Source organism: Pelodiscus sinensis, chromosome 7, assembly GCF_049634645.1.
Source record: "Pelodiscus sinensis isolate JC-2024 chromosome 7, ASM4963464v1, whole genome shotgun sequence".
In the NCBI taxonomy this organism is placed as follows: Eukaryota; Metazoa; Chordata; order Testudines; family Trionychidae; genus Pelodiscus; species Pelodiscus sinensis.
This window is the reverse complement of record NC_134717.1, coordinates 29,759,153-30,047,510: the sequence shown is the minus strand read 5'-3', so window position 1 is coordinate 30,047,510 and position 288,358 is coordinate 29,759,153. Positions and strand designations below refer to the sequence as shown.

The window sequence follows — 288,358 nt, the reverse complement described above, 5'->3', positions numbered from 1 at the left end:
CACTGCATGAATGCTCTTGTTCAAGAAAGCTCTGATGGCCATTCACAGAATGGCCATCAGAGCATCTGTGCTTTTTCCGATAGGCTCTTTTTGAGCAAGAAACCCCTGTTGAGTATCCATACACACCTTTTTGTGCAAGAACTCTTGCACAAAAAGGAGTTATTCCTTGTAGAAAGAGGTATACCTACACTGCAAAAAGCCCTCTGTTCTGCCATTCTACTGTAAATTTTCTTGCGCAAAAACACACTTGAGGTGTGGATGCTGTGTGGGATTTTGCGCAAAGTGCAAAAACCCTGTAGTGTAGACGTAGCCAATATGTTTACTAAAGCTACATGGGACAGTATTTCTGTCATTACTGGCCCTAATACGTATGTGCTAAACTATTTAATGTAACTAGTGATTGAATTATTGTTAATGTAGAATCACCATGATAAGAACTGTGCCCTCGCATTGCAATACGCACAAATGTATTAACTAACCTCAGACTAGAAAAGTTCTGGGATGTAACATAGAGCCTGGTGTCTACTGCTTCTGACATAAAATAATAAATGGACATGTGGTATTGCACTGCCCCAAAGTCAGCATCAACAGGTACTCTCCCTCAGTTGCTATACATTTGCTTCAGGGTACAAGTCAATCTCTGTTGAGGAACAGGAGATTTGACACTTTCCTCTGAGGCATCTGGTACTGGCTACTGTTGAAGACAGGATACTGGACTAGATGAACATGGGGCCTGTTCCAGTCTGGTAATTCTTATATTCCTACTTGATTCTGCCACCCTAATGCCACCAGTAATTGCACTTATTTTGATGGAACTATTTACAGAACAAAGAAAGTATTATTCAGCATAAATATGGTCTCTGAATTGAAATCTTTGTTGTTGTTATTATTTTACTCTATTATTTTATTTTACCTAACATTTGTTCAACCCAAAGTTATTGATAAGGCCTTGCTTGAAGAACTTGTGATCTAACAGTAGGCAAGTATTGATAAATGCTAGGGAAGGTAAGGCATAAGACAGCACAGCAGATGTATGTTGGGAGTAGAAAATGTAAGATAATAGAGAAGAGAAATAGTGGAAGGAATGAGTTTAACAGCAGCAAAAAGAGGGATACATAATGAGGACAGGCAGAAGAAGTGGTGAGGACAGAGGCTAGAAAGGAAGAAGGTGAGGACAAAGGGACAGAGTATTAAGAGTTGAGATTTGTGCATTGTGAAAGAAGCTAGAGTTCAAGACAATCGATGGATGGATGGTACAAGAGACTATAGTAGGAGGCCCCCCCTTTTTCTGCCCTTGCTGCCAGTGGCTGCATATTAGGGACATTCTGGGGCTAGGAAGCTTTATAAACTACCCTAAAGATTCCTCCTGCATTGCTCTCTTCACAGAGCATGGGAACGGCATGGAAATGGGAAGCTGGAGCGTGGCACCATTGAAACTTGTTTCTGGTGTGTGGAAAGCATCAAAGGGCTTGCAAACCCAGCACTCACTCAAGGCTCCGGCTGCTGCTGGAAGTGGCTGAAATTGGATTTCTGAAGACAAATGATGCACCAGTCACATCAAATGCACAGCTCTTTCAAGAACCCTCACCTCCAAATGTCGTGCTGCCTTTCATGAAAGAATAAAACGACATGTTAAAAATGGCAGGTTCCACTTCAAGGCTATTTAGCTCACTAATGAGATTGGATCTCAGTAGAAATTAATACCTCCAGAATCTTAAGGAAATAAATATGAAGACATATGTAGCCATAGTAGAAATTTGTCTTTCATTTCTTGATGAATACCTCCAACCTGTCTTTTAAGTAATAGATTAATCATTTTCTTCTTCTGAGTGTCTAACTAACAGACAATCTTTTTCTTTAAAGTGGAAAAGTTCCAGACCTGATCAAGTGTTTTTAAAAGCTGCAGGGTGTTTGAGACATTTCTGTGGCTTGTAGAATGCTTTTATACTGAATAACAGATCCCTTCCTTTGCACTATGAAAGGGGTTTGCTAATAACATATAGTGCAGTTTGAAATCTGATTGTCTGTGAATTAAGTCAAATCACGTCCATTGTGAATTCAAGGTGATTCTTTTTTTAATGCAAATTTGAAAGAAGATTTAATTTTGGATATTGACTATGAATATCCTCATTCATGGGCTGACAGCCACACCAGCCCCCTGGGCAATGTGGAAGGAGGCCAACTCTGCACTCATGGGAAAAAGCGAGGCCTCAAGCAGAAGGGACTGGGATATGGGCAGCCAGCCCTCAGCACTGCCTGGAGCACACCATGCCACATATACCCCCACCAGCAATTAGAGCAGCGTTTCTCAAAGTGGTCCACAGATCCATCTGAGAAACCAGCTAACTGGCCACTGCAGTTCGTTTATTTACTAGCACTGAGCCTCACAGCTCCCACTGATTTCAGTTCACTGTTTGCAGCCAAGGACAGCCATGGCAAGCAGCAGCCCAGCCCACACGGCTTCCCACAGCTCCCCTTAGCTGCAAATGGCAAACCAAAGAGGAGCTGTGGGAAGCCGTGTGTGCTGGGCCACTGCTTACCATGGCTCCCCTTGGCTGCAAATGGTGAACGAGTCAATGGGAGCTGCAAGGGTCCATGGCTGCGGAGCCAGTAAATAAACAGACCACAACTGCCAGTTAGCAGAGTGGATCTGTGGACACATTGAGAAACACTGCCTTACAGCCATATGGTGCTTTGGTGGTGTTTAAAGGGCCCAGGGCTCCATGAACTGCCATTACTGTGGCCGCAGCGGCCAGGAACTTCGAGCACTTCAGAACTGATGGGCTCCAGGGAAGTTGCCTCCAATGCCCCTCCCATTGGTGACCTGTTTTCAGTGTTCTGTTTGTGTTACAGCCCAAATTCTAGTAAAAATGGTGACAAAAAGGACTTTTATTTTATCGTATAATGCTAATTAACTGAGACATAAACCGGCCTGTTTTGAAGCTTTCAAGTGTAGATGAAATAATTGCAATCCCCCCAAACAAACACATAATTCTATATATGTTTACACATAAAAGGGAAATAAAAGACTTTTTGTCTGCCAGGTAGAATCATAATTTTTAACCTTAATAGCACAGACTAAAGTACAGGCAGTCCCCGGGTTACATGGATCCGACTTACATCGGATCCCTACTTACAAACGGGGTGAGGCAACCCCGCACTAGCTGCTTCCCCCCAGCAGACCAGGGAGACGCGGAGCGGCTTTTCTCAGCAGACATCCTCAGCTTGAGAATAAAGGACTGAGGGAAGTGAGGTGTGGGAGAATAAAATGAGCTCTGGAGAAATGTTTGGCTAGAGTTTCCCCTACAATATGTACCAGTTCCGACTTACATACAAATTCAACTTAAGAACAAACCTACAGTCCCTATCTTGTATGTAACCCGGGGACTGCCTGTATGTAATTACAGCACTGTAAAACAAGAGAAACTCAACGGAAATAATAATAAGAAATGAACTCCATGAAGTTCTTCTGCACTGACATCAGTGTAACTAATGGTCCTTTTGGGTGGACTCACACAAATTTGCACTGAAATCTGGGGGTCTCCCTGGATTAACCCCACTGCAGGACTGGGTCCTAAAGTTAGAATGTGGCCCAGTTGCATTTGTGAGGATCATGCAAAATATTACTACAGTACAATAAACTTTAGAGCTGGCAAAAAATTCTTGTTGAGCAAGAATTTTTTTAAAATAAAAACCCTCTCAACTCAGTAAATATTCTTAATTGGCTGAATATACATAGTTCCCTGGTTGACAATATCAAAGTAAATCCCTGTTTTCATTTCTGAAACAACATAACCAACCACCTTGCATCTAAGTAATTGTTATTAACTCTGTTCTTAGAGACCTGAGAGCCCTGACTCTTCCTGTCTGTTACTGGGGGGAGCGGGGAGGGAGAGTGAAGGGGGGTCTGGAGGTAGTCTCTCTTTTGCTGCTACTTCTTCCACACTGAATAATTAATTTCAAAATGAAAAATCCAGAACACAGGGGAGGAAAGAAAGTTGTTACCATGGTACCCAAATGCCAGTTTCACTCTAGCACTACTTACACTTGCCTGCAGTACTAAGAATAACAATGATATGGAAGATTATTGTTGAATGAAGATGGCGTGGGGAGGGGGGGGGGTTCTTCAGTCAATTTACACCAGTTCTGGATCTTTTGTTGCACTTTAGGTATATAATCATAGAGTCATAGAACTGGATGGGCCCTGCAGAGGTCATTTAGTCCAGTCCCCTGCACTCATGGCAGAACTAAGTAATTCCCTAGACCAGTGTTTTCTAAACGGTGTTCCACAGATCCCGGGGTTCCACAAAGTGAAAATAAGGGTTCCGTGAGAAAATTTCAGTACAATAACATTTTATGATTTTTAAAAAATAATCATATGTGATTTTTGTTTTTAAATATGTGCAATTAAACTAAATGTTGAACTCATGACCTTGTTTAGCATTTGTTTATTATTATCCTTACTTATTTGTGGTCTACTTTTTCAGCTCCATGTATTAAACTGATATTGGGGGGTTCTGCAAAATTCTTTCACGCTTAAAAGGGTTCTGTGGCCAAATAAAATTGTTTAACACTGCCCTAGACCATCACTGACAGGATTTTGTCTAACCTGCCCTTAGAAAGCTCCAATGATGGACATTTCACAACTTTCTGGGCAATATATTCCTGTGCTTAGCCACTCTGACAGGAAGTTTTTCCTAATTTCCAACCTAAGTTGTCTTTGCTGGAATTGAAGTTTACCGCTTCTTGTTTGGTTTCTTGATCAATTAGTTCTGCTTAGTACAAGAAGTTAATTTATACACAGCAGTTTGACCATTGCTTATTCTAATTCTACTAGCCAATTAGCCCATCATAAGATGGGATTTTCAGGTCTTCTCTCCTGAGCTCTCTCTCTCTCTCTCTTTCTACTGCCTCCCCCCTCTCTCTCAGCTCTCCTCCACCTCCTGCCTCTCTCTCTGTCTCTTTCTTTCTCTCCTCCCCCTCCTGCCTTTCTCTCCCTTCCGTCTCTCCCTACCCCTCTTTCCCTTCCCCTTCCCCTCTGCCATGGCGCTTAGCTGAGTGTTGCCTGCTCAGCTCGGCTGCCGTGAGGGAGGGGGGCAGGGCAGTGACGTACACAGCTGGGGCTGGGGCTGGGGCTGGGGCCGGGGCCGGGGCCGGGGCCAGGGCCGGGGACATGTACTTCACTGCCTTCCCTTTCCCTCCCACCCCGGGGGAGCCCAAACAGCCCCTTGTGCTGCTGGCTCCCCCGGCAGCTTGGCTGAGGGGCATAGCACTCAGCTGAGTGCCACAGCACTCAGCTGAGTGCCACACCAGGAGGAGAATGGTGGCGGTGATGTACACGGTCCCGCCCCCTGGCTGTGTACGTCACGGCCCCGTGCCCTTCCGCTCCCTCCGTGGCGGCTCGGCTGAGTGTTGCGTGCTCAGCTGGGCCGCCACAGGGGAGGATGGGCAGGGCAGTGACGTACACGGCCAGGGGGCGGGGCTGTCTACATCACCGCTCCTCCCTCCCCTCTCCCACAGCGGCTCGGCTGAGGGTCGCACCACTCAGCGCCATGGCCGGAGGAGGAAGTGGGGGAAGTGACGTACATGGCCCCGCCCCCTGGCCGTGTACATCACCGCCCCGCCCCCCTTCCTGTTCCTCCAGGCCCACCTGAACAGCGCTCAGCTGGACCCCGGCAGAGGAGCAAGCGGCAGCAAGTGACCCTTTGGGGTCCGGCTGCGGCCAGTAGCTGCACCCCCCCGGCCAGGTCTGCTTCCCGCCTCCTCCGCCCGTCCAGCCCCATGGCCCCTGATCCCCCCCAGCTCTGCTTCCCACCCCCTCTTCCTGCCAGCCAGCCCTATGGCCCCCCGGATGCTCCCCCGCCAGCGCTGCTTCCCTCCCCCTTCCTCTGGGACCCTCCATCCTCTCCTACAGCCCCTGATCCCCCCCCAGTTCTGCTTCCCACCACCCTTCTGGCCAGCCCCGCCCCCTTCCCCTCCCTGCGTGGAGCCCCACCCCGCTTCCTCTCCCTCCCCCTCTGTGGTGCACTGCGCCACTCCCAGCTGAGTGGCGCTCCTGCCGGACCCCGGCAGGGGAGCAAATGGCAGCAAGCGGGCCCAGCTGACTGCCGCTCCCACCGGGACCGCCAAAGGGTCACTTGCTGCCACTTGCTCCCTCTCCGGGGCCCGGCGGGAGTGCCGCCCAGCTGAGAGCAGCGCGGCATGCCATAGCGCACCACCCAGGGAGAGGAAGGGGGCAGGGCTGACCGGAAGGGGGGTGGAAAGCAGAGCTGGGGAGAGATTGGGGGCTGTGGGGGTGGAGGGGAGGATGTAGGGGCCAGAGGAAGGGGGGAGAGAAGCAGCACTGGCGGGGCGGTTTCCGGGGGGGCCGTACAGCCTGAACCACCACGGAGCGAGGGGAAGGGGGGCGGGGTGCTGACATACATGGCCAGGGGGCGTGGCTGTGTATGTCAGCGTTACAGACGCACGGCTGCTATATATATGATTATTGTTACCTTGTGCTCCTTCTGTTTCTTGCATCGATACCTTGCCTATTGTCTTATGCTTAGATGCTTTGCTATTCAGTGTAGGAACCAGCTTTTTGTTCAGGTAGTGCCTGGAATAGTGGGCCCTGATTCTTGACATCAGCACTATGGAAATACAAATAATAATATTTGTAGAGTATAATTTATCTTTCTTAAATTCCTCATTGGTTGTTATTTAGATGCTTGCTTTCCCGCTTTATCTTTCCCCCTTATTGGTTCTTCTGATGCTACAATATTCCCAGATCAAAAATGTCATTAAAGTTCAGAGTATGTATCAATAACATAATGATTAAAACATTATAAAGATCTTTATTTATTGCAAAATTAAGTTTACCAAAGCCATGCAATTCACAGCTAAAGTTACACTTAAAAGAAATCAAAGCATGTTAAACTAAGAAATGGAAAGCTAAGGAACTCATACTTAAATCAGAAGGGTACTGATGCTGTTCAATAATTATACAATTGTGATTAAAGTATTTTAGTATTTGATGTCCTAAATTAGATTAAACTGATTTTTAAAGACGCAGGATTTTTTTCATATTTCCCCCCTATCAGGAAGAGTTGAAATTATTTGTTTGTGATTTTTTACCTTTACTGTGTCCTGGAATACTGACGAGAGTGCATGCATTTGGGTAATTGAGCAATTAAGATCTGGTGTTCATGGGAAGATTTTATTTCTGAAGTGCCACAATGTGAAAATACTTGACATACACTGATTTTGCATGTCAGTTCTTTTACATTATTCATTTAAAACTTACTTGGGTGAAGGAAACCCATATTTTATGGCCCATCCAGACCTCTATTATCTCCAACATATGGGAACTGCAAGTTCTCCTGATCAATTTTAAAATGTACAGGTTCTTTTAATAAAAGCTGTTCAGCAAAAATGCAGCTACGACCCTGCCCCTTCTACTATGTGTTGAAAGTAAATATTTACCCTTTTAGCCCTGTGTTCCTTTTTGTATATTAAATTTGATCACCTATTAGCTAGTCCCCCAAAATCTGTATGATATTAGCACCGTGTGTGTCTTTCTAAGGCCAGAGTGCTGGTTTTCAACCCGTGAATGAGTTGTATTCAGGAATTTAATGTGACCAAATATTGAAACAGTTCTTTATTGTGACTGGTACTTCCAAATCTATGAGGAAAACACCTCTCAAAATACAGAAATATTGTATAAACAAGCCTTGATGTTTGATAAGGTGTGCCTAACATTTTGTTATGTTCTTTATGATAAGAGGTACCTGTTATGATAAGAGGTACTTGTTGCAGGAATTTTCTGTCATGGATAAAATAAGGAGCCATAGTAAGATGTTTATGTTAACTAAGAACTCCTGGCTGTCAAAGTTAAAAGTAATTACTGGATTAGAATTCCCATTAGCTTATCATTTAGCCGCTAAAGATATAAAGGAAATTCCATAAGTAATCAGGTAAAATGAAAATATCAAAGTAGAACACATGGTAAAATTAATCTTGGGAAAATATTTTCCTTCCAAAAGAAGTTTATTTGTCTCACATCTATAAAAGGACAAAGATTTTGGGAGTTAAACTGAGAATGAACTCTGCTAGTGTTCCTCCAGGTACAGAAGAAGGAACCAAACTACTTTCTTTTCACTGTCTACAGGAGGTAGTAAAGTATGTCTTCTTTCTGTGTTCTGTACAATGCTGTACTAATTTCTGATTATTATTCTTTGAGTACTACCTTTTGATTAAATAATTCCAAGATTGTCAAATAATAGGCTCAAATGAATTATTAAATTTAAACACGAAACAGCCTAAATGTAAAATCTCCTCCTGTCTCTCTGCAACACACACACACACAATTTGCACATTATACCAAGAAGTATTTTGAAGAGCAGGATTAGAATTCAAAAGGAACTGAATAAATTGGAGAATTGGTTTCTAATTAAAATATAAACAGCATAGTTAAAGGGGGAGAAATCAAATACACATATATGATAATGGCTAATAAGTGGCTGGGCAGCAGTATTGCAGAAAAGAACATTCAAGTTATAGTAGATCACAAATTGAATGAGCCACCAACATGCTGCAGTCACACACACAAAAGCTAAATATTCTGTCATGTGTTAACATCACTATGGGTCTTACTCACCAAAGCTCATGACACTATAGATTTTTGTATGTCTACACTACTGCATTATTTTGAAATAGCTATTTCAAAATAGCTTATTTTGAAATAACGTGTCTAGACACAAAATGCATTTCGAAATAACATTTTGCTATTTCAAAATAGCACATCCACACTGATTGGATGTTGAATCACATTTAAGACAAGCTCGAACTGGTTCTGGCAGGGCATCAGGTCAGGAGTTACCTTGTGTGTCTGCTACCTGAGGCTATCTGAGGCCTGTACTTAAAGGGACCCCCCTGGACAGCCAGTTCTCAGGCTTTCCTGCTTGCTTGCCTATCTCGCTGAGGGACAGCAAAGCATTTTTTTCTCTGCATGCTCTGGTTGCTCTCACTCAGGACACCACAGCACTCTGCAACATGGAGCCAGAGCCGCACCTGGGCACTGTAGTGCTTCTCCTGGACCTGTTGCTGTGAGTCTGGCAGCATGTTCTGCAGGCAGTAACAGTCTGCCTGATGTGCCCCACTAGGGGCTTGTGCCTCATTCCTCCCTCACATCCTTCCACTTACCCATCCCTAACTCCCCTTCCTGCTATACAATAAAAGACATGTGCTCATTACAACAAAGCCTCTTTATTGAACAAAACTGGGGTGAGGGGGAATGAAACTGAGGTGAGACTGGGGAAAGAGGGTGGGAGAGGGGAGGAGGAAGGAGGGGAGAGAGGAAGGGGTAAACTGGGAGGAGGGAGCTGGCAGAGGGAGGAAGGGGGAGGAGAAGCTCAAGGCTCAGGGTTGGGGGTCTCACCAGCCCAACTGTCTCCCAGAACCGCGGGTGAGGGGGCCTTGGCATCCCTGGGGGTGTGAGGAGGATGTGGAGGAAGAAGAGGGAGGGGGAGAAGGAGTGGGAGGAGGCGCAGTAGCTGGGGAGGCAGCAGGGGCTGGAGCAGCAGGAGGCAGCAAGCTCTACACCAGGGTCTGCAGGTGCTCACAGATGGCACAGCCCTGGGCAAGCTGCTCCCACCAGAGCTGCAGGTCTTCCTGCACCCAGTGGTTGAGGGTGCAGTGCAGGGCTCGCAGTGCCCGCAGGTGCTCCTGCTGGTACCCCTCCACTGCACGGGTGGGCCTGCAGAGTCCTCGGGTGCAGGAGGATGTCCCAGGAGGTGTGGTGCACCTTGCACTTACAGCTGCTGCGGCTGTGGAGAAACAAGAGAAGTGGTCAGTTATCCCTGGGGACACAGTGGGTGAAGCCCAGCCCCACTCTGCATGGCGAGGACAACAGTTCTCTGCACCATCAGAGCCGATGTGCTTCACAGAGGCCATGTTTGGGGTGTCCTGTTATCCCTGAGAGTGGGAGCTGCCATGGGACCTGTGCTGTATATAGTGTGTCGGGGGAGGGGGATGAGGGGAGGAGAGATGTCCCCTGCCTCTGTGTAGAGGGCACTTGTGGAGGGAGGGCGCCCTGCTGTGTCCCACCCCAGGGTCAGGAGCATGTCATGTCTCTTCACACGTGTGTGGCTAACAGGTCAAGGCCCCTGTGTGGCAGCCAGCTGGGGCCACGTGCCCAGGGTTATCACAGCACATGCTCACATGTGCACAGTTAGCTGCGTGATCCGTGGTCAGCAAGGCCCACAGGCACGGTCCCTGGTCTCTCTCCCTATTCCCTTCCCCCTCCCCATAAGGGGACAGTGATGGCACTCACATGTTGTTGCCTCCCCAGATGACACCAGTGACAGGTCCGCTGGGATGGCTCAGAGGAGTCCTGACTACACGACACGCTCCCTCCGGTCTCCTGCGGCTCCTGGCCCTCCTCCTCCTCCGTGCCCTGGTCAGGGCCCTCTGCCCCAGAGTAGATAACCATCTGGGAGGCACAGACCATCCCGCACTCCAGGATGTGGTCCTGGGCGTCAAAATAGGGGCAGCTCTCTGGGTCTTCCCCTGTTTGGGAGCTGCCCCCGTGGCCCTGGCATAGGCCTGCTGCTGCTCCTTAATTTTCATCCAAACCTGCTCCTGGGTTCAGATGTGGCCTTTGGTGGCCAGGCTGGCAGCCATCCTGCCATAGACAGTCGCGTACCTCCATCTAGTGTGGAGATCATGGATGTTGGAAGCATCCCCCCCAAACCTCAATCAGGTCCATGAGCTCTGCACTGGACCAGGATGGTGTCTGCCTTCTCCGGCCCCTGGCAGAATCCTGAGAGCTGGGGGACTGGGCCCTGGGAGAGGTGGAGGGCTGGCTGGCACTGGCTGCCTGGCTCATGCTGGGGCCACTGGGTCAGGGGCAGTGAATACTGGCTCTGGGTTGGCAGGCCTGGAGCTGGGACAGACACTGTGGCCAGACTCTACCCCTTTAAGGGCTCCGGGAATGTGGGGAGGAGAAGAGTTTTTCTGGTTGGGGCCAAAGTGGCCAGCAGGGCACCCTGAGAAGGGCTGGAGGCCCCCTATTTTGAAATAGCCCCTATTCCACGTCTACACAGTACTTATTTCGAAATAGCAATTTTTGACATAGGCACTATTCCTCATGGAATGAGGTTTACCAATTTGGAAATAAGCCCTCCACTATGTCAAATTAATTTTGAAATAGCAGTTGGCTTGAATAGATGCTAGTACAGTTAATTTGAAATAACTTTTCTGTGTACACATACCCTACCAGTGTACTCTCTTACAGAAAATTCCTACGTAAAGCAGCAATATGCTAGGATTTAGGGTAAAAGACTACCCTTTGGGTATTCCACTACCTTATTATGTAGTATCTTAAAAATTATCATTAGCATAATGACTGGTACCAAACCAGAGAATTTGCTGAACCACAGGAGGTCAATATTGCCTATCAGCATAATCAACACTTCCACTGCTTACTGGGCTCTTAGAAGACATTCAGGGGTAAATTAGAGCTAAATAACTTAGCGCAGGAACTGGTAGTTGCAACCAAACTTTATGGGATCACTAGAAACTTAGCCACACACATGCATCTTAAGTGGACTTCTGGGCTAACTAAAATCATGCTAGACCACGGCTGTTGCTGGATCAGAGGCTACATCTACACTGCAAAAACTTGCGAAGCATCTACACTACAAGCGCGTTCTTGTGCAAGAAAAAGTACCGTAAATCTCAAGAACACAGGGCTTTTTGCACAAGAGTTATTCCTCTTTCTTCGAGGAATAAGCCTTTTTGCACAAGAGCTCTTATGCAACAAGGCATGTGTGGACAGGCAAAAGGCGAAAATGGCCATTGGAGCTTTCTTGCACAAGAGAGTGTCCACACTGCCATAGACGCTCTTGCACAAAAGCACATCTCTTGTGCAAAACACATGGCAATGTGGACGCACTCTTGCACAAGAACTTTTTGTGCAAGAACACTTGGGCAAAAAGTTCTTGCACAAGAAGCCTCCAGTGTAGATGTAGCCAGAGGGTGCTGGACTAGAGAAGTTCAACCTTCCCCTTTAAAACTAGAATGTGCTTTTTGTGCTGCTCTCTATACGACTCTAAAGCCACAGCATGTTTCTCATTAATATCTATGGGTATGTCTACACTACCCCGCTAGTTCGAACTAGCGGGGGTAATGTAGTCATCCGCAGTTGCAAATGAAGCCCGGGATTTGAATTTCCTGGGCTTCATTTGCATGAAGCCGGCCGGCGCCATTTTTAAATGCCGGTTAGTTCGAACCCCGTGCGGCACGGAGTAGCTAGTTCGGATTAGGCTTCTAATCCGAACTAGCTGTACTCCTCGTGGAAGCTGTACTCCTCCTTAGGAAGCCTAATCTGAACTAGCTACTCCATGCCGCGTGTAGCCGCGCGGCATGGGGTTCGAACTAGCCAGCATTTAAAAATGGCGCCAGCTGGCTTCATGCAAATGAAGCCCGGGAAATTCAAATCCCGGGCTTCATTTGCAACTCTGGATGACTACATTACCCCCGCTAGTTCGAACTAGCGGAGTAGTGTAGACATACCCTTAGAGAGATTTCTCTCTTCTTAGCATATGCACAACATGCCTCAGGGGATACATGACCAGGATTCATCATTGAATTTGGTCTGCTGGTTGGATCATTGGCTTCCCTGGCCCAGGCCAGGTACTAATGTGGAGTGTGATGTGAATGGTGATCATGACACCTGGAGGTTTGTAGAAAGAGAAGGGTAAAATCCTGGCTTTGTTGAAGTCATTGGGGATATGTCTAGAAAGTGGTACTATTTTGGGATACTGGAAGTATCCCGAAATAGTTATTCCACGTCTTTAACCGTGCCTGTTATTTCAAAATATTTTTCTAAATAGTGGGCACGTTATTCCAGTGTCCCTGTAACCCTTGTTCTACAAGGGTTACGGGACTTGTTGGAATAGTGCTTTACTTCAAAATTTAAATTTCAAAATAAGCTATTTCGAGTTAAGGGTGCAGTGTAGATGCACTCTGGGAGTTTTGCCATTCATTTCAATGAGGCTGGGATTTCAATCCCATGAAAGTGCAGGAAACATCCCACAATGAATGTTGTTCAGAGGGAAAGCATGCTAACCTTTAGCATGACTGCTACTCCTATCTTTTGTTTCTCTTATTTTTTACTGTCTGAATCTCTTCTGTCTTTCCTCCTTCCTTCGGGTTGCAGATCCTTCCTTGAATTTAGCAACACTTACTTATAATAGCACTATCTTGAGACATCTTTTAATATCAATTCATGTATGGGTTAATTACTTATGCTGAGGCTTTTGTCCTTCAGCTTCAGTTAGTGTAGCTAAGCTATTGTCTTACAGGTTTCAGATCTGTAGGCGTTTGTGTTACTGCTTGAATTCAGAGCTATTCCTTTTCTATCACTGGCTACACATAAGAGTTAGCAAGATAATGTTGTTCTTGAAAGACAGCAGAATATGGCACATGAACCATATAAATATATTAAATGGGCCTGTGTGTCTTGCACACTAGCACCAAGATTGCAAATTGGTTTTACACTATGCCGCAAATGAAATTGGTTTCAGATTAGCCACAAATGATTTTTATAGATCACAAAATTTTATACCAGCTCTGGCATAAAAATAGTTCTACAGCTTAGAACCACATTTTGGTTGGAGGGCACTACTGCAATGCTTTCTGCAGTTTGGGCAGTTAAACATCTTGAGATTTTATGAATGGATAACCACAGTTATTGCTTTTGATCTTGGAGCATCCTTTCTCTGAACGGGGAAAGCAGTCTTAAAAAATCAAAAGTTTATGCTTTTCTAATGTTTGTCCAACCATGGAAAAATTGAAATACAAAGCTAAACTTGCAATTACAAATATATAGGCCACAAAATAGAAAAAGCCAGGTGTACAGATGGTGTACATATATGAAATTGTAAAACATAAAATTAATACCAATAAAAGCTGTTGCACCTCACCATCAAATATCATACACATGCACATACCAGTATATTTCTAAAACATTTCTTCAGTATTTTTTCTTGTGAGTTTTACAGTTTTAGTAATTGCACTTGTAACCCCCTTTAATGGTTCACAAAAGGATCCCAACCAGAACTTCTGTTGGGTGGGACCTGCAGCTTTCTTATAATTTTAAAGTTGAACATTGTGATATCCCCAGCAAGCCATACTACCTTAAATCACTGCCTCTGCTTTCCTTTCAGTCTGAAGGCTATCCCCAAGGTATTGTTACCATGCAGCTCCTTCTAAGCTAGCACATTTATTCTTAAGAATACAGAGAAAATAACAAAAGAACCTACATGCACACTAAAAAGCGTGCCAGAAGTCACCCCCAACTCCAACCTGGGACACTGGTAGGTTTCAGTACTTCAAAACCCACACTTGGGTCTTCCCCATGCTTATGAGTTCATATCAGTCTTAGATTCAGAACCCCAGGTGGGTAGATCAGCAGTTTCTTTATAGAACTTCAGCCTTTGATCTTGGCCTTCTGTAATCAGCAGAAAATCACCCTTTCCTCGGGGATAGCTTCAAAAGGATGGGTTTTTTTTTGCATAATCCAAGTTGGGTAATAGGAAATGTGAATCTTCAAGAAATCTATTTAACTCTTCTTGTCCCAAAAGTCCGTACTTGTGTGGCACACTTTCTTTTGAACTCTCAGGTATTACATCTGTTTCCTAAGGCGGTTACATTCAATCTTGGTCCACAATAATACTTAAAACAAAGATATTGCAGGATATTGTCACAAAGGATACCCTGTTACAAAGAGGGTTAAAATATTACTGGGCCTATTTTTTGTATCATTCCACATTATATTTTGATTTTCCGCTTACATTTTTATTATATTTGTGTAACTCCATTTGGATTCATACTCATGGCATCCTAGATATGCACCACTGGACAGAGTGCATTGACAGAGCCATGTAGTCTAGACACACCCTATGAGATTAAACAAAATACAGGACTATGTAGCACTTTAAAGACTAGCAAGATGGTTTATTAGATGATGAGCTTTCGTGGGCCAGACTCACTTCCTCAGATCAAATAGTGGAAGAAAATAGTCACAACCATATATACCAAAGGATACAATTAAAAAAAATGAACACATATGAAAAGGACAAATCACATTTCAGAACAGAAGGGGGATGCGGGGGGGGGGGGGGGGAGGGGACGGTGAAAGGAAGGTAAAAGCCTGTGAGTTAATGATATTAGAGGTGGGAAAGGGTAGACCCCAACTACCTTACCCATTACAAAGATAGCTTCCCAATTATCACCTCTAATACCATTAACTCACAGACATCTACCCTTCCCCACTATCGAACCATTTGCAGTTCCACTATCGAACCATTTATTCTCCATTTTTATGTTGTGATTGACTTTCCCCTCCCTTTCCTAAGTGTAGTATTTGCACTTGTCTTTACTGAATTTCTTCATGTTGATTATATATCAATTCTGCGGTGTATCCAATTCATTTTAAATGTTAATACTGCCATTCAAAAAGTGTAACTTGGTCTCATTGTCAAATTTTACAACCATACTCTACTCGGTTGTCTAACACATTAATGAAAATATTTTATAATGCAGGACCCAGTTATACTGGATCATCTGTGTTAGACAGCTACTCGTTAATAACTATTCTGGGTATGGTGTTTCAACCAGCTGTGCATCCATCTTACAATAAATAACAAGGTGCTAACAGGTTGATTGTTTAATAATGTATTTCAGTATCTCTGCAAGGATTTAAATTAAATTACCCATTGCATGGGTCCTCTTTGGTCTACTACGTTTGCATTTCTCCAGACCTCAGGATCTCATCAGGTCTTATCAACTTGAATGCATCTAAGTTATCTAAATATTAATGTAACTCTCCTTTCCTTATTTGGACTTATGTTCCTTCCCCTTTGTTGTTAATATTAACTGTGCTGAATAGCCTACGACCATTAATTTTTTGGAAGACTGAAGTAATTTGCTTTTTATGTACCTTGCTAGGTGTAATTAATTTTATGCCTTAGTATTTCTGATTTTTGTTCCTACATGCTTGTGCTATTCTTTTGTATTCATCTTTTATATTTTTCCATATTAACTGTTTTTGTAGTTTTCATTTTTTATTTGCCAGTTTCTTAAAGAGCTCCTGATAGAGTCATATTGACCTCTTGTTATTCTTCATTTACATCATAATCATTAGCAGTAGTGGGTGTGATACTGTTCTCTTGAGAAACTGCTTGCTCTCCTGAACTCCTTTATCTCTGAGGCAGAGTTGTATGAGAAGAAAATCTATCAATTTTATGAGTCTGTCATTCTGTTTTTCTGAGATCCTCTGGTTATTTCCTTCACTTTTTTAACTTTCTTTGTTATTATTTTATGTAAAATATAAGTATATAATGAAACAAAACATATATAAATAGATAAAGTGTAAACAGAATATAAATAATAAAGTTCAATGGTCATTATTTGCAAAACCTGGGTGCCAGGGAACCCAAATATCTAAACGTCATGCAGGATATTAATTATTAAAGTGACTATAAGACAAACAAGTGAGAATATAATCTACAAGTATCAGAGACTAATATATACTAAATTAAAAAAGATATATTTCATTTGTGACCAAACATCCTAGTATTGTTTTCCACGAGTTCTATTAGTCACTTTTTCTATTAATAAAGAAGTAGGGAGTTCAGCAAATGTGTGTTTTAGGAAAGTTGTCCATTTGTTAATTCCTTCAGTTTCTGACACAAAATTTTGTCCCTTATCCAGGAAATTCTTTGAATGTATGTTGTGTTTTGCTCTATTATTTTTTTCAACAGATGTTTGGTAGTAAAGTTTCCAATATCGTCAGGTTTGGGCCTTGGAAATTTATTCTAGAAATGCCTCATCCACTTCCTCTTCCTGACTTGGTACTCAATAATAGACTCCAGCTATGTCCATCATGTCACCTTCTTTCATTTTACTTAGAGACTTTCAACTGGTCTGTGTGGCTACATCTACACGACGGGTTTTGCCGGAAGAGGCAATACGAATGAAGCGCAGATTAACATTTTCTCACTCTTCATTTGCATACTCTCTTCCAATCTGTTTTTGCACTAGGGGTTTTTGTGCAAAAACAAGGGGTGTGGACATTTTTGCGCGAGATCGGTATACCTCCTTTTTTGAGGCATAAGAATCTTGAGCAAAAAGGGGGGTTTGCACAAAAAGGAAATGTCCACACTGCTTGTTTTTGCGCAAAAAACCCTAGTGCAAAAACAGCTTAGACGAGAGTATGCAAATGAAGCATGAGAAAATGCTAATCTGTGCTTCGTTTGCATTGCCTCTTCTGGCAAAACTTGTAGTGTTGATGTAGCCTATCTAACCTTCTTCTGGACCTCAGAATAAGTGTGTATACATTTGGGCTGTGTCTACACTGGCATGAATTTCCGGAACTGCTTAAAACGGAATACTATTCCGTTTTCAATTTTTCCGGAAAAGGAGCATCTACATTGGCAGGCTGCTTTTCCAGAAAAGCCCTTTTTCCGGAAAAGCATCTGTGACCAATGTAGACGCGCTTTTCCGGAAAAGAGCCCCAATGGCCATTTTCGCGATCGGGGCTTTTTTCCGGAAAAGACTACTGGGCTGTCTACACTGGCCCTTTTCCGGAACAGTGTTCCGGAATAAGGACTTATGCCGGAGCGGGAGGAGAATAATTTTTCCGGAATAGCAGCTGATTTTGTACAGTAGAGCGTCATTGCTTTTCCGGAAATTCAAGGGCCAGTGTAGACAGCTCGCAGCTTATTCCGGAAAAGTGGCTGATTTTCCGGAATAAGTGGCCCAGTGTAGACACAGCCTCAATGTATATTGTAACACCACCTTCCTTTTTCCCCTTCTTTCTGAATAAGCCATGTCCTTTCATATCAATATTCCAGTCATGAGGTTTTTCCCATTAGGTCTTTGTGATGCCATTAAGACATAATTTAGCTTATGTACTAGCACTTCTAGTTCTTCCTATTTATAGACAAATGAAAGAAGGATCAGAATTCACAAGTTACTCCCAGCTCAAGTCTAAAATGGAATGATGGTACATGTGAGTAAATACTCACTTAGGGTGCATTTACACTGCATAGCTTATTTCAAGTCAATTTTGAAATAGCTTATTTTGTAAACTTTGAAATGACCCACTATTTCAAAATGTCCCTTACTCCTCATGGCATGAGAATTACAGGGATGTCAGAATATAAAATGTAGAGTGGACTCCCTCACTAATTTCACTCTTATTGCTTAAATGTCCCTATTCTAATTTTCCATTTCACCCCCAAAATCTAGCCTTCTGTTCAAATCCCCTTTTTATGCTTACATGTGTGCTTTTGAGACATTCCCCCTTTGAACTTAGTTTAAAGCTTATTTACTTAAGTTATCGAGTCTGTACATGAAAAATGCTCTTTTCTCTTCTTACTCTGTCATGGGAGGGTCACAGAGCTCAGATGCTAGCCCGAGTCCAGAAATCTACACACCAATAAACCTGTCCAACCTGAACCTTCTGAGCCTAAGTCAGCTGGCATGAGCCAGCTATGGGTTTTTTCTTTGCTGTGTAGACATATCCATGGAGTCAGTCTTGATTCAGATTTGTATAACAAAATAATCAAGCACCACATATGTATCCTGAAGGACTGTTGCATTATGGTCATCACCAGTTTTTATAATTTTTTAATCATAAAGAAAACTATTTTGCTCCTCTCTTTTTTCAAGCAAATATATTCGAATGCACCTTAATAGCTTTTTTCATGAGTTACTCCCAGCTCAAGTCTAAAATGGAATGATCCATAGAATCACAGAATACTAGGACTGGAAGGGACCTCGAGAGGTCATCGAGTCCAGTCCCCTGCCCTCATGGCAAGACCAAATACTGTCTATACCATCCCTGCTAGACATTTATCTAACCTACTCTTAAATATCTCCAGAGATATTTATTCCAGAGTTTGACCACCCTGACAGTTAGGAACTTTTTCCTAATGTCTAACCTAAATCTCCCTTGCTGCAATTTAAGCCCATAGCTTCTTGTTCTGTTCTCAGAGGCCAAGATGAACAAGTTTTCTCCCTCCTCCTTATGACACCCTTTTAGATACCTGAAAACTGCTATCATGTCGCTCCTCAATCTTCTCTTTTCCAAACTAACAAACCCAATTCTTTCAGCCTTCCTTCATAGGTTATGTTCTCTAGACATTTAATTATTTTTGTTGCTCTTTTCTGGACATGTGTGAGTAAATACTCATTTAGGGTGCATTTACACTGCATAGCTTATTTCAAGTCAATTTTGAAATAGCTTATTATGTAAATTTTGAAATAACTCACTTCCAAAATGTCCCTTACTCCTCATGGTATGGGTATTACAGGGATGTCAGACTAGTGAGCCTGTTATATTTCAAACTAACGAGCTTGGTGTTAAGATGCGGGGTAGATATTTCGGGATACCAATGCTGCAGTGTAGACAGAGCTGAATGGTCCACCATAGACATGGTTTTCTCTGTTAGGCAACTACAAGAAAAGTGCAGGGAACAGAACAAACCTTTGTATATTGCTTTCATCGATCTGACCAAGGCATTTGGCCTTGTCAGTAGAAAAGGTCTGTTCGCGATTCTGGCTAAGATCAGCTGTCCTCCAACTCTGCTCAGCATTATTAGGGCCTTCCATGATGGCATGAGGGGGACCATCGTATACGATGGATCCACATCCGACCCCTTTGAGATTCTCAGCAGAGTGAAGCAGGGATGAGTGCTGGCTCCAACACTATTCGGCATCTTCTTTGAAGTTTTGCTCAAATATGCCTTTGGAACTGCTACAGAGGGCATTTTTCTCTGCACGAGAACGGACGGCAACCTCTTCAAACTGTCGAGGCTTATAGCAAAGACCAGGGTGCTTACGAAGCGTCTAAGGGAGTTCCTTTTTGCTGACGATGCAGCTATTGCTGCTAATACTCAGCAGGAACTGCAGTCACTCATAACTCGCTTTGTGGACACATGTATGGAATTCGGCCTCACAATCAGCTTAAAGAAGACCCAGGTGATGTCCCAAAGCATGGTTAACGAGCCATTTATCAGTGTGTTAGATTACGAACTGGAAGTCATCCATGAGTTCGTATACCTAGGCTCTACGATCTTGGACAACTTGTCATTTGATAGAGAGATTAACAAGTGCATTGGAAAAGCCACCACAACGTTCTCCAGGCTGACGAAGAGAGTATGGGCCAGTAATAAGCTCACTGTACACACCAAGGTTCAGGTCTACACAGCCTGTGTTTTGAGCATACTGTTGTACGCCAGTGAAACATGGACTTAGTGCTCAAAACAAGAGCAGCGGCTCAACACATTCCATATGCGCTGCCTTAGGCGTATACTCGGTATCTCATGGCAGGACAAGATCACCAATAGCACAGTGCTTAAGAGGGCGGGCACCGTCTCCATGTTCACCTTTCTTAAGCAGAGGCGTATGCGCTGGCTTGGCCATGTCTCACGCATGTTGGATGGCCGAATACCGAAGGACTTTCTCTTTGGCGAACTGGCATCTGTAAAGAGGCTGAAAGGGTGACCTAAATTGCGCTATAAGGACACGTGCAAGCATGACCTCAGCGCTCTCTCTATCAGTGCGAACACCTGGCATTCGCTAGCCTTAGACAAGTATGCCTGGAAACAGGGAGTGAAGGAAGCTCTTGCTATATATGAAGCTACCTTGGTGAAGGAAGCAGAAGACAAGAGAACCCTCAGGAAGATCCATGCCCGTGATACCAGGGCGACATCTGCCTACTGCTGCTCACAGTGTGGAAAGGACTGCTATTCCCGGATTGGATTGCATAGCCACAGAAGACGCTGCTCGAATCAGTCCAACAGGGGCGCAAACCCATGATCCTTCGGGATCAAAGGATGCCTACGAGTGAGTGAGACATAGCCTAACTTACCGATAGCATTATTCATTATATTTTATAGTTTTCTATAAAGGCCTTACACTGTTTTTTTCCAGATGTTACACTATGGTTTGCATCATATAAAATCACTAAATAAAACAACCATTCTGAACAAATCTGACAAAGGAAGTGGTTTCCCTAGCAACAAGCATCACAGAATAGATCCTGTGCTCCTACTTAGGTTTCAAGTTTGAGACACAAATTCATGCAGCTAAAGCTGAATATAAGTCCCAAAAACACATGCACCTTCAACTAGAAGCTGAGTGAACCTGGTGTTAAATGGAACACCAATTTAACTAATTGCTTCCTAATCTCTTTAATGCTTCAAGAATTACTATCTGGGATGTGCTATTTTTTTTGTTGTTAGTGCAAGTCTACACTGACACCAGTCATATAGTCTGTTGTTTGGAAACCATACAGAACTCAAGAGACAACTCTGAGATCTTCTTGGCCACTATGGGTTAAGCAAGCTGTGAAAATGTCTGTCTTCAAAACCAAGACAAAGAGGCTACGTCTACACTGGCCCCTTTTCCAGAAGGGGCATGTTAATTTCAGCTATCGCAATAGGGAAATCCGCGGGGGATTTAAATATCCCCCGCGGCATTTAAATAAAAATGTCCGCCGCTTTTTTCCGGCTTTTAGAAAAGCCGGAAAAGAGCGTCTACACTGGCCCCGATCCTCCGGAAAAAGCGCCCTTTTCCGGAGGATCTTATTCCTTTGTAGGAATACTTTGAAGTAGGAATAAGATCCTCCGGAAAAGGGCGCTTTTTCCGGAGGATCGGGGCCAGTGTAGACGCTCTTTTCCGGCTTTTCTAAAAGCCGGAAAAAAGCGGCGGACATTTTTATTTAAATGCCGCGGGGGATATTTAAATCCCCCGCGGATTTCCCTATTGCGATAGCTGAAATTAACATGCCCCTTGCGGAAAAGGGGCCAGTGTAGACGTAGCCAGAGAGAAACATCATTCTATATAACAAATTTTTGAGGAAAATATTGCCAACTAAAGAAAAACACTGTCCCTGTCACTACAGTATGTTTTCCCATTCCTTAGCTTCATTTGCCTTTTCAGTTAGTTTCTTCATCTCCCTTGTAGTATCTCCTTTATTTTTAACACATACGCTGATAGTTTTTCTTCCTCATGTTTCAGCAGATTGTACTTGTCTTTGTTTTTTGGCTTTGTTTGGGTGACAGCATGTTATCTACAGTTCCCCACCTTCTAATTTCCTCCCTTTCAGACTGTCATTTTTGCTTTTGGTGCAATGCAAGGGTGAAATAGTTACTTATATCAGAAAACTGTTCTCTTCATAATTTAAAAATATAGATTGTTTTTTAAAGCTCATAAAAGGACCTGGCTAGAAGAAGTGCTAGACATGGGCAGTGTGGGAAAATGTTATTTGACCTACCAGACATATTCCTTTCGATTTATTTCAACAGTCTCTCAGCCCCCCGTGCAGAAAACTGTTTGCTTAGTAGAGTTACAAACATTAATATTTGGATTCAATTGTGGTTTAATAACTGATAGCTTTCTTTTGATAAGGCAACAAGTCTTGTGTATAAGGGAGAAAAGGTAGATGTGGTATACCTAGACTTTAGTAAGTCACTTATTATAGTCTCATATGACCTTCTTATCAATAAACTAGGCAAATATAACTTAGATGGGGCTGCTCTAAGGTGGGTGCATAACTGGCTGGATAACCACTCTGAGAGAGTAGTTATTAATGGTTCAGAGTCATGTTGGAAGGGAGTAATAAGTGGGGTTCCAGAGAGGTCTGTTTTGGGACCAGTTCTGTTCAATATCTTCATCAACAATGTAGATGGTGGCATAGAGAGTACTATTATTAAGTTTTATTATTAAGATATCAAGCTGAGAGGGGTTTTGCAACTACTTTGGAGGACAGGGTCATAATTCAAATTGACTTGGACAAACTGGAGAAATGGTCTGAGGTAAATAGGATGAAGTTTAATAAGGAGAAATGCAAAGCACTCCACTTAGGAAGGAACAATCCATTTCAAGCATAAAGAATGGAAAGTGACTGTCCAGAAAGGAGTATTGCAGAAAGGGGTCTAGGGATCATAGCGGACCACAAGCTAAATATGAGTCTACAGTGTCACACTGTTGTAAAAAAGGCAAATGTGATTCTGGGATGCATTAATAGGAGTATTGTGAGCAAGACATGAGAAGTCATTCTTCTGCTCTATTTTGCATTGATTAGGCCTCAATTGGAGTACAGGCAGTCCCCGAGTTATGCGGATCCGACTTATGTCGGATCCGCAGTTACGAACGAGGATTTTCTCACCCCGGAGGACTGGAATGGCGGGACGCCTGGTCCCGCTGCCCGTCTCCTCCGGGGCGAGAAAAGCTGCTCCCTGTCTCCCTGGTCTGCTGGGGGAGCCAGCAGACCAGGGAGACGGGGAGCAAAGCGGCGGAGGACCCGGGGCCGGACCCGCGGCGCTTCCAGCTGATCTAGAAGCGCCACGGGTCTGGCCCCGGGTCCTCCGCTGCTTTGTTCAGCGTCTCCCTGGTCTGCAGACCAGGGAGACGCTGAGCAAAGCCGCGGAGCACCTGGGCCGGACCCGCGGCGCTTCCAGCTGATCTGGAAGCGCCGCGGGTCTGGTCTGGGTCCTCCACGGCTTTGCTCAGCGCCTCCCTGGTCTGCTGGGGGGGACGCAGCTAGTGCCCCCCCCCAGCAGACCAGGGAGACGTGAAGCAAAGCCCGGGGCCTGTGGTAGAACAGGTGGGGCGCTGCCGGTTGGCCCCGCAGCACCACTCCTTGGCGCTACTGGACCAACCCAGCAGCACCCGAGCTGCTCTGCCCCAGGCGTCCCCAAGTCAGCCGCTGCTGAAACTGACCAGCGGCTGACTACAGGAAGCCCGAGGCAGAGTTGCTCTGCCCCGGGCTTCCTGGAATCAGCTGCTGATCAGTTTCAGCAGCAGCTGACTTGGGGACGCCTGGGGTTCTTAAGTTGAATTTGTATGCAAGTCGGAACTGGTGTCCAGATTCAGCCGCTGTTGAAACTGATCAGTTTCAGCAGCGGCTGAATCTGGATGCCAGTTCCGACTTACATACAGATTCAACTTAAGAACAAACCTACAGTCCCTATCTTGTACGTAACCCAGGGACTGCCTGTATTGTGTCCAGTTATGAACACCTCATTTCAAGAAAAATGTGGAGAAATTGGAGAAGTTCCAGAGAAGAGCAACAAAAATGATGAAGGGTCTAGAAAACATGAGCTATAACGCTAGACTGGGGGAACTGGGCTTGTTTAATTTGGAAAAGAGAAGACTGAGACGGGACATGATAGCAGTTTTCAGTTATCTAAAAGGGTGTCACAGGGAGTAGGGGGGAAATTGTTCTCCTTGGCCTCTGAGGATACGACAAGAAGCAATGGGCTTAAACTGCAGCAAGGGAGGTTTAGGTTGGACATTAGGGAAAACTCCTGTCAGGGTGATTAAAGACTGGAATAAATTGCTTAGGGAGGCTGTGGAATCTCCACCACTGGATATATTTAAGAACAGGTTAAACAGACATCTATCTGTCAGCCAACGATCAGGGCAGTGTGTGCGTGTGTGTTACACCCAAGTCTTCAACTGCTGAGACGCAAGGTCTCATCACAGTGGGCAGCCTAGGAGGCTGGAGGGTGCCCCAAAAAGAGTTTAATGTCTGTGATTTTACTGCTAGGACCGGGGTCCCATAGCAGAGGGCAGCCAACAGGCTGACAGATGCCCCGAGTTTATAGGAAGAGCTTATTACATCTCAGATTTCAGCTGCTAGGATACAGGATCCCTTCACAGCGGGCAGTCTAGGGAAGACTGAGAGATGCCCCAACGGATCTGTCACCTGGGAGTGACATGATCCAAACGCCCAAGCTCTTCCTATACCTGTCCCTTATGACCGGCTGAAGTTCTTTTAAATTGTGCTTGGTTCTGTTACAGCAACTGAAGGAGTCAGGTTAAAATTTAACCAGTTACAGGTTTATTAAAAAGGCTTATAAATCATATGGTTACAATGGCTATTGCTCTATTTCTTAACTGCTAGCAAATACAGATCTTAAAATGGTTACAAAGAAAATAAAAAAATAGAAAATAGAAATAATGGTATCAAGTGACAGCTTAATCTTTAAAGAGCTCTAAGTCTATGTGTACACTTAAGACAAAGGACCACATCCAGGTACAATTTTTACCCCTTTCAGTGCCTCTCGACTCCAGCGGGTCAAGCCAGGGCCGGTCCCTCAATTCCTAGGAAAGACGAATACGAGGTGGGCATCCTCGTGGAACCTCAGGAGGTCAAACACCTAACTTGACCAGCAGATAGATGGTAGATTGACACTCAGAGTAAATGTTCTGCTGGACCCATCTTTATACCCATAGGGGCCCGTATCCTCTTTCTTATTTAAGATGCCAAATTGTACTGGTCCGTTTCTGTGGTGCCAGTTCTTACAAGCAAGTTTCAACTTAATTTACACTTGTAAGAAGATAACTAAATTGGAAGTACTGAACATTTTTTTACTGGGCGAGAGATTCCTCCCCCTGCGGACAGCTGTGTGTTCGTATCAATATGGGTTTCAGTCAAGGGCACTCCTTGGCAGCCTCTTGGTCAGCAATTGGCGTATCTCTGTTTACAGCCATTCATGGTCACTGAGCCTGCCATATCCAGGCCTTCTGTTCAAGGCTTACTGCTCTGTGTGCCCTGCATGCTCCAGGCAAGCAAAGATGGATGTTACAGGGGGGTTCCTGTCTGGCTACACTATCCTAGATGATACATGGTCCTGCCATGAGGGCAAGAGACTGGACTTGATATCTCGAGGTCCCTTCTAGTTCTAGTATTCTATGATTCTTTGATTTAACGTTGTGGCACTTGACAGGGACCAGTGTAGAGCTGGAGTCCTTAGATAGCACAATGCTGCCTGGAGCCCCAGGGAAGGGTTCCTAGAAGCCCCTCATAAACACATGGGGCCAACTTTACCCTGGAGGAGAAAACAGGATCTCTGGCCCTACCCACTCATTTTTCTCACAATTAGCGTGATACCTATTATATCACACCCTCCCCATGCTAACATGCCTAAGTTTAATTGCTTAATAGGCCCTCATCTTAATACCCATTTCCAGTGTGAGATCCAGTTTACACAGCAGCTTGAAGTTGCAAGAGAGGGTTACGATGCTCCTTTATTTTCTTGCTACTCTTACCATGGACTTTCAGCATGAGGGGGAGAGCAGGCTCATAGACTCATTATATTCTCCCCCTTGCCCTCCCCCTCTCATACATATGATGGGGAGGGCAGTGAGGTGAAATGTTGGTATCACGCACAATCATACTCTGGCTAGAACGGCCATGGCAATGTACCAGTGGCAAGTATACTGGGCCTGTTGTAGGCCAGGCAATGCATATTCTCCCTAAAATCAGGGCTGAACAGATAGAAGGTTATGATATTCTAGACACAAATTGCTACCTTGTCTGCTCCAAAGACAAAGCAACAACATGCTGCCCTTTCCTTGATATTTGTGGCAAAGTCACAGCACAGTCTTTAATACAATCAGTCATTTCTTAAACCAATATATATAATTTGATTTACATACATTATCTGACAGATTATCCATTACCTTTGTAGGAAATATTTCAAACCAATTTCCTCCTTTGTTGCTAATTAACCCCTCGACAGACTGAACTCTATTTGTCTGTGAACATAGTTCATCATTATCAAACCTCCTCATAACACTGACTGCTTTTATTCCATTTTCTTGCGCCCACAAAGATTTTCAAAAATTGATTTATTGTAACAAAAACAACCTGTGAACCTGGAATTATTGTCATTTTCCAGTATGGTAAATTCCTCTAACATAACACTCTCCCTAGTATAAAATAATGAATTATCCTAAGTAAAGTTTTATCTATATGTTTCATACATTTATAGAGTGACTACCCTTCATTTATATACTATTCTTTGTTGCAACACTCCCCCTTTACCATTTGCTTAATGATTCCCACATTAAACAGTAACTGTGTTTTAGTATATTGGATTTTTGTTCTCTCATGCTAACAATGCAAACTAATGGACTGACCAACATCCTAGAAGATTGGAATGTCTGAACTTTAAATCCCCAGTTGGGCCAAAATATCACTTACCTGGGGCAAATTCTTTTATTTCTCTTAGTTTTCCCATCTAAAAAGTTAGGAAAGATAATTACTCAAATTGTAAACTGTTATATGGAGCAATTAGCTAACGCTTGTAAAGTGATTTGAAACCTAAGCATCAAATATTATTATTTGAATGTATGTTCTATATTTTGATAACTGGACCCAAATTGCTTAATTTTATCATTTTATCTGCTGGCCTTGACCTAACACTATTTCCATATTTGAGAAGTTGCTGTGCAACAAGTTTTTCCTCCCTTGTAGCCAGTAATCTGTGATATGGAGCTATGCCTTCTAATTAACTTTCCACATCTTTTTCTCAGATGAGTATTTTTTACATTTACTTGATAATTGGGCCTTGAAGGCCTGATCTCTAACTACTATTGTCACAGGACTGAGTTTGAAATGTACTTCATAATATCTACAAATTCTACTTCACTTACAGAAGCAACCATTACTTTTTTATTTTTTCCACAGACAAAAGAAGGATTCTCCTTCTGCCCTGACACCACAGCATGTGTAAAGCAATTTACTGCACTCAACCACAATCTCAAATGGCTCAGAACAGGAATGTATACATCAGCCTGAAATATAACACAGGTATGGATAGCAGATTGTGAATGGTACCAACAGCTTGGTATTCTTACCTTTTGGCTTCCTGAATACCGATAATTTGTGTCTTAAGATAAGAATGCTGTCATCATTCTCAAAAGGAGCAGGATTTAAGGAGCAGGGCACAACTTCATTCAATTACAGTAGGCTGAGGTACTAGATACTGTCATAGTGTAACCCACGCATCTAGCGGATGTGGTTCACTGTCCCTTGAAGTGGTGGCACTTAAGCCAATTACAGAGAGAATATGTGAGAACTACGTCCTCAGCTGAGAAGCACCTGGCTTTATAGCTCAAGCAGTAGAGGCTTGTGCATTAGGTTCCGGAGGTCCCAGATCCAGTTGTGCCTGCTGGCATTATAACCACTCCAGTCAAGTGTCCCCTTTTAGTCACTCACTAGACCCAGTTTCTGTTTCCCCAGATCTTTTTTACAGTTTCTCTAAGGCTGAGTAAGCTGCACCATTGTTTGCTCCCTAAGCCTCCCTGGCCTATCTCTCAGGCACACACTTTAAGTTTATTACCTCTTCATGGAAATAGTGCCACTCAGCCTCCTTGTCTAGGCCCCCAAATCCACTGCTGACACCAAAGATCTCAGCAGCTTGTCCAGAATTCTCCCAAAGGCTAGAGTTTAACTCTCTTGGGGCGGGGGCAGGAGCAGTGATGAGTGTAGCATATTACGCACACAGATATTTTGCCTAGAATGCCACTATGTGGTTGCTCTTTAATTAATCACATGAAAAATATGGATATAGCTACATAAATAAGCCCATGGGTATTTTCCTTCACTCTAGCTCACCATACCCTTTGGAGTCTTTGGGGAAACATTTGGCTACAGGTCGGCAGCATGTCCCCAGTTCATATGACTCCTGCAGCAGCTTTCCTCCCCTTATGCTGGTGAAAAATGTCCATAGAAAGAGCATATAGATCACTTCCTGTCCTATAGAACCTGCCAGTTTTTCTGTCAAGTGACTCCTGAGTTGTCCCCTTTCCTTCTCCTCCTCCTCCCCCCAGCGATCCCATAGTCACACCAAATGAATTTGTTGTTAGGTGACCTCTCCCCAGATAAAATGGTTCCCCTGGTTTAGAACCAAAGTTTTGCTAGAGCGATTACAGTTCAGTCGTCAGACACATTGATCAACAATCCTCTTTTGTTGTCCTTTTCCCTTTTTTTTGCCTGTCTACCTCCATGTCTGACTGTAATTCCAAAGGCAAAGTTCTGTGCATTGAAAAAGGTCTTTGCAGCTTGGTAAAGATATATTAAGAGTGTTCATAATCACACAAAGAGTTAACAAATTGCACAGATGGCTTTCTCAAATCGTCACAGCACCCACTTCCTGTATTGCATCCAGTGTGAGGTTGAAGTCCTCCCTTCTGTAACCTTTGAGTTTTGTGTTCTTGATTAGTAATTTAAAAACAAGGAATAAAAGCAATCTGAATCTTTTACGGTTCAAACCTCTTGGGTCATTAATATAGACACTTTAATTTAGTAGAGGATAGAATAACATAATGAGTGATATAATTAAAGACTTTATATAAACTAGCTAGTAGAGCAAACAGGCATTACAATGTGCCCATATACAGCAGCACTGCTTATATTCTAAGACAAATTGATGCATCCAGAATGGTGAGTCCCTGGATGGGACGAACGAGTTGTCACATCTCTGAAGTGGCTCACAACCATGAGTGCCAATCTCAGGACAGACTGTCAAGAAAAAGAGCAGAGACCCCCAAACTGATTGTTTGTGCTTTAGATTTCACCATTCCAGTAATAAGTGTGAACTCCTAAAGCACTGTAACTGTCATACCATAGAGCCACAGACAGTCCCTTTGGGCATTCCAATCTCTCTTGACATTCAAGATGGACATAGTGATACATGGCTTACCATACTTTGTGATCTTTGACATACAGCAACCATCTAAGTATTTAACTAAGAACAGAAATGAGAGTTATTACAAGGTTAAAGCGACGAGGAGTCCTGTGGCACCTTATAGACTAACTGAAGTGTAGGAGCATAAGCTTTCGTGGGCAAAGACCCACTTCGTCAGATGCATGTCAGATACAAGGTTAAAGTAGGCAAATGTATATACAAATGAGTTACAGTCTATGGTTTCAAAAGCTGACAGAGTTTTCAGCTCTGAATATCTTTTAGGCCTAAACCAGATTGACCTTGGGAGATCATAGAAGCATAGACTCATAGGGCTGAAAGAAACCTCAGGTGGTCATCAAGTCCAGCCACCCTGCCCAAAACAGGACCAATCCCAACTAAATCATCCCAGCCAGGGCTTTGTCAAGCCGAGACTTAAAAACCTCTGAGGATGGAGATTCCACCACCTCCCTAGCTAACCCATTCCAGTAATTCACCACTCTCCTAGTGAAGTAGGTTTTCCTAATATCCAACCTAGACCTCCCCCACTGTAACTTGAGACCATTGCTCCTTGTTCTGCCATCCGTCACTACTGAGAACAGCCTTTCTCCATCCTCTTTGGAACCTCCCTTCAGGAAGTTGAAGGCTGCAATCAAATCCCCCCTCACTCTTTGCTTCTGCAGACTAAATAAGCCTAATCCCTTAACCTCTCCTCATAGGTCATGTGCTCCAGCCCCTTAATCCTTTTGGTTTCCTTCCACTGGACCCTCTCCAATATGTCCACATCTTTTCTGTAGTAGGGGGCCCAAAACTGGATGCAATACTCCAGGTGTGGCCTCACCAGTGCCAAATATAGGAGAGTAATCACTTCTCTAGATCTTCTGGCAATGCTCCTCCTAATGCAACCTAATATTCCATTTGCCTTCTTGGCTACAAGGGCACACTGTTGACTCATATCCAGCTTCTCATCCACTGCCAAACTGCTATTTAGCCAGACAGTTCTCAGCCTGTAACAATGCTTTGGATTCTTCCGTCCCAAGTGCAGGACTCTGCACTTGACCTTGTTGAACCTCATCAGATTTCTTTTGGATCTCTGTTCCAGTTTTGTAGCTCCAGTCCAGTGAGCAGTGGCACTGACATGTGGGGGTTCTAAGGGTTGACAGAGAGGGCAGAGAGGAGCAAGTGAGGGACAGGGCTTTAGGGGGAAGAGGTAGCATGAGGGCAGGGTGTCAGTCAAGATATGGTACCTAGTCAGCCATTTTACATGGGTGTAATCCTCTCCCTGCTGTGCCTTGATTGTGGATGGTTGTGTTTATCTAAAGTTGGCAAGCTACCCTTTTTATAATCAATTATAATGATACCCCTTAGTTCATTAACATTAAGTCTATCTTTTATCATATCTATATTCTGCTACCATAATTAAATATTCCCTACTTTCTCATATTAAGCGTGGTTTAATTAACATCTGGGTAAACACCATACCAATAGCTGTCAATATAGATAGTGTTTTCCAAAGCATTCACATTTTATCTAAAACACTTATAAAACCCAATTAGAACCAAACCATGTTTACAATATGACTTGGAGTTATGGCCTCGCTGGGCTCTGAATCGTCTTACTTTATTTTAGTCACATTTTACCAGGCTTCACTTGACTTTTGCCAACCTGTTTTCAGAGAATAGATTTTGGCTTTCTTATATCTGAACACATTTCTAAATAAGATAAGCAAGCATCATCTTTATAGGCTACTCCCCATATAACCATAACTTACAGGAGACCTAGATCTAATCTTTCTTCAGAATCTCCTCTCTCTCCTATTCATGAAGGTTCCCAGGTGGAATTCATTTGTGAAGACTGCTGGTCTCCCCTTCTTCCTTTGATAAAATAAAATAATAAAAAGTCCACTAGGGACACGCTTTACATCTCGAAGCTGCCCCCCTTTTTTTGACTTTATGTGCCCTAGACACCAGCTTCAGGTTGCAATGAAGTTCAAATTTCTATATTATCTGCTAATAAAACTTCCCCTGCCTCTGTGACATAACTGATCTTCGACAATACAGCAATGAAGGCACACACAAAAAAAGCCCATTGCTGACCATTTGACTTGAGGGAGAAAAATTCCTCCTGAGCCCCAAATGAGAGGATCAGCCAAGAAAACAGCATTTCGAAAGCTCAAACAAACAGGAAAGCAGGGTTGGGTAGGGCAACATCAACAATAAAATGGTTTCTGCAAGGCTGAGCGGGTTCTATATTTGAGGAAATAGGTGGAATAATAGATCATTAGTTCTTTTATCCCTCCCTCTTCCTTGATTCCTAACCAATGGGAAACCACAAAATAAAACAAAAAGCCCTTCCTCCATGCATAATCCTCACAGATGTATGTTCCTTTCCTCTTCTTTATTTGGGAGTTTAAACATTCCTTTTGTCCATTCAAACATTCTCACTTCCTCCACACACACTGCTTGCTGGTGCCTGGGTGAGCCATTCTTTCTTCTCCTATGATGTTCAGACACTTTGAACCTTGATTTTTCTGCTATAGAGGAGTCCTAAACCCTGGAACAATTTACTCACATACTTAATTTTGCACACATGAGTAGTCCCACTGAGCATATACAATAACCTTTGTAGGCTCAGAAGCTTAGAGTTTACCTTTTAAAGGTGATCAAATTATTTTCAGGTATAATACCATGATATTGAGTTTATGTGGCATCTGTGGGAATCCAGCAGAGCAGCTTTATTGGCACCCTGGTGCAGGAGGTACTACTCTATAGGCAGACACTGCAGGATAAACTCTTCTTGAAATTACTTCTGGTTTCTAAACATTGCCAATATTTTTGTGAAGATATTTCTAGGGTATTAACTTCTCTTGCTCACTAAAGATGTAGCTTTCCAAACCTTCCCCAACACCTGTATAGTACAGACTGAACAATTACTCTGTTTCTTTTGAAAGCCCAACTGAGACAGGTGGCAATTTATACCATTCGAAATGTTAGCAGATTCAAATGTTTAAATTATAGCTTGATGCAAAGGGCAATTTTGCTGAGAAATCAGGGCTAGGTTCAGATTTTCCACATTAGGAAAGAGGTGAGAATTCTAACATTTCCAAAAAATGATTTTTTTATGCTGGGCACTATGTCTGCACTCAGGTTAGATGACAATAAAAATATCATACACCAAATCTTGAAGTTGTTAGTCAAGCATAGTGGTTATAATTGGCTTTGGGGAAGGAAGTATTTCCATTTGAAATACAGGAACAGCACATATAACTTATGTATGTACATACACATGCAACTCCCTTGGATATCACTCGGAGCTGTGTATGTATGTAGAGGCAGAATTTTTAGGTCGTGAGTTTTTCAAAGGTAGATTAAGAATATGAGTGGTCTGACCTTTATTTTCCCATGAGAAAGAAAAGCATAAAAAGGATACTCCTATAAGATATTCCTCCAAGCACCATCTCCTACCCCTGAAAAGGAAATTCTTTCTTTTATATATGTGCATAAACAGGACTCCAACCCTTTCCCTCCCTGTGCTCTTTCAGCTCACAGTCACATCTAGTTATGTATAAGGCATTGATCCCAGAAGTAGCCGAATGAATCCCAAGCATAAGTGTTGGTTTTCCTTCCAGACAAGGGGTGCTCAACCCCTCCGCTCTGCCCCAGACCCTGTCCTTACTCCTTTCCACCCCCACCTCTTCCCTGTGATCCTCCCCTGATCTTCCTCCACCCCACCTTCATTCCATCCCTTCCCCAAAACCCCTACCTCTTCCACCCCCACCTCCATTCCATCCCTTCCCATAAGCCCCTACCTCTTCCCACCCCACCTCCATTCCATCCCTTCCCCTAAGCCCCCACCTCTTACCACCCTGCCTCCATTCCACCCCTTCCGCATAACTCCTAATCTGCCTTTTCCCATCCCTGCCCTGCTTTCTCCCCCAAGTGCCCAGTCCCCACTCCTCCCCTGCTCTCCTGGAGGTTCCTGAATACCACAAATCAGCTTTTTGTTGCACTCCAGAAGCACTGAGGGTATGTCTACACTACCCTCCTAGTTCGAACTAGGAGGGTAATGTATGCATACCGCACTTGCTAATGAAGCCCGGGATTTGAATTTCCCGGGCTTCATTAGCATAAGCGGGGAGCCGCCATTTTTAAATCCCCGCTGCTTCGAACCCCGTGTAGCACGGCTACACGGGGCTCGAACTAGGTAGTTCGGACTAGGGTGCCTATTCCGAACTACCGGTACTCCTCGTTTCACCGCGCTACACGGGGTTCGAAGCAGCGGGGATTTAAAAATGGCGGCTCCCCGCTTATGCTAATGAAGCCCGGGAAATTCAAATCCCGGGCTTCATTAGCAAGTGCGGTATGCATACATTACCCCGCTAGTTCGAACTAGCGGGGTAGTGTAGACATACCCTGAGAGGGCAGGAAGGAGAAGGTCAGCAGGGCCACGGGCACATGAAAGGCATAGTGAGAGGGGACAGAGGATGGAGTTTGGTGCTGGTGAGTGCTCTGCATTGACTAATTTTTCCCTGTAGGTACTCTATCCCTGGAGCAGACAAAGTCAGTGCCTATGATCCCAAGTATTTAAGCAGTCTTCTTATTTTTTCCTTCCTTTTTTCCCTTCTCTCCTTTCCCACCCACCTGCACTATGCACTCCCCCTTCCCAGCTTGAGGCAGAACTAGATGCATTAGTTTAAAAACATATAAATCTGAACCATCCTCTTCAGTGCAAAATCTGTGGCCAGTTAACTGTGTACCATTCCAAATCTTCCATTTTGTTCTGAAACACAAAAATCTAACTTTTGGGTCAGCCTTGCTTACCACATTCCATACCTCCTTCTCAAATAGCTTGTTCAGGCACAGTCGGGGTATGTTTACACAGCAAAGTTACTTCAGAATAAATGACATTATTCTGAAATAACAAAGAGCGTGTCTACACTACAAGTCTTTATTTTGAAATATTTTTGAGCTGCAGGACTTCTTACGCCGACTTGTGGTAACCCTCATTTTACGAGGAGTAAGGGAAGTTGAAGGAAGAGCTGACTTCCTTTGACTTCCTGCTGTGTAGACAGCACCAAAACCCAAAATAAGCTATTTCAAATTAAGCTACACAATTGATGTAGCTGAAGTTGCATAGCTTATTCTAACTTAGCCCTGCTGTGTAGATGGAACCTCCCAGAATGAGGGAGAACAAATCTCGAGGCAAGGTAGCCATTATGTTTTCTTCCAAGGAAAAGTAGGCAGGAAAAGTTCACTCACATCAGAATCTCTCTAGTGCTTCTACCTGATTTTTGAGTACAGAGACAATACTAATTTGATCATTTTGCTAATCTATAAACCATCAGATGTTTTAAAATACTTCATTCAATAGTCAATTCTCACCCTTGAAAAAAACCCTTGAAGTTAATGGGTGCTTCTATACAGCAGCATTATTTCAGAATGGACGTTTTTCCGAAATAACTTTGTGAGCATCTACACAGCAAGCCCATTATTTTTGTAATAATTTCAGAACAACAGGAAGTTTATTCCAGCTTCTGTAAACCTCATTTTATGAGAGATAACACCTCCTCTGAAATAGCTATTTCGGAGTAGTGCATGTATAGACAGGGTGACTGAAGTTATTTCGAAATAAGGGGCCTCCAGGAAATCCCACAGCAGGCCGCTCTGTCCACGCTCATCAGAACTCTATAGCTTCCCTTTCCCTGCAGCCCTTAAAGCTGCAGGCAGAAGGGAAAGGGCTTGTGGCAGAAAGCAGGCCCTGGCAATCCTGAGCCACCCAGCAGCTGCCACTGACTGGCATAGGGCAAAATGAGCGACTATTTTTCCCACTAACCCTCCACTGCTCCCAGGGAGCAGAGAGCCAGCTTCCAGAACCCTGCCAGGTGATGCAAGAGGCACGCACCTTCCTGGTCTGGTGGGGAGATCCTAGCCCTCACTGAGGTCTGGGGAGAATAGTAAAACCTCCAGGATCTTCACACCAGATGCATGAATGTGGACATCTACGGTCGCATGGCTGAAAGCCTAGTCACAAAGGGCCACATCCACACCCAGGACTGGGGTGGGGGTAGAAGGTCAAGGAGATCCACCAGGCCTATGGCAAGGCCAGGGAGTGCAGCTTCCACTCTGGGCTGAACCCCACACCTGCCTCTACTACTCTGACCTGAACTGCATCATGGGGGGGAGGGTGAGTCAATCCCTTCCTTCCGCCTCTGTAGTGCACTCAGGGCTGGAAATGCCCATTGTCGCCCTTCTGGGGGATAGAGCTGCAGTGGAGGAGGAGAAGGAGGAGGAGCCAGACGAGGCCAGCAACATCACCATGCTGATCCTGGAGCTGGTACCCCATGCCCTGGATGGCTTTCAGACATTGTCCGAGACCAGGAAAAGTAGATCAGGTGAGTGTCATTACTTTCCCTACACACACAGGGTGGAGGTGGTGGACAGCGAGGGGCGGGGACATGCTACTCCAGGGCACACAGGCCTAGGAGGCTGCACCAGAGGACCCTTGTGGTGGGAGTATGGCAGGCCTCCCCAGGCCCTGTGAGCAATAGCAAAGGCCTCCACCATGCACGCACGCAGGCACGCACACAGAGGCATGTCGGCAGGCTCAGGGCAGCACCCATTCGCGCAGACAGCATGGCAAGGCACAGGAGCATCTGCCGCTCATACACGCTTCCCCCCAAAACCCTGCCCTCTCTCCTCCAGCAGTGAGGGATACAAGTCCTACCCCTGTGAGACGTTGGTACTGTCTGACCTGGCATGGGCACAGCACGGAGGAAAGCCCAGCCACCCCATGGCCCCCCTCCCCCATGCCTGTTCTCCCTGGGGCATGGGAGTAGTGAGGCTTCCCCCTTGGACATTTGTGACCCTGCAGATAAGGGCCCACTGTCCAAGCCTCAGGTGGCCTTGCCCCAAGCACATTGGTGCCATTTGAACTGAGAACTGACCCTGAGTGACCTGCCAGCACAGGAGAACCCAGGAAGAATTCCAGTGGGAGCACATCTCCACACTGCAAACCCTGAAGGACACCGTGGGCCAGAGACTGGAGGAGGACATCCAGCTGTGGTGAGAGACCTGGCAGGAGATGCTGGCTCAGGGCCACGCCATCTGTGTAGTTGTACAAGCACTCATCACCAGCATGGTGCCTGCCCCAGCTCCTGCCTCTCCCCTAGCCCCCTCCTCCCCATGGTCCCGAGGTCCCTGCACTTTAGGTGGTAGAACCACCAGAGCCAGGCACCACTCCCACTCCCAGCCCCAAACCTGAGCCTCTCCTCACCCCCCTCCAAGATTCTCATTCCCCCGCCTCCTCTTCCACAGATTCTTTCCCCAGTCCCTCCCCAGTTATTTCTACCCCTATTAAAAAAAAAGAGTTTATTTTTTCCAAAACTAAAAGTGTGTTTTATTGTCCCTGCAAGGGAGGAGGGAGGGACAGAAGAGAAGGTTGTGGGAGGAAAGTCCAAGAGGGGCAATGGACAGGCCCCTTGTGTGGGGAGGCCCAGGAGAAAGCATCACTGGGGTCCTTGTGAAAAACTCTTCCTCGGGGCCTCCCAGATATGCACAGCCCCTGATTGACCTGCTAGATGGCAGCTATGCGTGGCTGCTCGAAGGCTCTGCCAAGCTGGCTGGCCTCTGACCCCCACCCTGGCAGGAATCTCTCTCCTTTCCTTTCACATATATTGTGAAGGACACAGTATGCGGCCACCACTTGGGGGATGTTCTGCTCCCCAGTGTCCACCCAGGTGAGGAGGCACCCAGACCTCGCCTTCAGAGTCTCGAAAGTGCCTTCCACCACCATGTGGGCCCTGCTGAGCCTGGCATTGAAGCATTCCTTGGTGGGGTCAAGGTGTCCGGTGTAGGGCTTCATTAACCAGAGCAACTGGGGCTTCATTAACCGCATTCCCCATGATGCAAGGTGGCATGTCCCCATCCCAGACTCTCATGGTGTGGGCGGGGAAAAAGGTGCCAGCATGCAGCTTCTGGAAGATGCAGGAGTTGCAGAAGATGCAAACCATCATGCACCTTCCCTGACAACCCCAAATAGATGTGGGTGAAGTGCCTGCAGTGGTCCATGATGGCCTACAGAACAATTGAGAAGGACCGCTTCTGGTTGGTGTATACAGATGTCCGGTGGTCGGCAGCCTCGATGGGGATATAGTTGACATCAATACCTCTCACACACACCCCCCGCAGCTGGGGAAGCCCATGTCGGCAAAGCAGGTTGATGACTGTGTAGCAGGATGTTGTTTGTCTCCTTCTCCAGGTGGTGAGGGCCATCAACAAACAGAGAATCACAGGGTTGCCTGAACCCCTGGGAGGTCCCTGAGCCCATCACTCCCCCTTCCCCGCTCCCCACCAGGAGCAGCTTCCTACTTACCCTATCTTCTTGTGAGGGCAGCACTGAAAAACCTCCTGAGTAGGGGGCTTCCACCACCACCACCAACAACCCCCCTTTCCCTAAGGTACCCTTTCCAGCACTTCACCCCCCTCTTGGGACAATAGTCTGAGGTGCCATACCTGCATCACCAGGGCCCCAATGGTGACGTGCTCCTGGAGGGGGGTGGCGGGGTCTCATCTGGGTGTCACGTCACCTGAGAGCAGGGGCAAGCCATTCACACAGCTCCAGAAAGGTGTCCTTCCGCATGTGGAAGTTGGAACTGCTGTCCAAATGCCAGAAGTGGCAGGTGTTCTCTGCAAGGAGCTGGGGGTTGCACGCCTGTAGAGCCTGGAGGACAGCCTGCAGAAACTGCTGCAGGAGCTGCAGCATGACGGATAAGAACCATCGACTGCTGGGAGGCATGTCCAGCTCCATGTCTAGAGAGCTGAGGTGTCAGCAAAGGCAACCACAGCAGGCAAAGGAATGGGTTTGCTGTCCCTCTAGGAGGTAGGCAAAAGAGAGGAGCCTGGGGGGGGGGGGGAGGGTTGTTAAGAACGAGCCTCAGATAGCCTCAGGCAGCAGCTCCAGGAAGTAAATGCTGTCCTGGTGCCCTGCTTGAAGAGGTTCTGGGTGGGTTTAAATATGATTCAGTGTCCAATTGCTGTGGACGCTGTATTTCAAAAGAGCTAAGTGCTATTTCTGTAGGCATTTGCTGTGTAAACACACTATTTTCTTCTGAAATAGCTTATTCCAAAATAGCTGCGCAGTGTAGACGAACCCAATGAGAGCAGGATTAAGTCCTTTTTGCACAATGTAATGCCTGCTTAGTGTTGCACTCTATCTCCTTCAAGTGGCCACTAGAACAACGTGCAATTGAAGTGCCTGGGCATTAGAGATGAGTCTTTTACCTCTTGCAATTGAGGTTTGTTCATTAGCTATAGGGATCCTGGGGTTGGAGTCCCATATATAACAACTGGAGTCTGTTGACATTACAGCAGCACTTGTAACTGGGCGTTAAAATGACCTGCAGCAGAGAAAACTTAGAAAATTCTTGAAAATTCACACCACTATAATGAAAACCAGACAACTTCCCTGTATATGTGCGCACCCCGAAGGCAGATGTGGATTTTTCAATTCACAGGTTTGTTAATGATCCTGGCATGTTTCTGTCCCCTACTCCTAAATATTTATCCCAAGTGATTCATCAGGACCCAGCTCAGAAACATAAATTCATTTATTTATTTCTGTTCTATTTATTTCCTAAATCTCTAAGAGCAAGGCTATAATTGGTGTTAGCAATAATGAAACAGGCTACTACTCCCATCTGCAATTCTGTTACTGTGAGTCTTCACATGCTAAGGCTTGTTGTGATCTCATTGGTTACTCTCAGTTTATGATACTTGGGAAACAATGCACTGGATTTTCAGTGATGATAATGTACACCATATTGAAAACAGTGTAGGAGACAGACAGGGTCACATCCCATTTGTTCTTATCTGTCACCATAGAAACAGATAAGGTTCCATAAATGGTGCAATTTTATAAAAATAGTTCACAAAATGATTCAGATATTGGACAATTTTTATTTTGGAGTCCTTTCCACATACATCTTGTAACAGGACTGAAGATAGCTTAATCTAGGCTGTAGCACAAGGAATTCCACATATGCTACATCCATGCAAGCAACTGTAATGGATACCAGGCAAATATATATGTCTAGTCAGTAAAGTCACCCTCCTGACTTTCATTTAAAATTGGTAGATGTTGGATGTGCAGTTCCCAGTGGACTATTTAAGTCACTGCTGGAAATACAACCGGAGAGAAGTAAAGCATCTAGTAGGCAATTTTTAACATTTTCCCACCATGAATATTTAGAAAAGGGGGTGCTCCCACGTATCCCATAGCTAAAGATTGTAGTACAGCTGGACCCTGACTTGATAACATTGCAGCCCAGGAAATGTATTTCTGATGTAACACACACACAGAGGAAACAATAAGCTCAGAAATCAAGTTCAAATTTAAGATCTTAGAAAAGGGCCATATTAAACTAAACAGGAATAGATACTTTAAACCAGGCCAGGGAGGACTCATAGACTCATAGACTTTAAGGTCAGAAGGGACCATTATGATCATCTAGTCTGACCCCCTGCACAGTGCAGGCCACAGAATCTCGCCCACCCCTCTTAGAATAATCCTCTCACCTATGTCTCAGATATTGAAGCCTTCAAATACTTTGAAGGCCCCAACATGCAGAGAGTCCTTCAGCTGTGATCTGTGTCCAATGCTACAGAGGAAGGCGAAAAACCTCCAGGGCCTCTGCCAATCTACCCTAGAGGAAAATTCCTTCCTGACCCCAAATATGGCGATCAGCTAAACCCTGAGCATGTGGGTAAGACTCACCAGCCAGACACCCAGAAAGTTCCCTATAATAAGGAGGGGGAGGAGAGGGAGAGGAGCTTTCTCTATCAGCTTGGAAGTGTGCTGTGGCCTACAACAAATACTATTTAAAATAGTGTTTCATTACTACATGCCACATGTGGTTAAGGACCCATCCAAATAAAGGAAGGGAAGAAGCAGGGAATGTTTGTGCTGCATGTGCACAAATAAAACCATTTTGGAAAATTATTGCCACACATTACTAATTATGACAGATGCCTTTAGGCACTGAAGATTGGATATATAACCTGCTGCTCTACTAGGGTGACAAACGCAAGTACATTCTTGATGATAATGACCTGTTGATGACTACAGCCACATTATGACAGCCAGCTGCTAAACATCGACTTGTGATTTTTCTAAGCAGCTCATAATGTGATGAACTGAGGACTGTTGGTGTTGCAAGCTACTGCTCGGAGAGGATGTGGAGTTTATTTTGCAGGTGGGGGAGAGAGATCTGGTCCCGCTGGCAGGCTAGGTAGCTACAGGGGAGCTTGCACTTGGAGCTTGTCTGCATGAAACCAGCATAAAGCAGGGCAGAACGAGCTGTGCCAGTTTGCCTTAAGGAACAGCTCTCATTCTCTCTTTTTTTAGCTGTTGCGCATTTATTTCTGAAAATCCAGAATGTTAAGTAGTACAGTGAAACCTTCTAGCAACAGCATTTTGTGTTTTATCTAATTTGTCTGTTTGCATGCCAAGAGTATCGACTGTTGTGGCAATGCAGAACACTTACTGGCTGCCAATGATAAGTACATGGACAATTGAAAATCCTTTCTAATTTTATGTCTTAAAAGGGATTCTAGCAGGAATGATACCCAAATCCTTGAAAGGTTGCTCAGTTGGCTGAAATTGTCAGTATTAATGTCAAGCAATATTTTATGTTGTGGGATTGATATTGCTATACAATCTCTCTTTTTCCTGTGGCAGTTTATCCCAAACTTTTTACAAAGTTCAGCCACTAACGTCAACTCATCCAAGGTCCAAATTCATGGTATAGGAAGGGAGGGAGGAAAAATCTTAGGCCAGCATCCTTTTTCTCTGTCTCCTCACTCTGTCAATGGGATACCAACTACCCACAGCTTCCCTTCTACCCTGAAACCACAACCCTAATTCTTGCCTGATACAGACAGGAGGCCTGGGATTGGAAAGCAGGGGCGGGGGATTGAATGTTGAGAGCAAGCCCAATACCTACTTACCATGTATTTGTGGCTCCTGTCCTATGGAACTGGGCCAGCTCCTCACTCTATGTTGAGATCTGGGGTACAGTCTCACAGCACCACTCAGATTTGGCCTGGCCCCATCATGGCATAAGTGTGGCAGTGCTAAATTTAGTAGCACTGAGACCCTGTACACGAGGTTGCAGTGCCAATCAGATTTGGTGTGACCATACGCCTGTCATGATGGCAGGGCAGCCAAACCATACCTGAGTGGCACTGCAATCCTATATACCAGGTCACGATACCCAAATCAGGGAGTCTGGCCTAGTCATATGGGACAAGAGCTGCCACTGGGGAGTGAGTGCAAGGCAGGCTCATCCTCCAGCCCCTTTCTTACTATTGGCCTCCTCACCACAGCAGACTGTGACCCATCTAGAACCTTTCCACAGCCCATTGGTGGTTTGTATCCCAAAGGGTGGGTCTCACTGCTCTGCGGTGTCCACCACTATGATATTTAGACTCTGAACATGTACATTAGGTCTGCAGTGCCAGACCACTTCAGAGTGTGTTCTGTTTGTCTATTCAGGTCCAAGGTGCAGCAACAGAACCAAGAGAAGAGCCATCCAAATTTGTATACATGTTCCAAATAATATTCCTGGACTTCAGGATTTGCTATCACATGATAAATGAACTCAGTGTCAGCTATGGATTCCCGTGACAACCAGAAAAACTTAACGATGGAGAAATGTACTAAGCAGAATAAAGTTTAACTACCTGAAAATAATGCTGGTAAACAGTGAACAGAGCAGTTTCGTTACCTATTTTTTTGCATCTCTGCTAAAGATTTAGTCCAGGTTAATTTTCTTTTCTTTTTTGTTCAATTCCAATAGCTTTTGAAAGAGTATAAAATAGTTTCTTTACAACATAGTTAAATGATAGTTGTTTATTCTCCGTTCCATAGATGCAGATCATTCCCAGTGCCATCTGAATGCAACATGTGTACACTGAAGAAATAACAAATCTTCATGGCTACAGATTGACTAAACCCCTGATTTAAAACCTTCAGCAGCTTTCAGAAATAGAGTTGCTTGGAAGGCTGCAGGGAGTTTGTGGTAATTGCAGGGCTGAGTACAAGGTGCCAGCATGAACTGACCATAGAGAATTTGTCCCAAGACTTTCTACTGGGGTAAAAGACTCCCATTACCTCAAGGTTATTTCACTTCTCAGGCTATGTCTTCACAACCAGGTAATTTTGAAATACGTTATTTTAAAACAATCAATCCTGAAATAACTATTTCAAAATAAGCTTATTCCTCTTCACAAGCAGGAATTATTATTTAGAAATAACAAGCCCATTACTTAGAAATAACAGGCTTGGTAGTATGGACTCTCACCTTGTTGTTTCAAAATAACTCCCCACTGTAGACAGTGGGCACGTTTACACAGCAGGGCTAAAGCTGAAATAAGCTATGCAACTTGAGCTACATCAATTGCACAGCTTAGGTCGAAATAGCTTATTTCAGCTTTTGGTACTGTCTAAAAACAGGAAGTTTGAGTTACAGCACCCTTCCTCTGACTTCCTTTACTCCTTGTAAGATGAGGGTTACAGGAGTTGGAGTAAGAAGTCAACCTTATGTTGAAATAATTCCTTGCTGTGTAGTTGCGGACTATGTTATTTTGGAATAAGGTCAGTTATTCCGAAATAATGTTGCCATGTAGACATAGCCTAAATGTTCAAGGCAGAATAGTTGACTGCTTGAGGGAGTAAGTAAGGTAACCAAGGTAGTGAATGGAGAAGAAAACCAGAAATGATAGAAATCTAACAATCATGCACAAAGAAGGAACAATCTGTTTCACACATACAGAATGGGAAGTGACTGTCTAGGAAGGAGTACTGCAGAAAAGGATCTATGGGTCATAGTAGGCCACAAGCTAAATATGAGTCAATAGTGTAACACTGTTGCAAAGAAAACAAAAGTGATTCTGGGATGCATTAGCAGGAGTGTTCTGAACAAGAAGTCTACTCTGCACTGATTAGGCCTTATTTGGAGTACAGGCAGTCCCCGGGTTACGTGTATCCGACTTATGTCGGATCCCTACTTAAGAACGGGGTGAGGGAACCCCGAACTAGCTGTGCGCCCCCCCCCCCAGCAGACTGCCGAAATGCGCCGCAGCGGTCCGGCCGCCCGCGTCCTCCGTGGCGAGAAAAGCTGCTTCGCATCTCCCTGGTCTGCTGGGGGGGGAGCCCCCCCCCCCAGCAGACCAGGGAGACGTGGAGCAAAGCCACGGAGGACGCGGGCAGCAGGACCACCGAGATGCGCCGCGGTCCCACCGCCCCCATCCTCCGCCGTGAGAAAAGCCTGGTCTGCTGGGGGGGGGGGGAGGGGCGCAGCTAGTGCCCCCCCAGCAGACCAGGCTTTTCTCGCCGCTGGTCAGTTTCAGCAGCAGCTGAATCAGGACGCCTGGGTTAGAGCAGCTGGGGGGCTGCCGGGTTGGTCCCACAGCGCCAACGTGTGGCGCTGTGGGGACCTACCCGGCAATGCCCCAGCTGCTCTGTCCCAAGCATCCAGATTCAGCCGCTGTTGAAACTGATCAGCAGCTGATTCAAGGAAGCCCGGGGCACAGCAGCTCTGCCTCGGGCTTCCTGTAGTCAGCCGCTGGTCAGTTTCAGCAGCGGCTGACTTGAGGACACCTGGGGCAGAGCAGCCGGGGTGCTGCCGGGTTGGTCCAGTAGTGCCAAGGAGCGGCGCTGCGGGACCAACCCAGCAGCACCCCAGCTGCTCTGCCGCAGGCGTCCCCAAGAGCAGCTGGGGTGCTGCCGGGTTGGTCCCGCTGTGCCAAGGGTCGGCGCTATCAGACCAACCCAGCAGCACTCCAGCTCCTCTGCCCCAGGCATGTCCGATTCAGCCGCTGCTGGTCAGTTTCAACAGCAGCTGAATCTGGACGCCTGGGACAGAGCAGCTGGGATGCTGCCGGGTTGGTCCCCACAGCGCCGCACCTCGGCACTGCGGGGACCAACCTGGCAGCACCCCAACTGCTCTACCCCAGGTGTCCCCAAGTCAGCTGCTGCTGAGACTGATCAGTGGCTGATTCCAGGAAGCCCAGGGCAAAGCAGCTCTGCCTCGGGCTTCCTGTAGTCAGCCGCTGGTCAGTTTCAGCAGCAGCTGAATCGGGGACACCTGGGGTACAATATGTACCAGTTCCGACTTACATACAAATTCAACTTAAGAATAAACCTACAGTCCCTATGGGTATGTCTACACTACCCCGCTAGTTCGAACTAGCGGGGTAATGTAGGCATACCGCACTTGCAAGTGAAGCCCGGGATTTGAATTTCCCGGGCTTCATTTGCATAAGCGGGGAGCCGCCATTTTTAAAACCCCGCTGGTTCGAACCCCGTGCAGCGCGGCTACACGGGGCACGAACTAGGTAGTTCGAACTAGGCTTCCTAGTTCGAACTACCGTTACTCCTCATGAAATGAGGAGTAACGGCAGTTCGAACTAGGAAGCCTAGTTCGAACTACCTAGTTCGTGCCCCGTGTAGCCGCGCTGCACGGGGTTCGAACCAGCGGGGTTTTAAAAATGGCGGCTCCCCGCTTATGCAAATGAAGCCCGGGAAATTCAAATCCCGGGCTTCATTTGCAAGTGCGGTATGCCTACATTACCCTCCTAGTTCGAACTAGGAGGGTAGTGTAGACATACCCTATCTTGTACGTAACCCGGGGACTGCCTGTATTGTGTCCAGTTCTGGGCACCACATTTCAAGAAAGATGTGGAGAAATAGGAGAAAGTCCAGAGAAGAACAACAAAAATGACCTACTAGGGAAGATTGAAATAATTGGTTTGTTTAGTTTAGAAAAGAGAAAACTGAGAGAGGAGATGATAGTGGTTTTCAAATATCTAAAAGGGTGTTACAAGGGGGAGGGAGAAAAATTGTTCGCCTTGGCCTCTGATGATAGTTAAAGAAGCAATGGGTTTAAATTGCAGCAAGGAAGGTTTAGGTTGGACATTAGGAAAAAACCTTCCTAACAGTCAAGGTGGTTAAACACTGAAATAAATTGCCTAGGGAGGTTGTGGAATCTCCATCACTGGAGGATATTTAAGAGCAGATTGGATAGACATCTATCAGGGATGATATAGATGGCATTTGGTCCTGCTTTGAGGGCAGGTCTGGACTTGATGATCTCTTGAGGTCAACTTCCAGTTCTAGCATTCTATGATTCTATGATTGACTGTAATTGCCTTTTCTGCTTTGCTAGGTTGACTCTAATGGTCAAATTCTAGTCTTGTAACATTTCCATTGCAGTCAGTAGAATTACAACAGGCTTGAATTTGTCCCGAAATGTTTAATGGCTGTAGTACAATATAAAACATATTGGGATATTCAACCAATTAGATTACTTGTTGGATGAACATAAAACATCTATTATGAATTAGATGGTTCCTTGAAGAGTGGAGTAGATTCAGTAACAAATTACCTGTTTTTCTGCGCACTTGGTCTCCAGAACTGTAAGTGGGGAGGGGAGATTACAAGATTTTTTTTGTTAAATTGTAATTTGCATCTTGCATACATGTTATATATTGTATACTTTTAAGGTTACTTCGTTAAATAGGGCATTGCCACTGATCCCATGTTACACCTTTTATAAAGTTCTGCTTCTGGAGCATTGCATTCTATATTCTCCTTTAGAAAAGCAGATCTCTTAGAAGAGTTAACTGAGACTGCTTTTTTTGGTAAGCTTTCTACAGTACGTTCACTTTTTAAGGCCACTGAATATAGGGTAAATAGTGAGATAGGAATGTGGGAGGTGCTGATTTTCTGTTTCATTTACAAAGCATTAACTTTTACTAGACTTCTCCCTCTAGTGCACCCCCTCCTTCTGCTTCCCCCTGCTTCAGGTCACAACTCCCTCCCAGACCCTATATCCCCTTCTACACTCCTCCCCCAGGCCAGAATCCTCCCCTTCACCCAAAACACCTTTTCACATCCTTCACTCCAATCTCCTGCACCAGGTCACCACCCAAACCCTCTACAGTCTGCACCCCCTTTCCCTTGTCACAATTGCCTCCCAGACTTTGTACCTCCTCCTGGAGTCCCTCCCCAAGGCCAGAATCCTCTCCTGCACCCATACTCTCTCCCTAACTCTACACCCCAATCCTCTGATCCAGGTCACAACCCACATCCTTCTCCCAAATGCCCTCTCAGCCTTCATCCTGTCTTCTGCACCCCAGTCCCTTATCCCGTGTGCCCTTCTGCTCCCAACATCTACCCTAGACCCTGCATCTCCTCCACAGAAAACTGAGGCCCTTGACGACTTTCCAAAATCTTGGAGTGGTCCCCCCACCAAAAATTATTGTCCACCTCTTGTTTGAATGGTTACCTGGGGGACGGAGTTGGGGTGCAGGAGAGGCAAGGTGCCAGAGTCAGATACGCATCTCCCAGCCAGAGTCAGGTAAGCACCTCCCTGCAGCATCCCACAGGGCAGGCTGGGCTCCCTGTCTGCTGCAGCCCCAGATCACTTTAATACTGCAGGCTGTTCCCTCTGCATGGCGCTCAGCTCTGGGAAAGGAAAGAAGCCCCCAGGCCAATCTCTTAGCTCCTATTGGCTGGTTGTTTCCAGCCAATGGAGCTGAGAGATTGTCTGGGATCAATTCCTATTTGGTTGTTTCTAGCCTATAGGAGCTGAGGGTTGGGCTGGGAGATCACACAAAGCCTCCCCCTCCGCGCAGAGCGGAGACATGCACAGACTGCACTTTAAACCACGGCAGCTGAGTACCTGAGGGTCCCAGCAGGGTGGTCCATTGGCCAGATCTGGTGGCTTGGCAGACTGGATCTGGCCCCTGGGCCAGACTTGCTCAGGCCTGCTCTAGTGTATTACATGAGGCACTGTTTATTTAGGGAAAATCCAGGGCCCAACATCTCCAAACCTCCCCTCCCTTCACGCTCCTATAGCCAGCTTATCCATATACCTGTATAAGCCCTCAATTTAAATCTCCAAGTGCAAGGTGGAAATTCAGGCTATGCCTATACTTGCAGAGTTTTTGCACTGTCGGGTTCACTGGTGATAGGGAACCAGTAAAAGAAAAGTGCTGGTTTGTGTCCTCACTTACTTCCACAGGTGTCAGATCATGTTCACATTTACACACTTCCATCGCTGACGAGAGCAGTCCACTGAGGTCATCTCTCCCACAATTCAACTCTCTCCATTTTGTGGATAGATCTTGTGGGATGCAGGGGTGATCATGGGGCATCTCGGGTCCCACCACAGCCTCCTCTCCCCGAACACGATCAGCTCCAGTAGCTCAGCTGCTCCAAGGAGGGGATTGTTTGAAGAAGAGCTCCCAAGAAGGAGTGTTTCAAAGTTCCAGGGGCTTTGCAGGGACAGGGTGAATACCAGTTTATATGGCAGCAAAGCTGCTGGCTAAAGTGGTCACATAGCCAACTGGATATCCCAGAATTGCCAGGCTCCTAGGCCAGGTGAGGGGTAGTTTAAGGGGTGAGGTCTCAGGCAGAAGAGGCTGGACTGGGGAGCCAGCTTCAGTGCTGCTCAGACTGCACAGCACCGCCCCACCAGCCAGCCCTTAGTGCCACCTGGAGTGTCTCCCCCAGGGCTCCGGCAGTGATTTAAAGGGCCTGGAGCTTCAACAGCCATCACTGCTACAGTAGTAGAGACAGTGGCAGGGAGCCCCAGGCCTTATTTAATCACTGTGGCCTGGGGCAACTTCCCTCTCTGTCTGTCCCCCCCCCCTTCTCATTGGTGGGCCTGGGAATAGCCTATGGAGGCTAAAAGCTGTGTAAACAGGAAGAATGTCTTCATTTGCACATCACCACAGAAATATCTCTGATAAAAGCTGCATGGCTCTCAGGGAGTTTGTTTTCAGTTTGCGGTGAAACATCTGAGTTTCACTGCAAAAAGTCACTGGCTATTTTTGCTCGGTAAAGGACTTTATGCATTTTAAATGGCAAGTATAGACATGCTCTCAATGACTGGTGACCAAGCAGTCCCAAGAGGGAAAGCACAGAACAGCACTGCCTAGCTTGGCAAGTGTTTGAAAGTATGGGTCTTGCTGAGAGGAGTGAGCATAGGGCATGTCGATCCTCCCAGGACTTTCAAAGGGGCTGCTTCCTCATGAACAGAACAGTGTGACTGCAGGGCACACTATGGCTAAGTCTACACAGCAATGCTATTTTGGGATACTGTAGTATCCTGAAATAGCTATCCCGCCTCTTAACAGCAAGCCCGTTAATTTGGGCTCGCTCTTTCAATGTCTCTGTAAACCTCATTCCACGAGGAGCAAGGGATGTTTTGGAATAACAGGTTATTTCAAAATTTGGTGCTGTGTAGACAGCACCAAATTACTAAATAAGCTATTTAGCAATAAGATCAAAATAAGATATGCAATTGGCATAGCTCAAATTGAGCATCTTATTTCGAACTGCAGAGTAGATGTTGCCTGTGTCAGCCCTTAAGTACCATTGTGTTAGTGAGTAACCATCCTATTGTGTCTTATTGCTATGACAAAAGAACTGAAGCATCCAAATCATTCAACTTTTCATATAATCTATTATGAAGACCTGAATATAGTAAACCTTGAAACGGGTTTACACTCAAGAAAGCTTGATTCAAAGGGTGAGGGCCACTATAAGCCACTTTATGAATCCTGCTGAGAGGCAATGTATTCACACATAGTCAGTCCGTCAACATAAGGACATGTTAAGACTTCCAAAACCAAACAGCTTGGGAGATTTACCACCGCAGTTTGTAAATTTGTTGAAGGATTTATTAAAATGTTATTAGAATTATCCTTCTGGAGCCATAACATTTGTAAATGACATTCCAAAGTGTGGAAACTTCCCCCGATTTATAAGAATTGAATAGTTCATCTAGATCTGATATTATAAAATGAGGAATTCAGAACCCCTAGAAAATGCAGGGTACCCATAATAGTCTATAGAGACTGTCACATTTTCATTGTCTCTCAAATGCAGCTGAGATTAGTGATAAATTAAAGTCACTATTATTCAAGGCTGTACAAAACAGTTCTCTCCAGTCTGTTTCTAACAGATAGATATTGTATTACACAATGCCCCGCCCCTCCTTACTGACACAGGTAGAGTCCTTTCCACAGGAAAACCTGGCCTGATGGGGTGAGAACTGAAGACAACTTCATACTGCTAGTCTGAAATCCTCCAGCTTAAGGGTAAGGCAGTGTACAGTAGATGGCTGTACCCCTTTGCAAGGAGTAATGGATTTGGGACTTTGCAAAGGCTCAGCTTCCCTCTGGAAGAAATATTGGCACCAGGCACAGAATACTTTCCAGTGTCACTTAGTTATTTGCAAAATGTTTGCACAGGCCTCTTTCCTTTGAACAGAGGTGGCCGAAACCGCACACAGTGAATTCTATTTGCAGAAAGCCAATCTGAGAGATGAGTCAGTGAAGCCCTGTTGCCAAGAAACAGCATCTTTATTTGCAGCCCTGGTCTGCCTCTCTCACTTTGAGCATACTGTTCCTCTCCCCCTGGAAGCCTTTTAGCCTGGAGTCACTTGCCTTTTACTGCATGGAACTCATCAGTGTAGTTCAGGCTGGCCTGCCCATTATCCCTCTTTTGTCCAGCTGCTCTGCAGCACAAAGGAACCTCAGAAAGGCTTGATTATGGAGCGTCCAGCAGAGCCGACTTTTACTAATCCCCATCCAGTAGTTATCTATGCCTGCCCTCATAGTGGCCCTGTAGGCCAGACTGATGCATTAAATATGACTTAGTTTAGTAGTTTTAATGCTCAGGTAACTGTGAGCCATGAGAGACATAAATGATTCTCATAATAGGAAAATTTGTATACAGTCACTTGCAATCCTATGTATTGTAGGTAGAGGGAATATATACCCATTGAAGAGGAACCATTCAGTTCATGCTGCTCAGAGCAGCACTGTAGGTAGCAGGAAAATGCAGGCTATGTCTACACAAGCACACTTACTGCAGCACAGCTTGGCTGCCGCTGGCAGCAGAGCTAAGGCAGCCTTCCTGCCCGCCCTTGCTCTACACCATCCCCAGAAGCAGACACCAGGTCCCTGCAATCCCTAGGAGCACATGGGAGGGTCTCTGCACCGCCCCACCCAACAGCTCCCACTGGCCAAGAACTGCAGCCATTGGGTTGGGCAATGAGGGAGCAGGGGGGCTGATAACCACCACAGGCCCTGGGACAAGGTGTGGGGAAGACCTGGCTCCGCACCCCTGGAAAGCTAGGGACTACAGCCATTAAGAGCTGTGGGAATGGTGTCTGCAGGCAGTGGTGCCTAGGAGCCACAGGTGTGCTGGTTGCTTTTGGGAGCTGCTAGATGTAAGTGCAGACTCCTTCAGAGCATAGAGCCCACACCCAAACTCCCTTCCAGGCCCTATGCCCCTCCTGTACCCAAACTCCCTCTCAGAGCCTGAGCCTCCCCAACTCCTTCCTGATGAGGCAGAAGAGGGTAAAGGAAGCAGTTGCCTCAATGTCCGGTAATTTAAAGGGGACTAGGACTCCTGGCCACCACCTCTGCTACTGCAGCCGTGGTAGCCAGAACCCCTGCTCTCCTTTGAATTGCAAGGGGAGTGCCAGAACACCACAGCAGCACTTCGTGTGGCTCTGAGGATGGGGGGAGGGCATGCTGCAGTTCAGGAGACTTGAGGGCTGGCTGACCCCAGCCCCAACTGTTTTGCCTGAGCCTCTGCCCTTTCCAGGGGAGCAGAGCCATCCCCGCCCACACACTTGGCCCTAGGACCCGTGGTGGCTGTCAGCCCCACTGCTCCCTTCCGCATCCAAACTCCCTCCCAGAGCCTGGTGAAAGTGACTCTGGGTGTGGGAGAGCAAATGATGGCTGGAGGGAAATGGAGTGAGGGGGTGCTCAGAAAAGGGGGGGATGGGGTATGGCCTCTGGGAAGGTAATGGGCAAGGGTATTTGGGTTTGTGTGATTAGACAGTTGACAACCCCACCCGACAGACAGGTGGAAGCCCTGGCCTTGCCCGCAGCTTGTAGGACGCCAACATCACACCTGGCAAGTCGCTGAACACCTACCAGAGCAGGCACAGCACCACCCACATGGCAGGCAGACAACATCCATACTGAGGTTACCTCTCCAGGGAGGGAACTCCAGTCAGTAGGAAAAGGAAGTTGTTAGTAATGGCAGATTCGATCACTAGAAATGTAGATAGCTGGGTTTGCAATGACTGGGAGAACCGTATGGTGACTTGCCTGCCTGGTGCGAAGGTTGCAGATCTCGAGGCATCTAGATAGGCTTATGTGTAGTGCTGGGGAGGAACTGGTGGCCGTGGTACATGGTGTCTCTAGCCTCTGTTTGTCAGAAGGTGGAGATGGATGGCAGGAGAGATCACTTGATCATTACCTGTTCGATTCACTCCCTCTGGGACACCTGGCATTGGCCACTGTTGGCAGACAGGGTAGTGGGCTGGATGGACCTTTGGTCTGACCCAGCATGGCCATTCTTACGTTCTTATTTTCTTATGTGTGTGGCTTGTGTGTATAAATGGCATGAGCATGGGGGGGAGGGATCTATTTTGGGGACTAGAATTTCCATGAGTGTGCCTAAATGCTCCTATTCACATAATCACTCCACCTTGGTGAGTGGTGGTAGCTAAAACTCTCCTGCTGACTGTGGGTGTGTCTAGACTACATTCCTCTATCAACAGAGGGATGTAAATTAGACACTTCAAAATTGCAAATGATGCCAGGATTTGAATTTCCTGCACTTCATTTGCAAAATCGCGTCATGGCGCTCTTTCAAAAAAGCACTATTTTGAAAGTGAAACTGCAGTCCAGACGCGGTTCTTTAGAAAATAGAAGCCTTTTTTGAAAGATTCTGTTACAGGCTTCTATCCATAGCATTGTTCGCACTGGTGTGACAATTCTCCCAATACTTTCTGAAACTGCCTTGTGAGTATAAATATACATAATTCAAAGATGCTTTGAACAAAATGCCTCATGTAAACTATCAACTTTAATGTTACAGCCTTCTAGATCTATGTATCTTATGGGGGCGCATGTAACATTCTTGTATGAAATGTATATGGGATGCGGTCACGTGATCCTTTGGGGCTCTTCTCTGGGGTGCTGATTATGCCACTGCAACTCAACTTCTTGTTCTCTAGGTCTCCCCACCACTCTGAACTGCCGGACTAGATACTCTGGTCTCCCTCAGACAAGTCACCTAGTTGGGGTAACTGTACCCCTTGAAAAGCAGTGCAGATACTGAACCACATCAGTTCTGAGAGGATGCAGTTCTAGGGCACAACATCCAGGAAACCAACTCTCAAAAGGGATCCATATTTCTAAAACCCTAAATAGATCCATCTTTCTCTGTGTAAGTTTTACACAAAGAAAGCTCATGAGGATATTTGCCGTGCTTATCAATGAAAGAGAGACTATGCTCACTGATTGCTCCCCCTCCCCCCCAGTTAATAATTATTTTCACCGGGCTTTAGACTATAAAGGTGACTTTACTAAGTACAAACAGTAGGATTTACCAGTAAGTAGTTGTAAGTGAAATTGGACAGACTAAAGTAAATTACAGAATTAAAATGAAAAAATACGTAGCTAAAAAAACTCATTACAGCACTTCCTTACCCTAAAGCGCTTGTTCTTATTTCAGGCTAGTCTTCAAGTCAAAGATTATTATTTACTCCGACTTGGGTCTCCAGTGATTTCTTTTGTATCCTAGGGCATGTCTACATTAGGAAATTATTTCAAAATAATTTTTTCAAAATAATAACTCCTGAAATAACTTTTTCAAAATAGTGTGTCCACACTACAGGGAATCTGCAAAATTACTCCGAGGCAGGCTTCTTTTATATGGACATGCTACCTCAACTTAGAACAGCAGGATGCACTGGGGAGTAATTACTTTCAATGACTCTGGGGAGTAGTTATTTTGAAATAGTGGTAGTATGGATGCGCCACTGCTGCTATTTCAAAATAACCATTATTACTTGTGGAAAGCAGGACTTATTATTTCGAAATAACAGGCTTGGTAGCGTGGATGCTCTACTTGTTATTTAAAAATAAGTGGTGTTATTTTGAAATAACACCCTACTATAGACCAGGGCCTAGAGTGCCAGATCCTTCCCCAGGCCAGCCAAAGACAAAGGGATGGATAGCTTCCCATTGTTTATATTGATTCTCCTTGGGTGGGAATTTTTTGTTCTCTATCCCCACCTTCCATGGAAAATTTCCTGATCAAATTTGTGTCTACCAGGTGGTATACTCACATATCTTCCTAAGACCAACCATTGTTTAGACTTAATTTGAGAACAGCCTTATTTGTCCTTTAAGTTGATTACCCTGTCATTAAGGTTTCTGGGAGCATCACTGAGGACTTACACTTGCACACTACAATGTTATCAGAGCTAGGAGGGTTGGTTGTGCACAGGGAGAACCTCTGTAAGTTACAGCCTAATTACACTCCCATAGTAGACTATGGGAAAACTCTCTTCCATGTGAATAGGTGCATGATCTGTCCCTTAATGCTGACAGTAACAATTAGCTAGCCCTGTGGCCAGCCATAGTGACTGGGGATGAGCGGGAACCCTCAACATTGCAACATGGAGTCTCATCCACACAGAACACTGGGGAGCGCTATCCATAGACATGGGAAGAATGGTCTAGAAGAATGATTGAGCTGGTACTTTTAGCCTCCCCTCCCCAATTTCATAAGCATATATCCTGCTGCTAGAATCCAAACATCTCTCTCCATATGCTCTTTCCAGCTCTTTTATAGGCTAGAGAGAGAATCTTGACTTACAATTGCTTTTAAAAGTGCATACAATACATCTGTTTTTTATTATTAAGTACATGTTTTTCCTTCGGAAGCTGTCATCTAGCTATAGGAGTAAATGTCACAATCAAGGAAAACAATTCTGAAAGCAACTGGTTTTCCTTTTTCTCTCCACAAGCATAACATTCATTTGAGATACTGAATTGTCTGCTCTAAATTCTAGGTCAAGAACACTCAGAAGTATAGGGATGGCAAAATCATGCTCTTCTTTATGTTTTTTCATAAAGAAAGGTTACCATAGTTTTCACTATGCATCCAAGCACAACACAAATTAAACTGATGTGATGAGAGCACTCTAGGTTCATTAAAAACAACCCAAATCTTAAACCAAGTGAATCCTACTTGGCCTTTCTTTGCTTCCCTTCCACATCATTTGAGAAGGCAGGAGTTCACGCTCAGAATGAATGCTGAACTCAGCTATAAAACACCATAGACTTTGTCTTATCTAGGCAAAGACTAATGCACAATTCAAACACAGAATCATACAAGTTTCCCTCCCCTCCTTGAGCAATAGTACAAGTCCCTACACCTAACTATACTGAAGACTCCTCACTAACCCACTTAAGATTACACACAGGTCTCAATACAGTCTCTCAATCCCAAACAGGTTTATTTTTTGCCCCTTGCAGTGGGTGGGTGTGATGAGAACTTGTTGGGGTGAATCTCAGTCTCTAGTGCATTGTCTGGTGTCCTTCTCCAGCTGGTTAGGACACCTCTGCTATGTCTAGCCTGCTTCTTCAGGCCAGACCTCCTCCATAGACCATACATCCATGGTTAGACTGTCCTTAGATCTCCTCTCTACTGCAGGAGCATCACAACCTGTGTATCAAGCCTCACTTGTGTGTCCTTTTTCCAACCCTACCCCTCTGCCAACCAGGTGGCCAGCAGCAAGTCTCTTGTCCCCATTTGAGTAAGGCTGAACACCTGTTCCAGAAAGGAGCAGGCTCACAGCAGGGCAGGACTGCCTTATTGTTATTTTTTACTTTATGTCTTTGGCAATTGTTTATCCAAATTTAATGTTGATATATGTAAAGTAATGTACATTGGAAAAAAAATCACAGCTATACATACAATATGATGGGGACAATTTAGCTATAACTAATTAAGAGAGAGATCTTGGAGTCATTGTGGAGAAGTCTCTAAAAACATCCACTGAATGTGCAGCGGCAGTCAAAAAAACAAACAGAATGTTAGGAATCATAAAAAAGGATAGAGAGAATAAGACAGAGAATATTTTATTTTCTCTATATAAATCCATGGTCTGCCCACATCTTGAATACTGCGTACAGATGTGGTCACCTCATCTCAAAAAAGATATATTGGCATTGGAAAAGATTCAGAAAAGGGCAACAAAAATGATTAGGGGTTTGGAACGGATCCTATATGAAGCGAGATTAAAAAGACTGGGACTCATAGACTCATAGACTTTAAGGTCAGAAGGGACCATTATGATCATCTAGTCTGACCCCCTGCACAGTGCAGGCCACAGAATCTCACCCACCCCCTCCTAGAATAATCCTCTCACCTATATCTCAGATACTGAAGCCTTCAAATACTTTGAAGACCCCAAGATGCAGAGAATCCTCCAGCTGTGATCTGTACCCCATGCTACAGAGGAAGGCGAAAAACCTCCAGGGACTTTTCAGTTTAGGAAAGAGGAGACTAAGGGGGATATGACAGAGGTCTATAAAACCAGGACTAATGTGTAAAAAGTGAATAAGGAAAAATTATGTACTTGTTCCCATACTATAAGAACTAGAGGTCACCAAATAGCAGGTTTAAAATAAACAAAAGGAAGTTTTTCTTCAGGCAGAGCGTAGTCAACCTGTGGAATTCCTTACCAGAAGATGTTGTGAAGATTAGGACTTTAACTGGGTTCAAAAAAGAGCTAGATAAATTCATGGTAGTTAGGTTCATCAATAGCCATTAGCCAGGATAGGTAGAAATGGTGTCCCTAGCCTCTGTTTGTCAGAGGCTAGAAATGGATGACAAGAGAGGGATCATCTGATGATTACCTGTTTTGTTCACTCCCTTTGGGGCATCTGGAATTGGCCACTGTCAGAAGACAGGATACTGGGCTAGATGGACCTTTGGTCTAACCCTGTCTGACTAAAAAGAAATTGCTACATTCTGAGAATCTTTGCAAAGGTAAGTGATTTAACTGTTGGCTGTTAAGTGAAAGGGATTGGTGTACTTCATAGAGAAACTATGAAATCAGGGAAAAGAGTAAATGTTTTTCTCCAAATGACGATCATCTCTCCAGTTTCTCTTTTCTGCAACAGAGTTATGTATTGTCTGGGGGTTGGTCCCATTAAAGTCAATGGCAAATAACATAGAAAATAAAGCAGCAGCACAGAAACTACCATATAAGCCACTGTAAAGTCTGGTTATGCAGAAGTCCAGCCTTTTGAAACTATGCTTTGAGGAGCGGGCAACTGTCTACTGTTATAGGAGGCCGAGATAAAGGCCCAAGCCATACAAAGGAAAGACTGAACTACTCGTGGCTGTTGTGGTTCTGAATCTGAGACAATTAGGAACTGTCAGTGGGCTCTGACACCTATCAGTGCAAGAGATTGGAATTGGCATGACTTCTAGTAACCTTTTTGAATATGTGCGTAGATTCTTTTATTGTTTGTAATAATGCCTTTACCATCAGAATAAGTATGCTTGCTTAGAGCTTGTGGTAACTTTTGAGCATGGGGCATTATGTTGTTCATAACCTTTGAAGAAAAAGCCGAGCACAGATCCTGGGCTGTTTAAGCAGTCTGGCTTGCCAGAAAAATCACAATGCAGACTGTGCATCTTGAAAAACATTGAACAGGAGAGAAAGAGAGAGATATGCAGGTTCTCAATCTAAGAGAAAGAGACACCCAAAGATTTAGGAGCCCAGAGAGAGTGTCTATGGTGGACAGTAGGGTGAGGGGGGAAGGATGTGTAATACACGTACGGTTGCCTTGAACTAAGATTGCACTGTGTGCTAATTCTTGGAAACTACTGACTCTTAAAGGGAGAATGTTCTAAATGAGTAATTCTACTGAACTCAGTGGGTTTTGGATCAGAGCCTAATCACACAGAAATATTAAAGGGAAAAAAATGGCCTCTGTCCTATAAGAATGAGGGTCTGCAAATACATAAAATCATGCTTACCTTTAAATAGCTTCAGTATTCTTACTTATGTCACTGGAATTATTGTAAATTTCACCATAGTTTACAAAAGGCATAAGGGTCATTTTCAGGTCAGTTTATGGTAGATACATTTCTTGTGAACTCTTTTCATTGTCTCTTCCAAAATGTACCCCAAATACATTTATCAAATACAGATGAAGAGAAGATACTTTTGACAATTCATCAAAGAAAAACCATTCTTTTCAAGTTTCATGTGTGTTTAGCAAACATATTTCCAATTAGCCTGTTGCTATTACTAAAAAGTGAGAGTATAAGAATTATTTGACAGCTGTTTTCAGAATGAATGAGCAGCTTCATTTCTAAATATTTCAGCTAAGTGGTTAGTATGCACAAGAAGTAGAGACATTGTATTTGATCTTTTCAATATTTAATTTCCACTAACATTCATGATAGATATAATCCTAAGAAGCATCAGGTGAGATATTTCTGAATATAAAAGTAACTCTGGGTTTGTAAGTAAAATATCCATCACATTTATCTTTTATTGTAACAAAGTCATCATGACTTTCCCATTCAAATATTCATAGTGAGATGTCTATTGAGGAAAGTGACTGCATAATATTAATATTGGTTATATAAATCATTTAAATCTTTTCAAACTTTGCAAAGGGCAGGAAAGTAGTATTTGTCAAAAAGTTGTCAATTTTTTTTTGCATGACTCAAGGCAAGTTGAGATTATATCCATGTCTCTGCATGCATTTGGGTTGTTTTTTTTTTAATTGAGCCATTGCTTTCTAGCATTGGAGAATGAAAATTCTATTGTTGGCTCGTCAGTGTGCGTGTGCATGTAAGAGTGAGAAAATCCTTTAATTTCCCTGTGCCTCAGTTTACTCATCCATCTCTTGGAGACACAAAGGAAGAGAACTTCTGTCTAAAAAACCCGAGACACTCTCTCAGCAGATCTCTCTGTTATATTGAGGGTGCTTTGGTTCAAGCACTTCCAGTGACTCCAGTGATGGCAGTATGGGCCAAGAAGGAAGGCATGATCCCAAATCAAGATTCTTTTTTTAAGATTAAAACATGCTTTGAACTCCCCTCAGAAATATGCAGCCATTGGAACTCTCAAAGTATGGATCCCTACATGCTTCTTTCTGCCCTACCTTAAGCTTCCAAGTGGTGGTAAATCATCTTGTGCAGAGAACTCTACAGCAATCTTATCTAGCATTGGCAAAGACATGGACAACAGTAGCAAGAGCCACACAAAAAGTAACATTGAAATGAGATGCAGGTAGAAAAATTGCTTATCTGAATGCATCTGCTATTTGAATTTCCAACAGCAGCTGTGAGTCTTACAGAATTCCAAGATCATGAAATTGAGCCACAAATGGAAGTGTCACCCCTTCAGGCTGGAAGGCAGATAGCATTCTTGCCAGTTCCCCCTTAACTGGTAGCACTGAGAAATGGAGACATGACATTTCTAAAGGCAGTAGCACCTACCCACTGCCTAACAGCTGACTAAGTATGCAAGATTTGGCCCACTGTGATTTGCTTGTTCTGGGCAGATTTCTCAGCAGTATTTGTCCCAATTTAATCTTGCATTCAGTCAGTACTAAAGACTTTAGGACTTGGCCTGTGTATGAAGGAACACTAGTATATTTAAAGATGGGCTTACAAATCAAATAGTGTTTTTGTATATTATGAACATTCTTTACAGTCTGAAATTTTTAACTTTCTGCTTCTAAATATTTGGTTATTTGAGGTATTAATTCTAAATAAACAATTGAAAGTTTAAAAGGAAATTAGAAAGCTCATTAAATGCAAACTTGATATGCTGATGTAGAATTAGCTTTTTTTCCCCTCTTGCATAGCATAGCTAGCATGAGGAAAAGTTACATCTGCGAATACATGTAAATTACAATACAAAAATCAAGGAAGAATCTGTAGGTTTGACAGGGTGAGGAAGGAGATACCAAAATTAATTGTCAGAGAATATTTCAAGCATGGAAAAACTGAAAGGCCTGTGGAGTGTGTTTTGATTGTGTAACGAAGACAGAAATTGCTAATGACATCTGTTGGTAGAATTGAAAAACTTCTATCAGCTCTTGTTAAAGCTGACATATTTCTACTTTTTTCAGATGTGTGTATTACAGATCATTCTTTCTATTTACAAATGCCAAAGAAAAATATAACATTACTAATATGTGTATTAATAATTTCAAGTTAAGATATTTGTACATTTTGTTGGACTTTGTGTAAATGTGCTGTTTCAGCTATCTAGTATAATATAAACTACACAGTGACAGAGAAGATTTAACTGTAAAAGAAGTTACAGCCTTAACTGGAGTTTTTTATTTCTCTTGATGGACATTAAAATTGTAAATTTGGGGCCAGCTAGATTATTTTGTGCACTTAGCATTGTCTAGCACTAAAAACCTTTGCTTGAGAATAGTTCTTAAAACCATAGAAAATAGTTCATTATGATGTTAAGTATTTACCTGTTTTATAACAATTGTCTTATTTCAGAGAAATGGGATTTTAGAGATATGGAGTCAGTTAGGTGCAGAGACCATTTTAAAGGAAGAAGAGATTTCTTACACTGATGCTGGAAACAAAAAAAAGATGGGACAAAAACTTCTGATACTTGAGACGTTCAAAGGGCTACAGATTGTATGAGAGAGAAGGGGGTAATCCATCAAGGGTTTTAAAGAAACAGAGGGGAAATGGAGAATGAATAATCTTGAGGATGGGTGGAATTATAACTTGCACTGAAGGCAAGGTCAACATATTTACACCTATGGAGATAGAGGGTTTGTCTACACTTCAATTGTGTTCTTTCAACAGAAAGCTGAAGGAATGAAGGAGTTTTTCCAGCAATGGAATGAGCCTTTTTCTGAAAGTGCTCTTTTGGAAAAAGGCATGTGTGGATAGGGAAGAGGGAGTTCTTTCAAAAGAAAAGGCTTCCAGATAAAAATACAGGTGCCCTGGTGGCCACTCGGTTCATAGTAATCACAACTTAAATGAGAGATAGCGTCCAATCTGTGTGGACACTATCTTTCAAAAAAGCAGATCGCTTTTTCGATGCACTTTCTAAAGAAGTTTTTCCGGAAGATCTTTTTCCGGAAGACGTTTTTCCTGCAGTTTAGACATAGCCTTAGAGATAAAAAAAAAAAACAATATTTCTCCCTGAAACTGTGTGTGACAACAAGTAATATTAATGAAATTACACTGTGTGTAGGGCAGGGCAGAATATAGCACAAAGGTGTCTGTTAATTATAATTACCAAAATGAAAGAAGATAATATAAATAATGTTTCAAGCAGAGTTGAAGATAGGCTATGTTTCAAGATGGCTAGGCAGAAATCTTTAGATTAAAGATGAATAGTGGATATTGGTATAATATATGAGATTTGAATTAAGGAGTGTGATAAAGTTTACAGAGTTTTAAATGGAGTATTTTGCTGTCTGAGACTGGTTAACTCTCTCGTCCCACATCTGATTTTCAGAAACAGTTAAGTACCTGATCCACATGAGCAGAGGTACATCTTCTAACATCAAGACAGTGAAGAAATGAAGCTAAATTATGCCAGCCTTTCATCACACATTCAATTAGTCCCATTTAGAATTGTTTTCTATTCCTTCAAAATATTATGCCATCTTAAATCAGGCAAACAAAAAATCCAATTCTCAAAAATATTCACAAGGCAATTTTTTTCCAGTTTGAGTCAATCTCAAACTTTCACATCATTCTCAATGTTTAGTTTTTACTTTAAAAGCTTAAAAAGGAGAAGGGTTGAAGTCTAGTTAGCTTACATTTTGTTGAAGTCTAGTTAACCACTTTAAAATTGTTTTAGCGTTATTTTTCAATTTGGATTGAATCTGAATCTGTTTGACAGATAGTTTCAGTTTTAAGACATTAGCATTTTTTCAGTGAAAAACTATTTGCTGAAAAATTCCTAATCCCCTCCAGTATCAGTGACTTCAACTGATTTTTCACTCACTCCACTGAGATTTCTTGCTTGAGTAAGGAGATCAGAAATTATCCCACTAATGCTAAAATGTGAACTGCATATATGATTGTGCTCAAGTTCAGATTTATGGAGGAGCTTTGCAGTTCTGAATTATTAGTCTCTGAATGTAGGCTGTTAATATCCCTGTGAAAGTCTGATTGTATAGGAGGAGGAAGTTACTAATTAATAATTTTGTATCAGTCTGAGTTTCTGACACTGGGTGGAATAGAACAAATGTTATTTTTTTCTTGACTGGATATCATACTCATATGGAATATTTGTTCAAGGAATAATTAAAGGATAGATTTTTGCAAGAGTCTGCATTAAAAAGTAGGTGAATTCAACATTATTTTAAGCCACATTTTAGAAAATGTGTTCACAGTTTGGTAGCATAAATGTGTATCAACAAGTTTTTACAGCTGAATACTAGAAAAGAATTTGCAGCACACAGTTAACTAAAGAGTTGTAACTAACCAGAGCAATAATTTGCACTTAGAAAACTCTTGGTACCTAGTTTCTCTCATTTTTGACTGTACAGAATTTAAGATTCACTGTTTTCAATCTTTTTGAATTGCATTGAAGGAGACTGAGTATAACACTATATATATATATATATATATATATATAGAGAGAGAGAGAGAGAGAGAGAGAGAGAGAGAGAGAGAGAGAGAGAGATGTATATTTATAACAGGGCTTGCCAAGCGCACACTGGGCACACGCAGACAGCACTGCGCATGCGCTAACCACGCTGCGCAGCCACACCGGGCTAAAATCTACTCGACATGGGCGAGTAGATTGCCTGATTTGTCGAGCCCTATACATATCTATCTATCTATCTATACACACACACACACACACACGGGGGGGGGGGGAGGGGAGGGAATCCTGGCCCCACAGAAGTTACGGAAAGATTCCCCCAGTCTTTACCCCAGATCTGTTAGTATTTCCTCTGTAAAATACATTGTTTATATTCACTCTGCTGCTTTACTTACTGAGGAGTATGTGTTTTAAGACTTGTCAGCTAGTCAAAAGAACTCCTGGTTTGCTTCCTACTGAGTCAGTTTGACTTTGATTTCAGTAGGAGATAGGCCGAATTTAGCCAGTAAATGCATACCAGTCATTTCAAAATGTAAGTAGAATTGTGTTCTCTTGAAATGGAAAACGTATGGTTAGCAATAACCACCTCACTTAGGAGACATTAGCAAACAAAGAGTTCATTCAACCGAGATTGGAGTTTCACTGACAAAAACAAAGAAGGGAGTGTTGCATGGAGAGCTAACTATACTTCTACTTATGGTTCAGATAAGCAGAAGTAAGCCCTCTGGCTAGAAAAACCTACATAGATTAACTCCAGTATTAAAGGGAGATGGTAACTTCATGTATGTCTAATAATCATGTTCAGTGTTCTCTTCCCTCCCGCGTGTCCATTTTTCCAAGATGGCCTGTTTCACCAATTTATCTTCTTACCAATGTATTCACCATTTTGTTTTTTGTAGATGGAAAGTCTCAAGAATTGGGAGAGCTATGCACATAGATGTGAAGCTGAGAATGAGTATGGGGGGAAAATGAGGGGCTTGAATTGTGCAGAAGGAAGGATGAGAAAAGATAAACTTAACGCTTACTTTAGAAACAAAATATTAAAGCCCTGCAACTAATAGGATATAGCCATATCCACACTCTGAGCATTCATTTTCCCTACCCTGTGTTTCCTGTAGGTTATTCACTCTTTAGAAAAAGGATTGTGCTTTGTGTGGAAATTTCCTACTGCATAGCATGCTCTACTGTAATCTAAATAATAATCATAAGGGAAAATTCTAGCTCCATTGAAAATGATGGCAGAATTTCTATTGATTTATTAGCACCAGGAACTTAACCATCACCTACTACATTGATTTCATAACTCCACCTCTGCACGGTGACACAGTGTCTATGTAGATATTGTTATATACTTCACCTGTTGGCTGTCAGCCCAACCTGGAGCACCCAGCTGGAACTTTCCTCTGCCCTCTGGTGCTGGCAGCTAGAGCCATCTCTACTCCAGGGACAGGGGCTCCAGCCCCAGGGTGCTTAGACTGCAACTGTCAGTGTCTTACAATGCCCCACTTCAGTCAACAGAAGCAGTCCTGGTGAGGATGTGAACCACTGACAGAGAGCATAGCATGCACACAAGCTGTAGTTGACTGTCTACACTACAAAGTTAAGGCCTTTGTTTCAAAGCTAAACCAGTTTTAGGGCTGCCTAGTTTAAGCATGGAGTTCTGGAGAGGTATTTTCCAGCCCATCTCAGTCTACAATGATCGAATCTCATCCCTTGAGACTTTGGAGAAAAAGTGATAGTTAACATACAGGGGCAGGGCCTCACTAGTGTAACTTGGCATAGCTCCCAGCAGGTTCAATAGAGCAATGCAGACTTATACCAGTTACGGTTCTTACACACATTTTCCAAGAGGGGAAGGGACTATGAAACCACAACAAAACAGCATTGATAGCAAGGTATATGGAAAAAGATTTATGTATATAATATAAACTATATACTGTAGCTTTGATTTCTCACTATTTAATGCCAATTACAGAAACCATTATTGCTAAACAGCTAAAACTATTTTTCAAAGCTGTGCCTTACAAAAAGATACAAATTCTTTACAGTTTGATTACTGTGCTGTTTTCTTATCCATAAGATAAAACTTACCTAGTATTACTGAAAAATATATATTGTTTTCAATGTTCCAACTTTAAATTGGGAAACCCACTGTGTCTTTTGTACTTCTACACAATGTCATACTGATGAAAAATAACATTTCTTGATAATTCTACCTAAAATTGAGCTCTCATGCTAAAGAATAGCACACTGCTAAACCTTCCTTGTTGTTACTGACACATGGAAAATTGTCTAGCTTCTCTATGTAAGTGTGTGGGTTTTTAACATATATGCACATGGACATAAAAACACAAAATCTTGAAATCTGAAAATCCCCTTCTGAACTGGCAGAGGATTTCTTCTCTTGTGGGATTAGTGTTATTTAATAATTAAAAAAATTTAAAGATGCCTTGTTCCTGTAGATCTAAACTAAACTCAGAAGTACAAGTATTATTTATATATTTTTTTTAGTTGGCATGTTAAAGTCCACCATCACTCTGGTATCTAAGTGCTGCACACACAAATGAATTTATCCTCATACCACCAGAGTGAAGTGGGTATTATTCCCATTTCACAGGTCAGAAAAGGTAACAACAGAGGGATTAATGACTTGCCCAGGGCTATTCATGAAGCCTATGGGAAGATGAGGAACAGAAAGGTAAAATCATTGTTTTACAACACTGTACTTGAACCACAAGATCAGTAATACTCAGACTATGGCTTGAGAGTTGCAAATGATTTTCAAATATCTCCCCTGCAGAACATTAAATTGCACAGGGTTTTAATAGTATTATTAACCAATCTAAGTTATTAATTTATTGATCAGGATGCTTTAACTTAATTGGTTAATAACACAGTAATCAATTTGCACTAAATTATTGTCTTGCTTGGTATGAGAATAATATATAATTAATAATTTCCCACTATTCTGTTTAAATAAGAGTCGTGCTTTAGTAAATGAAATAATGAATTATCATTACAGTAATATCAACATTTTGGGTAATGTTGATGGCTAATTTGTACCCTGAACCACTGAAGTTTGTGCATCACAACATAAAATTATTCTTCCTCACTCCAAGGCTACATCTACACAGCAGGCTTTTTGCACAAAGAACAGCTGTTCTTGAGCAAAAACTTGCAGAGCGTCTATACTGCACGCACGTTCTTGCGCAAGTAAATTTATAGTAAAGCATTGGAAAACGGGGCTTCTTGCACAAGACTTATTGCTCTCCCCACAATGAATAAGCCGTCTTGCGCAAGAGCTCTTCCACAAGAAGGCAGTGTAGACAGGCAACAGGGGTTTCTTGCGCAAGAAAGCTCTATGGCTATACTGGCTATCAGAACTTTCTTGCGCAAGAGAGCATCCACACTGCCATGGACACTCTTGCGCAAAAGCACATCTCTTCTACAAAAACACATGACAGTGTGGATGCTCTCTTGTGCAAGAACTTTTGCGCAAAACCTCATCCCTGTCCCAAGCCCCTTCTCACACCAAACTTCCTCCCTGAGCCCAAACCCCACGCCCCTTCCCACACACCTCTAATTCTCTTCCTGCACCTAAAATCCTTCATTTCTGGCCCTAGACTGTAGCCTGTTCTCCCTCACAACTGCCATCCCCCTACCTCAGTCCAGAGCCCCTGCCCATATGCCCAACTCTTGGTTCACCAGAATATTTGCTGAGCCAGCCCTCCCACTATGCCACATAACAAAGCTTTTGCTATAGTTAGCACTTCGGCCATTCCAAATGTACAGACATTTTGCTCTCACTTCCCACATCTCAGCATGCTTTCACAGTAAGTGGGAGCCCATTGTGAGAGTTTATATCAATCATCAATTCTAACTTTGCATTTACAGTGACTTGGGCCTCCCAGGGATGAGTGTATAAAAACTCCACATAGGCCAGCTTTAGCTTAAATGCTGGCTACAGCTCTACTGAACAGATTAGCAAGGGTGTGTTGACACAACACAGTTATTTCAAAATAACACTGCAAGCGTCTACACAGCAATACCATTACTTCAAAATAATGGACAGTTTATTTAGAAATCTGTAAACCTCATTCCATGAGGAACAACACTTATTCCAAAATAGCTATTTCAGAATAGCAGAAGTGTGGATGCTACACTGCTGTTATTTCAAAATAACTCTTCCCCAAGGCCATTCAAAGTAATTACTCCCCAGTTCCTCCTGGAGCTCTAAACGAAGTAGCATGTTCACGTCAGGGAAGCCTGTCTCAGACTAATTTTGAGGCTTCCCTGTAGTGTAGACGTGCTATTTTGAAATAAGGTGTTTTGGAAAAAACATTCCAAAATAGCTTATTTTGAAATAAGCATGCTGTACAGACATACCCCAAGAGAGAAGTAGGTTTTCTCTTTCTTGGTAGATGTCAGATCATCACTAATGGGACTTCTGGACACTTCAATGATACTATCTTTCCTGTATATAAATATTCATTAGTTGTAGCCCATATAATGCTCTATATACATTCAAATCGGAATGACTGACTGCTTTGTAGTGGGATTTGCTTCTTTAATGAAGAATTTACAAAAACCTGTAGAGAATTTTTTCTGCCATGACAACACAAAAGCATTTATTAAAAAGACTTTTTTCCTATGGAATCTTCAGTATTCAAAACAGTTTAATGAAATTAATCCCTGGTATGATGCCAACGAATTTTGTATATCAAAAATAAAATTTCAGTGAACTGTGGGAGCAGTGACTCAATTCTGCCAAGTTATAGGTCACTTAAATAAATTCATCTAACTTGACTCCAAGTGCCTATCTGATTGATAGATGTATCTATTTATCAACTAGACCTGATTTCTCCCTCCAGAATTGGCAACAACCATGGTCAAATTCTTTGTGCTCTCTGCTGCTTATCCAGCATTTTCATTGTAAATCCAACTGTGTCCATTAGGCTTGTAAGAAATAATAAGCTTAACAAATGCAGATGAATGTCATTCTTCTTACCCGTCAAAATTCAAATGCTGCAGTTACAGGATTCATGGGTGCTGGTGAAGTAGAACTTAATCTGTAGAACAAAATCACTGCTTCGGAATCTTATTCCCAGTCTGAGTATTTTTTTAAGCCTCAGGGCAGAATGATGTGCATCACATGGAGGGAAAAGAGCACTTCAAAATCAGTTGCTATTAGCAAGAGCAAAGCAACAAAGAGAAAGAGAGAGAAAAAGAGAGAGCCAGGCAGCTAAAGCAGTATTATTTTGTATTTACTATTAGAAGATTTACCCAGCATTGCTTGGGTCCTTAGCTCAATTAATTTTTGTTTTTTGGAAAATAAAATGAAAATGTACATGCTCTGGGGTGAGTCTGGAGGTAAGGCAATCAGTGTGCAGGCTGTTCCAGGGAGAGCGGACTATCCCAGCCCTCTCTTACCACATAAGCTTGCGACCAGGTTAGAAGCACCCCCCTCCATGGCCACTGCAGCTCCAGTGGACACAGGTGGGGGAAATGGTGCATGTCCCCCGGCTAGGGCAGGTCCAGGTTCATCTGCTGCCTGTGTTTCCCAGCCAGAATAAGGAATGCAGCAAACTCTGTACTTTCCCTTCACTCCCTGATGAAGGGGAACAGCCAGCAATGTTCCCATATGAATTGGGAGGGAGGGAACTTCAGCTCCCCCTGCCCTCCCTCCAGGACACCTGAGAGTTGGAGGTTTGAGGCTAGGTTAGTTTCACATGGGGGGCACACTCCTACTGAGCCTCTTTCACATGCCTGGGGATTCTGTCTCTTCTCTTTGTAGACTGCAATCCCAGTCCAGGCCCATTCCATTTTCCTGGCACAACCAACCCTTATCTTGCTTTAAGTTATGATAAGAGGAAGCTATATACTAAATTGGAAGATCCTAGCTCTTCCCGTTCAAGAGGAGTTTTGAACAAACAGAAAAACACACAGATAGACATACTCTCTAATATATATAGAAGATAAGGAAAAAAGTGCTAGAATGGAGTGTTGACTTAACATGATCCCAAATAACGTAACTGCCATACAGCCTAAACTCGTAAATACCCTTTTAAAATATTTCTTCTAATTTTGACTTGTTCTGGCTTCTAAGTATTCAAACTATCTTTAAATGCTTACTTCTGACTTTCTGCTCCATTAACTTCAATCTGAAGCATTATAAGCAGCTTACATTTTTATATTGTGTCATTTTTTTCATGTTGGCATTCTAAAAGTTTTGTAATGACCCACACAAGTATTTAATATATCAGTGTGGTATAATGTAACAGGTTTTAGTGGCATCAGTTTGGGGTGATTACTGAGGTCAGGAATGAGTTATGCAGATAATACCAAATGAGAGTTGATAAAAGCTTAAAACCACAGCAAACTCTCATGGACCCTATCCATGTCATATTCCATTATGCTTCCAAGTGTTTTTAAATGGGATTGGTCAAAAAACATTTGACTTGTTATTTGTTGAAATTTAAAATGCTTATAAAATGTTGTAATAAAACTTTGGGGATTAGCTCTATATTTTCTTGGATCCTTCCAGCTTTATGGTGAATTTTTTTTGTTACTATGATCTGAGTGAGGCTCAGATACAAAGTAAAAGCGAAAAAACCCTATAACTAGTCTTTCTACACATAAAATATTTCAAGGCTAGAAGTGATACTTTCCATTGGCAAGAGGGGAATTCGCTATTTCTTGGAGCTATGTAACACTCATTTGTAGCCCAGTAGAGACAGGACAGTTGGACTATAAGGCAATGATATTTTTGTAACAAAGGAAGCTTCTGTTGGGCCAGGACTGAAAATTGCACAATTGTCCAGCTTGTTTATGCAGCAAACATAACTGGGAGGTGGGGAAAGTCTATGTTTTGAGGTAGAAGGAGAAAATATTTTCCTAGCAGGTTGGTTTATTTCACACTTTTTAAAAAATGCTGGTAATGGTTTGGGAATGGTAGACTATGTCTTTCAGAGTTGAATTAATGGATAATTAAGTCGCATTGCACATACATACATGATGGAAAAGAATCATATGGCTATCTTGTGTAAAATGTATTTATGGTTTAGCTACATATGGACAGAATATCCATTGGCTTCTTTGTTCTATCTGATTCCAGGGAAGGTTTCAAGACCCTGAACAATAAATATTATTCCCGAGAATCTGATGGGGACGTATATGGAAGTCTATTATCCACTTACTAATGAGGCCTGCTACATAGCAAGATCACAGCTTCAGGCACCAATCCTATAAGGGCTGCCACAAAGACATAAGGACCGGCTCAACCAATCCATTTTCACTGATGACTAAATTGTCTACAAATTATCATGAACTTGGAAAGCTTAGACCATTTATCTGCAATGTGAGCTTTGTTCAAGGAACAGATTTTCCAAGCTTACATCACAGCTAATCCTAGATACAAGATGTGACTTTCCACATACATTTTCAACTCTTTGAAGCTGAGAATACTGTTCTTTTTAGTTCACCAATAGCATACAACATTAAGATTCAAATTCTTGAATGCAAATTCTGAAAGCCTTCTGCTATTTTTTTTAACACTTGCTAAAGAAAACATGACTTTTTTAAAATTGTAAATTGCAATAGGATTACACGATACCAGCAGGTCAAGACAGCAGGTAATTGTTTCTAGTTAATTTGCTAGAAACATCATACATATAGTCTCCCTGACTGTCCTCTACCCTGTGCCAATTGGAGCCAGCTGCAAAATTAATCTTAAATGCTACCAAATTAGAATTTGCTACTCATTTATTCCAGTTTGAGATCTCCTTGCCCAGGTGTACATGAGTTCATAAAATGAACAGCAATGGAGAATCAGATCTGATGCTTTCTGTAGGTGCGTTGGAAATTGATTCCACATGTCCCTGATGTCGTACTGTTGAGATTAATATTTGTGCGGGAGGAAGTCTCCTATTTTTAGAATTGTGTTTTTTGAGACACTTCCTTGTGCTTCTTTTGGCGTATGTACTTACAGGCTTTTGTCTTATGTAGTTTTGCTTCATATTTTAACCCCCAAATTTGTCTGCAAGTGTCGTAAACATCATATTTAAATGTCTTCAGGCTGGTGTTGCTCAGAGACTCCTGTCATGAGTTCGGAAGATTGCTGAATCTGTCCTACAGTTCAGGTAACAAAGAACTGACCTTTTAGACTGTGCTATTTGTGCAAGGTAGCTCACCTGCTCTGACAAGGAAATTAAACTGTAATGACAGTTGTAAATGTGTGTATTTTTCTCTATCCTAGCACTTCATATTCATTCCCAACCGAGATGACTCAATTTACCAGTACTGAACTGAGTGAGGCAACAGTGGTTTATGAAACACCTTCTTATCCCATGCAGGGACTCCCCATTTCATAGGAGATTGAAACACTATTTAGTGTACATCTTGAAAAGCAGAAAATTCTTACTTTAAGAGCTAAAGAGAGCCTTACATGTTAATTTACAGTAAAATAAAGTTAGTTTTTAAATGAAAGCCAAGTTTTGTACATTATACAAGTTGATTCAAAGTTTGTAGATGTGGTTCCTTCCCTGAGTGGAATATAAAGATATACTAATTGACAGGTGACATTCAATGAGGCTCAGAAACAACAGCTATCGGTTCCAGTTGGTCAAGTTTAATGCTAGGATGCTAGTTTTAGAGCCTTTAGGGAGAACTTGGGTCAGGTTTACAAGTTCTTCTCTGTAATCACAAAGTAGGTTAGAAACTTTTTTTTTTTTAAATATGGAAGCTGGGACACTCTTACAATCACCTCTCTTCAGGAGCTACTGCTTTAAGTAAAACACTGTATATCATGAGACCTAATAAAATCACAAGATTTGGCCACAGTGCGCTCCACTCCTACCACTAAAACCCTGTTTATGCTTTGATTAGGTCTCACCTTTACTGTGCAGTCTCCTCCTTTTCATGTCTCAGACTAGAGGGTGGATATGTGAGAAACTAATAAAAATGCTGCAGGTTCTCTAGAATATTCAAAATGCAGCTGGTACATACCTATGCCCCCTTCATAGCACTTTGATCCTCCTCAACTTCCTTTACTAGCTATCACCTCTTGCAACAGATGACATTTCAACAGACACAAGGTTCTTGACCTTATCCTCCAAGGCTCTACTAAACTCCACTCCTGTCTACATCTTGGTAAACCTATCCCAATCCCCTGATGGCCTTTCTGTTAGTCAATTTCCATTGCTTATTGCTCCCTTTGCCTCCTCCTAGTAAAGTGCTGTTGTGCTAGATAATACAAATGGAAAATCCTCTGACGTCCTATGCACTAAGCAATGTAACTCATTCTCCTCAGCCAACCTCACTTTTAGAATTAATTACCAAGGCTTTGGCATCCCTTGCTTACCAACTGTATCACCTTGGGATTTTTAACACTCGTTGAGCCCAGTGATACCAATCTGAAAATGCAGTGATAGCAAACAGTTTGTTCAAAACAAATTATGATTTATCAATAGGAACATAACAGAGAGAAAAAGCTTTTAAAACAAGACAATATTAATGTGTGTCTAAGGATTATCTAAATATAACATTTACCTAATGCAGTTAGGGAGCATTGATATACCCACCCTGTTTTTGCGATCAAGCTGCAAATCTTGTCTCCTCATAAGAAACACTTTTTAACTACTTTCAAGCTCCACACTTTTCATTAGACCAATAGCACCTGATTCTGCATTGGTGGAGGTAAATTTCAAAGTAATTATAACATCCATGTGTCTGTACTAACTATTAGGACAGTCTATAGGCATTGATATTTGGTTCCTGCCAAGTTAACTAAGCCTGATTTCCCTCTCATTTACTCTGTTTTCACTCAGAAATATAACCACCCAGAAACCCACAGAGATAATTTTATGAAGAAAAAGCTCCCATGTTTGTCACAGCTAGGCACAACTGATTATTTTGCTAAGTCTAATATATATGCCTGAAAGTCCAGTGCCCTGTGATCTCTATGCAGAACTTATGATCATTAGATGCATATAAACTAAGCAAAATTATGTAACTAATTATTGTCCACTACTTTGCGGGGGGGAGAGGGGGTGATAAATTTAACTTTGGATTTACTGCTGTATGTTTAAAACTTGTATATAATATGTAGTGATTTAAAACTGAGCTGTTCAGTCCATCAACAAGAATGCTGTTCTGGGGTTCTGATAATAAAAATAAAAGGCATTAGATTTATTTATATGGAGTCATCCAAAACCATACCATGATACAGTAGGCCGCACCTTTCACCTCTTGATGGGAAAGGATGCGCAGATGTTTATCTTTAGAATAATAATTCAAGTGCATTTTCATAGCAATCACTGAGTACTTGGAAGTACGGTAAACAGATTAACAAAACCAATATTGCACTCATGTTAAATAGCACTTATAATCATACAAAAATTAGGCTGTCATAAAAGGATTACAGTTTTCTCTTTCCTTCTTTTGAAGTGGAAATGTGAGATGCATAAACATGTTACCTTGAATCTATGAAAATGGAAATTCTGTTTATCATAAGCAAATACTGAATTGTCTCCCTCATTCAGTGCTCAGCATATGCTGGGTCTGAGTAGCACACACATTCTAGAATGACAACTGTAATGTAAAAGAATATCGCTCTACCAGTCTTTCCCTGAATAACTGGTCTGTGAACACAGGCACTGTGAGCAAATAATAGGCACTGTCAATGCTCCATTGACATGCCACTGGCCCCAAGATATATTCTGCTTTATAAAGTTGATGATCTACTCAGGAAGAGTCATTATATATATGCTGTTCACATGGGTCAAGATTTCACCCTAAATGAATGGAAATTTTGTCATTAGCTGTAATGGGTCCATGATTTCACCACTAGTACCTAAAGACTGGAGTCCTTAAATTTGGTTTTACCCATAACTAGTGTACTGTTGTGTATTGTACCAGTGTACTGTTGTGGCTCAATGATTTCCTAGGAATTCACAGAGTAAAATTTTTTTTTAACAAAAGATACAAAAAAAGTATAGACTCCGATACATGTGCTGTTTACAAACCTCATCTGTGTAACTACATCTGCTTACCTCTGTTACAATCAACTTTGATCTGTTTGTCATCTTCTTTTGTTGTCTCTTGCGCTATTGTGAGAACTTCAGAGCTGGAATGCATTTCTTCTAACACGTTGGTAAAGAGTCCAGCACATTAGAACCTCAGTTCTGATTGGGGCAGATAGACTCTAAGGGTATGTCTAAACTACATCCCTCTTTCAAAAGAGGGATGTAAATTAGACAGATCGAAATTGCAAATGAAGCCGGGATTTGAATTTCCCGCATTTCATTTGCATAATGGCAGCTGTGCAGTCTTTCGAAAAAGGGTTTTTCTAAAGTAAAACCGCTGTCTAGATAACAGGAGTAGAAATAGCAGTGGAAAGAAAAATATTTCCACCTTTTGAAGACAAAATTTAAATGCAAGTGTCTCTAAAATAGCACATTGTGTAATAATATAGGTTTCTCCAGGAGTCAGTTCAATTCCAAACCACCACAAGCCTGCTTGCAGCACATCAGATTCAGCTGTCAGAGATGGTTGAGGCAATAAGTGTTACTGGTATGCTAACACAAGCTATGGATTATAGGATTCCGCTGGTTCCCTAAAGGCTAAAGGATTCTATTTTCAGTCCAAAATGGACTGACAATAGGGAAAATAGAAAGGGAGATCGTATATAAAACTGATTTTATATACTTAGAACTATACAAAATCAAGGCATTGTATTGTACTAATTGTGGACGAATAACAGGGTGTGAATACCCCCTGCCGGTTAGGCAGGGGGGCTCCACAAACCCCTTTGTCCATCGGCCTGGCCCCAGGGCAGGATTCCCGGTCCCGGGGCCAGTAGATTGGGTGCGATCACCCCCTCTCTGCCGAGCCGGAGGGATTCAGCGAACCCGCTGTCCATCCTGCTTCCCCGGCCAGAGGGTCCAGGACCCAGAGTGAGTCTTAGACCCCTCCTCGGGGCTAGACCTTGCCTGTCTGGCTTGCCGGCAACAATGTGCCTCACCATATAGCAGGGCATGTGGCTGTGTGTAGGGAGGGGGAAGGGGACCCAGGCCCTCCCTCTCTCCCGGGTTCCAGTCTGGGGCCCTAAGTGCGGGGGCTCGCCATCGCCCCTGCACGACAGATGAGGGGGTTATTCCCTAAACGCGTCTGTCCACGGGGTCCACCCCGGGCTGCTTCCTCTCCTCTAGGGGCCCCCTGGGCCCGCCCTCTAGTGCCCCTGCGCCTACCGTGGTTCTGACGGTTGGTGTCTGGGGGACCTCTTGGCTGTCCGTCACTCCCGTTGCGTTCCGCAGGGACTCTCCTGGGCTGCTTAGAGTCCAGGACGCACCGTTTGCCTTCGGTGAGGGGCCCCTCTGTGGCGGGGGCTCGTCGTCTGTCGGTCGTGCGGGTCGTTCCTGGTGGCCTGTTGGCCCCGGTCCACCATCCAGCGGCTGTGGCGGCTGCCTCGCTCCACGCTGGCGGCGAACCATTTTAAAATGGCCTGCCGGATGTGACGTCGTCCGGAGGGCCCGCCCTTCCGGTGACGTGGGGTGCTCCCCTGCCGTGACCGGGCAGCCACTCTCCGTCCCTCCCACTAGATTCTGGCCTTGCTACACTGCCGTGTTGGCGCCTTGCCGCTGGGGCACATCCCCCACGGCTCCGCTCGCTCCCCACCTCCCCCCGTCGTCCGGAGTGCGGGCCGAGGATGGCCCGTCACACTAATGTATAAATGGAGAAAGGGAAACATTTTATATGAATGAAAAAGATTAATTATCTTCAGCTACCTGGATTTCTCAGGTCATTGAGCACTTGGCACAAGCATTACGGATTGCAATGAAAGTGTGAAGGTAAGTCAATAGACTTACACCACATGATTAATAAGGTGATGGCTGTAATAACACCAAACTGTTATATAGTCTCAATTTTCCTTAAAGTACAACTTTTCACTATCATCTTTCAGAATAGAGATTCAGATTCTTGAGCTCCATACTAGGGATGTTAAATTTTGATTAATCAGCTAATCAAATAGTCGATGGAATTTCCATCTCCATCGACTACTCGATTAGTCCATAAGGGGGGCACTCGTTATCTCACTGTGCATCTGTTTTTGAAATGTACAAGAGCTGCTCGCAGCAGGGAAGAGGCACAATGGGGAACCCATGCAAGGGGGGGACCAAAGCAGTCCCTGCTTGCACAGGGACCCAACTGCTGCACCTCTCCCATTGAAATGTACAAGAGCTGCCCGCAGCTCTTGTACATTTCAAATGGAAGGGCACAGGAGTTGGGACCGGTGCAAGCAGGGACTCCTTCGGTTCCCACTCATGCTGTTTCCCCGCTGTGCCTTTGCCTCCCCTGGCCCCCCTGCAGAGATGGTGCTGGGGGGAACCAGCTTTTAAACAGGCTCCCTTAGCACTAGCTCTGCCCTCCCCCACCTTGCTGCTTCTCTCTCTACTCAATGCTTATCACGTAGTCAACTAGTCGCTTACATCCCTTCTCCATACTTGCCTGTAATATTTTTCTGTTAGAAATTCTGTCTTAACATTTAACATTCCTGTTTATACCTGGCAAATCCACAGAGATTTACAAAAAACTCAATTAACCAATAATTAGTCAGTATTTCCCAGTAATATATCTTTGGGTAAATTTCTTCTCCAAGTTACACCTGGGTAACCCCACTGAAGTTAATGTTGGCAGTCAGTGTTTTCAACAAACCTGTTCTTTATTGCTGCATTACTTGCAGTACTTTTGGGTTTATAGGTCAGAACTAATCCCATTTCTTTATCAAGATAAATTTTTTAGCCTCAGAGATGGATTATTATTTCAAAAACAATGTGTGCACCACAGTAACATCAATGTGGTATTATTTTAATTATATTATGAATGCAGATACATTTTGGGGGCACACCCTGTAGTATGGGATCTGCTTTACAATCAACTTATTCAAACCTCTATATAATTAACTGAACTGTTTTTAAAAAAATATTTTGCATTAAAAAATTCTCTAAGGACTGTCTTAATCAAACACAGATAAGTTACATTTACATTGTATTTGTAACTGGAAAGTGAAAATCACATTGCAAGCACCTATGTGCATCATTCAGCACATTAATACCTTTAAAAACGTCACCAAAGTCACTTTTTGACAGTGGGACCTAGGTTCCTAAGCCACTTAGGAGTTTTTAAAAATGTTACCTTGATTCAAATTACTTTTGCTATAAATTCTTTAAGTAGCATTTTATCTTTAATTGAGGGTTCATTTAACGGAGGCTTTCTATTTTCCAGAGCACTGTGCTTAAGTTTTCTAAATTCCTTTAAGAGTCTGATATTATTCCTTCTCATTTCAAAATTTAATTTAGTCTCATTTAAGACTGTTTTACTGAGAAATACATGACAACGCCCTGGAGGATGTGCAAAGAATATGCTTATTATATTTGCAGATAACGTTAAATTGAGTGTTGAATATACCAGAGAGGCTAAATAATATATTAGGATAAGTAAGAGATGGGATATAGCACAATATAAATCTGGTAATCAGACTTCAGAAATGTGTGCAAGATTACTGGATGGATAAAATAGGGTTTCTTTCTAATGGATCCTACAGCTTGTTCAAAAATAAGTTGTAAACACATTTGTAAAAAGACAAAATTCACTTATTATGCATCTTTTTTCAATCTCTCTGTGTTGTTAAGAAGTGATCAGCCCCCTTTATGAAATAATACTATGGGAAGCACTAGATCATCTTGTGTTCATTTTACTAATCCTAATCTTCAAGATTCCAAAATTTATTTTAAATTGAAACAATAAGGAGATGGAAAAGTGACAGGAAAAACAGAATCCTTGTGAAGACAATTCGATCTTTCTATCTCTACTAAGTATATTCCAGGTGAAATCCTTGCACTATTCAAGACAAAAAAATCCTTTAACTACAATGAAATTCGAAATTGAAACCCACAGATTATACACTCAGAAGTTAGTTTCTTTCCAATGGGTTCCTGCTCCTGGATGTTCAATGAAAAATTACCATGTGAAATTCCCTTTTTAGTGTATATAAATGTCATGTAATATTTCTCATCCACTCTCTTCTCTTCTGTTACAAAATTATGTTTATCCATAATTTCCAGGCCCTTACTCTCCCAATACAGTTATACAAACATTACCTTAACTCTATAACAATAAAGCCTCACTCAGACCAAAGCCTAAATGTCCCAGAAATAATTCTCTCTGATAATTAATCCTACCTGATCCATAATTGTGGCTTTCCAGTTTCTCTCTTAATCATGCTTTTTTCTTGCATTGAGGAGATGAAAACACAAATGAAGTTTAACATCAATCTTTGTTTATTTCAAAGCATTCTGACTATTAATCCTGGATGCAAATTGGATCTTTTCCATAACAATGTGAGGATGAAACAGCCTCTGCCTTAAATACAGAAGTTTAGGTGTTCTCATAATGTAGCTCAGCACAATTGTCTTTATCTATCCATGGTCCACACATATTCCCGTCACCTGTAATGGGAGAAAATCCACTGAGGAATTCTTCACAAAATATCTAGGCAGCCCAGATATGACACATCACAGGAAAACATTGCCTAATTCTGTTTATTTACATGTCCCAAATAGAGCAAGTTGTGGGGTCCTAAAATGATATTAGTCCCATTGTTTAATGGGGAACTGATACAGAGAAATTTAGGCCAACATTTTCAAAAGTGGCTACAAATTTCTGGAGTCTTTTGCCTGAATTGTTAGGGTGGGAGAGTAGGCCAATGAAGTAGAACTCCCCACTTCCTTGGGCAGATTAGATGATAGTTAATGTAAATAAATATGGTATCGTTGCTATAAATGAGGATACCTTTCTTACTATGTGGGAAGGTATTATAGGACTCCAATCTGAAGTTAAGTCTTACAATTAAAAGAGAGCACGCCACTAGTAGGTATTTTTGGACAGCTCCATCTTGTCTGAATGATATTCTGTGATGGATCATCCACACTAACAAGTTCACCAAACTTCTATTTTATTAGGTTCTTGCTCTGTAAAATGAAAGTTTGTGAACCACCAGTGTAATCCATCTGGGACTATCATCAGCAAGATGTTTCTGAACATTAAGGTATGATCACTCAGAAAACTGAACTACTGAGTTACTGAAAAATACTGTTTTTAAAGACCCTCCACACTATGATCATCTTCAGACAAGGAACATCAGAGGCTGCAGCAGTAAGATATTTTGGCTTGGGTAATATGTCAAGGGAACAGCTTGGAAGGTTTGCAACCAAGGTCAGAGTCACAGTTTCCTTCATATCAAAATTTTCTCTTTCCTGAACCAGCAAATTTAGATGACTTGAAAAAATCCTACTACCACAGTATATACTAATATAGTTTTTTTTAAAAAAAAACAATAGAGATCAGATGTGGTTTTGTTCATTAGAATATTTGTATTATTAAAATTAAGCATGAATCTTACAAACCAGTAGGTATATAAATCCATCTCAGAAAAGAAAATGAACTATGGAAATGTCTGACATTCAAAGACTGCTTGAAATGGACCAATATTAAAAGTATCTATTTTAACTGAAACCACATCCTGCATTTTCCTAAGCAAATAATTGTATTAAAAGGATTGTACTTTAAAAAAAATCAGTACAAATATATATATCAGGAGTCCACTTTGCTTTCAAAATTTTCAGAGTATTTGGCTATTGTTATGTAGATTTGAAGAAAGGAGCCATTCTCTCAGATAAACCTTAAAAATTACATCACATGTGAGGGCCAGGAAAAGTTTTTAATAATGCTCCAAGAATGACACAATCTTTGCCAAAGGCAAGAAGAAATGAGTTGACAGCCTGGTTGCTGGCTATATCTTTGATCTTCACTCCTATGAGGTGTCACAGAGGGGCATGTGTAGATACAGAAGGTCAAATTACCTGGTGGTGACAATATAAAATTTACAAGCAGTAACTATGACCGAGAATACTGTTTTCTGAGAATTAATGACTGCCTGGAATTAATACGGTCATGGGCCACAAGTTCTTCTCAGATGGTCAACAGGATCATGATCCAGTATCTACTACATTTAATTAAAAATTTTCATAGATCTTCCAACAGGGGCCAGGTGTTCCAGGGGGAATGAAATAGAACAGGTGATCAATTTATTCCCTGTTGCTCATTCTCAGTTTCTGGCAAATAGGCTAGGGACACTATCCCTGCCTATCCAGCCCAGGTCCAGATTATCTCTTCTGGAGACAGAGGGTTATTAGATGTTGTGGGGCCAAAAATAAGGGTTCAGAGTGCAGGAGCAGTCTTTTGGCTGAAGCAGGGGTTGAGCACAGCAGGGGAGTGAAGGCTCAAACTGGTAGTGTGGGCTCTGGGATGGGGCTGGTGTGGGAGGGAACGGGAGGTGGAGATGCAAGGTCTAGGAGGGGGTTACGGTGAGGGATGGAGCTCAGGGCTGGGGCAGGGGCTTGGGATGTACAGGGGCCAGCTCCCCTTTGTTAAACAGACTACAAGGAAGAGAGGGAGCAGGTGCCTCTGTGATTACAGCTAATGGGTCTGTGGGGGGCCGAGCCTGCAGACAAGAGCAGAGCGCGGATGGAGCTTCGAGCACTTGCAGCTCTAGTCCAATGGGGACAAAGGAAAAATAGGAGCACACAGAGCCACATCCCTCCCTCACCTCTCACCTCCTCTGCCAAGCAGGGCTGGAACTCAGGGGCTTTAGTGGTTACAGCCAGGGCCTGGGATAAGGTCCCCTTCCCTCCCAAAAAATAGAGCTCCTTTTTTTGGCATCCCAGAGACCTTTTGTGCCCCTCCTTAGTCCAAGCCATCGGCTGCAGATCCTAAAGCCCCTTTCTTAATCCAACCCTAATCCTGGCTAATAGCCATTGAAGGACTACTATCCTCCATGAATTTATCTAGCTTTTTTTTTTAAACGTGTTATAATCTTGGCCTTCACAACATCTTCTGGCAAAGAGTTCTACAAGCACACTGTGTGTTATGCAAAAAAACTTGCTTTGATTTAAATCTGCTGCCTATTAATTTCAATTTGTAACCCATAGTTCTTGTGCTATGAGGAGTAAATAGCTCTTTTCTACACTTGTCATGATTTTGTAGACTTCAATCACATCCCTCCTTAGTCATCTCTTTTCCCAGCTGAAGAGTCCCAGTATCATTAATCTCTGCTCATTACGGAAGCTGTTACATACCCTCTAATCATTTTGTTGCCCTTTTCTGAACCTTTTCCAATTCTAATATATCTTTTTTGTGATGAGGCAACCCTGCATGTAGTATTCAAGATGTGGGAGTACCATGGATTTATATAGCGGCAATAAGATATTCTGTAGCTATCCCTTTCTTAATTATTTCCAGCGTTACATTCATTTTTCTCACTGCCACTACACATTGACTGGATGGCTTCTGAGAACTATCCACAATGACTCCAAGATCTCTTTCTTGAGTGCTAACAGCTGCCTCACTCCACCATTTTCCAATGCACACTACTTTGCATTTATAAACATTGGATTTCATCTGCCATTTTGTTGCTCAGTCACGCAGATTTAAGAAATCATTTGTAGCTCTTCACAATCTGCCTGGGTCTTAAACATCTTGACTAGTTTTGAATCATCTGCACAGTTTGCCTCCTCACTATGTATCTCTTTTTCCACGTCATCTCTCTATACGTTTTAGAGTTTGAGAGTCTGAGTCTGTCTGTCAGTCCATTTGTTCAAGAACTCCTCCTAAATGGTAACAGCTAGGACCACCACATTTAGTAGGCAGCTTCCTCTTCTCCTAACTTAAAGCAAGGTCAGGGTTGGTTGCATAAGGAAAATGGGATGTGCCTGGAATTAGATTGTTTTCCATAACACGAAGGGGCAATGAGCACAGGGGACAGTTATATTGGAGAATGACTACAGAGGGGGCAGCTTCACCAAGAAGAGCGTAGCCAGTCGGGTCTGGGGCTCTCCATATTGCGGGAAGTCTCAGTTGTAGCATAAGATGGCAGGGGGAGGCTCCTGCCCTAATTTCTGCATGCCCATCCCATTCCCAGAGTCCCCCAAACCCTGCCCTGATTTTTGCATCCTCACACTTCAGCCTCCTGCCCTGAACGACCCAAGCAATGGCAGGGAAATCTTCTAGTTTATGAATATGTTAAATAGGACTGGTCCCAGAACAGACCCCAGAGAGGAACCAGTATTTATCTCTCTCCATTCTGAAAATTGACTATTTATATCTAGCCTTTGTTTCCTATCTTTTAACCAGTCACCAATGCATGAGATGACCTTCCTTCTTATTCCATGACACTTACTTTGCATAAGAGCCTTTGGTCACAGACCTAGTCAAAGACTTTCTGAAAATGTAAGTGCACTATAGCCACTGGATCCCCCTTAGCCACATGCTTGTGGACCTCCTCAAAGAATTCTAGTATATTGGAAAGGCATGATCTCTCTTTAAAACAACATGTTGACTTTCCCCCAACAAATTACATTAATTTATGTATCTGACTATATTCTACTTTACTATAGTTTCAACCAGTTTGTCTGATACTGATATCAGGCTTACCTAATTGCCAGGATCATCTCTGAAACCCTTTAAAAAGATTGAACAAAAAACAGGACTATGTAGCACTTTAAAGACTAACAAGATGGTTTATTAGGTGATGAGCTTTCCTGGGCCAGACCCTCTGAGGAAGTGGGTCTGGCCCATGAAAGCTCATCACCTAATAAACCATCTTGCTAGTCTTTAAAGGGCTACATAGTCCTGTTTTCTGTTCTAGCTACACCAGACTAACACGGCTACATTTCTATCTCTTTAAAAAGATTGGCATCATATTAACTATCTTCCAGTCATTTGGTGCAGAAGCTGATTTAAATGGTAGATTACAGACTACAGTAATTCTGCAATTTCATATTTGAGTTCCTTCAGAACTTTAGGGTGTGAAAGCAATCTGGTGCCTTCTTATAATTTCTGAATTCGTTACAAATCCCCTCCAATGACACGTCAATCTTGGACAGTTGCTCAGGTTTGGGATCTCCCTTGTATCCTCAGTTCTTAAGACTTATTCAAAGAATCCATTTAGTTTCTCTGCAGTTGCCTTATCTTTCTTGAGTGCTCCTTTAGCATCTTGATAGTCTAGTCGCCCCACTGGTTGTTTAAGTAGGCTTCCTGCTTCTGTTGTATTTATTATTAATTATTAATTATTATTATTATTCGCTATTACTTTGGATCTTTGACTAGCTATTCTTCAAATTCTTTTCTGGCCTTCCTAATTATATTTTCATACCTTCTTTGCAAGAGATTATGCTCCTTTCTATTTTTCTCACTAGAATTTAATTTCCACTTTTGAAACTATGCTTTTTTTGCCTTTTGCTGCTGCTTTAATTTGTTGTTTAGCCATAGTGACACTTTTTTTGGGGCTGGGGGAGGAGGAAGAGGAGTATACATTTAAATTGAAATTTTATTATGGCGTCTTTAAAAAGGTTTCATGTAGCTTACAGAGAGTTCAATTTTGGCACTGTACTTTTTAATTTCTGTTTAATGTCATTTGTGTCATTCCCCTTTCTGAAACTAAAACCTACAGTGTTTGGCTGCTGTGGTGTTTTTCCTGTCATAGGGATATTAATTGCATTTACATTATGGTTACGATTACTAAGCATTCCAGCTATAGTCAGCTCCTCAACCAGATCCTGTGCTCCATTTAGGACTAAATTAGGTCCTAATTCCACTAATTTCACTGGCAGATGGATCAGATCCAAAGTCCCTCCCCCAGTAATGTCCTTTACTGTGCTCAGTGTTGCTTAAAAACTGAATTTCTGAAATCCTGCACTTGTTTGTTAATTCGAAATAGACCAATAATGTTTGTATATTATATGGCAAATTCTGTCTACCACCTCATCATTTAAATAACAAAAAAAATCAAAACTCTGAGTATACATTTGTTTAAAAATATATACACGGTACATATGATAAATGACAAGTACACTAAGACATTTAAACCCAACAATTTTTGAAAGTTTAATATAGCTTTAGATAAAACTGAGCTTGCAGTATTAATGAATACAAGAGTTTGTAATTTTGTATAATCCAAATTAACTTGTACATTTATACAATTATAGATTGCATGCCAGAAAATGCAATTAGTTGAGTCTAATTTGAATATATACAATTTACAATATAATTCAAGCATCAATTCAGCGTTAGAGAACACAGACCTGCTGTGCAGTCAAACAGAAATACTTAAGCACTAGGGCTGGGCAAAAACAAAAGTGATGAAATTAGAGAAGTGGCTCTGGTAACAAAAATGAAATATCAACTCAGAAAAACTTGTTTCTCAAGATTACAAATCAATTTGATTGATGTTTGTGTTTGCTCTTATCAATATTTTAGTCTTAACATGTATTATATTTCAGTACATGCCACAGGACTCAGCATCCCTGCTCCCAGCAGGAAGTGAGAATTTTTTATGTAAAAAATTAGGTATTTTCAATCAATCATAACTATTTATCAAAATATTTTGCAGCACCAAGCATAACATAAAAAGGACAGTACTTTCCAATTTCAAAACATGATTTCTTCAAATTGCTAAGACCTGGTCTGTACTACAAAGTTAGGTCAACTTAAGTTCACTTGTGTTGGCCTGGTTATGTGTAAACCACAGTCAGTATCCAAACAACATTAATGCCCAGCAGAGCAGTGCAATACCATTACACAGAGCCATGGCTCACTTACATAGGTCAACACAGCGCAAGTGTAAATGAATGATCTGTTAATGCGAGCACTCTTCTAGCAACTGACCACAATATTCATGTCCCTGCAACAGTGGCTGCTCCAGTCACAATACTGAACTCCACTGTCAACAGTCACAGAGACTGGAATTCCTTAACCATCCTGCCCCTGCGTTAGCACCTCTCATGTGATTCTGAAATGACTCTTCCAGGTTGCCTGCCTTGGCAAGCATGACAACCAGCTCACCTTTGTTGTGTGCATTTGACCATGCTACCTCTACACACAGAGAGCTACTAGATTTACTCTGCCCTGGAACAAACAATTAGTCTTGATCTTCTCGGCCTGTGTGGAGAAGAGACTGTAAAAAAGAACAGTTATGGAACAGCTGTGAAAATACAAATCTCTATGTGCAAACTGCACAGCAAACACTGAAACTGCAGCACAACGGAGGTGACCAGCTGTGCTATGTCAAAATGAAGTATTTTTGTCAGGGATAGCAGAAGATGAGGGAGGTAACAAGACATCAGCAGTTGCACTGCAGACCTGTCATTTTCAGAATGAGCTGCAGGACATACAGTCAGCTAAGTAAGACACTAAGCTTTTGCAACTTCTGATATGCAGTGTCTTGGATAAATTTGCCATTAAAAAGTCTATAGTTGCTGATGACTTGAAAAACTGAAAATATTAAACATGTGACCCTACCAGCCCCCTGCATTCTATTGTGGATAAGGATGTAAATCAGTAGTAGAGTCGACTACTTGTATTCCTCCCCCGTCCCGCTGCCTCTATCAGAGGCAGCAAGGGGGTGGGAAAAGCAGGAGCTGGTGCCCCAGCACTGCCTCCGCAGTGCGGGGGGAATGGAAGGATAGGGGAGGCAGAGGCGCAGCAGGGAACCCAGCATGAGCAGGGACTGACGTAGTTTCCGCTCGCACCTGGCCCTGACTGCTGTGCTTCTGCCTTTGAAATGTAGCAAGAGCTGTGGGAGACTCGTACTACATTGTAAAGGCCAAGGCACAGCAGGGATAGCGAACATCCTCTGTCCTCTCCCCCCCTTATCGACTAGTTGATGGAAATTCTATCAACTCAATTAGCTGATGAATTTAAATTTAACATCCCTAATTGTGTACACTCTGGCAGAAGCCTGAATTGCACACCTGTATTGTGAATAGTAAGGAGAAGGGGACAAAACATGCCTGGAACCAGAAGCAGTTTGACTTTGCTCGAGACTCAAACCATTTCACCATGTGAGTGCAGATGAGGTGTCCGATGAGAAGGAAGCTGGATGTACTGGCATTATTCTTTATAATCATTTTCACTACACTGATCTCATCTCCCTCCCCAGTCTTGCTATTCTTACCCATTTCAATAATGGTGCCCATCTCTTCAGCAAATTTAGAGAAAACTTAGTATAATGTTAGAAAAAAAATGCTAGACAATAAATCCAGCAAAAGTAATATGGCCGTTTGATTATACGATTCACATCAGATCATTTCCCTGTGCTTCGGCAGAGGTAGAACAAACAGAGGTAGAATCGATGTCCACTTCTATCTTTGGTTTGTTGGGCTGAATTGAGGGGCTGTACAGAGAACTTTGTTAATATGAACAGGGTTGTCCTTATTCTCTTGAACAAGCTCAAGTAAATTTCCATGGGCCCAGGCAGCCTTCGGATGTCACTTGCAGCTGAGTTGTCTGTGCCTCAGGAGTGAGATATCAGCCAAAGTTATCAGTGCCTGTGAAAATCCTGCCGATTTCACTGCACTGCCTATACTCACAACCAGAAACACCCAGCTTCTAAACCTTCTATGCAAAAGAACGATCCTACACCTTTACTCACCATGGCTTGAGCTGTAGAGAGATGCTGAAGTAACAACTAGCATTTCTTATTACAGGGAACAATGTATGAGATATTTTTTACTTATCATTCCCTTTCCATTGTGGTTAGGAATTTAACACAATATTAGTTTTAATAAGCAAAGCTGGGCCTGGTGGTCTTAAGAGGTGCTTTCTCCAGATCTGCTGAATGTTTGAGTCTGAACGAGAAGAGAAAGAAGAAAAGGAGGATATATTCTGTGAGATCTTCCAATCCTATACAAACTTAGACTGTAACCACAGGGCTTGCAGAGGCCACATGACCATGACAATGGAAAAAGACCAAGAATGGAGAAACTGGTTGCTGCAGAAGAAGGAAACGAAGCAAAAGGTATACTAGGAAATGCATTTGGACATCAAGAATTTGTTCTGGTAGCAAACTCAGATGTTTCAGAGCATTAATGACCTATATGCTCAAAGACCGCAGACTCAGTGGTATTTCTAGTGCTTGTAAAACACCATTGTCTAATTCCAACCCACTCCCATGTAAAAACTGATGGTCTGGTGGACATCTTCAACATTACCACTCCATACTGAGTAAAGCAAGGAGAATCACAGCTACACATATACTGGCCTGTGAAAACCACAGGATCAGCCACTCTTGTGTCACAGTAATAAGTGTTACACACATGAACATAAATGTTTAATATTTACTTCTGTTTACCTTATTAAAGAGTTACTAAAAAGTTTTTGTTTTGTTTGCACTTTAGTTTTTTTGGACATTATTTGCACATTATAGAATTAAATTTGTAGAAACTCAGACTCTCTTTATTAGCTTGTACCAAATATTAATTGCATTACAGAATTCATAATGAAAGGCACTAACTCAGCCCTATTTCAATGCTGTTCAAATGAGCAGAAATTTATTTTAGTACATTATTCATAGGGGGGAGCAATAACCCATCCATATTAAAGTTCAATTCACATGAGATTTCATATAAGTATTTCATAAAAGGATCAGAAAACACTACCAACACTTACTGTTAAAATGGTCTTTTAAGGCCTTCCTCAGCCATACTGCTCCATGATTGGCTTTTCTAATAGCCTTTGTAGCTATCTGAATGGTCAAATTCAGCAGACAGCTGGTCAGCCTCACCCCTGCACCATGGTGGTAACTTTCCCCACATTGTCTTAAATATTATACAGAACACAACATTTAGTTATAACAATACTGATAAAACTTGAAAAACAACAAATAGTCTAGCAGCATATAGATGGTATCATGAGCTTTCATGGGCACAACCCACTTCAACAACAATATTGATGTTTGCCTTGTGAGGTCCAACTCTAGTGAGTAAACAGCATCAGCAGCCTTTCAGTATATCAAAAGCACATTCAACTCTCATCCTGCAATAACTGGGCCAGTGGGTGATACTTTTTTTGGTGCTGTTGAGGTGACTAAGTGAGTGATACTCAATATTGGCATTTCAGCATCAATAATTGTAATGTGTCAAAACAGGGGCATGCTCAAAAAGAGGACCCCCAATAACTGTCAGGGACATAGAATGCCAGCCCTGAAGACACAATAGTGGGGAGAGCAAGCTCCTACTACCCCATGGCTGCAGGGAAGAGAGTGAGCTCCTACCAGATTAAGGGCAGAGGGAGGGAAGAATGAGCTCCTGCAAGAGCAGGGGTGGGCAAAGGAGCCTCTGCGGGCTGGTCCAGTCCACCAAGCTGGTGGATCAAGCACACAGCCACCCTGCCACGCCTCCCACCCACAGGCCTATTGAAATCTGGGGACAGGGGGAGTGCACAAAGTCTCCTCCCCCTGGCAGCTGGCAATTCTCTCTAGGCATCAAGGGTGGGAAGGAGAAAAGACCTAATGTACTCTCCTACTCCCAGGCAAATCCCACCAGCCAGTGCTTGTTTCTCAGGCCCAGAAGCAGAGATTCACCATTTGAAGCTGCTCTGGTCCCTCTCTCCTCCTCCCCGTTATGTCTATCTGCATTCAGTTACTGTGCTTGACCATCTCTGCAACTTCCTCTCTGCAACTGTAATAGTACTCACTCAAGTTCTGCATGTACAGGGGAATCATATGTCTTGTATTAGCAACACATACAAAATTATGATGAGCTGTGCAGGGTCCATGCTTCTGCAAGAGACAGAAAAGCAGTTTGCAGGACTGTGGGAGTTTTAAAAAAATTGTGTAAAATGTATGGGCTTTGGGCAAGAACTATAGGATGATGAAAGTGGGGAAATAACCCCTAGTTTTCAGAAAACCCTGGGCAAATCACTAGTATTTCATAAAGCCCTGTAAAAATCTCACAAGGAACTGCCACAGACGGTTGCATGAGGCATACTGGGATATCTACCTGTGATGCACCACATTTTACATTCGACTACTTGTAGTGGGTATGCACAGCACCAACACAAGCACCTAAGTATGAATGTGCCCAACCCAAATGTATTGAAAAGTCTCCAGCTGAACATCAACCACACTTTGTCACACAGACATGGCCACAGTAACTTGTGTTTCACTTGCACTTTATCAACAGTTCTAATTCTCAGAAACATTTGAATTCCTAGCATAATTTAATTACTTTTGGACATATTCTTGCACACATTTATTTCCAAATTTCCCAAGGGCAAACACTAAACATTTAAGCGTAACATTGTTTTAAAGTCCAATTTCCATGCCGCAGAAACTTATATAATGGAAAAAGAGTTGCCAAAAATTGACCTGACTGGATTTTTTCAGACTTCCATAGCAGAGATGTCAAATGTATTTTGTAATAAAACCTGTCAAAGTGTCAACAACAAGGGGACAACTCACTTTCAGAATTAATCTTTAACATATCAGAATTTTGCTTACCAGGCATTTATGGCATGATACTACACACGCACACTGAATAATGTGCAAAGGGCTGACAATTTAGCCAAAGATTTAACAAGCATGTAAGACAGATCACAGATTATAAACTCTGAAAAATTCTGAAAGTAAATGTGAAATCTATAAGTACAAAATTGACAGATGGTGACCTATGCTGAGTATCATTATATTTGAATTAATGCTTTCAGCAATGTAGAACCAATTACAAAACAAAATTTAAAAAAGAATTTTTCCAGATATTTGTAGATCTGCTATTATTACTTCTTTATACAGTATTATAAATGTGCACTTTATCATTTAAAATGGTCCAAAGCCCTTTGAATCAGAACTGCCAACACATGATTGAAATCAGTTAATGTACATCCTGATTAATGTGTGTTCTCAAAGTAAAAAAGATTCTTGTTCACTGTGGTCCCAAAACTATTTTAGTTAATTACATAAAAATTACATCACATACTTTGAGACCAGAATTACTATTTTTGCTGCTGTTGTCCTATTTAATTACCCTGCTTCCAGAAGTACACTAGCTACATATTTATGGTCAAATTAATCATTCTGACCCTTTTGAAAGCAGACTACAGATGAGCCAACATAAAATTATGACTGTCTGAAGGTATCCTGAAAGCCAGCCTTATTCCTGAAACTCCAAACCAGATGCAGGAACTATGCCAAAGTACCACTTCTAGTAATAATGTCATAGCATACATTAATGAGCATTTTCAGATACTGTGATGTATGCTACATAGAAGTTCAACTTTTAGAGGAAAAATGGAGACAGGTCCCAGTAGAGGCAGCTGATAGGTGCCAAAATGCTACTGACCCATGGTTGGCTGGAGGTACTATATTATTCTTAGGGCCCTACCAAATTCTCAGCAGTGAAAAATCTGCTGTCCTCCCATGAAATCTGGTCTTTTGTGTGCTTTTACTCTATACTACATAAATTTCACAGGGGAAACCAGAGTTTCTCAGACTGAGGGTCCTTACCCAAAATAGAGTTGAAGGGGGGGAGGGGTGCAAGATTACTTTAGGGAGGGTTGTGGTTTTGTCATCCTTCTGTGCTGCCTTCTGAATTGGGTAGCCAGAGAGTGACAGCTTTGGCGAGAACCCAGCTCTAAAGGCTGCACTGCACCAGCAGCAGCATAGAAGTAATGATGGTAATACTCTTCCATGACATTTTTTGCACTGCTGCTAATAGCAGCTCTGCCATCACTCTCCAGCAGCCCAGAAGTAATGGCTGCAGTACTGGAACCCCTTCCTCTGCACACAATAACCTTCCCCACATTTTTGGGGGGTTAGTAACCCTACAATTACATCACTGTGAAATTTCACATTTAAATGGCTAAAACCATGACATTTAAACATTTTTAAATCCTATGTCTGTAAAATTGACCAAAATGGACCATGAATTTCGTAGGGCCTTAACTTTGCCACACGAGGCTAGCTCATCCCTGGCAAAGAAAAAATTAGAACAAAGTGAAATGAAAAATAAAACATTTAAAAATACAGTTTCAAAGAGGTGACCTTTTGAACTTTAGAACACATCTAAGTATATTTTAATCAATTTAAAATATTATCACAATATAGACAGCAAAAAGGAAAAATTGTTTGCCTAGATGGATTTTGTGGGCAATAAGAGAACATTAAATTTTTTGGCGTTTCAGTAAATGCTTTAACTTTAGCAATTTTTTTCAAAATTCAGAAAAATAATTCTGATCATGAAATTCCAAATTGTTAGGAAAATGAAAACAAAATATCCTACAAACTCTAACTCAAGTGCGTAGTCCCTAATCAGGTAAGTAATCACACTGAAGCACAATCAACAGCTTGCATGACTGGATCCTAAAAGTAGAAGTTGAAATTCCAGTCCCATTGAAGCGAAATCAGTATTTTGTCTTTAATGTAATTGGGGCAAGATTTCACCCAGAAAATCTAGATATTTGTTTTCATATCTTCTTCATAGACCGATACTAATGACATCAGAAAAATCACACAAATATGCTCATTTTGAACATTTTTCTTATGTTAATAATCATGAAACAAAATGATCTCACTTTATTGATTTTATATTTTGTGCTTAAAAACATAAACTCTGTTTGAAATATTTTGCCCAGCCCTAAACAGCACAATTTCTGCCAACACCTCTTATGAAGTATACTTCAAATTATCCCAGCATTGTAATGGCAGGAAAAAAAACACGAATAAAATATTAAAGCAAATTATAAAGTGACAAATAATTTAAGGCTAAGAAATTTAGTGTTTGGAATTGACTAATGCGGCTAGCCTTATTTTAAGAAAGAAAACATGCATCATAACTACTTTGAACAAAACATCACAATCTACAATCAGAAAAAAAAATACATTTTAAATTAAATTATAACTTGCCCTGAAAGTTACCTACTCATGTTTTACCTATTACTTACTCTTAAGAAACAGGAGAGAATAACACCCCCCTTTACATATTTTCAGAATATACAATATAAATATAGTAAGAATCATGCCAGAAAACTATATGCAAAAATTGCACACTATTATTGCATGCTTGTTGTGATACTACATGCCAATTAATATTAGCTCTCATATGATTCCAGTCGGGACTTCAGGTCTTATCATATTATACTTCCAGTATATCACTATCTGGGAAGAACACAGCTGTCCCAGTTTGCATGTAGTGCTTAGCAAACTCATTTTTTATCAATTGTACAGACGGTCCCCGACTTACAAACGAGTTACGTTCCAAGCACTTGGTCATAACTTGATGTGTTTGTAAGTCGGATTACATTCACTGATGTACGGCCGTACTGTTCGTAAGTGCAGATTTCGTTCATAACTCAGGTTCCGGCTGTATAGGAGGTTGGTCATAAATACGAACGGTCATAAATCGACGCGTTTGTAACTGGGGGACCGGCTGTACTCTTTTCAGAGGGTTTGCTTCCTGCTCAAATTGAATTGACTAGTAATGCAAACTTTAAATAATATCTAAATGTCTCTTTGTTATGTAAATCGATCAGAATTCATTTTCCTCAATTTGGGTGGAAGTTTCCCCTCCATTCTAGCTCCTCCTCCTGACAATTTTTGAAGCTTTGGTGGCAAATCAGCCACAGACTGACTCATAGGATCTGACATCAGCTTTGTAGTTTTAGATACCAGTTTCTCTTCTGAGTTGCCAGGAACAGAGCTTATTCGCTGAAGTTTCATAGGTAAGTCCCCAATGCTGTATGCCTTTTCAGAGGTTGTAGAACTCATCCTTAGTAGTTTTTTGGGAAAGTCTTCTCTTCCAGTCATTTTCTGCAATTTTGAGGGTATCTTTGTACTAATGTCATCTAGACCATCTAGACATTCTACAGAATTATTCCTTTCTTTACTGTTACTTACAGCTGGTCCTATTAAAGGGGAAGATATAAGAAGCATTTCTTCCTGTTCTTTCACACTGTATGGTGGTGTAGGGACTTCAAATGTTGCATGGAACTGGGAATAGTCTACTTTAAAAAATCCTTCCTCTAAGGAAATCACAGGGAAAAAACGGTGACCCCAGAGAACTTCATCTTCAGTATATGAAGTTCGGGCTTGACATGTCATCCCTGCAACAAAAAAGCAAACAATAGCCTTGATACATTATTAAGAAATAAAATTGCATAAATAAAATCTAACTTGATTTTGGATGTATAAAATCTTGATTTGTAATATTTCATATGAACACATTTTATGCTTTTTTGTGCATTTAACACACCAATGATAATTGAACTTTGAACTCAATGAAGATTTGTTCCTGTAGAAGGCAGGTGGTGTGTCACAAAGATTGCACATATGCCCTTTATTGAAACTTACCTGCATATTTTCCATTTTTTTATTTCCTTGAATCAAAGTTATTGTTGTCTCCAATATAGATATAGTCAAAAAGGCACGAGGGAGGGGACTAAATATTGGAACCACTTCAGTTTTGTTTTTCATTGAATTTTTTTGTCATTGAATACATTAAAACTATAGCTGATCCTTGAACAGAAAACAGATTTCACAAGCATTTTTTTAAATCTATTTTTGTCAACATTTTACAGCTTGCTCTTCTCCAATGTGAGCCATGTAAAAAAAGATTGCAGACCTGAACTTAACTTGGTACTAAACACATAGATTTACCACTCTAACTGGGACAGTAGACGAGACAGAGTTTTGAAACCTAAGACCTGGTTTCTGAGAGTTCAAAGAATAGCTGTTTATTTTTTCTCCATACCAATGTGATAATTGAGATACACAATTTTTATTGTATGATTGCATGCTCGTTATGAAGACTCCTATCCCTTGAAATGGTGTTGGCAGGGCAACCCAGCATAGTGAGCATGGGAATGAACATCCCATTGAGATGCATGGGATAGTTCACACCTGTCAGAGATTATTGATTCACATTCTTACATTTTCTTTGCAACCATGAAGGGTATAAAAAATTAAAACAGAAATTCTGGTATCATCACATGACCCCCCCAATATTGGGCCCTAGGCATGGGCTTATAGCAGGGGCAGGCAAGATACAACCTGAGGTCTGGATCCGGCCCACCAAGTCCTTTGATCTGGTCTCCAGCCCTCCCCTGCGGCATGGAGCAGTGGCCGCTCAAAGTGGGTGGCTGCTCCCTGTTGCTCTCTGCGCTGCAGGAAAGGGGGAAGAGGAAAGAGGTGTTGCACACTGCCTCTGCCCTTAGCAAATTCTCTCAGCTTCAACTGACTGAAAACTAGGGGTGCAAAATCCTGTTTAATCAGTTAACTGGTTAACTCTTAAATGGGAGTGGGCGGGAGGAGGAGGGAGCTCCAGCCCACGCTGGGCTGGAAAGGCCCCCTACTGTAATCAGGGTCTGGTCAGGCATGGCACAGCGGGCTGCTCCAGTCTGTAAACAGGGACTGCTCTGGCCAGGCTGGAGCACCCCCGCACTCTCCAGCCCAGCTACTCCGGCCAGGGCTACTTCAGCCCAGCTTCTGGTTAACTGTAACCAGTAAGCATCACCCAATAAGAGTGATGCTTATCAGTTAACCATTCACATCCCTACTGGAAACCAGCCAATGGGAGCTCTGAGACTTTGCAGGTGGCAAAGAGTAGGTGCAAAGTTTTGTTTTGATATCTGGAACTGCAGTGTGAGCTGCCGCAGTAGTGGACACTAAACAAAAAATAAACTGTACTAAACTTGGTCATTGTCCCACAAACACCAACTACCAGAGGGGTAGGTAGCACTGACTATTAATGGATTTCAAAAGTCCAGAAACATGCTGAGAAAAAAATTGTTCATACTGCCAGTCATTCCTATTTTATTGTTTTATATTGACCTCAAAAGTGAACCTCAGTTAAAATTATTGTTTATGTGGTGTCTATTCTGTTCCCAAATTTGTAGATAACAGTAATATAGTTTAACGACTAATTATTTAGATTCTAAATCAGAAAGTAACTAATATTGCCACTGTATTGGTCAGCTGTGTCTTTAGGGCTTAAATGAATAATACCAAATCTTGAGGACTTAAATGTTCTTGTTTATTCCCATCTGGACATTCTGTTTATATTTTCAGGGAGTAGACCATCTGCAATGCAGAACTAGAAACAGATTAGTTATCTTGCCATCCAAGGAACACAACACTGATTTGGAGCTAAGAACTCCTAGGTTCTACCCCAAATTTTGCACAGATATAGGAAGTGACAGGTCATTTAACCAACCCCTGTTTTCAGTACCCAAAGGTAAAATGAAAATAACATATTGCCCAAAAATGCTTGCATTAGCTATCAGCTGTGAAGGTTAATTAAACATTTCCAAACACTTTGAAGATAGCATTTATATAGCATATTATAAGTACCATTATTGCTGTTTCTCTGCAGCATTTTACAGGCCCTAACAAGCCTCGGCCTCATTCCCTTCTGTGTCACCTGTGAGAGGATATCAGCATGATCATATGTCCATAAAGGTAATTTTTTTACTATGTAAAGTCTACCACCTACAAACACAAATGATAAAAAACATATTTTTCATAAAAATATTTACAACTATAATGTTTTTATAAGATGTTGTGATGTACTGTAGTATCCAGCAGGATATATAAATGTCGTTAGATGTTGAAATTAATTTAAAAAGTTCAACAACTTCCCCAAACTGGCAAATGTAGTCTTTTCCCACAGAATTTATATTACAACACACACACAAACACACTAGCGGGAACTTAAAAGAAATGTCCGCATCCTTTGAAATGCATGTTTTTGGAAAATTTGCTTTAATAATCACTGATGCACCTGCCCTACTCATTCAACTACAAAATCCAAACAACCCTTATTAATAGATTATTGTGTGTCAACTCCCACATTTTATTTTGAGATGGCTTTCAACTCTCCACTATGCATTCTATTTAATTTCCTTCTGGGAAGCCACAGAGAAAAGTTAAAGGGATTAAGATTAGATTAGATGACCTCTTGAGGTCTCATCTGGCCCTACGATTCTAAGTGTGAAATTAGAGAGCAGCATGGACTGTGTAGGGCAACAACAGAGGGGGAAGTCACTCCAACTGGTTCTCCAGTCCCTTTTAAGGTTACCACAGTCCATTCTGTATCTCAACTGGTGCCCTATAACTGGAGCATGAGGATGCCCAGCACCATAGTATATTGGCATGAGTTTGTTCCAGTGCAATTGCTTTGGTACAGAAGTAGAGAATTATTAGCAGCTATATGTTTTATAACAAAGGCCACATATGGGCCAAAAGCAGGCATTGAAAACCAGTTAGAGGAAGTATAAAAAGCAAAGCACAAGTCATGGCAAAGACTAAAAGACGCAACATTGACTCGAGGCTGCTTTTATATATTCATTGAAGAAAACTAGTCATAATTCAGCCAGCACATACATATTAAATATTTATGTGTAAACATGAACATGGTATCTCAAAAGAGCACCTTGCAAACACAGTACTTGTGTCTGGTTATATTTTGTACAAAGGATACCCAGAAAGGTATCAAAAGTCATGATCTGCTGAAACTCATTGTTCCGTGAAATTATACAGATTATCATTATATGTGGAGTAATGAGTTTTCTCTATATAGTTATTACTGAAATATGTTGCCAGTCTAGAAGATGCCCACAGGTAGCTCTCCATGGGCAACAAAGAAAGTGACCCATGCCCAGGTAGTTGTTAAACAACCATCACCAGCCACTGACCAGGGGAACTGTAAACAAGAGATTTAAATTCAATGAGAGACAGTTATGCAAGCACCACACAGCAGGAATGTCTCAATTCTGTGACTCAGCAAAGCCCATCAGGACATGACTGGGCCAGTATTTTTCCAGGCTCGTGAATTGAGAGTACAAATAAGGGATCTTGGCATCATGAGATCATCTCCCCACTCTACTCCCCAACTCTGAGGGCAACAACACTGGGAGGACAAAGATTTTGAACTGAGGAGATTAGTCCCAGGCTGAGATGGGAATTCAGTCTGTGTACCAAGAACTCTAACGTGACTGTAACATCCAGTGGGTGAGAAAAGCTTACTGAGTCTGATAAAGTTCAGGATTTAGACTGTGTATTTACTTTTTATTTCTTAGGTAACAATCTCAAAGCCACGTAATCTTTCTGTAGTCAGTACATTTATTTTAAGGTTTTATCTTTTTGTAAGCGGGGGAATGGTCCCGCTATTGTGGGGAACTTTCCTGGCTTCTATACACCCCGGTGAAATGGACCAGCGAAAGGATCTGAGTCCCCGCTCCCACTTCCTTTACCCCATGGCTCCCCTGATCCTGAGGGCTCCCCTTCTACTCCCCTGAGTAGCAGAGTCCTCGAAACCCCAACAAGGCTGGGCCCAGGTTTCCTGGGGCTTAATCCCCGACCTTGTAGTCACTAGGGGCAGGAGTTAGGGTGTCCCCATTCCGAGGTGCTCTCTTTACACTGCATGCTTTCTTGGCCCAGTGATCATTTCATCAGGTTCAAAGCAAATACAATTTATTAAACATCAACTGATTAAAGAGAAAAGAATAAGAAAAAAATGAGAATGGTTAAATGAGAACACAGCCCTGCTCTGTAGCACAGCGACATCAAAACAGCAGTCTGCAGAGTGTAAGGACAGTTCACAGTCTCTTCCTTAGAGGCCCTGGATGTGGGCTGCAGGCTGGACACACTTGCTCTGGCAGTGACCACACAGCCTCAAGCTCTAAGTGGCCAGACCCCTCTCCCAGTCCAGAGCCTCTCCCCACACTTTGCAGTTCCCAGCTGCTCACCACATCCAGCTGAAGGCTGTGCTGCTTAGCCAGTCTCTAGCTCCTTGCGTTACTTCTCTGTTCCTTTTGGCTCTCTGAGCACTGCCAGTCTGCTGCTCAACACAGGGTCTGCACTCTTTGAGCTGTGTGTGTCTGGCTCTGCTGCTACAAAAACTGCCCCTCAGCACAGCCTGCACTCCTCTTAGCAGTTTCTCTGCTCTCTCCTTGCTCAGAGAGACCCAGAACAATCCCAGCTCACACGGAGGATGGGTCCTGGCCTCTTGCTTTTCTCACTGGCCTGTCCAACTTGTCAATCAGGCTGAGCTGGAGTGTTGGCTGCTTTCCATTGTCTCTGGGGTCTGTCAGTCTCATGGACCCTTCCCCTTTTGATCCTGGGAGCTGGCAAACCAAAAAACTCCCACAGTTTCAGTAAGGGGCTAACAGTCCCCTTACATTTTCCTTTCTTATCTTGTCTAAAATGCTTGAGAAATTTGCTGAGATTACAAAAGGTGGCGCATGTCCACTATGAAATAGCAATCTAATTGATGAGCTTGCACTGGTCAAGAGAAATTTTTGAATAGTGTAAGAGGTGCAAGGCAGAGAACTGGGGGCATGAATTTACTGGCATCTCCCTTTGTACAGTTCATGAATGGCTGAGAGTGCATACATGCAATTTAGGTGGCTGTGTCTCTGTATGCTGGGGGCTACACAATTACAGCATCTGGAAGAATATGCTGCTTGTCATTGACAAAACACTGACAAACAGCCCGGCCAGAGTTAAGGGGCCACAGTGGACCTTCAGTTCCAGGTTGCATGCAAACGGGCTGGGCACTGTAAAAAAGGTAAAAAATTTCTTGGACCCAGAAAGGTGGGAAAAAATCTGTTTAATAACTACATTTGTTGTCACATTCACTGGTATGCACTCTATAGTACTAGATGGCAATTCACTTCTACGTACTTTGATTTTGCTGATCTCAGAACATTTGTATTGGCTCAGTTGTAAGTTGTAGCCAAGTGTTTAAAAATGAAGTTTTTCCTTTTCTTTTTTGGTTATGTCACCCTGATTCACATACCTGAAAATTTGAAATGCAATCAGTTTTGCACTTGAAGATACTTTTTAATCAGGAGATTTAGGAGAAATAAGAAGAACTGAGCGTAAGGAACAGCTACTGCCAATAGCTACATTTTCATGCCAGTCATTGTAACTGATTCCCACGCTGGTTTGATTTGACTCTAAAAAAAAATTGCAGTCATCTGTGATATTTTAAAATCTACCCATGTTTCACAACTCCAGTCTAGCCAGTGCTACACTCCCTGCTGTGCTGGCCCCTGCCAGCCGAGCCTATGCTCCCGGGTGAGGTTGTGCCAGCCCTGCTGCCATCAGGGCTGTGCTCCCCACTGTCAGCCCAGCCCCTGAACTGGGCCAGCTGGAGTTCTCTGCTGGACAATGGATGTTGCCAGACCAGAGAGTCCTGGATTTTAGAGGTTCAACCTGTAATATAATATACAATATATTTATGAATCATAGGTCCATCAGTGGCTATTAGCCAGGAATCATGCCATTAACCTCTATTTATCAGAATCTGAGAATGGATGATATGGGAGGAATCATTTGGTGATTGCCTGCTCTGCTCAGTTCCTCTGGCGCACCTGGCATTGGCCACTGTTGGAAGACAGGATACTGGGCTAGATGGACCTTTGATCTGACACATTATGGCCATTCTTATGTTCTTAACAATGCAACATACTGGTCATTCCTCCAGTTTTGTTTTAGTTCTTTTCATAGTAATTTCAGGAAAAAAAAGAAAGAATATGGAAAAGTACTGCTGCACAAAAAATATTCAATCACAAGCAACTTCCACTCAGGTAAAACATTAATTTATGTATATGAGATATAATTAGAAAGAAATTCACTAATGTATAAATAGAGTGATGACCTATTTTCTTTTTGTCCCAGGGCATTTCAATTTTGTTATGAAATTATTGAGGGAAAGAATCACATAACACAACAGGTTATCAATAAATAAATTTTAGAAGACTGTTGAGTACTTAGCCCATCTGTCTCCTTTATTCTGCAGTTGTTCATTATCTATAGAGCCCCAGCCAAAGAACAATTGTAACAACAGGGCCTTCAGATTCTTTTTATCTCACGTTAGCTATGGAAGTCATTAGTAGATGAGTGTTTGTAAGGAATATATGGAAAACAAATACAGCAGCACTGGAAAATTAGATCTATGATTACTGTAAACAGTTTGTTGACCTTTGCTTAGTATAGTTAAATTACATACAATGCAAACAGCTCTTTACAAAAAGAGATAACTGACAACACATCTAAGCAATGGGCTTTGACGGTGAGGTTAAAATTCTAATTCACTATCAAAGAGGCACCTTAGTGATATGCAAAGAAGGAACAGTTCAAGGGTTACCGCGTGGTGTACACTGATGACTAGAAAATAGCACAGATATTACAGCTTTAATTATTTTCATGAGATGACTTTCATACAGTAATTGAGAGTCACCAGTTTCTAAGTTACAAACACATAAGATTTTAAACTTCATTACAGAAGGTGAGATCAAAAATGACAGTTCAAGTCTAACTGAGGCTTGGGCTATGCTAGCCGTTATATCAGTATTACTAAATCCATACACCTGAATGACATAGTTATACCCCCAATCCCAATGAAGACAGCATTATGTTGATGGGAGTGGTTCTTCTATTGAAATAGCTAATGCGAGCAAGATGGCATACCTATACCAGAAACAGAAGCCCTCCTGTCGGTGTAGATTATTAGCATCTTCACTAAAGCAGTACAGCTGCACCTCTGCAACCTTCCAAATGTAAACAAGTCCTAAGTGACATACTAGAGCAGTGGTCCCCAATCTTTTGGGGCTGCCGGGCACCCAGGGGTGGGGCTACTCACGCGCCTGGGGGCGGGGCTGCGCACGCGCCTGGGGCCTGGGCCATCCATACGCTGCGTGCCCAGTGCCGGTGCCACCCATGAACTGCACTCCTGGGGCCAGCGCCGCTCCTGTGCCGCATGCCCAGGAGCTGGAATCATCCACGTGCTGCGCGCCTGGGGCCGGTGCCACTCCTGCGCGGTGTGCGTAGGGGCGGGGACGCCCATACGCCGCGTGCCCAGTGCTGACACAGCTCATGAACAGCGTGCCTGGGGGCAGGGCTGACCCCAATCACTTGGCGGGCGCACAGAAATGGCCCGGCGGGTGCCATGGCGCCCGCGGGCACCTCGCTGGGGACCACTGTACTAGAGTAATGGAAATTGGCAGCATATCTGTCTCTGGAAACTACTAAAGAAACAAATGCTGCCACTGGCCACAGCGGGGCCTCTCTGATGTAGAGCATAGTTTCTAAACAAGAAGGGAAGGTTTAGAAACATCAGGAGGGATGTTTTGTTGGGTGGTCAGTAGAATCTCAGCGTTATGAACACTAGAGTTACAAATTGACCAGTCAACCACACATCACATTTGGAAATGGAAGTACACAATCAGGCAGAAGCAGAGTCAAAAAACCAACCAACAAGCAAATAGAACACAGTACTATTTCATTCAAACTTCTACAAAAAATAAAAGGAGGAAAAGAAGCATTTTTCTTTTGCACAGTAAAGTTTAAAGGTGAATTAAGTCAATGTTAAGCTGTCAACTATTAAAAGACTGATCAATGTTTTGTTCAGAGTTATGAACATTTCAGAGTTACTTACCAACAACCTACATTCCCAAGGTTTTGTAAATGAGGTTCTACTGTACTAGTATGCAGTCCTTCCTGGGAGCTGAGAGCTTTGAATAGTGCATTTTGGGTTTCAGCTAGTGTATTTATAGTAGATTGGTGTGGAGCTAGTCTACAGAAACTAAGCCTCTCCGCCCTGGACAGAGAAAGATGGAAGGAGATAGTGAAGTAGGCATCGGACACCAACGGGCATTGAGCCCATGGTTGTTGATGATGACAGTGTATTTACTACCTGTTGCTCCATGAGAGGTCAGAACTACTCAGGGCTAGATGGAGGCGGGCTGGGGTAAGAGGAGTATTATTGCTCAGTCCTACTGAGGTAGTACAGAGCAGGGGATCTTTTAGTAATTTTTCAATTACACAAATATTTTCCTCAAGCAAGCTATGCCAACAGTGGCCTCTTGAAAGCATGATCAAGTGAAAACAATGAGTTTTAACTGGAGTTGGTTTTTTTGCTTACCTATAGTTACAGCACTCATTATTGAGCAAATGCCATAAGGCTTTGCAGTGTCTTTAGCATCCTCCATTTAAAACATCCCAGATTACTTTAAAAAAATGCAACTCACTTAACCCAAGAGTCTGGTTCTTCTCTAAAAATGACTTTTGAAAACATGATACCACAGGCCAGGTTTGGTTGCTAAGACTTGCTAGTAACAAGTGAGTTTAGCTTACAAGTACAAAGTTTTTTTTTCTAGCTATCATCCCTACAAACTCACACTGAGCACTATGAATTAAGCTGAATCTTTTCCATCTAATATATCACCACCAGTTATAATGATTCTGCAGGCTCTCAGTTATACCTGTATAAGTTCACTGCCATCAACAGCATTACACAAGGATAAATGAACAGAACCTAGGATCAGACTGTGAGGAAGAATGGTACAAAGAGCCATACTCTCATTTGTCAAGTCCACAAAAAGACCATCCACAATTGCAGTTCTGACTTGATCACTCTTTACATACTCCCAGAGTGCACCATGCCAAAGTGGGTGAGGGGAAAAGGTAGGACAACCCACCTGCCAGGGATTGCTAGGAATATACTAATCCTTTTTTACCCTGGTTTGAGTGTACATAGTAGGGATGTTAGATATTTGTAATTGAAAAGCCATGTAACTGCATGACATTTTAGCCATTACACAACTATTCAATAATCCCAGGGGCAGGGCAAGCAGCCAGTGTGCTCCTGGCCCCACTTCTGCAGAGCTCTCTGCCACCCTGCGTTGCTTCCTATCAGAGGCAGCAGCGTGAGGTAACAGGTGAGAGCTGGTCTGAGAGAGGAGCCAGTTTAAAAAACAGCTCCCCATGCAGACCAGCTGCCTGCTGCTCCTAGCTGCTGCCTCGGATATGAAGGCAGCAGCAAGGGATGGCACCAGCCCCTGTCCATGGGGAGCTCGGACCTCCCTACAGACAGGAGCTGCTGCTGCATACAGAGGCTGCTCTGTGAGATCCTGGAATAGCCTCTGTCCACTGGGAGCTTGACCCCTCCCCACAATGGACAAGAGCTTCTGCTGCAGACCAGGCTTTGCCCATTGGGAGCCCGGGCCACCATGGGCAGAGGCTGCTTTGTGGCAGCCTTCCATGCCCTGCCCCCATGCTGCTATAACGTCAGCAACGTGGGGGGAAAAGTGGCACTGTGGAGCTGGTGCTGGGGGAATCAACTTTTAAACTGGCTCCTGCCTGTTCCCTCCCCCCCGAAAGCTGGCTTCCCATGTGTATTGGCTCCAGCCTGTCCTCTCCACACTCACACTGCTGCCTCTCTATCAGAAAGCATAAGCTCTCTGATAAGCATAAGCTTATTGGATAGCCGAGTAGTAACTGGACTAGTTGCTTCATCCACCCTTTGCTGCCTCTATGAAAGAGAGGCAGCAAGTGGGGGAGGGAGCCAGTGCTGGGGGGAGCTGGTTTAAAAGCTGGTTCCCTCAAGCACCATATCCGCGGTGGGCAGGGGAGTCCCTGCTGCTGTGCCTCTCCCTTTGAAATGTACAAGAGCTACCGCAGCTCTTGTACATTTCAAAGGGAGAGGTGCAGCAGGTCCCGACTGTTGTGCTTCTCCCTATGAAATGTGCAAGGGCTGCCTCACGGTTGGAGGGAGAGAAGCAGGAGTGGGGGCCTAGGCAGTCCAGCTACGCCTCTTCCTTTGAAATGTACAAGAGCTGTGGGCAGCTGTTGTACATTTCAAAGGGAGAGGCACAGAGGGATAGTGAGCGCCTCCTTTATCAACTAATAGATGGAAATTCCATCGACTACTTGATTAATTAATTAATTGAAATTTAACATCCCTAGTTGTGAATAGGGATGTTAAGTATAGGTCAATTAACTAATTGACTAGTCGATGGATTTTCCATCAACTAGTCAATTAATCGATAAGCAAAGGAGCCGCAGCAGGCTTAGCTCCCAGTCACAGATGCTAACCCTGCTGCGTCTCTGCCTTTAAAATGTATTTAAAAGGCTGGTGCGCAATGGAGGGACACAGCGTAAGCTGGGCCAGCTGATTCCTGGCTTGTGCCAGTCCCCTCCTGCTGCACACCAGCCTTTTAATATATTAAGAGCCCGTGGGCTCTTAATACATTTAAAAAGCAAAGTTGTAGTGCTTGACCCTGACTACTTTCCTGCCCTCCGCCCCAGTGGAGATGGGAGCTGGGGGGAACTGGCTTTTGAGCTCCTGCTCCCCCCCCCCCCACTTGCTGTCTCTAATAGAGGCAGCAAGGGTGGGGAAGCAAATAGTTGAGGGACTAGTCGACTATCTGATAAGTTTTTTCTTATTGGACAATTGACAAGTTGCTTACATCCCTAGTTCTGAATTTGTTGTTTATTGGCTAGTTTAATTTTGTTTTTAATAAAAACTCAAAATAAAAGTACCTGTATGACAGGAATTCACTTTATTATGAGGGAGTACAACAGTTCACAAGTAGCAAGCTGAGCTGAGATAAATAAAGCACTATGAAACTACATGCAGTATTCACTAAGTTGTACTGGCAGAAAGACTATGATAAAAAAAACCCCGTAAGACTGTCATCTGATGGGTATCTTGGCAAGCATTCATTTAATTTAATCGCTTAATGTAATCTATTTTGCTACACTTGAAAAAATGACATTTGTGTCATTGCTTTAGGCTACAATTAACAAATGTTTGTTGCCTATGACTAAGGAAAAAGTTTTCCTAAATTGATTGGACTATAGCTACTGATGGATGCTGAAGAATTATGGGCTAAGAATTCATTAATAAATTCCCCCTTAAGTATCTGCAGCTGCAGTCACTTAGTACTCTAACTGAGTAACTAAAAAGAACATTTTCAAGTGACCTAAAAATAACCAAATGCATTGTTTTTCAGAATTTCCTTGAGCTACATTTTTCCACGACAGTAAAATACCATTAAAACTGTGGTAAGATGGCAGAAAGGTTCTTCTCAATGGTTTCTTTTGTGTTTAGTTACTTACATGGTATGGCAAAATCTTGTACCAGTAAATAAAGTGGCCAAATGTAACTCAGATAAATACAGTATCAGTATACAGTATAGTTCCAAAGCTTCAAAGGAGCAGCTGAGTTGGTCTGTAAGTTATCCCAATTCCTTTAATCAGAAAACCTCATCTGAATCCAGTATATCCCCCAGTAATCCTGCATTAGTTAATCAGTATTGTTCACCAGAATGCCTGGGTATCTAAAACTTGTTAATGTTAATGTCACCTTTGGATAAATGAGTGATTATTGTAGTATTTTGATGTATGTCCTGCAAAACAGTGTTTAAGGAAAGCAATTATCACATGTAATAGAGAATCAAAAGCCACTGGAATTCAAATCTGAAAAGAGGGTCAATTAATACAATTTTGTAAACTAGTATAGTCCCCTTACTAAAGTGGCCTCTGACTTTTTTTGGGAGGATCCTTTGTGCTGCAATCTAGCTCTAGAGACTACAACTCTCATGAGCCCTTGAGGAAAAAGGAGGAAGCGGGGGGCTCCTCCAGGCATTTTGGGAGAGTGGAGCCAGGGTGCTGTGGAGGAGCCTTTGTCCAGTCCAGGAACTGTGCATTGCAGCTAGAGCCAGGGACTGAGAGCATGCAGGGCTTGGATCTAGCAGGCTGCTTCAGAGGCTGCTGATTGTCCCTAGAGGGGAGAGCCTCTGGCTGTGCCAGTGGCTAAGAAGGGATACAGAAACCTGCACACAGGAGGAAACTGAGTAACTGGGTTCTTTAGGAAAGTGCTGCCTGGAACAGACCTCAGAGATATAGACTAACTCTGGGTCCAAAGAGAGCCAGAGTGACCAGCCCAGTGAACCAGAGCTGCTGGCATTTGGTGGAGCCTGCTCCAGTGGCAGAGAGATTTTGCAGCTGGCTGCTCAGCTTGGACTAACACACACAGGACCTGCACAGTGCTATCTCCACATCCAGCTACAGACCTTCAAGCGCGCCTACGCAAGCAGCTGGGACTCTGAATCCAGAGGAGTGCACACTTTGGGGGTGGTACAAATGGTGGTGAGCAAATGCCAGATAGATAAGTTTCCTTTCTTTCTGTGATGTTGTTAATTGATTGTATTCACTATCAACCTGTTAAACCCTGTTTCTTTAAATTGTTAAGTAAAGGTGTGTTAATTCTAATTTAATCAATTAGATGTATATTATTTATAATTGTTGTTTTGAAGTTAGGTCCAGATTGTTGCTGGAATAACTTTATTCTTGGAGGCTTCCAAGGCACACCATTAAGTGTGTAAAGGGCCAGCCAGGTGGAGGCACCACCACTGTATATTCTTTAGGAGCAAGGGACTGCAGCAAGGGGGTGGAGATCCTGAGTACCCCAACTAAACATCACCACTGGGGTACTCAGGATCTCCTTTTATGTCAAAACCATCAGGCGCCCAGGCACACATGTGAGTATGACCTGCTCCTAAGTAACCCTGGGAGGAAAAAGGGAGTTACACTAGCATCTAGCCTCTAATAAAAACAGAACAGTCTGAAGTGGTCTTAGCTTAATCATGTTTGAAGTCATTTTTTTATAATTATAAACTAGTCAACTCTTCTGCATAAGGGAATAGCAGAAATGCAATTTTCCCAGTGCAACAAAATTAGTTCAATTAACTTTATCTATTAAATTATAAGAATACTAAAGTACCCATCAAGTCCAGTATCACAAATTCATTGTTGATTAGCTCCCTGCCCTCCTCTCCGCTAGATAAACCTGTGGATGCTTACTGAAGGCTCCAACTGTCAGCATGTTACAACTATTTAAGATGAACCCAGACAATATACAGCTGCTCAGAAGCTATGGTGATGAGCACCAAATGCATATCCATAATTTTCTCTTTCATCTTTCCATATTCCATTGTCACATATATCTAGGATTATAATCACTTATACATACACCTAGGCATTGTTCGGTTCCCACTGAAATCAACAAGAGAAGAATCAGCCTCTAAGGGTGTGGAGACACACAGAAATATTACCTCATTTGGGAGGGTTATCTGTTCTGTGAAGTATGTGTACAAATGATCTTTAATTTTATGCAAGTAATGCACACCTGAGAATTTATAAGGAGAATCTGCCATAAAAAATTCTGTTAATTGTGAATATGTTTCTTGCATTATGCCCTTAAGATATTCTTCTTGCCATTAGTAGTCCATCTTGCATAAATTACTCTAGAATGTATAGCTTAAATGTATAACACATAACAAGCAGATAACTGAAAATTTGCATATGCATATGTGATCTTTATTGTCCCCCCCAATATAGTTATGAAAATGAATGGCTCCATAAAGTAATCTGCATGCTGGACAAACTATTCGGTGCGAAACAACCACCTCACATAATTTACAGTCTTTTAAAACCTTCCATCACAACCAACACTAGGATTGTGAGGACTGTCAGGTCTCATTTCTTCACTGGCCCAGTTCATTCTGTCATCTGCAAACATTATACTTTTATTCAGAGTAATGTTTTGTTTTGAAAGCTAGATAGATTTTGTTTGCATTGTTTTAATAATAATAATAATAATAATAATAATAATAAAAACACACACACACACACACACACACACAAACAAAAAACCACCCCACCCCACCCAAAATCATGACAAAATGAAGACTGAAAAAAATTAATTTCAGGACTAATGAAAAATATTTTGGGAATGTTTCTGTTTGCACAGCTCTAGGACCAGGAGACCATTCTGCTGGGCACTGTACAAACACAGAACAAAGATCTCCCTACCCCAAAGACAGTCTCAGCAAGACAGGATCGATGGAGACACAAGACAGAGACATGATCATAAGGAAACAATGAGACATCAGTGATCAGCATAAAGGGCAATGGTCTCCGTTCAACAACAGCCTAACCACTGTATATATTTTTGGAGACATCGTAGCAATAGAGAACTCTGATGAGGGGCTGAAGATGAATAATGAGGTAGCTTTGAGGATGTTTGTGGGGACTTTTCCCAAGTATGAGGGACAGCACGGGAGAGAGCAGGAAGGTGTTTGTTTGCAAATTGAACAGGTAGATGACTGAGGCTGCTGATCAGTGTCCAGTCAACATCTCTATCATAAGATATGTAAATGTAGGCCAGAGGCAGTGAAACTACTAAGGAGAGTGATGTCTGCTCTATTGCCTCAGCTACAAGCTGGTTGGGTTTTAGCACAGGCAGTAGAGGCTCGTGACTTTAGTCCCTAAAGTCATAGGGTCAATCCTGCCTGACAACTCATTACATAGTGTTATGGGCCTTGGAAGTAGTAATAGGAGTCCAAGTAGCATGAAAGCAAGTGCTAGTATTGAAGAGTTTCACTTTGTCAGAGCAGTCAGTTACTTGTGTATGTTTGTGAGTAAGAAAAATTGCAAATAAAATCCCTGATTCTGCAACATTTGAATAATATTTAGATTACAGGCAGTCCCCGGGTTACGTACAAGATAGGGACTGTAGGTTTGTTCTTAAGTTGAATCTGTATGTAAGTCGGAACTGGCATCCAGATTCAGCCGCTGCTGAAACTGATCAGTTTCAACAGCGGCTGAATCTGGACGCCAGTTCTGACTTACATACAGATTCAGCTTAAGAACCCCAGGCATCCCCAAGTCAGCTGCTGCTGAAACTGATCAGCGGCTGATTCCAGGAAGCCCGGGGCAGGGGCTTCCTGTAGTCAGCCACTGGTCAGTTTCAGCAGCGGCTGACTTGGGGACGCCTGGGGCAGAGCAGCTGGGGTGCTGCTGGGTTGGTCCAGTAGCGCCACCGCTCCTCGGCGCTACTGGACCAACCCAGCAGCACCCAAGCTGCTCTGCCCCAGGCGTCCTGATTCAGCCGCTGCTGAATCTGACCAGCAGTGGCTGAATCAGGACGCCTGGGGCAGAACAGCTGGGGTGCTGCCCGGTTGGTCCAGTAGCGCCCAGAGCGGCACTACGGGACCAACTGGCAGCGCCCCAGCTGCTGTACCACAGGTGTCCGGAGCAAAGCCATGGAGCACGGGGGCAGCGGGACAGCCCAGACGCGCCGTGGCTGTCCTGCTGCCCTCGGGCTCCGTGGCTTTGCTCTGCTTTGTTCCCCGTCCCCCTGGTCTGCAGACCAGGGGGACGGGGAGCAAAGCCGCAGAACACGCGGGCAGCGGACAGCCCAGACGCGTCTGGGCTGTCCGCTGCCCGCATGCTCCACAGCTTTGCTCTGCTTTGCCCCCCGTCCCCCTGGTCTGCAGACCAGGGGGATGGGGGGGGCAAAGCAGAGCCAAGCCGCGGAGGACGTGGCCAGCTGACAGCTGTCAGCTGACCGTGCGCTCCGCGGCTTGGCTCTGCTTTGCCCCCCCCCCCCGTCCCCCTGGTCTGCAGACCAGGGGGAGGGGGGGGGCAAAGCAGAGCACAGCAGAGCCAAGCCGCGGAGCGCGCGATCAGCTGACAGCCCAGACGCGTCTGGGCTGTCAGCTGGCCGGGCGCTCCGCGGCTTGGCTCTGCCTTGCCTCCCCCCCGTCCCCCCGGTCTGCAGACCAGGGGGACGGGGGGGGGGGGCAAAGCAGAGCCAAACCTCGGAGCGTGTGGGCAGTGGACAGCCCTGTCCGCTGCCCACGTGTTCCGCCGCTTTGCTTCCTCTCCCTGGTCTGCTGGAGACCAGGGAGAGGAACGCCCCGTTCGTAACTGCGGATCCGACATAAGTCGGATCCGCGTAACTCGGGGACTGCCTGTACAAAAGCACTGTTCTGTATTTTTTACAGTACTGCGGGTGCTGAGGTATTGTGTATTCATTAGACAATCCCAGTATTGCCAAACTTCAGAGATCAAATATCATAAGATCTTTTTGGGCTTTGGTCTCTTGTAAATTTGAATTCCGCTGTCCATCCTCTGTACGTAACAATTCATGTTGCCCGCTCTCCCAAATGTACTGAGTAAGCTAATTGTGGGCCAGGCTAAAAGAGCTCTCACTCCCAACATCTGCCTATTCCCTGCCTAAGCAATTAATTTAGTCCCATCAGTTTGGCCACCACCTCCAGTCCTTCCCATCAGTTTAGTTTCCCCTCTTAGCCTCAACTCTGCTCCTTCCAGGGGTTCCTCACCTCTCTCTCAAACACTTGGGAAAAGCTGCAGCAGGTTCCTCTTACTCCTGTCCAGATTGGCAGGGAGCAGCTCTAGGGTTAGTTTACTACCTTCTCTTGCAGGGAGAGAGGGGGAAGGAGCAGTGGTGCTGTCCTGTCTCCACTGCTCACAGAAAGGGACCTATGGGACTTTTTAGCTCCCTGCTGCCCCTCCTCCCTAATGAGAATGACTTTGGATTGCTCTGGGGAGAGGGAAAAGTAGAGAGAGTTCTGTTTGATTGATTATTCTGCTCCATAAGGCATGCGAGAGAGGTGGGGAGCTAATAAGAGGGCTCAAATTTGCTAAAAGAGAAGGAGTTTTCTGAGTCATCATTCCAGCCCCAGCCAAAAATCACATCACTGGAGAAGAAATCACAAGAGCTGGCAACACTACTTTGTTTTCAAATTGTCATTACATTTAAATATATTTTAATTACTATTTTCCATCACTGCCAAAGCTTTCTTCTAGCCTCCTACACTGACAGAAATTCAAATATTATTTTTATACCTCTACAGACTCAGACATTAAACAACGTTAGCAACTCAGCAGTTATTTAGAATATGGATGTTAAAATACGTTTATTTTTGTAAATATGTAACTGCTGAAATTTCTCAGTGGTTACACGTTGGCAGAGGGGAGCTGGTGCTCACGGTGAGCTTGCTTAAAAGCCAGCTACCTGTGAGCACCAGCTCCTGCATGCCACCAATTTCTGCATTGCTTCTGTGGGAGGCAGCATGGGAAAGCAGGCAGTTCTGTCAGAGCCAGCATGTGTAGGCAGCCGGCTTAAAAGCCAGCTCCCCATGCACACTGCTCCCCCATGCTGCCACTGCCTCTGTATCAGACGCAGCCGGGAGGTGGGGTGGAATGTAACTGTGCGGGTTAACCAATGAGCCTAAGCTTATTGGGTAACTGTGTACATGAGTAAAAGTTAACACCTCTAATTTAGAATAGATATTTTCCCTTCTGAAGTCAGAGAGCAAGCACACTATTTTGCTGTTGTGTTATTTATATACATTTAAGCAGTAAATAAACTATCAGGCAATTTTCTACACTACTTCAGAATTTCTCTTTGCTATGCACAGGAAACAACAAAATATCATGTAGACTAGAGAATATTCTGTGTTTTCATATTTTTATTTACATAAACTGTTTGCTATGCTGAAACAAAGACTATACAAACCTTGTTAAAGCCAATGGGTGTGCAATGGCACACTCAAAACTCAATTGGAAGAGCAATGAAACTGGTTCAATTAAAAAGTTTCAGATAGTGGAAGTTATTACCTGAGGGACTACATTGTATGGCTTGAGTGGGACTAGCCCAGGCTGATTAGATTAATTAGGGCTAGGATAGTAGTTGTAGGCAAAATGTCAAGAGATGTTAATTGTCAGCATGACCCTTCGAGGAAGCAGAGACACAGAACTTTTTGGGCACAGAGATTGCTGGAGTGGCAGATATAGGGATGTGTGAGCAAAAAAATGCCTGCTGTTTATATGTTTCTACTTGGTTCAAGGAAATAAGACTCAATGTGCATTTTTTTTGTAAACAACTAAGATTACATCAACAATTAACCTGATTCTGCTCCTCCCCCCAATATCACATCCTGACAGGAATAAGTCTCCAAGTTGCCCGTACCTATTAACCACTTATGCAATATTGCATATTTGACCTATCTGAATATATATATATATATATAAAGTTAAATAAAATTCGTATGAATTCTAACCAATGTCCATATCCAAAACTATCCCAAACCGATACTGTCTAAAAGTTTTCCACAGTCTCACCCCTTTTTTGGATTTCATATTACAAGTACAGATACCAATATTAAGTGCTATCAAATCTGACCCTGGGTTCAACCTCTAGCTAGGACTGGCCTTTGAGCTGAATCCAAAATCCTAGACAAAGTGAGGTCCAAATGAAAACTGCCCTACCTATCTTTGGTTAAAAGAAAAAAACCACCTTTCTTAGAACAGAACATTACATTGAGGATATAAGAAGAATCCCTGAGTGACCAGTACTGTCTGGGCGTAGCAGATATTGGAATAAGCAGTCTGTTATTTTGAAATTATTTTGAAATAAGGGAATGGCTGTGTAGATACTTGAATTGTTATTCTGAAATAATGCTATTAATCTTCAAATAACAGTACAGTGTAGACGCACCCTAAGTAAACTGTGTTTATGAAACAATAGCACTGATCAAAGTGAAACCCTAGATCTTGGACACTCTAGATTACTGTTTATAAAGACCTACAGTACTGAGCTATAAGATTATAGATTACCGATGACACTGCTGTCTCAGCTCTGAATGTCCTTGCTTTTGTTATCAAATCAGACATACTCTTACCTTAATATATTTTCCTTTTCCAGTTCCTTTTGAGTTTACAGAAATGGTGTTTTTAAAAATGCCTTGTGAACAAGATGTGAGGCCAATAATGCCTTCAGTGTTAACATGTTAATGGATCTGTTAAGATCTAACCACAATACTGAACTGAAAAAGTGCTGCTGCAGCTTCACTCAATTTTACAAACCAAGTTTTAACTCCCCACAGAAATAAAGGTGTCATAATAGGTTATCTTGCCTTTGTATACTGTACTGTGCTGGATTTCCAATTCAGGATATTTGAGAACTGCTTCATCTATATTACTCTTGGATATCTCCAGTGGTGGAGTATCTTCAACTGAATTCAGTAGCCAGTTCTTTAATAAGAACAGCAACGTTCCTGAGCCCAGAAATCAATAGTGCTCATCACTTCTTGAGATCAGCACTTCTGCAATATCTACGTTTCCCTCCATGCTATTTCAAACTGTAATTATGCCTACTGGCACTACTTTGAACAGTTTCTTTCACCTTTGATGTTGACACTTTTCAGATATTTACAGACTGTTATGTCACATTTTAATCTGTTTATCTCCAAGCTATTCATATTTACTTCCCTTAATCTCTCCTAACACATCAACTCCTAGAAAACCTTTAGCATGTACTAAATAATATGAGAAGTTATGTACACTTAGAAGTAAACGCAAGCTACCAGAACTAGGTTCCCCGTCAGTCTTCTCCTCTGCAGACTAAACAAACCCATTTTTTTCAATTTCATTTCACTGGTCATATTTTATGGTTTGACGTCAAATATGTAAAAAGTTGTGAGGCTATGATCCACTATGACCCTGTGGCAGGCTCCCCAGCCCCGCCCTCTTCTCCCCAAGGTCAAAGCAGGCCCCGAGGCAAGTGTCAGTTCCTTGAGATCGTAGGGCTCCCCTCCTGGGCCCCCTCCCCCCCGAGGTCCCTTCCCCGGGGTCCTCTTTCGTCTGCTGTCCCACCAATGCTGCTTGCGGCTGTTCCAGCCCCCATTGCTGGGGTCACCTTGACTGTTGCTCTGCAGTAGGGCAGAAAAATAGGGCCAATCCCACCCTAGCACCACGGGATAGGCCAGTCGGGGGACTACCACTACGCTGCACTGTTCTTCATGCGACCCAATAGCTAGCTTCACCTTGGCCGTGGGGAACATCCTCACATCCCCATGAATACACTGAATTCTCACGGGGAGCCCCCATTGCTCTGGGTCGCCGACCCGCCCTTCCTCTATCAGGATCTGCCCACAGCCCGCATCCACCAAGGCTGTGGCCTCCTCCCCTTGCATCTTAATCAGGATCACTATCGTTGTCCCATCCTCTTTCTGTGGTTGCGCCCCATCTGCTAGTACTTGCCCGTAGCTACAAGCCCTGGAGGTACCCTTATATTTACCCGGGTCTCCATGTCTGCTATCTGGGCGGCTGATCAGGCCGGTTTCCCTCAGGGCTCCGCCAGCAGCCCAGTAACCTTCCAATAGGGCTACGGCTTGCTCCAAGGTCTTGGGCCCATGCCTCTGGATCCACTCCCGGCCTTCCTTGGGCAAAACCCTCAAGAGCTGCCCCTTGGCCTCTTTACTGCCTTCCTGGGGGGCCATCTTCCTCTGGGCCCCCTCCATGGATCGGGACCTCCAGGGGTCTCCCTTCTGCCCCGGGCCACCCATCTGCTTGGGTCACTGCGCCCACTCACCCACCGTAGGGGCGGCTGGCCCCTCACTCCTGGGGCGGGGGAAGAAACCAGATTAGACAGCGAGGGTCCCCCAGCCACCATGCTGCCACTTTAATAACACCAGCAAAAATTAATCACAATTTTCTCACTCACTATAAGCATCCCAAAAAAACCCCAAACCTCTTCTCCCCCTGTTTGTTAGAGGGGGATCAGAGCGCCCACATTCTCCACCAGTTGTGGCAGGCTCCCCAGCCCCACCCTCCTCTCCCCAAGGTTAACGCAGGCCCCGAGGCCTAGTCCAGCACAAACGCAGGCCCTCAGGCCTAGCCCATGGTCAAAGCAGGCCCTGAGGCCTAGTCCAGCACAAACGCAGGCCCTGAGGCCCAGTCCACGCTCGGAGGGGATGGGTTAGGGGGGTCTGGGCCCTCCCTCTCCACCGGACCCCAACTCAGGGCTCTATTAGTGGTGGGTGTTTCCCACCACCGGCTCGGCGGGGAGTCCTCCCCAAAACATGCCGAGCACACCAGGGTGTTCCCTGCCCCTTGCCCTGGGTTGCTTCCTACCCCAGCCCTGTAGCCGACGGAGACCCCACCTGCAGAAGCTGGGCTGGCGGCGGCTGCGATGTTGGCAGGTCCGATGTCTGGGGTAGCAGCGAAGGGGTTATCCACTGCGGCGGGGCTGGTGACCTCCTGGAGTCGGCGTTGCAGGTGCTCTCGACCTGGGGACGGTAGCAGCAACGGCGGCGGTGGTTCTGGCGGCTCATGCTCCAGCAGCAAATCCGGCTGTGGCTCTGAAGGTTGGGCAAGAGCTCCTTTCTTCCCAGAGACCAGCCCCAACTGAGCAGCCTGGCAGCCTTTTATACTGGGGCTGCACTATGAACATGCCCAGCATGGCTGCGGGGGAGGGGCATACTCCACCCAATAGGCAGGCTCTCCGCCCCCCTGTTCAGTACAGGGCAGGCCAGCCCCGCCACAGACCCACAGATCCCTTTTCCACAATACTTCTTCCCAGACAACCATTTCCCATCGTTCCTTTTTAAGCGGAGTACATTGTATTTGTCCTTATTGAATTTTACCCTATTTAATTCCCACCATTTTTCCAGTTTATCCACATCATTTTTAATGTTAATCCTATCCTCCAGGCCACTTGCAAATTCTCCCAATGCGGTCAGTTGAGGCCTAATCAGCACACAGTAGAGTGGAAGAATTGCTTCTTGTGACTTCATTTTGCTTCTAATGTATTTGTGTCATGTTTTTGTGTAACCCATTTGTCTCTAGATATTTTAATTTCTTTTCTATTGCTTTGGCCTTCCTAATTCTGCCCCTCATACTTGTGTTATTTGTTCATATTAATCCTTTATAATTTGATCTGGTTTTCCCTTTTTGGAGGATTCTTATTTGAGCTTCAGATCACTGAAGATCTCTTGATTAAAAAGTATGGTCTCTTGACGTGCTTCCTATCTTTCCTAAACAGTGAGAGAGTTTTGCTCTTCTGCCCTTCCTGTCTTTGAAAAACTCTTGAATTGTTTTTCACCCTTAGATTTGCTTTCCATGGGAAGTTACCTACCAACTGTCTGATTTTGCTGAAGTCTGCGTTTTTGAAATCCATTATCTTTATTTTGCTGTTTTCCCTCCTACCACTGCTTATAATCATGAACTTGATCATTTCACGATCATTTTCATCCAATCTGCTTTCCACTTCCAAATTCTCAACGAGTTCCTCTTTATTTGTCACAATAAAATCTAAAATAGCCTTTCCCTAGTGGTCCCATCTTCTGACATAAAAAAAATGGTCTCCAATACATTCCAATAACTTGTTAAACTATCTGTGCCCTACTGAGTGGCTACGTCTACACTGGCCCCTTTTCCGGAAGGGGCATGTAAATTTCACCAGTCGTCGTAGGGAAATCCGCGGGGGATTTAAATATCCCCCGCGGCATTTAAATAAAAATGTCCGCCGCTTTTTTCCGGCTTTTAAAAAAGCCGGAAAAGAGCGTCTACACTGGCCCCGATCCTCCGGAAAAAGTGCCCTTTTCCGGAGGGTCTTATTCCTACTTCAAAGACTTTGAAGTAGGAATAAGACCCTCCGGAAAAGGGCACTTTTTCCGGAGGATCGGGGCCAGTGTAGACGCTCTTTTCCGGCTTTTTTAAAAGCCGGAAAAAAGCGGCGGACATTTTTATTTAAATGCCGCGGGGGATATTTAAATCCCCCGCGGATTTCCCTACGACGACTGGTGAAATTTACATGCCCCTTCCGGAAAAGGGGCCAGTGTAGACGTAGCCTGTTAGTTTTCAAACAGATGTTTGGGTAGTTGAAGTTCCGTATCATGACCATCTGAGCCTTGGATGATTTTGTTGTTTGTAAAAAGTCTCATCCACTTCTTCCTGATCAGAAGGTCTGGAGCAAATCCCTACCATGACATCACCCTTGTTTTTTATCCCCTTTTTTCCCTTTACCAGAGACTTTCAACAAATCTCTTATTTCCATCTCAACTTCAATCTAAGTGTATACGTTTTTGATATATAAGGCAACACCTCCTCCCTTTTTCTCTGTCAGTGCTTCTTGAAAAAGCTGTAGTCTTCTAAGGTATATTCCAGTCATGTATATTATCTCACCAATTCTTTAGGATACCAACTGTACAGTGCTTAATTTGTTCAGGAAAAGCCAGTGCTGAGCCCTGGTATTTCTAGGCTTTGCAGTTCATAGCCCTGCCATCTCAGTTATGAAAGTAAAAAAAATAAAAAATAAATGCTTGAGCCTGGCATCTCTTTCATTACAAATTAAGCACTGCCACTGTGTCATAGTTGATTATTAACTAGCACTTCTACTTCTTCCTAATTGTTCCCCATACTTCTCACAGTCATCTAAGATATGGATTGATTTTCCTCCCAAGTTGTCTCTTGTTTCTCCATTGTCCCTATAACAGGCCAAGCTCCCGTCAGATTCTGACCCTTTATCTCCTACTCCCATCAAACCTAGTTGAAAGTCATCACTTGAGTAGCCATTCTGTCTTCAAATATGCGCTTCTCCTTCCATGACAGGTGGAGCCCATGTCTGCTGTTCTTCCCAGGACAACAACCTGTGGTCGAGGAATCTCTCCTAGGACACGTCTACCCAGCAGTGTTATTTTGAAATAATAAAGTGAGAGTCTACACAGCATGCCTATTTTTTTTCTAAATTATTTCAAAATAATGGGTTTCTTATTCTGAAATCTGCAACCCTCATTTCACGAGGAATAACACCTATTTCAAAATAGTTACTTTGAAACAGGGAGTTTGTGGACAACGCTGCTGTGGTTATTTCAAATAAGTGGCATCCAGGGCTTCCCACAGGTGCCCTGGTAGCCACTCTGTCCACACTCATCAGAACTCTATAGTTGCCCTTCCCCTGCAGCCCTAAAAGCTGCAGCAACAGGAGAAAGGATTCATGGCACAAAGCAAGTCCTGTTAGTCTTGTGCCATACACCAGCAGCCTGCTCTGCCTTCCCTGCTGATGTGCTATGGTGTATGATGTGCTATGGCAGAGCCCCACACTTCAACCGAGCCCCCCAATGGAAGCAAGGTAGCTGGCAGCCACCATGGAAGCCCCTGGCTAGGGTCAAAAGAGGATGGCTAGGGTTGAAAGCGGAGATCCTGGACCTGATCGAGATCAGAGGGTGGGAGGGATCAGTCTGACCTCCAGGATCTCCGCAGCAGATGGTGAAATGACGATGTCTACAGCCAGATGGCTGACAGCCTGGTCTGAGGGGGCACAGCCGGACTCTGGACCAGGTGAGAATAAAGATTAAGGAGCTGAGGCAGGCCTACATCAAGACCAGGGAAAGAAGTTCCCAATCCTGACCAGCAACCCAGACCTGCCACTTCCACGAGGATGACGAGAAAGCCAGCACCAACAGCATGCCCCCAGCCAAGAGATCAGCCTGACCCTGGACCCGGAACCCCCCTCCCTGGATGTCACCCCAGGGTTGGACGAAGCCAGGGAATGCCTATCAGGTGAATTGTATTACTTTCCCTAGACACACACCGCTGTGCGCTCCTTACTCGGCTTTCTCGGCCTGGGGATTGCACATGAAGCACCAGTCCAGAGCACACAGCCACAATGAGGCTGCCACACAGGAACCCTGTATTCCTGCTCATAGGGTTTCTGGGAAGCCTCCTAAGCCCGTGATGGGACACTTTCCCATCACAAACCACTGCTAAGGAAGCTGGGGACAAGGACATACATGCAGCAGTGCTGCATATAGCTCATAGGCATGCCCACACTCTTGGAGCAGCATCTGCTCCCAGGCAAGTGCGATGACCAAGAAAACACTGAGCCCCTGCCAGGGGAACCCTCAGCTGCCAAGGGCCCCCACACATGAGGCAGTGGGACCACCCGAGGTAGCTGCCAGTACCAGCCCCATCCCTGAGTCCCTCCTCCACCTGTCTCCCCTTCTACCTCTCTCACCTCGCAGCTTCTTTCCCAGTCCCTCCCCAGTTATATTTACCCCATTTATAAAAGTTTAGTGTTCAAAAACAAGAAGTCCTGTTTATTGTGTCTGCAGGGAACAAGGAGTGGAGGGTGAAAGGCACAGAGGGGCACTACAGAGGCCGCTAGTGGGGAGGTCCAGGGGAAGAGTGGCTCAGGTATCATAAGATGAAACTCTCCCTCAGGACCACCCAGATGAGTACAGCGCCTAATGGGCCTGCCTGATGGCAGTGTGTGGCTTCTCAAAGACCCTGGTCATCTGCTTGACCCTTGCCCCCCACCCTGGAAGGAAAGTCTGCCCCCCTATTTTCACAAATATTGTGCAGGCAGGACACAGCAAGCCACCACCACATGGGATACGTTCCGATTGCCAAGGTCCAGGAGAGTGAGGAGACAGAAGAACTTCCCTTTAAGACAGCTGAAGACACCCTCTACAACCATGTGGGCCCTGCTGAGCCTGCCGTTGAAACATTCCTTGCTTTGGTCAAGATGTCCTCTGTATAGGGCTTCATCAGCCAGGAGAGCAGAGAGTAGGCTGCATCCCCCATGATACACATTGGAATGTTGACTTCCACAACCCTGATGGTATGGTCGGGGGAAAAAGTGCCGGTGTAAATCTTCTGGAAGAGGCTGGAGTTGCAGAGTATGAGGGCATCATGCACCTTCTTCCGCCACCAATGCTGATGTCCATGAAGCATCCTCGGTGGTCCATGATGGCCTCCATGACCATAGAAAAGTACCCCTTCTGGCTGATGTAATCTGATGCCCAATGGTTGAGGGCCCCAGATGGGAAAGTGGGTGCTGTCAATGCCCCTCCCCCCACAGTTGGGGATGCCCAAGGTGGCCAAGCCAGCAATGATGGGGTCCACGTTGCCCAGGGTGATGACTGTGCAGCAGGATGGTGTTGATAGCCCTTGCCACCTGTACGAAGAGACAGAGAATCACAAGATTGCCAGAACCCTTGGGTGGTACCTGTGCCCAACCCCCATACTTTTCCCTAGTTCACCACCCTCCTAAGACAATACTAAGAGAGTCATACCTGCGTAAGTACAGCCCCGATGGCTGCTCTCCCCACACCGAACTGGTTCCTGACTGAGAAGTAGGTGTCCAGAGGGACGAGCTTCCAAAGTGCGATGGCAACCTGCTTTTGGAGGGGGATGGCGGGTCTGATGTTGGTGTCCCATTGCCTGAGGACAGGGGGCAAATCACTAGCAAAGCTCCAGGAAGGTGTCCTTCCTTAGGCGGAAATTCTGGAGCCACTGCTGAACACTGCTCCATGACGATGCAGTACCACCTGTGGGAACTGATGGCCTGTCGCCTGAAGCAGTGGTGTATGATGCGCAGGGGAGGCCAGAAGGGGATGTGCTGAATGAGCAGCACATGGAGAGAGGAGAGGAGGTGCCCTGCAGGGAGCAGCGCAGTCAGTTCCTGCAGAGCCACAAGGGTAGCCTGTAGTAACTGCAGTAGCTGGTATGGCAGCAGTTTCAAGAGCTGGCGCTTTCTAGCAGGTCCGGCTCCATGGCTGGAGTGTTGTGGTGTCTGCAAGGGCAACCAGAGCACACCATGAGAAAAGCCTGCTGTCCCTCAGGGTGTAAGGCAAAAGTGAAGAACCTGAGACACGACTGTACAGGGGGGTCCCTTGAAGCACGAGCCTTAGATAGCCTCAGTAAGCAGCTCCAGGAAGTCAGTGCTGTCCTGATGCCCTTCTCAGAATGCTTCCGGAGAGTTCTAAATGCAATTGAGACTCCAATCAGTGTGAATGCTCTATTTCAAAATAACTCAGCGCTATTTCAATAGGCATTTGTAATGCAGATGCGCTATTTTGAAACTATTTCAGAGGTTTTATTTGGGAATTGCTTATTTTGAAATAAATGTGTAGTATAGACGTGCCCTTAGTGACACCAACCTCATAGCCAGGCATTTATCTCCAGGATTCCTCTGTCTCTGTGTGGGTCTTTACCAGAAGGATTAAAGAGACCACCACTTGCACTCCTAACTCTGATTTGCTCATGTTCATAGCTCTTTAGTGTCCACATGGATGAGTGGTATTGGGTTGTAGTCAAAGGCCAGATAATCCCTGACAATCCTTCCATAACATCTTGAGGTCCTTGGCAGGCAGCCTCTGGCATGCCATGGCAGACTAAAAGATAGTTGCCTCAGTCGCCCTCAGAAAAGAGCCACCAATCGCTATCATACATTTTCTCCCTTGGGTGGTGGCTGCAATCCTCCCAGCTGTGGGAGTACATTGCTTCTCCTCCTCTTCCTTTGGGGCTAATTCCTTTTTGTCATCGTGGCACAATGACAATGACGTGGCACAATGACATGGTTCTTCATGGCTATGATGGGTAGGGGTTGGGAGTAGGAATGACACATAGCCTCCTGCAGAAGTAACCATCAGCCAGTGTCCTCTCTGTGACAGAGCTGTATCATCCTCCTGGGGGGTGTGACAGCATTCCCCTCTAGCCCCGTAGCTTTTGGACGTCTCCATATGAATACTCAATGCATTCCTGTGAATGGATGATTCTCAGCCTAGCTACTCTCTCCTGTAGCTCTCCCACTTGCATGTTGAGAGATTCTACCAGCAGGCATCTTTCATACTGGTTCTCCAACCTGGCTCTCAGAGTGAAACATGCAAGCCACAGTTTGCAAATCCACTCTAGGAACCAGGCAGAGGCATCCATGGTCAGGTTCTCTGTTTGGATACAGGTACAGGTGGAAGAGACACGAACAGCACTGACACAAGTGATGCAGTAGTTCCTAAACAGAGTGATGACATGTATACAACGTGTAGCTCCCCTTCCAATTTCTGTTATCCTTACAGAAGGGAGCCAGGATCTTTCTTTGAAAAGCCTGACTCAAATTGATCACTGGTGTAACTCCATTTCATTAAAAGTAAATTCATCACAAATTAATTTAGTCCTTTCTGTCCTATCACATTGATCTTTTGTCCCTTTGAACAGACTGGAAAGTAACACAGTGGTTAGTAACAGAGAGAACATGGAGGGAAAATATCACACTGAACAGAATTTCCATTTATAATTTTAATTTAAGAAAATAAAAAAAATTCTGGAACACCGATGTGGGGTTTAGCCTAGCTTTTTTGCTGCATAGATGATTATGTTATTAACCTTCACAGTAACATTTATGGGTTTTTTCAATTTAATTACTGAAAAATGTATCTATTTGCCAAATTATAAGTGATTAAGTACAAATTATTACATCTTAATTAGGTAGAAATTTTTGGCTTCAGAACAGAAGGTCTGTGTGTCTAGCCATGACTGCAAAACTGAGTGTAATTACTTCAACCTCAGCCAGGCAGTAGACTGTCTAAGCCATTATCTTCTTGTGTGGCTAGTTAAGAGTTAAGATTTCATGGAATTTTGGCACCACTGAGATGCAGTATCTTATTTTCCAGGGGCAACAATGAGCAGAAAACAAGTTGGATATGCAAATGTTCCACCACAGCATATTAGAATTATATTTCACATTAGATTTGACACCTAACTCAAATAATTAAAGAGAAATAGAAGAGGTTAACTTTGACCAGTCTTTAAAGTGTATCTATCCTTATTACCAGTATCTAGAATATGAGCTGAGTGCCTAATACAAAAACAAGAGTTTCAAAATAATTTAATCATTAGGTTTAAAATGACTAGTAAAAATGACTGCTATGAAAATAACCTAAGAGTCATTAAGTTTATATGACTTACCATAATCATAAATCATTATTTTTATGAGCAAATCTGAAAAGCTTTAAACTGTCTGTAAGTGTATCTAACTTCAGTGACTCTAATGGAGTGGTATCCATTTACCTGAGGACTGATTTTTGGCTTGGCAACTTATGCTAACTCTAGTTAGTGTAGTTACGTTAAATGGGAAATTAGATGGATTTCCTAAAATGCTTCATTTTAACTGATTATATTTGATCCCAGATTAAAACATCTAGGAATAAAATGACCATTCTAACCATGGAATCCTAAAGATGGTTGAAAAAAACTTTATGCTTTCCCCTGGAAAATATTTCTTAGAAAAAAGTTTCTGCAAAATGTTATTACAGTTCTGCTCTCATTCAGCAAATACCCATTTTCAGAGGCAGTAATTTTTTGCAGTGGCCAAAAAATAAAAAGCAACATCCCAAAAGCTTGAATGGAGTCTCGGGGAATTTTGTCATTTAGGGTATGTCTACACTACCCTCCTAGTTCGAACTAGTGGGGTAATGTATGCATACCGCACTTGCAAATGAAGCCCGGGATTTGAATTTCCCGGGCTTCATTTGCATAAGCGGGGCGCCGCCATTTTTAAAACCCCGCTCGTTCGAACCCCGTGCAGCGCGGCTACACGGGGCACAAACTAGGTAGTTCGAACTAGGCTTCCTAGTTCGAACTACCGTTACTCCTCATTCCACAAGGAGTAACGGTAGTTCGAACTAGGAAGCCTAGTCCGAACTACCTAGTTCGTGCCCCGTGTAGCTGCGCTGCACGGGGTTCGAACGAGCGGGGTTTTAAAAATGGCGGCGCCCCGCTTGTGCAAATGAAGCCCGGGAAATTCAAATCCCGGGCTTCATTTGCAAGTGCGGTATGCCTACATTACCCCGCTAGTTCAAACTAGCGGGGTAGTGTAGACATACCCTTACTTAGGAGGTGAGAAACTTTATACCAAATTTGTAGGCAAGTTAAGTCAAAAACACTTGTCTTACAATTAGCCTGAATTCTTAAGTATCCATATGGAGCAGAACCTATTCAATTACCTCTAAAACTCATAATGCATTATTATAAGGATGGCATATGTATATTCCATTATTACTGAATTTGGCCAATACTGTATCATTAATTAATCCCACTTTCTTTTTACTAATATGCACCACCTTGTAAAGTATCTCAAAAGACTTTACTAAGTTCATTTTACAGATATTACTTAGGCAGCAGTATACACCTAATGAGGTAGGCATGCAATTTCACAGAGGACTATACTTATACTAAGAGATATTAAGACTATTCCAACTCCAACACGTCGCAACACACTTTGCCCCATAGCACAGCACCCACCGCCTAACCACCCTTTCAACAATGACTGCTTTGTCCCATCCCCCACATCACTCCGGAGGGGGCCACCACCATTTCAATTTCTATTTTTGGTATTTCGTGTATTAACCACTGCCTCCATTTCTCAGCATACCGCCAGACTCAGCAATTGCTTTGCTTCAGACTAGTAATAGGACTGAAATAGGATTGTCTCTAGTTACAAATGCTTGCCAGGTCCCCCCTTTTGTACACTAAACCCAATAACTAGAATTCTCTCACCCCTCTCATACATTTTGAATTAATTAAAACAGACAGAGTTTAGGAACAGCAAAACAGTATAAGCCAGCAAAATGCGTGCAGTTGATTTTTTTTTAAAAATTCAAGGTGTGAATCCTGGCTGCTGGAATGTCCTCAAAAATGGTGGGCAAGAGGCTGTCAACAGGCCAGATCTTTCCCACCAAGGCACTCGATCCAGCCCTTGTCTGCCTCTCCGGAACCCTTATGCAGAGAGCAACTCACTCAAATGGTGGGCTGCTCTCCGCTCTGGACTGCTGGGGAGTGACTTTGCATTCTGCTCTCAGCCCCCAGCAAAATCTCTCAGCTTCCATTGGCCAGTTTACAGCCATTAGGAGCTGAGACTCAGCTGCCTCAGGTTTCTGCAGGTCTGTTGACTTGGAGCCACCTAGGTAAGTGCCTCCCAGCCAGAGCCTGCCTCTGGCACCCCACCTTCTCTTTGCCCCCCCAACTACATGCCCCAGGTCACCACCCAAACCTTCTGTATCCCTTCCCCCCTTCTCCCAGGTCACAACTCCCTCCCAGACCCTGCACCCCCTGCTAGAGCTTCTCCCCCAGGCTAGAATCCTCTCCTGCACCCTCACCCCCTCCTTGACCCTGCACCCCAACAGCCTGCCCCAGATCACAACCCCCTCCTTTACCCAAACTCAGGAACACCCAGGAACAGAGTGATGAACAAATTATTATAAATCCTCCTGAACTCCTCCCTTAGATGTGCAGAGGAGAGAGCTGCTTCACTCCATTTGCTAGAGCTATTTATTTCCCCCTGAGTATCCAGTTAGCTCCTCTGGATAGGGAGTAGGCATGGCATTGGAAAGAGGCCAGTATTCCCTCCGTTCGCACTCCCTTTCAGGGGAATATTCGGTGAGCACAGTTCATAATCTGGACTAGGCTAAGGATTAAAGTCCCGCATTGCTGAGTAAAAACTCTAGCAATCTAGCCCTTTATTTGTAAACCAAATACTACACTGAAATTAACAGACTGGATTCTGTGTTAACAAAGCATTTGACATTCAAACAATGCTGACCCAAAAATTAGAACTTTCTTTCCTTTACACTCAAATACCAGAATATCAGAGCACCATAAACAGCAACTAATATTCTCATGGGAAATCAGTGTACTTCATGGACTCAATGGTGAGCTATACCCTTTGCCTCCCTCAGCTATGACAGTATTCATTTATTGCATTTATTATGTTTTCTCTTATGTAAAGTTGTTGAGCACAGAAAACAGAGACGTTGTTAACAGTGGTAAATAAATGATGTAAATTGGAAGTCCTTGATTACAGGCAGTCCGCGGGTTACGTACAAGATAGGGACTGTAGGTTTGTTCTTAAGTTGAATCTGTATGTAAGTCGGAACTGGCGTCAGCCGCTGCTGAAACTGATCAGTTTCAACCGCAGCTGAATCTGGACGCCAGTTCTGACTTACATACAGATTCAACTTAAGAAACCCAGGCGTCCCCAAGTTAGTGGTGCTGAAACTGATCAGCGGCTGATTCCAGGAAGCCTGGGGCTGACTTGGGGATGCCTGGGGCAGAGCAGCTGGGGTGCTGCTGGGTTGCTCCAGTAGCGCGGCTCCTCGGCGCCACTGGAGCAACCCAGCAGCACCCCAGCTGCTCTGCCCCAGGCGTCCTGATTCAGCTGCTGCTGAAACTGACCAGCAGCGGCTGAATCAGGACGCCTGGGGCAGAGCAGCTGGGGTGCTGCCGGGTTGGTCCAGAGCAGCGCTGCGGAACCAACCCGGCAGCCCCCAGCTGCTCTACCCCAGGGGTAGGCAAGAAAAGCCTGGTCTGCTGGGGGGGGGGCACTAGCTGCACCCTCCTCCCCAGCAGACCAGGGAGACGGGGGTGGCGGGACCGCCCAAGTCCTCCACCGCTTTGCTCCGTCTCCCTGGTCTGCTGACCTGGGAGACGCGGAGCAAAGCCGCAGAGCACGCGGGCAGCAGGACAGTCCAGGCGCGCTGCGGCTGTCCCACTGCTGGCGTGCTCCGAGGCTTTGCCCCCCATCTCCTTGGTCTGCTGGTTGGGAGACAGGGAGCAAAGCCACGGAGCACGCCCACAGGGGGACAGCTCAAGCGTGCTCGGGCTGTCCCGCTGCGGGCGTGCTCCAAGGCTTTGCTCCCCGTCTCCCTGCAGATCAGGGAGACGGGGAGCAGCTTTTCTCGCCCCGGAGGACAGCGGCGGCGGACCGTGGCGCATCTGGGCGTCCCGCCACTCCCGTCCTCTGGGGCGAGAAAAGCCCCGTTCATAATTGCGGATCCGACATAAGTCGGATCCGCGTAACTCGGGGACTGCCTGTACTCAGGTGGCTATGAAAGAATTTTCCATAATTAAGAAAAAAATTTAGTAGGTCAAAGACTTTTCAAGGAGGTTCACACTATGAATGCCTGAACCCCTTTACTTTTTATTTTGGCCATGAAAACTCTTGAAAATAAATTGAGAATGGCAAACCATAGACGGGGTTATTATGAAGAACATGTAATTTATCTACCTAGCCAAGGAATTCTAAGGTATTAGTCAGTAAGTATCTAAACTGTAAAAGTTTTCCATTTATTTGTATGAAGTTTTTCTATTTCTAGCATTAATACTTTATCATATGTTATCAGAACATGCTGTGTAGTAGATTGAGAATAATCATAGTCAGAGCTGTAAAGTACTTTGGGTTAAATTGTGGCCTACTGTAGGTGTTCTACATTTTGTTAAATGTATCATCTTGCTGTGCTTTCATTTTTGTAACTTGATTCTTTTCTGTAGGAGTGAGATAGGTGGTCCACCCTCACTCTGCTGACTGCTTACCTTCTGCACCGATGGATAGTGTATGAATCCACTGAATACTACTGGAATAATTACTCATGGTTTTTACAACAGAGACTTTTATAAGTGGAAAAGATTTAAGAAGTTTACTGAAACATAAGAGACAAAAATGTTAAAGATAACAGAAGCTATTGGGTAACTGTTATGGGATAGTGTGTCTTCTGGAACATTCCTTGCACTAGGGGGAGAGTGAGAACAAACATCGGGTGTAGTATCTGTACACATGAAACTCACCAGATCCTATATATTCATCTGAAATCCTCTTGTCTAAGAAAATAACAGCATACATTTATGCACAAGATTTTCATTTCGTTATCCTTTTATACCAGATGTTTTTCACTATAGCTGGACAGAAAAATTCAATCCTTTTCTGTTTATTGTAAAATAAAACAGCAGGTAAACAATTCATGTTAAACAGTGAATTCTGCTTTCTTGGTGGCTACACCCCCTCTTTGAGCTTCATAAACCAGCAAGCATATTTTGGAGTTACTAGATTAACTAGTTTTCATTAAGACAGAGTATTTTCTCTGTTACATAACAGGAAGCATTTTATCTGCATTCACTACAATACTGCAGCTTTTTGCTGGTACTAAACATCATTTAAATGATATCATGTGATATACAAAGTTGTTCTAATCCCCATATGGCCCACAGCATTTAGATATGAAGATGAAAACACCGCAGTAGCTCCCTTTTCATTAGCTTTGTTTCCATATATTGCCATTTTTTGTTAAAATCATAGCATTTTGCTATGTATAAGAAAAGGTAACACTTATGTATTGTGATACTCGTTCTTAAACAGGAAAATAAAGCCTTTTTTATGCTCTCTTACTTCAAAGGGGTGTGCATTTTATAAAATTATTATTATTATTTTGGTTTTTTTTTAATGCAAGAAGGCTTTTATGTAAGCTTCTGGCATACTCAGTCCAGATACCACTTCTTAGGGAGAGATGCAAAATTAAAAAAAATACACTTGATTCTCTTTAATCCAGCAATCCTGAGGAATTGGGCATGATGGATTAAGGCATCTTTTGGCTCATGGAAGGTGTGGGAGTGGATTGGAAGTGGAGCGCATAACTTGCACACCACTCCCGGGGCACACATGGCTCTGCGCACACACATCCCCTGTTGCTATGGGAGCAGTGGGGAAAAGCCTCCATAAAAGCACATTGTTGCACTGCCATTCCCCCAGCTGGGGGAAAAAGGAGAGCGGCAGTGCACAGGGCTTCTTCCTATCCTCCCCTTAGGGTCCATACTACCAGTGTTCTCAGAGAAGTAGCACCCAGAGTATGAAGGTTCAGGTGTACTATGCTGAATAAGATATCTGGAGTAATTCACAAAAACAATAATTTTAAAAGTATAAGAACTTGAAAAGCTCCTTTCATGACCATCTAGTGTTTTACATGCAGTGAAAGGGGCGGTAGGGAGGCTCACATATATGGGTACGTCTACACTGCACAGTTATTTCGGAATAAGCTATTCCGGAATAGTTATTCCAAAATAGCACGTCTACACTGCGGGGAAGCCTCAACATTAGTCTGAGGCAGGCTTCCCTAATGTAGACGTGCTATCTCGATTTAGAGCCCCAGGAGGAATAATTTAGAATGGCCCTGGTGAGGGGCTACTTCGAAATAGCAGAAGTGGAGCAACTACACAAGCCTTATTTCGAAATAGCTATTTCGGAATAGGCGTTATTCTTCATAGAATGAGGTTTACAGAAGTCGAAATAAGCCATCCGTTATTTCAAAATTATTTTGAAATAACTGAATTGCTGTGTAGATGCTTGCATAGTTATTTTGGAATAACAGTCGTTATTCCGAAATAACTTTGCTGTGTAGACATACCATAGTGTGCAAGACTACGGACAGATTAAACATAAAATAACTCTCTCTACACAACAAAATGGCATGAATTAAAAACAAAATGCTCTACCATGCTATGTACAATTCAAACACATAGCCAGGTTCCCTGCCCTGACGACCTTACTGATTAATCTGAAGATAACAGAACATGCAAGTGAACAAACAGTAAGAGGAGAAGCAATGAGGAAATGCAGGATAATGGTAACAAGCAGATGCTATTTCACAACTTCATGGTTCTAAATCATTCAATCAATACCCTCCTCCCCCACTTTAATAAGTCAGTCAGTGATCCATGCTGTCACTCAACCGAGACATCTCTGGCTATCTGATTTCTTATAAGAGCAGAAGATGATTTTCAGAACAGCAGAGCTGAAGGACAGAGGTTGTGGCCTTATGACTCAGTGGGCCTATGCCCAGGAGGGAATCCTATGTGTAGAAGTTAGCAAAAATAAAAATACCAAGTTGTTTTATAAGAAGCTGATATACAGGTGAACAACTTTGGTATTTTTGGTGGACTGGTGGCATAAAGACAAGGCATTATGGGTACATCTAGACTACAGGCTTCTGTCGACAAAGAGTGTCCAGACTACATCCAGTTCTGTCGACAAAGCAAGCCATTTTGTCGACATGAGAGCATAGACGCAAAGGACAGTGTAGATGCAATAACACCTTCTGTCAACATAACTCTGTCGACAAAAGGCATTATTCCTCGTAGAATGAGGTTTACCGTCATTGACAAAACTGCCGAGTTCTGTCGATGTTATGTCGACAGAACTTGGTGGTAGTGTAGATACAGGTATAGTTTTGTTGACGAAAGTCCACTTTTGTCAACAAAACCCTGTAGTCTAGATGCACCCTATGAGACAAGACTAGATAAGAGAGAGGGAGAAGCAGGAGGTGAGAACTCAGGACATGAAGACTTATAAAAAGTCTGTAATTTAAAACAGACTCAACAATGCACCAGCTGTGTTGATACATTTAAGGTGATAGATATTCTTGACTGTTTTTGCATGGAATAGAGTACAGCAGTTTGGGAATCAGAATAACCAAAGTGGTACAGGAGTTAAGGTACAAGGGGCAGGTCTGGATAAGAATGTTAGCAATCTATGTTTTTTCACTGTGCTTACTTAATCAGCATATTTGAGAACTTTATGAAAAGATCATTATTACAGTTGTCTAGTGGAAAAAATTCCTTCCTATTTCAACCCTTTCCCTTTAATCCATCAGCTTCTCTCTCTCCTGACCACTATTCATCCACCTTGTATGCTCTTCATTGCTTCTTTTACTGTTCCATGTAATACTTGGGAGTCAACTGCAGCTCACCAGTGGCCCACAGAGCAAAACTTGAGAACCAGACTATTTAAAAATATGTAAAAAGGATTAAAGGATATTTTGGAGGGATATCAAACCTATGAGGCTGTCAATTAATTTTCAAAGGAAGAGGCAGAAAAAACTGTGTAGGGTAAATTGAGGCAGCCCATGGTATCTTGCTGAGAACTGACAAACTCAAACCTGAAAGCATTAGGCCAGCTTGGGAAGTAAAACAGTTCAACAGTTATTGTGACCCTAGTTCCCCTGGCAACCACATTCCAAAAGGGCCCCACTTTGATAAGGCCAATACCAAACAACCAAACAACCACGTGGGATTGTTTTTCATTGTCTGCTTTGTTTCTAGAAAATAAGCTTGGATCCCAAAGATCGCGCCAAGGCCATACCACCCCCAGAGAAGACGCATTATATTTTCAGCCAACAAAAAGACCATCAATATGCCTTTGTTTATGTTGGCTTATTTAGCTTGTTAGGAATAACTATCTGTATTAGTGATAATATGTTTAATTGGCAATGGGCGGAGATACTGTGTAACTGTTGTGGACCATTGGCTTATGTGCATATCTCACTTCCATTGCTAGACCTATCAAATCACTTCTCCTCCGTCCATCTGCTACCTATATAATCTAATGTATGTTTTGGTTAAATTAGTGCTCACTGGGTTAACCCCTGATGAGTACTCCATCAGCTGTGTGAACCAATAAATCCTCTGCTTGTTTTCACCTGCACCCAGTGTGTCCAAGAAATTATTCCCTACAAACTGCTTGAAGAACTTTAATAGACAAAGCACTGAATAATATTTCAAATTATCCTAGATAGTACACAGATACCCTAATGCATAGCTTATTTTACTCTTTATTTAGTTGGGCAAGTCCTCTTCACAAGACACTGTGGCTGCGTCTAGACTGGCAAGTATTTCCGCAAAAGCAGTAGCTTTTGCGCAAAATCTTGCCAGCTGTCTACACTGGCCGCTTGATTTTGCACAAAAGCACTGATGTTCTACTGTCCGAAATCAGTGCTTCTTGAGCAAATGCTTTGATGTTACCGTTCGAGCAAAAGCCCTTTTCTGGAAATGTTTTTGCACAGGAGGGCCAGTGTAGACAGCTAAAAACTGTTTTGCGCAAAAAAGCCCCGATGACAAAAATGGTGATCAGGGCTTTCTTGCGCAAAACCGCGTCTGGATTGGCACGGACGCTTTTCCGCAAAAAGTGCTTTTGCGGAAAAGCGTCCATGCCAATCTAGACGCTCTTTTCCGCAAATGCTTTTAATGGAAAAACTTTTCCGTTAAAAGCATTTGCAGAAAATCATGCCAGTCTAGACGTAGCCAAAAAGTAAATGTGCTGGGGGAACAGGCGGTGCACTGGAGGTCTGTAGGAGAAGGGATAAGAAATCTTCTTGGCACAAATCATCAAGGTTCCATCATGAGGCTACACATATGGAGCCACAAGAAGCAGGTCCATTGACCCTGACCATATTCTAAACTTCTCTCCATTAGGGTGCACAGAGCTGCTGCAAAGCTTTGTTCTGCTGCACAAACAGGGTCTATATATGGAATATTCAGCACACTGATTCTATTACAATTCTTATGGGACCCTTAGCTGGGCTCCAAGACTTGGGCCTCCTCATCTGGAATCCCTCAAAGTCCAGGATGATTGTCTTTCATGGATTGTCCATTTTAAATTATCTGTGGGTCTGCTGATGTCTGATAAGGATTGTCTAGAGCCACACGCTCTGCCATATTGCAGATGTGTGTTTCTGAGCAGAGTGGGTAAGCCTGGGGTATTAGTCCAAGCCATAGCATGCGCTGTCACTTCAATGTTTCCATTACATGTGGTTGCACTTGCTTCTCAAAATACTGAGTTCCCTCAATCAGATCCTTCACTGTTGTTGGCTTTGTGTTATACAATCCCATGAGCTGATGTCAATGTTGAATTTCCTCATATTGACGTTAAGAACATCCCTGTAGTATTTTTTCTGTCCTTCTGTAGCACATTTGCCTTGGCAGCATTGAGAATAGAAGGCTTGTTTTGGCAGTCTGGAATTAGGCATCTAGACAACATTTCCTGCCCAGTGAAGTTGATGATCCCTATGCTTGTAATACTGGCTTGCAAGAGAATATAACATAAGAACAGCCATACTGGGTCAGACCAAAGGTCCAGCTAGCCCAGTAGCCTGTCTGCTGACAGTGGCCAGCACCAGGTGCCCCAGAGAGGGTGGACCGAAGACAATGATCAAGCAATTTGTCTCCTGACATCCCTCTCCAGCCTCTGACAAACAGAGGCCAGGAACACCATTTCTATTCCCTGGCTAATAGCCTTTTATGGACCTAACCTCCATGAAATTATCTAGCTTCTCTTTAAACTCTGTTATAGTCCTAGCCTTCACAGCCTCCTCTGGCAAGGAGTTCCACAGGTTGACTACACGCTGTGTGAAGAAGAACTTTCTTTTATTAGTTTTAAACCTGCTACCCATTAACTTCATTTGGTGTCCTCTAGTTCTTCTATTATGGGAACTAATAAATAACTTTTCTTTATTCGCCCTCTCCACACCACTCATGATTTTATATACCTCTATCATATCCCCCCGTCTCCTCTTTTCTAAACTGAAAAGTCCCAGGCGTTTTAACCTCTCTTCATATGACACTGAGGACACTGATGTTAGTGCACCTATTATACCATTTGATTTGGACAATTTTACATTTACAGCGTTGATGATACTTCTTTAGGACCTTTCGATTCTGTCGTCGTAATCTTCAAAAACCCTCACAGACAGCCACATTTGAGCCACTACTGGATTTCTTCATTATTGTCTGTGAGAGGAAGCTTCTAAGATATTCTTTACTGGGTTATCATGGATCTGTATTGCTTGCTGGTGTTGGGAACCAGGAGCTGACAGAGGCCCTTTGTCTTCAGGATATTAAGTGTCAGTCCCAGTTTCTGATATGTTTCAGTAAAGACCCTGATGATTGCCCGATGTTCTATTGCTGAGTGAGTGCACACTACAAAGCCATCAGAGTATTTAAGCTTAACTGAGGTCGGCAATGTTATAAATCTGAATCAGAAATGGCCAGGACTGAACAACTTGCCACCCATTCAGTAGATCAGTGGCACTCCTACAAGGATCTTATCAGTGATCAAACAGAGCATTGCAGCCCTGCTTGATGCCTTTCTTACCCTTAAAGGAGCTGCTGTGCATCTGTTACAGAAATTCACCACTTGAATGGCATGAAAGAGATGGAGAATGACACATTTCAGTGGAAATCCATACTTTTGAAAGATTGTCCACAACACTTCGCTATGAATGGAGGCAGGGCTTCTGAGAGGTCAATGAATAACAAGTATAATGATCTATTTTGTTCTCTACATTTTTCTTGCATCTGACATACAGTAAAGGTCATTAGTGTCTCTATATGGTCTATATACCCACACAGATTCAGGAAGAATGTCTTTGGCAAGTGGAAAGCAATAGTTCAGGAGAGGTCTTGCAATGACCTCTCGTGCAGTTGCTCTATAACTGCCACAAGATTTGTTAGTAATCTGAATTATGCATTTTACTACAGAATTGTAAGATTCTATGAAATTCTGTAACTGCTTAGTAGCTCAGCTGAAAGATTTTAAATTTATTATTCATTGTAATTTAATAGGGAATAGCACCAAGCTTACACGCTTGTTCTTTCTCATTCAGCATCCATAAGATCTCAGTGTCAATGAGATTCTCATCACTAGAGTGAAATTCCCTAAAAAAAAAATTCCCAATTACTAAAATATTCATTAAATACAATTCATATTTGACTCATATAGTCATGGCTAATATAAGTTTACTGCATTGAAATGTAAATCTAATTTCAGTCTTACAATGGGATAAATTGATTTGTGATTAATTACAACATTGGGGTACTGAATGCCTTATGAATCTTTAGAATGAAACAAAGAGCTAAACATGAAAACACGGTAAAACTACAGCAGTTTTTAGATTATCAGAAAAATTGTTGATTTTTGACTGCAATGAGTGGATCATGTTTTAATTCTGCCTCTTGCCATGAATCAGTTTAGCATGTCTGGCTCTGATGTGGCACGACGCTTCAGGGTAAAATGGCTTACTGTTTGAGAGAGATGTTCCCTTTGGAATTTAAATGTTCAGCACGCTCTTCACAGACAGCCCTAGCCTAATCACTTTTTATTAATGAAATTTAAAAGATGCTTTAAGAATTTCATTTCCTGCAACCTTTTAAGAAAATGAAGTTTTTAAAAGGGGAGACATACAGTTCATCAGGAAATAAAATACATAATTCAGATGATAACATTTAAACGTCACAATCTGCAGCTATACTTTATTTCCCATCATGCTGCATAGCAAATTGAACCTTTCATTTTGCTGCTTAATTTAGATGTTTTGTTTATGATCTATTACTTTTAATACATTCCTGGCCTGTTAACATTGCAGTGTTCTCTCAGGAGTTTTCAGTTCTTAATGGTCTTCCCATCCTCCCATACCCAAAAACAAACAAACTAGTTGTTACAGCCAAAATATTTTTGATCAAATATACTATCTTCTTTTGGGGCCATTTTTAATCACTCATTATAGATATTTTGTAAGACCTTGAAAATAGCTGGTTTTGTGTTTTATTAGGGAAATGACTAGCTATTATTACAGGCGAATGATAATTTTAAATGCAATAATTATGGCTTATTAATAAGCATAATACATTTTAAAAGATGTATGAAATGCTTAATATGAGTCAGAAAGTTCCAGTGCAGATTTTAATACTGTCCCTTTGAAAGTAAAACCCAGGATTGGTTATTACTATCAGAGTTACCCTCTCTTACCACTTACCAATCAATTATAACAGAACACTATTTTCAGGACTGGCACCTTTCAGCAGCAGCTTCCTCACTTCTAATAACATAGACCCATACTCTCACAAGTGGTGTAAACTGACATAGCTTCATTGGCTTCAATGTAGCTACACCAATTTATGTGAGGTGAGGATTTGTCCCATCATTTCTCTTACACAGACTATATTAAGAAGCACATATTTTGTTTTGTGGGTCATTTACTGGTTTCTCTGGTTTACCCCTCACCTTCTGTATATACAGTTAAATGTAGGTAGAGGTTCAAGACTCCTTCAAGCCTATACATAAGAAGACTTATCTAAAGGCCCATTTGTCACATTAAAATTTTTGCACTGTTTCCCTCTCTAGCAGGGTTGAGAAGCCCCATCACCGTTGGGAGCGAGAGAGGGGCATGTGGTACACAACAGCCATGCAGTTCATGGGACTCAGCAGTCAGTGTCGTTACCAGGGAAGTTTTGCCTAGTGGCTAAAGTCAATAGCAAAGCCATCTTTATCAGGGCAGCGTGGCCTAGTGGTCAGAGTTTCTAGCAAGGTGTGCAGGGCTGTGGCTGCCAGGGTAGAAGGACCAGGCACACCCTCTCCATCAGGTCCTAACCCAGAGAGCTGTCAGTGGCAGGGCTGCCCACCATCAGTTTTGTGAGGCTCCAGGGGTATGTCTAGACTACATGGCTCTGTTGACAGAGCCATGTAAATTCGTTTATTCGGCATAGTCAAAGAAGCGGGGATTTAAATAAAGGCTTCCTTTGTCAACCATGCGGCATCTAGACTGCCACGCTGTGCTGGATTAGCTGATCGTCAGCACAGCGCGACAGCCATGTTTATTTTAGTGAAAAGGGGATTATTTAAATCCCCGCTTCTTTGACTATTCCGAATAAACTAATTTACATGGCTCTGTCGACAGAGCCATGTAGTCGAGACGTACCCCTACTGAAACATGCCAAGCTTGGCTCTTGTACTGCAATCATGGCACCCAAAACTCCCCTGGGTTACTTCCTACCCAACTCTCCAGGTTTCTCTGTCTCCAGGTTTCTCTGTCTCTATCACTCACAGGTGTCAGCATCTTGATGTGCAGGCAATCCTCCTTCCAGAGCTAGCACACTACCTCCTTCCCCACTGGCAGTCAGTCCAGGATGGGCTGCTCTGCAGACCTTTATACCTTGGCTTGCAGCTGGAGCATGCCCAGCAGAGCCGGGTGGATGGGGGCAAAGCTTCGTCAGCTAAGAGAGAAGGTTAACCCTTGCTGTGTTGATTCACCCTGTCAAACCCTCCTACCACTATGTTACTCAAATGAGTGGTACTACCAGAGTGAAAAGTAGTTAATGGATCATGGATCCTAGTTTTTTCCTGCTGTTATCAACAGGAAACTCTCAGGCAAAAAGAGACAGCAGACAACTAATGCAGAAGCCAGTGGCAGAGAAGGGAGAAATAAAGGAACATGGAGGAAAGAAATAACAGGAAGAAGATTTTTATATGTATGTTTGTGTACACACACACACACACACACAATCAGGAAAGCAGCACTATCAAATATATCCAGCAGGAGTAACAACTAATGCTGTCTCGCACAATTTTTATTTTAACTCATGAATTGTTGGGGAGACTCAAATAGCTGTTCTCTAATATAGACTGCAGTCAGCTATGGAGTGACATGAATAGCATGTAATTTTGTATCTCAAATCTCCCTCCTACTTCCTACAAAGCCAATTTTTATTTTTATTTATAATAAAACTAGAACTGCCCAAGTGCCATCATTTGTATCTTAAATCACAATTATCCAAATGATAATGATATTCAGAGGTATTAAGGATGAATCTTTATTTTTCATATATAATTCTGATAAACTCTCTAAAAATATATATTCTCATATTTTCACTATATTTTGAGATCATGCTATTTTAATTGCTAATGACATATTGCTGGCACTGTCCAAATAATAACAGTCTGACACATCCATGGCACCAGCATGATGTGATTTGAAAGATGCACACTTCGTAGTCCTTCCTTTGAGTGGCAAACACCTGCTACTTAAAAAGCTAACAAATCTGCACATTTTAATATGCAACATATTGATACTTAGAGAACTCAGACATTAAAAAAGATATTGAGTTTCCTGACAGATTACCAGAAACATTAATCCCTTTGTTATTTTCCAATAATTTAATGGACATTTCATTAGAAATTATTGTATATAGATTAATACGAGTTATAAATTAATTTCTGTCTACAATGCAGTGATATTACATAGCATAATATTTTCTATCAAGGAAAGTTCACTAAGGTACGCACCAAAGGAATGTGGTATTTCAAAAGGACAGAATCCTTCAAAAGGAGAATTTCATTTATCTAAAAAGATAAAATTTACTCTCTACAGTATGCTCCATTTTTTTAAAAAAATCAAAAAGACAACTGTATAAGTTATTGAAACAGTGAAAAATGCATTATTATAAACCACCAAGACATGGAGGACTTATAACCAGATGAATGGAATATCCAAATACTCAACAAAACTCTTATTTTTGTTTTGCCATATTTCTGTCCATAACTCTTTTCTAGTATTAACAGCAAAAGGGCCATAAGGTGGCATGAAGAAAGGCATTGTTTACCATAAACTAGAATGAATTTTCCCCCTCCTAATTCCTACACAGCCAATTTTTATTTTTATTTATAATAAAACTAGAACTGCCAAAGTGCCATGGGTATGTCTACACTACAGAGTTAATTTGAACTAACTTAGTTCAAATTAGTTAATTCAAACTAAGCTAATTCGAACTAACGCGTCTAGAACTAAAAACTAGTTCAAATTAGCGTTTTGCTAATTCGAACTAGCATGTCCACATTGAGTGGACCATGAACAGGGCTTAAGGATGGCCGGAAGCAGTGCCGGCAGGGGATCAGAGGAGGACTTAGAGCGTGGAGATGCTGTCTCAGGCTAGCCGAGGGCTGCGCTTAAAGGGACCCGACCCCCACCCCGGACAGACAGTTCTCAGGGGTGCCCCGCTTGCAAACCAGTCCTGGCTTGGAGTGCCCTGAGTGCCCACACTGGGCACATCACACCACTCGGCCATCAGCCCGGCTGCACTTGCCGCAGGCTGCCATCTGGGGAGAGGGGGCAATTGGGGGGCTGCAGGAGAGCTTCTACCCCCAGAAGCCCGCAGAGCCAGCCCAGTCCTCCCCATCGGGGGCTCGTACCCCATTCCTCCCTCACCTCCTTCCACTTACCCTTCCCTAGCCCCCCTTCCTGATGTACAAAATAAAGATAACGTTTCTTCCAACATTGACTCTGTCTTTATTGAACAAAACTGGGGGAGACTGGGAAAAGGAGGTGGGAGAGGGGAAGAGAAAGGCTGGGAGAGGGGAGGGCAACTAACATGATCAGGGGTTGGGAACAGGTCCCAGATGAAGAGAGGCTACAGAGACTGGGACAGTTCAGCTTAGTAAAGAGGAGATGGAGCGGGGACAGGATAGAGGTCTCTAAAAGCAGGGGTTGGGTAGAGAGGGTGCATTCAGAAAAGTTCTTCCTGAGTTCCCATAAAGAAGGATTAGAGGACACCAAAGGAAAGGAATGGGTATCAGGCTTCAAACTAGTAAGAGAAAGTTGTTGTTCACAAAGCAAATAGTTAACCTGTGGAACTCCTTGCTGCAGGAGGCTGTGAAGGCTAGAACTAGAACAGAGTTTAAAGGGAAGTGAGATCAAGTCATGGAGGTTGGGTCCATGGAGTAGTCTTAGCCAGGGGGTAGGAGTGGTGTCCCTGCCCAAAGTTTGTGGAAGGCTGGAGAGGGATGGCACGAGACAAATGGCTTGGTCACTGTCTTCGGTCCATCCCCTCCAGGGTCCCTAGGGTTGGCCGCTGTCGGCAGACAGGCTACTGGGCTAGATGGAACTTTGGTCTGACCCAGGACGGCCATTGTAAGCTCAGGGCTCAGGGTCGGGGGTCTCAGTGGACCCCCTTGATTTTCATGCCAACCTGCTCCTGGTTGGCCAGGCTGGCAGCTCTCCTGCCCTAGACGGCCACTTTCCTGTGCCTAGTGAGGAGATCGTGGACGAGGTCCACGATGTCTGCACTAGCCCAGGAAGGTGCCCGCCTCTTGCAGTCCCGGGCAAGCTCCCGGGAGCTGCCAGCCTGGTCCCGGGAAGAGGGGGAGGGCTGGGGGACATCGGGTGGGTGGCTCTGTGCCGTGTCAGGTGCAAGGTCTTCTGGCTGGGTGCTGGCAGGCTTGCACCTGGCACGGGCACCGTAGCCAGCCCGTGCCCCTATAAGGGGTCCGGGGCCGGGAGGGGGGCAATAGAGTTTCCCTGGTGTTGGCCAGAGTGGCCACCAGGGAAACCTGGGGAGGGCTAGCCTCCCACTAGTTCAAATTAAGGGGCTACACACCCCTTAATTCGAACTAGTAAGTTCGAACTAGGCTTAATCCTCGTAAAATGAGGTTTTCCTAGTTCGAACTAAGCGCTCCGCTAGTTTGATTTAAATTCGAACTAGCGGAGCGCTACTGTAGCGCCTATGAATGTTAGTTCGAACGAACGTCTATTAGTTCGAACTAACATTGTAGTGTAGACATACCCCATCATATTTATGTAGCACAGTTTTAATTAGAAGGCATCTTTTGAACAGAGTTAAATGCATGTAAAGTTTATCATCTTTAAGCTCTTGCATATTCAATCACATAAGAAATCCTGAGAAAAAGGGGGTACCAAAAATTATCTTTCAAATCTGGGAAGGCTGTGTTCACTTACGTCTCTTAGGGGAAAAAACATATTGTGAGAACTCAAAAACAAACAGCAAGGCATAAGATTATATTATGTGTTTCACTGTTTTTGTTGTAGTAAGGATTCATGCAATATTTATTTATTAATCTAAGGGATTGCATCAATAGTAATGCCAAAATAATTCAAAGAATAATTATTTAACACAATTAATGGACAATAAAGCTAGAAAAGATTAGAATATCTGACATATTCCCTTATCAATTGCAGTGATTCTATGGCTGCACAGTTAGGGTACATCTAGACTACATTGGTTTTTCGGAAAAAATTACACAAAATGCACTCTGCATTTTGCGTAGCTTTTTCCGATTCTTTTGTCAGAAGAGGCTTTTCCGATATTTGGCCCATCTAGACTGGGCCAAATGTCAGAAAAAACCCTCTTTTGAAAGCCCCCTTCTTTCTCGAGGAACGAAGAATACGGGGGCTTCTGAAAGAGTGTGTTTGCTCTTCCACAAAAAAAGCATAAGAGCAAACGCGTTCCCTGGACGTGGAACAGTTCTTCTGGGATACCGAACTGTGTAGCCTAGCTGTACCTTTATTTATAGTGCATACTGTGACTACTGTATAATCACTGAGGTTAGATGAATACAACTTTCTCCTTCCACTCAAAAAATCACAGACCTTTAACTGCTGAAAAAAAGAAAACTTTCCATCAACTGCAATGATCAGAGATCTTATAGCTATATGACCTGTTCCATACAAAAAACATTAAAACTGTCTGTCTGTCATACCTATATTGCCTCTCTTACCACAGTGTCTTGGCATTTCATTATATTAATTTTATTTATCCTCAAATCACAACACAGGAATAGCTGTGCATGGATCCACTCGCACCCCCTACAAACTGGATCCGGCCCTCAAGGCTTGGGGGGGCCCTTTTCTCACTGCGGCTGGAAGCTGGCACTGGTGCTCCAACCTCACAGAGGAGGGGTAAGGAGCTGGAGCACTACCCCAGGCTCCCCTCTGCCGGGGTGAGGGATGGAGGGCTGACTGCATTTGAGAACCATTGAAACAGAAGGGCTTTTCCTATGATGTAGCTATTACACCCAGGACTTAAGTGTGGGGATGTTACACTCTTGGGAGATGTAGTTAAGCTGACCTGAGTGATGTGGAGATTACCATCAACCATGACTTAGGCTGACCTAAATTTTAAGTACAGACCAGGCCTGAACATTAGGATGTCAAAATTGGAGACCAGAGATCATATCTAGGACTAGGTAACAAGTGCTATAAATGTGAATCTAGCTTGTATACAACAAAATGCCATGTGATTTATCATTACTGGTAGTTTCTACTCAGAAGCAGCACAGGACACGAATGGCAGGGAATTAATGCTACTAATCAAGACTGTGGAACATTGCTCAGGCAATGGGGTAAGACATGTACAGCTGCTGCCTATACTACAGCATGCATGGTTCTAGCCAGAGCTATTAGTTCTGCAACGTTACAGGAAATAAAGACAACACTTTCAAATGAAAGCTGGGTACTGAAGTAATTAACCTGATGTTCTAAGTGCTATCCAACTCTGATACTCTCTTTGTGTCAGGACCTGTAAAATGGGCACAAAAATGTACTGAATTTTTTCAAATGTCAATTTAAAAATGTGTGTGTGGGGGGGAGAGAAGAAAGCAATTGAATACAGTGTACAGGAGAGGAATGGGGAAATGGACTATACTTATACTTCATAAGGAGGAAATACTCATTCAAAGATGATAGGTAGAGGAATGCATTCAGGGCTTGAATTAAAGCACTCATTTTAAGTGGTCACACAGTGTTGACTACTTATGAAATGTTGACATTACCTTTAAAATAATGAGCATGGAAGTATGCAGGCAACGGCTCAGGAAAACAATGATACTTCAATTAATCTCAACTGGAACAAATAATATTGGTTTTCTACAAAAGGAAGGTGGTAGGTACTGGGAACAAAGCACTGCCAGAAAAGACAACAGAATTAAGACAAAGGAGAAGACATGCACACAGTGTGAAAGGACCAAGAAACAGTTTCTTGATTCTTTACATCTCCTTGCAACCCCACGAATGATAACATGTTCAATACATCCTATTCTTAGTGGCTCTACTTATTGGTTTTGCTATTCTGAAAATGGGTATTTGTTGTTTGATGTCAATCACTGTATCCATCCAAGGTACCGCTAAGGTGTACTTTGTTTTCAGATGACATCATAGGTGTAGTCAAGTCTTATGTCAAATCAAAACAGATTACGACAGACATCAGTATTAGGGGGCCCAACTTACCTATGTGACCCTGAAGATGTCAGTTTAAAGGAAACATAGAAGAACAGAGCCCTGGCTCTGTTTATATTGCTCTAGTCACAGTTGGGCCAGCAGATGTGGAGGTCACTGAACACAATCCACCCCTGAGCTACCTTATGTTGACTCATTATTTCCTCCTTCTATGGTAAACATCTTAGGCTATATCTAGCTAGGTTACAGATGTATGTACATATATCCATGCTCTGGCTCAGGCTCTGCGTCTCAGAACCTGGGCTCCAGCCCAAGCAGGAACTTCTATACTGTTATTTTTAACTCCACAGCATAAGCACTGAGCCCAAGTCAGTTGACCCACACTCTGAGACTCCCTGCCAGAGGTTTTGCTTTGCTTTGTAAACATAATCTAAATAGTGCAGTTCAGTCCAGAGTTTGAAAGTTACAAACTTTCCCTAACAATAGTAAAGTTTGGCTTGGGTACATATAGGGGTAGCCACAGTTTTTCAATGTAAATCTTTTTTTTTTTTCAGTAAAACAAAACCAAAATCAGTAAAAAATCAAAATGTTTTGTTTCAGCACTTTCAGAGCTAAGTATTTCCATTTTTCCTTCATGTGTTGGTCTGAAATGAGCCCCACTAATCTGAATAAAACTGATGTGAATAGGATAATTGAAGAAAAATACCAAGAAATATATTTGAATACAACTGTAGGGAGAATAGAAAACAAAAAGTAACATGAAAAATCTCAAGAATATAAATCGTGCCAACAGCTCCACCTTTGTCATAGAAGAGGCAAAAAAATCGTTATGATGTGACAAATCATTTTTCCTTTCTTAAATTTTAAAGTTTTTTTTTCCTCTGACCAAAACATCCTGCGCTTGGTCTTTTCAGAGAAGAAGAAAGGGGGATACCATTGTAGTCAATCCTTGTTTTTTTGCTGAATAGACCCTAAAAGCTTTAGGATTCAGGTTTTTCAAAGATAGGATTTCTCTGTAGATTGTACCAAGTCACAGTCTCTATGGAAACTCTTCCCTTTCAACCTAAGAAACTCTTGAAGAAATGAACGGAAATCTTCAAAGAAAACATAGTGAAAAAAATGATGTTGCTCAGAGAAGAGGTTGTAAGAAAAAATACAAATGAGTTTGAAATAAGCACTGAACAAATTTTTTGCAATAAAGTTTGATAATGATAGGTTTGATCCTGAAACTTTCATTGCCATTGTGCAAAATAATGATTTAAATACATTCAGAGAACTTGTGCACGGGGCCTCAAGTCATCATTAAGGACTGCTCCATTGCTTCTCTGAACCTAGGTATATGCTACATTCTTCGACCATTCTAAAAAGACTATCATTCATGATTTACTTGGTTATGAAAAGCCAATGTAGTAAAACTTGATGAATAAGGCTTTGTCTGATCAAGGGAACTAGTTACAGTAATGAGCACTGTGATAGAATCCTGCAAGTATTTTCTATCTGCTGCCAGAATAATGGGAAGATGTTATAATACAGGGACATACTTCTTTGTGATAGCAAAATACCGCACTTTTTCAAAAGAAAATTGCAGCCATCACTATGCCAGTAGCGAGCTTTGATTTTAGCATAGAGCAGTTCTAAATTACCCTTGATCAATATCAGAATATCTGGAGGGAATAGCCTAAATTACCACCTTAATTTAATATTGGAAGTGAACTCCCTTTTAACCTGAAGCCTCATACATCACTTGTTTTCTTTGACATCCCACAGGGAAGCTAAGGGAGTATGCAGTTCTGTGCTTCGCGTCCTTTTACTTTGCAACCACAGTTTGAAATCAGCACATTTATATAGCCAAATTATTATAGTGCTTTGTAGATAGAGTTATTCTGTATTTACACCAGTGAAGCTGAGAACAGAATATGACCCATTAGAGATTAGCAATGCAGCCAAAAATGAAGTATTCCATCTGGTATAGTTTTTGACTAGAAAATGCTTTTTTTTCAGGTCACTTAATTTATCAAGAACTTTGTGCCAGATAGGCACTTTAGAGAAATTCAGAAATTATACACTCAGAAGGGGAAATTGGACCAAAGTTTTTAATAAAACCATGCACGAAAAAATGAAATGTTTTAATTTAGAGACAAGAAGAACAAAAAAATGAAAAACAGCATTTTTAATGTGTGGCTAAGTGGATTCTTTAGTCGTGCTATCTATCCACCCACCAGATCATTTGTTTCTGGGACAATGAAATACATTTATTTTAATATGCAGCTCTTTGGTGGATTTAAAAAAAATCCTAATTTAAAGTAGTATTTCACAGTAATGATTACCTTTCAGGGAATGACAAACCCCCTCTATTTACTGCTATGTTGAAAATTATGATTTGCTAGTACTGTAACACCACATTTTCAGGTCAGAGAAAATTATAAATTTGCTTCTTTCTTAGCTGCTTTGTTCCAGAGAATGTTTTAAGCAGAAGAATAAGGACAAATCTAAGCTATATAACTGGCTCAGACACTGAATCCTTGTGAGGATAACTGAGAAAGAGAAGCTACCTGTAAAGAGAGGTATGATAGTACTTTTGCAATGGACTGTTGTTTTTTTAGACAAAGTATTTTTAAAAAATGAAAGTGAAAAACACTATGAAAGTAGTGTATATTACTAGAAAACAATCTATCCCTGTGCATAGTAAACTGTAGCTATACAAGGTATTTTCCTTACCACGTATGTAAGTTCTACAATAAGCTTCCCCAGCCTACTTAGTACAGATGGAATAATTATTTATATCTAAGTTAGCCAAATTTCTCCACCACATTGCGAACCCAAAGGGTAAGTCTAGACTACATCCCTCTGTTAGCAGAGGGATGTAAATTAGACATACTGAAATTGCTAATGAAGCAGGGATTTAAATATCCCGCACTTCATTAGAAACAAATGGCCGACGCTTTTTGCCGACGCGGCAGTTTGCTGGCAAAAGTGGCAGTCTAGATGGGGATCAGTTGACAAGGAAAGCCTTTTCTGACCTATCCCTTATGCCTTGTGCAATTTATGACATGGATAGATATCAAAACAGAAGGACTATATCTACACTGGCATGATTTTCCGGAAATGCTTTTCACGGAAAAGATTTCTTTTAAAAGCATTTTCGGAAAAGCGCGCCTAGATTGGCAGGACACTTTTCCGCAAAAGCACTTTTTGCGGAAAAGCGTCCGTGGCCAATCTAGACGCGCTTTTCCGCAAAAAAGTCCAATCGCCATTTTCACAATCAGGACTTTTTTGCGGAAAAGAAATCTCTGCTGTCCAAATGGGAGCAACATAGTATTTCCGCAAAAGCACTGACAATCTTACATGAGATTGTCAGTGCTTTTGCGGAAATTCAAGCGGCCAGTGTAGACAGCTGGCAAGTTTTTCCGCAAAAGCAGATGATTTTGCGGAAAAACACAGCCAAGGAGGGCCAGAAGAGGCAGAACAATGAGCTTACACTTGGCAAAGGCTAAGTAAAAGTATAAGAAAGAAAAATAAATGAGATATTTAAATTGGCAATAGAGATGTAGCCGTGTTAGTCTGGTGTAGCTGAAACAAAATACAGGACTATGTAGCACTTTAAAGACTAACAAGATGGTTTATTAGATGATGAGCTTTCGTGGGCCAGACCCACTTCCTCAGATCAAATAATGGAAGAAAATAGTCACAACCATATATACCAAAAGATACAATTTAAAAAAAATGAACACACATGAAAAGGACAAATCACATTTCAGAACAGAAGGGGGATGTAGGGGGGGGGGGGGGAAGGAAGGTGAATGCCAGTGAGTTAATGATATTAGAGGTGGGAAAGGGGAAATGTCTGTGAGATAATAGTATTAGAGGTGATAATTGGGGAAGCTATCTTTGTAATGTGTAAGATAGCCGGGGTCTTTGTTAAGTCCGGTGCGGAGAGTGTCGAATTTTAGCATGAATGCCAGTTCAGAGGATTCCCTTTCAAGCGCAGATTTGAATGTCTTCTGAAGTAGGATGCAGGTTAGCAAGTCTTAAATTGGCAAGTCTTGGATAGGCATGCGGGAAGGAAAGTTAAGGTCTTGAGGACCTGCTGGGGAAAGTGGACACAAGTAAGAATTTTAGAGGTGGTGGTGGAAGAAAAGGACAAATGATGCATTTAAGTTCATATTATTCTGAATGACTGAATTGTCAGGATCAGGAAGAGTCCAGTAGTGAAATTTGCCCCCATGCAGAGGGCAAGCATATGTTTTACACATAGCAAATAATCCAAAAGATTGTTACATTGCGAATTCACTTTAAATGTCAGATACAGGCCAGCCTCACTATAAATCCAAGATACATTAAAAAACCGTGGATTTATAGTGAAACAAGTTACAGCAGGGAATTTTTTTCCTGTGGCTCATTTCTATTTGCACAACTTTTTTTTTTTTTTTTTTTTTTTGGAGCGACTTAAGAGTGGGGAATGGGAGGATTTATAACGCATCAGTTCCTAAAAGTGTCACTGACTTTAGTGAGGAACGGATGTATACTGGGGGGCAACTTATAACAGGGACGTCCTGTACTGCAAATATGAACTGTGACATATGAAACTCGCAGAAGGTGGTGTATCAACCTGAGGTTCAAGGAAGTAGAGCACAAAGCTGACCAAGAATAAGGTTGGAAGATGAAACTGAGGAATTTAATAAGCCTAAATCAGTGACTCTCAACCTTTCCAGATTACTGTAGCCTTTTCTGGAGTCTGACTGGTCTTGCCAACCCTGAAGTTTCATCACATTTAAAAATTACTTACTTACAAAACTAGACATAAAAATACAAATGTGTCACAGCACACCCATTACTCAAAAATTGCTTACATTCTTATTACCATATAATGATAAAATACATACATTGGAATATGAATAATGTACTTACATTTTAGTTTATATTTTATAGAGCAGTATAAGCAAGTCCTTGTATCAAATTTTAGTTTTTACTGACTGCTAATATATAGCCTTTGGTAAAACTAGGTAAATATCTAATATAGCTAATACACCTCTGGAAGACTCCTGTGTACCTGCAGGGGTATGTGTGACCCTTGTTTGGAAGGCCTGGCTTAAATCATACCATTCCAACTCTGAAGGAACATGATTTTGGAAGACACCATTCAAGATGGAAATCCATTTTACCTGCCACCATGACTACGTCATAGCTATGTGAATCTGGTGCTGCTACTGTATCAGTAGTATGTGTAACAAAGGACAGGCATAAATTTAGGTGGGGGGGGGGGGGGGTGGCACAACAGAGCTAGGAAAGGGGGCTGAATAGTGATAAAATGTCTATGGTTTCTGCTGATAAATACTATTTCAAAGATTTAATGCACTTTGAGTCATTTTCTGACTGTGTTCCAAAATAATACAACAAGAATGTCTCTATCCTGACGATAGGTTCAATTCACTATTTACTATAAAAGACCTAAGAGAACTTTTACAATCATACTGTTACATGACTAGCAGACCAAAAACCTTTGCATTCATGTCAAAATGAGCTCTTTTCCATTTTAAAAATAGCTTTAAAATAGGAGGAAAAAAAGAAAAATAGCCAGATGGATGCCAAATATAAAACACCAACAAAAATATTTATTGTACATGCTGTTCATTGTTTGAATGTTTTGACGGCAAACTTTCTATGAAATAATTTCAAGCAACTTTGATTTATGTTTTATTCCCCCCCCCCCCCCCCCCCCCCGGTTTTTGTTTTCTTCTATATCTGCCATATCCTGCCTCCCTACACACAGGCAAACTGGGGCTAAGACCCCTGCCAAAATTGGGGAAACTGAGGCAAGTACATGTGATATGAATGGGAGTCTGCAGACTATTACAGAGGACTCTTTACGGGGCCGGTCCTGGATATCGGGGGACACCCCAGTCAAGCGACTTGCAACACACACTGAGGCAGGGCGCAGAGAGGAAGCCATCCCTTGGGAAGGAACATAACGTTAACCAAAAGGAAAGGAGATGATTCCCTTCGATACATACAGTCGATGGGTAGAGCCAAACCCCAGCAAGGCAGGCAAAAGTGGGGGTTGAGGTGGAGGTTCAATCACTTACCCACCTGCTATTGGGTAACAAAGTCAGTTGTAACAGCTTACTTAAGACAAGTTTTGCCTGTGCTGGGCCATCTAGATACATGTTTGTTTAAAGCAAAGGAGTAAGGAGAAAAAAAATATAAGCCTTTTTCCATTACTGCATGTTGGCTGGTAGGTGAAGAGCACTGCCAGCAAAACAAAATACAGAAAATCTTACCCTATCACCTCCCCACCAGGCTCGCATGTCTGGAGATAAATTAGAAAAAGGGTATCTCTATTTTCTCTTAATAAACTGGCAGGATCGTGGGAGGAATGGAGGTAGCTAGGAAGACTGAAGCATCCACATTTATTTTGTATGAACTAAATGCTTGGGTAATTTCAATTTCACATGCTTGGACTGGGTGTTTTACACTTGGCAGTTGCCTGCCTCCTAAAACATGGCCAAACCCAATTTAGTAAGGAAAAATTAAGAGATGGAGGTTTTGATTGTTGGACAATCCTCGAGCGTGATAGGGTTTCCTTGTGTGTAGGAAGAGGTGCTGGGCTGAGATAGAAAATTGAGCAACACTCGTTGGATTCATAAAGAGAAGCAGCATAATCCTATGGGAGCTATTTCCTGCCTTGGTGATGGTGATTAGTACAAGAGCTGGAGCCATGGAAAAGGGATGTAATTAAGGCAGGGATACACATTGGTAATGGCCAGGTCTTCAAGTCACTCACACTGTCGGGTAAGTGGAATTTGAGAGTTGCAAAGAACCCATTCAGGTACAGTAAGATCTCAGGAAACCTGGCTCTTTGGAAGCTGCCACTCTTATACCTGGGTGGGAGGTTGCTTCCCTTATTAGTACTATTAATGGGCACTCCTAGACATTTTAAGTTATAAAACTTAATTAAGCTACATCCATTGTTTCTGGTCTTTTTTTTTGGGGGGGGGGGTTATGGCCGATCAATGTCACATCATACTACTATTACCCCAGGCAGCCCAAAAAGAGGTTGCATCTTATGCTAGGGCTAAAACTGGCCCCCTAACTCTCTCACACATCTGCACAGAACATGTAAGCCGCTCTAATACTAGATCCATACCCCCTCACTGCCAAAAACCTGGCAATTAGAAAGAATGGTAGCTCTTCTAGTTGGGAGCAGCTGAAAGGTGGGAATGTGCCAAATTATCTTATTTTCAGTGTTTACGCACCAGAAAAACAGATATTTTAGGATTCAATCCAACTATATATAAATAAAAGATTCATAAGTATTGGCCTTTTTTATGTTTTCACCTATTTCCAAGGAAGTCAAGGTGAAGATGTTTAACAAATTCCCTTAACAGTAGAGGTTAAAATACTTTTGTTTCTCCTCCTTCCCACTCCCTCTCTCTCCCATCTGATTAAATGAAAAGTTGAGGAGCTGATAGCCTAACAAAGATGATCAAGACTACTTCATCTAAAGCAGGTAGTAACTTATACTGAAATGTAGACCCAACTAAACTCATTTTGGACAATACCAATTATTACTTGAATTATTTTACTAACTTCACCTATCTGTAGTCAAGCCATGACCATGAAAGTTTATACCCAAATAAATCTGTTAGTCTTTAAGATGCCACAGGACTCCTCATTGTTTTTGCAGATACACACTAACACGCCTACCCCTCTGATACTTGTACATAGACATGATGAAACAAGGATTTAGAGGTTTTTTTGGAGGGAGGATAGAAGTGTTTTTTCCCCCCATAACTAAATATTGTAGAGTTGATTATTGTAGAGTCTGATCCCACAGTACTGAATTCAACCAAAATATACGAGTAAAATTAATTACACATTTAATTATTTCTCACACCAGACTGAAATGTGTGCCACATGATGCCCCTTTCCATTAAAAAAAATAGCAGGCTCATACGAAAGGCAGAAAGAACAGCAATGTACATTTTGCCACATCACGAGTTCAGAGGCAGATGAAAAGAAAACTGTAATTCGGAAATGGACCTTGTTTTAAATAAAGTATAACTGGCAAGAAAACCATGAAATCTGTCAAAAATTGTGTGGAATTTTTCCCATTTCTTTTTCAAGAGTTTCTAATGGCATTGTGCAAGAGTTGCATTACTGTTCAGTCTGCTCTGCATAGTATGTCTGTTTTACTTAATTTAAACACAGACAGGCATCATATAATGTAAACATTAGAGGTCCAGAAGACTTTACACCGGTGTTTCTTTAAGTTTTTAAGACCGAGGAACACCAAACAATTTTTGTTATGAGGAACACCAAGGATTTTTTGTTGGGGGGGGGGGGGGAAGCTTGCCCCTTGAAAAATGGACAACACTTTTACTGACAACAATATTTGCTCACTGCCCTATGAAGCCTTCTAGATGTCTGTCTTTTTTGATAGGCAAATGTAATTTACTCTGTTTACTCATATTGGTGGAAATTATGAATTCAAGCACGAGTTAATGTCAAGCAGCAGCACAATAGCCACGCCAGCATTAGGGGCACTGAGGGCCTTACCCTGCTCCCCAATTCACAGTGGGTCCCTTACTGCTTAATGTTTTGTCCTTCAATAATTCTAGCCCCTGGCTCTGTTATTTTTGACACAGAATACTGAAGGGAAGGGCCTTGTCTGTGCAAGAGAGTAGAAGGTGCTGGCCCCCCTCAGCTGTCCTGGGTAACAAGCAAGGGCTAAAGACAGCGGTGGAAAGACCCAGTCAGGGTGGCAGCTTTTGGGGAGTTCTCTCCCCTGGCAGGCAGGATCTCCAGAGCAGCAGCAGAGACAGCCAATCAGAGCCGGCCCTGCAATGCTCCTCCTCTCTAGCAAGGGGCACTACCGAGGTGCTTTCCCAGGCAGTTGTAAGCCGGGCGCAGAAGCATGTGAGCAACGCGGGTAGCCCCACCTCATTTCTGCCGTGTCATCACTTGGTCACCTCTTTGCACCACCCGCTGCATCTCAGCAGCTCCCGCGGTCATTTTTTTCTTCAAACGGCCGCGGCACACCTGTGAGTTCTTCGTGGAACACCGGTGTTCCATGGAACACAGTTTAAGGAACAAGGCTTTACATGCAATTTTACACACGAGGCATGCTACAGTCACAACAGTGTGTTACAGAACTATATATATATTTTATATAAAATAAAGGAAGACATCATAAAACTGAATGTCATACGGGTAGTTTTTCATACAGAATTTTTTCATGCTAGTGCAATTTTGAGGCTCTTGGCATTGTAAAAACCCACCACTTGTGGATATATATATTTAAAAACACAAAGCCCATCACAACATAGTATTGATATTCAGGACTCAAAGATGTAACAAGGATTCAAAAATCTGAATTCCAGTTTACTTACAAGAAGAGAGTTCTGATTATTATTATTGTGACTGCATTATCATAGTTATTTTAAACTGCCATATCTTCAATTAAGCAACATTGAGTGAGTAATGATAGAGAGCTTGAATGCAGCAAAAGGGAAATTACATGATAACCAATTTCCTCCATCAGTTATACTATTTTAGAGACACAGAAAAAATATTTTGTACCAAACTGAAGATTATTCTTTTTAAATCTGAACCTTGCTCATTTTAAGCTTATCATGTAAAGTTGTAAAAATGACTTATTTTTCTAGTTATAGCAGAAATACTTACCAAATTAATATTTTAGAGCTATGCAATATACAGTTTCCACACACAAGGTCAGTTAAAACAATGAAAAGAGTTGAAATTTCAATAGAGGTCATGAATAGCAATATATTGGGATACCAAAAATCTATGCATTTGTACAATGTTTGGATGATATATGCACACAAGTATGTGTTTAATGGGAAAAGTAACATCTAATATTCTGTTCTGAAATTCTCTTCAATCTGATGCAGACCCTGTAGAAGTACACACACACACACACACACACACACACACACACACACACACGGCTTGACAAACAGCGGCAAAATATACTCGCCAGCCCCACACTGCGTATGCACAAGACCCACATCGCGCATGCGCGCGCTGCCGGTGAACGGGACGACCGGCTGAAATCTACTCACCATGGGCAAGTAGATTCACTGATTTGTCGAGTCCTGTATATATGTATATATATAGGGCCTTAAATTCACAAGCTGGTCCCTTCCCCCTCCTGGCCAATGGAATATGTCCTTTGAATGTTTTTACCCTATACTATACAGATTTCATGGGGAGAACAGCATTTCTCAGACTGGAGTCCTCATCCAAAGGATGTTGCAAGGGAATCACAAGGTTATTTTAGGGGTATCACAGTATTGCCATGATTATTACTTTGCTATCTTCAGAGCTGGATGGCTGGAGAGTGGTGGCTGTTGGCCAGGCACTCAGCTCTGAAGGCAGTGCTGCAGGAGCAGTGCAGAAGTAAGGGTGGCAACAGGGCCAGCTCGAGCCATTCCTGCGCCCCGGGTAGTGGGTGCATGACGCATGCACGGCTCCGCCCCTGGCTGCACGGTGCATGCGTGATCCCACCCCCCAGCACGCTGCGCTCCTTACAGCTGCAATCGGGTGCACGGCACCTGATTGCATTTCTAAGGGGCACTGTGCAGCTAGGCACGTGGCGCCCCTTACAGCTGCCCCCCATAGGTTGGCGCCCCGGGCAGCTGACCGGCTAGTCCCACCCTTAATCCAGCCCCAGGTGGCAATACCGTACTATGCCTTCCTCACTTATGCCTTCAGAACTGAACAGCTGGAGAGCTGCAGCTGCTCACTGAAGGCACGGGCTCTGCAGGTTAATGTTCAATAATTATTGATGTCAGTGGACTTACTAGGGATGAATTTGGTTAAAAATCATTAAAACCGTATGGATCTGCAATGCAGTAGAATAAGCATTTATGCTAATGCCATAATTTTTCTTTAAACTTTTTCTTCATAACAGAAATCTCCAGGCTATATTTTTCCAGCAGTATCCAAAGGTTGAATGCAACCTTATTTATAGTGGCGCTAAAATATTGTTTGAGTTTAACAGCTTTGTCAGCCATTAATTAGTTCTGAAAATTCATCATCTATTCCCATGCAAAATAATCCCTGTGCTACAGACAGGTAATTATGACTAACTTTTGATCTGATTATTCTGATATTGTGCTAAATCATTAAATATTTATATTATATGCATACTTCCTCCAGAATACACAGAATGAAACAACTGTGCGAATCAATCTTCAAATTCATCATAGAAAAGATCACATGATGTTCTACCAATTTATAGTGTATACTGAAATTCTGAGCTGAATAAAGCTTTACAGCACTGGTTATGATCATATGCAATTAGAACCTTAGGAGGTTTGGAATCCTGGATCACACAACTCACACTAATAATTGCCAGACAGTTCTGAATGAAGAAGAGAATAGCTGATCACATTTTCCTGAGCGTTGTAAGTCTGAGTAAAAAACAAATAAAATAAAAAAATCTTAATCCAATATATATATAATCGCCACAAGTTTATTTTAAAGGATAAAATTAGATATTTTGAAGAAGTTCATGAACTCAATAACATATCATAATCACATACCAAGGGAAATTATCATTGCTCCTTTAATCCATATACCATTTAAACAAAGAACATATGATTTTAACTTCTATTTTGTATATTTTTTTATTGCTTCAAACTCTGGTATTGAACTACATGTATTTAGTAAAAGGCAAAACCATTATATAGATTTTAGCCTAAGAAACCTGTGCTCAAAATGTGACATCCTGAACCACAAATCTAGAACCCAAAGTACTGTGAACAATCTCTTTATATTTAAGAATCGTGGATCAGTTTTTCTTATCTAGTTTGGTGACTTGAAGGCAAGATCTCTGGCTTCTGAGGGCTGAATTTGAAGTTGCATGTTTTCCCTTCGTCCTTAAGATGATAAACATTACTCAGAAATATTAGCGTTCATGAAAAACTTTAAGAATGTCAAGTTCACCTTCAGAATTTAACCTAAGGATTCCAAAATAGTAATTTATATTACTAAATAGTAATTTATATTACTCCCTGCTACAAGAGACCAATCATGTCTAATCTTGCATTCCCACTAGCTTTTCATCTGCAACTATTTCATCTGCATCTACCATATGTTAGGATGCTCTTTTTCTACTTAAATGGCATTCTTAACGACCAGTTCTATCATAATAAGCATTTCCCAATTCAGTACAGCTTGTGTCATGTTTTTATACTTCATTAGCAATACTTCACAGGGGATCCTTTGAACTGAACTCAGGCTTGGTTGCATGGTAGTCAGCTCTCTGGTATTAATTGACAAAACTTCTTGAAAATACTGTCAGGCACATAATATTTTCTAAGAAGCTAATGCCCATAATGACTAAATTGGCGTAAGTTCTGTCAATTCTGGTCATGCTGGGTAACAGAAAATAAAATGTCATCTCCAGATTATAAGATGTTTGGGGAAGTAATCATGCCCTCCTTTGTATATGTGAAGTGCCTTTTTATATGTACATTATGGGCATTGCCAGAAACAAAGAGCTTCCAGACAAAATGGAAGTGTGCATCACTCATCCGGGGGAACTAATTTGATTTGTCAAGCTTTCATAAAACTAGAGGATATGAACTGTTAGATGTGAAGTAGTAAAATTGCTAGTAATTCTTTACAGCAGTCCAGCTAATTTACACTGAATTGTTATGCCCTGTTTCCCACACACAAATGCCAGTGCCTGGACTGGTGACTCAGACTCTTCTGATTGGTAATCGCCTTTGCTACTTTAAAAAAGAGTACTTGCATTGCTTTTGGTGTCTTAGGAGTAGAGTGAAGTAACTGTGGTTGCCTGTCGGAGAGTTTACTATTTTTACTTTCCACTTACATTTGTATAACTGAGATATTGCACACTATGTTCCACTCTGATTTTGAGTGGCATGTCATGGAAGAGAAGGGGGCTGTCATTAAAATGAGAGGTCCAATATCTCTCACCTTTTTACTCACATTTGTGAACCGTTACTTACATGAGCAATCCCATTGCTTACTTCTATAAATGCTCCTTGTCAGGACTTGGGGAACGGAGGAGTCACAATCTGACTCATAAATAGCTAATGGGAAACTTGTATTACATGTAAATCCATTATATATTGTTTGTTAATGCTGACATGTACACTAAAATTATATCAGATGCATCCTACTATTGTTAGTGGTTCAGCTTTTCAAGTCTTCAGCACCATAAGGCTCTTCTTTAGACACCTACATAAGGACCACATTTCCCAAAGAGGCCACCTTCTATTTTTGACACATACATGGAGGTAATAGATTTTCAAAAGCAATCCATACCTATCAGTTCCCACTGAGAATAACAGCGGGCTAATCAAAATATGTAGGAGAATGATAGCTACTTAAGAATGGATTAAAAGCAGGAACAAGGCAACATTAAAAATAATTTCACTAATAAGAATGTTAAACAGTTTTAGCCATAAATAAGTTGGTCACATCTAATCATTTTAAAATCAATATGTTGTCCTCAGATTTGTAGTTACTCATTCTGTGTTTCATCCTTGGGCTGGGAGTTTGAGACGCCTGGTCTAGATTATATTTAGTCCCTTTATGGCAATGTTTCCCAGATGGTGTTCCATGGAACCCCAGGGTTCTGCGAAGTGAAAATAAGGGTTCCGCAAGAAAATTCCATTACAATAATTTATGATTAAAAAAAATTTGTACACATTAAATGTGGTTTTTGTTTTTAAATATGTGCAATTAAACTAAATGTTGATCTAATGACCTTGTTTAGCATTTGTTTATTATTATCCTTATTTATTTGTGGTCTACTTTTTCAGCTACATATATAAGACTATTATTAGGGGTTCCACAAAATTCTTTTGAGTTTAAAAGGGTTCCATGGTGAAATAAAATTGGAAAACACTGCTTTATTGCTACAGCTATACTACTTCCTGTGTAGATGGTTCCTTTTTGCACAAAACCCCCCTCTTGCGCAAGAGCCGTTCTTCTTGAAAAACGGCTGCTAATTAATTATGCAAATGAAGTGCAGCAAAATGCTAATCTGCACTTCATTTGCATAGGCTTTTGCACAAGAAGGAAGCAGTATAGATGTAGCCTCTGAGTGCAGGGGACTGGACTAGATGACCTTTCAAAATCCCTTCCAGTCCTATGATTTTATGATTTGACAGGTGTCTGTTATAGTATTCTATTATAATACATTATCAAGTACATTTAATATCCAAAATAAGAGAGATCTTTACCACAAAAATGTTTAATATGTATAAAATGGATCAAAATCAGCAATTTGATTGTAATAGGTGATCTTGAAAATAATTTTCTTATCTTTAAATCAATATTTTTGTGGTGTTTAATTTCCATAGTATGGATGGCCGCACCACGCATATAAAAAACTATTTAAATTATTGTTCACTATCATCATGAATTACATTTCCTCATGGAAGCTTGCCTTACATGCTGCGCTGCATACTTAGTGTAACTTGAGATGAATGAGCTTTGCTCCTCTTTGATCATGGCATTACATTATCTTCTTTTACAAAAATCAAGCTAGATTACTTTAAAAGTCAACATGGGAGATGGAGTTTGGATCCTTGTGTATGCCTATTTGAAATGGTGCATGCATAGCAATCAAAATGAGAATGCTAAAGCTGAAATATGGGTAAAAAAACCCCCACCCAACCCCCACCAAATAAAAAACTACCAATCCCAGAAAAATACATCTCATTTTTAGGCAGACAGATTGCAAAGATGACCACTTTTAGCAGTGCTGTGCATCCTACTGATGCTGAAGACTATCAGGACCAGATCCATCAAGCAGTTTACACTCCTAACAGTTTAGATGCCACTGACATTCTTAAAATCGCCGCCAAACTGACTAGATGCCTTAATTTTCAGCAGCTTTGCATCGACTACTGGTGATACCATGGTGGTCCCAACATGGGATTCTCAAACACGAAAGGCATTCCCTGCTTTCTTGCTAGGTTGGCCTGACCTTGTTGTTGGGCTCTGTCACAAAAGTGTATAAGACCTGTCCCAAAAGGCAGCCAGGATAATCTGATCAAGAAGCATATTTGTATGTGGCCAAGTTCAAATCCCTGCTCTGCCTGATCTGGAGCCAACACTCTAACCCAGGTTTTCCACTTAAGTAATTTCCCTAACCCGGGGACTATTGGTTATAGTAGCAGGGAAATGTCTGGTTTTTCATAAGAAAGTTTTGGGTTTCCATTGCTAAAGCATAGGCTACTGAAGCCAGATTAGTCCAAAAGACACAGAGAGCAAAGACAAAGGGATGAGAATACAGATACAATTTTGCTATTACACTTTACCTTTCCAAATGTCTCATTGGTGCACTGAATCATAGATTAGTGAGCATATGAAATATTTTAGCCCTCGTTTTATCAAATAAAATATAAATGTAGAAATTTCAACCCTGCTGTAATTTTTCAAGTCTATTAATAAAGGAGGCAGAACCTGTACATTGTCAGCCTCCTTTATGTGACAACAGCTCTATATGTATTTGAGTCCAGAAACAATGCATGCCATTTGAATCAAATTATGAATTTTTCAAAGCAGACTTTGAAGAAACATAACTAAGAAAACTGCTCCAACAGAAATAAAGTAATGATTTTTAAGAATAGTATTAACAGATATTCAATTGCTATAACTTTAAGGGTGTTTCTAGATTATCTGGCTCCGTCGACGGAGCCACGTAGATGAGTTTACTAGACATAGCAAAATGAAGCAGTGATTTAAGTAATCAACGCTTCATTTACATCAAAATAGCCACCACGCTGTGCCGATGATCAGCTGATCCAGCACAGCGGGCAGTCTAGAAGTTCCGCGGTCAACAAGAGAAACCTTTGTCGACCACTCTGGTATGCTTTGTGAAACAAGGTTTACTAGTGTGGTCAACAAAGGCTTCCCTTGTCGACTGTGGAGCGTTCTAGACTGCCCGCTGTGCCAGATCAGCTGATCATTGGAACAGTGCGGCGGCCATTTTGATGTAAATGAAGCGGTGATTATTTAAATCGCCGCTTCATTTTGCTATGTCTAGTAAACTCATGTACATGGCTCCGTCTACATAGCCATGTAATCTAGACACACCCTTAGAGCCATAGTTGAAACCTGGTGATTCAGTGGGGCAGATTTAATAGTAGCTCTTGGTAGCTTTCATTGTAAAACACTGTGTAATTCATGCCCAGTACTTTTTGTTGACAGCCTTAGAACACAGGCTCTAGCCCAGTGGAGGGGACAACAGCACATGGAGCTGCCTTCCATGAAATGTGTAGTGATAGAAATGTAGCCGTGTTAGTCTGGTGTAGCTGAAATAAAACAGGACTATGTAGCACTTTAAAGACTAACAAGATGGTTTATTAGGTGATGAGCTTTCATGGGCCAGACCCACTTCCTCAGATCAAATAGTGGAAGAAAATTGTCACAACCATATATACCAAAGGATACAATTAAAAAAATGAACATATATGAAAAGGACAAATCAAATTTCAGAACAGAAGGGGGATGGGGGGGAGGTAAATGTCTGTGAGCTAATGATATTAGAGGTGATAATTGGGGAAGCTATCTTTGTAATGGGTAAGATAATGTGTGTGTGACCTAGCATTCAGCTTTCTTTGGTGATAAGGACTAGACGCTTCATGCACAGGCGATATGCCTATTGTTTTATAGCACCCAAAGGTATACTAGACAAAGAATGACACAGCACATTTCACCAAAGAGCTGTACCAATTGAAATCTACACAGGAAATGAACGATAAACTGGAGGGAGGAAATGGTGCTAAGCAGGATGAGAATTACAGCAATTACAGATTAAGATATGCACATATGTTGGATATGGTACATTTTTCTCTTATATTACACATAATGAAGATAAAATTAGTGAAGCTCTTGACACACAGTAGGCATCATAAAGCAGGTCTACATTCAGATAGGAGAGTTTGCAAGGGTCTATAAGAGTACTTAGAATGAGGTATGCTTGATAGTCACACCAGAATACGTAATCCCCTTATAACATATGGAATCTCAGTGTTCTTTTTCAGAGGAAAGCAGCAGCTTTTGTTAAATATGTTTTCCAGATAATCATGGAGCAACTAAAACAATTGCCTGCCACTTAGTTAGGCCATGCAGTTTGTTGAGAAAGTGCCAGAGAGATAAATGGTTAGATGAATGTATGCTAATTATGTCTTGCTTTTTATAAGAAAGTTGGTAAACAAATGACTGTTGGAGAACTGGAATAGCAAACAAAGGAAGTTCAGGGAGTTCTCCAGGTGAAGGACTACATAATGATGGTGTGTTTGTTCATTTGTTGTGCTCCTGCTTGATTAAAGATTACAGTGCTCTGTTCGGGCTGTGTGCTGAGCCAAGCAACCTGCTAGACTAGGCTGAGAGCTCACTAATAAGGATCTAGCCTGCTATCCTTTGATCCCTAACCCCTTGAAAAGGAGCTGGCTAAATCAGGGAGAACACAGGCTTAAAGAGATAATTCCTAAGCAACCACAGGAGATAAACCCAGGAGTTTTGCAGGGGAGTACAAGAGGTGGATACATCTAACAGCCGTATCTTAAACTTATGCCAACACTGTCCCTGCTCCTTCCCCTCCAAAAACTACCCTACAAGCCAGAGGGTATAACAATAATGCAGGCAAGGTAAGGGCTATCCAGTCTAATGTATTGAATGCAGAATGTATAGTTACCTGTCTTGTGGGCAAATGGCAAGCAAATAATTTCTCTCAAAAACACAGTAGCCTCCAGCTCTTCAGGCTAGAGTGGCTGAAATGGAGGCATTAAGGGAGACAGAGGTACAGGTAAGGAAGACTTTCAGGGGCACAATAGAATGGTCCCACTCTCAGTCTGGTAGCAACTTTACTACTCTTTGATAGCAAAGTCCCAGCAAAGAGGAACATTTAACTTGCAGTGGAGGGGAAACAATCCCATAGCTGGGACCTCCTTTCAGATGAGGATATCCTCTTCCACTGAAGATACCTCTCCTGTGGAGGGAACCCCAGTTACTAGGGAGAGCCAGGTAACAGTAATTAGAAATATAAATAGCTGGATTTGTTATGACTGGGGGAACCATGTGGTAAATTGCCTGCTAAGTGCAAAGGTTGTCTCTCTCATAAGCCATGTAGACCAACCTATGTAAGCACCAGAGAGGAACCACCAGTCATGGTACATGAAGATAACAATCACATAAGAAATGATAGGAGAGGGATCTCAAGGCCTAATTGTAGTCGGCAAGAGTAAGTCTAAGGTCTGATACTGGGTTTTCAAAGCACAAAGGACGCCTCACAGGTATCTGTCAAACACAAACAGTTTATTTCCTGATAGCTAATAGCTGTTCCCCATAAATGGAAGAACAATATAACAAAGAAGTGGCATACCTTACGTCCCTTCCTGCAAGCCTGGAACCCCAGGTAGGCTGCGGACGAAGTGGGAGGCTGTCTCGGCTTCCAAGGCGCCGGTACCCAAAGCCCATCAGTGAAGTTCAAATTGTTGTGCTTTGGTGCAGCCTTAAATAGTTTTCTTGCCTTGTTTTGCAGGTTGGAAATTTCCAGAGATTACTCATTATGTGCTGATGTAGGGCTTAGCTGTTAGTTATCAATCTGGTTCTGTTCTGGACTTACTTGTTTTTTGGCCCTGTTTACGTGATCAGTACGTTAGGGTAAACAGAGTTGTTTATGCGTTTTTGCCCTTTACCCTTATCTTATACTTGTTCTTGCTATACTGGCAACAATGTTTATCTTAAGTGGCATATGTTCCCAAAGACTTGCTTCTGGCTCATCAGATATAAGGAAAAGAGAAAGGGGGAAAGAATGCAGGCCTCACCACCCCTAAACTTGCACGTACAAAGTTCTTCTGCAATTGACCCCTACACTAATATAGGCGGCAGGGTAAAATATTAAAGTCCAGGACCTTCATTATTCTCTGAAATGTTTCCAGTTCTGCATGCAGGCCAAGTTAGGGCATATTTACACAGGAGCCTTATTTCACAATAACTATGCACGCATCTACACAGCAAGCCTGTTATTTCGAAATAATTTTGAAATAACAGGCAGCTTATTTCAGAATCTGTAACCCTCATAGTATGAGGAATAATGCCTATTACAAAATAACTATTGTGGAATAAGACAAATGTAGACAGGGCAGCTGGATTTATTTCGAAATATCTGGCCTCCAGCCTTTGCCACAGCTGCCCTGCTGGCCCCTTTGTCCACACTCAGCAAAACTCTATCGTACCCCTTCCCTTACAGGCTTTAAAGGCACAGCCTCAGGGAAAAGAGCTTGTGGCTTAAGGCAAGCTCTGACAGCTGTCCAAGCCCTCCCCGGCTACTGCAGAGCAGGCAGCCAGCTCCCAGGACTCAACCGGGGATGAAAGAGGTGTTTGCCTTCCTGTTCTGGTGCAGGAATCCTGGACCTCATTGAGGTCTGGAGCGAGGAGGCAAACCTCCAGGATCTCCGCACTAGATGCAGGAATGCTGATGTCTATGGCCAGATGGCCAAGAGCCTAGGTACCAAGGGCCACATGCACAAGGAGCAGAGGGTAGGCTGTGTTCCCTACAAAACAGATCAGCATGTTCATACCTCCTACCTGGATGGTGTGGTTGGGGAAAAAGGAGCTGGCATGCAGTATCAGGTACCGGCTGGAGTTTTGGAAGATACGTGCGTCGTGTGCCTTCCCCAACCACCCAACAAAAATGTTGGTGAACTGGCCATAGTGGTCGACAAGAGCCTGCAGGACCATCAAAAAGTACCTCTTCCGCTCGATATTCTTAGATGCCCAGTGGTCAGGGACCTGGATGGGGATGTGGGTTCCATCAATAGCCTTCCCACAGCTGGGGAAGCCCATGGCAGCAAAACTGGCAATAATGGGATCCACATAGCCTAGGTTGATGACTCTAAGCACCTGGATGGTGTTGAGGATCCTCTCTACCTATAGAATGAGACAAACAAACAGAGAATCACAGGGGTGCCAGGGCCCTCATGAGGTCCCTGAGCCCTACTCCACACACACCAGAAGCAACCCCAACTTGCCCCATCTCCCCTCAAGGCTTTGTGAAGGCAGGACTGGAAAATCTCCCAGGCAGGGGGCTTCCAACACTCTTCACCACCACCACACCACCACCTTTGCCTAGGTAGCCCCACTCCAGCTGCTCAGTTCACCACCCTCCGGGGACAATAGCATGAGAGTGCAATACCTGAATGAGCACATCCCCGATGGGTGATCTCCCTACACTGACCCAGATAGGCAGCTGTCCAGCATGGAGTGCTTCCAGACGGCAATGGCGACTTGCTTCTGGACAGGGATGGTTGGTCTCATCTGGGTATCTCCTTGCCTGAGGGCAGGTGTGAGCCACTCACATAGCTTCAGAAAGGTGTTCCTTCACATGCAGAAATTCTGGAGCCACTGCTGGTTTTACCATTGCTCCAGGACGATACCGTCCCACCAACTGAAAATGATGTCCAGTCGCTGGAAGTGGTGATGCACGATGTGCAGGTAAGGATGGGTGGGGTCGAGCTGCATGAACAGCACCCAGAGAGAGGTGAGGAACTGCCTCACAATGAGCTAGGGGTCCTGTTTTTGAAGGACCTGAAAGGCAGTCCGCAGAAACTACAGCAGGAGGTGCACTAAGATATATAAGAGTCATCAACTGCTGAGAGGCAGATCCAGCTCCATGGCGAGAGAGCTGAGGTGTCTGCAAGGGCAACCACAGCAGGCAGAGAAAAGGCTGTGTTGTCCCACAAGCAGGTAGGCTAAGGAAAAGAACCTAGGGGGTTCCCTTTAAGCTCGAGCCTCAGATAGCCTCTGGCAGCAGCCAAAAGAAGAGAATTCTGTTCTGATGACCTGCCTGAAGTACTTCCTGGTGGCCTTAAATGCGATTCAGTGTCCAATGAGTGTGGATGCTCTATTTCAAAACAGCTCAGTGCTACTTCAACGGGCATTTGCTGTGTAAACATGTTATTTCGAAATAAGCTATTTCAAAATATAAATTTCGAAATAGCTTATTTCGTAATAAACATGCAGAGTAGACGTGCCATTAGACAGACAGACAATTGTAGGGTTTCAATGTGTGGAGAAAACTATGGTATAAATAGTAGAGAGTTAAGGTTTATTAGGAACTTGGGAATTGTTTGGGAATGGAGGTGTCTATCTAGGAAGGATGTGCTCCATTAAAACAGAACCAAGCTGCTGGCATTATCAACACTGATAAAGAGTTCTAAAAGACTTTTTAAACTAAGAGCCGTGAAAAAGCTGGCAAGTGTAGAAAAGCACATGATTCAGGCCGAGACCTCCTTTAGGGATTAATTTAATTAAAGAGGAACTCTATATTATAGTAAAGAGATTAGGAAAAAATTGCTAATGTATAGCTAGTGAGTAACAGTCATATGTAACAGAGTTCCATTTACCACATTAACACTGACAAAATATACACATACATATATATAAGCAGCAGAAGACTAAACACTAAAATAGGTGAATTAGAGTACATGGCATTAAATTAGGATATTGATATAATAGGCATCATGGAAACTGGTGGAATTAATCAATGATACAATAATAATATCAGGGTATAAAATATATAGCAATGACAGTGGGTCACACTGATGAGGGAGTGGAACAATGTGTTAAAGGAAGGATACAGTCAAATAAAGTAAAAAATCTTAAATGAATCAAACTGTACTAAAGAACCTCTATGGGAAGAAATTCCATGCCTAAACAATTACATTATAGCTGCAGAAATATACTACCTACCCCTCACCAGGATGGTGATTGTCAAATGCTATGGGAGATTAGAAAAGCTGCAAAGACAGAAAAATACAATAATAATGGGGATTTCAACTATTCTCATATTGACTGGTACATGTCACTTCAGGAAAGAATGCAGAAATAAAATTTCTAGACACTATACATAACTGCATCTGGGAGCAGATTGTCCTGGCACTCACAGGGGGAAATCCAGTTCTTCATTTAGTCATAAGAGTAATAGAGGATTTGGTCCAAAAAAATAAATATAGCTTTAGTATTTGCTAATAATGACCATACTCAAATTAAATGTAACTTCCTTGTAGGGAGAAAATGCCAAGAAAATCCATCACATCATTATTTAGCTTCGAAAAGTAGAATGACACACAAATTAGGAAGGTAGTTCAAGAGAACTTAAAAAGAAACAGAGTGAAATACCTTCAAATTTCATGGAGACTACTTAAAAATACCATAATAGAGATTCAAATTAAATGTATACCACAAATAAAAAAAAGTAAGAAGACAAAAATGACACCTATTTGAACAGCAGAGTAAAAAAGAGCTAGTGATGGGGCAAAAAAGCATCCTTTGAAAATTGGAAGTCAAATCCTAGTAAGGAAAATAGAGAGTGGCATAAACTCTGGCAAGTCAAGTGCAAAAGTATAATACAGAAGGCTAAGAAAGAATTTCAAGAATAACTAGCCAACAACATAAGAATTCTGCTGTTAGTTTTTAAGTACATCAGAAGCAGGAAACATGTCAAACAGTCAGTGGGGGGCACGGATAACTAAGATGCTACAGGAGCACCCAAGGAAGACAAGTCCATTAGGGGGAAGCTAAATGAATTATTTCCATTGGTCTTCACTGCAGAGGACATAGCAGAGATCCCAGCACCTGAACCTTCATTTTAGATAACAAACCTGAGGAACTGTCCCAGCCTTAGGTGTCATCGAGGTGGCTTTTGAACAAATTGATAAATTAAAATGTAATACGTCACCAGGACAAGATGGTATTCACTCAAAGTGCTGAAGAAACACAACTATGAAATTGCAGAAATGTGGTATGTATCCTATTGTGTAAGACAGCCTCTGTACCAACAGGGTGGCTAATGTAATGCCCATTTTAAAAAAAATTGCCAGAGGCAATCGAGGCACTTACATGCCAGTACACAGCAAAACTGGCTGAAACTAAAGAAAAGTTATCATACACAGATGAACACAATATAAATGTATATCAAGACAGCTTTTGAAAGGGAAATCATGCTTCACTAATCTATCCAGCATCATCCAGGGGATATAGCGTATTTGGAATTTCAGAACGCCTTTGACAAAGTCCCTTGCCAAAGGCTCTTAAGCAAAGTAAGCTGTCATGGGATAACATGGAAGGTCTTTACATGAATCATTAACTGGATGACAGGTGAGAAAGAAAGAATAGGAATTAGTGGTCAATTTTCACAAGAGTGAAAGAGTGGTAACTAGCAGGATTCCTCCAGGATCTGTACTGGGACCAATGCTGTTCTATATATTGATAAATAATCAGGGAAAAAAAGGGGGGGGGGAACAGTGAGGTGGCAACATTTGCAGATACAAAACTACTCAAAATAGGTAAGTCCAAAGTTGACTATGAAGAATTACAAAGAGCTCTCATTAAATTAATGACCAGGCAAAATGGTAGATGGAATTCAATGTTGATAAGTGCAGAGTAATGCACACTGGAAAAAGTAATCCTAGCTATAAATATTAAAAAATGGAGTATAAATTAGCTGTTACAACTCAAAAGATTTATTGGAGTCACTGTGGGTAGCTCCTTGAAAACATGTGTTCAATGTCCTATGGCAATAAAAAAGCTTACCTAATATTTGGAACCATTAGGAAAGGAGCAGGTAAGAACGAAAAATATACATCTGTGGTAAGCACTCACCTTGAATGCTGTGTGCACTTCTGGTCACCTTGTTTCAAAAAGAGATATGAGAACTAGAAAAGCTGCCAAGAAGGGCAATGAAAATGAATAGAGAAATGGAACAGCTTCCCAATGGAGAAAGACTGGAACTGTTCAGATTAGAAGAGAGACAACTAAGGGGGAATATGATAGAGGTGTATAAAAGCATGAATGGTGTAGAAAAAGTGAAGTGTTATTTACCCTTTCATAGAAGACAAGAACTAAGGGATATCTGGTGAAATTTCCAAGCAGCAGATTTAAAATGTAAGGGATTACTTCTTCACACAACCCAGGCAGCCTGTATAAACTCATTGTCATGGGACTCTGAAGGGCAGAAATATATCTGGATTCAAAATAGAATTATATAAGTTCATAGAAGATAGGTTATCAGCCAAGATGGTGAGGGACCCAACCCCATGCTTTGGGTTTCTGGAGACCTACAACTGCCAGAAATTGGGACTGGTTGACAGTGGTAGGATCACTAAAAATGGCACTGTTCTGTTCATTCACTCTGGGGCAACTGGCACCCCCCAACACTGTCAGAAGACAGGATTTTGGGCTAGATGGTTTGACCCAGTATGATCGATCTTATTGGTTCATGTTTTCAATGATGTTAATACTAACTGTACTAGTATATCCTATGCCACTGCTCATAATGCATCTACAATTGTGTATGTTGCAATGTCTTAACTTGTATTATAAATATTATGTTCTCACTGTCTTGCTTCTTAATGTAATTCAAACATTTTCTAAATGTATTTATAAATATATTGTACTTTAAAATCCTTAAAGTTAATTGAATCAAGAAACATTGTTCAAATATGAAATCTGTCTCCCTTATAAGTTTCTTAGCAAATAGTTTCTGTGGATACTTGTTCCCAGCCAATAGGCCAAACACATCAATAGATACACATTAGCAGCAACTCCAGTTACACATTATTATACAGTCTGTGATGAACATAGAATTTTTTGAAATACATGTTATACACAGATCAAGGTCTGTTGTGGCCAAAAAGACAAATATTACAGTAACATTTACTTCATTTTAACAAGTTTTAGCAGAAAATCTGTGATATTTTCATGATATTGTTTTCAGAAAAATATCTGTACAATTATATACTGTATAACCCATGTTGCATTAAAGCAATACAAAAAAGTTTTACAGTATAGCTATCCCTTTGGACAGATTGATGCCTTCCTGAGATCATTTAAACTCTATGACAAAAATTGTATATACTTGCTATAAAATTAATGTGGCTTGATGATTTCAAGTCAGCCACAGTTTGTACTGCTTCTGTGTGTTTTCATCACCAGCATAGCATTTAAAAAATAGTGGATTACAATAGGCTCAGTATGGTAAAGAAATAATTGCTAGAAGCAGACAGATACTGTACTTTTCAAATTAGGACAAATGCTGGTTTAATTTACAGCCACGTCCATGACTCACTCCCTTCTTATTAGACAATACCATGCAAAGATGGGTAGGTTCAACATGGGGGACTGATACTCCTTCTAGTGAAATCAATGGGTGAAAAAAAATCCCATTGATTTAAGTGGGAGTTGGATCAGGCCCTTTGATAAGAATCCCCTTCGTGACAATAGCTCACTGTTCTAAAGGATACTGGCTTCAGGCACGAATCTGAAGCGCTGATTTCTGCTTCACAAGGATTTCCCATTGAACGGCACTCTTGGCTAACATTTTACTTTGAACGTTGCAAATCTGTCAATGGGAAAATTTACAACAAGTGACACTAAGGGCAAGTCCACACTACAGTACTTTATGAGTGCAGCTGCACAGATGCAGTGGTGTCACTCTAGCATAGGGTTGCCAGGTATCTGGTTTTGAATTGGACAGTCCAGTATTTGAACTTTGTGTTCGGGAAAAAAATTGAGAAAATATAAATAAGAAAATATAAATGTCTGGTATTTTCTAAATAAGACAATATAGATTGTGATGTAATATCAAATGTGTCCGGTATTTTTGTTGAAACTATCTGGCAACCCCATTCTAGCACTCCTGGTGAAGACAGGCTATGCCAACAGGAGATTGTTCCACCTCGGTGAGACGTGCAACTGTGTCAGAGTGAGAGAGTCTCCTGACAACAAAGCATCAGTGTGGACAGTGCAAAATTTGCATCACTCATGGGAGTAGGAGGTGTTCACACCCCTGAGTGATATATATTAAAACAACTAAAGTGTAGCGTAGACCTGCTCTAAGAAAATATGGTCAAAAACATTGCAAGAAAACCACAAGACTACCTGAGCAAGCAGACTAGCATAACCTCAGTGAGTAAACACATTTTTGAACTGCTGTCAATTCACTTAAGCACTAGTACGATAACTTTAACAAAGGGCCTGAAGCCAAACTACTTTGGGCTATGTACCCAACAGATCTCACAAGTTAAATAGGGTCAGGCCAGGTCTATATTTGGTTTACTGACCTCCAAGAGAAAAATCTGTGCCATTTTTCAGATGGAATTACAAACCCAATCAACTGGAAACAGAAGACAATATTTTCCAAGTGGCTTCTACCTCTACATTGCAACCATCATTATTCTTGGAAAAAACCTGTATTTGTATACTCAAATAAAAAAGCTAACTAATTTGCCAATAATCTAGGTACAAATATTCAGCCAATTTAAAGTTTCCTTGGAAATTTTGCTCTACAAATTCTATGGCAGTTTTTGAAAGGGTTAGTATTCCGGCCAAATTCCAAATAAAGTGTTTTTAACTTAAATTTTTCTCCTAGATTTCATTTCCAACATATTATTATTCTGTGCTTTTATACATCAGTTTTATTACACTAAGGGGCGAAGTGATACTAAGCATAGTGTATTTTTCTCAGAGGTTAGGAGGCTTAATTAATGTTTGTGAAGTGTATTTAAATACGTATGTGAAAAGCACTACAGAAATGCAAAATATTTATTACTTGTTAACTCATGTTCAAAAGTAAATCAAACAAAACAAAAATCCCTCCAATAAATATACACACTGTGATATGTAGTATAGACCAATTATTGATGCACTGATTTAAACTTCATTGTGAAAATGGGAGTCAGAATATCAGGGTCCTCTGGACATCAAAAAAATATAGAATTACATTACAAAAATACTTCTAGCTGCTACTAGGTACAATAAACTTTCATTATAGCCAATTTAATAAATATGGTTTTAAAGGGTACGTACATAGCCCCCAAGTCAAATCTTCCACAGTAACAATGGGAAATACTACATTGAAATAAAGTGCATTTCAACATAAATATTAAAGAGAAGATTTCAGCATTCTGGATGCATGTGAAGAACGAAAGGGATTAGAAAAGAATTAAGGGCTCTGGTATAGTTTGTAGAGTGTGTGATTGGGAGCTGGAATAGAACATGAGCCTGTGAGGCGTCCTTTGTGCTTTGAGAACCCAGTATCAGACCTTAGACTTACTCTTGCCGACTACAATTAGGCCTTGAGATCCCTCTCCTATCATTTCTTATGTGATTGTTATCTTCATGTACCATCACCATTGCAGAGACATGGAGCTTCAAAGGACCTCCAACTGACACTTTCTGATAATCCTTGTTCTACATGTATATTAGATGATGCCTACACGCCTTCACTCAGTAAAGCCTGACAGCTGACCAAGGCTTGTCCCGGATTCTTTTTTCCAGCTGAGCTGGAAACACAACACAGTTGAAATATTTTTAGGATAAAATACACTGATTCTCCCCCTTTAAGAAAACAAAATTAATTAATTAATAGTGCATCATAAGAGAACATAAAATTAAACTTTCAAAACGTACAATACTTGGTCATCTCATTTCCTATTTTTTCTATACCTTTACTAATTATACATTTTATTTTCCGCAAATTACATTAAATGATTGATTTTCTAAAGACAAAAAACAAAAACAAAAATAAATAGAGACATTACATCCAATAAGAAAGTTGTGAATACAAATCAGTTCACTGATTGTTAGGGCAAAACTTCCAATGCAAAAATGTTGGAGATCAGCTGCAAAACCCACCATTTTATTTTTAAAGAGGATCTTTACTGTTCCAAAAACCAGACAAGTGAGGCACAGGGAACTACCAAGAGGAAGGACTCTCCTTTGTTGCATTTTATTTGACAATAGCATATTTTTCAGGCTAATATAACCGAACCCCTAAACAACTACAGCAATTTCTCCATTGCTTTTCCAGACTGTTAAAATACACTGAAGTAAAAAGTGGTAACAAAGGCACTGAAGGCAAAAAATCTGATTCTTCTCTTGGGTATTCTGGTGTGGTGCCACTGATTTCTATGGAGTAACTGCCATATAAGTATAAGTATAAGTATAAGTATAAGTATAAGGAAAAACAGGGCCATAGTATATATGCAACTGCCAAAGGGAAAGAACAAGGTGAGTATAGATTTCAGCAGCTTGTGATGACAGAGAATTTGGCTCAAGATATTTATTTTTTGCATTTATCTAGCATCTTGCCTCTGAGTGTTTCAAAATGCTCTACAACTGAATTTTTTTAACTAAGGTTTCACAAAGCCTCTGTAAAAATATAATACATTTTGGTAAGAGTATAACTACTCCTTCCTTTTAGTCCTGTCTTTTGAAGTTTGCCCCACCTCTAGACTGTGCAATGTCAGTTTCTGTGCAGTTTGGGTTTCTTTTGGAGAGCAGCAAAGCTACAGTTTAGGTTCCCCCAGATAAAACAGTGAAATTAATAAAAATAAATAATTATTACACTCCAGACCGAACAACAGAGAAAACAATGAAACCTATTAACAGTAGGAGGCCAAAAGTCATTGAAGGGTTCAATTTGCCCCTCTCTGTAGATATACATTCCAAAATTAAAATAACAAAAGCTAACACTGGACACAGAAACAAGTTTTAAACAGTAACTTTGTTTCCTGCTGGATTTGATTCACATAAAGCTACCCACTTCCAGAGCCATATAGTAGCTTGACACAACACACACCTGCCTAAAAAATGTAACATCCATACAGACCCTGATCCTTTAACAGAGGCTACTTCTTTAAAAAATGGGTGGGACATAACGATTCATTTTCAGATATTCAACCTTGTCCATTAGGATGTTTAATTTTTCCAGTGAATGTTTGATTTTAAAATCACTTGCTTCATGAAATTTGTTCTGAGGCTCCTGAATTAAATAATTTCTTCCTAAGTACTGAGGAGCAATGGGAAACTATATTAACCGTATCAAACAGAGCTGTTATGACTTGGTGAAAATTTTAGAAGTGCCTAAAAGCCAGATTTTCTGAAATATTCAGATAATTAAAATACAGACTTTGAAATACAGTGCTTTGAAAATCCCACTGGTGACCAGTGAAGGTTAGGCCTTAATTACAATAGGGTGAAATCAATCTGCATCTGTAGATGCTTGAAGACCTCTGGCGAGTGGGGTGGGATGGTGGGGGTGGTGGTAGTGGAAGAATCTGGGCCATACGTGACTCAGGAGCCTAAATCCCATTTTCAGAAGTAACTTAGGTGTCCATGTATGTAAAATCTGCATGCACTACTGTGGTATATGTTACAAAGATTTTGAATAAAACCTGAAATTTGTCAATGGTAAAATAGATCCCCATCTTTTCATCTGTGTACTCAACTGAAACTATTATCTGAGCACTTCAGACATACTTTTGCCTATAAATTTGCATGTTTCAGATTGTTGGAAAAAACAGGTTCAGTATTGGTATCTATATACATCACAGTATTATATAATTACTATTTGCATTTTAATGTCCTAATTTTTATATCATCTTTTATTTCACAAGTTCTATTTTTTTAAGCATGGCTTTATTTGGAGGCCAATTCTGTCTCAGTATAAACCCTGCAAGTTACAGTATATCAGGATACGATGCTGGATATAGATTAAATCATCTTTATGAATGGGCTCAATTGTTTGTAGAATCTGGTCTAAATTGATTGGTCCAGACACAGCAATCTATTGGTGCAAGTGTAATCCTGTATTTTTGAAAAACAGAACCTCTTTTAAAATTATTTAAAATAATACAAAAAAAGGAAATCATAGAGCTTTTCAGGCCTCCACTCATATTTCCTGTCCTGACACTACTTCACATAGTCTGCTGTCAGGTTGAGCAAGGTGCCTCTAAAGATTTTGTATATGTAATTACTACTCTGGTCCTATGTTCTCTGACATCTTCCCCTTTCAGTAAACTTCTCAGCAGGCCTCCTAGAAAACATTCAAAAACATTTACACAGAACATCTTAGATATGCATCAAGGTCTAATAACACCAACACCGGTCACAGACTGGGAACAACCATGCTGAAAGACCAGAACAAGATGAGTGTAATTACAAATTAACTGCTATAACGGTACATCACTGGAGGGAAAAACTGGAAATAGGTCAAGGAAATGGTACAGCCATCCACCCCCAATTTATTTATATTAAATTTACAAAGTGCTGGGAACCAACTGGGGCCTGACCTTTGTCTGGTTAGGACAAGTGAGGCTCAGTCTGTGTGACATAACAAATATCACAAAGAAATTACAAAACGGTTATATTATACAGTGCATGACTCAACAAAGAAGAATAATTTATCACAAGCCAAACTAATCACAGCTGGAAAGTCAGCTAAGTAAGACACTAAGCTTTTGCAACTTCTGATATGCAGTGTCTTAGATAAATTTGCCATTAAAAAGTCTATAGTTGCTGATGACTTGAAAAACTGAAAATATTAAACATGTGTAAGAAGTGTCTGAGAATAAAACTGAAATCCTTTGCTGCCCACAAACAGAATTTGAGAGCACATGCAGGAAATTCTTGCCTTTCACATACTAAGAGGTTTCAATAAAATGCAGTACTGTTCCCAAATTTCCATAGAGTCTTTATTTAATGGATTACATTACCTATTATGAACTCCTTTTAAGAACAAAAAGGCTGATGTTAACGTGTGGAGGAGGAACTTTAAATAAATACTGAACCGAAATAACCTACACCTGTGCAAGTTCTCTTTAAAACATTCCAGTATTTCTCATCTAAAGTTTGTCCCAAGTCGTATTTATTGACCTATAATTACTGTACTTATTTGTGGGGGTGTTTTCTTTTTTAAAAAAGCATTGGTGGACTTTTGATGGCAAGCAGAAAGTGAACAAGATACTTTATTAGCCTATAGTTGTACCAATTTGTTGGCTCTTTCTTTTGCAACTGGCTTCTAGAGCTTGAGGGAAAAGTAAATGGTCTATGCCCTCCATTGTTTATGTTGTATTTCAAACAATGTTTCATGGGTTAGGTCTTTGCATAGCAAAAACAGGTGAGAGAAAGTCCATTTTCACTGCACAAGAGAGAGTTCCTTGTTTAAAGGTCACAATACATTGCCAATGCTGTTTCAGCCTGGAGTTTTAAAGGGGGAAATCCTTTCAGGAAAGTGCAAAATGTGGAATTATAACCTTAAATTAGATCAAGCTCCGTTAAAGTGAGAACTTAAGACTAAGCTGCAAACCGCCCTCTGAGGTACCTATGCAAGTTTTTGCAGGAAAGTAAAGTTTTAAAAAAAGGAGACCATCAAGCTTTTAGATTTTTAGTTGGTAACAACAGATATCCAGTTGCTATAAACCTACCTCAATCCATCTGGGCATCCATAGACTAAAGTTTCAGAGTGGACTGTACGTAGCCACAACACAAAGTTAAACAAAATAGCATAGCAATTTATATGTTAGTATGGTGAGCCAGATTTGGCCATATCTCTGCCAGAACAGGTCCTGAGAAAGGCCCCTGGCATCAGAAAGTGTACCCGCTCTTACCATTGGCAGACTTCTTGGTAGGGCACAAAGAAGCCTATGAAACATAGTTGCTAATGTTCACAATTGGGGAACTGTATTTATAGTGATCATGTGGAGAAGGAAACTTTATTAAAAAAATAGTCTTACAGGTAAGATGTCTGGTTTCAGATTTCCCTGGTTATTGTTGGTAAAACAATGAAATTCTTCTCTCTTAAAAAAAGCTAATGCTAAATGCAGACAGAGCACAGACTAATTTGAGGAAGGCTTGCAGAGATTCTCAACAAGTACCAAGTACTTCTCTGAGATGATTCCATATATAGTCTTGGATTCAGGGCTCATTCATCATGCCAGTGAGTTTACTTTAGACAATTGGTTGGGGAGGAGGGTTGGTTTTGTCTTTAACCTGGACTTGTCTCTCCTCAGTTTATTTAAAAGAACGTCAAGGACACCTAAATGTGTCTGAAAGTCACCTCCAACAATAATCCTGCTTAAGAAATCTTTGATTCAGATGGAAACAATATTGTGTTTTGTTGATGGCATCAGGTACGCTAAAGCAAAATTTCAGCTTTCATTCTCTTTGTGTAACGCAGCTGGAGGGATTTATGAGAGCCCTTTTTCTTTAATGTTGGTGAGGAGATCCATTTCTGTATCTGTTTCTTCTGTTTATCGTCTCATTTCTATGGTACTTGTTAGAGAAGAAAAATATCTGAGTACCTTAAAAAAATTCACACGCTCATTGATTGGTCTTTGTACCCTTCTTCTTACCCAATAAAGGGCTACTGGACTATACATATAAACATTTTGCGTGTTTTCAGAATGCAAAAGTCTTCTACTGTGTGGGAAATTCACTCTCAGAAAATGGCTAATAGGACATTACTAAATGTTTATCTGACTATTACTAACGGTGGTAATTTTATATTCAGATTTATTCAAATAACTTATTCTATCCACTTTTTGTGTTTGGCTAGAGTGTGTCTTTCAAGGCAAAAGTAGACTTTGGATAAATCAGACGTCCCGAGAAGGATATGTTAATACAGGTTAATGTAGCTTCTTTCCCTTAGCAAGACATTTAAATATAGTCTTATGCTATTTCATCATGGAACATTCAATTAACATTGAAACCAAAGGAGTCACATCAATTTACACCATGTGAGAATCTAGCTAAAGAAGAGAAATAAAACTATAGACAAAACCCCAGAGAATCTCTCTCTAAATATAAATATATCCAAATTATGCCTTGGGATGTTATACTTTTACCAGACACTTGAAGTATTTGATTAGATGAAATCATTGCATAGGGCACACATTGCTGTGCTATCCTTGACTATGTTTATTTCAGTGAGGGATAATTCATCTTCCCCATTACATTTGCTGTTTGAGTTCAACTGCATGTAGCTTTGAGGATTACAGTTCCCACAGTGAAACACTGATTTCATGTTGCATGATGAAATACCATTTAAAATTTCAAGCAAGGAGACCATAAGAACATACATGAAGGGGCTAGCCAATCAGACCAACCATGCTACAGGCTACACTGTTAGCTTGATCAGAGCTAAATGAGATATATCTGACCAAGCTGGAAATTACATCTCCAGCCCCTGCATAGACATATCTCAAAGGTCTGTCTATAAGAGCACACTTTGTGGCAGTGTTAGGGATGCTGAATTGCAGTTAATGAGCTAATCATACAATTTGTATTGACTATACAATTAGCCGATAGGACCACTATGCAGAACCACAGCAGGGGTAGTCCGGGAGCCACACACTGCATCTCTGCATTTTAAATGCAGTGAGAGCAGCCAGGCACTTACTACATTTAAAATGCAGAGGCGCAGCATCCCTTCAAGCCAGGACTGCTCAGTCCCAGCTCATGCTGAGTCCAGTAGCCCCTTTTCACAGTGGACAATCCTTCATAGCAGCCTCCCCTATTCCAAACCCCTCCCCACACACACTCTGACAGAGGCAGTCGGGGGAGGGAGCAGCCGGTATCCCGGAGCCAGTGCTGAGGGGAACAGGCTTTTAAGCTGGCTCCCTCCCAGCACCAGCTCGTGTTCCCCTCGTTGCTTCTCTCAAAGAGACTACAAAGTGGGGTGGGGAAGCAACTAGTCGAGTCACCACTCCACTATCCAATAAGCTTATGCATATCGGATAGTCAACGAGTTGATTAGTCATACCCCTAGGCAGTGTGTACAGTACATGTACTCTATTACCCCCCACAGAGTGAGTATCAATAGAAATGTATATAGTGAGGCACTGCTTAGGCAAGTGAAGACATGCTTGAACTTTGTGGATATGTACCCTACACAGCCATGTACTTGCACAAACAGTACCTCCCCTGTGTGGTTACTATCTATAAGCAGTATAGTGTCCTGTTACCTCCCCACTGCAGAGAAAATCTCCCACTGAAATCAATGGTAAAATTCCCATGATGTCAGTAAGGCCAATAGTTCATCCATAAAGCATATCCTAAGTTATCTTTGCCTTTAAAAAATGCATAGCTAATATATGCCCTCCCACTTAACTAGCATAATACTTCACTTAATATAAAATAATCTTAGTATAAATATTCTGAAGAACAAAAATGGCTTTCCAAAAAGATGCTTATGCAGAATCTTGCAACTTAATGAAACTCTAGTTAACAGATGCTCCAGAGTGTTTCAAGCAGTGAAACTCACTGGAATCATGTCAAAAGGGGGGGGAGGGGGAGTGTTCAGGTAGGAAATTAAACATCAATTTGTTTGACACTTCAACCATCTTAAGATAAATAGAAAGGGCGCCAATACAGATTATACATCTGTAAGTAATTCTTGACTCCTAGAAATGAAATATCTGAATAGTTTCTTTATGAGGAAAATTCTTGATGGCAAAGGAGACTCCACTTTAATAGTGGTCATAAAATATGGTTTGCAGACAATGTACTGAAAAGAAATGAAATAGTTATTTTGAAAAGACAGACGTTGACCATTACCATTGATCATTACATGATCGATATTTCTATAAAAATATGATAACTCTCCAGTGTATCATTTTTGAAACAGAAATAGTTTTATGAACAACTCTATATCAGACATACTTTTAGGGTCTGTTTTACACTGCACACTTATTTCAGAATAAGCTATCCTGGAAGAAATACTCCAAAATAGCTTATTTCAAAATAGCATGTCTACACTAAAAGGAAGCCTTGAAATTAGCCTGAGACAGGCTCCCCTAATGTGGATGAGCTACCTCGATTTAGAGCCCCAGGAAGCACTAGGGAGTAATTACTTTCAATGGCCCTGAGGAGGAGCTATTTTGAAATAGCAGCAGTGAAGCGTCCACACTACAGCTATTTCAAAATAGCAATTTCAGAAGAGGCGTTATTCCACATGGAATGGGATTTACAGAAGTTGGATTAAGCCGTCAAGTATTTCAAAATTATTTTGAAATAATGGAATTGCTTTGTAGATGCTTGCATTATTATTTTGGAACGATGGCTGTTATTCCGAAATAGCACTGCTGTGTAGACGCACCCATAGGCTACATCTAGACTGCATCCCTCTGTTTAAAGGAACTGTTGAAGAAGGGTTTATTTTTGCAGATCCCTGTCTCGACTGCCGGGTTTTTTTTAAAAAACCGTGTAAAAAAAAAAAGCGGTGGCCATGTTTGTGTTAATAAAGCATGGGATATTTAAATCCCTGCTTCATTAGCAATTTCGATGTGCTTGATTTGCATCCTTCTGTCGACAGAGGGATGTAGTCTAGATGTAGCCATAGTGTTTATACTAATTTTATTTAACAGTTTGAATCCTAATCATCCAAAATTTTTGCACATGAGATTTTAAAAATCTGAATCTGCATCTGTATTCACAGCTGGCCCATACTGGTATGACAAGCAAAAGCAAACTTTTGGAACTAAATACCTACAAACTTTGGAGCAGACTCCACTGAGAGATAGAGGACTGAATCCTAAAGTAAAATCCTGGCCCCACTAAAGTCAATGGCAAAACTCTCACTGGCTTCAAAGGGACAGGATTTCACTTAGAATTCTAGAAACACCACTTTCATTTCATTGTCTCTTGAAGGCTGCATCCAACTATATAGCCTCAATGTGGCATGTTTATATTAAAACTGTTTTGGGCAAAATATGCTGTCTTGAAAAGCTAATTTTACTACAAAAAAACCTAATTCGCCTCTTCTACTATTGTCCTCATAATGCAGATATAATAAGATTATAACATTCATAAAATATTTTTTACTACTATGTTCAGTTTCCAGGATTTTAAAAAACATATACTATGACTACTATAAACCATAGGAAAATGGAGACAGACACTTATGGTTACAACCATCACCCAACTTTTAAAATCTAATTTTCCCATTTTAGGAGTAATAACAATTAAACTGCAAGCCAAGCCCCTTTATAAATAAACAATTGGTATAGTCTCATTTTCAAAACTTCAGATCAAGGCTACTCCTAGAAAAACTTTCTAACAGATTTTTCTATTTAGTTTCAGTACCATTTTTTAAAATCATGTACATCTTTTTCCTATGGTCTCTTCTTCCAAGTCAACAAAATACTAATTGACAGGTACAATATGAGATCTGTCAAGATTTTCAGAGAAATCCATCCAATGTTATAAGTTAGAAGAGTGCAGCAAATTCAGACCCCTTCACAAACTGTCTAAATTCCTTCTCTTATGCTTTTACGGGCAAAGAAAATAAATAAGCTAGAGTCAATGACACAATCTACAATCCTAAACTTCTGAATTATTAGGAATCAATACAGATGAACCAAAATGGAATAGTTATTTTGGTTCTCAGGCATTTTGTTGATTAATGATGTTAAAAAATAAATCCAGTCTGCTTTTATGTAATTTACAAAAATCCATTTCAAATTTAAAAAATAATTATGATATTTTCTTTTTTTTTCTTGTTTTTCATTTTAAAATTATGAAAACCTTGTTGAGGCCTAACCTTCCTAAAATCAAAATAATTTAAATAAAATATGCTGCCTCAAAGAACACTCCTAGGCTGTGTCTACACTGTACCCCTTTTCTGGAAAAGGGATGCAGATGAGACAAGTCGGAATTGCAAATGAAGCGGGGGATTTAAATATCCCCCACTTCATTTGTATAAACATGGCTGCCGCTTTTTTCCAGCTCGAGGCTTTGCCGGAGAAAAGCGCCAGTCTAAACGGGATCTTTCAGAAAACAAAGCCTTTTCCGAAAGGTCCCTTACTCCTCTTAAAATCAGGAATAAGGGACCTTTCAGAAAAGGCTTTATTTTCTGAAAGATCCCGTCTAGACTGGAGCTTTTCTCCAACAAAGCCCCGAGCCGGAAAAAAGCGGCAGCCATGTTTATACAAATGAAGCAGGGGATATTTAAATCCTCTGCTTCATTTGCAATTCCGACTTCTCATCTGCATCCCTTTTCCGGAAAAGGGGTGCAGTGTAAACACAGCCCCAAAGTTTTAATAATCTAAACAGATTGCTGCATTTTTACTTTTATATTGAATCAATAGGGGAAAACAACATTTTTAATTTTTGAGGTCAACTCAAGCTTTAATGATGTCACAATATCACTTACTGAACTAAGTAAGTATAAGTAAGTATTAATTGTAGATTTTACATTGAAATGAATACCAGTGTTGACCTTTTTTCCAAATGCAAGCAGGCTGGGTGGGGATAGTTGGCTTTAATTTGTCTTGCTTTAATTTCTTTTGGTTTCAGTTTAGCTATCAGATTGTGAGAGAACATATATTTATTTGGAGAGATTTGAAGTCAGGAATTGAAAAAACAGGATTTCTTGTTTTCCCTTTCCAATCTATGTGAAAAGCCCAGGTAAGAGAGGAAGCGAGAGAAGTGTAAAATCTTTAGGGACATACTTTGGGTCACAAAGTATGTAGGTTCCTAAAGATTCATGTAGGAGCCCAACTAAGGGGGATTTTCAAGAATATGTTGACACTGCAATTAAAAACCCATGGTTTGCCTGTGCCAGCTAACTAAGGCTCAGAGGGCTATGTTCTAGGATTTGTTTAACTGCAGTATAGATGTTTGGTTTGTGACTGGATCCCCGGCTCTAGGACCCTGAAAGTTGGGAATGCCCCAGAGAAGCAACACTGCAATTACAGTGTCCCTTAGCCTGAACTCTAGCACCCAAGCCAACTGCAGGTACCCCTAAGTACAGTCCATTTGGGTCAATTTCAGTCATAAGATTCTCTTTCTTATTTCTGTTATCAAATAAAGCAGAGTCTGAATCTACCACCCCTTAAATTACTCACCTGATGCAGTTTTTAAAATCTATACACCAGATTCTCCATTGCCTTGCACACTGTAAATAATAGCAAATAGGACTTTGCAAGACAGTGGAGAAACAGAACATGATGTTCCAGGATACTTCAAACTGAGCAGGTCAATCAATGTATGATGCAAAATGGATCCTTGATGGTTTCTTTGGCAAAGGCATAATTTCTCAGAGCCTGGTGGTCAGATGATGCCACCCTAACTAGCAGGATTTACTGAAAAATAACAAAAGTCTATTTATGTAAAAAAAAAATTGTGAAGTTTTTCAGTATATTCAAAACAAAAAATTATTTTACTTTTTTCTAAATGTTTTACAATTTCACAAAATATAGCTATAAAAAGTGTTCTAGAAAGGGTTACTAATCTTTTTTTGTTTGTGCACTAAAACCTCAGCTACAAAATTATCTAGATCAGTCGGTCAGTATCCATAGGTTCTGGAACTAAGGCAGCAGGGGATGCTGCTACTCCTCTTGGTTTAAATTGAATTTCATCATATGCAGGCTGTACAGTTTGGTTCATCACCCTTCACCCCCTCTTTCCCTCCTCTCCCACGCGCACGCGTGCACACACACACACACACACACACACACCGTACAAATTGTTCCAGCCTCCGTCAGGATCCTGTGTACATCAATGTATATCATTGAAGCATGCCACGCAGTTCCTAAGCTCCTGTCTGATGGGTTGATAGATGATCTTTCTGTTTCCAGTCATCATTATAATAACTAGGAAGAACTGTGTCTAGTTGTGTTTATTAACAACAAGATATGGCATGTGTCTTTGTGATCTAAGATAGATTTACAATATTAAAAACAGGTGCACAGTCTAAGATTTCAACTTGTATTCAATCTGGAGCTCCAGCTCAGCTGGAATCACAGTATAATCTGCTCCTTTTTACTTTAATGCTCCAAAAATAACAGAAATTGAACCTTAAAATACTGAGTGTACCAAATCCATGTGACATGGCTAAACAGCAGAGGATAATGGGGGTGTAGAGCAGTTGTACCTGGTTCCCAAGCCCAGACTATGCCCCAATAGCCTATGTAAAATAAAATGAAATGGGATAGAATGGGGCCCAGTGAGCATGAGGATCCAGGATACAAATATCTCGTGAAATTAAATTTCTCTCCATGAGAGCTGCAGGGTAATATTAATTGTTACTGCACTGCTTGTGGGGGATTGCACAGATGAAAATAATGTTGATATTTATTTGTTACCTGTACCCTTATCTTAATACCTCTCAAAATATTTTATGTAGAAAACAAGCACAGACAGTGATGAAAGGCTTGAGGAGCAGGCAGAGCAATGTAGGGATGTCAGATATCGTGTATTGGGTAACCACACCAATTTTTAATGATTACACAGTTAGTAAAATATTCCTCAGGGGTGGGGCCAGAAGCCAGTACGCTCCCAGCCCTTAGCCCCACTCCCAGGGAGCTCCTTGCCACTCCACGCTGCTGTCTCTGTAACGATTTAAAAATTGGCTCTCTGCACAGACCGGGTCCTGCCTGCCACCCAGCACTGCTAATATAGTGGCAGCAGTGTGGAACAGCAGCACCCCTGTCCATGAGGAGTCTGAGCTCCCTGTGATCAGAGGCTGCTCCAACATTCTACCTGCCCCCTCCCATCTGAGGTAGCAGCACAGGGATTGCGGGGGGGGGGGAGGGCAGCTCCTTAGGAATTGGCACATGTGGGGAACTGGCACTGTCAGCTTCCCATGGGCACTGGCTTCCCCACTTCACCCCTCCTTGCTGCCTCTGATATAGAGGCAGCAAGGGGGGGGGGGGAGGAGAGAGTTATGTGTATTCATTTGGATTAACCTATACATGTACTAAGCATCATATTAAACTTATATTTCAGTTCTGCCCAGCTCTACTTTACGACTCCTATCAGCTTCTCTGTATTCTGGGATCAGCCGCTCCTATTTGTTGTAAAAGCCTCAAGGTTGTTCTAACTTACAGAGAGCTGCCCTGACCCCAAGAGCCACTCAGGCGGCTGGAAATAACTGGAATCACCCGCTACAAGTCCCATATCCCAATGGTAAGAAAAGGCTTGGGGAGCCCACTGAGCCATTTTGCCTGCGGTATGCCAACCTGGCCACCTCATGGTCCATTCGTTGTCATGGAGAAGTGGCTTGTGTGTCTCAATGACCTGGAGAGGTATGCCAGCGAGAGCCTCAGCTCATGGAAGGGTCAACCAAACTGGACAGGTCAAAGGGTAGAGACCAGACAAATTTAGATAACCTCTCCCCGAGTTAAAGGGGTTGGCTGAGGGTTAACAACGCTATTCATAAAAAAACAAAAGTTACAGAAACCGCTATAAAGAAACTTATAGCTACACAAGTCCTGGGAGGAGTTAGCAATCCGCACAGATTGAACATGGAGTGTGGTGAGGAAAACTCAAATCAAGAGAAGAAAGTGGAGATGGCTAGGCCACACTCTCAGAAAACCAGTATAGTCCGTCAAGCTCTCACATGGAACCCGCAAGGAGGAAGACCTCGGACAATGTGGAGAAGATCTACTGAGATTGAAGGACAACAACTGGAGTACTCCTGGAGTCGGCTAGAAGTTTTGTCTCAAGACAGAGTGAAGTAGAGGAGACTTGTAGATGAATTATGCTCCACTTGGAGTACAAGGGTTTAAGAAGATGCCAACCTGGTGAGCAGGAGGGTGGGAATCAGTCTATATCTGGGTTATTTTGTGCTCAGATCTGCTGGATTAACAGGTTATTTGGGCTAGTCTGGCTGTAGGTCAGAGCTCAGTCAGGCTCCATGTATTTACAGGCTTCTAAGCGTAAAATTTGGTAGGCAGCGGATTGCCTTTCTCTTGATGGGCAATGGAGCCAGCACATATTCAGGCACCTCTTCCTGATTAAACTCAAGAATTGACATGTCAAGACAGTTTGAGCATTGTATTAGGACATTAGGGGCTATGGATTTCCAAACCAAGCTCAAGAAAGCATTCTGAACTATCCATTTTCCATATATAGGAAAGCAGCAACCATGACATTCCACAGCTACTTAAAAAAAATTCTTGAGTTTTAAATAGGGACCACCATTTTTGACAGCCATTCTGACTACACGCCCTTCTCTCTCTGTGAGCCAGGAGTTGCTACTCTACATTCTCAAAACTATAGTCAGTTCAACTGATGACACTGGTTCAAAAACAAAAATGTTTTGGCAGGAGAATGTGTTATATACAATGATACTGTTTGTTAAAAAAGATAGTGTCAATTTCAGCAGCATGTGACAAGAAAAACATTGAGATTTATCAAGTGGAAAAGGACACTGTTATTAATGGAAAGTGGTATTTTGAGCTTTACAGACAGCAACTGAAGAAAACAATAAAATACAATCTATATACAATTACTTGATACTGTCCCTCTTTGCAGGATACATAAGCAACAAATGTGCAGCTCTTCTTGCTGGCTCTTAAACAGTAGTTAACAAATTGATACTATTCCTAGAACTGTGCTGGTCACAAAGATGCAGATTTATGCCACAAGAAAAATGCCAAGTTAATTACACAATGACATTGGCATTCATGGTGCTTTACAAGCCAATCAAAAACAGCAGACCTTCAGTTAAAGAAACTTACTGTATAGTGGAAGGTAACGACTCATTCGTCACATTGTAAACAAGGCTTATAATTTAACACAGACACTTACTGAAGTCACTGAATGAGAATGAAGATCTGCTATGATGCTTTCACTGGTGCAAAATCTATCATGAGCAGGTATGTATTGGGATATGTAAAATGGACAGGGGTCTGAGATAGTGGTAAGGAGTTCAGCCACAGTAGGCATTATACTTGAACATGCTCTTTCCCTTCATTTTTGCAGCCTACAAAAATAGATAAGTATGCAGCTGCTCTTCTTTGTTTTGTCTTTTACCTACCCTCACTGGCTCCCTATGACTATTTCAGGGTTACTCTTCTTGTAACTCTCTAACCTGCTGATTCAGAAAGTTTATAGCATAGGAAAGTGTTGATTTAATTAGAAATCCTGTAAATAGTAATTAGGGGTAGGTGTAATAATATTCCTCACCTGCTTAATATTTCATGGGAGATAAAATTAATAAATAAGGTTTTAGGAAAAGTAGTGATAGATGTGTGAATTAACAAACTAAAATAGATAAAAGGGTGTAATTGGTGCCGGACGTTGTGTTGAATGTCCAAGGTAAACATGCATGGGCAATAAAGCAGTTCCATTTACGCCATCCGCTCCTGGGTCGCCTGTTTCTTCTCTAACAGTATGTATTTGCTGGATTGCTCAGTGTCAGTTTACTGGGTCAAGATGAGAATAGACTTGCCACAGAGGACCATGAGACCCAACATGGACAAAAACTGGAGAATAAAGTGGAAAGCCTTGGTAACTCTGGAGATGATTTTTCTCAAAGCTTTTTTCTAACTAATCTTCAAGGTAAGCACAAATATAGAGACCTCCTTTCCTTACTGAGCAGCTAGCACTGAGAGGCATTTTGTGAATGCCCTTGGGAGAGGGGACAGGCCAAAAGGGAGCAAACCTCTGAACTAATAATATATGTCTTCCCTCTATGACACAGATACTTCCATGAGTCCGTCCACCTGGTTAACAGAAAGTAAGCATCCCTGTAATTTTGGAATTATGAACTGGTCCACGGAAGGGATCGCAGATATAAGAGTCACCATCTAAAATTTAATGTGATGGCTGAGTTTGTTCACATGACTGAGGTCCAGGATAGGGTTTGCTTGTTTCTCTAGAATCAGGAAGTACAGAGGAGCACAGAAACCTCCGCTGCAAAATTCAGGAGACTCTCTCTATTGCACTCAAGTGAAACAAGACTATCCACCTCCTGCTAACGTAAACGCTTGTGAAAATGGGCCCTGAAAATGGACAGGATTGGGTGATAGGGAGGAGGCAAAGATTGAAACTAGGCCATACAGTCTTCTTGAAGGTCCTTGAGGAGCTTCTGGTCCATTGTAAACCAGTCCAAGTATACCTGAAAAAGCAGAAGGCAGGTAACGAAGGAAGGAAAAAGATCCCTGAAGATTAGTCCAGGATTCCCAACCATATCATTAAATTTACGGACTCTGATTAGGTCCAGGCTCAGATGTCATAGATAAAGAAGCATACCCCTTTCTTTTTTGATCATATGAGCTCTGAGAAGAACTGGTCACAATTTCTGGTAGTAAAACTACTAAGAAGCTTCTCTTCACCTCAAAGTAACCTGAGGTTTGAATTGTTTTCTCCTGTATAATGGGCAGAGCCATAAACAATGATGGGTCACTAGCCATCCTTCAGTGATTAATACCTCATTCAGTCTTAAACTAAAGAAATCGTAAGTTCACTACTGTTGCTTGGACTTCTTTTGGAATATCAGAAGCAACTGACTCTCTGCATTATGACTCTGATATTGCTGTTTGTTAATCACTAACTTATCTTAGCGATTATCTGTCCTATACACATAGACTTAGACTCCTTCTGACTCTCAGTAATTTAACTCAAAACAGGGGAAAACTGTGCAACTGTAGATAATCATATTTGGCTAATAAAGCCTGATAGTTCGTTATTTTGACTTACAAACTAGCTGAAGACATAGATTCTTTGGGAGGAAAAAGACCTCCTTTGGAGTGGACTTTCCTGACCAGGTTATCTTGAAATTTCATTTGCAGCTGTTTGCCACCAGCCATCCTGATAAAAATTCTCTCTCTCTCTCTCTCTCTCTCTCACACACACACACACACACACACACAAAATGCTCAAACTCTTTCAGTGGGACTTGATATCGATGATCTGTTTCTTTAATCACAGTGGACCTCAAAGCCAAGGTCTGCCACAACATTGCCTACTGTCATCCCTTTGTCTGCTCTCCCCCATAACTCAGTTTCACTTCACTGCTGCAAATCCTCCCCTGTGAGTCTCTGTGGAAGGGTGTCTAGCCCCACGTAGCTTGGACCTGGGGTCGAGTCCTTCACAAACAGGCCTGGAGGCCTAGTCTTTTAAACACAGGCCCTGAGGCCTAGTCCTTTACAAACAGGCCCTGAGGCTTGCTCCTCTGAAGTATCTGCACTTACTCCGGGGTGTGGGAAAAAGGAGTAGGGCCCAGGCTACAGAACCTTCTTGCTTGGTAAACCGAGCTGCTGCCTACAAGATTCCTTTCTATGTAGGACCAGGCATCCTTCAGGCCCTGATTTTCCTACCAAGTTGATCCAGCACTCTGATTTGCACTAAAAACAGTAGGACTGTACTCACTGATGTCCATAACATTACCTGAATGTTTGGAATTTTTTGGATTTGGAGTTCCATAATTATGTCACAGATCAATACTGTAGATGATAAGCAAACATAGGGGGATTGTTAGTCTCATATACGGTTGTGCCTAGGTTCCAGCCTCTTGATGCCTAAAAACTAAAGATTTGGAGTGATGCACAGGCATGTGTAGCATATCATTCACACTGTTCACCTGCAACCTTCTGGCCAATTTCTGAGTAGCACTGAAAGACAATGAAGCTCTGAAGTTTTGCCCAGTTCTCCTTAACCAGGAGGTTCAGTACAGAACCTGAAGGGCTAACCGGCAGGCCACGGTGTTCTCACAGAATACAAAGAGAAAACCCAGTTCACAACTGACAGCATCAAAAATATTAGGAAAAGAAAGAGTTACAAATTGTTAGCTCAGCAAAATGCACTCTCATAGTTGTAAGAGTGTCTCTTTGTACACTGTTGGTGTGTCAGAAGTGGTAAGCTTCATTTCCTGGTCTTAATGCACGAGAGAGATTCTTACAACTGTAAGAGTGTTTTCCACTGCAGGTAAAAGTAGCTAAACTTGTCTGAATAAAAAATAACCAGCATTTAAAGCATCTTATGTCGGTAGCTTGTTTTCAAATCTTATTTGTTACAAGTCCAACACACATTCTAGAATACTTTTTAACTGAGCGTCAAAGTAACTTGTAAATAACAGAAAAATTACCCATTTAGATTATTTCTGTGAAGAAATATGGAATAAATTGCCAACAATACTGGCAGGGCAAGAACAGAAGAAAAAGCAGCAGCTGAATGAACAAAGAATGTTTTACCCGTTCTCATTAAATAAAGTGTTTCTCTCTCAGTTCAGGACTGAACTGCATTTTGCAGAGCATTATGGAAAATCCCATACCAAACAAGCCTTCACTGAAGAAGGCATAGGATAGACAGGCTTTATGGATAGTTTTAGTAATACATCCTTTTTACAAGCTTCAAATGTGTTAAACCCAGGCAGTAAGTAGTACCAGGCTCCTTGAAATGTAGCTTTGGTAAGCAGTTTACATTAAGGCAAAACCAAAATAAGCAAGATATTCATTAATTTCATTTTTCCTCTGTGATCTTAGTCTCTGAGTGCAGGTGTGCACTCTTTCTAGAGTGACGATGGGAGTGATGACCATATACTGAACAGAGACTAAAATCCTAAAGCCTTGAGGCAACAGTTTCGTACATTCAAGCTCAAATGTGAATAGCAGCAAATACATGGCTGCAAATAAGGTTAAGTGAGCACAGCAGCAAGTACCTGGCATGTTCATTCTCGAGTGCTTTGGATAAAAAAATAATAATAATAATAAAGAGGGGTGAGTAGTGGGCAAAGAAGATACGTCAAAGAAAAGAAAGAACATGCTTAAGCCAAAAAGACACTTAGCTACATGCTCTCCTTACAAGGATTATTACTGGACAAAGAAAGAATAAACCCTGCAGCACTGCTGTCATTAATGCAGGATCAAGTTCTCCTGCACTCCCTATTCTGCTCTTCACTTTTCATTTTGTCCTCAAAGCCACATTATCCTGTACCTAAGCATTTGGCACAAACAGAATTTATTTCACCTCAAGATAAAAACACCATTGTTTCACATCAGAAACTCAGAATGATTATTTGTCTGGTTTCTTGTCTTTATAAAATTCATGCTGTATTTTGCATTTGTGTTTAGACAGATTTGTCATGACAAATAACGAACAAGGTTCAATTTCAAGATGTGCCTGGGAAGCCAGGCAATTTGTTTCAGCAGGATCACTCTAAAATAGTTCTCATAAGACAGACGTCAAGCATGGTTCAGCTAAATGACCAGAATCAGCCTTATACACGTAAGAAAGAAACAAAAAGGAAGAGGTATACAAAGCTGTTGTCCATCTTCCTCTCTCTGTAAGCTTTTCCCTAAAACCAAGCTAAAAACAAAACAAAATAAAGTGTATTCAAGCACACAGTTGTTCTTGGACAGGGGCAGCAACCGTTCCAAAGTGGCACACCAACATGTGACCCACCTACCCTGGACCGTGCCACTCTCCCAGGAGAGAGAGAAGGAGGGGCTCTCTCCACCACATGCCCCGCTAGGTCTCCTGCCCTGAGTGCTGCTGTGGCTTTTCCTGTGGGGAGGGGAGGAGAAGCACGCACATGTTTTCCTGTAAGCCAGACCCACCATGGAGTCTCGGGGCTTCCCAGGCCAGCCCGAGCTGCCTTCCATGCATGAGCACAACTCCTTCTCCCTTCCCCTGCTGCTGCCTGTGATTGGCTCGTGTCCCAGGGATTGTGATGGAGCCAGAAATGTGCATAAGTATTGATGGAATTAACCTCCACGAATTTATCTAGTTCCATTTTGAACCATGTTAAAGTCCTGGTCTTCACAACATCCTCTAGCAAGGAGTTCCACAAGTTGACTGTGCACTGCATTAAGAAAAACTTCCTTTTGTTTGTTTTAAACCTGCTACCTATTCATTTCATTTGGTGACCCCTCTAGTTCTTATGTTATGGGAACAAGTACGTAACTTTTCCTTATTCACTTTCTCCATACTTGTCATGATTTTATAGACCTCTGTCATATCTCTCTTTAGTCTCCTCTTTTCTAAGCCAAAAAGTCCCAGTCTTTTTAATCTCTCTTCATATGGCATCCATTCCAAACCCCTAATCATTTTTGTTGCCCTTTTCTGAACCTTTACCAGTGCCAAGATATCTTCTTTGAGAGGAGGTGACCACATCTATCTGTATGCAGAATTCCAGATGTGGGCATACTATGGATTTATATAGAGGCAATAATATATTCTCCGTCTTATTCTCAATCCCTTTTTTAATGATTTCTAGCATTCTGTTTGCTTTATTACTGCTGCTGAACATTGAGTGGATGTTTTCAGAGAATTCTCCATAACACTCTAAGATCTCTCTTTTGAGTAGTTTTAGCTAAATTAGTCCCCATCATTTTAAATGTATGGTTGGGATTATTTTTTTCCAATGTGCATTACTTTGCATTTATCAACATTAAAATTAATTTGCCATTTTGTTGCCCAGTCACTTAGTTTGGTAAGTTCCTTCTGAAGTTCTTCAGAGACAGCTTTAGTCTTAACTATCTTGAGCAGTTTAATATCATCTTCAAATTTTGCCACCTCACTGTTTACCTCTTTCTCCAGATCATTTATAAATAGATTGAATCGGATTGATCCCAGGATTGTTTCCTGTCATTTAACCAGTTATCAATCCATGAAAGGACTTTCTCTCTTATCCCATGACAACTTACTTTACTTAAGAGTCTTTTGTGAGGGACCTTGTCAAAGGCTTTATGAAAATCTAAGTACGCTATATCCACTGGATCCTCTTTGTCCACATGCTTGTTGACCCTGTCACAGGACTCTTGTAGATTAGTAAGGCTTGATTTCCCTTTACAGACACCATGCTGACTTTTCCCCAACAAATTATGTTCATCTATGTGTCTGACAATTTTATTTTTAACTACAGCGTCAACTAATTTGCCCAGTACTGATGTTAGACTTACCAGTCTAATTGCCAGGATTACCTCTAGAGTCCTTTTAAAATATTGGTGTCACATTAGCTATCTTCCACTCATTAAGTACGGAAGCTGATTTAAAGGATCGATTATAAACCACAGTTAGTAGTTCTGCAATTTCACATTAAATTATTTCAGAATTCTTGGGTGAATGCCATCTGGTCCCGATGAGTATTTACTATTAAGTTTACCCATTTGTTCCAAAATCTCCTCTAATGACACCTCTTTCTGGGACAATTCTGCAAATTTGTCACCTAAAAAGAACGTTTCAGGTTTGGGAATCCCCCCAACATTCAGCTGTGAAGACTAAAGCAAAGATTTTATTTAGTTTCTCCACAATGACCTTATTGTCTTTGAGTGTTCCTTTAGCACAGTTACCTTTGGCTCAGGCACAACAGTACATTTCAGATCCCAGGCACAACAGTACATTTCAGTAGTACAAATACAGCACTCTATCAAGTGGGTCAAGTTAGGGTGGAAGTAAAGTTGGCCTTTGTTTGAAATGGAAAAAAAAAGAAATTAAAAAAAATGGTTAGAACATTCAAATAAGCGCATATGTTTTTCCCCTCAGGTTTAGTAAAATCAATTAAGCTAAAGCAATATTCTATAACTGGCACCTAAACCAAGTGTGTAACCTCATGCTTTATACGGTACTAGTGTGCTGTGTTTGCCATTCCAAGAAGTATTTGGTGTTTTCTTAAAGCGTCAGCTCCTGGAGTCACATGAAATATCAGCATCTCAACTTTCCATTTTTAAAATGAAGTTTGTAGCATTCATGATAGTATAGAAAAGCTGGGAAATATTAACCCTCAAGTATCAAAGCCAAAAGGCTAATAAAAATAAATAACAAAAAAGGCTAAATAATAAAAAGTATATTATTTTAAGTCAATCTCATAATTATTTGAGATCTGATTATAATTTTTGAAAATGACAGAGATGACAATATAGACCTAAAATTCAATGTGCTATGAGATATTCACATATAAGATTTGTTTTAAAAATCCATAGCATTTCTATGTGTATCTCAATAAATAGAAGGCCAAGTTTAACTCTGATGTTATTCCATTCCCTTTAATTGAATTACAAAAGGAAGCAGCAAGGTATTCACAGACCTCTTGTTTGCGGGTTTCATGTAATATAGTAACCAAGCAACTAGCACTGAAATACTCTTTACTGCTTTAGCAGAGGGGGACCTTTGGACAGAATAGAAACAAGGGAAGTTCAAACATATGATGACAAGAAGGGGGGCTCCTCCCCTTTGTTTCTCTGTTTAGCCACTGGCTGGGTAAAGGGGCATGCAATGCTCTCCCTGCCTATTTAAATTAAGCCCAGGCTTTCCAAATGCCTTTTACTTTCTGGTTTGCAGCCTCATTCTCCCACCACTTAAACTGTAGATTAGAAACTGTGCCACTTAAGATGCTGCAGATCTGAATGACTGTCTGTTTCTAGGGGGTCAAAAAGGATTTTTCCCTCTGTGCCAATCATAGAATCATAGAACCATAGAGCTGGAAGAGACCTCAGAAGGTCATCAAGTCCAACCCCCTGCTCTAGGCAGGACCAACTAAATCAACCCAGCCAGGGCTTTGTCAAGCCGAGACCTAAACACCTCTTGGAATGGAGACTCCACTACTTCCCTAGGTAACCCATTCCAGTGCTTCACCACCCTCCTAGTGAAATAGTTTTTCCTAATATCCAACCTGGACCTCTCTCACCACAACTTGAGACCATTGCTCCTTGTTCTGCCATCTGTCACTACTCAGAACAGCCTCTCTCCATCCTCTTTGGAACCTCCCTTCAGGAAGTTGAAGGCTGCTATCAAATCCCCCCTCACTCTTCGCTTCTGCAGACTAAACAGACCCAACTCCCTCAGCCTCTCCTCATAAGTCATATGCTCCAGCCCCCTAATCATTTTGGCTGCCCTCCGCTGCACCCTCTAAAATGCGTCTATGTCCTTTTTGTAGTGGGGGGCCCAGAACTGGACACAATACTCCAGATATGGCCTTACCAGAGCCAAATAAAGGGGAATAATGACATCTCTGGATCTGCTGGCAATGCTCCTCTTAATGCATCCTAATATGCCATTAGCCTTCTTGGCTACAAGGGCACACTGTTGACTCATATCTAGCTTCTCATCCACTGTAACCCCCAGGTCCTTTTCTGCAGAACTACTACTTAACTGGTTGGTCCCCAGCTTGTAACTATGCTTAGGATTCTTCCGCCCCGAGTGCAGGACTCTGCACTTGTCCTTGTTGAACCTCATCAGATTTCTTGTGGTCCAATCCTCCAATTTGTCTAAGTCACTCTGGACCCAATCTCTACCCTCAAGCGTATCTACCTCTCCCCCTAGCTTAGTGTCATCTGCAAACTTGTTGAGGGAGCAATCCATCCCCTCATCCAGGTCATTAATAAAGATATTGAACAAAACCGGTCCTAGAACCGAACCTTGGGGCACTCCACTAGAAACCGACCGCCACATGCATGAGCTTTTTCCTCTTTCCTCAAAGTCTCGTTAGAACAGTTGGCATAGAAACAACAGGATTTGAGGTTCATATAATGCTGTTATTGCTAATTTATTGTAACTTACAGAAGGAAAGGTAAAGGCTAAAAAGACTAGTTTCCAGAGAGGGGAGACAGAATTGCCCAGTTGGACATGGTAAGCTTGCACTCACAAGGGGGAAGAGCTTAAAGTGTTAGAGGACTGAGTTACCTACCCAGCCTTGTGGCCTCTTATTCCATCCCCACTTGTGTGGAGGTGCAGGGATGAGGTTTCATCATTAATTTGAGTCCAGGGGCTAGAGCCATGGAGAATCCATACCAAGTTGCACTGTAGTTCATGGTAAAAGCTCTGTAAAACTAGTTAAAATGCTTATTAAATGACAGTTTGGGCAGGTGATGTAGCACCTCTCCCCAGAATCTAATTAGAGTTGCAATTTGATGTTTATACCCATTCCACAAGTCTGTCACTTATTTCCCTGCTTGTTATGGTTAAGCTACCAGCTATAATTCTCAACCTACCGCTCTTAATGATATCAAGCCTCCATGACTTAATCCCTGGTCTGTCCTGCTCCACAGAGAGAACACAAGAATTTGGAGAACTCTTATTTACTAGCCAATTAGCCTGTCATAAGACGGGATTTTCAGGTCTCTCCTCCACATTGATCTTCTCTCCTGAGCCTCCGGTCTCTCGCTCCATCTCTCTCTCCTCCTCCTCCTACTGGCCTCTCCCCCCCCCCCAGCTCTCCTCCGCCTCCTGCTTCTCTCTTTCTCTTCTCCTCCCACTCCTGCCTCTCATTCGGGGGACCACGGAGCCCAAACAGCCGTTTGGGCTCTGCACTCCCCATGCTGCATGGGGAGCGTGGAGCCCAAACAGTTGCTTGTGCCACTTGCTCCCACGCGGCGGCCTGGTTGACGGGCAAAGGAGGGCGGGGCGGTGACGTTCACGGCTAGGGGGCGGGGCCTGGAGCCGTTGTCACGCCACACGTCATTGCTCCAGCCACCTTTCCCTCCCGCCGTGGCACTCGGCTGACTTCTGCACCGCTCAGCCAGGCTGCCGCGGGAGAGCAAGCGCAGCAAGCGGCCATTTGGGCCCCGCACTTCCCATGCAGCACGGGCCGCCCAGAGAGAACAGCCAGCATTTCAGCGTTACAGACTCTCAGACACTGGGCTACTATATATATATATATGATTCTTGGTTTTCAGACTGTTACAGCCTTTTAAAAATTATGCACAGAATACCAGAATTGAAAGAGCACATTGCTGACATTTAATTGTGTGCAACAAGGCATGATCAGTATAGATGAGTCTAAAACATGAAGATCCAACCCAAACCTAAATCCAGATTTTCCTGGTGTAAGGAGAATTCTGCTCCAAGATTCTCATTTTAGTCAATAGGTAACAGTGAGTTTCAGCAATGATCTGTTGGGTCAGTTAAATATAATAATATTGTTCAAAGATAATACTTAACTCCAGGGCATGGATCTGCCTATACCATTGTCAGGCAATAAAGTCAATGTCTTTCTGGACTTCAGATGGGAATCAAATTTACCTGCCATAGTTGGGAAACTCAAGAGTAACTTGTGTGTTTTCAGCTGTGCAAACATGGGTAATTATGGTTACTGCAGAAGTTGTGGTTGAAATGAGAGAATCTGTCAATTCTGGACTAGCATCTGTATCAACCTTTTCATAGATATATTGCTTAAAGATTTTAAGTCAGTGTCTATGGCTCTTGTGAAGTAGTTCACATCCATCACTCTGGGTGCAGTAGGATCTGCAAATAGATGCTGCTTTTATGGCAGTGGCAGGGTGCCAATATCCATTTCCTTATGGGATGTGCACTAAATCACCTTGACTAACAGAACAAGAGATGTGGTGGAGCACTGTAACTATAAATGAATTCATAATTTTACCTCTGATAGTTTTGTTTGGAGCAGATGCTTAGGTGTGATGCTATAGGTAGTAACAATTGTTCATTAATACAATTACCTGAGGATCAGAAGCGGTAAGTAGGTGAACTGCAATATTCAGAGACTAGCTTTTTTTCAATATTTTGAGATGTAAGAAGCTTTTCATATGAATAATGGACAGTGGGGGCTAGTTGTAATATATAAAATTTCTCTTAGACAACAACTTAAAACTTACTCCCTTGCGAAACCCCCACCATTTCCCTGACCAGAGCAGCAGCTGTGGTACTTTAATCTCTGTTCCTGAGAGTATCAGCTGAAACACTGTACTCTATGTACTGCTAGTTATTCAAACTTAGTTAATCAAGTGTGTACCATGTCTCAATGAATGATATTGCATACACAGTAAAATTTTGTTCTTTGATACATGCATCATATTTTGAGGCAGACATTCCACCAATGGCTGTAGCATGGTTTGGAAAAGTGACTTTTCTTTTAGGAAGCCATCTCTATGCATGTATGTATGTGTTCTCTCTGACGCTACGCAATTATCTGCTAGATAATGGGTTACCTGGGGAAGGTGAGACTCCTTGGAGGTTTATTAGTGCCCCAAATGGTGCATACTTGTCTGGCTGAGCGGGTTTAATCAAAAGCAACATGAGAATATATTTTTTAAGAGTCCCTCATTAACATTTTGGCAGCACATCATGGGCTAACTGCAATATGCTCAGTCTCTTGGGTTGAGCAGACTGTTGATGCTATCACTAGTACAGTGTTTCAACAGAGTGCTAAAGACTAAGGATTGAGAGTTTACTACATAAAAATAAATTGGATAAAGTTCTGCATTGTTCCCTTAATCTTGCAGTAGAAACCTAGAGGTATATGAACAAAATTCTGACCCAGGTTACACCTGGGCCTCCATATTCAGTTTCATGTGGCTGAAAAGGAAGAGTGCAGAATTTGGATACATTAAGTTCATGTTAAGGTTTAGAAAATAAATGCAAGTTACCACAGCATCTGAAACAATGTTCCCTTTTGTATACATTTCAAATGGGAGTTTTAATCAGTCTTAGAGTGCAGTAATACAAAATACTGCATTAATGATTTTTATTAACATTAAATTGAATTGTTGGCATCTTAAATTATTAACGAAACAGCATTCAATATACTTGGTCAGTATATATAAGAAAATGTAGCAAAAATTGAGCTATTTTACATTATAGATTAAATCTACTCTTCAAATTTAAATTTAGATTCTTTTTCTAAAGAAGTTTATCTTACTCTGACTTTTCTCAAATACTTCAGCAGTTAAACAGAGTGATTACATCTTGCTGTGTTTTCCATTTGTACGCCACACACAGTATTTGTATTCAGCCACAGTGATAAAACATTTACTGTCTTGAGGTCAAAAAGATTTTAATGAGATATTTGTTATTGTTCAATTTCATTAAATCAGAATATTGCTTCAGATAACACAAATTCAGGTTTCTAACTAAGTTATTTTTCTGACTTCAGATCAGAATTCTTTCAATTTGCAACTGTGGTGGCGGGTCAGGGTTCCCCCGCTTCCTGCACCCCCGTAATGGCACGAACAGACTCCACCAGCCAGTAAAATAGAGGGAGTTTATTGCTTCTCCAGGATATAGCACAGCAAAGATGTAATCCGGTTACAGGGCAGGCCTAGGATGCCTCAGTCCCCCTTGAGATGGGGGAGACTGGGCCCCTAAATCCCAGACCCTTTCCTAGGTTGCTTCCTCCATGATACCAGACAGAAATTAAAAACGTCCCTTCCAGCCCTGCCCCCCCAGCCAGAGGTTGGCCTCCCCTCCTTCTTTTGTTTCTATCTCTGGGAGGTAACCAGTTGAACAGATTACCTCCCTGTCCCATCAGCTACTCTGCTGGGCTGTGCTACAGACAGCAGCCAGTGGGGGTCACCTACAGACCCAGCCTAGCAACCAGGAAGGTACCAACACTACGTCACAGCAACATTCCCAGAAACTATGAAGATGAGTAAAATACCATTCTAACAATTAAAAATCTAACAGGCCTAAGCAACTGAGTGAACTGTATTTACATAACCACACCCAGGATTTCTTTCCCATTCCAGTGTGAACTGTATTTATATAACAGTTGAATACCTAGCAGGTCTAAGCAACAGAGTGGACATAATCACACACAGGATTCCTTTCCCATTCCAGCTTGCGTGTGGCATAGATGACATTCTTGCCAATAGCCAACAAAAGTCCAAAGAGCTTTGAGAAACAAGACTCCAATTTTTAAGAATTACATGCACTAGTGGAAATAATTTCAGGTTACTAAGGGCATCTCTATACTGCAGGGCAAAAAGTCGAATTAAGACACCAACTTCAGCTACATCAATTGTGTAGCTGAAGATGAAATAGCTTAGTCTGGCATTTGGCACTTCCTATATGACAAAGTTGAAGGAAGAACACTCTTCCTTCAACTTCCCTTATTCCTTGTGAAATGAGAGAGTCAGAGTAAGAAGTCCTCCATCTCAAATGTAATTTCAAAATAACAGCTGGCAGTGTAGACGTGCACTTTGTTATTTCAAAATAATGTCAGTTATTCTGAAATAACACTGTTGTTTAGACATACCCCAAATGTATCTATTCCTGTTGTAGAACCACTGAGCATACGATATTAAAAAAAGCCTACATTCCTACATGCAATCACAAAGACACAAGTAATCCTACTAGTACATGGTGTAATGGTTCCATTAACTAGAACACGGGTGGGCAAATAGCGGCCTGGGAGTCGGATCTGGTCCATTAATCCCTGCTGGACCTCTGCCTCTGCAGGGTGATCGTAGCTCTTGTTGGCCGCAGATCACCATTTACTGCCAATAGGAACAGCAGGAAGTGGTGTCCTCGTCTGTGCTGCTTCCATTGGCCGTGAAGAGCGGTCTTCAGCCAACAAGCAATTAGCCAATTCTGCAATTAGCCAATGCCTGCAGAGGCACAGGTACACATAGCAGCAGCGGCCCACCAGGGACTAACCCTGGTGGGCTGCCACTTTTTTATTACCCACCCCTGAACTAGAACTTTGCAATGACTGAGCATGTGAGGGTAGAAGCTGAAATCCCAACTCCTCTCCATGACAATCCTTTCTCTACAGAAGGGCTCATAAAATAAACCTGAATATTCAAAAATCTAGACGATAGGGTGCTAATCCAAGGTGATGCATGATCGGGTGCAGATTCTTACCTCAACCTGATGACACTGGTCCAGTAATATGGAAGTGATGCTAACATTAGAAGTAGAATATTTGAACCAAATTGCCAAGACTGCTACCACTTTGGCAACATATCAGCTGAACTCCTGAACCCAAAATCAGAAGTAACAGGAGGAGGAACTCCTACTTTTACTCTTGGAAAAGGGATTTGCCAGTGACACATGGTTTTGTTTGACTCAGAAGTAGAGCTAAAGATAGTGGGTGCTGTGCTTAATAATGAAGTGTAGTCCAGACTTGCTTGCTTTATATAATACATAATGCCAGACTGAGACCTATGACCAGGTCTTGACAAACGGCAGCAAAACCTACTCGCCAGCCCCGCACATGTGCAAGACCCGCACTGTGCACGCGCGCGCTGCCGGTGAACGGGGCAACCGGCTGAAAAATCTACTCGCCATGGGCAAGTAGATTCAGTGATTTGTCGAGCCCTGCCTATGACAGACATGTGTATGATTCCAACATAAGCTCCCTCAATAAAAGAGGGCAGTTGGAACCACTCTCCCTTTCACATCCTTAGACTCCTTCATGAGGGAGGTGGAGGAGCAACTGGCATCAACAGACACTGCTTACTAGAAAAGTTCCACAGATTAATGTCAGAGGCACCATAAATTGGAATTTGTAGATTACACTTAAAAAATCCTATTTAACTCCGCCAGATAGATCTTCCAGGGACAGGTGGAAACTGTGAAATGTCTCCTTTAAAAAAAAAAACACACATTTGAAGAACAGGTTTGGGGGGCAAACCATGTTTCTTCCCATCATCATTATCCCGGTGACAAATTGCCAAGAGTAAATTGAAAGGGGGAGAGTTTATATCAAATCTTTCCTCCAGCTGAACAAAAGTTTGTATCATTTTCCCCATTACCAATATAAACTTTGTAAACTATAGTACCACAAACAAACAGCAAATACTAGTACAGTACATCCTTAAGGCCTTCTCCCAAAACTAAATGAAAAATGTGGTATACTCCAGCACAAAATCTGTAGTTAAATGTTTGGTTTTTTTTTTTTTTTTTTGGAATCCAAAGTAATAGTGTGGTAACCACTATCTGAAACTTATTAAAACTCCAATTTGGTATACATCTTGTATAAGGAGGGATTTTTTCCCCTATGATCAATTATTTGAGTAATCTTAGTAATAAAAGTTCTTAAGAGATATAAATAATTTAATCTAGCCATTTTTATTTTGGCATTATCTTTAACTAAAACATAGCTTAGTCAAATATTTCAAACTTTCCTACTCAAGTAACAGTCATTTGATGAATAATTACATTTTTATTCTTTATTTCTAGAAAGTTAAATCAGTGATTGAAGTATGGAAATAGATACCCAAATTAAATCTTATAAACTATATTTCTATTGAAGTATAAGAAAAATTAACTGTACCATGCTATATATTCAAGCATGTTTGATTCAACAAAATAGCTTATTCATATATATATGTGCTGATTATTTCACAATTAGTAAAGTCTGGTGGCACTATATGGTAAATCCATCCCTTTAGGAAGAGATGACAGAAGCACAATGGTTTTAGATTTTTCAGTCCTGTGTGGTTTTGGGGTATTTATTTTTTTTTAAATATATAAATTATTTCTAGGTTTTTAGCAATTCTATGAAGTTGATTAATGCATGATCTTCTGTAGCCCAACAGATTCATTCTGGTGTACAGGTTTATGTGTGTTATCATTTCGGATGTCTGATTTGTATCCATTTATCCTTTGTCACAGAGACTGTCTGGTTTGGCCAATATACATGGCAGAGGGACATTGCTGTAACTTGATGGCATAGATCACCTTAGAAGATGTGCAGTTGTAAGAGTTCGTGGTGTTGTCATCACGTTAGGTTGTTTTAGTTATTTCAGTTTCATAAAATTAACAAGAAAAATAAGACTAAGCAGAGCTCTAAGACAGCGGTCAGCAACTTTTGACACTCAGTTTGCTGGCAGGCTGCGAGACATTTTGTTTACGTTGACCGTCCACAACGACTCCCTGTATCTCATCCAGTGGCCACCGTTTGCTGTTCCTGGCCAATGGGACCCGCAGGTAGCAGAGTCAGACACTGAGATGTGCTGGCTACCATTTCTCATTGTCCGAGAATGGGGAACCATGGACACTGGGAACCGTGAGGGGCCATGTGTGTGGATGGCCAATGTCAGCAAAATGTCTCCAGACTGCCAGCAGATTACCCTAATTTACCAGATTACCCTGTCAGCCGATCCCTGTTCTAACATCTGATGGAATTTTCCACTCTTTTTTAAGCTTTAGCATGCAATTACCCATGTTGTCTATGTTATTTATAGTCACCAGTAAAGTCTCCCCTCCCCCCCCCCCCATTTGAATCTTTCTACTACAAGAAATAGTCAGTCCTCTTGAAACTGAGGAAACAGAGACCTGGACTATGTAAGGAGAAGCATGGCAATTGGGGGGGGGGGAGGAGTAATTATTATAATTGGTTCAAACATATTTGGTAATTCCTCTTTATTTAAATGTAAAATTTAAGTTACATAACAAAAAGGGGCTATTTTCTTATAGTGCCATTTCATTAAAGATACAGGTTTCAAGGACTTTTCCTAACAAGCAGCAATTAGAATTATTACACGTCACAGCTTCTATTTACTTCAGTCTGAGAGGTCACTCTTGATTTGTATTCATACCTACTGAAAAGTACAAATATAATGGACTAAATCATCAACTAAGCCATGGTTTCACCTGGCACAGCTCAGTGGGAGGAAGAAAGGGGCTCAAGGGGAGGAAGAAAGTGGCTTTAAGACTTCTATATTCCCCCAAATCTGAGACTACAGGCAGCTCTAAATTATGCCAGTTGAAGCAGCCCTATATATGCTCTGCTGGCCAAGGATCAGTCAGACCAATGTACTCTCCAATTCTGCTCTCTCTACATTGCCAGAAGAGGCAAGGATAGTGAAAAGCTGGCTATGCCATGTTTGCACCACCAAAAATTTCTGTTTTCAGCGTTTTGTGAGCATATATGTCTGGGTGTGCATGATATGTTCCATATAAATGTATGAATTTAAAATACTGCTCCCCACATCCCATTTTTCAACAGTCACATTTTTCTTTTTAGTTTTTAAGACCAATACATATTTGATCTATAATTCCCATTAGTATAAACTGCTCACTTTTACTTCCCCATAACAGCCAGGAGGTCAATATACTACATAGATCTAGGAGATAAAATATCCATCTGGTGAGGGGGGAGGGAGGCTTGGAGAGAATAGTTCGCTAGTTTGCTAATGCCACTACTTCAGCCTTAAGATTTCTGTATTAGCCACAGGAATGCACAGCTGTTCCATGCCCTGGACATGTCTGAGGCAGAATGAATATATAGAGTTCCCACAAGTCATACAGAACACCTTTAATTCAGTCTTTACACACAAAATGAGCCTTTGGCCCTTAAGCTATTAAAAACCTTGTTCTTGTCTCTGATAGTTAACAGCCACCACCCTTGATAAATAAATAAAACTCCCAAAAGAGATTACATAAAGAGCGGAAAACTCTCTCTCATTTGTTCACATACTAAGGTCCAATACCTGCAATTTGCAGTTCAAAAATTAAGAATTACAAAATTTGGTACGAAATGTTTACATTTTCAGTCACATAACACATTCTTTTTTTAACCTTTATAAACAGTAGGATTAATGAAGTGTGGAACTGGATACTACACATATTGCTTAATTAAAACTATTGTTTAGACTTTAATAATTGTTATTCTATGCCCAAACTAGTTTTTTCACTGATAGTTAATTTTGAGGTAAAGAAACTACCAGTCTATGAACAACACAATACATTTTGCTATTAAAAGCTACAAAGATTTTTTTAAGAGAAAGTGGGCCAGGTAATGTCTTTATTGATCAACTTCTATTGGTGGAAGAGAAGCTTCCAAGCTACACAGAGTTCCTGAGCTTTTCCACATACTATATATTTCTTTCTCTCTCACACACACACATACACACACGCTTGCATTGGTTTATTGCATTGTTCAGTCACACACACACACACACACACACACACACACACACAAAATGTGAATGAAGATCAAACACTTAAATTTTTGTGTGTATTTATAGCGAATCAGAGATCCACAAAATACTCTCTGAGTTCTACCTAAATGCATTAAATGATACTAAACACTTTAAAAATTAGAATAATCTAATTACCCAATTTCTTTAACTCCTAGCTAGCTATTGGACTAGCTAGGTAAAATGCTATATGAGTCTGCACAAAAACTAAGGGTAAAATTCTTTCAGTGGCTAAACGGGGGAGGAGGGGAAGAACCAGGGCCACAATGGGTATTTTTATTTAATTCTGGTTTTCCCCACCTCCCAACCCCCCGCCTTTTTTTTTAAAAAAAAGAATAAGGCTAAACTCTAAAGATCTGGTTACTAGTTGCTGAAAAGTTACCATCTTTTTTGCTGTATCTATTTTTCCTCTAAGAAAGTGGGGGGGGGGGGGGGCTAACACGAAAAGATGAATGGGACTTATGTGTACATCAAAAAGAAAATATTTGCCTCTCATAGTCTGAAACAAAATTATTGTAGCTAAGTGGCAATAATGCTCATGCTTTTAATAGGCATGATTTTGGTAGAGAGAACTGCTATACCTTTTATAATATTAGTGTGATCTCAAAACAGGGTAGTACTAAAAATGAACAAAAGAGCTAATCATTTCAGAAAAGACACTCAGCATATTTCAAAAAGTTCAAGTTTGTTCACGCTAAAAGAACAATGCTTCACTCTGGAGCATTTAAGCATGTAAGCACCTGAAAAAGAATGATTACCTGAAGTGGGAACCTGGAACAAAGTCACCATTCAAGCACACCCTTTTCTGGCCACGCAGTGATATAGGAACACTACCTCAATTTTCCTCTCTGACTTTGGCCTTCTCTGATCATACTACAACCTGGATCACCAGCCAGACCACTTAACAGAATCCAGACCTTTCCAGGGCAACAGAGTTTTTTGTTTTACTGAAATCCAACAGAACCATACAATCAAGCCGTTAGCCTAGCAGGCTCAGCTTGCTGCCACCTCATTACATCATGGATCCACTGGTACAGACTATCCTCTTGTCTAACCACAGGCACCTGTGTCTTTATTAACACCATGGTCCAGAATCTGATAGCCTGCCTAAGTCATACTTAAAGGCTCAGGCAAGCTACAGATCATCAGGTCCCACCCACTCAGGCTTCCAACTTGCAAGTACAGTAACTGCAAAAGCTTATTTCTGTTCTTCCACTCCCCCCCAGCAGCTTTGATTGCCTCTTTTTAAATTCCTTCACTCAGACCAAACAGTCAACACTTGCACTGGGAAGGAATTAATTGAGCCTCTGGCTACAAGATAACCCCCTCCAGATCAGGAGAGGATTTATACACCCCATTACTGAGCCTTAATCATTTTTGGAGTATCATAATTTATGTTATAGTTTATGTCTAAGAATCCAAGTCTGCAAACCTCATTGCTGAGGAATCCTGTGCAGATGATCAACACACAATAACAACTCTATACATAAGTAGCTTTTACGGTTGCCAACTCTCCCGGGGCCAGTCACCATTGGCACAAATGGCATCAATCAAAAGCTTCAGTCGTCTTGTATCTGATTATATCCCACAACATATTGGCCTAATTCTATAAAAAAGGAACAGGCAGATCCTCACCTACTGTAAATTGTCATCACTCCACTCAAGTCAATGTGCAACAATTTACACCAGCTGAGGATCTCCTGTACTAATTTTGCCTCACTTTTTTTTAAACCCAAGTGTTTGACTTCTCATTAAGTACAGACAGTCTGATATATCTTCAGTAAGACTATGCTTGACTATGTTGAATTGATTATATAAATATTTATTGTAATAAATAAAACACTAAGAACAGCAGCCCATTTTTTTATTTCATTAACCTAAGAAAATTAACTTACTAAAAATAATTTTGTTCAAAAAGGATCAGAGAAATGAATAATGCTTGCTCTAATTTCTCAGACATTACTTCATAGTAATTTCTAAATTACTGCATCAGGTAAGTGAAAAGTCAAATACTTTTGGGAACATTCATTCAGTCTTTAAACCGTTTAGATGAGGTGGCAGTTTAAACATTTACCAAAGAATGTGGTTATGAAAAAAAAAATCAGTTAATAAAAAAATGAGTTTTAAAAGCTCTGGTTTCATGCTAAACAGTTGTATTTAAAAGGCCATTTGAAGAATAGCCTTTGCATTAGAAAATTATAGCATAGTGCTCACTAATGAGCTAGTAGTTAAATGTGGTTTTAACCTTTAGCAGATACTCCTTTTCTTGAAAAGCAAAACATCAAAAGGACATATGTAATCAATATGTAAGCTCTCAACACCGCAACTTCACTGTGCTGAAAGCCTATCTTCTCAACAGTGCTATTTTTAAAATAAATAATTGCTAATGCAGTGGTTACATTACTATATCTCAGGGGTGGACAAAATACATCCCGTGTGCCGAATCCATCCCACCAAACATCTCTCCAGCCTGCCATGACCCTCCTGGCAGCTAAACACCCCAAAGTGCAGCGGGGTGCTCACACAGTCTGTCTGCCTGCCTGCAGGGCTCCAGCCACACATCTTGCGGACATGTTTGTCTGCAGCTAGGAAGAATGTCTCTGCACACCTCTTGGCTCTGGTCTACCCTATGGAGTTATTTTGAAATAATCCCCCCCCCCTTAGATGAAATTAATAAGCGGAGCATCCACACTACCAAGCCTGTTATTTCGAAAAAACAGACTGGCTATTTTGAAATTTGTACTGCTGCTTTCCTTGGGGAATAACGCTAATTTCGAAATAGTTATTTTGAAATAGCATCAATGGGGAAATAACTGGCCTCCGGAGGCCTCTCTCAGCTGCAGTTCTGACCACTCTGGTCACATCTCGCATCTCCACTGCTCCCCTTCCCGTGTAGAGCTTAAAACTCCAGGCAGCAGAAGAAGGGCTTCTCGCAAGCTGGAGAGTTGTGAGAGCCACGAGCAAGACAGAAGCCATCAAGGGAGCCATGACTGACCCCAACATCCCTCAGACTGTCCAGGGACACAGAAAGGTCTGGCCTGGACAGGTCAGGAGATCCTGGGCTTCACTGAAGTCTGGGAGGAGGAGACCAAGTTCCAGGATCTCTGCACCAGAAAGGGGAATGTGGAGGTCTCAGGCCAGATCACCACCAACCTCACTAACAAAGGCCACAACTGGACCCTGGACCAGGTCCACATGAAGATTAAGGAACTCCAGCAGGCCTACAACAAGGCCAGTGAGGGACAGATGCCTGAACGGTGGGGGGGAAGTCACCTCCCTCCACCCCGTCATCCTGGCATATGACCAGGACACACTCCGCATCAGCCTATAGGAGGGTGGGGTGGGGGACGAGAAGGAGGAGGATGCGGCCAGCCAGGCAACCATGCCTGCCAGCCAGGACCTGCTCCTCACCCTGGAGCCAGTGGTCCCCTCCCAGGATGTCTCCCAGCCTTCGGATGAACTCGGGGAAGGCACTTCAAGTAAGTTCTATAATTTTCCCTAGCTACATGTGGGGGCAGGTGACGGGCTGTGAAGGACTTTGTGCTCCTCTCCCAGCCTACTTGGCCTGGGAGCCACACAACAGCCTGTGCACATGGGTGCATGTGGAGCCCCAGTCCAGAGCACTCAGCCACATCACGCTCTCACACAGGAATCCCTCCATCCTTCTCACAAGGTTCCTGGAGAGGCCTCTGTGACGGGGCGCCGCAGCCCCACACTGGAGCCCCCACTGTAAGCGCCTTACTCGGGGCGCGAGGAGCAGGGCACCGGCATTGTGCTGGGTATTCGTGGGCCGTTGACCATCTGGCAGCCCCAGGCACAGCAGCCAAGACGCTGCCCAGATGCTACGGGGTGGGCAGAGCCACCCTCGTGATGTCAGGATGACGTCCTGTCCGGCGCCAGAAGCAGTGGGAGATTTAAAACGCCATGCCGCACCGGGAAGGGGGGAAGGCAGGTGCAGGTTAGCAGAACCCCCATGGAGCAACGGGGATCCAAACCCAGCGCATGTAGGGGCGAGCCTGTCCCCAGCAGGTCCCCCGTGAGGCAATGGGGGCCCAAGCCCTGACAGGGAAGCCAAGCGGCCAGCCCACTGGAGCCCAGGTAGGCCCTTTGCAGGGATGGCAGAGCCAGTAGGGGGAAAAGAGAGAGAGAGAGGAAGTAGCCCAGGGCAGAACCATACCAGGTTCGTGGGCGGACGAGTTTCCACAGGAAGCCCCCGTCAGCTGGACCAGACAGCGGAAGGCCCGACTCCTTAGAGCCCTAGGCTGGGGCCTGAGAGTGAGGGCACAACCGGGCCCCTCCTCCCCTCTCACACCCGAAGAGCGAGGACCTTGCACCGCTAAAAATATAGACAGCCAGGCGAGGGAAGCCGGCCAAGGACAAAACTACGGGTGAGGTGGTGGGACGTGGGACTGTCTGCCGGGCCGGGGAGCAGGCAACCCGAGGGTCCGCCCAGGCTCAGTCACAGCCTCCCTTACTCCTGCCTCCATGGTGAGACTCCTTCCCACGACAAGTGACCACTAAGGAGTCTGGGGCCATAAAACCACACAGCAGTGCCACACATGGTACAAGGTCATGCCCACACTCAAGCAGCATCTTTCCCAATTAAGCGCAGCAATGCGGAGGAACTGATCCTGTGAATGGGAACCTGCTGGGGGGAGGGGCGAAAGAAGAAGAGGGAAACCCAGTAGCACTCACTCCGGTAAGTTGAATCTGTCGCTCACACACACCTCCCCCAACCCCATCCTCCAGCAGGCAGGAATAGATGTTATTTCTCTGCAGAACACTTCCAGTGCCGGACCCAGCGTATGCGGGACACAGAAGGAAGACGAGCCATCCCATCCCCCCTTCTACCCTCAGGCTCCTAGCCAGGCCTGCACCTTCCCATTCCTGCTTGTCCCCAGGCCGGGGGCATAGCAATGCTCCCCTGGGATGTCTGTGCACCTGCTGGGAAGTGCCCACTGTCTAGGCAATATATTACCTTGCTTGAAGCATATCACCATCATCTGAACCAAGACTTTCGATGTTGGCTCAGAGATTAGGGCTAGGTCCCAAATACAGTATCTCCTGTAATGACTGCTCTTGTAACTTTTCTTCACAGCTGGGCCAGCTGTGAGCTTGGCACCTCCCTGACCTTCCATGCCATCTACCCCATCTAGACTCTGCAGCATCTGAGGAGGAAAAGAACTCACAAGGATCACAGGTGGGAGCAGATGGCCTCCTTGCAATCTCTCATCCAGGGGCTTGAGGAGGAGCGCCCGGAGTGGGCTGCCAACCAAGAACAAAGGAAGGCTGCCTGGGACCAGCTGGACCATCATGTTACCATGCCATGTGCTCCTCTCTCGCCTCATCTTGGAGCACATGAACTCGTGCATAGAGCAGGCCTCCAGCCACCTCCACGCCCCCCCATGGGTTCCCCTCCTAGCTCCTCCTAGGGACCACCGGGGCTCCAGAACACAAGGCGGTGAGACCTCTCTGGCAGCCAAAGCTTCCCAACCACCCAGAGGCAGACACCAGTCCCAGCCCTATCCCTGAGCCCCCCCCTTCCCACCCCACGTTCTTTACCAAGTCCCACCCCTGCTGTATAACCCCCACCCCCAATAAACAGTCCTGTTTTTCAAAAATGAAGGCTTTATTATTTGCTCTGCAGGGGGAATGGAGAGGCACAGGGGTGAGTTTCACAACTGGCTTTACACTAAACTCTCCCTCGAGACCTCCCTGATGAGCACAGCCCCTTGATGTGTTGTCCTGATAGTGCTAGTGTCTGGCTGCTCAAATGCCCTGGCCAGCTGTTCAGCCTCTTCCCCCCCCCTCCCGGCAGAAGAGACTCCTCCTTGGGGATGTTGCACTCACTGAGGTCCAGGCGGTTGAGAAGACTCCTGAACCTCCCCTTTAAATGTCCAAATGCACACTTTACCACCATGTGGCACCTGCTTAGCCTGGCATGGAAGTGCTCTTTGGCTAGCTTCATCTGCCCATGTAGAGCTTCATGAGCCAAGGGAGCAATGGTAGGCTGCATCACCTAGGATGACATGGGCATATCCACCTCCCCAATTCTGACGCGCTTGGGAAAAAAGTGCTGGCTTGCATCTTTCAGAACAGGCAGAAGTTCTGAAAGATGCAGGCGTTGTGCACCTTTCCCGACCATTCGACACTGATGTCAGTGAAGCATTCCTTGGGATCCAGGTAGGAGTTCTGGAAGATGCAGGCAAGTGTGCTTTTCCCTACCAGCCAACGCTGATGTTGGTGAAGTGCCCCTTTGTGATCCATGGGGCCTGCAGCACCATTGAGAAGTACCCCTTCCTACTGATGTAGTATGAAGCCAGGATGGGGATGCGTGCGCTGTCTATACCTCTGTCCCCCAACAGTTGGGAAAGCCCACGGAGACAAAGCTATCCACCATGGTGTCCACATTCCTCAGAGTGACGACCCTCTGTGGAAGTATGCAGTTGATGGCCTTGGCTACCTGCAAGAGCATGGACCCGACTGTGGATTTCCGCACGCCAAACTGGTTCCTGATGGAGTGGTAGCTGTCCGGAATGGTGAGCTTCCACAGAGTGATGGCAAAGTGCTTATGCACAGGAATGGCAGGTCACATGCGGGTGTTCTGTCACCTGAGAGCGGGGAAAGCCACTCGCAGAGCTCCAGGAAAGTGGCTTTCCACATGCAGAAGTTCTACAGCCACTGCTGGTCATCCCATAGCTGCAGGACAATGCAGTCCCACCAGTCTGATGTCATTTCCCGCTGCCAGAAACAGCTTTCTGCGGTGTCCAGGGGATTGAGGGGCATGCTCAGCACCAGGAGCACCAGGACTTGGATAGGCAGGGCCTGCGATCCAGGCTGGTTCTCATCCTGCTGGAGCAGCATGCAGGCAGTCTAGATGAACTGTGCTTCTGCAGCAGGTCTAGCTCCATGCTGGCATGTGAGAGATAGTCACAGAGAGGAGCCCCTGAAAGCATGTGTCGCAGCTTGCCTGAGCAAGCAGCCACACAAAGTCTCTGTCCTCCTGGTGCCCTCCCCAGAGTGCTTCCGGGGGCTCTCAGTCTGAGGCAGGCTCCAACCAGTGTGGACATGATATTCTGAAATAATTCTGACTAATTTCGATGCTTCCCGATAGTGGGGATGCACTATTTTGATTCTGTTAAATCGGGAGTTATGTTGAATTTAGTTATTTCAAATAATTTCCTAGGGTACACATGACCTTGGGGAGAAAGGGGCAATGGGTCTCCACATGTTTCTCCATCGCCAGCACCATCCTCAGAGCTCCCATTGGCTGGAAATCAGATTATCCATTATGCCCACCATAGGGGCCTCAGACTCCACCGCCGCCTCCTTGTTCAGGTTCATATTCCATGCCACACTGCACAGTAGTTCCTGGTAGGCATGACTATCTATTGGGAGAGACCTGGATATGGAGGTGCCAGTCACAGCCTCCTCTAGGGAGGAGGTGGAGGAGGATGACAGAAGGAGATTGAGGTCCTCCTTATCTCTCTGACCCTCTGATATTCCCTTCTCCACCTCTAACCCTGGGTCTACCATCCCATGATCTGGTGAACCATGGGTGTCTGGTGTGTAAGGCCAGCCTAGCCCCGCCCACACTCCAGCCCCAGAACGCCACGGGGTGGAGTATTGCTGCCTCCAGAGCCCATCCTCCTGGTGCTGGAGGGGATGGGCCAAGTCACGCGGCACACCCTCCTTCCTTTCCCGGTGCTCTCGAGCTACAGAAGCTGGGGCTGGCCTGGCTGCACAGCTCGCTATCCTCTGGGGCTGGAGATTCTGGGTGAACCGTATAGCACGCCCTTCTTCCTCCCCTCCCCATGCTGCAGGGCTGGAGAAGCCGCATTCCTTCCTCCCTCCCACAGTTCTCCTGGGCTGGGCTGGACCGGGCCGGGCCGGGCAGGGCTAGGCAGCAAGCCCTCCTCTGGGGTTGGGGCAAGCGCACGCACATTCACTCCCCGCCACATGGTTGGAAGCATGCAGTACGCTGCCCCGCCTCCCCATGCAGGACTGGGAAAGGGGCTGGGTCAGGGGCTTGCCTTCTCCAGCCCTGCCTTCACCAACTGCCTATGCGTGAAACCCTTTACAGATCCTACACTTATACACCTGATGTGTTTGTCAAGTAGTGGGGGAGGGGTCACCCATTGGCATGGGCTTGTTACAGGACCTGCAGTGTTTGAAACCCTGGGATTCAGGCATTCCCAGAGTCTCCCAGGGAGCTCAGTCAAGTTGGAGGGGAACCGCCCCACTCCCAACAACTATTAACTAAACTAACTAAGGAAGCAAAAACACATGAGCATACTGAAGCTAGGGAGATGTGAAAAACTTGTTGATAAAGACGCTACAGTTCCAACAACAGTTACTGGCAGTAAGAAGGAACTGAGGTGCCGAGTCAACACTAGCCAGAGAGCACTATAGAGGAGCCACTCCAAGGTGCTCTACAGCTAAGCCAATGGGTATGGCAAAGGGACAAACTTTCAAAAACAAATGTGCACATGGTGTATGCACACCTCGTTGGAATAATGATGAGCAATCACATGAAGAACACATTTTCTTAGCCATAGAACCAAAAAGCTCAGAATGGACTTAAAGTTTTCCTTGGAAATCCTTGAGCTACGTCCATCACCGGGGGGAGGATATTGAGGAGAACAGCAGCGAAAGTCCCAGTAGCAAGAAAGGGAGATGCCTGGCAAGGGACAACAGGTAGCTTCTCCCGTGGAAAAAGGGTGACTACCTGTCCCAAGTTAGGACGGACAATTCCAAAATGCAGAGCCCAAGTCCCAGTCACAGGTTGAATAACTCCAAAATAGCTATTGTCCCAGATACCCTGCAGTGCCATTCCACAGCTACCCAAGACAGGTGAAAGATCTTGGGTTTCCTGGATAATTCTGGCCTGGCCAGAGAGCAGAAGCCACTGGGAGGGAGGGAGAACTCCTGTGTGTGTTCCACTTTTGCCTTTTGAATAAGTAGTCACGCTACGTGGGAATCTCTGGCACCCACTGGCCAGTCAGAGAAGATGGATGGTGACTGGCCAGTATTCCCAAGATCCCAGGATTTAGTCTAGTGCTCAGACCATGTGGAATCTCTTTTGGCTCCATTCCAGCACTTACTACCTGAACCAGGAATCAATTGCAGTACATACACTACTACTAACAGGTTAGGCAGCATGGTGTAGGGACACAAATGATGCAGCAGACTCTGAAGCAGGACAGTGACAGGTTTAACCAGACATCATTCACAATATCTTTCTACTTTTTCTGGCAATTAGCTGAATGCAGCACAATTGGAATAGTCATAATATAAGATCAATGGCCCAGTCTCTCTCAACCTATGAAACTGCTTTGCCCGCCTTATTTCATGGTGATTAAGCTGGCTTTTTTTTCTCACAGGAAAGAAACTATCAAAAAAGAGACACATCCTTCAATATCTGAACTTAAATATAACATTAACAAGGGCCTGTTCGGTAGACTCAGAGAGAGCTGTAATGAGAGGTCAGTTAATTAGCAGATGCTCCCAATTAAAGAAGACATAAAAGAAAAGATAGCATGATGAGAACATACTTATTCTGGAACAGTTATATAAAAAAAGGGTTCAAAGGAAATTTTTAAACAATTATAAAATACAAGGATGAAATTAAACAGCAGATCAAACTGGAAAAAAATGTCCATAAATTAAACATATCAAAAAAGAAAATAAAGACTCTGGGTTTGCAGATTAAAAGTTTTGCAAGAAAAATATAATGTCCCAACTAGTAATATCCAGAAATAGATAGTATGTATGCTACGAGGTGATAAAGCTTCTGCCTCAATTAGCTTGCTGCATTTCACTAAACATTTCAAGAAGTGTTAATAGGCCCACTCACAGACATTTGTAAATATACAAACTGGGGAAAAGCTTGCAGATTAGAGAGAGTAACTCTAAAATAATCCTTGCACAGTAAAATGTTACTATATACTCTCCCTATTAACCTATCATGTTATTAACAATAATAGCCAAAGTTCTGGCTAACACAGCAAATAAAAATACTAGCTTTGTTAAAGGGGACTATCAATAGTAAATCACACACAACAACTTATTTGTCCAAAGAAGAGGTGAAGAAAACAGGCTGCTGTCAATATTCAAGGACTATAACCAAAATACCCCAAAATGTACATGTTTACAACTCTTTGCAACAGAAAGGGTCTTACTGATTCAGGCATTGTAGAAATACCATAAGAATGCTTTGTTGTAATTTTATAATCATTCTTGCTTTATAAGACACTAGAAGATTTACCTGGTGTTGCTTGGGTCCTTAACTCACTTAATTTTTTTGCACTTAAATTCATTGCTCTGGGGTGGGGCGGGGGATGAGAAGTTCAGTATGCAGGCTGCCCTGAGGGTAGAGGATTACCCAAGCTCTCTCTTACTGCAAAATCTTGGAACTAGGTGAGGGATACCCTACCATCTCTCTCCATGGCTGCAGCAGTTCCAGCAGCCACAGCTGGGGGAGGGGTGCATTGCTCCCTGGCTGGGGAAGGTCCAGGTTCATCTGCCCCCTGAACCCCACAGCCAGTGCAGGGAGGGATGCAGCAAACTATGCAATTTCCTTTCACTCCCTGACGAAAGGGAAAAGCTAGAAATGTTCCTGTATGAAATGGAGGGGAGCTACAGTCCCTGCCCTCCCTAAAGGGTGCTTAAGAGATGCAAGGCTCAGGGCTAGGGTAGTCCTGGATGAGAGGGGCTCATCACCGACCAGTCCCCTTCACCTGCTTGGTGATGCTCTCTCTTTCCTGTATGGTTTTAAGTGCCCCATATGCATGGGGGGGAGGATCAGCCCCTGCCCCCTCCCACACACACACGACCCAACCCTTACCTTGCTTTAAGTTATGATAATTGGAAGCTGCATACCAAATTCAGTGGTCCTAGCTCTTACTGTCTCGCTCTTACCGTTTAGGAGGAGTTCTTGAACAAACAGAAGGATGGACACACAGACTCATGTGCTCTCAGACAGACAACCTCTCCCAAATATATAGTAGATTTAGAAATGAATGGTGTTATTAAAAAAAGGGTATCAGAGACAAATTCTCTCCTTGAATGTCTGCAAAGCTCCACTGACATGAGTGGTGGTACATCCATATGCATTCAAACACAGAACTTGGCCACAGTACAAGCAGGCATATAAATTAAGGAATATATGAGCATTAGGGATGTAAAAATTTGTTTGAAAATGTAACCATGCAACGCTAAAAAAATCACAGCCGTTACACGGTTGAACACATTGTGGGCTCTGCAGTATAAAGCTTATTTAAGCTTATTTATACGGCAGAGCCTGCAGCGAAACAGCATCCCTGGTAGGCTGGCCCTGCTCCCGGAGAGGCTTCGCTGGGGGCACTGTATCTGGCCCACTCCTGGGAAGCCGGTGTATAACCTGTGGCGGGGCCCAGACCCACCTGCCACCTACAAGGGCTGCTCTCGCCAGCCGGCCAGAACAGCCTCTGTCTGCATTGTACTGCTTTGTCCAGGCCCACCACAGACAGGGGCTGCTTTGGTGGGCCCTGAGGCGGGCAGGGAGATAGAATCATAGAATAATAGGACTGGAAGGGACCTCGAGAGGTCATCGAGTCCAGCCCCCCGCCCTCAAGGCAGGACCAAGCTCTGTCTACACCATCCCTGACAGATGTCTATCTAACCTGTTCTTAAATATCTCTAGAGAGGGAGATTCCACCACCTCCCTTGGCAATTTATTCCAATATTTGACCCCCCCTGACAGTTAGGAATTTTTTCCTAATGTCCAATCTAAACCTCCCCTGCTGTACTTTAAGCCCATTACTCCTTATCCTGTCCTCAGTAACCAAGAGGAACAAATTTTCTCCTTCCTCCTTGTGACACCCTTTTAGATATTTGAAAACCGCTATCATGTCCCCCCTTAATCTTCTTTTTTCCAAACTAAATAAGCCCAGTTCATGAAGCCTGGCTTCATAGGTCATGTTCTCTAAACCTTTAATCATTCTTGTCGCTCTTCTCTGTACCCTTTCCAATTTCTCCACATCTTTCTTGAAATGTGGCGCCCAGAACTGGACACAGTACTCCAGCTGAGGCCTAACTAGTGCAGAGTAGAGCGGCAGAATGACTTCACGAGTTTTGCTTACAACACACCTGTTGATACAACCTAGAATCATATTTGCTTTTTTTGCAACAGCATCACACTGTTGACTCATATTCAACTTGTGGTCCACTATGACCCCTAGATCCCTTTCCGCCATGCTCCTTCCTAGATAGTCGCTTCCCATCTTGTATGTATGGAACTGATTGTTCCTTCCTAAGTGGAGCACTTTGCATTTCTCTTTATTAAACCTCATCCTGTTTACCTCTGACCATTTCTCTAACTTGCTAAGGTCATTTTGAATCATGTCCCTATCCTCCAAAGAAGTTGCAATCCCACCCAGTTTGGTATCATCTGCAAACTTAATAAGCATACTCTCTATCCCAATATCTACATCATTGATGAAGATATTGAACAGTACGGGTCCCAAAACAGACCCTTGCGGAACTCCACTTGTTATCCCTTTCCAGCAGGATTTAGCACCGTTAACAACAACTCTCTGACTACGGTTATCCAGCCAATTATGCACCCACCTTATCATGGCCCTATCTAAGTTATATTTGCCTAGTTTATCAATAAGAATATCATGCGAGACCGTATCAAATGCCTTACTAAAGTCTAGGTATATGACATCCACTGCTTCTCCCTTATCCACAAGGCTCGTTATCCTATCAAAGAAAGCTATCAGATTAGTTTGGCATGACTTGTTCTTCACAAACCCATGCTGGCTATTCCCTATCACTTTATTACCTTCCAAGTGTTTGCATATTATTTCCTTAATTATCTGCTCCATTATCTTCCCTGGGACAGACGTTAAACTGACCGGTCTGTAGTTTCCTGGGTTGTTCTTATTCCCCTTTTTATAGATGGGCACAATATTTGCCCTTTTCCAGTCTTCTGGAATCTCCCGTCTGCCATGATTTTTCAAAAATCATAGCTAAAGGCTCAGATACCTCCTCTATCAGCTCCTTGAGTATCCTGGGATGCATTTCATCAGGACCTGGTGATTTGCTGACATCTAACTTTCCTAAGTGATTTTTAACTTGTTCTTTGTGTATCCTATCTTCTAAACTTGCCCTCTCTCTGCTTGTATTCACTACGTTAGGCACACCTCCAGACTTCTCGGTAAAGACCGAAACAAAGAAGTCATTGAGCATCTCCGCCATTTCCAAGTTTCCTGTTACTGCTTCTCCCTCCTCACTAAGCAGTGGGCCTACCCTGTCCTTGGTCTTCCTCTTGCTTTTAATGTATTAAAAAAAGGTCTTCTTGTTTCCCTTCATGCCTGTAGCTAGTTTGATCTCATTTTGTGCCTTTGCCTTTCTAATCTTGCCCCTGCATTCCCGTGTTGCTTGCCTATATTCATCCTCCAGCCCTTACCAATTAACCAGAACTGGTCAACCATTTATATCCCAAATGAATACCACTAGTACATACATTTCTTCTACTTCTTGAATTTAAAATGTAGAGCAATTTGTAGAAAAGAAAAATAAATGTACAAAGTTAACACTACAGACAGGTTCTAATCTCAGTCAAGCACAATTCTATTTTATATTAGACTGTGAATACGTCTCTTCCATTGAAAGGAAAACCTGCGTTGTCCATCTGTATTCATCTTTATCTCTGAAGGTGCAAATGTGTTAAGTAAGTCCTATATGTTAAATTAAAAGGATTTAGTTACTGCAACATAAAAATATTTAAAAGTTACAATGTTACTTAGATTAAAAATGACGTATATGGATTCAAGGTACCAGCAATCTGAGAGTCTCAACAGCAGCTGCATTCTATCTCATTCATAAAATTTTCCAGAGGACTATAATAATATAAAAAGTGGAGAATGTGTTTGGCAAAGCTGGTTTTAAGTCCTCTGTTGGCCAAAACAGAGTCATATCCCACTGGAGATAATGGGTTTTAAGGTAAAGTAGGTTCAGATATTTATACAGACTGACAGCCCCTTTCCTAGGCTGGTGGTTAAAGGCACAGTTTGGATTGGGATGGGGGGCACTCTAATGTGCCCAAATTCTACTGTGCTTTGGGGATTGTCAAAAGACAGCCTTCATAAGTTAAAGCCATTACATGTAACTCTTCACACTGCTTCAGCCTGGGGGAGGGGGAGGGGTGTAGTTGCCCTACATTAGAACTTGTCAGCTATACAGAATAACCAGGCTGAATTCAGTTTGCAATGTTGGCATCCTACGAGAAGGTTATTCAATGTCCCCAAAACTGCTAGCTAACTGAAGCCACACTATCAATAAAATAAATATAACTAAATACTATATCAAATCTTCTATCTCTACTTTTTTCCTCTCCTGATCCTCATATATTCTTCCCTTCCATATACCCTTCTTTCTTTTAAAAGCTACTGATGGTTTTCTTTCAAAGATTAATTGATGTTTCTGTTTTATATTGTTTCTAAATTGCCTTTATTTCTTCCACCTTCATTTTTATAGAATCATAGAGCACTAAAACTGGAAGGAACCTTGAGAGGTCATCAAGTTCAGTCCCCTGACCTGTCTATTTTAAGTTCTCTCTCTCTCTCTGGCTTGTTTAAGCTCCATATTTAAAGATGAACAAATTAATAAATAAAAAATATGTTCTTTGCTCAAGAAGTATCTGCCCGGAAAACACACACAGAAATGTCAAAGCCCTTGCAATATATGATGCCTATACAAAATTTGTACCTATAAACTAGTATTCATAATTCTCAGGTTTTTTCAAACAACAATATTTGATTAAACCATGAAAGTAGACATTTTAGCTTGCTGAGACTCTATATATAGACCAAAGTTGCTTGCACAAGTTTATAAGATTCTCCAAAAAGAAATTAAATGCTATCTACATTTCCCTTATGTTCAGTATCTACTTGAATCAGCTTAGGCTGATAGTAACGACTTTTCATCTTGTGGTTATGGAATGGGAATTAAACTAGCTCTTAAAAAACCCAAACAAACTTATCTTTCCCTACAACACTTTTAGCACTGTTATGTGAGGTAAACTTGGGTTTTTATTTGTACAGGTTGAATCTCACTAGTCCAGCCTCTGGAATCATGCTCTGGAATGATTTTAGCTAGCTAGATGTCCACTTATGGGTGTGCCCAAGTTTCCTGCCTATAAAGTTTGTTTACAGTCACCAATCCTGGCTTTCAGTGTTCTGTGCTTTATTTAGGTCTAATTTACCCTTAAATGTCTACTAAGAGCCCACTAAGCACGAGAAGTGTTGGTAAAGCTGCTAGACAATATTGATCTCTCATGGTCCAGCAAATTATCTGGTTCAGCACTGATCAGGTCCCAAGGGTGCTGGACTAGAGAGGTTCAACATGTATTAGCTGGAAAAAAGTCTAGAAATATCACTGTAGACTGTTTCACCCGAATCTCTGCAGCCAGCTCCAGGAAAGTTTTAAGGCTACTTTAGGCACAATTTTTTCTCCAAAAGCTTTATTGACCAGAATGATATCTACTGCTGTCAATAATAGAATTCAATTACAGATCAGAACAGAATTTATTTTTATTTAGTGCAGTGGAACTCACCATTTCTCTAAGTTTTCTATAAAGCAACGACTTACACATTCTGGAAGTACAGTTACGTGTAGACAAACAGAGAAGCCATGAGCACAGCAATAGCTCATACACAGTTTGACATTAGACTGGTTTAATGCAAGAAAGATTACAGGTAGTCCCCGGGTTACGCGGATCCGACTTATGTCAGATCCGCACTTGCGAACGGGGCTTTTCTCGCCCCGGAGGACGCGGATGGCAGGACCGCCCAGCCACACCGCGGTCCCGCCGCCCGTGTCATCTGGGGCGAGAAAAGCTGCTCCGCGTCTCCCTGGTCTGCTGCCCTCCCCCCCCCCCCAGCAGACCAGGGAGACGCGGAGCAAAGCCGCAGAGGACCCGGGCTGGGGGACCGCGGCGCGTCTGGGCAGTCCCCTCGCCTGGGTCCTCCGCGGCTTTGCTCCGCGTCTCCCTGGTCTGCTGGGGGGGGGGGGGCAGCAGACCAGGGAGACGCGGAGGACCCAGGCGGCGGGACCGCGGTGCGTCTCGGTCCCGCCACCCGCGTCTCCCTGGTCTGCTGGGGGGGCGCAGCTAGTGCGCCCCCCCCACCAGCAGACCAGGCTTTTCTCAGGACGCCTGTGGTAGAGCAGCTGGGGCGCTGCCAGTTGGTCCCGCAGCACCGCTCTCGGCGCTAGTGGACCAACCCGGCATCACCCCAGCTGCTCTGCTCTAGGCGTCCTGATTCAGCCACTGCTGGTCAGTTTCAGCAGCGGCTGAATCAGGACGCCTGGGGCAGAGCAGCTTGGGTGCTGCTGGGTTGGTCCAGTAGCGCCGAGGAGCACCCTAGCTGCTCTGCCCCAGGCATCCCCAAGTCAGCCGCTGCTGAAACTGACCAGCGGCTGACTACAGGAAGCCCGAGGCAGAATTGCTCTGCCCTCGACTTCCTGGAATCAGCCGCTGATCAGTTTCAGCAGCAGCTGACTTAGGAACACCTGGGGTTCTTAAGTTGAATCTGTAAGTCGGAACTGGTGTCCAGATTCAGCCTGTTGAAACTGATCAGCGGCTGATTCCAGGAAGCCCGGGGCAGAGCAACTCTGCCTCGGGCTTCCTGTAGTCAGCCGCTGGTCAGTTTCAGCAGCGGCTGAATCTGGACGCCAGTTCCGACTTACATACAGATTCAACTTAAGAACAAACCTACAGTCCCTATCTTGTACATAACCCGGGGACTGCCTGTATTAGCACAATATCAGTTTTCCTGAACACTCTTTCAAAGAGTGAGGTCAGACAGGAGCAACACTAATTTGATGTTTGGAGAAACTCGTCATAGAACCTCAGGAAGGAGAGGTTTTGTGATCAGAGTGGAGTTAGCTAATTAACTTCCTTTTCTTTCAGTGAAAACCCCCAGTCTAATGCTCAGAGCTTCTTGCTGGGGGTGCTCTTCAGTAAGGGCCAACTGACCATCTGACATCCATGCAGAGAATTTGCTGCTTCGTGGCTCCTTTGTTCCTTTACTCTATCAGAGGAACTGATTCTGGAAGCAGAAAGGCCTACTTCTTAATTGCAGCAAGAGGATAGCCACAGGGATAAGTTTACCAGCCTATTCAAACAACTAGGTGCTTACTGCTTGTTCAGATCAGAACAGTATGATGACATTAATGCCAAATCAATGGTGCATGTTTTGAATGCATAGGATTAGTGGTCTGTGTATCTTTTGGTGCTGAAGAAATCAATATGTTTGATACTATTATTTTTTATTTACATAGTATTTGCAAATTGTCCCCTTATAATTTCAAAGAATTTTAATTCTAGCAGTATTGTGATGTCTTTATTCCAAAGTTAAGCAACTCCCAGTCTGAGCATATTTGCATATTTATCTTATGAGTTATTACCCGCAGACAAGAGTTCTGCTGTCAAAACAGTCTGGACCTGTTCCTGGTATAAAATGGAATGATAGTGATTACACAAGTACCCAAAATTTAGTGGGTTACACAAACCGAAAGTGTGGCAGATGACTGCTGCAAGCACCAACTGCAAAAGTCCCCATGTTAAACTACTGACTGGAATGAATTAAGGGAAAATGAGTAACTCAAGGACTCCTGCTAGTTGTTTTCCTCTTCTTGACCGTGACAAGAGAGAAGCTGCTGCTAACAATACCTATCATGCATGGCAAGAAAATGAGCTGCTTTTAGCCTCTTCTGCCTGGGGATAAAAAAGTGAGTCATCACTAGAAGAAGATCAGATTCTAGCAAACACCCCAACAAATATGAGGGAAGCTAGATTTTATAGGGGGGGGGGGGACAGGAAACCTAGCTTAGGCTAATGCTAAGTTGCTAGAGCAAAGTTTAAAGAATAAGTTCAGCTCCCATCCTGCAATCGGCTCATAGCCTTTTATCTGGTCACCACACAAAACAGAAGGAACCATGATTTAATAATTTGCCATATGCAAGGTTACTTCCACCTCTCAACTTTACATTATGACCTTTGGCAAGCAGCTCAAATCCTGGGGTGCGACTTGATGGAACAACTGTTCCTCTTTCCAAAAACTAGTGTTACCAGTTGAGCCTTACCAGGAACGAAGGCGGTTAAAAAAATCCCACTAAAAGATAGTTTTAAACAGAACCTCCGTTTTTTACTGAATTAAAAAGAAACTCTCCTCCACCCAAATCATAAGAGAAATAAAGATTGCTGGTAGTCATATTTTAACTTTTCACCTCATTCTGCTCATGAAGTTTGGCTCAATAAAACAGCAATATTCTAAACATTTATTTTTGTCCAAAGCAGCATTCTGCAAAGATCACTAAGGTACCTACTGACTGATAATTTGTGAATAAAGACAGAAATTAACGAAAGATACCATTCTGCGGAATGTTTAAAATATACTTATCTGCTTACAGTCATACTTGCTAGTGCTCAGAGTAATATTTAGAAATGTAAACCTTGGACCTTTAGAGTAGAGTGAAATTTTGGAGTTAAACTGATACGTGTGACAAGCTACACAAGGACTTTAAAATACCAATAGCTCTGCTACTAGATTCTGGTATTTAATATTATAAGTATTACTGTCTGTGTTTCATGATAAATGGCTGAGGTTCCAGATCCATAAGTCTGCCAGATGAGTATTTTAATATAATTAAAGTATCAATTTGAATCTATACTTACACATTTTGTCCATTGACTACATTGATCATAACATGCAGGCAAATGAAAACAGATACAGAGATGAATTCAAGTTCCAGGCCATTTATTAACTTAATACTAAAAAAGGGATGCTATATGCCCAATCTTCCCACATCTCACATACCAGACATTTAACCAGTAATTCAAAGTAGACCATGTTCTGTTTGCCCATAGGACTGAGCTCACTTAAGAATCTAAAGAGGTACCTCCCTATTGATTTGTCTACTGATCATAACGAGCCACCATATAAAAGGTATGTTGTCAGGTAAAAATAAATCACGGTCATCAAAAAAAATCCCTCTTACATTATGGATAGTCCTGGAAGCGTTAATATTCCATTTGTTCTACAGAAAGGGAGTATCTTTTCCACACATGCAGGACTAATTTTCATTTACACTAAAGCTCCTTCACACTGCTCTTTGTCTTACCCATGGTTTCTTCTGCTGTCATGTGAATTCCACCGGATAACACTGAGGGCCTAATTTTCATTTGCTCCAAGACTAACATCCCTTTTATGTGCCAGACCACTATAACGGAACCTGAGTGTAAAGAAAATTCAGGCCCTGAATGTTTCCTAATAAAATTCATACTGCCATGTAAGAAACCACTGGGAGACGAATAAGAGTTATAAGGTTACAGGACTGTATTAAGACAATAAATTCTTTGGAACAAGACCCTGGTCTTCATACTTGCCTATAAAAAGCACCAATAATTTAAAAAAATATATAGTCTGTAGCACTTTAAAGACTAACAAAATATGTAGATGGTATCATGAGCTTTCGTGGGCATAGCCCACTTCTTCAGATGACCAGAGTGTTGGATGTCCAAACCCAAAAATAAATAATAGAAGGGGGGGGGGGGGAGGGAGAGAGAGAAGGAGGAAAAAATTGGAGGTGGAAAGGGAGAAAGAGGCAGTGGGTGGATAAATTTCAAAGGGAAAGCCGAGCCAGTATGTAACAGGAAAAACTGAAAATCAACAAATAGTCTATTAGAACCTACAGGCTAGACCAGGCATGTCCAAAGTCCGGCCCGCGGGCCAATTGCGGCCCGTGTTCCGGTTTAATACGGCCCCACAGGTAATTTGGCAATATCTATCTTTTATGGCCCCCAACGAATCCATATGTATTGAGATGAATACATTGTAAAATCTCAGTTAATGTCAGTTGGTCTAAATCAGTTATAAATATATTTGGACACAACATGTATACTTGGTGTTATGTTCCTGTTCATATTTTTTGAACTTAAAAGTTGACAGACAACCTTTATTACCAATAATATGTAATGTACTTTACAATGTTCCTGACATATATTTCAGCTTCCTGGATTTTTTTTTCATCTGGCCTTCAGATATGAAAGGCAGAGTGATTTAACACCTGTTTAGATTTGTCATCCATGTGACGAAATGAAAAGTATGCCGTTTGCAATAAACTTTGCATAAAATAGTTAATTTGCATTTAATTTTAATGGTTCAAAGAATGTCAGGCAAAATGGTCGGCCCTCACGCATGTTCACTTCATCAAATCTGGCCCTCTTTGAAAAAAGTTTGGACACCCCTGGACTAGACAGTTAAAAGAGGCAGATAAGAATCATTAGTTTGCAATGTAAAGGAAGAATTCTAACACTAGATTCTACACAGACATAAAGAACCATTGGCACCTTCATTGTTTGGTTGGTTGATAATGTCCCAGCCATCCAATATCACGATTTAGACCATTCGCATGAGAATTAAACTTGTGGATGACATGGAGTTCCAATCCTTCTCTGTATTTGGCTTGTGCATTAAACTGTTATTCCTATTTTAATAGATCCTAAAAAACATAAATCTGAGGGCAAAACGCAAGGTTTAAGCATAATGGCATAAATCATCAGAGAAAAATAAGATATCAACTTGATATGTTCTCAAGACATAAAAGATTTTTTATACTGCAGTTTATTATTCTCCAGGAAATTAAGAGAGCAAGCATTAATGTTGCAGTTCTTGACAATATTCTTGCTTAAACTGTAGGTGAAATACTGTAACTAAAAAATGAGACATCTTATTTCTGAAGAGTTTACAGGAATAGGCACCGTGTCTCCTGTTTATTTGTACAGCAGTGTGGCTGCAATCCTAGATTCTTCAGCTGCTACTGCCACAGAAATAATCGCTGTTAGTATTATATAGTATTGCCTTTATATGCCTTTAACCTTACAAATTAAAAATTATAGGTGAAGTTTATATGACTACAGATAAGACTGCAATGAAACTGTGCACTAGATCTAGTCAGCCATAAATTCTCAGTTGGAACAAGTCATTTTATGTTTTCTTAATTTTATTGAGTTAAATTTCTTATCTCTTCAACAAATTCCATGTTGTAAATATAAAGCCACTATAAATGTTATTAGCTCTCCACTCCATTTCATGTCCTGAAAGTTGACTTGCATTAATGTTTTGTCAGAATCATGCTGGGTCATTGATATTCAGTACCAATCAGCCACACTAAAAGTTGGAAGAATCTCATTTAACACACACATTCCCATATCTGAAAATTGAGCAAAAGACTAGACAATTATGAATCTGTCCTAAAAACTGGAGCAAAATTGCACTAAAGAAGATTGTTTTTTTGACAGTCTCTGACTGGGTGACAGAATTAAAGAAGACAAGGGGAACTAGCTAATGCTGTAATTCAACAACAGAGCTTCAGTAAGGTGACTTGGCAGATTGATTACAAATGGTTTCAAATCAGTAGTAAAAAGCTGTATTACTAAACACTGTACTTTACTGAACAATTTGTCCTTGGAAGATTTCATTTTCATTATCATTTGTACCTTTTCATATAAAAGCAGAAAACTGTTTTCACAGAGTCTGCTATATATGTGCTGTATTGTGGTTATTTATATAATATATATAGGTAAATTTTGTAGTGTCATAGTTTCTTTTCCATTTTATTTTTAATTATTGCATTTAGACCCAGGAAGGTTCATTTTCCTGGACTTCATGCATCTGTACTTGATTTTCCAGTATTTTCCACATTTTACAAATACAGAAACTATGCATGAGCCCAGCTTCTTCATGGACACATCAAAGGAGAAACAATAGGTGAGGTACATAGTAGGAAACATGTTGCATCCCTTACAGAGTGTACCAACAGATAGAATGGGGAACTTTTCACTGTTCCCAATGTGCAGCAGTGTCTATAACAGAGCTGAATGAAAATCTAGAGTTAAATTCATGTTTGATATTAAATCAATTGACTTACACCACAGAGAATTTGGCGCATATTTTATTGTCTTCAGCCATTCACTAGCAACCTCTTACTCTATCTGGTGTTGCTATGGTCTGTGGAACAACTTGTGTACAAAGTATAAAATGTGCCATTATCTAAAATAAAACCAAACACACAGGAAATTCATTCTCTTCTTTCAATGCAATCATTTTCTATCCTCTATAAATAGAGCCGTACCAAATTCACAGTCCATTTTGGTCAATTTCATGGTCATAGGATTTTAAAAATAGCAAATTTCATGATTCCAGCTATTTAAATCTGAAATGTCATGGTACTCTAGTGGTAGGGGTCCTTAGCTAAAGAGGATTCACAAGGTCCACAAGTTGTGGGGGATTGCGGTACTACCCTTTCTTTTGTGCTGCTACTAGCGGCAGCGCTGCCTTCACAGCTGGGCAGCTGGAAAGAAGTGGCTGGTGACGAGGGCCCTACCTATAAACTAGGGATGTTAGATAGCATGTAACTAAATAGTCATGTAACCACATCAAATGTGCACACCCAACCCCACACCCAGGGAGTCCCCTGTTACCCTACACTGCCGCCTCTATATCAGAAGCAGCAGCATGGAGTGGTAGGCGGGAGCCAGTCCATGAGGGGAGCCAGAATAAAAACTGGGGGCTTCCCACGGAGACTGGCTCCCACATGCCACCCTGAGCTACTGCCTCTGATAGGGTATGTCTACACTACCCCTCTAGTTCGAACTAGGGGGGTAATGTATGCATACCGAACTTGCTAATGAAGCCCGGGATTTGAATTTCCTGGGCTTCATTAGCATAAAGCCGGCGCCGCCATTTTTAAAAGCCGGCTAGTGAGAACCCCGTGCCGCGCGGCTACACGCGGCACAGACTAGATAGTTCAGATTAGGCTTCCTAATCCGAACTACCTGTACGCCTCGTGAAGCCTAATCCGAACTATCTAGTCCGTGCCGCGTGTAGCCGCGCGGCACGGGGTTCGCACTAGCCGGCTTTTAAAAATGGCGGCACCGGCTTTATGCTAATGAAGCCCGGGAAATTCAAATCCCGGGCTTCATTAGCAAGTTCGGTATGCATACATTACCCCCCTAGTTTGAACTAGGGGGGTAGTGTAGACATACCCATATAGAGTTCCCTGCAGACAGAGTTTATGGTCAGTCCGGGCCCGCCACAGACAGAGACTGCTTCTCGGCAGCATCCCTTGTCCCCCACCTCCGCTGCCTCTGTAGGAGGTAGCAACTGGGGGGTGGGGGGGAAGGGGAGGAGAGGCAGGTCACAGAGCCAGCACACACAGAGAGCCAGCTTAAAAGCTGTCTCCTCGCATGTGTCTCAATTCTCACCCGCCCCCTCACAGAAGCAGCTGGGGCAGGGAATGCATGGAGACTCGGGGTTGGGACAATCCAAGATGGAAGGGGAGAGGGGAAGTGCATCCCCAGTCAGCCCCCTTTACCTGACAATTCTGTCTCTTTTCACTCTGGTTTTCCTAGCACAACCAAACCCTTTCATTGCTTTAACTTACAAGAGGAAGCTGTATACCAAATCTGATAGTTCTAGCTCTTACCATTTAGAAGGAGTTCTTGAACAAACAGACAAAGTCTCTCCAATATACATTAGATAAAAAACAACTAAAAAGTATGATTTTTATGACAAGTACAAACTACCCTTTCTCTTCAGAAGTCTCATTTTAAACTGCTCCTTATTTAACAGAGTATGAGGAGGTTTATAAATAGGCTTATATCAGAGAAACAGAAAATACATCTTCCTAGTCCTTTCAAACTACAGTACTTAACTTACAGACAAAATACATTCGTCTGCTGAGACTGCTAAACCACAGAGCTAAGGCTTCTCTCATTAACAAAACAAACTATGACTGCACAGCATGAAGGGTATAGATTGTTCGCTTGCTTGCAAATCCTACTTGTCAAAAAGGTAGTGATTTATATTTTTCACTTTAATTCTTGTGTAGTCCTTGATGCACATTTTCCCATCTAATGTGAACCCTAGAAGCGCTGCCCTTTTGATTTGGGCAGATACTCCCATGTTCATGTTTGTCTGACTGTTTAGAGGCCTTTGCCCTTCTCTGGACTCCAGAATTTTGGAAGCACACATTTATTCCTGGTTTTGTGAATTCTTGATAGACTATACCACCAGTTAGAGGTACATGTCCTGTTTTATAGCATTCTGACCTGAGACTAGTGCTCTTAGCTGTGTCCAGTACCAAGCAGCCTCATCCCAACTGTACTGTATGTTTTACAAGTTGAGCAGACACAGAATTAAGGATGTTGTGGAGTTTAGGAACAGCTAAATTTGGGAGATTTCAGTAAAAAAGATGCATCAACACAAAGAGCTCAAGATCCAGAAGTTACAGGCTCCCAGAAATCTAGTATTTACAAATCAAAGAAGTGAAAAACCCCAGAAACAAAATAGCTCCGATTTTCTTATTAAAAAAGAAAAGGAGGTCTGAGGGAGGGTTAAAAAATTCATAGCCATTTGATGTAGACTAGTAACAAAGAAGTCACTCCTTTCCTTATCCCATGCAGCAAGCAAAACTCTATTTTTATTAGACACTTTAAAACTTCTCCTCAAAGCTGCCTGAATGACTCAGTCTTTGCTTTTGTTCTCACTCATGCACAGGCAGATACACGTTCTTCTCCCATATGAGCCTCTCTGTCCTATCAATGTATCCTGAGGGATAATTCTGATTCTCACCTTCTATTAAAAAACACTAACTTAAGAACCTAAGGTTTTTTTCCCCCTCTGGGGAAAAAGATGTCACTTTCAAAGAGGCTGTTAGGCCACAGGCTGAAAAGAAAACCAAATTAATGGGAAAGAGGAAGAAGAAATAATTTCAGACTGTCACTCCTTTCCTCCCTGCCTGTATTTTTATGTTAATTAACTGAGCTTCCTACAGCAAACTTTCCTCTGAAGACAGTTGCCACAGTAGTATCAGGATCCCCATAAGGGGAGTGAGGGAAGACCAAGGCTCACAGCAGGGGCAAACCCTTGGCTAGGAGCAGTCACGTCCCAGTCAGGGTCAATACCAAGGATCAGAGTCTGCATCAGGTTTTAGGGCACAAGTCAGGAGGTGAAGTCCACAACAAGCCAGGAATTCAAGAGCAAGGAGCAGAAATGGTCCTGACAGTTATAGAAGATCCACATTGTTGGCTGGACACTTCCTGTAATGCCCCTTAGGTTTATATTAGGGATGTATTAGTATAACCTTTTAAATGTAGTAAGAGATGCCCAGTTCTTGCTACTTTCAAAAGGCAGAAGTGAAGTGCAGGACCCAGCGTGAGTGTGGACTGAAGCAGTCTTGGGGTATGTCTACACCACCACCCTAGTTCGAACTAGGGTGGTAATGTAGGCATACCGCACTTGCAAATGAAGCCCGGGATTTGAATTTCCCGGGCTTCATTTGCATAAGCCGGCCGGCGCCATTTTTAAATGCCGGCTTGTTCGAACCCCGTGCCGCGCGACTACACGCGGCACGGGCTAGATAGTTCGAACTAGCAAGCCATTCCGAACTATCTGTACGCCTCGTGGATAGTTCGGAATGGCTTGCTAGTTCAAACTATCTAGCCCGTGCCGCGTGTAGCCGCGCGGCACGGGGTCCGAACAAGCCGGCATTTAAAAATGGCGCCGGCCGGCTTATGCAAATGAAGCCCGGGAAATTCAAATCCCGGGCTTCATTTGCAAGTGCGGTATGCCTACATTACCCCGCTAGTTCGAACTAGCGGGGTAGTGTAGACATACCCTTGGTGGCTCCTAGTACATTTAAAAGGCAGAACCGCAGCGGGATTAGTTTTCAGGGGCTGGCGCGAGCCAGGTCTGCTTAGTCCCAGCTCACACCAACCCCAGGAGCTATTCCCGCTGCGGCTCTGTAGTTTAAATGTAGTAGGAGCCGGGGTGCTGCGTACCCCTCTCCCTGGTGGCAGCCCAGATCTCTCATCCCTGCTCCGGCTTCTAGAGGAGGATCGGGGCCGAGCCAGGGGAGGCGGCAGCAGCTCTTCGCTGTGCTTGGGGCCCGATGCTCCAGGTCACAGCAGGGAACCACCACCTCCAGCTGCCTTGTGCCTCCCTCCACAAAATTAGCATACCAGCACCAGCTTCCTGTGCAGGAAGGGAGCAGAGGAGGAAACCCGGAGGCTCCGTGCTGGATCCAGCCTGCAGACAAGTGTGCCCACTGCTCCTCCTCTCCCCATAGCAACACGTGCGCTTCCCTGCAAGCTGGATCCACCACAGAGCCTCGGGCTATCCTCCTCTCCCTCCTCCCCACGCTGATTCAGTAATCTGGCAGGGGGAAGGTGAGGCTGGAGCACCAGGCAAGTGGTGGCCTGACTGGTCCAACATAGCCAGAGGTAAATGTTCTCCACTGGGTTCCGGAGCAGCAGGGCCCTGAACACAGCAAGGAGCCACTGCCGCCCCCCCTCCTGCAAGGGAGCTGGTGGCCAGCAGAGAGCCCAGGGCACCTCCTGAGGAAGAGGGTGAGAGGGATCCAGAGCCATGGCTGCCTCTTCTGCCTCTGGGGACTATGCCCAGGCAAAGGGGTGGGGAGACGCAGAGTGACATGAGAACGTCACTCTGTCGCCCTGCAGAAAACGTTTTTATATAGAGAGTGAGAGAGAGAGAAAATGACTGAAGTTTATATAGTAAAAGCTCTGTTATCTGCTATGACGGGAGAATGGAAGCGAGGTTGTCAGTTAATTGAAATTCTGGCTAACTGAGAGCCAATTATTCATCTTATTGTAATCTAATTATTTGAAAAAAATACAGGCAGTCCCCGGGTTACGTACAAGATAGGGACTGTAGGTTTGTTCTTAAGTTGAATCTGTATGTAAGTCGGAACTGGCGTCCAGATTCAGCCACTGCTGAAACTGACCACCAGTTCTGACTTACATACAGATTCAACTTAAGAACCCCAAGCATCCCCAAGTCAGCTGCTGCTGAAACTGATCAGCGGCTGATTCCAGGAAGCCTGGGGCAGAGCAACTCTGCCTCGGGCTTCCTGTAGTCAGCACTGGTCAGTTTCAGCAGCGGCTGACTTGGGGACGCCTGGGGCAGAGCAGCTGGGGTGCTGCTGGGTTGCTCCAGTAGCACCGCTCCTCCTCCTTGGCGCTACTGGACCAACCCAGCAGCACCCCAGCTGCTCTGCCCCAGCCGTCCTGATTCAGCCACTGCTGAAACTGACCAGCAGCGGCTGAATCAGGACCTGGGGCAGAGCAGCTCGGGTGCTGCCGGGTTGGTCCAGTAGTGCCCAGAGCGGCGCTGCAGGACCAATCGGCAGCGTCCCAGCTGCTCTGCCCCAGGGTCCACAACAAAAGCCTGGTCTGCTGGGGGGAAGGGTCACACTAGCTGCGCCCCCCCCCCCCAGCAGACCAGGGACACGGGGAGCAGAGCCGCAGCGGCAGCGGGGTGCCGCGCCTCTGAGGCTTTGCTCTGGCAAAATCTCAGAGGCGCGGGACCCCGCTGTGGCTGCGGCTTCAGTCTCGGTGCCGCTGGTCTGCTGGGGACCATCTGAGGCTTTGCTTTCTCGCCCCGGAGCTCGCAGGCAGCAATCCGCCACGTAAGTCGGATCCGCGTAAGTCGGGGACTGCCTGTATAACATAGTATTCAGGTACTCACTAATTCAGTGGTAGTACTGCATTGCAGAGTGGTTGGTTTCTTGACGCACTTAAGTGTAGACAGATGAAGTTTTCTATGCAGCACGTTATCTTATGACACTACATATGACACTGGGCGGCGCATGATGTTCACCCAGATTACTAAAAAAACACTTACCACTAAAACTGAACATAATTTAATCTTTCTTTGATGATTCAAGAGGCACTTCAAGATCTTGCAGTGCCTCAGGGTCATCATTATCAATGTCAATTATCATTGTTTATGTAGAAAGTGTAGGAGATTGAGCTGAATCTATAATGACCCTGTTGACAGCCCCTGGAAGCTCCTTTTTTGACTAAATCCTTGTTTTTTGCTGGCTTACTTGTTATCTGCCTCTTTCTGCATAAAAGTAGAGTGTAGAATATGCAACTACATAACCTGCTAGACAGTAAATTACTCCAGTAATTTAACTACAGTAACAATTTGTATTTGGAGACATCAAAAATGCCAGTTAATTGAACTTTTCTAGTTAACTGAGTGCCAGAGAACAGAGCTGTTATTGAAGAATATTTTAGAAACTATTATGTTCCCACTTGCCACCCAATTTCCAATACATTCAGACAAACAGACATTTATTATACTATATAAGGCAACAATGTCAAGGATATCAAAAGTGCATACTATGTATAGAGTTCACAGCACCCCATATCCTGTAGAAAATGAATGCAGATCTCACATAACTAAGGACACAATAATAGTGTTCCACATTTTAAAGTGTAGCATCCACTGTTTACATATTGGAGCACTGTAAAGCAGTCTAAAGCTCAGCCCACAACTGAAACCCAACTGAACCTATCATATTCATAACACCCTCCCTCTAAATTGATTCTCAACAAGGTACCTATGCTAAAATCCACCACAAGGTCTTAACCAAGGACTGATTATTTCTACTGGGTTAATTTCTGATAGTAAATCAATTTCACTGGGAGAAGAGAAGGAACACAGGAGTCTAGAGTGGCTCTGACTTTGGAGAAGTCATGAAATACTAAGTATCTGAAAGACAGAGGTGACAGACCTTATGTCTTCACTAATTCTCATTAATTCCATTATGTCTGAGACATGGGACTGGAGTTTTGAAGACTGTGGAAAAGAAATATAGGATGTGGAAAGAAAGAGAAGGGCAACTTCAAAAGGTTCGGTTAAGTGTCCTTCTCTAAGCTTATCTAAGCCAAAGCAAGCCTGCAATTGTTGAGGAGTAAGCCCATCACTAGGTCCACTGTGAACAGATGAGACCACGTTTTTCACCCTATTTCAGTCAATTGTGTCCCATTGACTTCAGTGTGGCAGAATATTACTGAAGATTCTGCACTTTGCTGCGGAGTTGGGGTTGCTTTACAAATTTTATTTTCTGCACAAAATAAGCTGTTTAAAAAACAAACAAACCAACCCTCAGCCCCTCTGTTGAAGAAGCTATCCCTGGGAACTTGAATCAATGCAGTACACAAGGTACAGGAGGAAAGACATTCTCAATTAAGTGTCTTCTCCCCTGGAACTCACTTTCCCAGCTCAATTTGCAAGAGCATGAATTTGATGATCTTGAGCTCATACTGCAAAGCTCATTTCCCTCGCGCCCTTCCCCCCCGGCTTTTTTCTGTGAAAGTGGGTTGCTATAGTTGCCAGGAAGTCCCTCATTTGGGTAGGTTTTGAAGGATATTATATTTGGGACAAGATCACTAATGTGGGTTGCTTAATGTTTTTTCCATCATTTACAAACATTAGATCACTAAGTTCTGAATGGAAACTATAGTGGAGACCTCATTACTGAAGCCAAAGTAATAATTTTATTTAATAACTTATATTAGTTCATCAAATTTGCTTGGTACTTTACTATATTTCAGGAGATATTTACTGTCATATGTGATGTCTGTGAAATATAACTTACATGCCCTATTGTTTTGGTGATTAGTTTATTTAACTAAACTGAAAATCTTATTATTTCCGAAATAACAGACAACTGATCAGCAACAAACACTTCAATGAACAAAGTACAGATAATATTTCCTTTGTTGAAATTAACCAGTTAGTTTTAATGCATAACATGTTTGATAAGGAAGGAAAAGTTTATCTAATAATTTATGTTTCCTGTACATGAAAGGTATATTATTAATAATAATAAAAAATTGTGTTCTGGGGCATTTTAATTGAATCCCCATCCATCCAAACATTACAAATAAAAAGTTAGTCATCTAGTAAATAAGAAATGTGCCATTTGCCATTTTTTAACAAATTAACAGATATAAAAATTAGAGTGTGAATAGGGAAATTAAGCTATATTATGATTTAAGGAAATATGTATTCATATGCTGTACCCTTATGCTTTGCAGAAACACAAGCAAATTTAGTGTAAAAACTATAGTTACTTGCAAATGAACATGAGATTCACCTCTATTTAAGAAAATAACTAAGTAGTATGAACACAAAACAAGATTTAAATCAATTACTTAAATCAAAGTTTTCCACTTGTTGATTGAAACCATAAATAAGATCAATTACTTCTATCATTTCAATTTAAATCAATCCACCTAGAGATGGGCTGAAGCACATGCTTAAGGTTAAGCTTGTGCTCAAGTGCTTTGCTGAATAAAGGTCTGCAAACTGTACTTCAAGACAGCAGGTTCACTTGATTTATATTTCTACAGATTACACTACATAAATCAAGATTCACATATTGAATTGCAATAAGCACTTAGTGAATCAATGTAGACAAGGAAAAATTAAATACGTAATAATCTGTTCATTACACTAGCTTAGATTTTCTAAAGACAGATTCATGTCTGCTAAGAGGATACTTCCACCTGCCTGTTGGAGCAATGTGGGAGAGAAATCTGTGTGCATGGGCTTAGTCAAATCTTCATAGTTTTATGTAACAGCTCAGATCACGGTAAAGGCTCTGATGTGACCCCAAGTTCTCAAAATAAAGAATAACAGTTAAGACTTTGATTTAAAAATATTACTTAAAACCAGATGGTAAGGAAAATGACCATCTAAAGGGAAAATGAGATCGTCAACACCCATTTATTCCTTTTACAAAGTCTCATGCAATTTAGGAACCAATGAAAAACTTCCAACTGACTGAATTCTACTTTATTGTAGCCATGACAGTCCCAGGATATTAGAGAGACAAGATGGGGGAAGTAATATCTTTTCTGGATCAAATTCTATTGGTGAGAGAGAAACTTTTGAGCTACAAAGAACTAGCTTGTCTTTCTCAACAACAGAACTTGGTCTGATAAAAAAAATTACAGTTGAACCTCAAAGGTACAAACAAACTCCAGAGCTATGGACTGACCTGTCTACCAGACACAGTGTAGAAACAGAAGTAATCAATTAGGCAGCAGCATAAGAAAAAAGCAAATAATGTACGGCAGAAGTTCTCAATCTTTTTCTTGTTTGTTTTTTCTGAGCCACCTTCTCCAACATACTATAAAATTACTAGGATTTGGGGTACTCCAGACTTTAGCCACAGGGGGTTAAGGTTGGGGTTGCAGCTGCAGAGAGGAGGGACAAGGGCTCCAAATGGGAGGCTAAGAGCTTCTTGCACTCAGGACCACTGCAGCTCAGGGCTTTAGATCCGGGAGGAGCTCTATGGCTCCAGGCTTCAGCCGCATGGCTTGGTTCCCAGCTTCAGGCCCACGAGAGTCACAAGCTTTAGGTATGAGGAGGAATACCAAGGTCCTGTAGTTCTATTTCTAGTTCCAGACCCAGCACTCCTCCCATAGCTAATGTCCCAAGCCCCAGCATGTTTCCCTCACATTCACTGAAATCAACAGTGGAGCCATGAGAGGTCCTGAGGCATCCCACTCTCCAGGGCTGAAGCCAGGAATGGAGCTGCAGGGATGAAGCAGTATGCCTCAGCATTTCCCCTGCATCTAAAGCCATGAGCCCTATTACTCCTGTGGGGCAGAAGCCCTGACCCCCGCTTCTCCCAGGAGCCCTTTCCTCCCCACTCCGTGACTGCAACCCAAACCCCCTTCGCCTCTGAGGCTGACATCTGTAATGTCTTCTTCAGAGTTATGAACAACCCCCATTCCCAAGGCATCCATAAATCTGATTTTCCACACTACCACGCCCACCTTGTCTCACACTGGCATTTTCTATTTAAAGCCTGACGTTGGTCAGGCTTGCACAGTTCAGGCTGTGTGAGGCTATTTCATGGCTGTGTGGGCTTTTAGTACAGGGACCCTTCCACCTCACAGTCCTGGAGTCCAGGCTCCAGCCTGTGCCTCAAACCCAGAATACTGCACACCAAGTCCTGCAGCCCAAGTCCCACAATTCCAAGTCAGGTGGCACTACTCAGCCATGAGTTCTTCTCTTCTGTGTAGACATACTCTAACAGGTCTTAACAGGTGTGGTTCTTTTACACGCCATGTAAAAATGTCATGTTCATTTTCTCTCTCTGTTACAAAACTTTTTGCCAATCCACCAAACTTGCTGAATCACAGACATAGGGCTGGACTAGAATCTCACTTCACCTATGTGGTTGTGATATTTTAAACTAATTTTTACAAAAGGTAATTCAGAGCAGTACATTAACTTTGGTAATGAAAAATACTGATATACTTCCCTAGTATTCTACAAATCCTAATATCAAGCAGTACATTTAATGATATGCTATTAGCATTGCAAAGCATTAGTCTTTCAAGGTCACATCTAAATTTGCCCACAATGCTGTCTTGTGCAAAATTATAGGCAGATAAGAAGCTAGCATACTTAAATTTATATTTATGCAAACCATCGTGAAACTATTTAAAAAATATATTTTCAATTATTATGGTCTTTAAGGTTGTCATTGAAGTACATGCAACAACTTTTCATATTGCAGAGGGAGGGGTGGAGCTGACCCACTAAACGTCTATTCTAATCCAAATGATTTGATGGCAATATTATGGCTCTTTTTATACAATGAAAGAATTGCAGTAACCAAGGCAGATTTTGATTGTACTGTTCTTTTCCTTGTAATGAGCCAGTTATTGCAATAATGTAACAAAAATGACACTTAGAACATGGCAGGGAAATGATAAAACTTGAACGTTTCCCAAGTATTTTCAATGAAGGTGACTCGAATGGAAGAAATGTTGAACATATGGTAATTGAATCCTCATCTTACTGTACATTAGCTAAATCAGAAAGGGTGAGATCTGGTCCCAGTGTATTCAAAGAACCTAGTATTTCACTCTAATATTTATCTCTAACAAAAATACTTCATTAATCCGGTGTTAAGGTTCAGTACACATAATGACGACTTAAAAAGCATTACAATGTTATGATTATCAGAAAACAATACAAAACTAGGAAGTTCAGAGTTAAGATTAAACTTGAAAGAAATCCAAACATGGTAATGTAGGGAAATGCATAGTTAAGGCACTTGAAACAAACATAACTTGCCAAAAACTGACTCCAGGAAGATGATAGTAGTGATGCAAGTAATGTGGATAATGTATTAAATCTGGGACTGAAAAACACTAAAATTCCTTAATCGTGCAATGACTATTGCATGGCAGAACTGTTAGTCCTTGACACTGATGATTCTGAAAGATTATCTGTGCTGCAAATCCAGAGGTATGAATTTGGGATTGAGGGGGTTAATTCAACAATTATTTGCCAATTTCCTATATCATTCCAGCTTCACTTGAATCATTAAAACTAGACAAGTCAAAGAATTTAACAACATAATGTAGGAAATAATCCAGCATTGGCAGAGTTATTAAGAAGATACTGCAATTTGTTTTCATTACCAATTATTCTGCTCGCTCTCTCACTGTATATATATAACTCCTGGAGGAATTCTCCACTGTGCAGACACAGAATTAATGTGCCCCACAGATTTTAGATATTTCCCTGCAGAATAGCTGATCCCAGGCAGTGGTCTAAAGCGAGCCTACTGGAAGAAACCAGGGAAGATGTAAATCACTGCTCTGGGGACAGAGCTAGGCATGCATATAAGACTATCCCTTTCACTTGCTATTGCAATGTACCTGGAACTGAGAAAGGGAAGAGTAGGGTACACCCCAGTCAGTAGTTCCTACTCCACACCAGGCTCCAGCTGCTAAGGGGATGGAGGTCTGTAAGGCCCATTTCCAGAGCTGGGACTGGGGACAAGTCAGACCCACCCCTGGAACCTCCCGAGGCCACTGTATGGGGAACTGCCACTACCTGCCCAACCCCATGCAATAGGATGCCACACACACACACCACCCCTTCAAAGCCCCACATTCTTCATCCAGACTTTCACCCCTGCTTCCAGACCGCTCCTCACTAAGCCCTCTGCACTCAAACCCCCATGATGCCAAACCCCCATTTTTCAATTATTTTGGAAATTTATTTCAAAACTTTTTCAGCAAGCGTATCTATAGGAATACAGACGACAAAAAAGTTTCAGGAAATGTTTTTTGATAACTAGATTCCTTACCAGGCACATTAGCATATCTATATGGCTGCAGAGTGCAGATGGCAATACTAAAACTTCTGTCTGTGAAGCACAGAAGATATTAAGGGTATGTCTACTATGGATGTAAGTGACTAATCGACTAGCTGACTATCCGATAAGCAAAAGCTTATTGGTTAGTCAACACTGTAGTCAACTAGTCGTTGCCCCACCCCTTTCTGCCTCTATCAGGTCCCTGTAAACAGACCAGGTCACGGAGCCCCTGCACCTGGATCAACCTCAACTCCCCGTAGCACCTGGACTGTATAGTGACAGGTTGGAACCCAGGCTCTAGATCCTGCAGGGTGGGAGAGTCCTAAGCGCTGAGCCCAGAAGTCTGCCCAGCAATGAAGCAGCCCCACAGCCTAAGCTCCACTTTGGCTAACATGGACAGGGGTTTTCTTTACTGTGTAGACATTAGGGATGTTAAAATCTGATTAATCAATTACTCGAATAGTCAATGGAATTTTCATCGACTATTCAGTTAGTCGATAAGGGCACTTCCACTTTGAAATCTAGCAAGAGCCTATCCAGCTGTTGCTACATTTCAAAGGCGGAAGTGCCATTCAGTGTTCCGCCTTTGAAATGTACAAGAGTCCCCAGTAGGGGCTCATGTGCATTTCCCAGACTGAAACGCCGTGTGGAGCCCAGGGCCAGTGGGGAGTCCCCCGTTGACTCTTGGCTCCATGAGGTGCTTCCACTTTGAAATGTACAAGAGTCCCAGCAAAGACTCTTGTACATGTCAAAAGTAGAACACCACCGCTGCACCCTTGCCTCCTCCCATGGAGCCGTTGCTGCCTCTTTCTGATACAATAGTATTTATCATACTTAATAAAACAGTTCAACAACAGGAGATAGAAATAAACTCAAACTGGGCATACCCTGTTTCAAATCTAATTATATGCATAGATTAGACGGCCAGAAGGGACCCTTGTGATCATTCTGACCTATAGAACTCAAAGCTGAAACTAATTCCTACAGCATATCTTTCAGAAAAACATGTGATCAGTGATGAAGACCAAACCACAGCCCTTGGTAACCCTTGTTCCAGTGATTAATTACCTCACCGTTAAAAAATTATGCTGTATTTCCAGTTTCACTGTGTTTAGTTTCAGCTTCCAGACATTGGATTGTTTTATCTTTCTCTACAAGATTAAAAGAGATTGTTATCAATTATTTCTTCCCATGTAGGCAACTTATGTAAGTTTTTTTAAATAGATGTTTCTCTACTATTTTATCCCAGAATTAGCTTTCACCTGCTAATGAAGAAAGGATACAGTTTGAATCAGTGAGAGCAGACTCTCCCCAAGAGGCATATTTTGATTTTACACGCAATGACAGGATTTGCATTCCTCCTGTTGTAATAACTGGACCAAAACATTTACTTTGTCAGCTCAGTTGAGTTTGTAAGATGTCACAATAAGATAACAACAAACACTGATGGAAAAACATGAAAGAGAGACAGAAAGGATGAATTAATCCCAATAAAAAGACCTATTGTTATAATTTAAGGATTAAGTAAAGATCATACCTGGTAAAGAAAAGGAGTTGAGAACCGAAAATGAATAAGCCAAAACTGGTATACTGGCTGTGAGACCTATCGGGCACACAAAATAATGAGTGAATGGGCTAATCCATCTATCACTCCCTTTTGGAGTCCTTAAAGATAGGGTATGTCCACACTTACAGCCTATTTCGGAATAGGGCTGCAAATGTAGGCATTCAGAATTGCAAATCAAGCCCGGGATTTAACTATCCCGCACTTGATTTGCATCTTCCCGGCCAGGCGCCATTTTTGAAATTTACAAGCCCCGAATAACTGCCCGCGTTTACACGCGGCAGTGAAATGGGCGTTCGAAATAAAGCCCTATTTCGAACTACCTGTTATTCCTCCTGTAATGAGGTTTAATAGGTAATTTGAAATAGGGCTTTATTTCGAACGCCCGTTTCACTGCCGCGTGTAGACACAGGCGTCCGGAGAAAAGCCTAGTCTGCTGGGGGGGAGGGGCGGGGGGCGTACTAGCTGCGCCCCCCCCCCCCCCCCCAGCAGACCAGGAAGACACGGGCGGTGGACTGAGACCAGCAGACCAGGGAGACGGGGAGCAAAGCCTCTGAGGACGCCGGCAGCAGGACAGCCGCGGGGCGTCTGGGCTGTCCCGCTGCCGGCTTCCCCCACAGCGCGCCTGGACTGCTCCGCTGCCGGCTTCCCCGCGGCTTTGCAACGCCGCAGGGAAGCCGGCAGCGAAGCAGTCGAGGCGCGCCTGGGCTGCCTCGCTGCCCGAGCCTCCCCGCGGCTTTGCAAAGCTGTGGGGGGGCTCGGGCAGCAAGGCAGCCCAGGCGCGCCTGGACTGCTCCGCTGCCAGCTTCCCCGCGGCTTTGCAAAGCCGCGGGGGGGAGGGGGGCGGGTGAGGGGGCTCGGGCAGCCCAGGCGCCCCTCAGCTGCCCGAACCCCTCCGCAGCTTTGGTGTGTGTCTTCCTGGTCTGCAGACCAGGGAGACGCAGAGAAAGCCCCGGAGTACACGGGTGGCAGGACCGAGAGGTCCCGCAGTCCGTGTACTCTGGGGCAGCCCCGTTCGTAACTTCGGAGCCGACCTAAGTCGGATCCGCATAAGTCGGGGACTGCCTGTACTTTTCTCTTTCTTTTTGTGTGTGTTTGTCTCATTTTCTCTTCTAGGAAATAGGAGATCAGCAGCAACAACTCTTCCAGTCCATCTCAGCTAATTTTTTCCATTTTCCCCCAAAAGGACAGTTATTGCCACCTTTAAAATAATAAAAAGGCCGTCAAACAAGGAGGTATTTTTCCTTCTAATAATCTCTGCAACTAAAAAGATGGTAAAATTAAAACCTTATTTAATACTTCATATTCAAATCCTTTAAATTATTCTCCCTGCACCTGTATTTTTAATAAAACATTTAAAGGATGATTCATTATTTTTGTGCCATAAACTAAGCACGCTGAGGTCTCTGTTACCAAACCTTCATTAACATTGGACAAGGATGGGTTTAAGTTAACATATTAGGATGTTCGGGCCCATACATTCCATCTAAATTAATACAACATTCTCTTCCCACTGGTTTCCACTGGAATCTTTGGCTAGCACTATTGTTTGTCCTGGAAACGCAGGAAGAAAGACAAGATGAAAGAAATGTGATTTAGTAAGTTAATAAGGCTGCAGCCTCTCTTATCTGAGAATTATCAAACAGTAATTTTTACTGGCCACAATTCCTTCCATAACTGTTTCTGCCAATGGGAGGGCTGCTGTCAATCCCAACCCCTCCACAGCTGGTTGCTAGCCTGTTAGGACCCCTCCATGCTCTGCGCTCTGAGGGTACGTCTACACTACAACGTTAATTCGAACTAACTTAGTTCGAATTAGTTAATTCGAACTAAGCTAATTCGAACTAACGGATCTAGACTAAAAAACTAGTTCGAATTAGCGTTTTGCTAATTCGAACTAGCGCGTCCACACTGATTGGACGCAGGGGGGCATTTAAGGGCAGCTGAAACCGGTTCTGGCAGGGCATCAGGTCAGTAGTTGCTTTGTGTGGCTGCTGTCTGAGGCTATCTGAGGCTCGTGCTTAAAGGGACCCCCCTGGACAGCCGGTTCTCAGCTTTTCCTGCTTGCTTGCCAACCTCGCCGAGGGACAGCAAAGCGTCGGTCTCTGTGCCCGTCTGTGTCGGTGCTTCCCTTCGGGGGGGACCGCCGCAGGTGGCTACATGGAGCCACGGCTCGCCCTGCACCTTCTGGTGCACTTTCTGGACTTGCTGCTGCAAGCCTGCCAGCAATGGCTCGAGGCTGCCTGGCACCTCCTGGGGAACGTCAGCCCCCTGCCTCTCCTCGGTGTCCAGGAGCAGTCCCTCTGCCCCGGGGTCAATCACGTCCCGGGGGGAAGGGACGACATGAGCCCCCAGGATGCGGTCCAGGGCATGGAAGTGGGGGCAGGCCTCCGGGTCGGCCCCTGGCAGGCAGGCCCGGGAGTAGGACTGCCGCAAGCCCTTTATTTTGCAGCGCACCTGCTCCCGGCTGCGCTGGTGGTCCCTGGAAGCCAGGCTGGCAGCCATGCGTCCGTAGACGACTGCGTTCCGGTGGCTAGTGTGGAGATCGTGGCCATTGGAGGCTTCCCCCCAAACCTCGATGAGGTCCACGATCTCCGCACTTGACCAAGCGGGCGCCCGCCTTTTGCGCCCCCGGGCAGGCTCCTGGGAGCCGCCAGGCTGGTCCTGGGGAGCAGTGGAGGGCTGGGAGCCCTCGGATGGTTGGCTCATGGTGTGGCAGGTGCAGGCTGTGCAGGCACGGGTGCTTGCAGCCTTGCAACTGGCACAAAGTGAGTAGCCAGCCCATGGCCCTTTAAGGGCTCCGGGGCCGGGAGGGGGGCAATAGAGTTTCCCTGGTGTTGGCCAGAGTGGCCACCAGGGAAACCTGGGAAGCCTTAGCCTCCCACTAGTTCGAATTAAGGGTCTACACAGCCCTTAATTCGAACTAGCTAGTTCGAACTAGGCGTTAGTCCTCGTAAAATGAGGTTTACCTAGTTCGAACTAAGCGCTCCGTTAGTTCGAATTAAGTTCGAACTAACGGAGCGCTAGTGTAGCGCCTATGAAAGTTAGTTCGAACTAACGTCCGTTAGTTCGAACTAACTTTGTAGTGTAGACATACCCTAAGAGAGTTAAGAGACTGGGGAAAGAGTCTCTCCTAGTAACCCAAACTCCCATCACACAGCTTTTTACACAATACCTTTCCTTAAGTCTGCTTCTAGTTCTGGTGTATCAGGAAACCAGTCAAACACCTGCAGTGGACAGCCACCAACTACTAAGATGCAGCAATTTTAATCTTACCTCCTCACCTATCCCACTGGGTCACCAAAGTGCTAGGGAGGAAACAAAACAAACTAAACAAAAAAGGGAAACACCCTTCCTGCCCACCTCAGTCAATTTGGCATTCAAGGACAAATTCCTTCCCATTGCCCAAAAAGGCAGCTAGTGCAATCTCCACAGCAGACCAAGAAATCTGCTCCTACAATAACTCCTGAGATCCCAGCTAAAAATCAGGACACAAGAGGGGGCTCCAAGTGGAGGGACAAAGTTTATAAACCCTCCTCGGGATACACAGGGGCCTAATTGCTAACTTGAGCACTACTGGCCCAATCACAAGGTCAGGTCATGCCTTTCCTCCTGTCAATCCCAGACACTCTGCCTACCAACCCACAAGGGAAGAGGAGACTTAAAACAGCCAATACTCTTTTCCCTGCCAGTCCAATGCACTCCCATCTTTGAGGCAGCAGCGATTGCAGTGTGATGAACTCACTTGGAGTTCTTTTCCACAGCATGTTGACTTGAAGGAAGAACCAAAACCAAAGGATAATGATGAGTGATCTTTCAAATCTGAGTGATATTACAGACCCATGCACTAGGTCACAATGCCCAGAATGGGAAGCCAGGCCCAGCCTGTGGGACACAACCCACCGCTGTTGGATGAGTGTGGGGCAATCTCACTCTCAGTGTTGGGTTAAACTGGCTCTGGACATGGGATGACCCATACAGAACTTTTCCTGGACCCACTACTACAGAAATACTGTTAATTTGACTCCTGACCCTCCACACACTGTAGTCTATGTGCTGCATAACACACTGTATGCACCAACATACCAAACTATGGTGTAAGATTCTGTATGCTTTGTCACACCAGAACAAAAGGGGGGGGGGGGCAATGCAAAGTGTTAACTGACTCCATGTTCACAGCAAAATGTTACTGTTCTATCACCACAGATAGGGATGATACTTCTATGTTACAGCACAACAATGTACAAATAAACCTCTTTGGCACTTTATCATGCAGAGTCAGTGAAACCTGATTTTTGACATTTCCAGCAGTAGCCCTTGGGATTTGGCTTCACCATCCTTGCTAAAAAGGGACTGAAGGTTGACAGTTCTTCAAACAGTTTTTACTTGGGCACAGCATTGTCAGTTTTCAAGCTATTGCTTCTGTTTGATAGATAACAGACACTAGAGACTTTATTGAAAACATCAGTTCCTTATAAGCACCTAATACAAAAGGTTTTTTTCTAGGTTATAGATCCACATACAATAAAAGATTTACTATTTCCTGCTGTCACATAACTCCAGTTTCTTAATGATAACCTGGCATTCTCTGCAACATATTGAATATGAGCATCTGTTCGAATCAATGTATCAATGGACACAACTAGTTGTGCGACCATATAAAGAAATTCAATCTGGCTGGTCTATGCAAGAGATCATAACACTGGCTTTACAGAGTCTCACATCTACTACAGTCATGCAACTGATTTTTATTTAGAGACGAAAAACATTATGAAGCATTCCAATTTCAATACTGGAAATCACCAGTGCTTAGCAAAAAACGAGCAGTGAAAGCAAGATTCTGCTGTTTCATATGAGTGGCATGGGCAGGGTCCAGACACTAAAATGGATTCAGTCCTCCTTGTAGGACTGAACCCAAAAAATAGTAACAGAAATCTGCATCATTGCCACTAAGCTCCGCCCAGCTGGTGAGTGAGCAAATGGAGCCAGTTACAGTGAGGCTCCATGTAAGCATGTGAGGTAGAAGATACTAGATCCCTGTGAATGAAAGATGCAGGGAGAAGGCTGTGCTCATCGATTACAACTGACATTTTTGTCAATTTCTGCATGTCTGATGAATCTGACATTTACTGATTAACAATTTGAGTTGAATCTTCTCAAGCCTATATAGAAGCTATTTTCTTCATACACATATTGCAATATCTAGTAGAGTTTTTACTGGATTTGCTACAGAGTGCCATTTTAGCAAAAATATTCTTTCTGTATTTTTTGCCTGGAAAATCTACAGTTTACACTAGTGAAAGGCAGCAAGAAACACTGTACGGAAGAAGAGTGAGATAATGACTTCAGTCTGCTCCAATTTATACTCCCATCAAGGGCAGGATGATAGAAAAGAAATTCCACAGAGAGGTCCTTATGGAGTTTTCCTTTCCCTTGAAGGGAACAATTCAATACTTTATGTGCAAAGAAGAAATCACACCTTCAAGACTATTCTGAATGTTATGATAAAAACGCATCCCACACAGAATGTGACATGAGTGTTCAGCATAGAAGAAATAACAATAGCCACTACAGCATTAAACTCACTTTGTGGGGAAACAGAAGAATTTTTTCCCTCTATACAAATGTCTAAACAATGTTCATGGATTTTGCAGGCTGCAATAAATCAGTGCCTACCATGGTTGGGCTTTCATTTTACTACAATTACCTCAAGGTTAACTTGCACTCACTCCTTCCAAGCTTCATTTAAGACATAATATTTTTTTTAAACAAAATACAAATGCTTCACTTGCACAAGGGACATAAATCACATGCGCTTAGGGAGCTGGGAATTAATATTTCCCCTGTGAGATATGTTCTACTTGTTCCAAGCATTATTCGGATTTCTGATACAATCAGAGATCACACTTTAGTGCACCTAAGTTTTCTGGATCATTGCACAAGTCTGTCCCACAGTAACAAACTCATACTTATCACTTCAATAGTTGTTCATGAAAAGACTGAAATACATGTATGCAAACGGCATGTATAATCAATTTTATACATGTCTCTGAATCAGCATATGAAGACGAGTCCAAGAAGGTTACATATCACTGGATTAAAGAATGCACAAAATGTTTCTAAATCATATGACTAGGCATTCAGGTTACATAAGATAAAAGGAATGCTCCAAAAGACTAACTCATAATATTAAAACCTCAATGCTACCATTTCTCACAGCAGTCTCTCACCAGGATAGTTGTATCTGTTCCCAGAAAAACAAGCCACAACATCTTGTGAAATGAAGGGAATAACCTAATTACTTACTAACGTTTTATTAAGTGAAGCACAAATCTTTATATAATTCACTGTGTTAGTATATTTATGCTCGAGACACTGAAATGCAAGCACAGTCCATAATGAAAAGCTTGCAATTTCGTAAACAAAACACAAGAGAACAATAATGTCCACAGTCTGTGAACTAGATACCACTGGTTTTACTTCTGCCTCTGGATAACAATATACTTTCACCAAGTTACTTACTTTTTTCAGCACTAAAACCAGTATGAATTTTTGAGCAAATCAACTGAACGGGCAAAACACACGCATAATTGATGCTGAGAAGTCTTGATTGGTGTAAAAGTATTATAAAAAAATCTCAAAATTCAGAATTCGACTGTCCTGTCTTCCTTGATTTTATTTTCACATTTTCCCCTGTTTTAATGCAGCACCTTGAGACACACCCTTCTTCACAGATACAGATTTGAGTTAGATATCTGAAGCTTCAAGAAAACACTCTGAACCAAGAGACAAGGAATTAGCATTAGGATAAGAGATTAGCATTAGATTCTTATTTACTAACTGTAGCCTTTTTTTCCTGTTTTAAACTCAACTATGGCCTTTCCATTTGAGATCAGTCATGGTGACTAAGTTAGAGAATTTCCCAAACGTCTCTGAATATTTTTATTATTATTTTAACTCGTTGCATATTGCTTAAAATAGTTATCCACCAAGAATGCAGTGTTTTCAGCCTGTGTTAAGTCTGACCAAAATTGTTTTAGAAGTTTAATACCTCATTGGAGAGTCCTTCCGATTATGTAAAATATGTTCTATGTACTGCAGAGTGTATAGCACTTGGTTGTGAACAGAATTTTCTTGAGAGTTCCATCAGACAACCACAAGGTACATGACGACTGTGATTTCTGAATCTGAACATGCTTTTGGACTATGTTAAGTGTTACTTCTTTCAAATGGTCTTAATGTATGATATAACCCCATACACCAGATGATTATGACTGACTGACTGAGAAGTTCTTTTAATTTCTTTATTTTTGTCTGACCTCACTTTTTTTGGGCCTGGAAACTCTGTCAGCAACATTTATGTCATAGCCCAGAAATTGTCCTGGTAGATGCAGTAATATCAAGTGCCTGTAAAGGCCTAGACACCAGTCAAGCCAACCGAGTGATCCTAGATAGTTTGAAGGATCTGTCCAGCTCTGTGTCCACTTCACTAGACCTAACCAGATATTTGAACCAGTGACTAATTGGATTGTTAATTAATGGAACTAAATTAAAAGAATTAGAAGGCCAGTATTAAAGAATAGGATAGCTTTGACCACCCAGCCCTTACGGTAGTGAGTCCCCATCTCCCCCGTGCCTACCCATGGGAGTGGGGAAGTAAAGAATCCATAAGGACCCAAAGGCCCAGAGATGGCAAATAGAAAAACAGATTGTTTAATCTTTGCACCACAGTATTCAATCGGCAGACCCCTACGGACAGTCCGATCAGTAAGAGATTTTTCCCTACAAGGAGAACCTCTCCTACCCACATACTGCACTCCCACAAAGGAAAAGGAGTCTGGACCACTGCAGACGCTGGGCTGACACCAATAACCATTACTGAGGCTTGGATTGTATCCAAGACCGGCGAACCTTTTGTTTTATTACAGGATACAGAGGCAATGGCCCCGAACAGTGCTCCACTGGGATGTATCCCTCCCAACACTGGTGTGGATCCAGAAAACCACCATGAACTTTTTGTATATATACCACTTGCTCTTGCAGCGCTTGCAATCGCTGTTGTTATAGACTGAACTATGGAAAAAAAAAACCTAAGCTGAAGCAAGACATAGTACTCCAATTCGCCATGGTCTTCTTCCTCATCCCAACTGCTACTGCTGTACCAGAACACCTTACTTGACTCCTCTACTGGACTGGGAATCGAGCTTGTCCCTCTCAGCCCAAAACAACTAGTGGAACAAGAGCGACATCTTCCAATGGAGACCAGTGTGGTTCGATGACAGCGACCACCGCAATCCTCAAAATAACTTTGGGGGGAGGCAAGGGAAGTGGCAACGGACGGCATGGGGTAAGACATGCTGTAACTAAGAATGTGAACATCTCATGGCGAAATTGGTTAGTCCAACAGCTGGGATTTTCCCAAACTCCTTTCCTACACTTTATTTTAACCACTGTTCTAACCATTGTAATTGTTGTAATCATTTTCTGCATAACCCTATGTATTGTACAATGCCTAGTTAATGCAGCCATCTCTTCTGTGCACATTCGATATACAGGCAGTCCCCGGGTTACGTACAAGATAGGGACTGTAGGTTTGTTCTTAAGTTGAATCTGTATGTAAGTCGGAACTGGAGTCAGCCGCTGCTGAAACTGATCAGTTTAAACAGCGGCTGAATCTGGATGCCAGTTCTGACTTACATACAGATTCAACTTAAGAAACCCAGGCGTCCCCAAGTCAGCTGCTGCTGAAACGGATCAGCGGCTGATTCCAGGAATCCTGGGGCAGAGCAACTCTGCCTCGGGCTTCCTGTAGTCAGCCGCTGGTCAGTTTCAGCAGCGGCTGACTTGGGGACGCCTGGGGCAGAGCAGCTGGGGTGCTGCTGGGTTGCTCCAGTAGCGCGGCTCCTCGGTGTTACTGGAGCAACCCAACAGCACCCCAGCTGCTCTGCCCCAGGCGTCCTGATTCAGCCGCTGCTGAAACTGACCAGCAGCGGCTGAATCAGGACGCCTGGGGCAGAGCAGCTGGGGTGCTGCCGGGTTGGTCCGGAGCGGTGCTGCAGGACCAACCTGGCAGCCCCCAGCTGCTCTACCCCAGGGGTAGGCAAGAAAAGCCTGGTCTGCTGGGGGGGGGGCACTAGTTGCACCCCCCCCCCCCAGCAGACCAGGGGGACAGGAGCAAAGCCGCGGAGAACGCCCGCAGTGGAACAGCCCAAGCGCGCCCGGGCTGTCTCGCTGCGGGCATGCTCCAAGGCTTTGCTCCCCGTCTCCCTGCAGACCAGGGAGACGGAGAGCAAAGCCGCTGAGCACGCCCGCAGGGGGACAACCCAAGCGCTCCCGGGCTGTCCAGCTGCGGGCGTGCTCAGCGGCTTTGCTCCCCGTCTCCTTGGTCTGCAGGGAGACGGGGAGCAAAGCCTTGGAGCACGCCTGCAGTGGGACAGCCCGGGCACTCCTGGGCTGTCCCGCTGCGGGCGTGCTCCGCGGCTTTCCTCCTGTCCCCCTGGTCTGCTGCGGGGGTCCAGCAAAGCCACTGGACCCCCCCAGCAGACCAGGGACACCAGAGCAAAGCTGCTGCCTGGGCGGCTTTGCTCATTTGCCCGGGAGCAAAGCCGCCCAGGTGGCGGCTTTGCTCGGGTGCCCCTGGTCTGCTGGGGGGGGGGGGGTCCAGTGGCTTTGCTGGACCCCTCCAGCAGACCAGGGGGACAGGAGCAAAGCCGCCCAGGCGGCGGGAGTCCCGCTGCCTGGGCGGCTTTGCTCCGGGGCAAACGAGCAAAGCTGCCCAGGCAGCAGGACTCCCGTCGCCTGGGCGGCTTTGCTCGGGTGTCCCTGGTCTGCTGGGGGGGTCCAGCGGCTTTGCTGGAGCCCCCCAGAAGACCAGGGAGACCGGGAGAAGCTTTTCTCGCCCCGGAGGACACGGGTGGTGACCCACCGCCTGTGAGCTCCGGGGCGAGAAAAGCCCCGTTCGTAAGTGCGGATCCGGCATAAGTCGGATCCGCGTAAGTCGGGGACTGCCTGTATAGCACTAGAAAGAGACCTTAGCCAATTCCTAGATTCTGAACTTTCTATTCCAGCCACTGGGCACTTCTAGATTCCCCCAAGGTGGGCAAGAGGTGCTGGTATCACCACCATCTTGTATCCTGGGACGTGGTGTGTCGTATCAAGGGGTGGAATGTAGCCAGACAGGAACCCCCCCCTGCAACATCCATTTTTGCTTGCCTGGAGCATACAGGGCACACAAAGCAGAAGGCCCAGGCTGCTGTGACTGTGAATGGCTGTAAACAGAGATATGCCAATTGCTGACCAAGAGGCTGCCAAGGAGTGCCCTTGACTTAACCCATATTGATACGAACACAGCCGTCCGCGGGGGGAGGAATCTCTCGCCCAGTAAAAAAATGTCTAGTACTCATAATTTAGTTCTCTCTCTTGCAAGTGTAAATTAACTTGAAACTTGCTTGTAAGAACTGGCGCCACAAAACGGACCAGTACAATTTGGCCTCTTAGATAAGAAAGAGGATACGGGCTCCCAGGGATATAAAGATGGGTCCAGCAGCACATTTACTCTGAGCGTCAATCTACCATCTATCTGCTGGTCGGGTTAGGTGTTTGATCTCCCGAGGTTCCAAGGGGACGCCCACCTCGTATTCGTCTTTCCTAGGAATTGAGAGACCGGCCCTGGCCTGACACGCTGAGTCGAGAGGCACAGAAGGGGGTAAAAATTGTACCTGGATGTGGTCCTTTGTCTTAAGTGTACACATAGACTTAGAGCTCTTTAAAGATTAAGCTGTCACTTGGTACCATTATTTCTATTTTCTATCTTTATTTTCTTTGCAACTATTTTTAAAATCTGTATTTGCTAACAGTTAAGAAAGAGAGCAATAGCAATTATAACCATATGCTTTTATAAGTTTTTTTTAATAAACCTGTAACTGTTTAAGCTTTCACCTGACTCCTTCTGTAACAGAACCAAGCACAATTTAAAAGAACTTCAGCCGGTCATAAGGGACAGGTATAGGAGGAGCTTGGGCGTTTGGATTTGTGTCACTCCCAGGTGACTGGTCCGTTGGGGCACCTTTCAGTCTTTCCCGTTGGGGCACCTCTCAGTCTCACCTCTTGGTCCTGCCCGCTGCGAAGGAACCCTGTGTTCTAGCAGCTAAAATCTGAGGTGTAATAAGCTCTTCCTATAAAGGGGCGTCTGTTGGCCTGCTGGCTACCCTCTGCGACGGGACCCCGGTCCTAGCAGTAAAGACACGGACATTAAACCTTTTCTCGGAAACACACACACACACACTGCCCTGACTGTCGGCTGACACTGATTAAACAACATTTAACATCCCTACTTTTTGATTGAACTATCTTGAGTAATTTTGTATTATTTGCCTACTTTGCCACCTCACTGTTTACCCCTTTCTCCAGCTCATTTATGAATATGTTGAACCGTACAGATCATGGGAAGACCCTGTTATTTACTTTCTACATTTTGACACTGACCATTTGTACCTGATTAGTTTGCTTAAGAGCCATTGGTGAAGGACTTTGTATCATAGGCTTTCTGTAGATCCAAGTACAGCCCCACTAAGAAAAGTTATGTAAGCACTGCAACCTCTCTACTCAATGACAAGTTACACAGCTGTGAATCTCCATGCTTATAGCATCACAGACCAGACCACTTCACCATCTTCCTGACAGCCTCACATAACATTAAATCAGGCCAGTGACAAAAGGAACCCAGAAGAACCCATGCAATAAATCCTACATAGCAAGAAATATCTCTGACTTCAGAACTGACTTTGAAAAGCTGGATGAAAATAACCACCGCATAATATTCCTCACTCAAGTCAGACTGGTATCAGACTACGGCCAGATATAAAATAATCTAAAAGGATTTCAAGTCATTGTCTTTGTAAGATCATCAACCATGAAAACATATTCAATGTCTGTCCCATTCCCTAGGCCTTAAACCATACTGATAAAACCTTTAAGACTTCCAAATTATATCACACCTGGTTGCTCCCAACATTCCTCATAACATTCTTGATCCCCCAAAAAGATATGATAGAGATAAGGCAAGATGGCAATACCAGCATCCTACCATGTATCAGCCCATAAGGAAGAGCAGCTTTGAGTTCTTTCTGGGACTAAGGGAAAATGCTGAATCAACACATCTCTTAGCCGGCCTAGTTTCAACTTCTCCTAAGCCAGCTCTGTCAACTTTTGACATTTCACTAGCCAGATCCAGTCTCCTTGGATAATTGAGATTGCTGGTGGCTTGGATGCCTATTATGTTCCAACTTATTTTCAATTTTCTGACATGAAGGACAAACACACAAGCAAAAACACCCTAATGAGAAAAAGTTTGGTCTAATGGATTGTACACTGGGCTGGGACTCAGGATGACTAAGTTTTATATGCAGCTTTCAAATTTCTTTTAGACTTCATTTGTCAGATAAGCATTTTTTTCATTAGATAAGTCTTTATATTTGAGAAAGCTCTTTGAGGGGATATCTAAATTTTCATCATTCAGATAACATTATATACACACACACACACACAATAAAAAAACATGCTTTCAGTGTTATATTTTAAATTTTGTGAATAATCTGTGACAGGTAGTTTGATTTCTGTGCTCAGAAGATACTGTTTAACCATTTTCAAAATAACATTTAATAAGCTTTCAGAATGAATTCATGAACCAATTTCTTATTTTCCAGATTCTGATTAACTTCTCACTTTGGAACAGTTTCAGTACCTTATCAGTAAGCTGCAGGATAATACTGCAATTTATAAAGGATATGGGCTCCTAAGTATATGAAGCAACTGAGGCCTCTGATGGAAATCCAGAATAAAATTCAACCATTATTTCTGTCTAGTAACAACTTCTTGGGAGTTTCACTATTCCTATGTAAACAGCAGATCTTTAGTACAAAAATGTTTAATAAAAAATGGAAAATTACTTCAGTTAATTTTGAAAATAAATGCTTTGGGGGTGCTTAAAAAATTTATACATGATCATCTATAAGGGTATCTTAATACTTTGGGGACTAGAAACATATCAATTGATGATTTTCAGGTCCTAAACTATCAGAAATTTGAGTCACACTCACTTTTCAGCACCTTAGCTATTCATTTTTAAAAATTTTTGCACAATATTTGACAACCAACCTAATGCTAATCTAACCTTAAAAATAAAAAAGGACAGAACCTGAACGCAGTATCAATCATTCAGTTACATCAGGAGTGGGGAACCTAAGACCTTGCTAGTTCTGGCCCAAGAGACTCAGGGCTACTGCCGGCACTGGGGAGTCTGTACTAGTGTTCTAGCTATCCCTGCCATCCCCCTGCAGAGCTGGAGCACACAAAATCTATTAGCCTTGTGTGCAGCCCTCGACTGATTTTTCTCTGAGTCAGTGGCTCCCGACCAATGTTCCCTTTAAGCTGCCTGATAGCACAGCCCCTCAGCTGCTTAATCAGCCCCGCCCAGTCAGGAGCTCAGGGCTTCACTCATTGAGCTGCCTGACTGGGAAGGGCTCATTAATGAACTGCAGGGCTGTCCTGCCACACCGCTTAGGGCTGTGGTCTCCAACCTTTTTACACCCTAGATCACTTTTTAAATCTCAGAACAGGCGAAGATCTACTGCCCCGCCCTCTCTATTCTCCTCCTATCCATCACTTGCTATCCCCAGCCCGCACTTACACACTCTGATAAACAGTTTATTTTTAAATTATGCGATACATACAATTAAAATCACATGTTTATAGTTATGAAATAAATGGTCTGTTTTTATTCATGCTATTTAAATCTAAAATGAAGCATTTATAATTATACATTTTGTGGGGACAGAGTTCTGCAGCTGGGGGCAGGGGAGAGGGAACAGGGTGCTGGGAGGGCAGAGGACAGGGTTCTGCAGCAGGGGACAGGGTGCCAGTGGGGGCAGAGTTCGGGGAGTGGGGACGGGAATAGGGACAGAGTTCTGTAGCTGGGGACAGGGGAGTGGGGACAGAGTTTGGGGAGTGGAGACAGGAATGGGGACAGCGTTCTGTGGCTGGGGAGTGGGGGTTGGGGAGTGGGGTGCCAGTGGAGGCGGAGAGTCCCCTGCATCTCCCTCTTCCCAGGATTCTCCCCTCCCCCCAGGGAAACCTGCGCGTGCCTGCCCCGGGGCCGACCCCACACGGCGCAGGGAAGCCCCGCGCATGGCTGCCCCCGAGCCGACGCCCCCCCCACGCAGGGAAGCCCCGCGCGTGTGCCTGCCCAGGGGGCCAACCCCCCCCGCGCAGGGAAGCCCCGTGCGCACGCCTGCCCCGGGGCCAAACCCGCCCCCCACGCGCACACGCGCTGGGAAACCTCCTGCACGCCTCCCGCGGGGCTGATTCACCCCTCCTGTGCGGTGCAGGGAGCCGATGCTCTCTCCCGCAGTACACCCAGCAGAGCAGCTAGCGCACTTCTGGAATCGCCGGAAGTGGCGCTAAGCTGCGGGACTTCTGTCCATCCCCGGGAAGCCAACACTACCTCAATTTTCACTTGAGGTAAGTAGTGGGGCTTCTTGGGGATGGGAGGGAAATGGGGGCGGGGCAGACAGGACGCCTCGCGAGCGACTGGTCGAGGCCTCGCGATCGACCTGTTGGTGACCACGGGCTTAGGGTATGTCTACACTATAGAGTTTCTGCGGAAAAAAGGCCTTTTTTCCAGAAAAACTACACTTACGTCCACACTGCAATTGTGTTCTTTCGACGGAAAGTTGAAAGAATGCAGGGTTTTTTTCAACAACGGTAAAACTCTTTCTACAAGAAAGAAGCCTTTTTCCGAAAGAGTTATTTTGGGAAAAGGCGTGTGAGGACAGGGAAGAGGGTTTTTTCGAAAGAAGAGGAAAGAGGAAAAACATAGGTGCCCTGGTGGCCACTCCGTCCATTAGTAATCACAACTTAAATGCAAGATAGCATCCACATTGATTAGACGCTATCTTTCAAAAAAGCAGATCACTTTTTCAATGCGCTTTTGCTGTGTGGACGCTCACTTTCGAAAGAAGTTTTTCCAGAAGAGCTACTCCAGATTTACACCAGAACTAGCAAAATGTGGCCCCAAAAACCATCAAAATAGGCATCTAAAATAGGGTTGAAGAACTTGGCAGATCCAAGTTGGAATTGCTTTGCAGCTTTCTTTGGATTATCCAGTAATGTTGACACCTTACATTTTCATGTTCCCAAAGCATTTGCTATACATAAGATTTTATTCACAATTTAAACATGTGCTGTAATAACATGTGAGGTAAGGAAAAGAACTGGGAGACAAAAAAATTACACAAAAGCATTTCATGGACATAAAGGAGTATATCCTCTGTAATATGATTGTCACATCCTGGGACCACCAAATGTTATTGTGATGTGCCAGATATGATTACATATTCAGGCACTATCAGTCCTTTCAGTAAAGTCAATCACAGTTCAGCACTTTCCAAACATTAAACAGAAGGGAACAGAAATAGACCCTCTTAAAGTGACAGACTAGGATTTAGCTAGCAGATGGGAATAAAAAAATGGAAGAGCTGCCTAGTTTATTTTACTCTGTCTCACAGATAAGTGGATGGGTGGAAAAGTACCTGACAAAGAGTTATATTTTCCTACATGACAGGAAGAAATTATAGTGAATTTATAATTCATCTATTAGTTGAAAAGAGCAGTGGAGTTGCAGAGCTGCCATATACACACCACTGATTTGAATTTTCTCCTGGGAATTCACAACTTAGGGTTATAGAAAGACAAAAATAAGATCATCTAAATCTATTTCCCTGTGGATCTTCTGTTGTTTTATCTATTCTGGTTACCACTGTTAGAACAGAAAAGGTATACTGAAATGTACTGGACTCTGCAACAGTACAGAAGATACATACATTCACACTTAATACTTCCTATGCTCTTTTACCCTCCCCCTAATAATTGGAGTCTTGCCTTCCTTCCCAAAGGAGAAAATTTCTAATTTTTCTATCCCTCCTTATTTAAGTGGGCCAACTGTCACGCCTCTTCTCAAACACTAGTCTACTCTAACCTTCTATTGTTTCTCTCGTCGCAATGCTGAGGGCATTATCTATTCAGGAAGTCTTCTAGTTTGCTAGTATTCTCTACTTTTTAGCTGTTCTCTTATGTGTGTTGATTAGAGTTATTACTCAATCTATGTTTAAGTAGGTAAAAATACCTCTCATAAGAAATATCCGGTCTTTTAAAAAACTATGGCTTTTAAGGGGAACTATACTGAGGAGTTGCTAGATCCTCCCTTAATTTATTTTCTATAGATTCTCTTTGCATTCCAAGGAAGATTATAAAGCCTTTCCCTGATGCCTCCTATCTGGTTCACACCTACACAAATAAAATCCCAAAATTTAAAAAAACTGAGTGAAGAGCACTGAAGAAATTCTTCATGGAAAATGACTGCAGGGAACGGGGGCGGGAGGGGGGGCAAGGGGGGACTGAAAAAGTAATCCCCAGTTATCTGGTCTTCTCCCCAAAACATGCTTCTGTTTAGAGAGTTAATAGCTTTGCTGAAATTTCACTTCTCAGAGACACAAAAAAAAGGGCAATTTGGAGTAAAACTTATTTCACTGTCAAATAGCCCATCAAAGCAAATGTTAAAATCTATGCAAGCTTAACCTTAGAACTGAAAAACCAAAAAGAGACATTATCAATTAGGGCCTCAATTATGCTAATTTAACATTAAGATAAAATGGTGTGTGATATGTGGTGTGGTGATATGTCCTCCCACTTCCAAATACTATTTTTATTTACTTTAACTTAACATTCCACTGCAACACACTTCTCTTGCAACTCTGAGTTTCCTACTAAAGATTATTTCCCAAGCAGAGTCTCATAGGGGTAGCCACGTTAGTCTGTAACTAGAAAAAACACTTTGAAAACAACAAATGTTGTTGTAGCACCCTAGAGACTAACAAAAAATATACAGGCAGGATCATGAGCTTCTGTGGGCACAACTCATTTCTTCAGATGAATGGAGGAAAGGGTCCAGAGGTATAAATAAATAGCAGAAAAAGAGAGGAGAAAGGGAGGGAAACCTGGTGACTGAGCTTTGTGACTTTTTCCTCATCCGCAACTATTTTCAATTTGGGGACAATTTATATCTTCAGGTCAGTGGCATAGATTTGGGCACCCGCATGACCCCACAATGTACCAACATCTTTATGGGTGACCTCAAATGTTTCCTCAGCTCTCACCCCCTCATACAATGACATCTTCATCATATGGACCCTTGTGAAGGAGACCCTTGAAGAATTCTACCAGGATTTCAATAACTTCCAATCCACCATCAACATCAGCCTGTACCAGTCGACACAGGATATCTGCTTCCTTGACACTACAGTACAATTAAATGATGGCCACATTTCCACCACCCTATCCCAGAAACCTACCAACCATTATACTTACCTATATGCCTCTAGCTTCCATCCAAGACACATTATCTGATCAATTGCTTATAGCCAAGTCCTAAGAAACAACTGGATTTGCTCCAATACCACAAACACCTACACGATCTCTATCGGGAATTCTTAAAACTTAAATACCCACCCGGGGAAGTGAAAAAACAGACTGACAGACAAGTACCTAGGCATCAGCTTCTTCAAGATAGGTTCAACAAACAAAATAACAGAACACCACTAGTCATCACCTACAGTCCGCAGCTTAAACCGCTCTAGCGCATCACTGACAATCTACAGCTTATCCTGGAAAATGATCCCTCACTCTCATAGGCCTTAGGAGATGGGCCAATCTTCACTACAGACAACCTCCTAACCTGAAACAAATTATTTCCAGCAACCACACATCACGCCTCAAAGCATACTCTCCCAAGAACCTATCCCTGCAATAAACTCTAGTGCCAACTCTGTCCATACATCTACACAAGTGACACCATCACAGATCTAATCACATAAGCCACCATATCAGAGGCTCATATAACTAATTTGATCTATGCCATCTAGTGCCAGCAATGCCCCTGTACCATGTATATTGGCCAAACTGTCTTTATGACAAAGGATTAATGGACACAAATCAGATATTCAAAATGTGAACACACACAAACCTGTTGAGGAACATTTTGACTTGCCCTGGCACTCATTAATGGATTTCAAAGTGGCTATCCTTTTACAAAGTAATTTCAGGAACCAACTAGAGAGTCTGCAGAACTGGCCCTCATATGCAAATTGGAAAAAGTTTTTCCCTCTCTCCCCTTCTCCCCCTTTTTTTCTGCTATTTATTTGTACCTCTGGAAGGGAGCCCTTGCTCCATTCATTTGAAGATGTCAGTTGTGCACACAAAAGCTCATGAAACTATCTATATTTTTTGTATTAGTCCCCAACATGCTACAGGTCCATTTGTTATTTTTTACGTTTTCTCACCAAGTAGAGTCATTCCCAATGATCTATTCATTCATTACATTACTAGTTCTGTTGCAATAGAAACTTTCAAAAGGCAATCAACTGTGATTACTGAATTTTGCATTTAAAACAGTTTTATTTCTAACTATGATTAAGGCTATGTATTAAAGGAAAATTTTCCATTTAAAAAAAAATTATTTTCAAATAAATTCAAGAATTAAAAAACAAATCTCAAAATATAAATTACAATGTTAAAAAAGAGTGCTACATTGTGTCTCACCGATACTTTTCTCAAGTTCCTTTTTTCTTTGTATAACTGAAATACTTTTTTTGTTTTTCCTTTTTTTTTAAACATATGAAATAAATCTCGTGCTAAATTTTTATATGATGCACTATCTGATGTATTAGTATCAATGTGATAATAGAGAATGCTGAAAACAGTTGAAATGAAGAGTCTTCAATTGTTCACTGGTATTCTTGACATTAAAAACAGCATAGTAGCTTTAGTAATTTATTCTCTCTCTCTCTCTCTCTCTCTCTCTCTCTCTCTCTCTCAACTAAGGGTTGGTTTCTTTTTTTACTTTATTCATTATAATTAGATTATTAAAATGGAATGGATTTAATTGTTAGAAGTCTTCCATGGGCCTAATCCTATAAACCACCCATTACATTTCTTTGCGCATTGAGACTACAGGATTGGGCCCTATGTTCGCAGTACCTTTCAAGAGTATAATATTGAGAATTTACCATAAAAAAGCAGAGATGGCATTTAGACAGATAAGTATTGACTTTCCATTTAAAGCTATAGAAAAAATAAATATCAAGCATGCCCTTTTCTGTCCGTTCTGCTACATTAACATTAATAAATACACTCTACTAAGAGCCATGAAGGATCAGTTTGCAAGCTCTTCACAACGGAAGAGGAAAACACAACTCCTCCATGTGGTATTTTTATTAGATATAAAGTAATCTCTTCTCCATGGTAATGACTGTCTGCAAGTCCATTTTATAAACAAAGGAAGCAGCTCCAGAAAACTGACTGTGTAACAGGGCTGCTTAATATTTTTAAGTTCAGCTGTATTATTTTATCTTATCATCTGTGCTGACAAGTACAATCAGTATGAAAATAAAAAGGAAGATGCAAAAGGAGATGCATACTACTCTAAATATAAATTCATTGAGGATGAAATTCACCCGTGCTGATCCTCTGCAGAGTGATGTTCATCCCTACTGAACTAAATACTGTGGATTTGATATTAGAGTTGAATTTTAAGTATTAAAAAAGTAGTTCCCTAGGCAAACAATGGTTTATTTAATGGCTACACAGAAGAGCCACCAGAATAATAAAATGGCATTATGTGACATGTGAACAGGTGCATAAAGTACATGGCTGCATAAAACTTAAATATGATTTTTGGAAATTCCACCTTAGGAAAAAGGAAACAACCATATGCCAGGATAAATGTGGAAATAAATTCAACACATTGAAATTATAGCATTGGAATGTGCAGTAATTTGGACACTAAAATTAAATTTAAAATCAAATTTACTAAAATAAGTTACAATATTTCAACAAATGGTTTTGCCAATACAACAAAGAGATAATGAATGACATCTATTAATCCACCAGCTATGTGGCAGGATTTAGTTTGGACAGAGATGGATGCAAGAGTTTGGACTCTATGATTATGACTAGGGATGTGAATGTTTAACAGGTTAACCTGTAAGCACCACCCTTATCGGTCCCCTACCCCCTGTTTAATCAGTTAACTGGTTAAACACAAAGTTTAACTGGTAAACTAATTAAACAAGATTGTACATCCCTAGTTAAGACCATGCCCTGTTTTCTTCCTGCAATTCCACAGACTAACATGCATGGGAATCAAGTACTGTAGAAAACCTGCTATCTGGAAGTGAGATTTTTTTCCCTAAGTGGCTGACACTCACTCCTCAATTAAAATTCAGCTTAAAAAAAACCTACACACTATCCCGATTCTTTGCTTGCAACTCCTTCAGAAAAATCCTTGCTCACTTTTAAAGTAGTTACTGTCTAGGAACGCTTCCTACAATGTTGGGAACTTAAAAGAGGGAAGTAATGTTGATCAGAAGAGCAAACACAGAGAGTTCAAATGATAGGGAATAGGATTTTACTCCCTTGCATATCCTCAACCATGCAAAACACTGTGGTGATTAACAAGCAATAAAAAGCAGTTGCTTCTTCATGTATGTTTTGAGGTATGGGGCATATTCCTGATTCTACTGCACTCAATATGACATTTTGCTACTGAATTTAATGGGATCAGGACTATTGTGAATATCATCAAATCTTTGTTTCTCATACGTTCATTTGACATGGCAAAAATGTTCAATCCTTCATTATATTTAAAATGAAAGATTAAAACTAGTAACCTTCACCTCATACATATAATCACTGAAGACTAGCAATAGAATGACTAATATCAAAAATAAAGGCTTGAACATTACACTGAATGCAGGCTTGCCAAATTTCATTCCAATGCTAACCAATTAAAATTAGTGATCTATCATAAAAGTATATTTTTTAAAATTAGGCTGTTTTCATTTTAACAAGAAAACTTGGTATAATGCGTACTTTCCACCTTTCTTTACTGGATAATCAATAAACTCCAACCAACCAAAGACTTTTGTGAAAGCACAGATAAAAGTCTTAAGCATGAAAAGCTACTCTTAAAAAACTTGATGCACCAGATCTTGGAAGCCATTAAGTTTCACTTTCAATGAAGTATATTTGTTGAGCGGACACATTGTAACAGTCAGACTGTATTTGGTTTCAAACAGCAAAAGCTTAAGAAGCAGCACACATTTTATGACAAAAATAGGTAATTAGTAAAAGTAAAAAATAGCTAAATCTGAGCCACAGCCTAAATAAAACCAAATAACCTTTCAATTGAAACACTTATGAAAAAGAGCAAGAGAGCACACTTCAGTTCAAATTTTGCCTTTGATTACAAAACCTCCTGAAATCCATCTGAACTTCATCAATACAGGTTGCAATTTTCCCCATCTAAAGCACTCACAAGCATTGAGGGTGTTCTGTGCTATATGTACAAACTTACAAGGATTAACTAAAACAGGTCACATGAGGCATATCACAAGCTATTTTCCAAATATTAGTCCTATCTACAGTGACCCACAAACTCATTCAAACACAAAACTTTTCAAACTAAATGGCCTGACATTTGTGGGGAAACCCCCCCCCCCCCCCCCCGAAAAGTAGTTTTACGTTGCATATAATAGAAAGTGAAATTCTAGTTCTTGACAACTGCAACTATTTCAGCAGTTTGTTTAATATTCCAGTGGCCTGATGCTCTTTTCACTATGTTTATTCATAAAAAGCCAGCATATTTTAAATCTTTCATTGCATACTTCTGTGTCATTTAAGCAGTACGCTGGAGGCAACTAACACTATTTTATTAATGACTGCAAATAGCCTAACAATATAAAACACTGGAAGCCCTTACCATAAAAAATCCTGCAGGGAGGGCTGCAAAATATATAAAATCCAGCACTTGTACTCTGAAAGACCTGTTGGCACTTAGAAGCAATTTCTAGCCACAGTTGCCAATATTTACAATAATGTATACGTTTAAAAGCCAGTAAGGTGCCCAATATGTATTTTTACCACATCAGTGAAAAACCAAAGTTTTATACTGTATTTCTTCCACAAATATATATAAAATTTATCTATTTACCATAATATTTGCTACTAAAAATGAGACTGAGTATGAACTAATACAGTATTTCAAAGGGTCCTCTGTAGTGTGGTACTCCTACCACTTTAACCTAATGTGCATGACCTAAATGTTCAGTCCTGTCAAAACTGTAAAATTTAATTCCTTAGGAAACAACTTTTTTCTTTTTCTCGCATTCCTGAGGTAATAGCTCAGTCTGTATGAAATTATTCAGATTTTTCCTAAATAATAAAGGTACATATTTTTAGGTAGAATAATACAAAAGCTAGGATAGCTGAAAGCGATCCTTGATACAGAGCTACAATCCACAGTTTAGGTTTGATAGTCAAGGATCACATAAGGTTAGGGTTGCCAGGTGTCCGGTTTTGAACCAGGCATTCAAATATTTGAGCTTTCTGTTCGGGAAACAAATTGAGAAAATATAAATGAGAAAATATAAATATCCGGTATTTTCTAAATAAGATGCAATGTAGATTGTAATGTAATGTCAAATGTGTCCAGTATTTTTGTTGAAACCATCTGGCAACCCTATGTAAAGTAATGTACTCTCAAGAGAACACAGAAATCCATAGGAAAGTGTGAAGGAAGCCAAAGGGTGAAGAAGTCATGTAAAGGCCAATTAATTCCCCTCCCACCCCCCACTCCGTGCTCCAATAAAGGATGCATTTGTTAACCTATGGAATTATTTCTAACATTACAAATCCTCTGGCAATGACAAGAATATTTCTCAATATTATGATTCAGTAAATGTGCACGTAACACTCCTGGATGTAGTCTTTTTTCTATCAGAGATACTGGTGTCATTTAATGACATATTTACAATTATAGCTGTAATCCTAAAGGATGTGCATCATTAGGTTACCTGTACAACCCGCTAATATGCAGGTCAAGAAATATGGGGACTTTAAATTGAAGGAAGGTTCTAGAAGTTTGAGAGGCATTCCAGTGGACTCATGTTTTGAGAACCTGCATGTCACAAAGATAATTTCATGGAAGGAAGAGTGATGTCACTTTGCTGCAGGTAATTATATTAGGCTGAGATTTAAGGACCAGTTCATCCACGAGTGTTGTCTGCCAGAAGGCCACTACTTGCCTGAAGGCACTGCTCCTACATAGCATGAGGAAGGAAGTAATTAGCATAAAACCACAGATTATATAATGTTGGCAATATAAGCTGCCCAAAACCCACAGCAAAAAAATCTGGGCTGAGTCCCTTGAAGAAAAATGGCAGGTTCTTACTTCATAGTCTCCATCCACCTTCAGGTATATCCTATTGCATTACTAATGGTATTATAGCTACTAATGCTGCTGGCAGTAGAGCTGTTGCCTTTCTGTTGTTACATTACATTCAGCAAAATTTAGCATATATGTGTATTAATGGAAATGTCAATATCAACCTTTACCGAAGTGTCTCTTCCTATTTCTACCATGAGATCATTACCGATAAGGCAGGCAGTGACACAGGAAACTGCTATTTTCCTTTAGAGCCCTACTTCCACTTTGGGGCTCCAGGTGATACAGGTACACCTACAAGCTGGTTGAGTACTATGAACACTGATGTGGCCTCTACACACGTGCATGTTAAAACTGGATGACATTTTGTTGCAACTGTTAGCCTGTTACAGAATATAAGTTACTATGAGAATATTTGTAATATACAGTGATGATATATTGTACAGTTTCTGGTTCCAAAGGGTGACTGACATGAAGATTTTAATCCTTCTAGGTGAGGACTCTCGTTCCTCTCTTCTGTATGGACTGACCCTGATAGTTGCTATACAGCTGCAATCCCCTTTGCTAAGCAACTCCCAGGATCATCAGGAGGGTTGAACTGAACAGCTAAGGGAAGCATTTAAGCAACTGCTAAAAATAACAAAGGAGCATACAGAAACCTGGATATAGTGGTAAGTTATGCCTCAGAGCTGAAATCTTGCCCTGTTGAAGTCAATGGAAATTTTGTCATTGACTTCAATGAGGCCAGGTGTTCTAGTGCTTGTTTGAGCTGTAGATTAGCAGATCACTTCCAATATAGAGAGGAGTACATTGTAGGGTTGAAATGGGGAGGAGGGGGAAGGAGTTGGTTTGGTTTTGGCCACTTGTTTCTCTACTGAACTTTACAATGAAAAGGAAAGAGTCATTTTTATATACAGGCAGTCCCCGGGTTACATGGATCCGACTTACATCGGATCCCTACTTACAAACGGGGTGAGGCAACCCTGCACTAGCTGCTTCCCCCCAGCAGACCAGGGAGACGCGAAGCTAGGGTCCCCCCCCCCTCCCCCAGCAGACCAGGGAGTCGTGGAGCGGCTTTTCTCAGCAGACACCTCAGCTTGAGAATAAAGGACTGAGGGAAGTGAGGTGTGGGAGAATAAAACTGAGCTCTGGAGAAATGTTTGGCTAGAGTTTCCCCTACAATATGTACCAGTTCCGACTTACATACAAATTCAACTTAAGAACAAACCTACAGTCCCTATCTTGTACGTAACCCGGGGACTGCCTGTAATCCTTACCTGGGTCTTCAAAGAGATATCCCAACCTCTCATCACAAGTGGATGGGTACTTAAGAACCATAGTCAACATCATTTACATCACATTAGCCAGACATTGCTGGAATGATGGAGATAGTCTTCAATTTAAGATACTTATTATGGTAAACATGTATCAAGCTATACCTGCTATCCAAATTTAGAAGAAAAATTACTGCTTCAGACCATATCTGCTGGGAAGCCTCACGAAAGCACACATTATTAGCTTTCTCTGTCTGTTCGGTCTACTTTTGTCCAAACCCATTGTGTTTCCAGTTTCCATAGAACTGCTCTGATACATTTTTCTCTTGTGGAAATAGTTACTCTACCAAAGGAGCAGGGATACTATAGTTTCCCACATCTTTGTAAGGGTTCAACTGTGACCATTAGATGATACTGCAGAAGTGATATCTATATGAATGCAAATCATAGCAACATAATTATTATATTTTCAAAAGAGGATAATGTCCCTTAAAGCTTTGCTCTTAAATGCCATCCCCAAATCAAAGCAGAGTTCCCCATCAGCTCAATTTACCATAAGAAGGTGATAGGGTGTGCTGCCAAGACTAATCCCCTTATTGAAAGTATTACATCAGTAACTTCTTTGGAATGAGGCACAGCTCACACTGGTGAAAAAAGATACAAGAAGTTCAGCTAAACTTTTAATGAACACATCATTAAAAAGGCTAATAAATGGATCCAATAAGAGGTTAGAATGTAGTATTTAAAGCTATGTGTTCTGGGGCATAAGAAATGGTGTGAAGAAGTCTCCAAAATGTAAAAGAGGCTGGTGATTCCTCCACAGATACAGAGGGTGACAACCTCTCTGCAGCATCATCAGTCCAAAAACCTATGCAAACTAATACTGGACTGGTTACTGTTACCTTACACTGAGAGCACCCTCCACTGTAAGAACTGACCTATTTCCTAAAGAGAGATGCAGGAACAATCACAAGACAGGTGAGACTAGGAACTAGTGCTTAGGAAAGGATGTTCAGGTATCCTGAGATCCATAGGATTCCCAGAGATTTGGAATGGTGACCCTTCTCCAAGCCTTGTGTGTAGGGAAATCCTGCCTCCCATCCCAAAAAACTCAGAAAACAGTCTGAGTGGGAACTCTCACTTTTTCACAGGGAGATGACAATCTCTAAGGCCTCTAAGGTCTCTAAAGCTATGTCTACATTGCGCATTCTTGCGCAAGAAGATATGCAAATGAGGTGTGGCTATGAATATCGTTGCATCTCATTTGCATACCTAATAAGCTGCCATTTTTGCTCAAGAGCCGTTCTGCTTATTTTCAGTAAGAACTGCTCTTGCACAAGAGGGGTTTTTTGCGCAAGAAAGAGCAGTGTAGACATAAAAATGCAAAATAGCAGCTCATTAGGTATGCAAATGAGACATGGTGATAGTCATCGCCACACCTCATTTGCATATATTCTTGTGCAAGAATGCGCAATGTAGACATAGCCTAAGAGAAGGCAGAAAAGATCAGAACTGGTATATCTAAAAAAAAAAAAGTGACAGGGCAGTTGATAAATATTAAACAAGTCTTCATTTTAAATTGTAGTATATTTTGGGATGGGATAGCAGGAAGGAAAGGAAGGAAAAAACTAGAGAAGAATACTTTAAAAATATAAAAGAAAGAAACTTTCCAATTTTCATTTAATCTAGTGGAAAAACAGTTTTTTGTTCAATCCAGGAACATGTGATAAATCCTTATAAGTAATACATTCGGCACCAAAAACTAGACTGCATTTTTATTTCAGTTTTTTAATATCACTTGTATTTTTCTTTTCTCTAGCCCATATTCACAGTAAAATCACTCCACAGTGCAAATGCCAAATGTATGTTGTATGAAATCAGCTCCCTCTTTTATTTTTCCTTCTTTAGTTCTTTTATAGTACCATCCTTTTCCCACAGCCTGTTTTCCCTGCTGCATGCCACTGTTTCTTCTCCATTCTCAAATTCTAATAGTCTAATTCTGTTTCATCTCTCACCAGTTAAGTCAAGAATAGGGTTGCTTGCTCTCTGAGTTTCCCTCTTCTATCTTCTGTTCACGTTCTGTCTATTATACATTAAGCTCTTTCATTTTTTTCATGCTTTATCCATATATATTATTTTTCACTTCATTTATCCCATTTTGTCTATTTCTATAACTCTAGCTCCTGGTCCTGCAAATTCATGGGTTAGGGTTTACAGAACCTTATTTTTGATAACATGAAGACCATTTTAAGGCCAGAATATTTACAAAAAGTGAATAAAAAAGGGTGTGAAAGCACAAAATTTTTGTTTAAAAACTCCAGAGATTATTTATAGAATTATTTTCCCAGTATTACCAATCTCTAATAAATAACATATGCATAACAGTTCTGTTCATAAAAACGTTCTGAGTCTTAGTTCTGAAGATCTTAACACCAGCAAAACACTAATAACTACTAACAGCAGGAGTTTTAATAGAATAAGGACCAAAGAGCTAATTTTGTTCTCACTGACTTCAGTAGAAGCTGAACTGAATTTATTTAAGGACTGTGAGCTTAGGGCCTCTGGCTCCTATCCTGCCACAACCTCTGTGCACATAGACCAGTGAGGGCCATATGAGTGACCCTCCTCCATCTCAATGGACCGCAAGATTATTGTAACCAAGACAGTCTGCCAGGCTGCGATAGTTTTGCTAACTGTGATTGCATATCTAGAATTTGTGAGGTGTGCCAATCTTGTGTGCCCTCAGCATGTACCTCACTTCACATGCCCTTGCTTTACATGCGTGTCATGTTAGTAATACCAGCAAGAAAAAAAAACTACATGGACGAAAACCAACAGAATCTGGTAACCCTGTGCATGGGTAATGATAAACGTCTTGTGGGCCACTCACAGAACCCCAATGAGCTGTAGGTTGCCCATTCTTGCACACATGTTCATGGACTTATAGTATTATTCCATCCCCCCCACAAATGATGTTTTTCTGCAACCAAAGGAATATTCAAATTTCATTACTCCTGATAATGATCAGAATTAGAACTGTATGTTTCAATTAAAAATACAGTTAGTGTCAAATTCTTCATAAAATATACTCCCTTATTTATGTATATTTCTCCTTTAGAAAGACTCTAATTCCAAAGGTTTCTCTTTATTTTAAACATTCCCCCATTACATTTGAGTAGTACAGAAATATTTAAAAACAAAAATATTAACTGAAAAAACAGAATATAAAATATTTTCCTAAATGCATTATCTCTACATATTGTTCTACTGAGATCATGCTTATTAGTACACACAAGACTGTTGGTGATTCTATTAATTAGTAATTCCAATGCAATCATGAATGTACCTTGCAGCAAACATAAAATACACTATTCTTCAGTAAACACTGCAATGAGAGTAGACCTGCATGCATCTTTCATTTATGCTCTACATTGCAAAAGGCCCAGGATAGGTACTCTGAGTTGCTCGATCAATTTCTATGTTTACTGGTATTTTATTAGCTAACCAACCCTCTTGGACATGCAGATGGGTGCCATATTTATAAAACAAATTTTAATTTACAAAACAATGGATAAAATAATATGTAGCTCATATGAAAAGAAGCATACAGAAACCTTGTAGTCCTTAATGACATTCTACTACAATAGATTTTTACAGAGGCTCTTATTCTATTTTAGTTTTGGAAAAAGCAACACAATTATGAACTGTATACAAACATATGTTTTGCTGGGATTTTTTTACTCACCAGTTGTTTCCACAATGCCCTCTAGGATGACGACAATCTCAAACTGTTCCGTTTGCATGCTTTGCTGAGAGAGGTCATAGAAGGGGCTTTTGGCATCAATCACATGGCAGATTGTAAGTGGGGAAACAAGAAAAAGTTGATCTGCCCCTGTGCTAAAACCTACATCCAGTTCAAGTTGATCGAGAGGGAGGAACTCGCCCTCAGGTGTCTGCCGAGACTAGACAAGCATGGAGAAAAAAAGAGAAGAAATCACCGCTAGTACAGCAATTTTCGAGACAGCCTGACAGCAATTCACATCATTGCCAACACTTTGCACTATCAATCATCTGAGACAAAATCCAAACAAATCATTATGCAGCTATGTTATAGAAAAACAGGCAGAAACCCAATGTTGTTCATACAGAACATGTATGAATTATTTATGATATACATCTTACTATAATTACAGCTCACTAGCTCATGAGCTTTGGAAAAATGCCTGGCCCCAAAATGTCTGTTAACACAAATTACAGAAGTGGGTGTACATCAGTAGTGGTTTTGCCACCAGGACACCTGGGGCATTGCCATGCTGAAAAGTTAGGACATAAAATCAAAGTAAAATAAATGTGCCTTTAAGCCAATTGTACAGCTCATTCCCAGCCTGAAATTTACAGTACAGCTCAATCAAACAAAGTAACCAAAGGGGCAGCTCCTCCCACAGCCCAGAATAAATGTGCATTTGACAAGGAACTCCTAAGGAAAAACAGCAAGAGTTCACTGAAAAGACACAAAAATAGCTTAGAGACATTTTTAAAAGTGCCCTTAATTAGTGATAGAAATGTAACCGTGTTAGTCTGGGGTAGCTGAAGCAAAATACAGGACTATGTAGCACTTTAAAGACTAACAAGATGGTTTATTAGATGATGAGCTTTCGTGGGCCAGACCCACTTCCTCAGGCCCTGCTAGTATCGGGCAAGTGGTTGCAATCAAATCCATAGAATACTATTCGCATGGAAGGTACCACTCCATCAGAGTCAGGGGGGCAGATCCAGCTCATTAATGGGTGCAGCCGGAGAGTGTAACATTGTCCCTCCTACCTGTTTAACCTATTGCCACTGGTGTATATATGTTAACATTTCATATATAAATATCATTGTATGATGTATCTTTGTATATAAAAATCATTGCAGGCCAATGAATCAAGCAGACCAATGAATGACATAGGCCTTTTATTATAAACAATTATTATATAAATCAATAGCATTCAAATCTGTTAATGGGGCTACTCAAATTTAGGGAGGTGCATGGAAGCTAATTATCAGTGACTAATGACAATATAAACGTGAGTAGAAAACATATTTTAAAGTATTCCCTTAACATTTTCTACTCTATAATAACTATATAATGTGTCCATAACTGCACAATCACAGAGTAGAAAGTAGTGTTTACTGCTGTAGTTAATGGTTGTCAACTGCTTTTGTATAATCTGTATTTGAGGAACCTCATAACAAATCTGTAAAAATAGTCTTAGAGCTGTATTTTGAAGTTGAAGGCTTCAGTTCAAGCAAATATTGTTTTAAAAAATCTGCATATTTAAATTAAACATTGCAGGTCATTATTATTCCAGCACCTGAACTAGCATCGGTATAATCTCAAATGCACTAGTGATGCCTGCCACCAAATCACCACACCCACACTGCCCTTTGCAACACAGTCACAGAGCCCAATTCATGCAAGGAGCATGCAGTCTTCTACTTGCCAATCATGCAGCTTAACCATAGCAGTTCTACAGCGCTGGGAACTTCTGTGCCCCTTAATAAGCTGGGTAAATTTCACCATATATTATAATTACACTGGCAATTATACGCTGTAAATAAAGCCTGTGAAGTTTATTATTCTATGTATAGATTCTCAGGGCACTTCTGCATTGCTCAGAAGTTCAAACCACAGTGGCCTAAATAGCAGTGTACACCAAAGACTCCCTCATGAGGATGACGTAGGTGTGAATGAAAAGGCTCCTGTTTGAAAATGATTACACTGGGGATGTAAGAGAATAGTTGATTAGTCGACTTAAGCTTATATTAGTCGACTTAAGCCTAAATCGGAGGCAGCAAAGGGGGTGGAGCAGAAGCCACTGCTGGGAGGGAATATATCTTAAAAGCCAGTTCCCAGCACTGTCTCCACTCCCTGCCCCCGCTAAGGCAGCACGGGGGAGTAAGGGGAACAGGGAAGGCTACTCCAGAAGCAGCCCCTGGCTACTGGAACACCCAGCAGGAAGTTGGGACCCCCCGCAGACAGGAGCTGCTGCCTGCGAAGCAGCCCCTGGCCACAGCACCTGGACACAGACAGGAGCTGTTTCATGGGCAGCAATCTCTGTCTGCCTAGGGTCCCAGCTTCCTGCTGGGACCATTCGCGGATAGGCTGTTGTTGCAAAACAGCCCATCTGCAGCCAGGAACCATGGACAGGAGCTGCTACTGGCTGGGCAGGTAGCCCTGCTCAGTCCCGGCTTGCACCAGGACCAAACCCCGTTGCAGCTCTGCAATTCAAAAGGCAGTAGGAGCTGTGCATTTTTAATTGCAGAGCCACTAAATTTAGGAGCCAGGCAGGCAGGCAGCTCGGCTCAGTCCCTGCTTGCACTAAGTCAAGGACCAAACCCATGCAGTGGCTCTGAAATTTAAAATGCAGTGGGAGTTGGAGTCAGGTTCCTATTGCCTTTTAAATTGCAGAGCCACATCAGGGTTTTGTCCCAGCACGAGCCGGGACTGAACAGGGCTGCCTTCCCCTTTTGAGTAATTGAGTAGGCAATAAAAATTCTATCGACTTCTCAATTATTAAAACAACCTTGATTTTAACATCCCTAGATTACATTAATACAAACAAGGAACCTTTTACTTTGCCCCAGTAGCATCCACACAAGGGAGTGACAGTGAAGCATTTGGTTCCTATTGCTATTCACAGTAGTTCAAAATGCAAGTGAGTGCAGAAAAGCCCTTCAATTTTCCGATGCTTTGTTTTATATTTAAAATAGATCACAAGGCTATCAGAACCAGCTACAACTCCCTCATCTCAAAAACAGGTCATGTGTCTTCCTTCATGTTATTCTTTTGCATGATTCTGTTTGCTACTGAACAAGTGAAAACAGGATGCAAGCTTTCTAGGTTTAATGTCAAGTCATTAGGAAAGATATTTCGTAGGTCACAGAATTGGAATATCAAAGACAATTCTGCAAATCAAGATGCAAACAGAATCTATTTTAAAACAGTTTGGAAAAATTCACTGTGATTAGTCAACTATTCTATAGACGTCAGAGGCGGGGCTGGTGAGTAGCCAGTGCAATCCAGCCCCACTCCCAGGGAGCCCCTTGCCACCGCCACTGATACCTCTCTATCAGAGGCAGCAGCGCGGGGTGCCTGCCAGGAGCTGATCCACAAGAGGAGTCAGTTTTAAAAATCAGCTCCCCTCATGGACTGGCTTCCTGCCACCCTGAGCTGCTGCCTCTGATTCAGAGGCAGCAGCGCAGGTGGCAGCAGTCACTGTCCACAGGGGATCCAAGTTCCCCATGGACAGAGGCTGCTGGAGAGAAGGGGATGCTGGCCAGGGAGAGAGGGGGTGGAGGAGGGCTGGCCACGGACAGAGGCTGCTTTGCAGCAGCCTCCACTACTTCCCTCCTCATGAGCTGCTGCCTCTGACAGAGGCCGCAGTGTGGAGGGGGCGCAGTTGGTACCATGGAGTGGGTGCTGGGGGGAGGGACCCAGCTTTTAAGCCCCAGCTGCAGCTTCTGCTTCACCCTCTTACTGCCTCGGTATCAAGGATGGGGAGGGAAAACGTGAGCAGGTCACTAGGCTTATCGGTTAGTCGACTACTCATTCACATCCCTAGTTATGAAATATAGTTTAATCCGATTTAATTGAAACTTTTGCTTTATAGGCTACATTTTGTGTCTATTATGCAAAGGATGCATATTTCAAAATTTAGGCGAGATGGTTAATTTAAAAAAACACATTTCAATCTGCAGCATTTTAAGAAAGGATTGCTACAATACCTAAGCTTACTGTAAATGAAAAGAAATCATCACTGTGTCCATTTGAGACCTGTTTACATACAGTTAAACTGTTTCACATGTATGACCAGGCCCTAGTTCTACAATGGACACAGCAGTCCTCTTGTGCAAAGGCAAATGCAGGTTTGGAAGCTTTGCTTGCCAGTTTCTTTGTGAAAACTGTTCACTCTGCAACAGAGGACGGGTGGTGAAATGTTTTGGTATAAGTAGGAAAATGTGATGGTAATAAAATGGTAGAGGAATTCAAGGGCAGGTATAGAACTAGAAACTACTTTAACTACATTGTTTTAACATTTAAATTGATTACATTTCAAGTTTAGGGTTCTCCTTTAAAGCTTGTCCTGGAAAACAATTTTCCCAGCTGATGAGCCCTTATGCATACATGTAGTTCTGCCTAAGTAAGAACTACATAGCTGAGAAAGTGAATACCCACTTAAAGTTTAAGACCCTACACCCTATTCTGCTCCAAGTCACCACCCAACCCTCTGCACCCCTTTTCTTCCCTTCTCTCATGTCACAACTCCCTCCCAGACACTGCACCCCCTCCTACACCTCTCCCGCACCCATACCCCCCCTTCTGGACCCTGTGCCCCAAATTATAATCCCCTCCTTCACCCAAACCCCCTCTCAGACTCCACACCCGCTCTTGCCTTTCAGTCTTCTATTCCAAGCTCCCTTTTACACCAGCCCAGACCCCATGCTCCCTCCACAGAAGTGTGGCCCTTGATCATTTACCAAAATCTTGGAGTTCTCCCCCTCCCCCGCATTAAAAATTATTGCCCAACCCTGGACTAGACGATCACAGTGGACCCTTCTGGATTTGTAATATATGAAGAAATCTTCCATTTTATTTCTAATTAGTTTTAATCTCATAGACAAACAGATTATAAAGTGTCACTTTATAATCTGGAGGGGGCATGGGGTCTAGACTGGTGTAGAAGGGAGCTTGGAACAGAAGACTGGAAGGTAAGAGCGGGTGTGGAGTGGGGGTTTGGGTAAAGGAGGGGGTTATAATTTGGGGCACATGGTGCAGAAGGGGGTATGGGTGCAGGAGAGGATTCTGGCCTGGGGGAGAGAAGTAGGAGGGGGTGCAGTGTCTGGGAAGGAGTTGAGACATGAGAAAAGGGAAGAAAAGTGGTGCAGAGGGTTTCAAGAACTAAATATAAGAATTTCATTTCTCTACTTCCATCAAGTGGCTCAGTCAATAAAATGAGTGAAATGCAATGATTTGTTAACATGGCCAGGATCTTGAGCTAAAATTACAACTTTATATAATTTTCTGATTACTAATTTATACATGATGTAGGAATTTTAATGGTTAATCAGTTAACCAGTTAGCCTCATCTTTAGTGGTGAGGCTTACCAGTTATGGTTAACTAGTAGGGGGCGGGAGCTGCCTCGCAGGGTCCAGCACAGGCAGGGGCACTCCAACTCAACCAGAGCAGAGCGGAAGACACAGGGCACCCCAATCTCGCTATGGCTGGCAGAGAAACTGCTCCAGATCCCCTTCTCCCCCCGGTTTAATCATTTAACCAGTTAAACATAACGTTTAACCGATTAACCAATTAAATGGGATTTTACATCCCTAACATGATGTATAGTAACAAAAGACATTTTGCAATTCTGTTACCATTTATCACCCTCCTTCTTTTCTTCCTATTGAGTCAATACACCTTCTTCCCTGCTGTTCTGCCATATTTCTCCCTTCTTCTCTCCCACCTCCTGCTGTTGCTCTGATTCCTTATATCCCTGCCTTAGTGCTCTGACTATGCTGGCTAGTGCAGATCACTGTAGTCTTTGCCAGTAACCACTTTTTCTTGACAACTTTACCTTCCAAAACAGAGAAGTTAGTTCCCTTTTATTTAGGGAAAATAAGTAAAAAAACTAGCACATCTGCCAATAAGAACTTTTGATACACGTGATCAAAAGGAAGTGTCTGTTTTAAGCCAATATTTTAATACTTTTTAAACTATTCATTATTGATGTAGGTCTGATGCTGCACGGAACTGTACTCACATAGAGAGTCTTATTTAAATTGAGATTATGCACATTTGTAAATTACATTCTTAAATGTTGGCAGGATCCATCTTCTATTATTTTCTCTAATTATTTCTTTTGTTGTTATAAATCAGAAGGCATTAGTGATTATACTAGGGCAGTGGTCTCCAACCTTTTTACACCCAAGATCACTTTTTAAGTCTCAGAACAGGCGAAGATCTACTGCCCCGCCCCTTCCTTGAAGCCCCGCCTACATTACATGAGGAAATCTAATGTAAATGCACTGCGCAGGTGCACAGTTCAGAGAGGGCTCAAGAGCTACTCTTGGAGCCCCTGAGATCTACCGGTAGATCGCGATCTACTGGTTGGTGACCACGGTACTGGGGGACTGTAAATATTTAAAAATATAAAACTGTTTCTGCATATATTTATAGCATGTGTTTGTATTATATATATACATAGTCCCCGACTTACGATCGAGTTATGTACCAAATACGTGGTCGTAACTCGATGTGTTCGTAAGTCGGACCCCATTCATTTAAATGTGACTGCGCTGTTTGTAAGCGCAGAATGCGTTCGTAACTCAGGGACCGGCTTTAATGTGAGTTTGGTCGTAACGACAAACAGCCGTGAGTCTATGTGTTCATACCTCAGGGACCACCTGTATTGCATACATTCAACAGTGCAATCCAAGGACAGATGTATTACAGGCAGCATAGCAGTGAATTACAAAATCCAACCATTTATGGTAACAGAGGAAGTCATACTGGTTTCCCTGAGAGAAAGATCCAACTTTTAAGTAGCAGATGAATCTGCTCTGACACCTGTTTATTAAAAGCTTCTGTAACTGGAAGACTCTTCCATAAAGTCAGTGGAGCAGAGGGCAGAAACGGGAAGGAGAGAGAAAGCGGAAAATGAGGACTACTCTGTGAAATTTCAGGGTTAACCAAAGCAAGAGAGTACAAGAGCAAAAGCCATAGAACACTCCAGCACTCTGAAGCATCAGGTTTAATTTCAATGATAGTGTTATAATTCCATTTTGAGATTGGAGCAACATAATAGTTTATTACAGCATCAGAACCCTTCAGGAAAATGTTCTATGATGTAACTACCTGTTATTTATTTGTATGGCCCTGTCTCAGGAGTTGGTCCTATACATTTTAAAGCTATACCAAAAATCCCAAAGCCAGTCTCTAAGAAACCATAGTTCAGACTGACAGTGTAATCACAGGTTATATTTAATAGCACTGATATTTTAGCTGTGAAATATGGGGGTGGAGTAAAAAAAGTCTAAGGGCATGTCTACACTAGGAAATTAATTCGAAATAACTACATTCAAAATAACTCCCAAAATAACAAAACTGAAATAGAATCATAGAATCCTAGGGCTGGAAGAGACCTCAGGAGGTCACTGAGTCCAGCCTCCTGCCCAAAGCAGGACCAACTCCAACTAAATCATCCCAGATAGGGCTCTGTAGAGACTTAAAAATCTCTAGGGATGGAGAGTCCACCATCTCCCTAGATAACCCATTCCAGTGCTTCACCACCCTCCTAGTGAAATAGTTCTTCCTAATATCTAACCTAGACCTCCCCACTGTAACTTGAGACCATTGCTCCTTGTTCTGTATCTGTCACCACTGAGAACAGCCTCTCTCCATCTTCTTTGGAACTCCCTTCAGGAAACTGAAGGCTCCTATCAAATCCCCCTCTCACTCTTCTCTTCTGCAGACTAAATAAGCCCAAATTCCTCAGCCTCTCCCATAGGTCATGTGCTCCAGCCCTCTAACATTTTGGTTGTCCTTTGCTGAACCCTCTCCAATATGTCCACATCCGTTCTATAGTGGGGGGGCCAGAATTGGATGCAATATTCCAGATGTGGTCTCACCAATGCCGAATAATGGGGAATAACTACTTCTCTAGATATGCTGGAAATTCCTAATACATCCTAATATGCCATTAGCCCTCTCGGCTACAAGGGCACTCTGTTGACTCATATCCAGGTTCTCATCTACTGTAACCCCCAGGTCATTTTCTACTGAAATGCTACTTAGCCAGTCTGTCCCCAGCCTGTAACAATGCTTGGAATTCTTCCGCCCCAAGTGCAGGACTCTGCACTTCTCTTGTTCAACCTCAACAGATTTCTTTTCGACCAATCCTCCAATTTGTCGAGGTCACTCAGGACCCCAGTCCTACCCTCCAACGTATCTACCTCTCCCCCTAGCTTAGTGTCATCCACAAACTTGCTGAGGGTGCAAAACATCCCTTCATCCAGCTCATTAATAAAGATGTTGAACAAAACCAGCTCTAGAACCGATCCTTAGGGCACTCCACTTGAAACTGACCACCAGCCAGACATCGAGTCATTGATCACTTCTCTTTGAACCTGACAATCTAGCCCACTTTCCAGTCACCTTACAGTTCATTTATTCAATCAAGCCATACTTCCTTAACTTGCTGGCAAGAATATTGTGGGAGACCCTATCAAAAGCTTTGCTAAACTCAAGGTATATTACACCCACCAACTTTCCCATGTCCACAAAGCCAGTTACCTCATATAGATTTCAAAATAACTAGCCAGTTATTTCAAAATAACAGGCTTCGCAGAAGCTAATCAGATTGGTCAGGAATGACTTGACCTTGGTGAATCCATGTTGACTATTCCTGATCACTTTCCCCTCTTCCAAGTGCTTCAAAATAGATTATTTGAAGATTCCCCCCCCCCCCCTCGTGATTCTTCCGGTGAGGCTGACAGGTCTATAGTTCCATGGATTGTCTCGCTTCCCTTTTTTTAAAGACGGGCACTACATCTGTTTTTTTCAATCATCTGGAACCTCTCCTGATCTCAATGAGTTTTCAAAGATAATGGCCAAAGGCTCTGCAATTACATCCGCCAACTCCCTCAGTACCCTCTGATGCATTAAATCTGGACCCATGGATTTGTGTATGTTTAGCTTTCCTAAACAGTTCTTAACCTGTTCTTTCTCCACCAAGGGCTGCCCACCTCCTTCCCACAGTGCGTTTCCTAGTGCAGTAGTCTGGGAGCTGACTTTGTCTGTGAAAACAGAGGCAAAAAAACAATGAGTACTTCAGCTTTTCCCACATCATCTGTCACAAGGTTACCTCATTCATCCACTAAGGGCCCCAACACCCTCCCTGATCATCCTCTTATTGCTAACATGCCTGTAAAAACCTCTTGTTACCCTTCACATCCCTTGCTAGCTGCAATTCCAATTGCGCTTTTGTCTTCCTGATTATTCCCCTGCATTCTCAAGCAATATATTTATCCTCCTCTCTAGTCATCTGTCCAAATTTCCACTTCTTGTAAGCTTCCCTTTTGTGTTTAAGGTCACGAAGGATTTCACTGCTAAGCCAAGCTGATCACCTACCACATTTGCTTTTCTTACTGTGCATCAGAATGGGTTGTCCCTGTGCCTTCAATAAGGCTTCTTTAAAATACTGCCAGCTCTCCTGGACTCTTTCCCCTTCATGTTGGCATCCCACAGTATCCTGCCCATCAGTTCTCTGAGGGAGCCCTCAGAGCACGTCCCCACTATGGGGGAGCCTCAAAATTAGTCCAAGGCAGGCTATGTTAGTGTGGACGCACTACCTCAACTTAGAGCCCCAGAAAGCACTGGGAAGTAATTACTTCAAATTATTCCGGGGAGTTATTTCACAATAGCAGCAGCAGAGCATCCACATTAATGCTATTTTGAAATAAGTGTTATTCCTAAAGAAAGCAGGGGTACAGATTTCAAAATAACAGGGCTTGGTAGTGTGGATGATCGATGTATTATTTCGTAATAACTCCCTCGTGTAGACCAGAACTAAAATATTTTATTTCATTTTATTAAAACAATGAATTCAAATTCATCATAGATAGGAGTAACTGCATTGCCTCTGATATCACATCCTACCACAAAACAATGAGCTTTATGTCAATATATCAAATTAAACATCTGAAATACATCCAGATAAATAGTCTTTTCTGTGCTTCTCAAAAGAACAGTATTTTTGCCAAAAACATATCATTAGGCCATCAGACATTTTCAGAAGGGAGTTATTTGCTAGCAGTCATGCGGACACTTCAATAATACAAAAACACAATGCAACTGAAAAAGGTATTGTACCTAACTTAGTGATGCGGTCATGACATGATGCCATTTCAGACAACAGCTGACATGTTCAGGGCTACTCCACTCTGTTTTGTATGCACAATATTTAATGAGCTACTTTGAACATCTGAAAATAATTTGCACACAACCATAAGCTTCCGTTTACAAGCAACACAACCTGCCTTAAGTACTGGTGGAGGGGGAGCATGGAGCTACACAAAACTCAAAAGTAATGGCTGAGGGATTAAATATTTATACCGGTGCAGGCTTCAGAAAGCTTGGGGATGTTAAGGTAGCTAAAATGGGTGCTGAAAGGAACAGGAAGGAGCTGGTTGCTGCATGGGAGCTGTTGGAGGTAAAGCTGGGCTTTTCCCCTCTCTTCTGTCCCTGCAGTCACTAATCCCTCCCAGCAGTCTCTCTCCCAGGATCCCAAAAAGCCAGGAAGAGAGAGGTATAGAGGCCTCTTGGCTGCTTGCTCTTCAGGTTGCACAGCAGCCTTTGGTAGCCAGCAGCAGCAATTGCTGTAACCCGGATGGACACAGATCAGCGTGGGGCTACAGCACTACCGGGCAGCTGAAGGAGAGTGCAGTATTGCTACTGCTCTCCATGGTACTGTAACTCGGGCAATTCAGGAGTGTTCACTTACCCATATCTGTCTCAAGAAAACATAATGAAAGGCTGATAAATTATTATTATTTTTCATAAATATTCAAAATGGCCAACATCTCCTTTTACTGCCAATAGGGCTGAAGCCAGCAAGATGGCCATCATTTCCCTACAGTCCAGCTGCATGTGGAAGTGAGGCCGTCCTTAATAAGGGTACTGGAGCGGGGAGGAGCTGCAGAGGGAAGTGGAGAGAAGAGGAACCTTAGGAGGGGTCATAAAACAGTGATGAGGTAAGTGATAGAGATATCAGACGGCTGCTCCCCCTGCCTGGTGGTAGTGATAGGAAATGGGAGTCCTCCCAAAGTCCAGGGGAAGGCATTGTTGCTTAGGATCCAGGCAGAGTACTCCTGGAGGGGAGAGCTGGAAAATTGGTGCTAATGTGTTCAGGGAAGATAATCACCCCGCCGCATCAAGGCAGGAGGGATTCAGGACATTAATGGGAAATATATGGAAGCTGCCACAGCTTAGGGGTAGGAATGTTAAATTTGGATTAACTGGCTAGTCGAACAGTCGATGCAATTTGCATCGACTATTCAATTAGTCAATAGAGTGCCTCCACCTTTGAAGTATAGTAACAGCCCCCGAGCTGTTGCTATACTTCAAAGGAGAAAGCGCTGCAGGGTGCACAGAGCCAGTGGGGGACTCAAGCAGTCCCCTTTAGTCCCCATGCTCCCCATGGCATTTCAGAGCTGCAGCGCTGCATGGAGCCCAGTGGGGCAATCTGCAGCATTTCAAAGCAGCAGCTCTGCGTGGAACCCAGGGTTTTGCGCTTGGGCTCCACACGGTGCTGCCATTTTGAACCACTTTCTGATTGAGACAGCAAGGGGGTGGGGAAGCAACTAGTTGAGCAATGTGTCAACTATCCAATAAGCATTTGCTTATCAGACAATTGACTCAGTTCACAACCCTACTTAGGGATGAGGAGATGTTAAGTGGAATCTCCTTGTGAGCTGCCAGGAAGAGGCATACATTTTTGTGTGCATTTTGTGTGCACTAATAGGGACATTAAGCACTGGTTAATTTACTAACTGAATAGTTGATGGAATTTCCATTGACTGCTCGATTAGTCAATGAGGGGGGCACCGAGCTCTTATTACATTTACAGTGCAGAGCCATAGTGAGGTTAGCTCCCAAAGGTGCCTCTGGCTCTGCCTCCCTGCACCGCACTCCTGCTTCTCCCCCTTGCTGCCTCTGATACAGAGGCAACAGGAGGTTGCGGTGGGGGGGGGGGGGGGGGGGAAGTGACTAGTTGAGTAGTCACTTAACTAGTCGCTTACATCCCTAGTTTCTAAAAAACTCATGACATGCTGGGTAATCTCTAAGATTTTGAGTTCTGATTGATGATTTTTTATCTCAACAGGATTCAACTCATGATTTTTAATATATTGAGGTTGACCATACTGACACTATCATGATACTTCAAAGCCTTGGAAAACTCTGGATGTTTGATTGCATTATATGTACATCACAAATAAGAAGCACTAACAACATCAATGCCTGAATAGAGGCAGGAGTATTCCAGTTGTGTTAGAAGTGGAGAGCAATTAGCTGCAGCCTTTCAATACATGGAATGCTCCCTACTCCCACAGTCAACCAGCTCAGCAGGCTCGTACATGAAGGAGTAATAGCCACAGCTCCATCCACTCCCTACATCTTCTCGGCACACTTGTAGTAAATGGATTAATACCTGGTCAATCATGATTTCTAAAAAACAAACTTGACATTTTAAAATTTTAAATAGCATTTTTTGTTTACTTTGATTATATTTATAGATTTTTTATTTGCATGTTTCTAGTTCTTTATCTTCTTACCACTTTAGAACCTTAAATACTATTGCAGATGTTTTATAGCTGTTTCTTTAGTTTTCAAACTGCTTATAATATATTAATAGTAAGAGTTAGGAGGATTTCAGATTTACGTGGAGATTATTTAACCTGTAAATTTCATACTTAAAATCTTCATCTATGCTGAAAATAAAAATCCATGGTCTTTATTATGAGGAAAACCAATTCAGATACAAAACCAATAAATACACAGCTCATGTAAGTCAAGAAGGCTGAAATACTTAGATCAGGCTTTATTTCTCTGGAAAGATTTACAGTTTGAAGTCAATGAGACTTGTGCTCCCAAGTTACAATTAGATGCTTTAGAAAATCCTACCTCAGGTCACTAAATACAGGTATAGAATCCTAATTTTAGGCTATCTTTTGAAAATTTTGGCCTATGTATATAAAATAGATCAATGACTTTCCAAATGTATTGAAAGTCTAAGTAACTCTTCAATAGCTTCTGTTAAAATAGCTTCAGCATTGTTTTGATGTGACAATATTTTATACTACAGAGAGTGCTTTTAATAAAATAACATTTTAAAGACTACTGCTTCAAATGTTTTTGCACATGCTTAAACTTTAAGCATACAATAGTAGTTTCACTGAAGTCAACTGGAGTGTTCATAGAAATAAAGTTACCTATCTGGTTTACATATTTCCAGGATCAGAGCCTGAATTTGCCTTTTTAAAACCCAATATTTATAATCTAGTCCAATATAAATTTAAATATAACATTGCAATAATATTTTCAAATTTGACTTAAAGTTTTTACTATTAATAATGCCTTCTGTAATAGTGCCTCAGAAAGAACCAGGAAGGAAGCCCCATTGGGCTAGATACTGTACAGAGTAACAGACAAGCCTCATTCCAAAGAGCATACAGTGTAAACAGGTAAGACAGGCACAGAGTGAATGAAAGGGTATAACACAAAAATAAAGTAAAAAATGTGACAGTGACATGCACATTAATTCCACAATCTGGGAGAAGGAGGTTGGGCTTAGTTAAGAAGAAGAAGAAACTAAACTGAAAGAACAGCGAAGAGAGAGGAAATATTCAAAAGAGGAAATATTCAAAAGAAGGAGAGGGACAGGGCAGGGTGGGTAGAAGTTGAAGTGAAGCAATTGTGAGGGAGGAGAAATGAAAGAGTTAGAGCAAACTGTGAATCAGCACATGGCAGGGAAAATCTAGTCAAAAACTGTGGAATGTTCTTTGGATGTCCAAAATGTGTTATGAAATCACTCCACTCTGCGGGTGATGTGCATCACTGTACTCCCTCTGGTACCCTAAACTAGGGTCAGAATACCTCTAAAGTTACACTACAGAAGAGGAAAATCTTTACTCCTCCGCATCTCATAATCTAGCTTTTGATGAATTATCTGTCATATGTATCAAAAAATTCTCAAACAGAGGAGAGTCACGAGAAATAGAGAAAGGAATCAACAAAAATAACAATTTCCACTTTTGTTAAAATTCATCAAAATCTTTGAGGATTTATCCAAAAAAAACCAAAAAACTTCAATACCAAAAGTTGTCCAGAACTGTTAGTTTAAGTTTTTGAGTGTTTTCGTTTTTAAACAAAATTTATAACATATGAGAGAGAGAGATTCCAATCTTATTAGTTGGTCTTGGGATAAGCAATGATTCATTTTAGAGATTAATGAAACTCCTATTCTCCTGTGTTCCTCAAACAAAGAAAAATGCAAAACAGGCCACACAGATCAGAGGAAAATTTTTTCCACATTGAAATATTGGGATATCCTTCAAGAACTATCCTGGAATGGAAAACTTTTTAAAAGACTTATTTACTACACATGTTGGTACAGTAAACTTCCGATAATCCGGCACCTTTAGGACCCAGGGGGTGCCGGATTATCAGATATGCCGGACTATCAGAAGGGGGAGCTATGAGGGATCTGGGGTGGAGTGGGGGGGGATGCACCCCTTGGCGCTGCAGGACCAACCCGGCAGCACCCTAGCTGCTCTGTCCCAGGCTTCCCCGAGTCAGCCGCTGGTCAGTTTCAGCAGCGGCTGACTTGGGGAAGTCTAGGGCAGAGCAGCTAGGGTGCTGCCGGGTTGGTCCCCTAGCGCTGCCCCTCGGTGATGAGGGACCAACCCGGCAGCACCCCAGCTGCTCTGCCCCAGGCGTTTCCAAGTCAGCCGCTGCTGAAACTGACCAGCGACTGATTCGGGAAAGCCGGGGGCAGAGCAACTCTGCCCCCAGCTTCCCCAAGTCAGCCGCTGGTCAGTTTCAGCAGTGGCTGAATCGGAGAAGCCGGGAGCAGAGCACCTCCAATTGTCCGGCTGCCCGGAGCACTTCCGGGTTCCAGATGGTGCTGGACCATCAGGAGTGCTGGACCATTGGATACCGGACCACCGGAGTTTTACTGTACTTTTAGCTGAAGTTTTACTTTGCCTATGAGATCACTTAGTGCAGAATTTCATCAGATAATTCTGTCTAGGAATCAAGTTTTGCCCAACAGCTCCCAGAATTTGTGCATGGTGCAGAGAGATTCACTAACTTTTCGGAGCATACATTGCAGAAATGGTTGGGATCAATGTGCATTGCTTTGTTTTGGCCATTTTCTAGCCTTTCACTTTCCCTTTTCCTTTAGTTGACTCCACAGATATCTCCATCCTCACAGAGAGCTCTCCACATGATCTGAAAAACTGAGGCATCTCATCCTTCCATAGTCAGGGGGAGATGTGTGTGAGAAGAGAACTACTGTATATACACATAATCTCAAGCACACAATCCAGTCCAAATTTACTGTAATGCACAAACTCCTCATATTGTTACTGGTTGTGGTGCACAGTATGTATTAACATTCTACATGACAATCTTTAATGTGTTTAACTCTATCCGTTGATTTTCTTTTAATATATTATGATGCAGTTGATGCTTTTTTATGTAAATGGATATTAAGACAAGTTTTCTTGTATTCCACAAATTTACACAAACAATCTTGCTCGTAGACTGGCAGACTCCTCCAAACCAAGCATAAAAAATGGTTAGAGACTCATCAATAATATTTGCTAAATTTTGTGGAATTGTAGCAAGATCTAAAAATAGCTTCTATAATCCTTCGCAGGGGCATGTTAAAATTACACAAAGGGATACCATTCCTAATTCACAAAGCAGCATTGTTATTAAAACGTACCTCAGATCGGGACTCCTTAAAATAATTAATTTAAAACAAGGTTTTGTTAAACTCAGTAGTCTAATCTGACCTCTAAATATACAACTTGTACGTTCTCTGTACAGCCTAATAAGGTAAAGCAGTTCCATGTTTTATTTTGGTGCCTTGTAAAGACTAGATGAACACTAACATTGCTATTTCACATATAATTTACTTTAGTAATTTAAACTGATAAAAGAAAATAATCCCCTTTAATCAGGTATTGAAAATACGCAACTAAAGTCTGATTTCATTATCAAAAATATCTGAAATAGCTGCCATGGGGAAAAAGTTAAGAGTACTTCTTCAAAGTATTTCACTTTTGATCTATGGAAACCATCCTAGCAAAGTAATAAAGCAGCAGCTTAATTTCTATAATTTCTTCTATCCAATGATGCTTATGATAAATACACTGAAGTTGAGGACAAAATGAGAGACAATATTGTATGTGGAGGTTAGATGTTACCATTAATTAGTATGTAACTATGGAGCTGGTTCTCAATAATCTCATTTGAAAATAACCACTGAGCTCAAATGTCATGATCCTGCCACTGAATCCATGCAAGGAGATACTTGCACCAGTGCTCATCTGGCTAGGCCACATGCATTGTTCTTGGGTCCAGGACCAATCGATACACCAGCACAAGTGGGGTGGTGGGGGAAGTCAGAAATGTCGGGCAGGAGCAGCTGAGACACAGCTCCTGCACCTCCCCAGATTTCCCTCCCCACAGCATCTGTGTACAGGACTGGGGGAAGATGCTGTTTCTCTCTCATTTCTCACCCTCATTCCATGCCCTGAGGTGGGAGAAGGAGCCTGTCCAGGCCACTCCTGCTGCCACTGGACATGGAGGGTGGGAATGGGTCTGGACGTGAGGTGGTGGGGGATGTCTGCTTGGGAGCAACCGTGATAAGGTGAGCCTGGAAAATTGCCTATCTAGTGATCTAGATTTCTTGGGATACCAAGAGAAAGCCGATTGCCAAGTTTACTTCTGGCTCTGGAAGGGATTTTTCCCCATGTGACAAAATTTTCAAATTTCTGTGTGGGGGTTTTCACTCTCCAGTCAGCATCCTAAAGATTCAGATTTAGGTTTTAAATTTCCATCTATTGTGATTTTAACAGATTCCAGTATGGTTGGTGGGGTAAAATGAGGTCCTAGTAATCCAGTGGACTCCAAGCAGAGTAATGCATGATAAGGGGATATGCTCCCAGACCTCACACACTGTGAGATCCCCTTATTCCATCACTTTCACCTCCTACACGGAGGAGGGAGAACAGGTTGGGACTCTGGCTTCCAGTCAGAGGTTGGGACTAGTTTGAACTAGCGGGGTAATGTAGGCATACCGCACTTGCAAATGAAGCCCGGGATTTGAATTTCCCGGGCTTCATTTGCATAAACTGGGCGCCACCATTTTTAAATCCCTGCTCGTTCGAACCCCGTGCCGCGCGGCTACACGTGGCACGGACTAGATAGTTCGGACTAGGCTTCCTAGTCTGAACTACCGTTACTCCTCATTCCACGAGGAGTAACGGTAGTTCGGACTAGGAAGCCTAGTCCGAACTATCTAGTCCGTGCCGCGTGTAGCCGCGCGGTACGGGGTTCGAACGAGCAGGGATTTAAAAATGGCGGCGCCCAGTTTATGCAAATGAAGCCCGGGAAATTCAAATCCCGGGCTTCATTTGCAAGTGCGGTATGCCTACATTACCCTCCTAGTTCGAACTAGGAGGGTAGTGTAGACATACCCACATATACCAAGCTGGAGCCATTGATGACCAATTGAAACCTGCATTAGAATAGTCCTGCCAGGAAATTTACAAAGTGGTTGCCCATTGCTTAACAGTTTTAGCGGAGTCGCAGCCTTCACATTAAACCATACTTTCGGATATATATATGCCTCATTGTTTGGAAATCAATGAGACTCTGCCAACACTTTTCAAATAGCAGGATTGGGGCCTTAGTTAAAACCATGGAACTGCTGTGATTTTAAAGAACTTGCACAGGTATAACTAAAATCAGAATTTGGCTGTGTGAGGGGGAAAGAATATCCTAACCTTTGTTACCAATAACCCTTGAGAATATTAAAACAATACATTGTTTTTAGTTTTCAATATTTAGTATAGTGAGCACCTAGTTTTTTAGTCAATTACTATGTCTAGTCATATTCTAGTCAATTTCATTTCCAGACTATTAAGGCCTAGGGACTTTGAAAGTCATGGAGTCTGTCCAAGGACTTCAAAGTGTTTTAGAACAAGCCCTTTAAAAATACTGAAATGTCTGAGTTGCAAACACTTCAAATGAATATTTTAAAATATACACTGTTAACCACAGTTTTTCTTGTACAACACCACAGAAATATTTAAATTGGTTTTACGTTTTGGACCAACTTTGACTTGAATCTAAGTTTGTTCTAGTTACAATTTAACATCCTTACCTGATATTAAAAATGTTAAATGGTAAGTTTTCCTTACAAGGTGTGCAAATCATTTATACAATTTTCAAATCTATCATCCTGAGAATAAGCCTCCCATTAAGTTAATAAACTATCTGCACAAATAATGGTCTGTCACTGGCCCTCAATATTATTCAAAAAAGATACACCCTAAAATTGTCAAAACAAAATCAAAACGATAAACTGATAACCAGAGATTCTGGATAGATATTGCATTCTTTAAAAATATGCACTGCTTAATTAGTAGATCAAAATGTAGGTTGCATAATATTAAGAACGGGAACCTATATTATTCTCTATAAAATGCACACATATTAGGGTGCTGAACAGACATATTAACCAAACTGGAAATGTGTTGATCAATTATAGTGTAAAGAGCACAGAGACCAAAAATTAAATGCCAACTGTAGAAAACACTCTTGTGCTTGTAAGATACTCCACGGAATGACACACAAAGAAGCAAACAAAGAAAAACGTTGGTTTAAAACACTGAGCTGGATGAAGGGGAATTTAAAAATTAACTCTGACTTGGGAATCTAATGATTGGAAAATGAAGATGAATGGTGAATTTTGGACAGGGTGGGAATGAGAGGACTCGGGAGAAAAGAAGAGGAAGGTGGATATTGGAGTGCTCAGAAGGAAGGTGACGGAACTGAGAGAGCTGTAGACGTGAAGGAGAAAGAGAGGAGACACGGGTGCTCCTGAAGGAGGTGCCGAAAAAAAAGGTAATGAACACATGAATGCTATGGAGAAGGAAGGTACTGAAGTTGGGGATATATCATCTTGAATGCTCTCTGGAAGCGGTGGACAGGAGAGCTGAGAGTGCTTTTGGGGAAAAGGGTGCTGGTGAAGGGGAAGTTAGGTGCAAGTGCTCCAAGGGAACAGGGAAAGGTGCAGGAAGAGGTGAGAGAATTCTGGGGCGAGAGTGGAAAGTGAGTGTTCTGTGGAGGAAGAGGCAGCATGAGGACTACAGGAAGCTGTGAAGTGTAGGAGGTGTGAATGTCTTCCAGAGAAGGCAGAGATGGTATGAAGGTTCTGGTTGGTGGAAAGTAAAGGAGGAGCTGGATGTGCTTTGTTAAGAAAAGAGCAACACAAGTGCTGTACAGATGAATGGTTCAGAAGGACATAAGAGTGCCAAGAAGAGAGCAAGAACAGGACCATGCACTTACTTTAAGTAGCTTGCAGCGGATCTGTGCAGATACCATGTGGCTGTTGCGAAGGTTGCCCACCCTGAACATAAGGGTAAGTTTGCCATCCCGCATGGAGATGACAGCATGCTCACTGAACATGAGTGTTTCCGCCCGCTTCTTAGGCTGGGACATCTTGATAAACATGCAGCCAATGAGGAAGGCATCCACAATAGAGCCCAGGATGGACTGGAAGAGGAAGAGAATGATGCCCTCGGGGCATTTATCAGTGATGTAGCGGTAGCCATAGCCAATGGTAGCCTCAGTTTCAATAAAGAACAGGAAGGCAGAGGGGAAATTATAGACATTGGCCACACACGGAGTGTAGTTATCATCATGGGCTTTGTTCAGATCACCCCGCAGGTAGGCGATGAGCCACCACATGGAGGCCATGAAGAGCCAGGCCACAGTGTAAGTGAGGATGAAGATAAAGAGGTTCCAGCGCCACTTGAGGTCCACCAGAGTGGTGAACAGGTCCGACAGATAACGGCTTGTCTCGCTGCCCAAGTTGCCATGCTGCACATTGCAACGACCATTCTTGTCCACAAATCGCTGCCTCTTTCTCCTAGGGGCTGCCGCCGCTTGCTGCTGGTGAAAGCCTGAGCCGCTGGAAGAGGTGGTCACTACCTGGTAATCGTCCCCAAATTTCCTTCGGAGTGCAGACATAATATGGAGGGGCCAGCCAGAGTCACCAGAGAGGAGCCACAGCTGGGCTTGCACAACCCCAGGGGGGAAGATCAGCCTCTTTCCCTCTCTCTACTTTTCTACTCTTCTCTCTACTCTTCCCTGCCTCTTTCTTACCCAGTTTCTCTGCCCTTCTGCACTTTTCGGTCTCCCTTCCTCTTTCCTATTGTCTCCGATTACCTCCTCATTTCTTTCCCATCCTGTTTCTCTGCCCAATCCCCTCCTTTTTTTCCTGATGCTTTCAGCTCCCCCTTTTCTTTTTGCAATTCCTCACTTTCCAATCTCTCGCTATTTAAGACGCAGCACCTCCCCCCTTACACACACTTAAAACCAGGAGCCACACAAAGACACGCAGCCCAGTTTTACCTTTGTGCAGCTCGCTCGCTCTGTGTCTCCCCTAGTCCACTGCCCTCTGCTGCACCTGCCTGTCGGGGGGAGGGCGATGTATTCCGAGCAAACTAGCCGCACAGCCTGCAATAAGAAGAGCAGATGCTCGCCTCTCTCCTCCCTGTCTTCCTCCTCCACGGCACTATCCTTTGGCGAGGACCGGGCACAAAGGCATCTCTTTCCAGGGGTGCAGCGAGCCTGGATAGACGGAGAATGGCAACGGCAGCCCTCCCGACCCCTGCCCTTCCTAATCCCCCAGGCAGCAAGTAAGTCTCGTTCTAGCGGGGCTCGCGTTCCTAGCCGCCCCGGCTGGTCAGCTGGCCACAAGCCAAGCACATGGGCGGAGAGGCGATCGGCGAGCACCATGCACCCCGACCTTCCTAGCCGCGCCTCAGGAGCTGCTCCTCTCTGGTCTCACCCCGAGTTCTGCTGCTTGAGATACGGGTCCCCCATGACCCCGCAGCGGCGGCTGGCAGCAAGGGGAGCCCAGCGGGAAGGACCCCTCTTGGGCTGGCAGCTTCTCTCCGCCCGACGCAGCCGGTGGGGCTGGGGGCTACAGCGCCGCCGCCTCCCGCGCAGATGTGTCGCCGGAACAGCAGCGGCGCGGCGCTCCTCGGGCTTTGCCCCCCGCCGCCTGCTAGCGGGATCCGCGGGTGCGCGTGGCGCGGCGGCAGCCCAGTGGGTGTGAGCGCGGCGCTGCGCGCGCTCCTCTGGCCCCGCCTGCCCTGCACCGCCGCGCGGCTCTGCAGCGCCAGGCAGCCCCGCCGCCCCGGCTCCCGCAGCTGCCCCGGAGGAGGCAACCGCGCTGCGGCTCGCGTGCGGGCAAGCTGGGGCGACGGCGGCCCCCGGCAGCAGGGCTGGGCGCGAACGAGTTGTCCGCCGCCGCACGCAGAGTCGCCACGTGAATCTGCCCACACGTGGGGGGCGCAGAGACCCTCGCGGGCCCGCAGTGGTGCGCCAGGCTCCGCAGCGACGTGCTCCCGGCCTCCGGCGCTGCGAGCGCCCCCCTCCTCCTCCTCCTCCTCCTCCCGTCAAACGCCCGGCTTCCCCGCCTCGCGCCCGAGCTCGGTTCCTTCCCCTCAGACCTCTCCTCCAACTCCCCCAGCCCAGCCCCCTTCCCCGAAACAGCCCTTGCCGAGCCTCGCCTTCCCCTCTGCCCCGCGTGCTCAGCCCTCTTCACTCTCCCCTTAGTGTCCACTCGCCCCCCCTTTACCTCTACCTGCCCCCGACTCCCCTCCGCCTGAGCCCCCTCATCCAAAGCACCCAGCAGCACTCCTCCACGCTCTGTTGCCCTGGCCATACCCAAGGGTCCACCTATCCTCTCCCAGACTTCAGCTTCCCTCTCCTACCGACCTTGTATCTTGGCCACAGGCCTTATGTTCACACCCAGGGGGCTGTTCATGGCCCAGGTCCCCCCTTTGTTCCCTCCTGGTGGTGAGGGGCAGAGGGAGTGGTGTGTGGGGCTCAGTCTCTCTAGTCTGTCTCTGTCTTCTCTGGCCCTTCTGCTCTGATCTAACGGGATTGGCAGACGTGGTTCGACTTTTCACCTGCCCAGAAAGGGGGCAGATCAGCCCTAGAGTAGGGATACTCAGACTGAGGTTCTGAAACTGCAAGTGGGCCTCTCAGGTGCTTCCTGCACAGGCTCAGCACTGCAGCACATGATATTGCAGTACTGTGTGATTGAATGTATAGTACTATAGTGAAGGGAACAAAGAATTCACAGGCCTGTGGCAGCGCCTCTTTCTGGCAATGTTGCTTGGTAATTTGGCTCCTGACCTACTTAAGGTCCCAGTATCACTGCCCTAGAGACAGGAGGATGCATTCCACTAAGTCAGAGGTGGGCAATAATTTTCACTGGAGGGGAAAGGGGGCTACTTAGTGCATTTTGATATGTGATCATGGGCCAGCTCCATCCCCAGAAGGAGTGAGGTCTGGGGCAGAAGGGGCAGGTTTGGGGACTAGCCTCCCCCCAGAGTTGTCTGGGGCCAGACGCTTTGAATTAAAAAGAGTGTGTGGCCCTGCCGCTAACACTATGTCTGCTAACTGGCCAGGGTTCCTGTGGCTATTTAAAGGTGTCTCAACTTCAGCCCCTGCCAGGGTATCACCATGACTGGGAGCCATGAGTCATTTAATAGGATCCTGCTGCCTAAGCCACTGGAAATTAGATGGCACGGTCAGCAGGATATAAATAGAAAGCAGCCAAATGCAGTCTGTGGGCCAGATCAAAGTGTTAGGCAGGTTGGATCTGGCCCACGGACAGCATCTCACCCAGCCCTGCACTAAGTCCAAGGGTTCAACAGTTGATGGACAACAAACACACCCATGCTGCAGCACCCAACAGTGTTTTCCCAGCATCCCTTGTCAAAAATCAGAGAAGGGAGAGCAATAAATACATCCCCCTCATGTAGGTTCATGTGAGCACCTGGTCAATAAACCCACAGAGATAGGACATGATGGATTTTTAAAACATTTTTGTAATAAAACCTGATGTTTGACTCATCTCATCTCCACAAGGACTGTTGGGTCTTTTCAGCATGCGAGCTAACTACTGTCAGCAGGCATGGGTAGCCACTGCCTGGTTAAGGTTGCATTGAAGGAAACAGTTAAAGCAGCAGTTTTCTCTGACATTTTTATTTTTAAAACCTAAATGCTGGTTGCTTAAAGTGTAAATGCGTGTGGAAGTGGCAATAAAATAGTTTCCTGGATTCTTTCCTTTTTTTAAAAAAAGTCATTGGATTTTAAAAAATACACTCATAACATTTCCTATTGATTGACTTTTACTGTGTCACTATTTTTTGCCCTTCATAACTTTTTAAGAGAATTGCATTAACTCCCTGCATTTTACACAGCTGTCTCTTCTTGCACCTTAGAATCATAAAACTCTAGAACTGGAAGGGACCTTGAGAGATCACTGAGTCCAGTCCCCTCCACTTACGGCAGGACCAAGCACAATCTAGACCAGTGGAGCTCAATCTTTTTTCATTCATGACCCCCAATGCTGAAAATTTTTTGTTGAGCCAAAAAAACACCCCAGGAACATTTTGTTGCAGCCCCTTTAATTTAAAGCACGGCTCCTCTCCCCTGATACTCTCCCCACCCCTGCTGCGTATGCGTTGGGTGCCAAGCCGGGAAAAGAAAATACTGGCCAGCCCGGATCAAAGCACTGCAACCCCCCAGGAAGACAGCCGCGACCTCTGGTATAGACCATCCCTGATAGATGTCTATCTAACCTGCTCTTAAATATCTTCAGAGATAGAGATTCCATAACTTCCCTAGGCAATTTATTCCAGTGTTTAACCACCTTGACAGGAAGTTTTTCTTAATGTCCAACCTAAACCTCCCTTGCTGCAGTTTAAGCTCATTGCTTCTTGTCCTATCCTCAAATGCCAAGTAGAACAATTTTTCTCCCTCCTCGTGACACCCTTTTAGATACTTGAAAACCGCCATCATGTCCCCTCAGTCTTCTCCTTTCCCAACTAAAGAAGCCCAATTCTTTGTCTTCCCTCATAGGTCATGTTTTCTAGATCTTTAATCATTCTTGTTGCTCTTCTCTGGACTTTCTCCAATTTCTCCACATCTTTTTTGAAATGTTGTGCTCATAACTGGACACAATACTCCAACTGAGGCCTAATCAGTGCAGAGTAGAGCAGCACCTTCTAGCGCTGACTGCGGTTTGTTTTCTTTCTTTGGCTTTTACCACTTATTCCCTAGAACCCATTTCTTAGGAGGTTGAGGGAGTGCCTGGTAGTGCTGCCTGCTGTTGTTCTTCCAGGCTGTGCACCTGCTTTCTTGCCTACCGCTTGTGCTCAGCACCCTGCCTGTGGACCACAAGGGGCAGGCTAAAGGGCAGGGCGGGCGATGGCGTAGCTGGAGGCCATGAGAAGGGAGAAGCAGAGCAGAAGGGGTGATTGCTAGGAGAGCTGCAATAGAACTGCAGCGACACAGCTGAGGCTGTAGCTCACCCTCCAGACACAAACATGCCTCACCCTCCAGACACAAACAGACCCTCCAGGACAATTAGGGGGTCTGCCCTGGGAAATGTGTGTGGGGAGGGGCAGCCCTGTGCTATGCAATGCTAAAGTGTGGGCAGGTGGGGAATGGAAGGGAGAAGCACGTGGCAGAGGGAGAGC

General features: G+C 42.7%; 1 protein-coding gene and 1 long non-coding RNA gene across 7 annotated transcripts; one reads left to right on the top strand and one right to left on the bottom strand.

The window, feature by feature from the left end:
* Positions 1-82,944: 82,944 nt before the first annotated feature.
* Positions 82,945-285,210, bottom strand: KCNJ3 (potassium inwardly rectifying channel subfamily J member 3). 4 transcript variants are annotated; one of them, XM_075933420.1, is made up of 4 exons: positions 284,647-285,210; positions 283,140-284,426; positions 263,702-263,918; positions 82,948-92,034 (listed from the first exon to the last, which is right to left on the bottom strand). In XM_075933420.1, exons 2-4 carry the CDS (start codon positions 283,821-283,823, stop codon positions 91,448-91,450), a joined length of 1,488 nt encoding a protein of 495 aa, XP_075789535.1. In that variant the 5' UTR covers positions 283,824-284,426; positions 284,647-285,210; the 3' UTR covers positions 82,948-91,447. The 4 variants fall into 4 exon arrangements, 3 of the variants coding, with proteins under 3 accessions (XP_075789536.1, XP_075789535.1, XP_025041709.2); XR_012905167.1 differs by adding an exon at positions 92,981-93,091 and having other exon boundaries at positions 91,899-92,034; positions 283,140-285,210; XM_075933421.1 differs by having other exon boundaries at positions 82,945-92,034; positions 284,208-285,210.
* On the top strand, positions 258,483-279,247 carry LOC142830172 (uncharacterized). Of its 3 annotated transcripts, none has more exons than XR_012905168.1 (4): positions 258,483-258,712; positions 259,176-259,353; positions 274,596-274,747; positions 278,959-279,247. It is a non-coding gene; the product is annotated as an uncharacterized LOC142830172 (long non-coding RNA). The 3 variants fall into 3 exon arrangements; XR_012905169.1 differs by lacking the exon at positions 278,959-279,247 and adding an exon at positions 275,878-276,290; XR_012905170.1 differs by lacking the exons at positions 274,596-274,747; positions 278,959-279,247 and adding an exon at positions 263,727-263,865.
* Positions 285,211-288,358: the final 3,148 nt, after the last annotated feature.

Coding starts and splice junctions, on each gene's coding strand:
- KCNJ3 (XM_025185924.2), bottom strand. CDS start 283,823: ATGTCTGCACTCCGAAGGAAATTTGGGGACGATTACCAGGTAGTGACC. Junction 263,919..283,139: donor TCCGCTGCAAGCTACTTAAA/GTAAGTGCATGG, acceptor ATGCTTGTCTAG/TCTCGGCAGACACCTGAGGG. Junction 92,035..263,701: donor GGGCATTGTGGAAACAACTG/GTGAGTAAAAAA, acceptor TTTTTGTTGCAG/GGATGACATGTCAAGCCCGA.